Consider the following 206,344-nt stretch of genomic DNA (forward strand, 5'->3'; position numbering starts at 1 on the left):
CTGCTCCTAAGCAGCAAAGCTCTCATTTTGCCTCCTAAATTGGGCCAGCAAGCATGCACAGCTCTGGTTTGGTTTCCTCAGGCAGCTCTTGTTGAATTTCCATGTTGCTGCTGGCATGGCGTTTGCCTCAGCGCTGCGTTATCACACTGCAGTGAGCAGGTAAGCTATGAGGTTTGGGGAAGGAGCCCCGTGCCACTGCTGCGCTCGTCCTGGATGCAGGCAACCCCACCGCCTCCTGTTCTGTGCGGGGCTCCGTGCCTCAGGTCATCATGTGGACTCAGGGGCATTGCTCGAGGGTACAGGTCAGCTCAGCCCTGCCCAAACCAACCATGGAAGACTGCTGGGCCAGAACAGGGTAGTCCAAGGCAGAGAGAGAGTTTTGTTCCACAAGAAGCATAGAAGGCGTAAGAAATAAATTGCATTGGAGGGGAAAAGTGAGCCCATGGCATTAAGTGTGCTCAATTTTCCCTCCTGTCCCCCCTCTTCCCACCCACCCACCTCCCTCCATCAGGTCTCAGGCAGGCACAGAAACTGAGCTTGGCAGATTCTAGGTCTGAAACTCAAGAAAAAGTATTGTGCTCTCTACCTACAAGCTCACCACCGAGAGCACCTGCTTAGTTGTGCGGCCACAGCAGGTCATCTACAAAGCATGTCCAAGGCAGCATCTGAAGATTAAGCCCACCTACACCGACCCTGCCCACTATTCCTGCTTAAAGCCTGTATGAACACGGGAGTCAAGCTGCAGCTATTCCCAGCCTTTGGCCCAGAGCTACAAAGCAGGTTAGGAGAAACATCAAAGCCGCCTGCTCTGATCAGGCCTCCATCCTTACCTCATCTAGAAGGGTTTCCCCTACAAGTCTCAAATGAAAAGCTGCTTTGGAGCTTCAGAGATGTCCCAAGTTGACGTCAAAGACAGCAGCTGTGGTTTGCTCTTGCTCCCACCGGAGCTCACTGCCCGCTCTGCCATCGTCTCCAGTGGGGACAGGTCTGGACTAAGGGGAAGTCCTCAGCAGAGCAGGCTTCAGGTGTCTGCACAGCAGCCAGGCCAGAGTGCCCAGCAATGGTGCACGCCAGGGCTTTGAGAATCTGCCAACACTAGTGCGAGACATCCCAAAAGACCCTTCTTCAACCACGATGGAAATTTTTCTGTAGGTAGTTTGGCTCTGGCTATGGAAATGGACATCTGTAAATGCTCTGCAACACATCTACCAAGAAGGAGCCTCACGACTCTTCCAGGAATTGTGCAGGGAGAGGGAAGAGGAGATGCCAGGCTGAGCTGAAGCAGAAGCAGGTTTTTTTCCAGGCTCTGTTTTTCTTTGTTTTCAAGCAGAGCAGTAAACAGCTCTGCCTAGACCTGCACCGCCCTGTCTGCCCAAGTCTTCAGCTGAGACATAGCTCCTCCGGCTCCCAAGTGCCAGCACATCCTCAGGCCACCCCACACTGAGGCAATACAGGGATGCATGAAACCCTCCTCACCACACAAGGGAATCCCGTTTTTCAGGCTGCTCTGCTGTCAGATCAGGGATGTGGTTGGCTCAGGGCAGGTTTTAGAGCCTCATTAACACTCCGCAATGAGGCCTGGCAGCAGCTGATTTGATTTAAGGTTCATTTCCAGGCTGTGATTTAAGAGAAGATTTGCTTAATGTTCTCTAACAGACTCTTCTGACTGGGAGCTTGACTGCTGCCTAATGACAGCCTTATTTATTGTAGTATCTTTGCAGCGCAGAGTCTAGAGGAGCCGGGCAGGAGCACGGCAGCTGCCGGCAGGTGCTCAGACAGCCGGGGAAGCATCCCTCACTGCAGAGTGGGAACACTGGGGCACGCATTCCTTTATCCAGAACAGCCAGATGCTGCACCCCTTTTCTGCTTTGAGGTCAGCAAGACAGACCACCCTCTGCTTGCCTAAGATAGACAGTGCTGCATCTTGACATACCTTTTTAAGCGGGATAGGAGAAACGCTCCTCTTTCTCCCTACTGCAGTACTTGAATGATGGGAAACGCAGAAGTGCCTGCTCATCTCCAGACGGGTTAAAAGGCGATTTGCAGTCAATTTGCTCCTCCCTGTTGCCCAGTCTTGGGCTTCCAACTCAAAGGCTGAGCGTGCTTTCCTCCTGGGAAGGGAGTGGTCATCATCTGACATTAGTAAGCTACCTTGAGCTTCTGAGCTGGATGTACCTATCCCAAGACCGAACACAGAGACAACCATCACACAAATGAAGACAGTAGGTCAAGCAAGGGTTTGTCATATTTTAATGACATTGATCTTTGGTGTTTCCCTCGTTAGCACTCACGCTCTCCCGTCCTTCCTCCACAAGCCTGCTAGGGATGGAGAGTTACAAACGAAAAGGAAAATCACATTTGAGACTAAAAACAAAATATCGGAGCCTTGACTTCTTCACTAGAAACTACATGTACAAGGTCAAGATTTCACATGCAACACCTTACATCACAGACCCATACCTCACACCCTGGCCTGGAGCTGAAAGACATTTCCTGCCCCCTGCCAAGGAGGTGCAGCTCAGTCCTGGCACTGGGATGGCTCATTCATGTTAATATTGGCACAGCTTAGAACATCCTTGTGTGAACTGCATGCTGACTAGACAGCAGTAGCCCCTGTCCCTCTACCCATCTATACAGCAGCTCTGCTTAGGTTCCTGCCAAGTACTAAACTAACTCTCTAAAAAGGAAAGATTCCCCGCCTGTGAGCAGATCCTGAGCCATGCAGGTTTTGGCAAAGCCCAGTTCTTCCCAGAAAAGACCACAGCGCAGGCAGGACGGGTCTCAGAACACCACACTCTGAGGGGGGAGCAGTGCTGTGCCACGGAGCGGGACTCTGGCCTGGAAGACTCCTCCACTCCAGCAATCGAGCTGGAGCATCACGCCCAGGTTTGCCCACCAGGACTGCCTCTCTCCAGAAAGATGCTGCAGGCCCCCTTCCCTTTCTTCACTCTACTGATCAGCCCCTGGGCATAAAAGGGCAGGAAAGAGGAAAGGAAAGAAGCTTTACAAAGGATGACACTGACTGAATTGCAGGGTTAGGGCTGAGCTCAGGGGATCCCATGGGGCTTCAAAATCTGCATGATGGGCAGCCAGTATGGTTCATATTCCTGTTAACTCTTCAGCAGTGGGAATGTTGGAAGTTAAGCACGCTTTCTTCCCCATGGCTTCCCTTGCAGTCCTTATCCCTTCCCACTCACCCAGGACAGAGAAGCCCTCTGAACCACTAGCATCCTGTCAGAGCCACGTGTCCCTACTCTTCCAGCTCCCGGCCAACTGTGAGGTACAGGTCTCTGCTGAGCAGTACAAGGGTAGCACCAACACACGACTCAATCTCTACCTGTTCCGCGACTCCCCACTGGTGCTGTCATTACTATAGAAGTTGGTACTGTCAGGAAGATGGTTATTATTAGTTAGGTCACTGTATTCAATTGGTCCCTCAGTGTCCATGGAGGACTGGGCCTGCTCTGGCAGGTCCAGATCACCAGCGCTCTGTCCTTCACTCCCGCTAGAGGCTGTCCGCGGGCTCAGGCCATGCTCTGACAGCTGCATAGACTCTGAAAGGATCCGTCCCTCCAGCTCAGCTGCCAGCTGCTGTGAGGTGGACTGCTGTGCTGATGTGCCCTCAGCTCCAGTGGACTCTGCGCCAGTCTGAGAGCTGCGGTGGATCCGGTGGCTCACAATGATGTTGTTGCCAAAGCCGCCCATAGATGCCATGGTGGTGCTCTGCTCCCGCTGGACCACGGCAGTCATGCCACCTTCTGCCATCAGCCTTTGGATCCTGCTCAGGGCATCCTCCCCACTGGCCCCATATTCTGGACCTTCACCTGCAAGAGAAAGCAGAAGCAACTTCGGTGTGCAAGGCAAACTACAACACAGAGAGAAAGCATGCTGGGTAGATGCATCACGCAGTGCGCACATGCTGGGACAGAAGATGGGTTTTGCTCCAGACGGAGCCCAACATTTTATTTCCGTAACTTCCAGTAAAATGCCAAACAAAGGCACTGAACTCTGTCAAGAAAATCTTGGCCACTCCCACAGGCATCCCTCACAGACTTGCATGTCCCAGTCTTGGAGAAGCAGCTCTTATCTAGCCATACAGGTGGGGAAAAAAGAGGAGTCAAAGAGGCAGTGTGTTTTCTCACAGCTGCAGAGACAGTCCTGCCAGTCCCATCAGGGCGGGAAGAAAAAAAAAAAAGAAAAAACTCAGTTTGCACTGCAATAAACCAAACATTTCACCATAATGTTAAAGACACCTGTGGCCTTTCCTACTTCACCTGTTTGAGAACACCCCAGGCAGATGACATGATGGCAATCTCCTCAGTATCAGGGAGGACATAGGCAGCTGGCCAAGAGCAGACAGCAGCTATAGAACACAGTCTGTGCTTCCACATCACCTATTATCAAGGAAAGATCAAGTGTGTAGGCTCCTGCTCCCCTTGACCGGTATCTTTTGAGGAATGCAAAAACATTTCTTAAGATCTAGAGTCTTTGCCTACTCTATCTCCGAGTCAGGCTGTACTGAGCCCTGAGGGAACCATCGTCAGATGCCTCGGTTGCTGAAGATTACTTTTGAAGAACAAAATCTCACAAAAAAAATAGTCCACGTAGGAGATTAAATCCCCACGGCAGAAAGTCCAGCCCAGTTCTGTTTCCCAGCATCCTCCTTCTGCTACAAACCCTACCCAGACCGTTTGGGGAAAACCATCTGTAATCATAAACTGCTAGAATCATTCCACAGTGGGATCCAGACGATTCTTATTAAAGAGATAAATCTCACTCCCAGCTCCATGAGGCTATCACAGCGCTGATTAGAGGAGAGGAGAAAGCCATGAGCTCTCCTGGCACCAAGAAAATGAACACAAATGTCAACAAGGCTAGATGTAGGCAGGAGTTAAAACACAATAAAAACCAAAATGCCACACTGACTAGGAAGACAAAACCACTTGTGGCTGCGGGATGGAGATCATGTATCCAACATGAGAACTGGGGTATTCAGCACAGACTACCATCATGCCACTGTAGAGGTATTTTTTTTTAAAAAAGGCAAGATAGTTAAAGCTGTTAACGTGTTGTGCAGTTAGTCAGCAACAGCTTATTCCCTTTCCTCAGTGGTATTTGCACCAAACACCACCAGCTTCCTCCACCATAGGGTATGGCTAATTTCATCTTCAAGCAAGTCTGCTGACATACTGCCCTGCGGTAGAAATACTATGGACAAATTTATACTAAGAGCAAATTTAATTTTCACAAGTAGAATAAGTCCCTTTCTACTAGGAATATAGTAAGCCTGCTATATCCACTATACATACAGCAATTACACAGCTCCTTGGTTAGAGCATCAGTGAGACCACAGAGACACCAGTAACCACATAGGAATCTGGAGCAGAGCCTAGAGGAGTGGGCAAGAATACCCCCTGGGCAGAGCCTGACCCACAACGCGAGCAGAGAAATCCTGTTCAGGATGTGGCTGATGCGCGAACTAGGAACCTGGCTGACCAGCATGAAGACTGAGAACAGAGGCAGCTATTAGACTGGAAACTCTGGTGTGAAAAACACGTGTGCCAGGGGATATTGAAGCATTAATCATGAGCAGAAGTAAGTGGAAGGTTTCAGAAGCATGGTTCTGGATTCAGTCATTGCTTCCTTCTGAGGCCATAGTTGTAAGCACTTTATTACCAACCATCTGGCTGAGCCAGAGAGGAAGCTTGAGAAAGCCAAGATGTGCAACCTGGCTTAGAGACATGGCAGCCAGCCCTGTCTACGCAAGTCCTGAAACAGCAGGTACTGTGCTCTTGACAGATCACTTACTATAAAGTAGCCCAATACAGAAGCATTGGAACAGCGAACCAGCAAGGATTCCCAGCCAATGCTCCTCAGCACTTCAAACATGTGCTTCACCAGAGGAGCCCATGCAGGCAGGGTACGCCACAGCACCCCCTTGTCTTTCCTGCCCCTTAATTACCATGTGCCATGGCTGAATTTCCAGTTGAGGCAGCTGCTTGGTCAGAAAACAGGCAAGGGCTGATGCGACAGTAGAAATCAGCAAGTCATGAGCCTTCAGATTACAGGCACAGAGATACAGCAGTGTGGGAAATTCCAGAAAGACAGCCCATCAAGGGCCAGAAGTCAGCCTCACCATTCAAGCAGCCAACAAGCACCTCTGCTTTGGAGGCTGTCCTCCCTTTTCCCCCCTCAGGTTTCCACAATGACTTCGGCTGACTGGTTCAGAGCAAAGCTTCCTGCGCGATTTGCCTTGAGCTGAGCTGCTGCACAGCCCGTTTCTACTGCCTGGTGACTCCCACACACGTTCTTTTACCAGGCTGCCAATGCAGACTACATTAGTACTGAGCGAGTGAAACAAGCTAACTTCCATTTGGTGGAGGTTCAGAGTGCGCACGCAGGGACTTACCCAAAACAACAGCAATGCCGTAAACCCCACATCTCAGATTGCTAGAAGTTTCAACTCGCTGCAGTGGGCAAGCCCCATTCCCTGCACCACCAGCTGAACAAAACCAGGACAGAGACAAACCCCATACTCATGACACTTTTTTCAGACTCCAAAGGGTTTAGGCGTATCCAGAGGATGAACCTGAGCTTGTGCAGGAATAGACCCAGTGACAGCACATCTAATTCTCCATATGGAGAAGGCAATTCCTCTTCTCTCATTTTATGCTCAAAACTACATTCTGATCTCCCAGGGTCTGTAAAATCCTTTATGTTAAGCTCTCATTCTTCTAAGCCTACCTTCTAGGGTCAGAAAAATAGAAAAACCTCACAGAGCACTACAGACAAGATCTATAAAACTGAGCTAACCAGCTCCAGCTCCAGCGGGTGAAGTACCAGTGTAGGCATAACACCTGCCAATTCGTCCTCCACCTAGGCTGTCCCTGTATCAGAATCCATCACAGAGCAGGAAGCAATCTTGAGACGCAGCCTCCATCTTTTTCTGGACAGGGATACAAGTTCTGTGCCTGACAGGACAGAAAAGTATCACCCGTGGTTCCCTTCCGCAATACAAGTATTAGTGCTGTGTCCACAGTGCTGTATTCCTACAAACCTTTTCTACTCTAACCGAAGTGACCTTTCCAGAGGTCCAAAACCCCATATATCCCAAACACAGACATAAAACATTGCTCTTGAGTTATTATCCCGAAGACCAGGGGATTTCTGTCCATCTAGCTGACTGGCTTCAACATTTAACAAATACTCCCTAGCTAATGTATCTGTCTTTAGAAGTCCTCTGCCACACTACTCCAGCAATACAAGAGTTTGACACAGAAGACTACAAAGGCGAAACATCTGGCAAACTTTCAACAGAGCTGGGCATAAGGCAGGAGCATTTCCACTCTTAAATGAAGTGGTCTCTGAAGTACTTACAGAGTAAAACTTGTTTATCTCGGGCACGGACGGCACATACCTGGTAAAGAGCAAAGCCCACAGAAGCAAGGATGAAATCAGGCTCCTCTGTGGCTATGCGATATGCTGACACCGCTCTTGAATTTGTGCCTATTTTCAGCTTTCCGCTGTCTAAAACCAGCAGTAGTTAGTAGCCATGCTTGCAAACAAAGCTTCAAAATTAGAACTAAGAGTAAGCACTGCAGAGATATCTAAGTCTTCAGAGAACATGGAATAATAGCTGTGAGGTGTAAGCTGACCCACTAATTCAGATGCTCAAAGATAAAATTATCAGCATTTTTAAATGAATTCACTCCTTGCAGAAGAATAGGAAAGGGAGGGTCACAGCGCAGCATAACCAGCTATGAATAATCACATCTCCCTTAGTGCCAGAAGAAATACTACCAGTTACTTTTCTTCCCAAGCAAGCTCAAAAGCATGTTCACACTTCCTTTCTGAGGTAGCTAATCCAAACAACTCCACAGAACTCAGAAAAGACACAACTGCTTTGACTTGTAACAAATTTCTTAGCAATATCTCACCTTGGTGATTTGTATGCGTGAAACTTATTTTTGTAATGAGAGTTTAAAAGTAGCCCCCATAATTTAATCTCAAGAGAGCCAGGTACTTGGAGTAGCTCACACTGTAAAGGCTTGCGTAGTACATGCTTCTAGAACCTGATTCTATTTTTTAGGTACTGCTTTTCAGAGGGCTTTAAAGAGAAACCAAAATTTGCAGTTCTATAGGACATATGACGCACATTTTACAGATGGACGGGCAGATGAAAGGCTAAGGGATCTACCCACGTTTCTACTTGGAGAATGAGAGGCAGATCTGGAAGCTGATCCCTGGCGTCCTGGTTCCCATTTCCACACTAATCGCAAAAAAATCACATCGCATAGGACAACAGCATTGCAAGAATGTGTTCAGCTAACGTAAACCAACATGCTTCTTTTTAGCATTCGTGAGGCTCGGCTGGGGACAGGGTATTCCTGCCCATGCAGCCCCCCGACACACGTTCCTAATGTCTCAGATGAAATAAGTTACATGACATGCAGGCATGCTGATTCTGCTTATACATGCTCTTAGGCATCCTCAGGATGCTTTGCTTACACCAGGAAAGTTTCACTTGCATGTGCCGTCTTTTCACTACTAACAGTTTGAACAGACTGAATCCCACAAACCCAAGCCTTCATTTTACAACTCTTTTCCCTCTCAAAAGTATCTGCTGCAACCTCTGAAAGCAGTCGGACATGACGAAAATTTGGACTGGCTGGTGAGAAACACTTCAACCGAATAGGTTAAAAACTGTATATGCCATGACAGCAGTCGATATGTTGCTCCCCCAGAGACAGGCAAAGTAGCCGTCCGCTGACAGCAATTCTTCCGATGGCTACAATTTCAGCAGTTCACAACATGTGCCTACCTGCACAATGAGGACGGAGCTAGCTTTTGACTTTTAAGCCCCAAAGACAATGTAGATGATAGGAATTAAGATGACAATTGCTTTTCAGTTATTTCCGTCAAGTTTTTTTTTTTTTTGAGTGTGGGTTATTTTTTTCTTTTTAAACAACTGGATTACCTGAAAGATGTATTGATATACTGCCAATAGCCAGGGAACAGCACGGGCACACAATCAAACAAGCGTCCTGCAGCTCTGCAAAGGTCCCTTTCCCTCAACCTGCAGCACCTTTTGCACTGTCGCAGTCCCTGACAGTTACTGCCACAGTCCCTGACAGTTACTGCCACTTGCACCCTACTCCACAGATCCAGCAGCCTGAACAAGTGGCAGCCACAGCCTGACCCACTCTGGACTGGGAATTGCAATTTCTAAAGGTTAAAGCTTTGGGCCATTAAATCTCTTTAGGAATTTCTGTTGGTTTTTAAGTGAGATTTATTTGCCAGTTGAATACAGATCCATCCCCCATCATGCCTGTCCATTTGCAAGGGAAACCATAGTTAAACTCCCAACAGATTGTTTCTAATTAAGATTGCCTCAAAGTTACAACTCCATCACTATTTCCACTGTGTCTGTCAGCTTAAAAGAAAGTAGGAGACAGCTGAAATACTGTTTTAGGGATTTCTTGGTACCTCTACTAGTTTTCTCTCAACTCTAACTTCCTTTGGTTTATGTGTGGCTTGGGAGCAGAGTTCACACGGCAGCTATCAACTGCTGCACAACAAAAAGATACAGACATTAGAGGGATTTGCTTCTAATAAAGTCATCATATACTCATTCCTCCAAAGGAGGTAGAAAGATAATCAGAACAGCAAAGTCCCCGCAGAGCTTTGCATGAGAAAAGGAAACTATTTATACCCGCACGGAGCTTAATTAGATTTCTGATGCAATTCTGCATACTTTTTTTTTGTACAGTAAGCACATATCTGCAAGAAATGCCCTGAGCCAGAATTCCCCACAACAGCGGGGCTGACAGAACATAGGACAGAAACCCACTCTTGGAGGTAGCACTAGCCCTTCTTTTTCTTTCTTTTTTTCTTTTGAAACATTCAAGGGGGTTGTTTTGGTTTTTTCCCTCGTGATGAGGTGATAACTAAAACACTTTCCTTTACATTACTCAGAATCACATCTGATTTATCCATCCTGCTGCTGATAATACTGCTAAGCCTTTATATAGTGATTTACATCTTCAAAGCCCCATACAAAACACTAATTAATCTTCACAGCCCCTGGTGTACTGTACTATGGGAAGATTTATTCCCATTTGGTAGGTGATTAATAATTTGCCCTAGGTCACACACCAAGTTAGTGGTAGCACATTTTTTCCTTTGTGTCCCTGACATCTAGATCCCGCTATTAGGAAACACTGTTTCCCTTTCAACAGACAAAGAGTTATGGTAGATACAGTGGGCAAATTAACCATCAGAAAAGCAGCACAGCGTCTAATCTAGCCTGCCTGAACACACTGGATGAGCATCACAAGAGTTTATGATACTGGAGAAACAGTAACCTGAACGTCACAAGCAGAGCAAGGGGGCTCAAGTGTAATGTGAAGCACAAAGACTCTTGGATGAACCAGACCATTGATGCCACAAGTCCCCGGCTAATTGGTTGAGGTGTAGGTAACAGCAGCTGAAAATGTGTCTTTCTGCTTCATGATAGGTCCTTGTGCTATTCCTCTGTCATGGATTACAGTTGGGTTTTTGAATCCTACACACTCCTGATAGTCAACGTCTTGACAGTTCCCTGTTTTCAGCTGCTCTTGAGCCTTTGCACAGGAATTACCACTAAGGATGCAACTGGCATAAAAACCGATCAACTACCGGGTAAGACTGCCTGGCTCATCTCCAGCGCATGCATCCGTACTGGAATAACTCCTTTGCTCTAAAGATCCTTATATAGGAGGCAGGAGTGTGACAACCCATTTTGCAGGCGAGGCCACTTCCAAGGGGACATGTGATAAGTCAGCATCTGAGCCAGAAATCACACCAGATGTGGAAACTGCCAATCTTCTTCCAAGCAAGAAAGGGAGACAAAGAGAAGTCTCTGTCCTAGGCTTGTTACCTACACTCCTTTTCTTCCAAATGCTACGTTTGGTTCTTTGTAGAGATACCCTGCCCAAGGCACTGGTAAAGGACAACCCTTCCCCATCTCATTAATGGTCTAGTTAAAACCCATGATCTAGATCTGAAAATTGCAAGATTAATTAGAAAGAATGAGATAATGAAACCTTCAGACGATTGCAGAACAGCAACAGAGAGAAGCAGCACTGGAGAACTCCACTGGTTTAACAGAGCAGAGAAGACCCCCAAGCCTGCAGCATCAGCCATCATGGCCTTGATGCAAGAAGGTCCCCCACTGTACCCTGTTCTCAGTCTGCATACCACATTCAGTGGAAGAAACAGTTCCCACAAGTTCAGCATTTGTCCAGACATCCAACGTTCCAGCCTTATTCACACGCCCTCAACTGTACTAACCTTCCAGAGAGGTTAATCTCCGCTCCGCTGAGATAAGCGGATGGGAAACCCCACAGGTCAGGAATTTGCCACTTAACTTTGAACAGAAGAGCCGAGATCAGAGAAACACAAAGCCTTATCACACATGCTGGATGCTGCACAGCAGAAACTGTGGAAGAGTCACATGCCAAAAAGCATCTTTCAGAGTGACAGAGCACCAGCAAGCATACAGGCAGAAACAGGCATGTCATGGGCTGCTTCCCAAAGCCAAGCGGGTTCATAACGCACCAAGAACTTCAGAACTGTCTCCTTGATTTTCTGTGTCTTTCCTATGCACATACCGCCCAACTCCTTCCTAGCCAAGCCTTCAGAGTTGGATTCAAGCACAATGCTACAGTATAGAGACAAGAAGCCTAGAAAAAATCATCCCACTTTCAAAAGATCAGCGACTTCATCGTCACGTAGGAATCGCACATCAGCTGCTTCCAGCTCTTTACATGCTGGTAAGTTTTCTTGGACTGGAAAACACTAGAGACATTTTTGAATAGCTGAGGTGGACACTCATCACAGCCTTCATCGATCAGACTAAACAGGATACTCATACCTGCTTTGTGAGAAGAGATTTACAGTATTTTATTTTGTATCCAGATGCTGAGCTTGTGAAGCCTGCACAGGTTTTAGATGCAGAGGTTGAAGGACCAAGCTAAACTCTAACACAGAGACAGAAAGAATAATTCTTAATAGTTTGCAGCCTTACTGATTGTTAGAGTTCAGGAGATTTGTGAGGAGCGATGCCAGTACAGCTGATTCTACAGAGACACAATGATCTGGAGAAGAGTTCGTTTTGCCCTCTAAAAGCATGTGAAAAAGACAACTTCTCTATTCATATGGACAGAGATTCACTCTCCTGATCATCTTGACTTGGCTACAGGCAAATTAGGCTGGAGAAATCTTTGCTGAAGAGATAACAGGAGCGTCCAAACGCATTGATAGGATGTGGAACCTATGTGGAAACTCCTCATTCACCAGGTAAGCTCTGTCAGATAAATCATTGCTTGAGCTCCTACCTTCCCCAGTCCCTGCAGAGGCGGATTCCGGCTCCTGCACCTCCCTCTCTGTCTGAGTCTCGGCATTCTGCAGCTGAGGTGCCAAGGTCTGGGTACCCTGCGAAGTCACAGAGGTGGGGGGGTTTCGGGGTTGCAGGCCTATGGCATTCATCAGGCCCATGTCCCTGTCTGTCCTCCATGTGGCTCTGCTGGTTCTGAAAAGAGAGAAAAACAAATAAGACCAGGAGCATTGGAGGCAACACCCCCAGCAAGATTGAAGCATCCACCTGAGCCTCTTCTTGCCTCCACTCCCACCAGGCACCTGCTAGCAACTATGCAGATGGGGCTGGAGGGAATTGTGACCTATACGTATTTACACACACACACAGACACCCCCCTCCAGCCTCAGCTGGCTAGTCTCTTGAGTTTTAAGCCAAGAGAGTCTTACAGTCCACTCACCCTTCCACAGAAGCAGCGTGTCTCACAGGCATAGATAGATATCCCTGCAGCATCACTAAGCCTGCAGAACTCCTCTGTCTCAGGGTCACTGAATTGAGCAGGCAACACAACATACAGCGCAGGACCATAAACACACAGACACAACCTCCCTCTGCACGTCAGCAGGGCGGTTTTCACTCCCAAGGACGCAGCCTGTATCCCTTCCCTCCTCTGGACCTCCTAGTTTGTCAGCATCACACATGAATGCACTCCAGCAGGCATTTCTGCCCGTTCCAGTCGGACAAGAGAAACTCTCTGTTCTCAAAAGCAAACAACAGGAACCACCCCAAGGCTCATTAGCTTCTCAGAATTGAACAGTTGAAGTGTACAACTCTACAAGAGCTGAATCTTGACAATGCTTGGATGCTCCTTCCCTTCCAAAACTGACCTCTGGCTGTAAGTGCTGGGAACGGTAAAGAGATTCTAGGAAAGACTGCCTCATTCGCATTTTTTCATAAGGTTTTGAAACCTGCCGCACTTTTCTTGCTCTCTCTTTGAGCTAGTTCAGTCTTGAGCAGTATTTCTGCCTTCAAGCTGCTCCTAAGCCAATCACGCAAGACTGACATGTGCTGTCAAAAAATGTGAGTAGTGGCAATATCCACTCTCATGGCAGAGTAAAGAATCTCTCCACTGCTGATGTTTCACCCTCAGTCAGACCAAGGCTGTAGGACAGCACAGACATTGCCCCGTACAGCAGCTCATAACTTCCTTGGGATCCTGGAGCTCACAATTCAGAAACAAGACTGCCACCCTCTTGCTGAGAGCAGCTGGCTTACTGAGAAGTAAGGGGGCAAGAAGCAAGGGACTGCAGCATCACCCTCGTGTTTAGAATAACTAATGTGTGCATCGCCGGACAGACTGGATGAAGCAGCCAATAGGGCTGTCAAGGGATTCAGCTTTATTTTTAGAGTTTATTGCTGAGAAACAACTGTCCCAAGACCAGAAACTGAAAGGATGAAAACCAGTCACCAAGACTGCCCAATGGATTTGCACTCATCTCTGAAAACCCCGTTCTTCAGTTACCCTCCAAAGGCCGTTTACTTTGCATGTAGTTTTTGATGCATCAAGCCCCACATGTTCCTCCCGCAGCTTGCTCACGTATGTTACTGAGGCCACGGATGACAGATGTACTTCACTATCACGGGCAGCACTTTTGGGCACTGAATGTCACTTGCTGGAAGCAGGCCAGGAGACCCAGCTAGGCAGTGTCAAAGGGGGATAAAAAGTGCGTATTTAAAGTTGCCAGTGCTAAGGGAACAAAGAAGTGGTGCTGTCAGATGTAACAAAAACAGCAGAAAGGGTCAGGTCTCTCTAACCCACACCCAGGAGACTCACCCAGGCCGCTCAGTGCTCCTGCTGCTGGAATGCACAGCGAAGACGTTCTCATTCAGCTGGTCCCAGTGGTACTCAATTCCAGAGTTTAAGGCCCTTGAAACACCAAAGAAGGAAATAATATTAGCATGACAGGACACTATTGAAGCCAGCACACATTACGTCCCCACAATGCGAAGGACATGGTTGATTCCTGCCCTACAGAAGCTGCAGATTTAGGTCAGTTCACATTTTCGTTAAAAGCGCTCAGCACCATAAACAGCCTTGCAAACACGGAGCGCTGTATTATCCACATTGCTCTGGAATATTCCATTCATTTCAATTCAATATTAGCACTGAGGCACAGCAATAGGAGCAGAGAGATTTTCAGGAAATGAAGATGTACAACTGTGTGTATAAAATCAGGTTACCCTAACTCCAAGTGACTAAACAAAGAATTGGAATGGGAAGGCCAATTCTCTCTGTGGTGCCTGCCAGCATTTCCTGCACTAGGTAATGCTAAGTAAAACACTGCTCTTATTTGACATCTAGTTTCTTCACAAATGGTTCTCATTCTACCTAGAAATAAATCTCTATACAGCCCTCTCACTGACAGTCACTGTGGAGCAAGGGCAGATGTAAAGGATATTTTAATAAGTTTTCACAAAAGAGTTTGTACTGGATCAACTACATGTGCATCTGAAAAGTCCAAAACTTGAATTTTACAGCTAATGCTACTAAGTTTAACAGGACAGCCAATGCTCCAGCAACCTTTCACAGTGCATTTCCCAAAAAGATACGCGAAGCCAGGGCTGGCTAATGACTTCACAGGAACAGGCAAGGCTAACCATCACTTGTTGCTAAAGACTATGGGCAATCACAGAATCTAAACCACCGTAACCATAATGCTGTAAGTGCATCTCCCACTATTTCTAAGGCCCAACGGTTCTTAGACTGGAAAAGGGTAAGAGCAAATCCAACTTACTCTGTGCCATACAGAAATGTCAGAACAGGCACACACAGTGCAGTCCAAGGCACTATGGAGATCTCCCATCTACTGCTGTGTCCCACCTCCAGAAGCAGTATGGGATGCATTACCATGGAAGAGACTTTCTGTACAGTGTTTTGACATGCCATGCTGACACACCAGCTCCCTGTGAGCTGCTCTGGGGGTTTCAAATCCGTGCTATGTACCACCCCATGGCTACTGGACTGCAGACACCTGATGGTGCTAGGTGGAAAGTTAACAGTGCTGTGCAGAGGTCACCACAAGGCAAGCAACAAAAAACAAAGAAGGTCCTGTGCAGACAGAAGGGAACTGCGTCCGAAGAGTTGGACTTGCATCAGAGCGCAGGCAGTCTCAGAGCATGAACTAAGAGTAGTCCCATAATCCGAAGGAAGGATTCAGCGCAAGTAGTTGGTAGCTGGTTATGGCTCGGGCACAAACATGGTGTTTTACATACAAATAAAAGCTGTTGTCCCTGCAATGAGATGCCTCAGCGGAGCTGGCAGGAACCCCAGCTTAGAGGATGCTGCAGGTCAGACATGCTGCAATGGGAGAGCTGTGTGTGCTGGAGGCCTGGGGCTAGACTGCTGGGGCGACAGCACCCCAGGTCAGGACCAAGGGTGAACGCTGGAGAAAATTAGGTCAACAAAACCACACGTGGAGTCTACAGGAAGTAATCAGTCATCACTTTTTTTTTTTGTGCTGAGCTAGCCCTGCGCTGCATTATACCCCATGAAAGCAGCTGCCAGGGTGATGCTGATTTACAAAGGCTTCAGAGTTTATTGACAGATGGTAACCTGTCACTAAAACCGCGCCAGTCCCTCTGGCTGCTCCATCCCCTGCCTAATATACCGAGACTTAGCTGTCACACTTTTCTGTCTGCAAAGTAGCACACTCCTTCGGCAAGCGAGACTTTCTGACCTGGTAGTCAAAATTTCCATAAAAAGTCTAGTTGCTTGATATCTGCAGCTATTACACAACGGAGCTAAACTGACCCATGCTCTCCTCCCTCTCCTTCCACACTTCATGCCCTCTGAAGTACAAGCATGGTCCACACAGCCACCTACATGACTGGTATTCCTTGCTAAGATGCTGTGCTCCACTTGTCTTTGCCAGCTCCCAAGACAAGAAACCAAAAGACTGCAAAGCTTTGCCTAGGCCAAAATGTAACTTGGCAATACTGTGTTTCCTCTCTTCCCCCAAACACCGTGTTCCTGTATTACACAGAAAGCTCAGCTCCTGCACGCACACACACTTTGAGTCTGATTCATCTCACTTCTACAAAAGCATCACGGTACCAAGCTGACATGCACTACACCAAGTTAAAAACTCCTGTCCCTGCTCCTACATATTCCACAGAGGCTCACTACTGCACAGTCAGGTTGTTGGACAGGAAAGTCCATTCTAACTCCACGCTGTCAATTCACACCTTTCCCTGGACAGTGAAATCAATAGCCATTCCGTTTAATACGTGACTTTGCACATTGGTTTTAAACGCTGCCATTTATCAACTGAGTTTCACTGCCAGGGTCCTATTAGCTACTCATTTACTGCCAGAGAATCGAGGACTTTGCTTTCCTTTCCCAGAAAGAGGACCTGTAGCAACTGCTGCCACTGCTCCCATTGCTGACTCTGGGAACACTGACGAACAGGCTTAAGCCAAGGTCACTAGACTTGGCCACAATGGGAGTTCAACATCCTCAGCACCACTTTAACCTGGCTTTTTAGTCTGGACTGAGCGTGTCTCCCTGCAGGGCCAAAAAAAGTGGCTCAGAATAAACAGCTGGCACTCCCTACTGCAGCAGGGAGCATCCTCACTGCTGCCTCTCAGCAGACTCTTCCCTTGGCCAGCTAACCAACTTACCCTCTCCCAACTCCACCTCTTGCAAAAGACTTCAGGCGATAAAAGCCCTCAGCATGATCTTTGTTCTCTTTTGCATGCATCTGCATCTCTCTGACCTGGAACCCACATCGACCTCTCCACAGCCCTAAGACCAATACCCAGCTTGCTCCCCATTAGGTCTTCCAGCCTTTGGATGATTGATTGAGGCTACAGAAGAGATGTTTTAGACTGCATCAAGGTACAGCGAGGAAAGCAAATAGCTGAACTTAACAGAGGGAACTGGTTGGGCACTATCTTTTATATGAAGATCATCACTTCCCTTCTTAATAAGCAAAGATTTCATCAAAGAAATGCTGCTATTGTATGGGTTAAGTGCCAGTTTTAAGACCATGCCTGATCACATAATCGCACCTTAAACCAACTTAAGTACACAACAAGATGTGTGTGACAACCACAATTACCTTGGTTGAAATCAAATTTTCAATTAAGCTTAAAGATTTGCACTGGTTTAACCACACCTATTTAAAACAGTGCAATCTCCCTTTTTGGAAAGCCTAAAGGTTTTTTAGCTCCCATTGCAAAATATTGCATGAATTTTGTAAATTAGCAAGCCTTTCACAGTACGTTTCCCGGGAGATGTGCAAATCAAGGCCTGACTATTCCTTTCAGAGAAGCAGAGTTCGCACTGGAGAAATGAATATTTTTCAGGTAACGTAAGCATTTAACTTTTGCTCCATCAAACTCTAGACATGAAATGCTGGAAGCACTTTACATTTTCCAAGGCTTAAGGTAGAAGCTCTGTGTTGCATGGAGCATGTTGCCACTTGGATGTGGATGCAGGAAGGAGGACATTTGTTGCCCAGGGCTTCAGGGTGAAAAATTGCAATTCTCCACACTGCATCAGTCATGGACAGTGGAGTCCACTTAGTCAAGTTCTTATTTTCTTCCTTTTTATGGCTGTCACTAAGCTCTCTAAGTCCTCCCTGGAAATTTCCATTAGCTTTGTTAAATGCAGAGCTGCTCACAGCCTGGCTTTCCCAGCAGGGATCTGTTCCGAGATGGACTTTTCCTTCACGCCTGTGTCCAGTTCACATTATTAATGAGCTTGGAGAGGATCAAGGGCACAAACTTGCATGCTTTGCTGAAAGTCGAATAAAGATTGAGAGTGGAGCCTGTTAAGTACCAAGAACCGACAACTTAGGCAGCACAGCCTCTCCCTCTGCATGGAGGTATTACCTACACAGCTCAGGTACAGCCCCCTGAAGAAATGAGGACCAAGCTCTAGGAATTAGTGACAAAATTATTCATACATGACAACAAAGCTGAAATACGATTTACTACATTGGCTTAACCAGTATTTGAAAAGTAAATCGACAAAGCACAGGTCAACACAAACTGACTTAGACATCTGGGTAACCCCCCTCCCCTAGCTGGCATATCCAAAATTGGGATTTGAAGAGAAGGAGGGATTACAACAAAAGTTCCCCAATTCTACCATAACAATACAGCTCAGGAGCAAGATAGCAAGACAAAAAACCCCTAACTTTCAAGGAGGGTATGCATGCCCAGAAAGGTATAAATAGCACTTAATGTCTTTTCACTTAAACCATCCCCAATCCTGAAGAAGGTAGCAGCAATAGGCAAACGCACTGCTCTCTTTCTTCAAATCCTGCCATGTGGAAAGGCCCAACAGTAGCACTTGTCTGCTACAACACTGAATTAAATTTTCATTAAGACACTGCTGCCTGCAATCCCATCCGAAAACATCAGTACAACCCCATTACTAGAATGAAGACTGTGGCAAGCCCAACATGGAGAAGACTAGCTGCGAAGTGATGCCATGCAGCACGCAGCTAGGTGAATATCTGATTTTCATGCTGCCAAGGTTCGCGTTCTCCACAAAAGAAATTACTCTTTAAAGCTGATCTCTCAAATATATTGTCCATTCAAGATCACTAAGAGCAAGCATACAAAACCAGGCTAGTTTGCAAAGGATTTGAATTCTCCGAGATGTGCTTTCTTCCCTTTGTGTAGACTTGTCATTCTCAAACTATTCAAACTGTATCTAGGAAATACAGTGAGCTCTGGAGAGCAAGGTGACACTGTGCTAAGGAACAGGAATCCACTGTCCTGGTTTGGGAAGGAAAGAGCAGCACACGGTATCTCACACAACGCAACGCTCGGCCGGATTCCCAATGCATCCTTGTCAGCAGCTCATTATCTCTTTTGCCGGTGTGTGATGATCAGCACAGCAAGCCCATCCCTGGTTCCCATGATTAGCTAGGCAACGGTATTGTCAGTACAAGGCAAAGTTTGGCACTCCCAGCTGCTGCCTGGATAGGAAAACAATCATTTCTAACACCCTACTTCATAAATATTTAGCTTTCTGTGCGGGCGATGAACCATGTGCAGAGACAAATCCAAATGAAAATTTGCTGCAGTGCAAACTGTATGGAACCAGCAAACAGGATTCCTGGAGTAGCTCTGCTGGGCAGTAATTCCCTTTGACCAAGGAAGAGGTGGCAGCTTCACTGGCACCGGCCTATTTCAGAGTACACCCTCGGAGTACAGCCTGTGTCTGACCAGCCAGGGGAAGAGCATGAAACCAAGTATAGGAATTCCTAACAAGATAAGTCGTACAGAACCCAAGATCTGCAGTTTACAATTAACAACCACACAGACATTTAAGTGATGTATGAAATTATCCTATTCATTGCATTCAGAGGAAAAATGGAAAGATCACCCCTTCTCCACAACTAGCAGCAGGTGCATTTTTACTCCCTATATTGATACAGCCTGCTAGTTTTCTGGAATCCTGCAAGCTTCACCTGCCTGGAAACCAGCAACCATGCAGAAACACATCCTGACACCCGCTTGAATTGCCAAAGGTGCTGCAGAAGCAGGACAGCAAGCAGCCTGGTGCAGCTGGTAGCCATGTCCCTGCTTCAGGGAGGATGCCAACTCAACTCAGAACGCTACGCAAGACGATTGGCCCCATTTATTTAATGGTGCAGTCCTGACAGCTAGGTTAAATACTGGGATTTTTGAAGAGGCTCTGTTCAAATCCACACTGTTTAAATGAGGTCAGCCTTATAAATTTGGAGGCACCAGGAGCTAATAACACTCTTCTGTCTCAACAGCGTGAATATGCACGAGTTTGTTCTGCCCACTGCTGGGCAACTAAAGCTGGATACAATCCATGCTCTTGGGGCCAGCGGGTAAGATTTAGATAGAAGGCACACCTCTAACAGTCCTCTTCCCTGGGCAAAAATGGGGTATCTCAGCTGAGGAGGAGAGTCATCAGTCAGCTAAGCTGTTAGATACCTCAAAAAGAGAGAGAAAGAGGGAGAGAGAGAGAGAAGAGAGATGAACACTGCAGGAGGAACCCAAACAGAATGGTTTCTTCTGATCCAAAGGGTCACTACAGCTAAAACCCAAGTGACTTCCAGGAGTCGGCATTTGTAACCTACCTACAGTTTGCGTGTAGCACATGAGCAGATTCATAAAATGAGTTGAAATGGAGGACACACCAACAGAAAGCGTAAGAGGAATTTGTCTTACATTCCAAGGGAGAAAGTCTTAATTTAAGAATCAGTCTTCCAATGCATTCAACAGGAGTGATAGATGGAAATTAAGCACCAAGACAATGACAAAGCAGAAGGAGAGAGTTTTGTATGAAAGTCTGGATGTTCCATTATCTTGGGACCCAAATACAAATACTGAGGTTGAGAGCGCTGCCCTTAAGGGACGTGAAGCTACACAGCAAAACCTGCATGGAGAATAAGGGCAACAAAAGTCCCCCAGACAGCCTTCATGCCAATATCAATTCTCCTACCGAAATCCCACAACAGTTTTTTTTAAAGCAGCTTTTCCCAGAGCTTTTTTACACCACTCTCAGTGTGGAAGTTGTAACTTGCGCCTGAAAGAACAAGGGGAACCTTCTTAGTCCCGAACGCAACTCCTGCACTACTGATGTTACAACTAGACATCAGCTACTTTGACATTTAGAAGAGGTATATCTCAGTTTGGAGAGCGCATACTGAGACCATCGTTAAACGCATAATATTTGAATTAATGCACTACTGTAAGCAGATGGATAAAACACTCCTTCAATGAAGACCCAGAGTTAAGATTTGCTCCTACAACACTGGTAAGATTTCTGTGTATCATTCAGTGCACTACACAGTAGTTTTAGCACTATTAAAAAAAAAAAAAGCATATTTATGTGAATAAGAATATACCACCCAGACCGAATAGCCTGGAATAAACAAGGCAGAAATAGACCAAATAAGAATTTCCTGAATTTTCACTGATTTTCTTCTCATTCAAGATCTTGCCAGTATTCCATGGTATCCTTCACTTACCTCACTCCAAGCACACCAAGTAGCACGTAGGGATCCTCTGGAAGGTAAATAACAGATTCCAGAACACAGAGCTTTAAGTTCCTTAAATAAGAACAATTTAGCTTGGTATCACCTTAAACCAAGCTCTAAAGATGGATAACTTGCTTAAAGTCCTCTAAAAACCCAAAGGGTTGTTAATTGCTTAAAGTGATTACAGGCAGACTATACTCCAAATAAGCTTTGAACCCTCAGAATATCTTAAACTGTTTATGATCTATCAGCTCTTCCAGTGGCTTAGACAATTTAGGATGTTAGGAGTCTTTGGGGGAGTGCAAATTGCTTAAGCCTTCTAAGGCCTTAAACATCTTAAACTGCTACAAGTCTCAAGAGCCAAAGTCACTCTTTAGTTGACTTTGAACTTTCACTAGCATTTTAGCAGAAACTAACATTCACGTCGATTCAGAGGCGACTTCAAAGTAGGCTTGTTCTGTAGATCTTACGCCAACAAACTAAACCAGGAAAATGCATTTAGAATGGGAGGAATCAACTTCAGAATAAACGTTTAATAGCGAGCATAGCAAATGCTTATTTTTTTTTTTTTTTTCAATAGAACATTGAGATGTGCACACACAAAGCTGCCAAGCTCCAGAACCAAGATCTTGGCTTGGTCTAATCTCAATGAGATCCACAGGGCAAGCCAAGTTTTACATTTTTAATCTTCAGCAGCTTTGAAATCAGACAACTAAAAAGTGTTCTGTTTAGCACACAGGGGAAACCTGCTCCAAAAAAAAAAAAGACAAGGAAGAAAATCTACAAAACCACCAAATTCACAATTATTGCTCCAATTACTCACAGTTTGTAGACATTGAGTTGACACTATTTAGAGAACCATATAGCTTGAGGATTTAAAAAAGGGAAAGAAAATGAAGAAAAAAGTTGGCTGTTTTATTTGCTAGGTGGATTCACTGCAGTCCTGCTAGAAAACACAGGCATAAGGGACAACGAATAAACTCCACAAATAAACTGGATCGAAGACTGGAAAGTTAAAGATGATCTTATTGGAAAGCCAAGGGAGTAAACAACCAAACAAGGAAGGTGTAGTATAGACCTGAGGAGAAATCAGGATGGACTGGTGCTGCCAAAGAGGGAAAAGACATTCTAAAAATAAACATGAGGAAAATGGTACTAGAATGAAAAAAGGTCTATTCATCAGTGAGGCTAAGGACAAAAATCAATGATGACTCAAAGTGGACGAGATACTGAATTTTCTCTCTGAAGTCTCCACTTAAAAAACATCCAAAGGTACTTACGTAATTAGGGAGTAAGAAAAGAAGCCAGAGGTAGCAATCAGTTGCACTCATTAAGAAAATTTAAAAAGAAAAATAAAATGAAGAAGCTAACTTTTTTGAGCCATTCACACCTGATTTTTAATATGTTATGAAAAACTAAGAAAGTGACAAAAGGCCAAAAAAGCCAACTTAGCAGCATTCTTCAAAAAGAAAGCCATACTTAAATTGACAATTACTCTCTCCTAAGCGTAACTTTTATCCTTAAAGACAGTAATACAACAAAGAGAAAAGAAAAGATATATGAAAACAATGAAAGAATGAGCCACATGCAGTAGGCAGTAAGTCAAATAATTGCTTGCATGAAATTTAATTGCTTTTGTAGATAGAATTAGAAAAAAGTAAAGGAAGAAAAGGTGGCAGGTGTGATCTGAATAGATATAAGTGAAGCACTTGGTAAGTCTTCTTAGAGCACGTGGCCACACTCTTAGAAAGACTGCAACCCAATCTGAGAACCAGTAAGGACCTGCAGAAGCCCAGTGACATAGTACACAAACTGGTAAGTAGCCGTTTAAGTTTCTTTAACGCTGAGCTCTGTACCAAGTTCCCTTTCTCATGGTAGAAAGTCAGTGTCACTAACTAGTCAGTGCTTCAGCATATCTTGAAGAATTGGGTGAGGGAAATGAACTTGCTAATAACTGAAGACTTAAAGCAGCTCTCAAATTTTATGTCTAGGATTCATAGACATATTAAGTGGAATTTTATGAGGGCATCTTCCACCTAATGCCATCATTCATCCTGGATATCAAATTCACATACACAAACGGAAATAGAAATGGAATAAAAACCAATATCAGAATGGAGATACTGTTTCAATGCTCCATATTACCACTCTGCTTCTCTTGCATCTGCAATGACTGAGCCTCTTTGGCACTCAGGATACCTAGGCTTCCCTGCACAATTTGGAAAGAATTAATTTCATTTTTTTCTTAAATGTATGAATAACAAAATCCAAATGTAAGCTTTCAAGATGCATCTTTAGTGCAAAATTGGCCACCTCCCCCCCTTTTCAGTCCTTGTACCAATCAAAATCATCTTTTACCCTCATTTAGAAAATTCAATGTATCTTGTGGTTTTAACAGGCAGCAGAAGTCCAGGACGTGCATTTGCTTACTTGGCCATGGTCAAAGGCCACCGTGCAGATGCTGCCTTTCAAAAGGCCATTTGCAGGGCGGACTCAAACATAACCAGTATCTCTAGCCGCCCCAGTTAACAGTTGTGAAAAGGTTCCCTGTGCAGGGTTGCTACCATCCCTCCCTTACGCAGGAAGGAAGACAGCTCCTCCTTCTGCCTCTTTGTTTACTCTATCCTCCAGAAGCTATTCTTCAAAGGCAAACAATGCACCAGGGCTTATGCTGCTGGGGGGCATCACTGCTAGAGGCCGAAGAGCCTGGGGAATAGAGCCAGCCAGCAGAGAGCCATGACGCGCCAGGCAGCTGGATAGATTCCCATCTCTTTACCAGCGCTGATAACTAGCTGCAGACACATTGTCCCCACTACTAGATGAGAGGATACGCAATTCTCAGAGGGAAAAAAACCCTGGATTGGCATGGACAGACAATTACAATGATCCTCTGCAAAGCACAGTTTATCGTGAAGATAATTTTCCCACAATAGTTTCATGTTAGAGGCAGATCTCACCACAAAGAATTACAATATGCACACTGCATAGCACTGAATCAATTTGAGACTCTCCACACCTACTTCCCAACAAGAGAATTCCAAGGGATGCTGCCGCTGAACCAGATACATATTCAGGGGGTATTTCAATTCCATTACCAGAGGCTCTGTCTGCTGAAGAAATCCTTCCTCTCTTGTGGGTGCCTGCATTACATAGCTAGCCCTAGACAAGGTGCTTTGAGTGCTTGCTTTTGAAACAGTTTTCTCAGAACACTGAGGTTTTTGGATCAGTATTTTCAAAAGCACATGAGCACTGAGCCCTTCCAGAACCTGCTCCTGAGCATGGGGGGGGGGGGCACTCAAGATGAAACGAGGAAGAACTGATATTTGGATCCCCTGCCTTTCTTCCATGGCAGTCCTCCACAAGAGAAGCCAGCAAAGGGCAATGAGCAGCATGCAGTCTGCTCCTCCGCGCTTCGGGTCTCACCTGCCCGTGTTCTCCAAGCCAATCCATGTTTGAGAAGACCCACCAGGGGTGTTTCTGAATGGGAAAGCTCTTGTTAGGATATGACAGGATATGAAAGGTTATGAGCACTAAAAACCAATTCATTTTAAATTCAGTAGATGTGTTTCTACTGTACAAGACACCATGGATTTCATTCCATGCTGCAAAACACAAAGATTCAGGAACTGAATCAAACCTTGAACTACACAGAGCCAAGAAAGATGTACAAAACTTTAGTGAGCGTTAACACTGGTCACAGTTACAAAGGATGTCAAGGCAGCATGTGGTGGGGGAGAAGCAGCCTTGGGGAGCCTAAAAACCCAAAATCCCTAGCAGCCACACAGAAAAGTCAGTGTGCAGCAGGATAGCAGAGGGATGGGGGGAATTCACACCGCTCTGTTCCACCTCCTGCGACAGACTTCCAGGCCACAGTGAGCAGTACATGGTAGTTCACTTCATTTGCTAAGTGGAGTACACTACCTCAAGTGGTGTGCCTAAAGGTATTCCTGTTTTCATGTGGCACAGCTCTCCCCATGAACATTAGCATCATGAATTTAGTGTCTTGATTTAGCTGAGTGGTGCCCACCCTTTAAAATGTGGCAGCCTCAGAGCCTTTCAGTACCATGCTTCTGGACTGAACACAAACTCATCTTACATCCAAAAAGCACAGACTACCACGTGGTAATGTGAAGCCACGTGCAAGCAGATAGCAGACTTGTGATCTAATATGTATGCAAGTCTATCAGTTGGCAACCATCTATATATTGAACCACGACAAGAGTGAACTAAAGAACCCTCAAAAAAGGAACAGGCTGTCACAACCTCATACAGGCTGCAACCTGTTTTCAATCCACACCTGAGTGCCAAAGCTCTCTTATCAGCAGGACTCGCCTGTGAACCACAGACCTGAGTACCCTTGCTCCAGCCTACCACCACTGCAATTGGTTAAACAGCAACAAGACGAGCATGAAGTGTCCCCCGAAGACACTTACACTGCCTGTGATCTGCTCAATTCCATTCATTACTCTAAGAATCTTCAGGACTTGCAGATGCCTTTCTTCATATCAGGTTCCTGCGCTTTGTGCTCTGTCCCCAACGGTCACTTCCACAAACCTTCTCCCAGTGACTCCTTCTCTTAAATGGTGGCTGATGGTTCTTCCAAACAAAAATGAAAGATCAGACTCATGAAAAAGTAAATTGCTTGTCCTGTTGGTCACTTGCTGAGGAAGTTGTTTCCAAAAGCTGGGTTCTTTCACACAGATCATACCTCAAAAGGACAGTAATTCAGCAGGAAAAGCAGACAAAGTCTTAAACAGGTCAGAGATACCTGCTCTAAGATGGATAGTTTGTTGATTTGCAAGTGACCCCAGCAGCTAAACAAGCAACATAAAAGAACATATGAAGGACAAGCAAACACTGCTGAACAGCAGCTCCACCACCTTTGCTATTCATTATCCTTACTCGGAATAGTATTTATTCACTAACAATTGGGATCTCTGGGTTTTCAATACAAGTCTGTATCTAATACTGCATGTTCAAACTAACATATTAGTAAACAACGTAAGTTGGTCGGCCTTTGAGTGTTTGGGAAAGGACGAACTTTCCTGACATTACATTAAAAGCTTCTTTCAAATTTAATTACATAAAAAGCAGAGCAAACAAACTGATGCTTTTCAATAGCACAGTTTAGAGAGCTGGGTGTCACCCTGAAATCTAAGGAAGCAAGTACACCATGTACTTTCTTTCCTTTACTACCAGAATGCAACCCTGCTAGGGGTTATACCTTTGACTAATAAAAACATTTATTCTAGCTACTGTACTGGCTCATGAATTCCAGTCTCTTACAGGTTTCTTTCAGGCCCATTAGGTGCATTTCCAAGTGTGGATGAACACTGCTGTCACCACCTCACCTCCCTACAGCACATCAGCTCTCAGAGCCAACCTGTCAACACCTGTTTAGACAGGGACCTCAAAAAAGGTGCCTCACGGCGCAGCACTCCAGTCCCACCCCCAGTCACGGGTATTCAAGTCATACTCCCGTCTCTGCAAGCCAGCCACGCTGCATCTCCAAAGAGCTAAGCCTTTTGTATCCACCCAACCAACGTACAGGCTATTGCAGAAATCAGCTGGTTAGCCACCTTTCTCTAGTTCGCAGCCACAACCGAGTCATAGTCAATTTAGGCCTCTTTGTTCTCTAATTAAAAAAAAAAAAAAGTAGTTCTCCTTTCCTGGCGATTTATGGAAGGCTGTATAACCCCCTCCTTAACCCTCCTTTTTAGCCCTGCTGAAGACCCCAAGCTGCAGGTTTTCTTAGATAAAAATGCTCCAGTGACCTCACTAACAGCTCTTCTCAACTACTGTACCAGTTCAAAGGCAGTTCTGAATATGGATATGTGAATTTTAAATTGTTCCAGCTTACGTATTTAGTTTCTTCTACAGTGATAGTAACATTTTGCTATCTCTGCTGTTAAGCATCTTATGTCTTATCCTAGAACTAATTTTTTTGGGTTTACAGCTTCACGTATTGATGGCTCAGTCACCTACGATCAACTAAAATCTCAGGCCTTTCTCCTCCTTTGTCATTTTAGCTACTGAGCTCAGTGTTATTAGTCACTAAGTGCACTTTGTACTATTAAATTCTAACTCATTTCTATAGCTCCAGTCACTTTCAAGGCAATCCAGTTCTTGTGTAATACTCTGATCTTTCTCTGCAATGACAAGGCTAATGTCACATCCTCTGCAAATTTATTCAGCGCACCCTTGAAAGGCATTAGTGTAAATAATATTAATAACCAGCCCCAGAACAGGTTCTTAAAGAAGTCCATCAGTGACCTCTTTTCTAGCAGAGTCCCAGCTCTCAATCATGTTGTATTCTGTCCTTTAGCCAGGCCCTCACCTGCTGTTAACCAGATCTTGTTCTGATCCTAATTCTTTATAAGTTAACTAGATTTATTGTAGTTCCAACATGGGAACTGCCTTCCTAAAACGCAGAGATATTAAACCTGGAGCAAGTCCTTAGCTGACCCTTTAATTAAAAATAAATACATAAAATTCTCAAGGACAGGTATCCAACCTGCTATACTCCACCTTAGTCAAATCACAATGCATTCGATCCCGCTTTCCATGGCTTTAATTTTCCTTTCCTTCAAAACACACCCCATAAATCTGTGTACCGAATTCACATTATGAATTGCCAACATAACCTGACCTTCCCCATTTCCATTTGCAAGAAGAACTGCCATCAGTGCTACCTCAAATTAGCAATATAGCTCGAAACGTTTGATTTTAATTACCGTTTCTTTAGAACTCTGGAAGGACTACTTGCATAGCCTCTCATTATGATCCCATGGAGCTTCAAGTTATGCCTTTTTTTTTTTTGGTCAGCTTGTACTTCCAGTCTACTCATCTCGTTTTCCTTAAGCACATGCTTTTCAAATCCTGTATTTGAGGCACAGCTGCTATTCCAACCTGTTTATGTGATCCCTGTAGTACTTGGGTTTCAAAGGCCTCCATTGTACATGGGAATAAAGACCCAGGGAATTATAACCATCTCAGCTGTTTGCTACTGACCAGTTTTCTTTGCCAAATTAGAACAGTGGGGGTGTTTTCAGCAGTACAGTGTTTTCTTGATCCCTGCTGTTTGCTAGGCTATCCCCCATACAGTACTCTATCAATTGCCGAATCCTTTAATATTTCTCTTCCTCTGTATTACTGTGTATGGAAACTACACAAATATTTTTCAGCTTTCTCCCTCACTTCTCAAGTTAAAGTCAACAGATATGCCAAGCTCAAACCAAGTCTATTAAGCCAAGAACTACTGAGATGGCATCCACATGTCAGGATTTTTCCTTTCTCTGAGGATCTTCCAAGTAGATCTGAAGCAGACACCACAGTCGCAAGCCACTTCTGCTCTGGTAGAGCCCCACTCATTTGTGTGTTCTGATGTTAGAGCCTCAATGCAAATTATTCAGCTCGGTGAATAGCTGCATCTTCATGCAGAGGATTTTAAGTCACTCCAGCTGCTGTTGGTCTATACAATGGTGCAGTTGAGAACAGAACATATCAGGTGTCCTGCTCCAGAAAGAACCTACCAGTCCATGTGAGGTCTGCAACAATCACCAGAAGCATCAGTTGCTCCAATCCACCAGCAGGAAACCACCAATAAATCTCCCACCTCTACAGCCACCTTGTTTCATGTTCGGATACAAAAAAGTTTATTTTTGTTGGAATTGTACGTGATAGTTGCTGGGATAGAAGTAAGGAGACAGAAAAGTGCCCGAGCAACATGGTGAGCTAAGGAGGTTTCACAGAGATGCTGCAGAAAGACTGACAGTGCTTCCATAACATACCATGAAAGTGTTCCTGTTGTGTCTTTAATTAGTGAGGTGCCAAGAAGAGCCACGCCATTTAGCTTGGGGCTACTGAAAGCACCGGAATGCATACCTAATGTGGGGTGTGGCAAGCCAGGACAGCCAGACCAAGCTCAGCTCTGCAGCATTCAATCAAGGCATCCACCCTCAGGAAGACTTCATTTCCCCGGGTTCTCGTCCAAGTTCGTCTCATGAGCCATAATCAGTAGACTAGATCTTATCACTTCTCTATACTGAAAATAACTTAGACTAACTCTCTAGAGTTCGAGAAGAGAGCCATTATTCCTGAATAATAATTCTGCTTAGAAAGTACAGCAACTATTCTTGAAGAAAACCACTTATCCTGGAAGAGAGTTATTATAGCTTATTCCATAATAATATCTTGTAGAACTTCATGTATAAATAAGGCCTTGATGAAAGATTATGTTCAAGAGAACAAGAGGGCTGTCTGAAGAGCACTGGCATTCTGTACTACTGAAATTGGTCCAATCTGAATTCCAGCCACAGATTTCACCAGAAGGCTGTACTGAATTAGTCACTATTACAACTGTATACATTTATTCTGACTTAAGATAGTGGTTCTACATTGACCATATGACTCTCCTCAAGCACCACAAGCCTGATCTCATGCACAACAGATGGAGTCCACAAGCATGTGGTAAAATCACCAGCAGTGCTGCAAATTTCTAGCTGCCAGCTTTCAAGTTACAAGGAACTTCAACATGTGAAGCATAACCCAAAAGAATACCAAGGTAGTTTAGTACCAGCAAATAACTGAAGCAGAGAAATCCCTGAAGTGTTCCTGCAGCATAAAAGAAACACCCCTCCAAAAGATGCACTTGCACAACACAATGGAGCAAAGGGTCTCACAAAGCATGGTGCAGAGACTCCCCAAGAATGCTGAAAGCAATACATGTTTCACTGCTCAGACACTCACTCATCATCTGTGTCACACCACATCTAAATTAGCTTGTGTTTAACTGCAAGTTTACAAAGGGACAGTTACGCCCTCCATGGCACTGTATAAATAAAAGAGAGCTTAAGTCTACACGTCACATCACTGGGCTTTAATTGAGGACCAAAACAATTCACTGGCTTCTCCTAATCATGACAAAAATCTTGGCAGTCATAGAATCTCATGCCTGAATACTGTAACAAATATTTGCTAAGTCTAGGTCAGCAGCTTTCAACCTGGTTGGTGGACTCCAAGGGGTCCATGAAAGCTGAGGAAAACAAGCATATCACTAACAGCTCAAATTTGCTGTTCTCATTGGAAAGTTTCAGAAATCCATAAATCCAGAGAGATGGAAAGACACTGCAACAGACATACACGAAACAAAGGCTCCAGGAAGCCTAGAAAGACATGGGAAATAAAACGAGCTAATGAGATGCACTTCAAACAGCCTCAGAAGTTTATAATCAGCAAAACAAACATTGATTGTAAGAGACTTGAGTAAACACTGTGGCAGTCCAAAAGGAGTATTAGGAGTTGGGTTTTTTGGGTCCCTCAAGCCCAATGCCCCAGGCAGTGAAAAGTCATCTTATCCCCACTGCCCTAAGAACAGAATGGCCAAAGCAGTTAGAACTCCATGTAAAGCAATCACTTACTCTGGTCGGCAAATCACCAGGTCCCCTTTGTTGGTGCCATATGCCAATCCCAGGCCTGGCTCAGGCAGCCAGCGAGCAGAGTTTATGCTGACGTGTCTTCTCTGGTCAGCAGGCATCGGGTACAGAACGTTGAAAACTCTCTGAAACAATAACAGGAGGTTACTTGACAGCACAATACAAGGCAGGAGAGCCAAGGAGGCTCAAACAAATGTTCAATCTCCCTGCAGCAGCGCAGCTGGCCAAGGAGACATGTCACTTTACAGGATGTTGCAAGGAACCACTAATCCAGCAACAAGAGTAAGCAGCTGCTAGAAATGCACATACATGTGCCCCTAGGTGTTTAAGAGACTGACTGGCACACAGCTGTGAAGCAGAAGAAATTCTGACCCCAGGAGAATCTGCATGTCACTCAGTAGGCTGCACAATCCTTTTATTCAAACTAATTAAACAAAGTGATGGGGACAAGTGGTATAATCATTAGAAAGCAGGATAACTGGGACTCTTCTGGCCTTCACCTCTCATCTTAACTCACAAAGGTGGAAGAGGAAACTGGCAAGCACGTGGGCTTTCAGCATCGAAAGTTTATTGTTTCTATTAAGCAAACCAAACTTTATGCAAAAATAATATACAATTCTTTCCTTTTTTAAACATTTGGAACAGGCTGCCCAGGGAGGTGGTTGAGTCACCATCCCTGGAGGTATTTAAAAAGACATGTGGATGAGGTGCTTAGGGACATGGTTTAGTGGTGGACTTGGCAGTGTTAGGTTTATGGTTGGGCTTGATGATCTTAAGGGTCTTTTCCAACATAAACAATTCTATGATTCTACGATTTAAACAGCCTCCTGAAAATGTTTCCGAGTTTGACCCACCCCCACACCAAGAGTGCACAAATAAAAATCAAAATCCAGAGATTATGAGAATAACAGAAGTACGCCAGTAACAAATCCCTCAGTTCACGTCCCCTTCCAACACCATCCATTTTACCTGCAGTAAGATAAGAAGCTGAAGAGCTGCTAAGACGGCAGGTAGTTAGCACAGCTGCAGGCCAGTGCATCCCAAATGCTGCATTAATGCTGGTGAATGAAACCCCTGTGCACGCGAAGGACCAATAGCAAGCTCTGCTTTCTGGTCTGCACTAGCTTGATTTCTGCAGCTTATGAGCTTGAAAAGCAAGAACGATGAAGTGGAACAGATTATACCCACACAAATACTCTCCTTCTACTCCAAGAAACTAATGTCTGTTGTACAGCACAATGCTTTCTTGCACCCTGCCATCCAGCAACCAGAACTGCGTATCCTGACAACATTCCATTTAGTCAGAAAATATGACACATGTAGATCATAAAAACAAAGGCATGGGCAGTGGAAAGAGAGGTAATGAGCCACTTTGGCTACCAGGAATAGACAGGGACAAGCTGCTTCAGTGGGCCGGGCCATCAGAGCACATTCCATCACGACTTCAGAAGGGTAGGACTGAAGACTGCATTTACAAGTCCAAATCATTAACAGAATTTCTCCAGAAATTTACCCAGGATTTAAACCTGTAATCGCTGCAGGTAACACAGACTTCGAATCTAGATTTTCAATGGGATATGTCCCAGGTGAAAGATAGGGTTTCAGTATGTCCATCCATCCCAAAACCTTTCTTCCAGACTCCTCAGAAAAGGGCATGGTGCTGGACCAGGCAGCAGGGAAGGGAATGAGGATGTGCTGGAACAAGATAAAGGTAGATGGGAATGTAGATCAACTACTACTGCACTGCTGAGGTGGCGTCAAGTAATAATTACAATTCATCAGGGTGGAACTCATCAGCTTGTATAACAAACCGGGGCTCAGGACAACAGCTTACGTACCTGTTTTTCTCCGTAGCTCTACTGCCCACCCCACATCTTGTCTGGTTGACAATTTTAACTTGACAAGTCTGAGGCAGAGACCACTGAAGTGTACGGCCTCCAATAGCTAGTACCCAGAACCTTAATTTTGACCATCATAACGCAAACAAAGTAAGTCAGAGCAAAACAATATAGCTACATTATTTCCCGTCATCAGTAACACATTTAACCCCTGCTCCAAGGAAGCCACATTAGAAGAGAAAACATCCTTAAGGATTTCTCTGTATGACAGAAGCTGGTCACTCTTTGCCCTGGCTATCACTCAGCAGTTAGCGTATTCAGAGAAGCTTGGTGTTTGGATGGAAGGAACAGGCCCTTAGGGGTTTATCTAGCTCTTACCCATCTCCGTCATGTCTGCCCTGTTTCCTCCCTGCCTTGCTTGCTGGGAGGGGTGTGCACGGGAGGGCAGGGGGAGAAAAAAAAAAAACCCAGATGTACAATGGTAAGACATGCTACCATGGAGATTATGGTGCATTCTGAGATGGGGAGACTGCATTTTGAGGAGGAGGAGGGAGGGGAAAGGGAGGGGTCCGCCAGAGCTGGGAGCATAAATTCATAAAATAAGCATTCCAAATCTCTGAAGAACTGCAAGAGTTTTCCATCATATCCTTCTCTGGCAAGTCAGAAACAAACAGTTTCTCTTCTCTGGAGAATGGCTTTGCAAGGTATCACAGCTAGAGCAGCTGCCTTCCTGGGCTAGCCGCAAGCTCTCCTCCGCTGGCCAGTCACTTTGCCCAGCCATGGCCCACCTCCACAACCAGCCATGCCAAGGGGGTAGACTTGCTAGCTACAGCTCCGCATCCAGGTGCTCTGCAGTAAATAGCACCCCATGGAAAGTGTCGCCAAGGACATGGGTCTGGTTCTGACAACCTGCAAAAATGTTGGCTGAGGGCAGAATCTCAAAGACGAGATGGCTTAAAATTCTGCGTAAGAATAGTTGCTTCATCACTCCACTCCATTCACTTCTAAACAGCTTGTCACGCCGAAGAGCTCCCCTCCCCTGCTGCTTCCCACTCCCACGCTAATGGGACAACTCCATGCAGTGTTAAGGGTGATGACATCCGTGCGTGTGGTAATTAGTACATAAAAAGAGAAAGCAGCTGTACTGGCATAATCACCACTCACAGCAGTAACCAGAACCCTGCTAATCAATCTGATGCAGTCATACAGACGAGCTGTTGCAATTGCATCCATTAGCAAGACCCCCTACTCTACCCACAGAGTGGAAAAAAATTAAGGTCCTTCAATCGGCAGGTCCCTCTCTTCAAAGAAGGTCAGAAGCCTGCCAGAAAGCATTATTCTCCACAGATCACAGCTAATTTCTTTCAGTTTTTTTTTTTTTTTTTGTCTTTTTGTTTCTATTGCTAAATCTTATAAAAAGTTACTGAGATATTTCAACCAAAGTAGCCAGCCTGAAAACATACCACAGAGTGACCACACCTCTTTGCCAGTGGGATTCTCCATGCTTTGTAGTTCTGAACTTCTAGGAATAATATTCAAGTTATTACAGCAATCCTACACTAACACGATTCTCCAGCTTCTAGGTCAAGAGATTGCTGCCAACCCTCAAACACTCTTAAAACTACCGACACAAATGCATAAAGTTGATAATTCACCAGTTCCCTTTCATTACGGCTGGTCCATAGACTAGTTGCAGGCCATGTGTAACAGCCATGTTGATGGCTGTGGGTTCAGGAACCAGTTTAGAACCACTATTGTAAAAGTCCACTCATGTTTAAGGTCCCCACCACACTCTACCACAGCCTCCAGAGAGTTTATTTTTAATAGGGTGGCATTTTCATTTAGGACAAATATCATATTGCGTCACACTTTATCAGCCCATGACTGCCAGCAGTGACAGAGAGCTTCCAGGCTCTTCACCATAACCAATGCCAAATTTGCTCTTAGCATCACTACGCTACTAATTCAGTAATACATAGCCACACCATGAGATGTGGCGATTCAGTATTTTATGAAGTTGGCAGTTGCATTTGTTTTCAGATGCTGTTCAGAAACAGAGTTTTGAATGGTGTGTTTCTCTAACTATACACACTGTGAAGTCTGAGGAGTGGGAGCTTCAGAACATCCCTATGGAAGCTTAAGCCCAAACAGGCAACGTAAGTATAGCAAGCTGTTCTCTTCTTGGTAACAACATAAACATATAAATGTCATTTCAAGGCAAGAAAGGTCCTACCCCTTCCTTGTAGGGCCACACAACCCAGACTGGATTACACAGAACAGTTGCTTGACCTGTGCTTGTGTTTGTAGAAAACCCTGTCTCTGCTGATCTCCCCATACTTCACAGGAGATTCTAGAAGTATTCTGCATTTCAGGGACTCCATATCTCTCCCCTGAGTTCAGGGGATGTCGGCAAGATAAAAAGCCTTCCTCTAGAAATACCAAAACTGTCTAGGTAGCGAAGCTTCCACACAAAAGGCGACTCTCGTACAAAGGGAAAGCAATACTCACTGAAACAGCTGGTTGCTCCCATTCTACATCCCTATAACCATGAAGCGTGGGGCAAGATTTGGATGAGTGATTTATGTCTGCACTTCTCTATATTCAAAGACCGCACTAGAAGCAACTACTTATCTCTGGTGTGCCTCTTCCATCCTCCCTGAACAGGAGTGGGCACGTACATCATCTACTGAACTCCCTAAAGCTCATTTCATCACTTCACAGCCACTTCAACGCTGAATTCAGCAGGCGAGAAGATGGCTCAGAGAAAGCAGGGCTGTAAGGCATGAAGAAAAGAAAAAAAGAGGCCTGCAAAGCGTTCAGCAAACAAGCTGCATGTGGACTGCAAAGGCCACCTCAAGTCCAGTGCTGCTGCTCCCCCTCCAACTTGTCAGTGCTGGCACATCAGTACTGTAGCACTTGTCACAGCCACCGCTTAGGTATTAAACTACATATTTACTTATAGCAGAGAGCCAGGAGGAGAGGCTGCATGACAATCAACAGCCTCAAGGAATCTTTCCCGATGATCTCTTCCTCGCCTGTTCTCTTCCTCACCATCAAGCTCCTGTACTTACGAGGGAAGAAGGGGGCCCAGGGCACAACACAAGCACAGGGCTAGACAGTTAATTTGTATCTGCCCTGGAGGGGTAAGAAAAATTTTGCTAAAAGCCTCTGCTCTGCAAAGCCCTAGTTACTGACCTTAGTGTTTCCCTCTTCCCCTCCCGCTCTGTCCCTCGGAAGCTGCTGCTATTTAAGAACACTTTTCAAATTCCACCTTTCCCCTCCGTTTCTGGGGTGTACCACCATTAAAAAGCTGGACAGGGCAATCGCCAGGATCCTGTCAGTCAGAGTAGCAACAGGCTGCCCCACGCCTGTGGCACTGCTGCCAGTTGGCGACGGTGCCGCACCGCTCGCCTGGTCTGAGCAGCACCGTGCCCAGCCAAAGCGGAGGCACCATGTCATCTGCACAGCCGGATGGAACACACATGGAAGGCAGAGGAGTGCTGAACACTACTTGTTTGGCAGAGTAGGACCTTTCTTCTCCTCTCTGGCACTCAAGAAATTAAAAACACGTTTTGAAGCTGGAGGAGAAGAGAAAGTTGGCACAAGCGGGTAGGGAAACTCAGCAGGAACTCTTGCTTTTTATCTTTTCAAATTCAATAAAGACATTCCTGCTCTTGACTAGATGCATTGCCTTTCAGGATGCCAATAAATTTCAAGCCATTACCTTTGCTTAGCCCAAGCAGTAAACTGGGCTGTTAGATCAGCCTTGATAAAGACTGCGTGGGGAGGGGGTGCAGCTGTGCTCTTGTTTACATGGGGAAATCTTGTCATCCATGAAGCTCCATCCTGACAGGTAAAGGGACAGGAAAGGCTGAAGCAGACCAGGTGGGTTTATCAGGCACCAGCCTAAAATTAAATTATTTATTTTCAACTGCATCGATGCTGTCACCAGAGGCTGACTGTGAAAACACACAGGAAGAGAAACATCTAATGTGCTAAACCCAAGAGAAACATCTTACTGGGAGGACTGGTAAGATCCACAGCTTCATGACCACTCTGACCTGGGTTGCAGAGAAAAGTGCTTCAGAAAGGAGCGTTGATCTCTGCTGGATGGGTCTAGCTGTACTGGCAGCCAACATTTACATCTTGTGCCGGCACAGATCTAAAGTTTATGGTGGTAAACAAAATGCTCTTCATGTGGATACAGGTTATACCACCAAAGTAATTGTGGAGGCTGCACAGCTTTGCCAATGTATTTGCAGCTACACTAGAGCTTCTGGCCAGTGCAGGTACCTCATTTTGTAATACACTTTAACAAACTAAGCTCCAGGAACTATATAATACAGACGCAGCTTCAAAAGCACAGCCAATCCACAATATTAAGTTCACTGAAAGCACACCTCAAAGCAAAGCCTACGTACAGTATGAAACTACCCAAAAAGCACTCAGAAAATGCAGAAAACTACAAAGTGCACTTGTATTTGCAGAGCAGCAGATGAGGTGCAGCAACAGGATGAAAGCATATTAGAGCAAAACCAACAGCAGTCCAACTAGGGCTGCACACATTTTGCATTTCCCCATCTGCCGTTCATCTTCTGCTCCACAATCTGACCTCAAAGAAGAACTTGAAGTTTCACGTGATCTTTTTTGATTGCAAGCATGTTACTGAGACTGAACAGCCCCTAATGAAATAAATTCATTACCTCTTTTTTTTCCTAACTCATCCCAATAGAGTGTTGCCACTGAGACATCTCACCTTGTTTGTTTTGGGGTTTTTTATTAATGTCAATGTGTTAAAACTAGTTCACCTCTGACACCAGGATATCAGATAAGTTGCTATGAAGCATCTACCACTCTACTGAAAGCACTGTATGTCCTTTGTTTAGCTGCCAGGAAGCCACCTGCATCACTGACTTCTATAATGCTGCCAATTAGTTTAAACAAGTCTGTGGCTTTGTAAGGTCCGAAGCATAATAAGACATCCTAACCTGATCTCCTTAATAAATAACACTATCCCTTTTCTGTTTAGATTATGTTCTTTACTCTGCCTTCTATTAATGAATTTCACAAAAGCTGCTGAAATTCAGGCTTATGCCTTGTACTGCCACAAACCCCAGAACCCTCTGCAGCAGAATTCAAGCCTAGCTCGTCTAAAGCAGAGGACCTTGAATGCAAAACAAACCAAACACTGCTTGGGATAACTGACTGATGGCTCAATACATTTATTCATAAGACAATGCACATCAGTATTTTGAAACAAGGCAAGTCTCCCCTTTGTTTGGAAAGAGTCTTCTTTCTGTATCTATATGCAGATGCAAAGAAAAAGGCATGCATTTCCCATGATCAGACAGGGCAAAAAAAATTGCTTTTTTGCTCCCAGTCTCTTCTTATTAGGCAGGTTGTCTATGCTGCTCTCAACCCCTCCCCCACAGCAGATTCCTGCCAACAACATACACGTCTTTCCATTAGATCTTCTCTGTTAAAATGGAAGAAGCAAAAAAATAACGCACTTATCTTTTTGGATTTGTCAGTCTTATCCTCAAATGGATTTTATCATCTAATGCTCTGCACAAATAAAATTTCTTTCAACTCCATTTATCTTCCCCAGATGCAATAGGATCATACATGAAATTCTTCTTCAGTCTTTACCAATGCAACAAACCTCTTTCTGCCCACCTGTTGTCAGTGCAGAAAATCCTAGCTTAGCTTTCTGAGCCACAGTGAATTAAATGAGAACTAACCCTTAATTTTCAGCAACAACTGAAGCCTTAACTGAGAATACTTGATTTAATTCCTAAAACAGGCCAGCACCAGCAGTTTCTGTTGGAGAGACTGAGAAACCTTAAGCCAAGGGAAAACATTGTTGGTTCTTCCTGACAATACTTGATCACATAATTTATTGTTGATCTTTCAAATCAGGAGAAGTCTCATTACAGCACACCTAACCCTTTCTTTCTTTAGGCTAGCTCTCGCCATTATCAGCTAGCACTTCATCTCACAAGCCTGCCATGCAACTACTATATGAGAAAGAGCTTTAAAATAACTGATGGGAAACATCAAAACATTAACAAGAACTAGGTCTTAAGAAGAAATGGATCATCTCAGATAACAGAGCTCTTACTCAGGAAAACAACACACTTGCAGTGAAGTGGCTCATTAATTTACTGCCCATCTCCCAAAGGCTGCAAAACCAGGGTAATAGCTCCAAAAAGCCCTTTAGGGGACTGGTCCAAGCCCGGATCTGAAACCTAGGGCTGAGTAAGCAAGAAATTGCTGAACAAAACAATTGTCCTTTCAATTGTGTATGCGTGTGGTTGGAACAGATGAAAGGAGAGAAACAGGAACGCCGAAGGGGGTGTCAGCAGATACGTACATATTCAGTGCAGATACACAAGTGAACTCAACTGTGCAAACAGGACTGTGCCCCCAGCTATTGCTACCTCTTGCAAAAATCACCGACGGCTCTCAATGCTGGAACAATCTAATAAAAATATGGTCACTTCTATGGCAAAAGGAATGACAAGGTTCTTCACTTTTGCCCTTAACTCGGATTGCAAACCAAAAGCAGTACCTGTGAATTCCCCATTAAATGTCACGCTGAGACTGTAACAACAAAATCTACAATATGTTAAAGATCTAATGACAAGAGCAAAGGATTCGTGCACAGCTGCCATCCCACCCCGCTTCCGTCTGCTGAGCCTCAATAGAACGGCATACAAGATCAAGTGTCAACAATATGTTGATGAGAGCTGCATGCACCCTCATCTAGGTGAAAAGAGGCTGTCATCCAGCTGCCTACACGTCTGGAAGGAATAAATACTGGAGGAAAGAGTTGGCTTAAATTTAATTCAAGAAAGATGGTAGGAAGAAGTACTAAAAAAAAAATTCATGAAATTGCAAACCTCTTCTCAGCCCATGGCTAGTTCAGTGCAAATCTGGTAATAATTCACCTTGGCTCCCTTCACCCTAACTGACTTGGGCAAGATAACCGCACATAAATAATCTCAGACACGGAACCATCTTTGCCATGATTTTTTTTCTATCTAGTTAAAACTATGTACCTAACTGCACTGAAGCTAACAGTAGCTACTGTGGGGCAAATGGCCTTAAGGTCTTACGTGAACTGCAAGAGCTCAGCACTCCCAGTACTGGACCCCAAATTAAACTAAAGGTCTTGGCTCTCAGCTTCACATCCCATGTAGTAAAAACATCCCGAATAGATGTCATTCGCCTTTTCTTCACACCAGTTTGCTAAAAGTGACACTGCTCCCATGTTTAACCATCACATGAGATATTAACACAATATTTTATGAAGGGATCCTAAAGAGCTTTAAGTTTTTACAGTTTCTTGTAAATTCTGTCTCAGCAGCCTTCATGGAGACATGGGTGAATCAGTCAAGATAGCAATTTAACTAACTCTTACAACATACCATTCCTGCATCTATACTCAAATGTGCACATCTATGCAAATCTTCATGCCGTCTGCAACACCAAGGTGGCGTCGCATTTTCAAATGATGTTGAATACAGCTCTTTCTTACAGCACCCTACATAAGCTGTGTTCATTCTGGATCTCCACAGCCTGAATTTCCTTCCAGATTCAAAGCACAAAACAGTATTTGAGATGGAGCTTGGTTAAGTCACTTTATCCCCACAAATTGCATGTTTTGCTCTTTAACTTCATGTCAATCAAATTTTTCTACGACCTAACTCACTTTTTTGTATCCTAAGCTTAAAAGCCCCTTTCCAAGTTTTATTTTAATTTGGATTACAGTAATCATGTTTTCTGATATTTAGAGTTAGCTTTCTCTGCGTAAAATGAAAAACATTAAACATTGCAAGGGCATCAGAATTTGTGAATGACAGAAATAAAACTACCTTCTGGTCTTCTTTCTCACTAATATCCACTGCTAACAGACCCAGAGCAATATGATCCTTACTCTTCTACATTTCTAAGGAACTTCAGCTCCAATCAAATTTCTAATTTCATTTCTTCTAAGTTCTTTAACCTCCATATACTCTTGGAATCATTTGGAATTCAGAAATCACCCTAGACCCAAGCAGCTTGAAAACAGATCCTCTTTATTTGGAGACCAGCTCCACCTATGCTTTCAAAATAGGTTGCAAAACCTACTCTTACTCCATATTTGGAGTCCTTTCTCCAAACCTCCCATCTCTGAAACTCAAATATTTCCAGACAATTCCCAGTACCACTGCTACCTGTACCACTCCAAGCTAGAGATCTGCTAAAAGCAATTCCTTCCCTGTACTCTCCAGCTACAGATAAATTCCAGAGACGCGAGCTAGGTTTGCAAAAAAACCACATCATAAACACAAACAACAAAAAAATGAAGCTTATGCACACCAATCTTGTTGAAAGTCAACAATATTAGAGAGCTTTTTAAGTCTCAGTCTGAAAAACAAACTTGTTCTTTAGCAAAGGCAGGTTTCCATCTGAAATGCTAAGCAGATCAATCTTAAGGGAGTGAAGAGAAAGAGCATGAACTTCAAGCTCACGACTCTACCATAGTTGATGACAATTCATTATTTTTACTCCATTTCAGGGCACAATTCATAACTGTTCAATCACTTCAGCCCCGACCCGTAGAACTCTACCCAATCTCTCTGAAATATTAGGAGCAAGATGTATATAGACAACGCACACTTGTATAACCAAGATGCTCTTTAGTGCAATCCAAAAGTGCTGTAGTTCTCAGAGAGAATATTTCTCTCCAATTTTGAAAATTAGCCAGTGGATTTCTAGGTGCAATTAAATGTATTGGAGTTTCACACAAGAAAACTAATTAATTGCATCTTCAAAACCTCTATTTCAACAGTAAGATGGAGGAACCTCTCTGTGGAATAGAAACCTGCATTCCACTGTTAGTCGAGGATGTGGAGGAAGGGTCTTTCCATTTTAATTCGAAGCAGAAATAATCACTGCATTTCACCCCTCAGCAGGTTGCCATGCTTTTGCAGTGACATACAGGCCACATTGCCAAGCCCTACTCTCCTGGTTCATCGATTGCAAATGAAAGGCGTTGGGGAAGGAAGGAACAATCGTGAGACAACTTACAAGAATTTTCGCAGAATCTGATGTAGCATTTCTCTTGAATTTCTCTCTTGGGAGTTTTGCAAGTCATGTAAAATTAAAATATCCACAAAGCATTGCTTCAGAACGCGGCTATGACTTATTTTTAATTAAGAAGTTGAGTAACAATTGCTTTGTATTACAAGCTGTTGGCACAGAGGCAACAAGGATGCTTTCTGATTCTCTCTAATATGCACATTAGATTAAAGAATACAGTTTCACCAGGTTTCCTGAACCTTTTTCTACTGCATGCTGGCCAAGCTGCAAACAGGTTTTTACTCAACTGAATACGAAATACGAATACAGCAGCCACTGTAAAGACAGTGTGCCAGGAATATTACAAAGTTTCCTACTTAAAGCTCTATTTTTATTTTGCGTGTTCTGAAAAGTATTACAAACTTATGGAGCAGTCTTACTAAAAAATTCAAGACAGAAGAAATACCTGTAGTTGATCTACTAATTTTTACAACTAGATGAAAGAGTAACATTTACAAGATTAACAGTTTTATGTTTTCCAAGCTTGGTCCTACAGACTGCACAAAGATGACCAACACCACACCAGAACGTTGAATCAATACTCAACATTATCCCACAGGTCTTGAACCAAATTAATTCAAACTGGTCCAGTTGCGACCCTAGCACACAAGTAGAAAGCTGTAAGCCCAAAGCAGTCAGAAATGAGACATTTTTAACATCTTTAAACATGATGTGGGAAAGGGGAAAACAGCAAATTAGTTAGCGAATCCTGCTAGACTGTATAGGTTTGAAAACGTGGGGGAAAGGTTTTTGGAAGCTAAAAATACATGTGCAAGAAAGATGAAAAAAGCAACCTTTAGCATACATGCAATCCATCTGGAGAAAAATAATCCAGAACTACAGCAGATGAGAAAGACAGGAGTGCAGCGATGTGAAGCAAGTCTGAAAAGCAAGAGTGGGAAAAATTGTACCAAAATTCTCAATGCACCATAACAGCAAGAAAATAATCAACAGTTTTTGACTGCATAAGCAAAGTCCTGTAGTCCAAAAAAAGCAGAAAAAAATACCCTCTGTGGGCTTCTGGTAAGACTATGCTTATCACATTACGTACATTTAAACATAACCCAGAACGAGGGGGGGTGGTGGGGAAAGAAGGGTATTTTGGAGAGAATTCAGAAGAGAAAAAACCTGAAAGCTGGAAGATTGAATTACAAGAAAAGATTAAGGGAATACAAAGCATTACTTCACTAAATGGTGACTAAGAGCAATGGTACAAGCATTTGAAGAGTATAACACACCATAGGGAAAGAAGATATGTTTGAAATGGAGATGAAGAAATATAAATGGAAGATTTAGACAGAAGCTTACTGATTTAGCTGGCTACAAAAAAAGTCTCCAAAAGTAAGGGCTAGATAGAAGCCATAGCAACTGGAGTTTAGAGCAAATGTAAAAAATGGATGAGAGGAAAGAACCCTACCATAGCTCTTTATGGGAAGAGACATGATTTTAGCTAATAGGACTTCTCGATGTTAACTTATTATGATATGGTAAAAAGACTGTGGGAAGGGATACTCCCGTATCTGGCAGTAAAAGCTATGTATTTCAGTAGGATCTTAAAATAACTTGAAAAAAGAATGAGTACCGGGGCAAACTAGACTTTTAAAAGGATCTAATAGGATACTGAATCCATGTAATTAGTGATCTTATCATATCCACACAACTTTCACCAACCGTACCTGCTAAGCAAATTGTGCTTTTCTCATAAATACTTTTTAATTTCTGCCTCTCACCTTAAGAGGCTCATACCAGAATGGTAGCTCAGAACCAGGGCTGAAAAAGTGCCGACTGGTGCACCAATGAATACCCTCATCATTGATTTTCCCTTGCATTATAACATGGAGCAGATGATGATGATAAATAAGAGTTTTATATCAGCTGATAAAGCAGCTCATGTAATGACGCAGCTGAGATGACCCTCTCTGAATCATGAGCAGTCTGAAGAGCAACTATAGAGTCTGAAGGTGAATCAAGCAATTTCTCCCAGAAACAAGTCTGTCCCCAGTGCTGAGCCACTAGATGAATGGCTCAGTGCAACCCTTGCACACTGGGAAAGCTCTGCCAAAAGTAGTAATAATCAGAGGGGCCTTTTAAAAAAGAAATATTTTTAAAAATGGAGAAAAAGAGAGATATATAGACAGAGGAAAAAAAAAAAGCTCATCATGGAATAAATTCCACTGTGATCAAGTTATCCCCCAAAGTGAAAAGGTTTGAATAGCTATTTTTCCATCTCCTGCAACAAAAGTCACCTGAGCACATGGCCTAAAACTTGAATCCAGCCCACATTTCAGCTTTAGAAATTACCCAGTTCTGCCTCCTCAACTCTTTGTGCATTGTTAACCAGACACGGCTTTTTCCATCCCAAACTATCACTGAATAGCTGTTGTGCTCCGCTGATGAACAAAGCAAGACACACGTGTTCTCTTAACTCTGTTTGCCAGTCTGCAAAAAGATGAAGGTTTCTTCTCACATATTAAATGAGCCAGTGTGGGTCATAGCTCAGTTCTCCCACAAAGCAAAAGTACAGAAAGATGATTTCATTGCCAAAATAGGCCTACATATATCTGGAAAGCTCACTAATAAATAGCCAACAAAAGCCTGTTTGGCAAAAGTATGGTAAGCCTCACCTTCAGTCTGTGAGTACGATGTGAAGTTTGGCTCCTACCCTTCCTGAAAGCACTGGTGGCCACTCTCCTAGAGATTAGCCACTTGTAGGTACGTTAGGAAATGATCCTGAAAGCTCCGCTGAAAAACTCCCTCAGCAAAGCCAACTGTAGTACCACAAGCAATATGCATGTTACCCTAAGAAGTACAGATGACCTGCTAGGGACTGTAAGTGATATCTAGACTTAGGATAGCACACATGACATGGAATATATTTGTTTGTCATCGTATTTGAAACCAGAGTACAGTTTCACAATTGTTATACTTCTGTTCTCCTGCCATGTTTGCATACCTCTGTAATAAATTCCTTCACATGTTATTGAAGTAGGCCTGGAGCATGCTACCTCTTTGCTGTCATAATCCAGCAAGCACTACTATGCTAGAGCCAAAATGACACAAAATCACTGATGAAATCACACAGAAACAGAAGACACATACACTCACCCTCATAGAGGTTTCTCCACCGTGGGGCTGTTGCAGCCTGAAGACTTGAGCAACCATGTGTTCTGTGGAGGGGTGCAGCAGGATACGTCGGGAAGCCAGTCCCACCATTACGTACCTGCCCATTGGAGACAGGCTCACAGAAATGGCATTAGGGCCTATAAAGAGAAGAGGAGTTATTTCTCTCAAAGGTTGACATCCCTCCCCATGCCTCATCCTCACAGCTTCTTCATTCCCTTCCAGCATTCCCATCATGTAGGGCATACTAAACTCATCCTTAATAAAGGGTACAGAAGAATAAGGAGACCTGCACAAGAACAATTTTTTGTGAGATGTTTCCTTGCAGCAAGTGTCCTCCCACTAAGACAATTAAGTTCTTTAAGGAATAAATAACTATCCCTTAGCAGCTTCCCCATACCAGCACCTTACATGTCCAGACCATGCCACAAGCTTCTCCCCAGCAGTACTATATTGGTGGCTGGTTGGAAGATCAATAAAATATTTCCTGTTACTACAATCACCGATGCTCAGACTATTGCATTTCTCACTGAAGGCTGAGTTCTGAGGTAACTTCTCACACTCCCACCCACCCTGACTTCTTGCTGCATGCTTACCAAATCGCTTTGTGTAAAGCATCTCGCCCAAATTGTGGGGTGCCAGAGAATACACAGCCAGTATTCCCTCATCAGGGAAGCCTCTTTGACTGCTGGGAATGAAGGCTGCCAGCAGCTGCCCATCGGCAGAGATATCGCAGCTAGCATCATTGTAAATCTTGCAGTTTTGAACAAGCACGTTCACAGAGGCTGCAAAGAAGAAAGAAAAAGAACAGTGATTAAAGCACTCGGGAACAACAGAGAATAAAGCAAGATTTAAACCTCATGTTGGAGACCGGACAGTACATGCAAAAGACACAAGACATTTAGCTTCCTCCAGAAGTTTATGAAATGTTAATACCCTGATTAATGTAAAACTTGCTCCAAAACGGAGATAAGACACTGCAATAGGCCCAGGGAACGAAATCTACTCGCCTCCTGGAGCATTCAGCCAAGAAATAGTGGCAATTGCACTTTATCAAACCCCTCCTTCGTTGAGCACAACACCATCCTTTGTCCAGGACAGCACAGTTTAAACAAGTCCCAAATCATGACTCTGACAAACTCCAGCAGTGGTACCACTGGAAACAGTACACCTTAATTCATTTCCTCTTCTCTTGCGGAGCCCCTAGTTCCAGCTCCCCTTATCTCCAATAAACAGGAGATGAGAGAAGAATTCCTCCCTGCAGATATAGACATTCATTCCTGACAGCTGATTTTTACACCAGTCTTGGATAAAGCAAGTGAGAAAGGGCAGAGACTTCTTCAGCCAGTCCTCCATTTAATTATTCCCGTATTTGAGATGCTCATACAATCAGTGAAGTAACTGTTTAGCAGACAGGGTAGTGACCAGCAATTCAGAAAACATAAGTTTTACTTTAATCTCTGCTGGTCAATTGCTGGGTGACCTTGTAGAAATCTTTTCCCCACTGTGCCTTGCATACGCAGCCCATAAGCTCTTTGGGCCACTGAATCTTACTATGCACTTGTGCCATTCCTAGCACAATGAGGTTCCAAGGCCTTTTAGCATCGTCATCACCAACAGTTCAATGGTGGCTTGATAGGACAAGGCTGGAGTTGTGTTCGCTCCCTCAGCCTAGCCTAAATGTGCTCCAGCGTTTCACTAAAACTGCTGCAATTATTCCAGGTGGTTTAGAGCTGAAACCGCATACACTCTTTTGGGGATGGAGCAATTTCACATTCTAGTATTTTCAAACTCAAGGGGATAGAAATATAAAAAAATAAAAATAAAGCCCACATTTGCAATACAGAAGCTTTGCGTGCTAGAAGACGGAACACCCCATCTCACATGCTTGAAGCTATAGCACCATGTGGAGCACTACGTCAACTTCTGCAGTCCAGAAATTGTCTTCCAAACCTTCAGACCATGCCCAGCCTAGAAGTGGCTTTGAATTGTTCAGCTAAAATTGCAGATGAGTTTATGAAGGCACTTCTTGGGCTAGATTCCTTATTAGTTTAACAAAAGAATAGTGCCAAGAATGCTTTGTGCAAACTTCTGAAAGTCTGAACTTCCAAATCAAACTAAGGTTGTAAACTCAATGTTTTAACAAACTGGCACTGCTGCCAGAAGAAACAATCCCTGCCCTTTGTTTCCAACACTTCTGTGGAAAGTAAGTTACATCAGGGAACTGATATGGCTGAGAAATTACTGACTGTTGTCTAGGTCACTTTTTAGCCAGAACAGTTTCCCAACCTGGTACACTACATGGCTGCATAGACACTTGGAGCAGCAGAAGTCATCACAGGGAAGCAGACAGGACTGCTCCTTCTTCCAGCATTGCTGATTTAAAGCGCTTGCTGAACCTCATCTTCAGTTCTTCTGGTCTCAAAGACATTTTTCCTGGAACTGCTTTCCTACATGGTTAAGTATCAACTTCTACTGTTCCATTTAAGAAACTCCGATGAAAAAGAAAATGAGGATAAAAAGTGGACTATGCAATTACATTCTGTACCAAACCACCTACACCTGTACTCTAAATTTATTCAACTATTTTTTTCAGTCTCAAAGCTGCTAAAAACAGTAATTTTCAGCCTAGTATAAACAGAAAGGTACTGAACAGGAAAAAGGTAAATAATGGTAGTCACTGTCAGTGCTGTAATAACAGAATCTAAAACACACATGGCCCTTCAAAGAACAGACTGTCCAAAAGCCGACAAAATTCCCAAGTGCTTAGTCTGAAGCTAGTTGAACAGAAAGACAACAGAATAAAGATTAAAGATTATACTACCTAATTTAAAAAAAGGTAGAATTAAAGTTTGCCCTTTTTAAAAAATCTGGGCTTCACTCAAGTACTCATTATGGCATCACAAGAGAAGATGGACACTAACACAAGAACTGCAGTATACGCTGTGAACTAGCTAGAAGATACATGACAACAGGTTGCACCATTGTAATCCCCTCAAATTGGGAGGATTCCAGCAGAGTTCTTCAGTGACTCATTTCAAAACCAGTCATATTTATTAGCTTTATCAATGACTTAGGCAGACAGCAGGGCTGGTTGATGAATTCTGTTGATAAAGTTGGGTAATTTCATTAACAGAACATGATCAGACCACACAGTGAACTGAAGTACACAGCGACATAAGAGAAGTGAAATGAAAGCATTCTAGAGGGTGTTAACATTTATAAATTTCTGCTTTACTAGGAGCTTCTCAGTTGGAAACAAGAAAGAATCAACTTTGGTGATCATAGCAAAGACTGAGCCATCCACCTGGCGTAACAGTGAAAGAGATGGCAATCATAAACTGCACCAGGGAGCACACTTAAAATAGAAATATCAGTGCTAATACACAACCTTGTGCTGAGACCACATGCAAGATACTGGGCACAGTTTTGGTCAGCCATGTTCAAGAAAGATTAAACCCTAAATGGTAACAAGTCCAGCAAAGAGCTAGGAAGATGACTGGGGAAAATGAAACATGTATTTTATGGTTTTAAAAAAATAATAAAAATTGCAAGGAAACGGGATTGTATTTACAAAAAATACCAGAAAGTAAGTGCCAGAAAAACATTAATTCTCTTCACAAGTAATGTTGACAGGTGAGTTAAGCGGGTAAAAGCAGCCATTAAGTTTGGAAATTAGAAGATTTCTACCAGAATAGCAAGATTCTACAATAGTCTTTCAACAGAAGGGGCAAAGAATTTAACCAATTTCAAGACAGAATAAGAGGAACTATAGGATGTCCTTGCCTAAGACAGCAGGGAGCTAGACCTAGTGGCTAAGGGGGTCCTTTCTCACCAATTCCCTTGTAGTTGTAATCTAAACAGCAGTGATCTAAAAAATTGCATTAAAAAAAGGGGGGGGTAGGTGGGAACTTACTGTACAGGTCAATATTGGGACTCTCCCAGGCAAACCTGAGTAAATTATTTAAAAGAGAGCCAAGCAACAAAGCCAGCAACAGAGCAAAATTATACATTACACAGGGAGAGCATTTGCCAGAGGTACAACTGTAAAACAGCCCCCCCCCCCCCCAACCCCCCCTTTGATTATTAGAAGAGAAAATATAGTCCAGTCCCTTTCTTTGGGGTCTAAGAACTGTTCTGTCTCATTGCTATTCTGCTAGATATCTAAGCTTTTGTCCTGCATCTCTGGGCTCAGGAGCAGTTTCCATGAGGTAGCCACGGTTTCTCTACAATGTTAACTACCATCATTTGATGCTCAATACTGAAGTAGCGAGACTGCATACTTGCTTCATCAGAGCATAGGTATGGGTGTCATAAAGCCCAGGGACCCTTCTGTACTGATGAACTCCTGGTGCTTTTCAATGAGGTGCAAGAAGTTTTAGAGGGGACAGATAGTGATTTCTCTGGGCAAAGGCAATGTTTCTTCCTTGTTCCTATAACTATTGAAAATCATAGTCCATGGAATCCATGTCTCTTCTCCGCCTTTAAAGTTTGGAGGTTTTTTTAATCTAATGCAACCTTGGACATTCATAAGAAAAGAATCCCACACCTTTCTTTTTGTAAGGTAAGAAATGCTTGTATTTCTTCTGTACCATTTACAGATTCAGGGACATTGCTATGTCTTGTACGTATCCTCGCAGTTCCACGGCTATTTTTTTCCCTTTCCAGGTCTCTAATCCTCTTCCTCATCTAGCATTTACTATATGCGTTTTTAAAACAATATTGGGTTTGGATCACCAGTCACCAAGAGTCTATTTATCATATAGCACATGTTCACTCATTTTCTATCTACACATTTTTCCCTCCTTCAGCACAGCACAGAGGTTTTTGGTGAGCAGTCCACAATAACGGCCAACATGACTGCGTGTCGTGTTCTTTTTAAAGTTTGTTGCATACGGTGAATGCCTCTCAGCAAAACAGACTGTGAGCTCCCGTGCCAGCAGTGAACTATCTTTCCCCCTTGAAGCGTGCCCGGAACATAAAACACCACAGATGCAAGTTGCGCTGAACAAGAAAGGGCGCCCTTTCGTTCAGTCTTTCAAGATCCTATTCACGCTGGCATCATGGTTCTTTGCTCTTCCCTCATTTACAAAGGATGAGGGATTCAGGTAGCACTTACACCTGGAACCAAGGGATCCTACCGTGACAGCAGAAGATGTCTAAATGTGAGAGGCAGCGATCTCAGCAAGCTTTCATTTTAAGGAACAGCATCTAAGAGATTCCCAAGACACGGGGAGGATGAAGATACCCGTGCATTTGACAAAGCCACAGGCTATTTGATTTCTTTGAGCCTGAGGCCTGATCTATGAAAATGAAGCCAATACAGAAGATTTTAGGGGAAAAAATTGCTATTTTTGGAAAACCATTTACAACAAGGCTGCCCTTTCATCTCTTGTTTTCTTTTGTTGTTAATGCAGCCACCGAGCTGACAGAACAGATCAAAAGAAACATCAGAGAACAAATTAATCAAGCTGTTGTGCCAACTTGGAGTTCTTACACCTACAACATAATTACGCTTGAAGCTGGGGAAGGCCTGGAAGGCCAGCAGCAACAGCACTGTTTGCCAAAGGAAAATTGTGCCGGGTGCATCATCCGCTCCTAGCCACCCTTAAGAAAGTGTCATCCTTAACAGTTGCTCCTATTCATGCATTGTTTAGCCTGCCTTTTTTTTTTTTTCTTTCTCCTTTCCTTTTCTTCTTTTTAAGTTCTGCATCCCGCTGTGGATCAGTAAGTACAGATCAAATCCCCTTCCTCAAATCCTGGCCAGTGTTGGAACAGGACAAATTCCTGACATGTGACTAAATGTGGAAGAACTAGACCAGCTGAGCCACAACAGCTAGAAAATGAAATAATGAGCAGCGAGTAGCATGAGAGAAACTATATTCAACAGATATAAACAAGAGACAAAACCTTTAAATATTTAATCTGTGGAAAGGCTATATTCTACACTGTTCAGCAATCAATACTTACCCATTAGCTGCGGGAAACTTTAAGGATCTGCAACACGTACTAGAAGAATATTAAATAAATGCCAGATATAGCATTGTCTCTGCTGCCAAATACATTCCCCACCCCGAAGCTGATACGACTGACAACTGCAGTTTAAGACTGGTCATGTTCATTTCAGAGTTACTAAAAGCAAAGCTGGCAAAAGGAGAAAAGAAATCTGAAGCCATCTTTTTCCATTTTGCAATTATTAATATTAAAATTAATAGAGAAAGACAGGGCAGAGACTAAAATCCCACAAGTCCCTGCAAAGCCGTTTCCCCAAGACCATCGGAGTCCTCTTTCATGCGCTTGCTGGATTGAGCGTCAGCGAGGTGGCTGCTGCGGAGCTGAGTCCTGAGCCCAGGGCTCCGAAGGGTGCTGGGGCCCAGCCCCTGAGATCACAGGACTGCGCTAATCACGCTGCTGTCGCTTGCTCAGACGCATCCGCTTCAGTGGAAAACATCCTACTTCCAAACTATCTTTTCTTTGTTTAATGGTAACAGGAAGAAGAGCTGCTCGGAGATGGAGGTTGGCCACAGAGTCATTTCTTTGATGGAGAGGGGAGCTGGCAGGCAGTCCCAAACTTCAGCTGCATCATTTCATCTGCCTGAACTCCCAAACCACTTGTGGCTCAAGTCAGTCCCAGGAAATGCAATAGTCCCCTGCCTCTGAGTAAGCGGACTCTCACATGACCACCTCTGATTTATAGGAAACGATGGAGGAAAAAAAAAGGAGCTATTGAGGTCACATGCTTTACTGGGGAACTAGGCTATTTCGAAGATCATGAAGAGTCAGAAAAACCTCCTCCAACCCACCACTCCACTGTTACACATTTAGCTTCACAATCTCTCTACAAATTCGTGCACCTTGGCAAACTTGCCTTTGTTCTGTGCCTAGCCAAGCTTGGCAAATACCTGTTGTAGGATGAGCACAGCTGCTACATCTTCATACATCCCTACTAGACCTTGGCAGAGGGAGAGATGGTTAACAACCCAGAAATGTCAGAGTTAGGCTCAGCATGTAAGAAGGAAGAAGGGTAGTAAAACTGAACATTTCCAAATGGTAATAAAGAAAGATGGACAAGCCAGGTACCATGAAGCACAAAGTGGGGAGTCAGAAGGGCTGCGTATGGGCTGGTAGCAGGAACCCCGCCTGCAAGAAGGGCACAATGACAACAGAAACCACAGCCCAATTTCCAGCTAATTGGAAGCTATTTCAGAATGGCAGTGTCCTGGTCGGGGAGAGAGAGAAGATTGAAATATTGATGTCTTGAGGAGCAGATGGTTCTTATTTTCTATGGGATTCCATAATTATAAACAAACATCTTATGCTTTTTTAATTTTTTTTTTTTTTTCAAAATCAGCAGCCTTCTCCTCAGCAGCCAGATGAGGCCAAAAAAAAAAAAGCTATTAGCAGCTGTAGCACTCTTCAAATACTTTACAAGCTTGCAGAGAAGTCCCAAAGAATTTAAGTTAGCAGCAAGATGCTCTCCCCTCTGACTTCATCTTTATTCTGTTCCAGAGTCTGGTTGGACCATGGAAAGTATTGCCACCACGTGGCAAAACTTCGCCTTGAGCACTGATCCTCAGCTGACAACCTTACACTAGTACTACAAAGTTTGGCACTTAAAAAGACACGTCAAAGCACTGGTGCACGAGTTCAACACAGTATTCTACTTTCAAGATGACACTGCGTGCTCCTTCCCAAGAGACAGAATGGGTCTCAAAGACAAAATATAAAGCATCTTCCCCCTTTACAAAGTTGAGGGCTACTGTCTAGCAGCAGGGCTTTTACTTCCCACCAGGCTATAAACATCACACCACAATAGTCTATGCAGTGTGAAGGAAGGAGATGAGACAGAAACACCAGATACTATGTCGTTCCTAGAGATAAAGTAAGAAAGCTTTTTGTAATGGGATGGGTTACTGGTGGCTTTCCCCCAGCTCCTCCAATTTCCCAGGAACTGGGAGGTAAATGGCCCCATACAGTTGCCCAAGGAAGCTGTGGATGCCTCATCATTGGAAGTGTTCAAGGTCAGATTGGATGGAGCTTTGAGCAACCTGATCTACTGAAAGACGACCCTGCCCACGGCAGTGGGGTGGACTAGATGATCTTTAAAGGTCCCTTCTAACCCAAACCATCCTGTGATTCTATGATTTCCATTCCCGACCTCTCTGCTGCTATGGTGTCACTACATGTGCTCATTTTGTGTGTTCTTAAAGCAACAGGACAGTACCCCACAGAGACTTCTCTTGTCAGATATGTAATTTCTAGAATTGCAGAACAGACAGGACTGGGAGAAACTTTTTCTTAATTCATTTCAGTGGCTACCTGTGAAAGCAGAAGTCTTTCTGAAAACAGAATCCCTGTTCTCCCTAAAAAGAAGTCAGTCCCTTAAAGCAGAACCCAATCCAATTTTGCTGAGAAGTCAAGCAATGCATTTCACGTATGCACAGAGATGGACTAAGCTAAAAATCACTGTACAAAGAAACGTTCATGAATATTTACCTCCTATCTTCATCCCAGGCTGCCACAAATATTTCTGCAGCTGTACGGCAAGCTATATCAGGGTACCAATCTGGGTTAAAAATAGCCTTTCTAGGCAAGTTAGTTTTTGCCCCAAAAAAATCATTCCTTGATCAGCTGACCACAAGCATAAAATATTCTTGTGCCTGCATAAGGAAGTCTCTTCCAGTGCGAGATCTAACTTATGCCATAGAAGATATGTAAAACTATGATCTAATTTTCACAAAGGGGAAGGAGAGAATAAATAAATAAAAATCAGCAATATTGCTCGTATTCTTGACCCAGAAGCAGCTGTCACCTGAGATAGGGGATGAATCACTGCTTTTGCAAATGGCTAGAAGCTACACTTACTTCCCCTGGCTTGCAACACTGTGGTAAGCAACAGACCAGGGCCCCGATTCCCAAAATGTCTTGCAGCACTTTAACCCACACTGATGTCAGTAACTTGGAGAATTCAGACCCAATTTATTAGCAGGTTCTAATGTAAAGGTATAAAGACAATATCCCTTTAGAAACTTCTTGGTAAAAGAATGAAGAGATTGGATACAGAATTGTTCTAAGAGGACTGTATATCCCATGAGAATGCTCACAAAAAAGCCCCATTTATGCATGGATTTGCTGAGAGCAAGAATACACAAGCCAGGCGGAGCAGGAACAGCTCTGCATGCTTTTAGTCAACTTTCTCAAAAGGCTAAGCATTTTACAGTTCCCAACGCAACAAGACAACCAAGTAATCCAAGGCCTACAACATACAGCTACCTTTGGAAGATCCTACAGCTTATATCCTTTCCAGCTTACCATTGCTGATTTCAGGCAGATCGAATTTAGTGAAGTCCCACCACTGGAGGCGGTAGGTGGTGTTGGCAATGTTGCTGGCCACAGCTGACTGTCCATCCCCAATCACAGCACCTACAAAAAGGGGGAAATCATTAGCAATTCAACCACCAGAAGATTACCCAGAAAAGAGCTGGGGAGACAAAACCATAGAAATGCTTTCAAAATCCAATACACAAAACTCTAGATTCTTAAAGAAACCTTATTTACAGAAATGGCATCACCTCCTAAACAAGCCACAGAGCACAGGAAATTAATAGGAAAGACCTCCCTGCAACACATTTCTGAAAGAAAAGGAAGTTGATGAGTGATAAGACTTGACCAGACTCACAAGGCAGAAATCTTAATCAATTCATTTGGTGCAAATGCATTCTACTTATTGGTACTAGTGAAGCTGTATTTTCACAGACCCAAAATTTTCTAGTACAGCTATGAAGGCAGACCGGAATACATACTAAGGAAAAGTGTTGCCCTGGCAAATCACACACATTTGCGGACATAATCCCTGCTAGTACTGTAAACTCCATGCGGAAGATACAGGTTGCCTACAATATTTACCACACAGTAATGACTGTAACAAAATATTAGCAAGGAGGACCTACAAGCTGGCCCTTTGCTGCTCTGGGTGGCCCAACCTACAGCAGGCAGGGGCTGCCCTGACTCCAGGCAAACAACATGACCCTTGCTAACCACCAAAGGATTTGGGCAAGAGCCCAAAGCAGAAAGCTAAGCAGAATACTTCAGAAACTAGCACAAAGAACGTAATTTTCCAGGCAGAAAGAAACTGCCACTAGTAACACAAGTCAGCATGCATTTGAGAAGGCTCAGAGGCATTAAACATAATCCCTAGGGAGGCAAGTGGAGAGAAGAAACAGTTCTCCCATAATAGTACTAGAGTCAAAAATCTCGTGCTATTTGCAGTCTCTAAGGCCTTCATATACATGCAGCCCTTGTACTACACACACATGCTGGCACCCAGAGAAACTCAAGATAATAGAATTTGATAAGGGAGAGCAAAACAACATCATCCCCAAGCACAAACAAGGAAAAGCACAGCCTCCAGAGTCTTCGCACTGTCTCCAGTGGGAAGCACACAGAAAAGTCAGTGGCTTCACTCTCGCAGAAGGGCTGGCTCAGGACTCTGCTGCCACAGCAGCAAGAGTGGAAGAGACATCACTTGACAGCTCTGTATCCAGTACACAGCAGGCCAGCTACCTGTGCAGAGAGCTAAAAGCTTGCTAACTGATAGTAAATTGAAGTGGTGTGGAAGAAGATGAGGAGATTAGGGTGGCTGGATTTTTACTTTTCCTATCAAATCCCAGGAGAACACTCAGGCTTGTAAAAAAAAAAAAAAAAAGGCCTGAAAACACACACACACACACTCTAACAGAGTTTATGTTTTTTCTGCAAAGCAAAGAACAAGGGGTGGCAGGGCAAAGTAGGGAAGCAAATTCTACATCAGTGCTGATAAATAAAGAGAAAGACACCACGAAGGCTGCTGCTAGTCCTCTTCTGATTGATAAGCTGTCTTGAGTCCTGATTTTTGGTTCTGGAGAAAGCTCAGAAACAGGCCAAGAGCAAGACTTCTGAGCAGCCAGCTTTACCCTGCATACTCAGCTGTCCCAGGCCTCCAGCAATCCACAAACCTCCACCATGCATCTGCTCAGGCTCTGTATCTGCCTCTGTCAGACACGCACATAGCGCTTGGAGAGCAGAATTAAGAACATTTCCATTGCTCTTACATATGCCCAAGGCCTTGTTCTCCTTATCCCCCAAAACAAAGGGCTCCTCTGAACAAAAGACATGCACCGGAGAAAGCGGATTCAATGCATTAATGAAATTACATTTTTGCAACCAGAAGTGGAAGAAGGACAATTAAATTTTATGTTGCTTCACCTTTAAAAGTCTCCTCATCCCAAGCCCAGGTTTGGTACGCAAAGGCAGCTCCTCTGCTGTCTTTCCTCCAGCCACCAGGTAGGGAAGAGAAAACTAGTTTCTGTAGGAATTTCAAGCAGTGGGACTTGCCGCAGGGTAACGGTAACTAACAACACCAACTAGGTAGCGACTGCCTTACAGGACTAAGTCAGTCAAGGAAACACTGCAAAGACAGGCACCAGAAGGACTACTCAGGGCACATAATTCCAGAATATTGACCTTAAAACAGATGAACATCACAAAGTCATCCCCTGTTTTGCAATGAGAACAACCTTCCTAAGCATAACAAATAATATAAACTGGAGAATAACATACCCTAGGAGAGTAATCGTGCGTTCTCTCTGCATCACAGAAGCCTAGCAACGTCACTAACTGCTCCACAAACAGCAAGTTCAGCTGGCTCATACAACTGTTATGCTTACTGCTACAAGTACCATAAAAAAAGCTGTTGGCAAATGTTTTTGAATTTTTTTCTGTAAAGATTCTGGTCTTCTCATCACCTTCCCCAGAACCTGCAGGTTAGTTATGGTGTTCATTTAAACCTCACATCCCCTTCACCTCCAAAGGCAGTCACATCCTACACAGAAAAAGCTAACAACGGAAAAAAGCAGCACCTCCCCATCAACAGGACAGCCCTGCACAAATTTCAGAGCCAGCAAAAGCTATCGACTAACACTAGTGCTTCAGGTAACAGACACCTTTATCAAACAGATCAGGACCCAGGGAACAAGGTTCATAGAGCGAAAGGTGCATGTTCAGAAGGATCTGGTCCATTTCTCAAAGGCTCCAAACCAGTGTGCCTAACACTAATGGCAAATCCATGATCTACATGTTTTTATTAAGTAATTACCTCTACTTATACTAATTATGTAATTGAGAAGCGTAATTATTAAATTATATCTAGCTACATATAACAAAGTGGAATAACATTTGTATCACAAGTCCTACCAGAAGCCTCCCACGTGCACGCACGCACTGTCCTACAGTAAAGACGATTAAAAGCATGCGAACATTTCAGACATCCAATTTAGGGAGGAAAATACGCCCCCCCAGCACACAACTACGCTATCCTAACCTTTGTTGTTCGCTTTTTCCATTGGTTGATAGGGAAGATGTGAGACCATGGGTGGAAAACTTGTAGTTCAAATCCTCACTAGAGCTTTTGTTCACCCTGCAGCTTGAGAACTCATTCTCAGCTGGCTTTGCCCAGCCAGGGTTTCAGCCTGGGTGAGAGCAGCAGAAGGTGCTGTTGCCTCTTAAGTTCTAGTATAACCTGGAGGCAAACAACACACTTCAGCTTCTTAAATGTGGGCAGCAGCAGATCAGCTCTTACAAGCAGCAGTCCTCTCCAAGCACTTGACAGTCTGTCCTGATTCCTGGGTCTTCCACTATTTGATGGGATCACAAGTGACTGCAGTGGGTACCCGAGGGTCTCAGGCTTGTCATCCCCACGAACAGAACAACCTTTTACTGCAGAGATGATGCAGATTTAAAAATGCTGAAATCCAAAGCAAAGGCCAATTGAAATGCAGTGAACGTAGGTTTGATTGGCAACTTTCCTGCGTCTGTCTATCACTGCGTAATAAACACTGGGTGATGGCAGAAATGAAGATAAATGCTTTCAGCAGCCCCCCCTTTCTCCCCCCACCGCCCCGATCTCCATCCACCCCCACTCAGCACATGACAAGAGTGTTTAAAGAGTGGGGGGAAAAAGTCTTAACAAAGACTTAAAAAAAAATAATCCTCATATCTTTTCTTATAGGCCACCTACATGTGACAGATATTTATCCGTCAGTCTCAATCCCCTCAGAGGGTCCGACTCATCTTGGCATGTGGAGAAATGAACCTTTGCCAGTCAGCTATTGCTCATTTATGAATCAAGCCATGCAAGGCAATGTCTGCGTTTAGACTGAAAGGGAAAAAAGCAGTGCAAAACCACTTCCCATGGCACTCCAGCATTCCTTCAGTGAAGAGCAGGATAATTCCAGACTACTACTATCAGACTCTCAGAGGAAGAGCTAATACTCTAGAGCTACACAGGCTTTGAGGTACACGTTTCAAGAACATGGAACGTGTACATACTATGGGAATTCCTTTCCAATGTATTTAACAGAAAACAGAGCTCAATTTTTTTTTCTAGACTAGATCCTTTACACTTAAGTTTTTAGTGTCTGGCAGGTCCCCTTCACAGTAAAAGAAAAATTTATTAACATGCTTACAGATAAGCTTGAAGAAGCTGGAGAAGTCCCTGAGCTAATTTGTGACTCAATTTGAGACAGTGATTAGGCCCTGATATAAATTCCCCCTAGATTAGTACTTGCATCTTTAAGCATGAGTACCTTTGAGAAGTAATTACCTCTTTATGAGCTCGTTTGTAGCTATTGATACTGAGGTTATCCTACACTTGCAGAAAGGATCTATCGCAGCTGATGAGTTTTCCATTTACTAGTTCTAGATTTACTATAATCCGGGCTCCAGGAAGCCCAAAACACAGAACAAATCTATTTGACAAACCAAGTATAAAACTCTTTGTTGCAAGAATACACCAGATTCTCTCAACCAGTTCTGAAGCAATTTGAATTCAGCTGAAATGTGACTACTGATCTCTGAAGCCTAGTGGAGATGTAACAGGTTCTTGCACATCTCCAACCCTAAAGTATTTTGTGGGGCAGCCTGGTTTTGGGGACTACCTTTGCTCACAGTAAATACATTAAATCCTGAATATGAATTTGACAAGTCCCAGCAAATCTCTGTTCCAGGCTACCATGAAGACACTGCCTTTGAAGTGGTCGAGCTAACTATCTAAAATTGTATTAACGCTGTAGAAACAGTATGCATAGCAACCTGGTATTTTCAAGGATGCATTTTGCTTGTTTTTCAATGTACCAGCAAGCTGTAAATAGGAAGCGGGCAAAACAATTTTCATGAATGGATGCACAAAATGTTACTAAGGGTAGTTTGGCATATGCTAAGCACTGAAGGGATCTTAGATTCGATGTTAACTGAGAAAGCCCCAAAGAGGTCTATGCTCTCTGAAGGCTGAACCCTTCAAAAGGCTGTTATTTTTCCTTTACCCCAGATGTACAAAACAAGAAGAAATGCAATTTCCCATTCAGGCTGATTCCTATTGCAAAGTTTCCTTTTAAAAGGGGCAGTGCTTAGCATGCAGAGCTCCACAGTCCTATCAGCTATGGGAAGTTGAGCAGGCCTCAGCTGCAGGTAGCGAAGATGACTGTCCTAATAGGAGCTCAGTCAAGTGCCCCAGGGCTCCGCTCGCATTGTGAACAATGCAAGCACCACAGAGGAAAAGGAATTTTCCACCCACAAGTTTCAGACTTCAAAAGGAAAACAGTTTATTTGCAAGAAACACAAACAATAAACCAACAGATATCCTGCCCAAAGCCTCCATCCCCAGTACGGTCGTGCTGGCTCCTTGACATCTTACCTTCCTGACCTCAGAGATCCTCCTTCGTCTGATCATGTAACAATTAATACAGAAATGCATCTGGGAAGTGTTTGTCTTTGATGGTAGGGTCCAGTTTTCCCTCAGGGAAACCAGAAGCGGTTAAGGTCCTTTTCAAAAGCATTCCCCTCTTGTCTGAATTGTTTGCACTTCACCAAGCAAGCTGATAATTCTTCTCCTTAAGAAAGAGAATTCCCGCTTCTCTGCTGTTGTTCACCCCATAGAGATGCCCCTGCTCATGTCACCCTGCTACACATGGAAGTTGGAAAATCAGATGCAAAACAGCATGGTGAGTTTCCAGAACCAGCAAGAGTTGAGGCAGCAATATTCACATAGAACCTCTCAGACGAGGAAAACCCTGTACTCTCCTCAGTGACAAATACGGTATCTTATCACAGCCTTTGCATATACACATTGCAGCAAGCAAATGTCACTGTTTAGGAAGTCCTCATCCTACTCAGGGTGACCCATTAGGAAGAAGCAGTTTCATTTCCTTGCCGTAGCTACCTCAACCCTCCCAGCTACTGTTAGTGACAGATCATGGTCTACGCCTCCAATTTGCCAAGAGCTTTCTGCAGCCATCCAATATCAGATATGCACTGCTGAATAGAAAAAAACCCCAACCAAATAAATTGGAAGGAATTCCTTCTTTTCACCTCCTAAATCACCACCAGCCATCACCTCAAGTACAGCCTTGCCACAGTGAAAGTTTGACAGGATTTAAAACAATTTTTGCACACTATTTTTTATCTGTAAGATTCATAATCTCTCACGCCATCAAAAAAAAAAAAAACCCAGGTAAAGAGAAATACCATCTGAACCGTGGGCATGCCAGAGTGTCTTACTCACACCTCACCTTAGTGATGAGTGGAGAGCAACATACTGCTCAACAACTGCTGGAGAGGAGAAGGGATGAATGTGACAAGTGAGAGCCTGACTGTGGCAACTGAACACAAAGTAATAGCTGCATCTTGTTACTGATACATAATTATTTAGCTTACCCTTCAGAGGATACTCCATTTGCATAGTTTAAAAGTTTGTTCTTGCAGGGTAGTGAGTAAATTCACCCGAGATCCGAAGCCTCAAACCCTACTTGCAAAAGAAGCAGAGCTGCAAGTCTTAGTGGTGCTCTTACATTTGTACAACTCAAAAGAAGCCGGTAAGTGCGGTTTTCTTCTTTGCAAGAAAACTTTTACAAACGAGGACTGTTGAGGCTCAGCTGTTTGTTTTCTCACTTGTCATTTATGACACTTTTAGCTGCAGTGGATAGGAAGTTCTGTGGGAAGGCTCCACTGTATTGGTTGCTTTACACTACGTAACAGCACGCATGCATACACATTTTAAACAGCAAAACCCCAGTTGTTTAGGGACCACCATGAGACTCCTGGAATTCTGGTACTGGAATGGTATGTAAAGAGATGGAGGTGCTCCATGAAGCACACAGGTGGAAATAAATGTTATCAGGCTAGACAGTCAAGAGAAACCTTCCTGCAAATAGAGATGCTGCATCATCAAAAGAGCTTGACAGGAAAAGGTTATGGAAACAGAAAGAAACACCTATTACTGTTGGCTGAAAGAGCTCACAAGCTGTTTGAGAAGTGGGTGGGCAAACAAGCTTTCTCTTTTCTCATTTGGGCCCCTTGCTGGGAAGGGGAGTCAAGGCTGGAGTCTTCTAATCAGCTAACTGCTGAAGCTGCTAAAAGGAAGTTTCTGCAGACATTGTTGCTTGTTTTGAGACCATTTCTTTATTTCCATGCGACAGCAGCATGTGTTAAAAGCATGCCTCATGCTACCATATGATTCAAGCAGTAAAACACGTTTCCTACAGTATAGCCTTTTAGGGAAAATATTGAAGCACTAAAAATACATTCCAATCTGCATTTTATTTAACTAATGTTTTGTTTCGACCTTTTCTGGATGTTTTCAGCCTTTTAGATGATTTTGTCTGTATGCATAAAGAAGCCCTAACAAAAAACAATGAGTAAAGGGTTGGAGAAAGGGGTTTGTGCTTTCTTCCTAATTTCAGCTATTCCATACACCATAAAATCCTCTGATACTTACAGAATCAGCTACAAGAGCCATCAGCTACTACACCGGCATGGGAGTCAGAAACCTATTTATTGGAAAATACTGGGTAGATAAAGACAAATTTACCTTGTCAGTGTGAGGAGAAGCAATAACATAGGTTACAGTCATTTCTCCATCTGGAGGTCCGTATCAATCTACTAAAAAATCAGTATGATACTACATTTGAAATCAGCTCCCAAGCAACTGACACTGCAAGAGAAGAGTGGTTTTCAGAATTAAACGGAAGGGGGAAGCGAATGAGGCCAGAACACGCTGCTAGATGAAAAGGCAGAAGAGAGCTGAACTTTGCAGCCTCTAAAGAAACATGTATTCTCTTCCTTCCCCTCTGTCTGAACCCACACGCGAGGGCATGTTCACAGCCCTCCTCCGTTCTAAGCTTCCAGAAACAGTAGGTGACTCTCCAAATCAGAATGCCGCATCCCTCCTGTCCCTCCTGCCAGAGTTTAAGTCTCACAAAATCCCTGTGAAGGTGAACTAAGAAGGTCTCAATAGCTAATCTGTGCTGTGTGTCGCTCGGGCTCCTCCCTCTGCCAACTCTGCCCCTTGCAATGCCTCTGCTCTCTCCCGTCACTAAGTCCCTTGCATCATTTCCAAGCCTTGGAAGTCTGCTTTTTAACCTTCGCGTCTGTGTTTATTCTCTGCACAAAAACAGAGCGAAATCTGTGCCTGGCAGGCATTTCCTTTTGTAAAACTCCTTCTTCGTTCCCTTTCTGACTTTTCAGAGCATGAAATGTGCCTGCTAATCCTAATTGCCTCAGATGGAGAGTCTTGCAGAGACTAGACAAAGGGGGCAGCCTTCCACCAAGGAGCTGCGAGCAGGCACCAGACTCTAAGCTCTCCAGTCTCCAGAGCACCCATATCTCACTTTGCCGCATTTCTGACGAACACAAGGACAAGCTTCCCCAAGTAGCTATACCGAGAACAGGGACTTGCCTTTCCAAACTTCCCCTCTCCTGCTGAAATGGCCCTCCCAGCACAAGAGCCCATCTGAGCTCATTGTGCAACATGACTCAAGCTGGGCGGAGTCCTCAAATATTGCTGCTGCATGTCAAAGCAAAAAAGCTAAACATCTGACTTCTAAGGGTCATTTGCCTGTCTGCATCCCGGCGCCACCTCTCTTACCAAAGAAAAAGTTTGCAAGGTCCCACTGGCACGTCCGCAGCTGGTCTTTCCATTAGCAGTGCCTTGGCCAGTAACACAGGCACTGAGAAACTGAATCATTATGGTATTAAGACACTTTTGCCTCCAACAATCATTAAAGAAGTTAACTTTCTGGTCTACCAGAGTTTGTCTGGATTCAGAGGAATATTTCCACTGCAGCAACAAAAGACTCCTTCACAGGGTTGCTCTCGTTGCCTAACCAGAACATCCTTACCACCCAAGGCTAATGTTTGTGTCCTCCACAGTTGTAACACCACCCACGCTGTCTACTAGGTCTACTGCAGTTCACCCGTCTAACGTAGACACTAACGCAGTATCAGACTAATCCAGCCTTGCCAAAACTGCTGTATATAGTTTTAGATAATTCAGAGCCCCTGAAATTTCTTGAGATTTTCTCGTAAGGACTGTTTTCCAAGACACGTGCCAACTTCAGCCCGTATTCCACACAGGTTATACTTTATCATCAACTCCATAGCTCATAAATTAGTGTGGTCACAATTTCAGTTCACGCTGAATAATTCCTCTCCTGAGCAGTGGCTCAAATAGTGTTGTAACAGTACTCCCATCTAATCAATACAGCTGCACCAACAGATAGATGAAGAATAGGTGCAAAAATAACAAGTGAAACTGCTTTTACACAGAAGACCCTTTTTCATTGTGAGTGTGCATTTTGACTACATGAAATCCTATTAATCCAAACAAATCAGCAAGCCAAATGCCTGCTACTCCCTCTGAAGCTCCTACTGCAAGAATGTGTGCTTAGCACAACTTTAAATGTGCGTGTCTTAGGTGAAAACACTCATCTGCAGTGGAAAAAAACCTCAGCAGTGTCTTTGTAGAGCACATGCATGCCTTATCAACCACCACATTGCAATAATACAAACTTTTGCTAATCCAAGAAGCAGTATGTTCCCTAGAAGGGTCTGAATTCCTGATATTTAACCATGTACAACACCAAGCTTCCACACTGGAGCCACTTTTCATTGTGGAAATAGCAGTACACAGTATTAATAAAAGCTCCAAGCACAGAAACACATTCAAAGCCTTGTACTTGCCAGTGAATGGAAGACTTGCAAAAATTCTTACTATCCTTAAACACATTTCAGGGCTGCTATATTACAGCACAAGCCCTGTGCATCCAAACTTGCGATGAAAATGCTGCGTCAGCTTAGCGACACGGACTGAGCTACCAGGACAACACAGAGCACTAAGCTAAACACGCTCAATGGTTGATTATGTTTCACAGTCATAATATCCTGTGCGAGCAGGATAGGTCTGTTGAGGAAAAGCTTGTCTTTTCTACATCTGTACTCATCTAGGGAGGTTAAGATGAAGTCACATGCTCTCAGAGAAAAATGCACCTCCATTAATAAGAATGCAGGTTCTGACAACTTAAATAAACTCCATATAATAAACTAACAAAGTATCTTAGGGCAAATGAAGAGCTGACAGGTGGCATTTATGAAATGTATTTTAAGGGTGCACTGTATTCATTTCGAGCCTCTTCTCAGACAGGTGGGTCCTGCACAGTTGCTGTGTCTGCAAAGAAAACAGGCATTAACCTTGCATAGGGAATACAAAGCTGGAAAGACATCACTAAAGGGAACAATTTATGAGGTATCCTCAACATGATGAGCAAAAGAAGAGAAGGCAAGACAAGAACTGGGAAGTAAGCAGCCAGGCTTGCTGTTTTCTGGGTAAAGTGGTGAACAGGGAGACAACAACAACAAAAAAAAAAAAGGCAGAAAACGAGCAAGCTGGGAAAACACAAAATCTAACAACAGTTTAACTAATGGGAAGGCAGTTTAAATTTAAAGCGTGGTGAGATGGAAAGAAGGAAGCCCAGGCTAAAATGAGGAGACCACACTGTTCCAACTGGAAAAGAACAAAGTAACAGAAACCTACAGCAAATAAAGTACTTGGCTTTCCCAATGTTTTGAATACTTTCTGATAGAGGAAGTTTTGAGGGCAGTTTGGCATGATCGAGACAACAGCAATGGAAACAAGACTCATTCCTTATCGCTACTAGCTCTTATGCACAAAGCAGATTCCAGCACTTCAGCGAATCCACAAGGATATCTGCATAGAGCCAATGCAGAGATTCAGGCTCAAGAGCTGAACCAGATCCCAGAGAATGTGGAGCAGGACTGACGAAGCACGCTGGTCCACACCCTGATGGACCACTGTGTACCAACATGAAAAGTAATGGTGCGACATTCAGAACAGTGATGCAGTGTCAGAGCTCCCAGAGGGCAGCAGGACTCCACCAAGAAGTTCAGCCAAGCTCATAACCTTGCAGTGACTTCTGTAAATCAGTGCCACAGCTGAGTTCAACCCAGACAGGTCCAATCCACTGCAATTACAAAAACAACTACAAGATGAACAGAGACTAACACTTCATCCCATTATTTTAAGGAGTATTAAAAGACAAACTCAAAGCCACATGCAGAAAAAAACCACTAAGACCTGAGCTTAAGGCAGCAGAAGTACATCCTAGCTACTCAGTATGCAGGGCCTGCGCCGTACAACGGATGGATACTTCAGATGGGTTTTGTTTCTTTTTAGGGCAGACTTGACCTTAATCCAGCTTGAATTAGCTCATAATACTTCCAGAGGATACTAAGCAGACCTGTCCAAGAAGCTGCTATGCAATATAGCTATCACAGCTACTCCGCACAGCATTTATAAGCAAGAGTGAAGGGAAATTCAGACAATGAAAACAGGGCAATCACAATTTATGGGTTTGTGGTAAGATTTTAGATTATACACAATTGAGATTTGGAGCAGGCCATGCTTTACTGCAGGTAGAGGCCACAAACTAAAAAGAAATTGTGGTGAGAGACTCCAAGATCTCATCCTCGCAGCAGCAGAGCCAGAAGTCCAGCTCCTACCAGATCACAGAATCAGCAGTAGTACAGCCTAGAAGATGATGAGCACTCCAGGTCAGCCTCTCAGTCCTAGGACTCAGTGTAAAATTACAGTCCCAAAGGACAATTTTATTAGGCCTCACAAGTCAGAGGACAGCAGAAGTTAGGCAGTAGCTCACTAAAATCACCGCAGTGGGGAGACTGACACCCAGTTACAGCTAGTTTCTTTGCAGAGAAGTTATGACAGGGTTTTGCCTTCAGCTTTCACTGTTTCCTGTGTCAACAGACATGCACATACCTAGTGAACGAGGGGTCTTCTGTGGAACCTCAGCAGCCAAGCTGGGCCAGGAAAAGATAGAAACACACGCCCCTCGCTTCCCTTCCGTGCCTTCCACATAGAGAACCCAATCAAGTCCGTAGCGACACACTTTCTGACCTCACTTTTGCAAAATCTTTGCACATCTATTCATTCTATGTAGCCTATAAGCTCTTTCTCTAACCTTTCTGTTACTGACTCCCTCCCCACCACAACTTAAGGTCTTCCAGTGTTTACCATCAGATTTTCTCTCTCATTCCATCTTGCTATGATTTCCAGTCCATAAGCACTGTTAGTTATTTGTCTGCCCTCAGCCCTCTTTTTCACGTGTCTTCTTTCCCTTCCACTCTGTTAAAGTAGGTTCGGATTTCCTTCGTGCTTTTCAGTGTCCTCATAATGGGGGTATGGAGAGGTGTGTGGCTGTTGGGTGTTTGCCTCCCTCCCCCAGTCATACTCCCCACCAAATTCTGAGCCTGACCCACTCCTGATACCAGTTCCCATTCCACCATCTGTTGTGAGACAACTCTAATGAAAAGTGTCACCAGATCAATTCCCTCCACTCATAACTTTCCTCTTCTACTATGGCACCTGAGGGAAGACAAGAGAGATCTGACTGGGTTGGTCTGTCATGAACCAAAAGACAGATCCTCAAACAACTTGTGTGTGCAGCACAGCAGGAGACATCACATGGATGGGTGCATGCATGCCCACACCATGAATGCTAATATGAACAATTGTTTGAAAGAAGACAAAGTGTTTCTCCAGCTTAACTGAAGCCCACGCCTGCAATCCCAGCTGCCTCGTCACCACCTTTGACTCATTCCTCAAACCCTCCCCTCCTCCAGCCTCCATCTCTCTCTGTGCAGAATCTCAGTTGCTTACAAGAAAATTATAAAGTGACATTACTTCCTCCATCCTTTCAACCTTCCCTTCCCCTCCTGCAATTCCTCCCATCACATACAGAAGCATCTTCCCAACCCTTCTAAGCACTCCACCTGCCTCTATGATTTTATCCCTGTCTCCCTATTTCCTGCCAATTTCCAGCCCTTGCTATTTGACAGTACACATTTGTACGCTCTTCTCTTTCCTTTCACAATACAAAAATGGATTAACTTCTTGCATCTCTGAATTCCTCAGAGACTCTGGATCACAGTTTGGATGTCTAGGGTGAGAGGGGGAAATGCATTCACCCCCATGTTCTTCTCATCTCTAGCTCTCCAACTGCACCATGTGAACTCCCGGCAGTCACTTTTCTTTTTCTGACAAGTCCAGTTTGGATCCTCTCTAGCCTACCTTCCATCTCTCAGATACTACTAAAGCTGCTCTACTTCTAGTGACCCCCTTCCTGGTCAAAGCTCAGGACTAGTAACCATCATCGTTATCTCTTCCTTAGCAAAGGTGGTGACATTTTTGATTCTTGGATTACTCCTCCCTTGCCTTCTGTGAATGACTTCCACCACTACCACTCTCACCACCCCTAAAGATGCTGAAGGAGACAAATGAGCAATTATGAACATCACCACAACTTCTTCCACACTAATCTGCCAGCTCTGAAGTTATCTAATGGGTCACAAGCCACACCTACGTACTCCTTCCCACCCATTGCTGCAAAAACAGGTGGGTTGAAGCAGCTTGATACAGCTGAAATTGTGCATCGTTTCAGGCAGCGCTTGAAGCAAGGGAACAAGATGTGAACCTGGTTCCCAGATCAGCAAGAGCTGGACTTGGAAGCCAGGCTACCAGGGAACTCAGCAGGACTCGAGAGCCCAGAGCAATTACATTCGTAGAGGCCGACTCGCGGCTCCCGATGATTTTGAACTCTCAAATGTGGTAACTCCTGTGTGCCAGAGCTGCTAGATTACAGCTCACACCGAGCTCAGCAGGAGAGTGTGTCAACCTACTGCTCAAGAAAGCAAAATACAGCTTCCTTTAGTAGCACTGACTTGCAGCTCCTGCTTAGTTCAAAACCAACTCTCTGAGCTCCTGCAGACACTGGAGACCATTCTCTCTTCTGTGCCACTCCAGAGGCGGTGGTATGCTAATTTTAAAAAAACAGGGGATGGGGAGACATATATGAAGTATACCTCCACCCCCGGTTCCTGTTTATATTTGTTAGTGTACAAAGTCTCCTGCTGTCTGCATTTACTTTTGATTGAGTTCTGAGGCAACGAGTTAAAAAGCTGGTATGAGTTTATATAGTGCTCTCATCCTGACTAGGGCCTGTCTTTGCTATTGCACATACACTGTTTGGATCCTCTGCTTGGTTTTCTGTAAGAATTTCTCTGTCTCATGCAGAACACTTACCACCTTCCACATGTTTAACATCCCAAAAACACCGAAAAAATGCAGCTTTTATGTTTTGGGAAAAGCCCACAGCCTAAATTTATTCCCCTAGGCTCTGCCCTTGCCAAGGTCATGTTCTAAAACTCCTCCAGCCTCCACACAGAGAGTGCGATTTCTCAGTGTGGCTCACGTCAAGGTAAACCACACAGGTAAAGTAAACCCATCTGGGACGAACAAACCCACAAGTCAAAAGTAACTCCAAAGAGGCAGGCAAGTTGTGACTAACCTTACAATACTTTCCCATACATCTTCCCCCATAAACAAGGCAAGCCAGCAGGCCAGAAGCATAAAACCAACAGAGCAAGCTGAGGTAATGATACTATGTGGAGGGAAAACTATAATTGCAGAATCTAATAGCTAGGAACAAACTTCAATTTGTGTACACTAAGTGATAACAGATTGATACATTAATGCTTCATTATAAAAAAACCCTCCACGGTAGCAAGCAGAAGGATCCAACGGTACAACCCTATCTACCTTGGAATGGGAGCTGGAGAGCTGTACACAGCATCCTTATCAGATCCCTTATACAACATACAACTATGTTGCCATAGCAAGAGCTTCCTCCATCTTTATGCCAGCGTGGCTATAAAAATGCCTATGAAGATATTTTATACTGGGTGTAGCAAATCTGGCTCAGGGTTTGCTTGGGTTTTTTTCCCCCATGTAAAACGTGAGCAAAAATCATGACTATTCTCTTCAAAGATGACAGCCAAACCCAGCAGGCTACAGAGAATTCCTACCCCTCCGCATGGCAGATCGCGCGGGTCCCTGCCTCCCGTCTGTGCTCTGGAGTGTAGGTAAATTTTTTTATATTTTTTTTTCCCCTTTAAAAAGGAGGCAGCAAGCTGTGAGAAAATACTTTTATGGCTAAGTGAGCTTTACCACCCACAAAGAGACAGGTCCCCAAGGGGCCCTCACCGCCCACAAAAAGATGAGCACTTCTGCAAAGCCTTACCCCTCCTGATATAATGATATCTAGAAATTCATCGCTTTAACAATGTACACAAAAGGAATCAGCCTGCACTCTTCACTTTTAAGAACATCACCATCTCTCTCCAATGCCTTTCTGAATCTCAAAGCCAGCTTTAGCTTCCCAGCCACCAATACAAAGAAAGGCTTATTGGGACAGTCTGCATCAGCAAATAAAATACACAAGCTTTCTCAGATTCAGTGCTTGCTTCCATCATGCAGCACTGGAACAGACTACAGCTTGTGACATGATGCAGTTGGCTAGCGGGACCTCTCCTGCACTGGGACCACTGAAGACATCCCACCAAGACTCCTGTACATATACCAGGAACTGTGGGACCAGTACTATGCTCATAAAATTCCCCTTGAGCCCAGGCAACAATTTTGCTAGTTTAAACACCCCATGTACTGGAAAAACCCCACCTGTTTCAGCAATTAGCTACCATAAGTGGTGAACTTTCTGCAGCAGGACTTCAAGAAATAAAAAACCCCTGACAACAGCACTCAAACATCTGCCATTTATTTCCAGTCTAAATGGGTCTGACATCAGCTTCTGCATCTTTCTATGCCTTTTGTCTACCGAATTCAAGGGTACTCTATCAGAAATCTTTCCCCCATGTAGATATAACTAGACTAATCACGTAACAGCGACAACCTACTACTTCTCTGATTAGCCAAGTACATTAAGCTTATGTCATTCTATAGCTAAAGTTCTCCTCAGCTGATTCTTCCTTCAGCTACTTTGAGCCCTTCTGAAGTGCAGATACAAGAACTGCACAAGGATTTGCACACCATCTGGAATGGTGTTAATAAGGCCACATAAAAAGATAACAGCAGTTCCATACTCCCCGATATTGCCTGCCTATGTAAGGTCTTACAGCTATGTCATCATGACAGGAATTCACATTCCCTTGGTTCATGTGCAACTCCCCAAAGACATTTTCAGAGTCACTACTTTGCCCAAAACAAACTGCCAATGGGATACACTTGTCCTAAGGTGTCTAATCTCACTCTGGGCTGTAATAATATTCACTTACACATAACATACCATTGCTTGGATCATCACTGGGAATGAAGTGACTGCAGGAAAGATCTGTCCTCCAAATAAATGGATTGAGATTGCCACTGTCGCACTCCATATTCTACTATCTACAGACAGAAGTGGATTGACCCCAGACCCCAAACACCTGGATCTTTGAAAGGCCAACAGCAATAGACTGGTAACAGGGAACTCTAGGCTCTTAAGAGTGCTTAACAGCTGGCTTGTTTGAAATACATCTTGCCTCTGGCCAAGAGTCATTCCACAAAACTGCTTCCTGTAACTGTCCAAAATCTTCCCTACGGTTTCAGCCTAATTCAAGGCTTTGAGTACCACTCTGTTCCCATTGAACTACCTTCCACAAATGCTTACGAGAGCCTATGTGGTAACAATAACCCTGCAATTGCACCATCATCTCTTCTAGGAAACATCAAGGTAGAAGTGTAATTAGCACTTCAAGGCTCTGTATTTGGGATCTCTTAACCCTTTAACAGGATTTTCTCATGTGGAGGACAAAGTCATACACACTTCTCTAACAAACTTCTCTCATGGGGCAGCATAACCAAGGAACACATACCACAAACATCTCCACAACTCCCGAAATGCAGTCACAGTGTCTGGCACACTTGAGTAAATGCAGATCTTTCCAACTACTGCTAATCTCAGTGCAGGCACATTTCCAGATACTAGCCAAAAATCCCCTGACACCTCAGACCTCATCAAGCATATCCTGTAAAACAAAGTGATCTGCACTCTCTCTGACCAGAAAAGCTGCGCTCATTCTAATCTCACTTGCAAATAAAGTTGTAAATTATGCTTATAAGGTACAGCTGCTAATCCACACCAGCTCTTTCTATGGACATTTACGCTATGTGGACATTACGCTATGGACATTTACGCTATTTACGTACTTACAAGTGGGCGATTGAGGGGTTTTCAGCTTTCCATTCAGCTTACCAAAAGGAACTGAAAATGAGAGACTCTTGGCACAAAATAAGTATCCTCATAGAAAGCTAGTAACAAAGCATTCTGCAGTAACATCTGCTCTCTCAGACAAACCTTGAAAGAGCCAGAAGTCCTCTGCAGTAACAGCCATCACAAGGTTTTACAATAGGCTTAGCAGACAATGCCAATACATGCAACCAGAAGCAGCTGTACCTACTGCTGAAATACAGTGTTTAACACCGCTTCAGCTAAAACTAACTCCATTCTCACCTACACTGAACCCAAGCATCATGTCACTGCTCCTGTGCACTCCCATGATTCAGAGAATCAGTGAAGATCGAGGGCAGAAGGGACTTCTGGAGATGCTCTAGTCCACCCTCTTGCTCAGAGCAGGGTGAATTACAGCAGGCTATGGGGGACTATCTCCAGTCAAACTCGTATATCTCCAAAGCTGGAGACTCCACAACCTGCCTAGGCAACATGTTCCAGCATTTGACCACTCTCCCAATTAAAAAAAGTTTTCTTAAGTTCAAATGGAATTTCAATTTGTGTCTATTGCCTTTTGTCCTTTCACTGGGCACCACTGAGAAGAGCCTGGCTCTCTTGTCTTTATTCCCTTAGTTATTTATATACGTTGAAAAGATCCACCCCTGAGCCCTCTCTTCTCCAGGCTGAACAGTCCCAGCTCTCTCAGCCTCTCCCCTCAAGTCAGAGTGTCCAATCCCTTACTCATCTTTGTGGCCCTTTGCTGCACTCACTCCTGTATGTCCATGCCTTTCTTGCACTGGACTGGACCCAGCACTCCAAATATGGCCTTATCAGGGCTGAAGAGAAGGGTCACCTCCCTCAATCTGCTGGCAATGCTCTTCCTAATTCAACCTAGTATCATGTTGGCCTTCTTTTCTGCAAGGGCACATTTGCTAGCTCATGTTCAGTTTGTTGCCCACCAGGACCCCCAGGTCTTTTTCTGCGAAGTTGCTTTCCAGACAGTAGGTCCACAGCCTGTCCTGGCGTATGGGGTCATTCCTCCCCAGGACTTGCATTTCTCTTCACTGAACTTCATGAGATTTGTTGGCCCATTTCCCAGCCTGTGAAGGTCCCTCTGAATAGCAGCACAACTTTCTGGTTCATCACCTACTCCTCCAAGTTTTGCTGAGGGTGCACTCAAGGTGTGACCCATCATCCAGGTGACGAATGAAGACATTAAACAGTATGTATTGGCCCCAAGCAGATCCCTAAACAGGCCAAGGTCTTCTTTCCTGAAGAGCTTTTCCTACAATGCTGTCCTGTAGATACTTCCTTATTTATCTGCACATGCTCGAAGTGGGCCCCTTTTACCTGTTTTGAGGCATGAAACCAGAAGAGCAAGGCATGATGAAAGATCCAGAAAACATCGAGTTACAAGACATAAGGCTAATTCACTTACTAATAAAACTTGACGACAGCACTCGTGCATTCGCTTACCTAACATGTTAGTTTGTGAGGCACAAGAAACAGTATTTTAAATGCATCCAGCAACTGCAAAACAGTTGAAAAAGCTCTGCTGCACCAACAAAACTGCTGCATTATCTTCCTACATATAGGAAATCAAGATGTTAAGTTTTGTTTCTCGTAATACCAAAACCCTACCTGCTGAGTCCTGTAGCCATGTTTTGAGTATGAAACGTGGAAAAGACACAGCAGCAAGTAGCAACAAGGAGTGTACCTGCAATGAGTCCCTTTGTATCACATCTAGCACAGTTTCTGATCAAGTACCAGAGCTTCTTGACTACTCCGTTAAATACAGGTTGTTGACAGGTCTGCAGCCTGTCACATCAATGCATAACACACAGAAAGAAGGGACATGGAGTAAGAATGGGAAGAAATTAATTAACAGGTCACAGCACTGTGCTACATAGGAAGCATAAATGTTGAGGAACATAAGGTAGGAGGAAGTCACATGAGTTTTCATTGAGTATCTGAGACTGATGTGGTCTGAGAAAGGGCTCCTGCAGCAGGCACATTCATTCACACTGTAAAATGAGGTTCCATACTCCTGGCTAGCAGAATTAGGTTTGCAACAGTGCTGCACACCAAGTGACGGTGGCAGTACCAGCTTCAAATTGCCCTGGCAGAAAAAGGAAAAAAAAAAATCCCTATCACACAAGGCTCATTTTTCTTGAGCAGCGAGTTAAGCATGCATTGTCTGACTGGTCTCAAAATATCCATTAATACCTGCAGTCCAGAATAAGTTAAAAAAAAAAAAAAAAAACCCAAACAGAACAGAAAGCTACAGAAACACAGAAGGGGTAGAGACCCTCCTAAGAAAACTTGATTACCTGCTGCAGACAGTGGAAGGGTTTGTGCACTGGGAGGGGGGAGGTGGAGAGCAACTCCACCTTTTCAGTGGATAAATGCAGAAAATAAAGCAAGTAGGGGAGCAGCACTGATCAACAGTAAAGCTATATGCTACCTTGGCACTGCCACTCTGCCAAGCAGTATTTACTTCTGGAAGCAAAGCACACATGAAAGAACACCCTCCGTACAAACCAAACAGCTGTTGCTTTTCCTCTTCTCAGAGTTCCTGCTTTCTTAGTTTCTTATACCACCTTTGCCGCTTTCATTTCATCCCTTCTGCTCAGACTCCTTTTCTAGATATCATCCTTTCTGCACTCAGCCGTCAGGACAGGATGCAACCTGCCTGATTTTAGGTTGCATCATGCACAGCAGAAAGGTACTCTTCCAAAGCTCCCTATACAGTCACTGACAAATAGACTGGCAGCTCCAAAAAAGATTCAGAGCACCTAAGTTCAGCTCACTTCAGATGATGAATCAGAGCAGAAGCTTCTCTTTCTCTGCTAACTATACAGGAAGCTTAGCTCCCAAGTCAGATGCCCCCAAAATTACAGTGTAAATACACCCCATAGTGCACATAGCTGTGAATTCTTATTTTCAGTTGACTCGCATCCCTCTCAGTTAACATGTTCCCAGACTTAGCAGACTGAGAAGAACTATGGATTGAGCTGCAAAAGCATAAAGGAAAGACAAGAACAAAAAGGACTGAGCAAGAGCAGGCTTTAAAGTGCTAATAGCACTATTTTGATTCTTCAGTTCACCTTTATGATGCAATATTTAAGAGACTTTTGGACCATCTCTTGCTCTCAGGTGTGAAGAGCCAGCTCCTTCCATATGAAGACATTGATATACAAAATATTGTTACAAATTTATTTTAGGAATTAAACTGGTTTTGGAGTCCCTCAAGCCTTGAGAGTACCCTAGTCTCTGGAATCAAATCGGGGATAGCATCTTACAAGGGTTCTGATGAAAGTTCGTTCCCTCTGCCCTTCAATCTCTCATGCTTTGCACTCTTAACGTCCCAACCAAAGAATTCAAACTTGATCTGTTCACAGCTGACAACAGAGAAGTGTTTGCGCCCACAGAGTACCTTTGCTGCTAAATGGGAGCAGTAAGTGAACAGAGGCACAAAGAAAGCAGAGCACCATAAGCAGACAGCCAGATTAACATTCTTCCATTCCAACACACAAAGTACCCTGACACGTTCTAGCTGTCTATGCTTTCTGTGCACGACAGTGTACAGCAGGAGCAGACATCAAAACAAGGATGAGTAACCACACAGATTCTCACTGTAGAATTCGGTATTTTGGATGGGAGTGAAAGGCTAACTGGAAACAACACACACAACCTGTTCCACCACATAAATGCCTATGTTAATGGCTTGCTTTCAACACTACCTACCATCCACTTTCAGGAGACGTCTATCTAGACAGGAGAAGTAAACCCCCTTTAGTTCTGAGCAGCATCTATCTGCATCAAAACCAATGCCTCCAGCTCGGGAACTTTTGTTTGGTCTTTGCACAGGACTAGTATTTCAGAAGAGATGGCCAGTAGGTCATTTAAAAGCTAGTAACAACACCAACTACCTTTCAGCCTTCAGTGTGCCAAAGTACAATGCTATAGGATGACACAGATTACAGCAGGAGACAAGGGCTGCCAATTAAAGCACAGAGCTGGAAAAAACAAACTCACTGGTGTCTTGCAATACAATGAAAAATGACTGACTTACTATAAAGATGGACAGACCTGCTAGGGAGAATGTAGCATCTATAGATCAGCTATACAACCCTTGTGTAGCCACAAGAAGTTACGTATTACCAGTTGGTTTCTAGGCTTGGGTTTTCTTAAGCATTAACAAACTGATTTCTACCTTCTGGGAGAGCGATTTCATGTGAAGAATGTTTGTTCACCTTCTGACCACAGTCATGATGTGGTATAACTCTGTAGCCACGGCTATAGAATCTATGAAATCAACATTTATCTTATACTAAGATAAAGTTAACTCACAGTATATGACTTTATTCTGCCTTCATCCAATCCATCTATGACACCAAAATATCAGATTTTATTTGTGAGATACTCCACTATGATCAAACAGCAATGTTAAAAACTTTCATAGCTGAAAGCTGCTCTTGGAGAGCAGCAGCTGGAGAGAGACAAAGGCAGATGAGAGCTGAGCTCCAGCAGCTAAGCTTCATGAAAGCTCATCGGCTGCAACTGTGTTATTAGAACACATGAAGCAAGTTTATAAATGAACACTTAACTAAGAGGATGTCACACAAAGTCTGCTCCACACTTCCAAAATCCTACTGTCTTCAGAAGCTTAAGTACCACGCTGAGGAAATCAACAACTCCTAGGATACCTCTCACCAGTTCCATAAAGGTACACTTTCCCCTCCCTACTGTAATGAGTTCCTGCACTTGCAGTTCAGCACTACAGCCTCTTTTCTTCCTTACATTTCTGCATGAAAGGCTGCACTTTCACAGAAATTATAAACAGTTCTCAAGTTTGTGATGAAGGTGACAGATATCTATAGCTCTCCAGTCACAGAGGAACTTGAGGTATATTTTAAGCCTCTTATGTTGTTTAGTGTCCACTGAGGTATATCACAGAGAGACCACAGAGAATGAGGTTATTCAAAGGTTTACGTCTTTCCATATTAAGCACTACCCAGCAGACTTGTAACAGAAACACACTGTGTAGAAAGCCACACGGCTATGTTTATGGATTGTATTACGCTACAGATCTGCCTACTGTGAAAAAGAGGATTAGATGAGGACACTAATCCAAATTCATGTAGTTGTCTTACAGGAAAAGGCAGAAGCAAGCTAACAGCAAAAAAAGCCAATGACTGACAGCTGAAGGTATGGACTCAAAAAAACAGTCTCAGGCAACTACAGAGAAAGCCTTGCCAAAGGAAGCGAAGTACATACCTGCTAACAGTGGGAAAAACAAAGGTACATCAGAGACAACTGGGATGAGTTTTTCCATCAACTTTTGCTAGCCTTCTGGCGCTCTCAAGTCCTCTATCTCAGTCCTACCCTGTACAGTTGTGCATCACTGCAAGCACATTTGAAAGATGAGGGCATCTCGGAACAGAATTCACAGCTGACCGACACTGTACGTGACAGAACAGGATTAGGTCAAGGAGACTTGAGCCATGGGAGGCAATCACACCTGCGATGCCAGAGGAGTGGGAGAATCTGCTTGCAATATGGTTTCCAAGGCAACCAGAGCAGCCTCTTATCATGATCACTTTCATCATTAGAGCGGAAGTGAAAGGTTACTGGGCTAATTCTAGTTCCAGCAGCAACCAATACTTTCTCCAGCTGTCTGTATCACAGGCTCATCAACATCCACTTTAACTGGCCTTTGGTTAGAGCCATTCACTTGTATTTGAACATTAACACTTAACACATCTAGAGTGATCAACAGATCCGGAACATGCACAAGGAAGCACCTTAGCTAGCAGGTCTGGCGCGAAAATTTGACTAGTGAGAGGTCATCATCCTAGCTCTCATTAGGAAAACTATCATGTGCTCAAATAAATCTTCCTGTCACAGAGGAAAGACAACATTTATCCACCATCTTGATACCAAAGACTTAAACAAATTAGTTAGCAGACAAAAGCAGACCCCTTTGTGCAAACTTTGTACAGATGAGTTAAGACGATACTGCGTCACACAAACTGAAATATGCATTAGTTTTCCTGGAAACAGGCTGGCTGTGGCGATTAGCTCTATTGGGTTATGTTAATGTTGTCTACCTGGAGACAAAAGTATACTGAGATCTAGTACCTGATACAGCCTCTGGGTCTCCTGATAATGGCTGATATGCAAACTTGAGACTTGGCCAAACAGCAAAGTCAGTGAAATGCCCCAAATGGGCGCCCTAAGGCTGACCTACCTCATTATAATGCTAAAAACCACACCTCCTAGCTAGAAAAGCCCCCAACCCAAATAAGCCCCCTACTCTCTGGGCATGCGTAGTGAATTAAAAGAGAACTGTATCTTTAAGATGAAGTAAGAAAGATCCTAACCAATAGTTAGCTAAAGGGTGGGACCAGTAGGCATAACTAACTTCAACTGTTTAAATACCTGTCATGATTTCAACTGGGTGTGCATGCTAGGAGGAAAGATCCCCCATGCACCCAGCGCTGCAATAAACCAGTGTCGGCTTTCTAAACTATCATTTGGTTTGGAGAGTTTTCTTGGTTACGATTTTCGGTAACAATCTCAGCTAATTTTCATCCTGATGAAACTTCAAATGCTCTAACAATTGTGCGTTAGCAGTTTCTGGCTGATGTATAGAAATTCACTTGAAGACATGTGACCTAGAATTATCCCAGGGAGTCAAGCTTTGAAGAATAGGATAGCTTATGTGATTTTGGGAAAACAGCAGCTGAACGTTACCCTTTGAAATCCTAGACCCCAGTTAAAGGCAGGCTACTAACCGAGTCTTAGCTTCACCTACAGCCTCAGCCCTTCCCCAGTGTAACAAGGCCACAGACAGCTTTGTTTGGCAACTCCAGCAGAGATATCCAAAGCTGCACCATTATTACTCTTGTAGCAGGTCATACCCTGAATAGGCGTGGGCTATGGAAAAATCTGTAACGTCAAGCTCATTCTTCAAATACATCTAAGTGTTCAGTCTCTGGTTTGAATCTATTACCCTGAAACAGCAATGAAATCACTCAAAAACTGTAAATGTAGAGTGTTATATCACTCAGCCCTTAAGCCATGCTGAGTCTGGATCTCCCTGTGAGATGGAGAACTCAGAGCAACTGTGTTGGATTCCTTTTAAACAGATAAATTCTGGTGGCAAAGCCAGAACAGACAAACATGATCTGTGTTCATGCAATGAAAAATACTTTGTTTGTTGAGATGCACAGAACTGAACAGATACCTATTAAAACAAAGTGAGGTGAGACAGAAACATTTCACAAAGCTAGTTAACTCCATCACAAACCAGTAAACTTTCATCTGCAGGTCTCCTACTGAGTAACAGGAACATCAATAAACTGGCATCTGTGTCAATTTTTAAAGCCTCCTGCAAAGTACCTTGGCAAACACTGATTTTCTCCTTCCTCTGAGCTTCCACTGAACTGAAACTAAAGTCTTCTTTGTTCCACTATACCATTAGCATGTCTCTGTCCATCCCAAAGTAGTCAATTACTATAAAGCCTAAAGGAAAAGTTCACAGAGGCGAACAAGAGGTCACAAGCACTTCAGTGGCAATGAAGTGGATCTTTTTTTTAAATGTATTTACTGATTTTAAAAAAGATGTTAAAATGTACATCTGTCTACTACCAGATGCCAAAAAATATCAATGACTTGGCCCTCAAATTACTTAGCCGTGTCTTGCTCACAATGTGACTTAAAACAAAGAGAGATTTATAAAATAAATTAAAAAAACCAACAAAAAAACCCAAACCAAAACCAACTAACAAAACAAACAAAAAACCCCCAAACAAAACAGTGGGCACTGTTTAAAGAAAAACAAAAAAAAAGCAGTAGGAGGTGGTAAACACAATACTGAGCTATGTGTTCCTTGGATCTAGAGCCAGGCACGTTAACACCGCTGAACTTTGCAGCAGTACTAACTCCCATGACAAAAAGTGTAGCCTCATCCCACAGAACAGCTTTTTGGTATCTCCTGGTAAGCACAGAACAAAAACAACCACCACCACCCACCCAAAAAAAAACAAAAGAAAAAACCCCACTCTGTTGGCCTGCAAATGACAGAGAACCCAAGAGACTAGAAGACTGAAATGGCCCCAAGGTGCGGTATTCCACTTGTATTGCCACACGCAATCGGCCAGTCCTATTGAGTGAGAAGCCAAGATGTATTTACCGCTTTCATCATCACTTCAGCAAACAACCACTTCAACTAGCTTTCACCATATGGACAATGCTTCCTTTGAAACCGCAACCCCATCACTTACGGCAGTTCACAAAGGAGAGGAGAGTCCAGAGGGTAGCTTACAGCCCACACTACCAAGAGCCTTCAAAGAGCTGCCAAATGAATTCTCAGGTTTTTTGATGAGTCTTGAAATAAAAGGGGAATGAGGAAGACTGGAAAATATGCTAGTGTTATACCAGTATTTTAAAAGGTTGAAATAGGATGAGACATGTCAGTCTTGTCAGCCTGACATTGATTCCAGACAAAATAATGAAAAAGCTGATATAAGACTCAGTTAATAAAGGATTAAAGGAGGACAGTGTAATTACTGCCAATCAACACAGACTTTACAGGAAAATACAACTTGTCAAACTACCAACACTTTTTGGCGTGATTACAAGTTTGAACGCTAAAGGTAACAATGTTGATGTAATATATTTTCACATGGTGTTTTAGTGGTGCCAGAAAGCACAGTGATGCAGCGCATCGTATCAGCTGATAGATCTAAACTGCACCAGTACATAAGGTGTCATGCGCGGAAGGTGCTACTGGGACTCGTTGTTGTTCCAGTGCTATGTGCAAATTAGGCTGCTGGCATGGAGATAATCTCTGTCTGTCATGTCGACTAGTATCGCTAGTTCTCCCCCTGAACTCCCACCTACTCTACCCATCTGTTGCCACCTTTCCTATACTTCGCCTGGAAGCGCCTTGGTGCCAGGGATGGCCACCAGTCCCTGACTAGTACAAAGGACTCTCTAATCCTGACCTAAGCCCTGCCTGGCATGTCAGAGTCATCCTGCCGAACCCACTGTGTTGCTGTACTAGCCCGTCTGCTTAGATAACCTGTAATTTTTAGTGGTTCATTAAACCACACTGCTCTAAGAATTTATTCACAAGGCAGTCTTCCCTAGCATGGAGCTATTGTCTGTAACAGTTACACGACAACAATACTTAAACAATGGAAAGCTGTTCATATAAAGCAGACAGCTGAAAGTAAACATGGACAGAACCTGACAGCAAGAGCTTTGACATTAAGAAATTTGGTCAGCACACCAAAGTAATTCACACACCCATAAGATCTCTGTCTGCTGCTTTTATTTCCTCTCTGCATACAGCTCTAAGTGGGGCAGGGGACAGAAGCAGAAGCGTAATTGGGTGTATTTTCCCACCATACTTGACCACAGAAGTCTACTGTCAGTTTTCAGAAAGCTGTCAGGTTAGGAATACGGGGGTTTTTTTTTAATCTTTTCTCAAATGCTGTAGAGGTTACGTAAGAAACACATTTGGCATTTATGCATTTAAACGTAATTCAGAAATGACAGTCTGGATACATGGTAGGATGAAACAATTTAAGGCACTCAAGCTTAGATTAGCCTGCGTTAATAGGAAGATAGATAATTGATTTTTCCCTCAGCCAAGACTGGCAACCTCACCCATAACTACCAGGCCAGGGTTAAAGCACTTTTGAGCTTGAGTAGAGGTTTTTCACTACGATAGTGAAGAAAGAGTTACCACAAGCTTTGGCACAGGCTAACTAAAAAGGAAAGCAACACTTTCAGTACTGCAACTTCCAATGGCTCTGAAATATAATACTCAAAATGACAATGCTGCTCACCAACATAACAAACAAAAAATTCTCTGACTATTCCACAACTGCAACCTCATTTTCTAGTTCTCATCTTTCATGCCTCCACCTAGTATTTAAAACTTCAACTCTCCTGGTTTCTGCAACACATTAACATGTAAAAAACATTTTGAAAGCTGAAAGCGTAGGTACAGACTAAAATAAACAGAATATTAAAACAACTTATCAGAAGCAGCTGCTGTATTAGGAGAATTAATTTTATATTAAAGTCAATAAAAGCCTTTACTGTGGAGTCCCAGCCATTCCAGTGCAAGGTTCCACGACACTGTAGAAGCCCACAAACCTTAAGCAGGCTCACCACAGCGCCATACAGAAAAGATTGATCTTGTTTGTTGAAAGTCTCACCATTACAATTTCTGCCTTCTTTTGTTAATCTTGGCTTACACACAGCAAACAGCAAGCACGTGTATTTTGGGGCTCAAATTCCCCAAAACGTGCAAGGAGAAAAAAAGCCAGGCTGTTTCCCAGCCACGAAGGAACAGGCAAACTGCGAGGAGGGCTGAGGGAGAGTTGAAGGCAGGTGTCTCCAGCAAAGCGGGGCCACACAAGAGTTCTGCAGTGTTGCCTGGCAGCAAGTAATTATCTGCCAGCGTACTGTTTCCACGTGCCAACAGCCAAAGCCCACACAGGCAGCAAGCACGAGAAAGTACGCGCGTCAGCTAAAGGTACAGGCTAGCTCCACTCTTTTCTAAGGAAAAAAAAGCAGAGGTGCTTTGGAAGGTAGCCTTTGGCTGAGCTCTTACTATTACTGCAACAGCAAGGTCTATGAACCATGCACTCAACCCAAAATGTCCAGGGAGATGGAAGTCCGGGGGATGCCAGAAATCTGATATCAAATATAAGACCACTGCCATACTAAATCAGCCATGCAAAACCAACAACAGTTCCACCCCAGAATGGTTGGGAAACTCCAATGAAGACGCTTAAGAACAGGTTAGCTAAATCCTGTCCAAAATGGTTTAGGCATAGTTGATTGTGCCTTAGGACAAAGAAAAGGGTCACGCAGCCTCTTGAGAAACCTCTCAGCACTCCTTTCAGTGGTGGTCCTGTGATTACCTACAGGAAGGAAGAGAACCACATCCCAACCTACCTGTCCATACATCATCCCTCATTCTCCCCCAGGCTCCAGGATGACTCCCCTGCACTGGGGGTAATTACAGAGCAACTCACATCCAGCCAAAAAAGACCCACCCTCAAGACGTGTCATCTATAACCATCTCATTCATGAACTGCCAGAGTGTCATACTCCTCCTCTTCCCCCCACCTCCGCCTGCCCTTTAAGGCTCCCAAATGCCTGTGAGCTGTATGTGGTGGCAGCTGAGTTTTTTAATATGCACTTATTAAGATCCTAATTGAATCCCACATTGCCTTGTGTGCATCTTGCCAGCCGGAACACGAACAAGGCACCCTATAATTCAATTAGAAGGACCTGCAGCAAGCTGATCATTAGCCTGTCAGGTTGTTAAGAAAAAGACATCTAGGAATAGGGGAGGAAGTTAAACAAAGGGAGAATTGTTAACAGCACCCCTCCCCAATTCATGCAGAGACTCCCATACACATATTTGAAGTGTGGAATCTGTACTGCCCAAGCACTTGAATGACAGCTCACCACATCACTCCAACAGTCCTTTCTCTTGTTACAGGCAACTTAAATAGAACCTCAAAAGTTGGAATTAGACCTTTCCTCATCAATTCTCCTCTGCTCAGATTCACAAGAAAACTATCACTAATACATATGACTACCACAAACAAGGAAACCTCATTACCTGCCAAAACCCTGTTGACAGAGGAATGGGTGGCCAAGCCAGGCTGTCCTCGTTCATGGAAAATCCCAGCGTAAGGCAAGTATTCTGGCAGCAAGAAGCGTCTGCAAAACAAAGAGAGTAAGTTTATATAGAGAAAGACATCCCAGCATACTACAGCCCTGGGCAGCAACTGCAATTACTTTGAGGAAACATAACTATATTCCAACAGACTATAGTAGAGAGAAGGCTGGACTCCTCTGCTTAGCCAACCACTTCACTGCTTCAAACAAAAAGGCAAGTTACAGAGTAGATCCCCCTCTGATTAATGTGGCTGAGAATATCAGCATTAAGCAAATCTTTTACCTCCCACAATAGCTTCCTAATCTCAAACGAGCAAACAAGCACGTTGTGCTGAGAACCTCTGATCAGATTCTCTTCTCCTCCTATTGTGCCTTCACACTGTAGCCCCAACCTGCAGGTAAGAAGCACTAAGACCATGCTGTCCTTCAAATGTCACAGGATGAGCTGATCATACCAACATGCCGTCTCAGGGGTCCCAGAAACTGCAAACCAAGAATACAGCAGCCCTGTGCAAGAAAAGGAATCCATCTGAAAGCAACAGAGAGCTGCACTGCAAGTGGTACCTCCAGGATTTCTACACCCATTTACTCTGACATGTAACAAGCCTTACCTCGGGACAAAGCGACCCAGCGATGGTGCAGACATGCGGGCATTCCGGGGAGCTCGGTGCCTGGATCGGTCTCCATTGTCCCTTCAGCAAAAGAAAAAAAATAATTGTACATTAAAATTATTATGTAATAAAGTATTCTCCAAGAAAAGACAAACTCAACAATGTCACCTAGTCATCCTGAGTACGCCACTGAGATTTAATGGTTCTCTTCCATAAGTCACATGCTTCTAACATTCCAAATTCATACAACTTACTGTACCAAAGACTCCTGACAGTTTTACGTATGGGTAGCCTAATGTCCACTTTCTTAATTGTTTGACAATGTCTAAAAAGTATCAATGAAACCATAGAGAGTCAATGAATCAATGTCAGCACCTGAGCAAATGAACAAGAAACTTTAGAATTTGGACTGGGAGAGCAAAAGCAAGCACACCACAGTCTTGAGAACTTTCCGTCAGTCAAAGAGATCTGTTAAGTTTCACTTTTTCATCCCCAGAAGTGCAGGCAAAAGAGCAGAATCTGCAGACTGTTCTTTTGAGCTCTTTCCCTCAAGGTCCAGTTTAAGTGCTATCGCAGCTTAAGACAATCTCACCTTTCACAACCTTTTCCAGTGAAGTCAGAAATGTTAGGTGGTATCAGACAAAACTGTACCTCCTTAAAAACCTCTGCTTCTGTTTCACAATCAATGTCTGGGCCTTGGGGAATGAGGGGAAAGGGTCTAGCATCTGTTGTCCTACAGCAGACACAGGAAAGTCTTCTTCCCCAGGAGGGCAGTGCAACACTGAACAGGTTACCGAGAGAGGCTGCAGAGCTGCCAACCTTGGAAGTCTCAAGACAGGAGCTAGACAAAGCCATGGCTGACCCAGTCTGATTTTGGCAATAACAACCCTACAACAAGCAAAAGGCCAAACTGGAGGATCTCCGGAGTCCCCAGCAAACAAAACTCCTGATATTGCATTCACAGGTCACAAGAGGACCTGTAATTGTACAGCACTAAAACCGCAAGGAAAATAATGAGACTCCATCAGTGACTCTGGAGTTCTGAAACAGACCTCCGCAGTGCTTTATTCTCCCTTCAGAAATTTACTCTCTGCATGACCTTGCACAAGTAACAAGTCTGTTCTCCCTGGATTCCAGATCCCCCATCTGTAATTGCAGCCCTACTTGTCTCCTTCCCAGGCAGTTGTGGGGAGAATATTACTTGCAGAGCCTTGGAATCACTAGGAAACTAAATATTCCTTAAGCAACACACTAGCAGCACATTCTGAACCCACTCCAGCAAGCTGTGCATTTTATAATTTTTTTTGTTTTGCTTTTTTAAAGTCAGTGAGCAAGAAACGTGGGCTGAGAAGAAAGTCCATTACGTGGCTGTTTCCCACACACTTGAGGAACCAGGAACACAAGAGCAGAGGTTGTTCTGCAAAGCTCGTTAGCATTTCGAGCTATTTCACCAAAACCAAATCTAAATCCAAGCTCAAAACTTCCATTTCTCCTCCCACTGCAGATGCAGCATTTGCAGTTCACAGCCAAAGCCACCCTGAGGTTTCTGTGTAACAGCAGGGTTCCTGAAATCAGCAACCTAAAAGCTGCTGCTGTTCTTTTATCAGAGGCCTCCAGCCTATTAAGACGTGGATCAATAACAGAAGGAATCCTGCAAACTCAAGTGCTGACATATCAACTTCTCCTGCTGAAGAGAAAAGGCCAAAGGGAAAAAGAAGCGTCACATTCTAAATCTTGCCACACACAGTAAAAGCTAGTGAAAGTCAGACAAGAAATACACTTTTAAAAAGTCTGTGTAGCAGTTTTTGAAACGACGCTGATACGCAGCCCTAGGAGAAAAGCAGCAAAATGGTTTTCAGGGCTTGCATTTGCTTTGGACGTTTACTGGAATTAGAAGATGCTTTTGAAAGGGACAAATATCAGCAAGAGGAACAGCAGGACTACACGCTGCAGAACTCTCCAGTTGAAGAGAATCTCTGCAGGAGGTTTCAAAAGGAATGAGGAATTAGCTCCAGCAAACAAAAGAAAACAAAGGTGCAAAGACTCCTACAGTCCAAATCAAGAGACCTAAAGCAAGTAATTGTTCAAGTTTTTTGCAATACCACTAGCCAATGCTCTTAGCATCCACAAAAACATTTTAGGACACAAATTTTCTAATCAACGAGACTTTCTGATGCGAGAACTCCATCCTGTACTGTCCCATTCACTGTGCGTGCAACCCTCCCGGCTACAAAAAGCCTAAAAGGGAAAAAATACAGACTAGACTTTTCTTCAGTTTTCACCATGACAGACACAGCCTCTACTGATTCAAGAGACAGCAATCTATTTTTAACATCCCCTTAAAAAAAAAATAATTAAAAAACCCCACACCCCAACTGCCACTGCCCATTACTCAAACAGCAGAATTGGGAATGAGAAACAGTGACTATCCTTTGAGAATGCTAGAATTCCTATTTACTGTAATGGAAGTGTAAGATACACTCCCCTGCGCTGAAGAGGAGTATTACTAAACATTACTCTGAATCACTAATTTACAGAGTCATTTATATCTAAACTCCCATGCTCAACTCCATGCAAGAGTGTTTTTAAGCATCTAGTGCTGAAAAGCTAGAACAGCCGATATTACCCTGGTGCCAGCTGAAGATTATTTCTGCACCTTCTAAAAAGGAAAATAAAAAAAACCCTACAGATCAGTGAAGATGGGTGGCACTTTGTGTTATTTCTGTACCACATACAGCCTGCTGACAGAGGGAGGAGAGCAGATGTTAGCACGACTGCAGTGCCAGCATGAAGCACTCCGGCAAGAAATGAAAAGTTTCCAAAGTTCTCTGAAGTACTGGCGAAGATCTAATGCTCTACTTTCTATTTAGCGTCAACTTCCTATAGACTCATTAGCTAGTGATTTGCAGTGGATAGCTGAATTAACATAACCTGCAAAAGTGATCCCTCAGAGCGTGCGTGTCTACATAAAAAAGCCTCTTCTGTAAAGCAACTCAATAACCTTGCAAAAGTAAATGAAACAAAAGTGTGCCACAGCAAGTGCTGTAACAGGGCTAAAAGGTGTCCTGCGACGCCCTTTGTTTTCAGTGCACCAGCAAATATGAACAGCACAGAGAAACTTCTGCAGTGAAAAAATAATAATGAAGGAACTAAGCAATCCATTGAGCAAGATGCAGGGGAAGACTCAGAAGTAATCAGCACGTAAGGTGACAAGGGAGACTTAATACTGTAATTATTAACAGACTAATTTGTCTCAGGAGGAAAACTGCAAGAACCAACAAATGGTCAAAACAACTTTAAGGGTCTGACTCAAAATTCAGGTTATTCATAATTTGTTCAGATACCAGCGTGGGACAAATCAAAACAGCGATATGGAGAATAAGAGTTGGTAGGGGAAAAATGGCATTAACACAGAATGGAGCAGGAAAAGAAAGCAATTCCCGAACATTCAGGAGATTTATGAACCTTTAACAGGGCATAAGAAGGATGAAAGTTTATCCTAAACTGGATAAGACAGTCAAAGCTCCTCAGATTTTTCTGCTATTGTTTTGTTTGCTGGTCAAGAGAAAAGTTGACCAATGTAAATATAATGGATAAGCAACACCAGCTCTGAAAACAGAGATGGAGACACAAAACTTTGCATCCTAAAGTTTAGAGAAAAAGGCATTCTTTTTCATCTGGTAACTTGGCTACCGCATTAATAACTGAGTGGATACAGAACATAGCTTTTTTTTCCTTTTCTGACAGTCTTGACTATGTTCTGCTTTTCTATCTTGGCAAGAATTCTCTTTAATATTTAGAGATTGTTGTATCAGGAAGTGAAATTAAACACACAGCATGGGATTTCTAACGCAATCTGTTCGTCTAACTGTTCCCATTGTAGTCAATATTAAAACTCCCACTGACTACACTGCCAACAGAATTAGGTCAACAGTGACCATTTTGAAAAGCCATTTAATTATCAGAGCCAGCATCAGTAAGCCATGCAAGTTCATAAGAATCAAATTATATGAGATGAAGCCAATTGTTCCATATATTCAGCATTTTATCGTGTTTCATGCGATCCAATTCAAAATGCTAAATCAATTTCTATTGCAGAGGTTAGGCACTTAGATACAAGAGAAACGCTAAATAATTGGTTAAGTGGCATCTACTAATATCCATAAAGGTTGGCACTGGATTCAGTCGCACCATCTTGATGTAACAGGAAAAAAAACAGTAACATTTTTCTCAGTACTTCAAACATTAAGTATCTCCACTTACTTGCTATCAATCTTTTAAGACTGTAGGAGGTTACTTCAGAGGAGATAGTACAGAGGGCAGGAGTAGCACAAAGATCACATCAGGACCTCAGAGGAGGTTACCAGAAAATGAAAACTTATTTGGCTTTAGAGGTTGGTCAAGTCTGCCTCTAAAGAGGGCACCTGGAGGATGTCACATTAAACTGGCCATACTAAAGAAGAAACAGATCCTGGAATCTTGCAATTCACTTCACAGGACTCACTGCTGATTTAGATGGAAACAGATGACATATACCCTGGGAAGGGCGTACTCACAAGAGCTGCATAGGACTACAACATAAAGTGCGTACTATGTTTCACAAAGGTTACAGAAGTAGGAAAAAAGGTGATGAGGGGAACATTACGTTTGCTGGTGATTCTAAGAACTTCCAATCACTTTCCAGCACCATCCTGACGGGTAAGGAACGTACGGTGTTGGGAACACTGTGATAGAAAGTTAACTACTAGCTTTACAACTGAGAGGAGCAGCAAATAGCAGAAGATGTTAAAACTTTAGTTTTCCCTCTGTCTGATCCTCCAAGATCCTGAGCATCTCCTACAAATGAAGTTAGGGAAAACTGGGAGCACTTCAAGGAAATAAGCCTCTCGAAATAGAGAGGTAAACACTAAATAAATAAAACCTTGACATTGTGAATATTTCAGTGAGATACAGGTATCCTAGAAGATAAAAGGAAAAGCCACACTGCAAGTTGGTTGTAGCTCTGCAGAGAGACATAGTAGCTGGAATAACATCTCCTGGATCAGCAGGACTACTCTTTTAATCAAAAAATACAGATTCCATCCAGTATATGCTACTTTACTCCCAGTCCTTAAGTCTTGGAGAAGTTGTAAACTCAACCCAGGAAAAGGGGATCACCCTACTTATGGCACTGAGGACAAGGGTATCTCACCTAAAAACAGGATTATGTTTAAGAGAAAAGATTCAAGACAACTGACTTAGAGCAGAGCAGAGACTGTTTTCCACAAGTAGAAACAAATAAGCAAGTCAGGAGCACTGCTCCTATCAAAAAGGGCACAAGTATTGACAACCACAGACATTAAAGTGACAAAAACACTGATTTAAAAGAATATACATAATCTAGTAGAAATGAAAGGTATAAATTTATCCACCCATCTTTGAAGGATATGACCATTACTGAAGGAGAAGTACTTCAGGCAGAACAGAAGGAGACAACAAGAAACAAGAAAATTTAAGCAAAAATAAGCATCTGCTACACGAAAAGCCTTTCCTGGAACTAAATATATTAGGACCAAGGAGCAAGCTCCCAAGTATAACACTGGAAGCCAAACAAAATTGAAGAATAAAAATACTAGAGAAACTGCAAAGCGCAATGCTGCCCAGCTGGAGAGACAGGAACTAAAAGAATAGATTTTTAATATAGCTACTTAATACGGCAATTGATAAAGAAGTTAGGTAAATCACCCAAGGCATGGTGCCTTTCCATCTTCCTATGTTCACTTGAAGGCTAAAATGCCAGTCTTTCACTAGCAGCTTCTTCAAGGGAACACCAGGGAAAACTTAGACCTATTTATCAGCTAAAAATTCCTATAAAACAGCAGACTGCTGAGTTACTAATGGCTCTCCTGACCAGAAGAATACAAACCCCCCAGCCTTGATTACCTCTCAGAGGGCTGTTCAGGGGAAAATGTATTTACAACATTAAAAATGGCACTTCAGAAGATCAGGCGTTTCAGAGAAGCATCACATAAGAGAGGATTTATTACCTGGTCAAGAGAAACAGCAGCACTTGCCTGTTAAATGCCAAGGATTAATTGTTTCAGAGAAAGACCGATTTCGAACCAGAATGAAGCACTCACTGTTATCTAGGCACAGTATCCAGTTGTCTCTATTTTAATCACCTGTGTGGTGGGCTCACAAACTGATGATACCTTTTAGTATAAGATTGATACACTCCATAGCTACAGTGAGTCATCAGAAAACAGAAACATCAGAGGCCAGATGAAGGTAGAGAATCCCTACTCCCCAGCCTAGACTTGGTACATGAGTATTAATGAAACTTAATTTTGAAACTTAATTATTAAGTGTATTCAGTGTTTTATAAAAAAACAGGGCAGCCAGCACTACAACCAACCTTCCTCTCGAGACCCCTTAATTAGCCATTTTCAAACAATCATCCAAACATGCACATGACTAGGAAAAACATCACTATGGCTAATTCTAATCACTTGGAAACTTCACAACTGGTGCTCACTGAACACAGTTTGTAGCACAAACATACAAACGGCTGCCCCCGCAGGCTTCAATACTGGAATGAAGTGTCAAAAGTAAGCACCAACTTTTTCTTTCTTCTTTCTTCTTCTTTTTTTTTTTTTTTTTAACATATTGCTCTATTATGCTACGGCTCTTCCAAGGGAAACGGAAATGAAAACATAACTGCACAAATAACCCTGATCTGTTAAGACCTACAGGCTTGAAGAATTCTAACCACTGCCTCTTCTGCGTGGCCAGCAACAAACTAATAACAGCTTGCTTCCTAATCACTCTCATTAACACCAGACATCACCTACTAGGTGACCTAGTTTGACTTAAGAGTTTCACAGACACAAAATAAAAGCAAAAGGAAAACAGCTCATAAGTAGCAGAAAAACTCAGATGGATGAGGGGTACCATCTTGACATCAAAACTGTTTCTACAAGCCCAGGCAACCAAGAGTATGGAATATGATGTGAGCTTTTCTGGCAACTGTCATCTTTCAAAAGGCACTCATTCTTTCACCGCCCTGCTATGAAGACACTTGCCTTGCTGGAATGTGACTTAATGGTAAAACAACATTATGCTGGAGAGGTTAGCAATATCCTGCAGTACTGCTGCTAGGAAATAGTCATTGCCTGTCACTGCATCCAGGCAGTATTATTAGACATTAAGACCAAGATAAGGGAAATATAAAAGACTGTCACAAAAGATAAAGATAAAAAGAATAGGGAAAATGAAGCTGCAGGCTACTATGAGTAGATCACAAGCCAAGCTAAGACTCTCACTAATCCTTGAAAAATGAAGTTCAAAGAGTAGATTCAATATCATTTCCATTCATCCAGGACTTGTTAGCATTCTTAGCCTGCAACTGTGTTTAAGATGATGAATATAATTAACATAAATTTCTATGTATCTGGAAGCAACATCCCACTGCTAACTGCGCTAGAAACCTGTAACAGAGAGGAAAAAAGCACCACAGAAAGTGACCACCAAGTTCCACAAAATTCAGGTCTGCCTTGAAAGCCAGTTTTGAGAAGGTCCATCTTCATCAAAAACAATGGGGCAGAGCCATATGAGCCAAGAAATAGAGGCAGAGAAAACAGCATTAAAGCCACAGATAAAAGGGCTCTGGGAAGAAAGCAAAGGCAGGTATGTACAACAAATAGCATTCCTGATTTTAGTATCTTTATCTGAACTCAAATAACAAATTACTAACAAGAATATTATTTGTAGCTGCTCAAGTAAGAAGGACAGATAACAAACTGTCCCATCTAAGATTTCCACAAAGAAATCACTGCTTTTTCTGCAGCATACTGGTGTCGTGGATCCTAAAAATCCATTTCCATCGACATTTAAGTGGCATGAAGAGCCCATATAGATTCTCACATCTCCCACCATGTCTTTTGTTAACCTCAAATGTAAACATCAGGATGATGAGGAGAAAAATGAAAAGAAAAAAAAAGCAGCCTAATTGCTTTTAGAAACCTTGCGGTTCAGATACGCTACCCTTCTTCCACTACACCAAAAGGCTACCATTGAACCAGTCATCTCTTTTACCCACCTTCACTATGCCCTAGCAGAACTTGGCATCCCATCCATCCTGAGGTGTCAGCTTAATCTACAGTCACCCCACAGAGCAAACCTCTTTCCTTACCTCTGGGATGCCCTACGCTTCTCTCTCCACAATGATAGAACTTGTCTTGCTTTCTGGAGCTGTAGATCAAAAGCTCCATACTTCTTTCAAGTCTCACAAAAAACTTTAGCCATTCCAACCTCTCCTTTCTCCTGCTAAGAAAACCTGGCTCCTATTTGAAGGAGGTTTTTTTGCAGAAGTTGAAGGTTGTCACAGGAAGGAAAAACCACTCTGAAATACATGAATGCACAGCGAACAGCTGGGAAGGAGAGCAGTAAAGATCAAGACTGGCTGTACAAAGAGTCCGAGTTCTACCCATGTGCTCTTAGTAGTTGGTGTGCTAAGGGAAAACAGGAGTGAGGCTTACAGCTTTAATGCAGTTTGCAATCTTAGAACCTTTTAAGGCAAGAGGCTATTGGAGGAACTTAGATTTGACAGTTCTTGCCATGACAGTGTCAATAAAGCAACCAAAAATGGCATAAGACAGGCATGGCGGATACTCATGTATCTTATGCACTTACGAAGAGACCCCCCTGCAAGATGCCCATCCGAGAAACCACAAGTCTTGGTCCAAAACATGCCTTAAACAAAAGGATTTTAAGTTGACAAATAAAGCCAAATAATGTCACCCTGAATCTTGTAAGCTTTCCATAAGTGATTCATGATCTCTGCAAAGCAACAGGCTGCTTTCACAAAATCAGAATGCCCATTACGGTCTCAGTAAAACAGTGCCTACAGTGTTCATATTCTCTGTCTGAGTGCTCAGTGGTGTCTCAAAAGAAATTAAAAAGATAAAACACCAAAACCAGATTTCAGGTCTGTGAGGTAAAATGCCCTTCCTGTTGCAGAGACACATTAAAGACCTTCCTAGTCGGTGACAATGGCACAACTGAATGGATCCACCCCAGCACAGATCCTCCTGGGAGGAAGGAAAAAGGAGAGGATAGAAAGGGGAAAAGCTGCAGACATTTGAAGAGTGTAATCTCCAAGTTCCTTCATATCTATATTCTACCAGGCAGCCCACTCTCAAAAGCAGACAGAGGAGTCAGCCACAGTCACACCTTTAGCCTTGGCTTGAAAGCCTTTACAGAACTGTAGTGAAGGATTTCAGCAAGGCTTTCAGACAGCGAGGTGGTGCACTGTCCTATATGTCTGCTTTTCAGTCTGACAGCTAAAACGAACCTGTATCTGTATGTGTGTTAACACGCTTACTGCAGACAAAAAGGGACAGAGATGGCCAGAATTCATCCGCCGAAACACCTTCACATTCTGATTATGGTGACAGAATTAGTATTACACATTAAAAAAATTAGCTTATGCTATCTGAGGAGTCCTAGAAGCATCACCCACAGTCTCCAGCATCAGAGCTGTTGTAGACTAAAGGAAGTCTCTAGAAGAGACTCAGTCAAACTTGTTGAAGAAGTCAAAAGAAAAGAAAGTTTAACTCTAAAAATCTAAAATTTACTACGTGATGCAAACATAAGACACTCAAAAAGACCTTGAAATTAGAAAGTTCAACATCTATGACTTGTCTATAAAGAATCTATTTTTACCAGTTATGCTGGAAGACTAAAGTGACGTCATTCTCCATTCAGAGATTCTTATCCCAGAATACAAGAAGCCTTTTCATTTTATCTGAGGATTCTGCTAAAGCTAATCTTAAAACCCACTCATATCAATTTATCTGTTAATAACCTAATATTACAATCTGTATATATATTACAAACTGTATTAAATGCTTTCATGCAGACATGACTAAGTTTACAGTTGTCAGTTGTATTCAATAAGCAGTAAGATGACAACAGTGACAGGTTAAACACAGGCAGCGCACATAGAGAGATAACATCTTATTAGACCAAATAACACAGTTATAGCTTGTGCCTCCCTCCTCCTCCCCTGTCCATAAAAGCTGGTGTAATAGAAGGATATTACTAATACCTATAAGAAACACTAATTCTCATTCTTAGACCAACACTACTGCTATTGCTATCACAAACTAAATGTATTTATGAATGAATTCAAATGAGATTCTGGAGAAACTGCATGGAGAAAATGACACCATTAGACTGAGACACAGGAGGAGAGGCTTTAGCTTAAATTTAGAGGCCATATGCACACAAACAGTGCAGAGGCCAAGTTTTTCATGCCCCTTACTAGCTCATTAGGTAAGCAAAGCTGGAAAAGTACAATAATGAATCTTAAAGGAGAAAAAAAACCTCAGAACTTCACAGAAGGTGAGAGCTGAGAAAGGCTTGTCTCCCACGCACCCTGCACAAGCCCAGGGCTCACTCCTTACCCAGAGCTCTATGTATAGTAAAATCAACGGTGTTTAATGCCCCTTACACCTTTCTCCTGATCTCTAGGAAAATGAAAGAAGAGAGAATATTTACCATTGACATTAACCAGTTTAGAAAGATAAAGCATCAAGGCAATTTGCTACGGCTTTTACATTAAAAAACATTCACTGGATTCCAGAAGAAAAGCATGAGCTGCAGACAGCTAGACACATTAGCCACTCCCTGTCCAACATCAGATCTGGAGAAGCAGGGAAGCCAGAGCATGTGGATCAGGGCAAGAAAGAAAGAAATACATTACTCTGCTCAGGTGAGCAAGCAACGGAGCCAAAAAGAGAAGCAAGAACTCTGTGTAAGAGATTGCATTGTGAAGTGTCAGCAGAAGAAATCAAATGAGTCACGAGACAAGTTCCAGCTCTAAGGACCCCTGCACAGCGATTCCCTCTAATCAGCCAGGAGAAATAATGAAGCAGAGAAGGAAAAAGACAGCATGCCTTGAATGCACAGACCAGAATTCAATATGAAATATTCAACCAACAAATTCAGGCACTGCACAGTAAGGAATAAACACTTCTTTTTGCTCAGTATGAAATGAAAGACAACCTTAACATGGCTGATTGAACTGCTTCCCTGACTGGGTGCTCTTACTGTGTGAATATTATCTGTAAGGGAACACACCTCTCTGTAGGCATTTGCCTGGCTCTGTGAGCGAAGAACTTACCACCTTTCCTTTTCCCAGCAGAACAAGCCGCCCCAGACAAATGAAACAGAATAATGGAAGTATTAAGGTCTATGCTTGCGATGCACCGCACAAAATGGGCCCAGCAGCCACCATATTTCTGCTCTTCCAGACCATGAAGATGCTTGGGAAAAGCTGCTAGGCAGTGACTCTTCTGCATTATCTCCCCTCATTTACATCTTACACAAACAAGGCCACAATGACAGGGGAAGACATTCACTCACCCTGTACCTCTGAATATTTAATTGCTTCAGCATGAAATGACAGCTTCACAGAACAACATTCTAAGGAAAAAAAGTCTACCACCACTTAAAAAGTCAGAAAGGGATTAATATCTTGCTTTTCTGGGAATAGCTAGTGTTACCAGTGTCCTTCATAGACTTCACCCTGACACAAAGGACACGGAGCTTTAACAACATGCCATCTCAAGTCTGTACGACTGCAGCACGTGAACATGAAAGTTATGATAGCAGCAAAGTTGACAGCATTCTGGCAGCAGCAACATAAAAGCCCAGATTTTTGAGGAGTTCACAGCTCCCATCAAACACACCTCCCTACTACATTACCACTGTAGACTACTTTTATGACCGTGCTCAGAATCATCCTATGTTTTAATCACAATATACAAAAAGCGGGAAAAAATTCAGTGAAATACTTGAAGTACTCAGGGAAAATCCCATAGTTAAAAGGAAATGATTGAAAACAGACTAGAAAGGTCATAGTCTCTTTTCTACTAAAATGGATTTTCATCTAAATTCCTGAGCTTTTGGTCTCCATAGCATCTAAACAATCTGTTACTATACTTCCATTTATTGGAAAGGCTTTGCAATAAATTTGTCTGTTGGGATTACACTGGGTATCACTAGAAGTCCTAAAGCAGATGCTGGAGAGCAGACTTTAAAAGTTTGTCAGAAGAACCACTCAGAAGGAAAGATAGGAGTGTTCTTACAAGGTTTGGATGCAGAGTCATTCCTCACTTCTAAACAAGAGGCCATTTGCTCTCCCTACAGGAAACTAAGCCTTAACTTAACACAGATTCCCAATCACCAAGTCTTCCAAAAAACCAGTCCCAGGAACTTCAGCTAATTTGACAAAGTTGTACAGATAGAGCAAGTAAAAGTCACAGGGCATGTCTGGCTGTCTCCTACAGCCTTAGACCAAAGAACTAAGTCCTGCAAAACCTCTTAGTAGTTCTTCCTCTGCCTCAAGATTTGAAGGCTCTAATAAACTCTTGGCTCCCCATCTGTTCCATGGGAGAAAAAGATTCTCCTTTTCTTTATTTAACTAATCTTTTAAATCTGATTGAGATAGCCTGATGTGTTGAGGGTAGCCTAAAGCATCCTTAATTTTCATAACAGAAACAACAAGACCCATTTGTAGCAATTACTGCTCTAATTATTGATTGAATGACTTAACCTGTTCCTACATGAAGCCTGAGGTGTCTTTGATTGGTAAACAGTAGGAAGCCACAAAGAAGGTTTGTGCTGACAACAGGCTCAAGCAAGAGGACAAGGCAGCATGCGCACTTACTCAAAATCTTCAAATTCCAGATCGTTTCCCTCTACAGATTGGCTTGAGTTATCTGCAGTGGAAGAAGAGGAGGAGGAAGAGCGGAGACGGTTTTGTTGGTATCGCATAGAGCGTTGTCGAATACTGTCCCTCCGGGAAAGATACTGGATCATCCTCTGAGCATAATATGCAGCAGGAGACAACCTGAGCAAGGGAGAGATATACAGACGCTCGTTACACAGGTATAGAATGACAGCCAGTCCTATTTTCCCTTCTGAGCTCCAAGTGCCGGGACAGTAACAGCATATCACAAAATCGTCTGTTTGCATTTTATCTGTGAGTAAGACAGAGTAAATAAAGAAAGCAAGTAGAAGTAATTTTCCCTTTATACGCTACACTCCCACGTGATTCCCCCGTGCGAACAGAAGCACTACACAGTACCTATAGACAAAAAGCTCATCCACAGCACAGAGAAGTTTGCTTCCCAGGACTCTTTGGAGCCCACTGTCTCATGTATTACCAGGTCACACACCTAACCCCAGCAGGCATCCCTGATAAGAACCAAGCCCACTCCCAATGTGAACTCTGCTTGCAATGCCAAACAGCAGCAGCGTTCAAATAAACATTGAAGTAAGGTGCTATTGTTTTGAGGGTACTTAGCTGGAGCACGATAAAGTATCAAGCAGGAGAAACAAAGGTTTAACAGCTTAGCTAAACTACTTTGTAATCCAAACAGTAGGGATTTCATATAGTGGCAACTTCATTAGATCCACTAGATGTAAGTTAAGAGGAGCGTTAAAAGCCTTGCATGCCACCTGAAAGGAAAACCTTCCTCTGCAATTAACTCTTAATTCTCTCTCATGCATAACTTGGCCTTTGTTTGCATCAGCTATCACGCTCACACGCCAGTAGTCCTCCCTTCCTTGACGCCAGGTAGGTAAAAACACACTCTCTTTTCCTACCCTGCATATATCCATAGCTCCTAGCACATGCTTTCTGTGACATAGTTACTCAGTATTAAAGTCCAGACACCTCAGGTGCCTGAATTTATTTAGCCTTATTTGGATTAGACTTGAACTCTAATTTGGGGGGAGGAGGGGAGATAACAATCCCTCCCAAAGTAATTAGACATTAAGATGTCTATTCCTTTAACTTCTAGCTCCCTCCCCACCCCCCTCCATACATATGTTTGATTTTGTTCTTTTTTATTCAATTGAAGTTACCAGACTGGTACTTCCCAGGGTCATGAAAATACAATCTCATTTCCTGCAAAGGCACCACAGGCAAGAGGCTGATAATGGAGAGAACAGCCCTAATTTTTAATCTACAAATGAAAGTGTGAACAGCTTTAAACAAAGAAAAATAAAACAAAAAACCTCAAATGATCAGTGAATTCCAGGGGACAGTCTAGACATGAAAATGTACTCATTTGCAATCACAAAGAGAGGTGGCCTGTCTGCCTTATAGGAATGCTACCTATCTTCAGAACAGAGTTTCAAGTTAAATTCATTTTATAGCAGACTGCACCATCAGCCATGAAGACGCTTAAGAATACATTTAACTTTATAGTGACCAATACCACACAGTTGCACTGTGATACACTACAACCAGCAACAAAAATGCAACTACATAATCATCTCATATAACTGTTAGAAGACGACTTATTTTTTTTCCCCTTCCAGAGCTGTGCTGATTCTATGGGAATGTACTGGGAATAAGATTTTGCTTATATACGGATAAGTTTGACATCCACAACAGCATGAGCAGTAAACAATCAGACCAGGTCTGATAGAGTGCTCTGCTACTGTCCCTAAAGTCATATTTCAATGGAAAACTACATTTAATGGTATTTCTAGAGACTGCTCCCTGGAGCAGCGTGAAAGAAATGTACTAATTCTTCAAGGGATAGATGGTATTAATGTTGTTTTGGCTGCAGACGCCCACCAAGGACATTCAATCTCCCATTCCGCCATACATTCAGGGCATATAAGCAAAAGAGAAGGCAAGAAAAAAGGAATTAGATGTCACGTAGACACAAAGAGAGAGCGTCTTCCCCAAGGTAAGCTCCCTGTACCCTACTAGGCTGCCATCTTGTTAAAGAGGCAAATTTAGCAGGCAGACTACAGGCTCAGGGGTCTAAAAACTCAGTCAATAAGCAGCAAAAGGGTAAGGGGAACCACCCACTCTGTTTCGGATTCCTCCTGGATCTTTTATGCACTGTTTGATGAGTTAAAGCTGTTCATGCTTATGTAACGTAGAAGGCTTTGCTGTACAAACACAGCACTTCTCTCTACTCCCCTGAAGACTTAATAGGCCAAGTATAAAAAAGCAAAGCATTACAGCAGTGCACTCATGAATGAGGAGCTGTTCTCTTCCTTGGCCTTTTCCATAAGCCAAAGCCTCTGTGCATGCCTAAAAATAAGTCTACAGCGTAATACGTGCACATAGAGAAAGAAAGGAACATGGAAACAAGGCAACACTGGAAAACATGAACAGTGGTCTCGGCAGTCCAGCAGTGTAATCACTGAAACTTTTTTCTTTGCTAATATAACACCAAGGGAGAGTTTTACAGAAGCATATGAAGAATGGGTTTTGCAGACACTTAGTCTTTAAATTATGCAGCACATCACAAGAAAAAAACCCAACAATGATGCTTGTTAGAAGAACAAGAGTAGGCAATAAAGACTGGCCATAATGGATGACAAGATGCCAGATTCAGCTTCCTGACAGTACATGGTATGTAGACTGGATACACTGTGAAAAAGTTTTCCAAGGAGAAAACAAGAAACTTATGCCTGATACACAGAAAGAAAGCTGCAAGGGATAAAATACAAAAGGGCAGGGGAGAAGCATATTCAAAGCAATGGGCTAAAGAATTAATCTTTGCAGATGAGTGCATGCAGGGCAAAAAAAAAAAATTGTATTTATCAGGCTGTATCTGGTTTTGGAATACAGTTATGACACAAATCAGAACCAGAGCTGAGAGCCAGCATAAGAGATTTAGCTGTCCTGGAGGGAGGAGAAGGCTGCAAAGCAGCATAAGAAACACCAGTTGACATTAAACATAACTCTTCAGTTCATTCAGCTGTTGAACACAACTGTAGATCAGCCCCTGACCCAAGTTAGTCTACCAGCCAGCTAAACACATGCCAGTCACAGCAGGCTGCCTAGTCCATTTATTTCTCACTTGTGCTTCTAACAACGCAGTGGCAAAACACAGATAGAGGTTATCCAGTAATTTTTAAACCAAGTTTGCATCCACAGGACAGTAGGCTGTATTTGACAACACCACAGGAGCTAAATTAACCTAGTCTCCGAGGCGACTGGACCCCAGTTACCGGAGCAGATGGTTCAGAGGAGGAGAGGCTATGCTGCCACACATGACCACCACAGAACAAGGCACTGAGTGGGAGAAATGCTGCAGTGCAAAAGCCAGAACCGAGCAGCTTCTGTCTCATCCAACAATCATGTCATCAAGAGGCAGCGCATTCTCCCGGCACCCAGTGCTGCTGGTTGGCCAGTGAGAAGTCGAACTGAGGGAAGGAAATGTTTTGCTAGTATTAGTAAAGCTCAAGTATCTTGCTCTAAATGGCATCATGAGTACTAAAGAGCTATATAGCACAGTGTGCTTAGCTACAGCCAGATATCCAATCCAGCTGGCCATATTTACAGACAACATGAAAAATTTTTACACTAAGGCTGCTTTTCTTCACTGTTCCCCATTTTAGTATCTTCTAAGGAAGTAAATTTTAAAAACAAAAAATCACAAGAACATCAACTGGAGAATGTCTAGACCCAGTTCCCCGAAACAACCACAAGAATTGGTGTATCTACATGCAAGAGCACCATACCGCTGTGCAGACCCCCAAGCTTCCTAATGTTTCAGAAGTACTGACACCACTAATCAACCCTGCCTTGATGCTGATGGCCAGGATGTTCACTGACATTATTACAGCTCACACCTCTAAATGTCTCTCAGACAGCAGACATGTTTTAAAAGAGGTTACCTGGCTGGTGTCATTAATTTCCTTGGTGGTATCTATGGTGGCATACATACCACCAATCCTTGAGCTGAAGGCAATGCTGGTAGCGGACACCAACTTTTGGTTGCTTCCATTCCACTTAAGCCTTCAACTCACAGGCAACATTCAGCCTGAGGGTCTCTTTCCCGCTAACTTTCTAGCAGCCTAGATTTTTTTGTAGAGATGTATCTACCAAACACTCTTGTGATGCTTTATATATGCAGTCTGAGAGCATCTTTTTGAGTATTTCTACTTTTTTTTTAAAAAAAAAAAAAGGTGTTCTTTGACGACAGCTTTGTCTGATTCCTCTACAGATTGTTTTCTGAGCTCAGTACATATGGAAACTGTAGAGAACGACAGAACAGCCAAGCTGACCTTAGAGAAGTTCAGCAAGGCCACTGAGAAAGACTGCTCCAGCCTACATCAGAATATTCATTCTAAGTCTGAGGGAACTTCAAAAAATGTTCTCCCTGCCTCACTCCTGACCTAGGTTATTCAAATATAGCACCATTACAGACAGTAGATGCAGAAACAAAATTAACACACACACATGCTCTTAAAAATAAATTCTTCACATCATGGAGTGAAAATATTCCATTAGAGACAGCTTGGTCTTAAGGAGGTATATCTATTTTTAATATATGTTTAAACAAACATAGACACACAGACATATATAGATGTATGTTTATTTCACCTTTGTTTCACTTTTCCACTTGTTATTTAAGAACATCTGAAAATCATAAAACTTTCCATTACAAACTTATGATGCTACAAAAAACCTCAAAATGCAGTAACAGTCCTTTTAATCACATCCCCCATTTCTAACAAGTTAAAGGGACAGTTACAAAGATCCTTCTAGCCTAGCACACCAGTAAGGTTTATGGAGGAAGACTCTGATCTTACCCTACTCAAACTTCCAGCTCGTGCTGATTATGCATCTATGAATCTCATCCTCTGAAAAGGCCAGTGACACTTACTGGAACAAATTAACCCTCTTGGAAGAAGTTTCAACATTGGAATTTTCTTTCAAAGCTCCTTATAAGCTCAAGCTACTATAGCTTCTACCACAACCTAAACCCACTTGAACTGTCACATGAAGAGCATCATATCAGCTCAAAAATGGCTTCAAGTAGAAAAATATTTTTGACAATGCTCCTTATGCTAGGAAATGTCTCAGGCAGCGATCCCTTTCCATACATTTTATTGAGATTCATCATAGCAGAGATCTGACAGAAGGAAAAAAAAAAGAACTCAGTAACCTAGGCAGGCCCTCCTTTTCTTTTTCAAAAGGCAGCTCCCAGAGAGCCAGAATCAGTTTTTACCATCTCTGCTCAATAAATCTGCCTGCTTTGGATTATGCATTCCAGATATAAGGAATGGTGCACTTCCAGCCATTTAGCAGCTCTTGGCATTCATAAATTCACTTGAATGTAGTAATACCTTTTAATTAACATTTGTAAAATATCATTTTCATCTTTCCAGGTAAATCAATCCCTTTACCTGTCATTTAATCAATTGCCATTTAGAAAGCTTTTACATTTATCAGCATCGTTCTGACACGCTGTTGCCAAGACCTTCTGCAGTTACCTAGGTTGGTTTCCCAATGACCTTACATATAGGTATCACACTCCGCCTTACTTCCACCTCACTACAAACAGTTTTATTTACATCATTCCTGAGCCTTTGAATTATCTTTACAAAGCAACTTTCTTCGCAATAAATGGAAAAAAAGCCTAGTGTAAGATTTCACCTCTACAAGGCTTTATCTACAGAGATAGTTAGCAAGGAGCTATTCACCAGTGTAATTATACCATGTGGCCAGTTCGCAACATAGCCTTTTATTTCAGAACTTGTACTTAGAGCCTCATCTGTACAAAAACGCAGATTTTGTTGTTTATGATGTAAAAAAGAATGTGATTTAAAAAAAAAAAACAAAAACAAAACACCCCAAACCTCCTTCAGCAACTTGGATATTTAATTTTCATACACTGGTATTTCTGTACTCTCCTTTGTGATAAATTCTAGTAGCCTTCAGTTCATGCAGCTATGCCAGAGGCTCCCTAAGAGGCTAAATCAGATATATTTTACACTTGCTGAATTTTTCTCATTCATAGCTTTGTTAAACCCACCTAAAGAAAGCTTATTTGTCACGGTTTATTCTTTGAAAGCTTCCGAAGCTACTTGCTGTTCACGATTCTATCATTTCTTCTGTCACAGTCTGTGGGTCACATTGTCCCATCTGTTGCTTTCTTAATACACTAAGTAGAAACTGCAAAGATCACTCCTTTCCATTTTTGATAACTCTGCTATGTTTGCTTTTTCTAGTCCCCTGAAACACTCCCACCTCTTCAGGAGATTAAGCAGCACTACAGGTGTTTCTATGTCTAATGTCAATGATTCATGACTCTTCAGAAATAATTGTCAGTATTTTGTTCTTAGTTAAGTATACATAACATCCTGGTTATGCTCTCTCATACGGATACATTTGTGGAGACATTCCATTCTTCCAAACACGTTGTCTGCTCACACCAGCTCCTAACTGCCTTGACTGCATTCTCCCTTACTCCTGAATAGACTATTTGTTTTTTCTTCATTTTTCTTCAAAAGAGATTTCAAATTTATTGATATTATCTCATTTACTGTTGGACCTGCTTGCCACTTAGTGTTCTCCATCCCAAATAATTTCAGGAATCCTTATATGTTTACTTCAACAGCAACTTCTTCCTCTTTTCCTCATTTTCTCCCAGACTTAACAGCATCTTCTCATTTGGTTTGCACCCTGCCCCCATGGCAAGTCATTGAGGAGGAGATGGGCCCAATATTAGAACCATTCCCAAAGGATTCAGTGAGTTATACCAAAGTTATGCTTTTGTCTATGAAACTTAAATGCTTTTAGATTCCATTTAGCTCTTACCTGGCTGGATCTGGGTAGATCGGATGTTCCCGGGACCCTGCTCCATCGTAGCGAGATAATGAAATGAGGGAAGACTCCAGCAACCTCCTAGAAAGGAAAAGCAAAAACAAATATGAAGTCAAAGACCATTCAGGAACATCCTCCCTATTTATGCCCTACTTTCTGAAACCTCTTAAGGTTTCTATCATCAGTGTAGAGAATTCTGCAACATAATGAACCGCTCACTGATAGCATAAGTGTTTTCACCACATAGCTATCCAAAGTGTAATATTCTCACTCCACAGGAGAAAGAACACCTCAAGTAAGAAAGAAGAGTGGTCCCAAACCCACTTCCAAGTTTCAAGAGAAAGATGCGGGTGCTACTTCTCCTTTGGAGACAAGCCATCCCAATTTGTCAGGTCCATAAACACTAACGCTGCGTTGGCCATCTGTCAAATTCTTACCTACTCAAAGGTGGCTACACAGTGAACGGGCCAAGAAGCATGGGACAAAGAACACAGCTTGGCACGTGAACTCTAAGGGCACCACTGGTGTTTATTCATAGTAAGATATTCAATCTTAGTCTCAAGACTCAGAGAGAGAGATTTTCAGCTACAAAAAACCTGTTCATTTCCTCTGTATCTTAATCAGCCACAGGGAGAGATACCAAATATTCACTCGAGAAGTAAATGTATGCAAATGCAGCCAGACAGCTTGAATATGCGAGAAGTGAGTCTGAGTCACGAAGGGAGCAGAATCAAAAGTATATAGCAGGAACATGTCCTCCACCCTGGCTTCTCCATGTACCTCTATCTAGCTTCTTATAAAGCAGAGAATGGCATTGTTTCAAGACTGACTCATTCAAGCCTGCTGCAGCCATTGGATTAACAAGAGAGATGATTTGGGGTGGGTGTGGAGAGTGGAAAAATCAACTGCAAAAGTTTATAAGGCTGCTGAGTTCCCTTTCAAGTCTTTTTGCCTCAGAACTCCTGCTAAATTTTGTCCTCCGTCTTTGTAACTGAAATAAAAACTATTGTGGTTTGAAAGTCAAAGAGGTCCAACACCACATCTGTTCTATTTGCACACGCACACACAACTGGCGAGAAAGATTTCAACCTATCAGTCTTAGCCCCACACTCCTAATTCGCAGTTAGCATCTGCAAGCGTCAACACAGGAAAAAGGACCAGATATAATCCACTCCCAACTTCCCATTTCAAGGCAGATAAAGACAGTAGAAATGCAAATGAGACATGATTTTTCCAGCAGTAGCCCCCCATCAGGATCTCAAGACAACTTTTCACTGCCTTCCAGCAATTAAAAAAAAAAAAGTTACTGCAATTTTACATTATAAACCTAGAATACAAAAACCAGCAAGAGATTGCTCCAGTTACTTGAAAAGGCATGTGTCAGCTCAAGGGACTCAGTACTTGCTGCAAGCACTGGGACTCTAAAGAAGGCAAGAAATCCTGTCCTCTCTGGCACCAAGTTGCTTGGCAACCATTTGTCTTATTCAAGAACAGTTATTAAATCTCAACTTTGAGATGAATTAATTCCCCAGGTTATTGAGTCAAAAGCTCTAACCTTGAACACCGCTAGATATTAGTAATCCCTTGGCTCCCCGGAAAGTTATCGTACTTCAATCCTGCCTTACTTTGGTAAGTAAGATTGAAGAGAGGTAGGTCCCTCTCTCCTGCTCCAAATATACAAGTCAATATATGCAAAAGCAGTTAATCTAGAACAAACGGTGCAACAGCTTTATGAGGTATACATGAAGTCCTATACCTATGAGGTATACCTATGACCTGCATCACATATAAACTGCTTTTAGTCCTTCTGGGGGGAAACAAACACGCTTTTTAGAAGTCTGCTCTTCAGAGCTGCTTATGCAGAGCACTCCAAAACCAGCAGTCTGCAAGCAGCCTGGATGTGCCGAGGCTGCCACCCTACTGAACCAACCTGCCTCATCGCTGGACTTAATTGGGGAGAAAGAGCTCCCGCGGCATGCGGAGCCTGGCAGGGCCACATCCCTACGAACAGCAGCTGCCTCCTTACAGGTGTGAGCAACCTACACACAAGGCAAGTGGCTTGTTTGATGCCATTTCCCTGCAACACCTCCGGTGTCCTGATAACGTGCGCACACAAATAGTCAAACTCATCGCCCCTGTCAAAAGCCTTGGCGCCTATACACTACATGTGCCACCCTCTTTCCCAACCTTTCAGGGTCTATCCACTAAATGACGCGGCAAAATCAGAGCCACGAGGGAAGATGACCAGTACGTGCCGCATGGCCCAGCAGGCTCTGTTAGAAAGGTGCCTCCAGGTATTCTCCAGCCATATTTCTCTTCTTTCCTTTGGAAAGGCTGGTAATCGCCTGAGAAGACCATCAACTTAGAGGGATCACCTCCGGAAAGCAGTCAGCAGAAAGCGAGCAGCTGCGCTGAAGGAAATGAAAACATATACCAACCGGAGGGCACCAGAAGGGTGTGGAAGCTGGAGCAGGGCACACATTGTAGTAACTCGGCATAGGTCTGCCAGGAGTCCCTCGGCTTGGCCTGGGAACAGCACTTCGGGGAACCTACAGTTCTCACCTCTACACCCCATCTGATCCTTGCAGTAAATACTTGAAGAGCCTTGCTCTACCTGGCGCCTCAGATGAGAACTGGTATGCGTCACTTCAGTAAAACACAAACCAACAGTTGCCCGAGCCACAGGACGGCCGTGTATCCCGGTAAACAGACCTCCTATAGACCTCACGGCCCTGTGATTTTACCTGAACAGCCCACAACTCCACCCAATGAAGGAACAGGAGCTGCTGCTGCTTTAGGAGCACCTCCTTCACCAGAAGGGCTCCCCAGGAAGACCAGCAGTTATGGGGTTGTGGGGAGGAGGATGACAAACGCGCTCCCTTAAACGCACTCACCAGGACCCTCTCTGAGGCTGCGCTGAGTTGAAGGGTCTCAGCTAAGACGGCCTTTCCAGCAGAGCCTTCCAAGCCTGCCAAGACCAAACTCAGCTCCTGCACTGTCTCACACTGAGGCACACAAGCTACATACTAGGGCCACATTCAGATCAGGTGGACAAAGGTAATTCAGTTAACAGTAACTGCTAAAAGCTATAGCTGATTTTAAGCCTGATTGGTAGCTCTTAATTGTCCCACAACTGTGCCCTCTCAGGTGACAGAGCAATGAAGAGGTGGGTATAAATACATACAGCAGGCAAAAAACCCAAACAAGATAACATGCAATCTCATGAGATCCAGAGGGACCATCTCTGTGCTTAATGCTCCAGAGAATAACAATATCTGTACTGAAACCAGAGTACTAACCACAAATAAAATCTATTATTTACCTAACTCATTCTAGACTGAGCCCTTGAGGCCCAAGTTACAGATCCGAATGCATCTGGTACTGACAAATGGGTTCAATAATAGATACGCTGCTATAATTATCAATAAAGCATCCTATCTGTGACACTGGTAGTGTAACCTACTGTCCCCCAGGAAGGCGCAGATAAATGTTTTAGAGTAAGTCATGCTGCACTCTATCAAGTCTTAGGTGCCACACTCATAGCTTTTGCCACCCAAAGTCCCAGAAGAGACACAGACTATTTGTTTTCAGTAAGCCCAAAGTGTAAGGTAGCCCAATATCCTACCACGGTAAATGCTAAGGTTGGGAGCGATTCTATTAAGGAGGATAAACTTTCATAGATGAATAGAAGCAGCTCTGTTCCAGGGAACTGCTAGTCACTAAACATCTAAGTTTCCAACAGAGAAGCATGTAACAAGAGAACAGAAACACATATTGCTTGCATCTCCTTTTGAACATTTCAGTATATTATGCTTGACTCCTGAATCCTTTCTGGAGCTTACAGCACCCTCTTCCTCTCCCACACCCCCCATTTTTGCTACCCAGATATGTAACAGGCTAACACCAGGCTCTGTGGAAGCAATTGCTCCACTATCTCTGTCTAGACAATATGAAATTGTCACAAATGACATCTAAAGTACAATTAGCAGAGAAACCGCAATTTCCACTCTCCTCCCCCGCTCACCAGGAAAAAAAAATAAAAAAAAAAATCACACATTATCATCCTCCAGGTTGTCAGTCAATGCCACAATGAAGAAGATTAACTCTGCTCACCCTGAGAGATGCTTCTGGCCCAGCTTGCTAAAATAGGAGGAAGGGGATTGTAGTTTTTTGTTGGTTTATTTTTTTTTTTTATCGAAACTACTACAAGAAGATATAAATTGCCTCTGTTCAGCAGCACTGAGATCTCAGCAGACTCCTTTTCTGTCAGACATCAGCAGCTATGGAACCGCCACCCTACACTCGCTCTGTTACCTCGGGTCTGCAAACAGCAGCAATGGCGAGCAAGGGGGGACAGAAGCAAGGTCCAAGTTACAGGATACCTTTAGACAAGGGAGAGAGAAAGAGAGTGCATGCACACAAGACACCACAAGCAGAAAAGAGAAATTTCTCAGGAATGAAGCAGCTGAATGCCCAAAGCTGCAGCTTGAGGGGAAAAAAAAGTCATGAAGCAACCTCCTTACAGCGCATCAGCCATTGGACTATACGCACACTCTCCCCACGGGGGCGAGGATCACCACCAAGAGCCTCTTGGGACAGTGATTCATCTCAGCAGGCTTTGAGAAGATGCTTAAATGCAGCAAATTTAACTTCTCTGTAACAGTTTCTAAGAATATGCAATTCCTACACCACATCTTAGATTTGCTGTCACAGCACGCGCATTACTGGGTAGCGCTATTCCACACGACACGGAGGGAAGGGCTTTCCTCCCCATCCGAAAGGGAGGCAATAACTAACAGCACTGAGGCTTAGTTTCCTTAAAATCAAAAGGGTGTTCAGTCAGCTGCCGTCCTCCTAAGCTGCTGCACACCGACAACCAGAGCAAACCAGTAAAATTTCATTTTCACTCCTGCTCTCCCACAGTCCCAGCCTTCAGCTATGAAGAGGGCCTAAGCCAGAGCAATTCATTGTTATCCTTCGAAGCAGAAGTACATTGACAACTGTGGCAGCTTCTGTGAGTTTCCTCCTCCGGTTTTATATCTTCGCTGGAAAGGCTTTTATATCCCCTACTGCCCATTTGGAGGTGAAATTACTGCACTACTTCATATTACATCCCTTTTTCAGCCCTCCAAATTACAGCCAGCAGTCACTTCTCCTGAGCGCTCGTTCCTAGGGATGTGCTCCTGTGGTTCCTCATAGGAACGTAAAGAATAGCAGCAGTTTAAAACTAGATTCCCTTCAGTCATCTTCCTCTTACGGCAGGGCAACGTTTAACCTAAAGATAACAAGAAAGCTGAAGCATGAAGTCAGCTGAATGTTCTCCAGCTGCCCAATAGCACTGCTACCCTCCCTCAAATCCTAAGCTCAATTATTAACTGTTAACAAGCCTAATTAATTCTTGGGAGATCAATTATAGCCTCAATAGAACACTAGAAAACTATTCTAAACAAAAATCTCAACCAACCCAATCCACTAGCTTGGGTTTTTTTTCCCTTCCCCTTTCTCAGAAGAATAGGGAAAAATTATCTCAGACATCTCTGTATTGTGTTGCCTACTTTCAAAGAGCAAACTGAAATCACGTAGGGAGAAACCATCAAGCATTTTGTTCCATAGCTTCATTTTCCATAAAAGTTTTGTAGTTCTTGTCAAACAGAAAAACACTATTGCTATCACCAGTTTCATATTCAAGCTTAAAATAAAAAAGCAATCAGTATGCAGTTCTAAAGATTGCCTGAAAAGATGATTTCTAAAATTAAGTCCTTAACATAATCTACTCTGATACCTCTAAGCTAACATTTCTAGAGTGTTTCAGCTTTCACGTGGTTATGGTTAGACATACTTAGCCTGGCATCAAGATTTGAATTAAGACAGGTCAGAAGCAGATGATTAAGAAGAGAAGGAACAGTCAAACAAAACAAACTTTTCTTAAGACAGTTATAACCATCTACAAGAGATAAATACCCTGAGAATTCCACTACCGATGAAAACCTCAACACTCACTTTTGCAGTTCTCCGAGTTAGCTCCTCCCTCCCCTTGTTCACATTCTTGCCATACAACTCATCCTCAGTGAGGAACGGGAGTTAGTGGCTGCCTTTCTTATGAGTATCCAAGCCCTATTAGGCATTCTTTTCATCACCTTTTCTTTTTTCTTTAAGTTATTCCAGGTAATGAACGTCCTTTGCAAGAAAATTTCCTTTCTTGAGAGAAAGCAGTGACAGCAAAGATGCAATACGCGATCACAGATACATTCTAAACATGGCCTTTGTAGAACACTTTGGCCTGTTTGAGAAAGAACTTGTGCTAACTCTGAAGGGCAACCAGGGACAGAGAAGACATCCTTCCCAGCTGGAGGTATGGAGTTGTCAGAGAAGCAGGTTTGATGTAGGATAGAAGTTATCACAAAAAATATTTTTCCCCCTTCACTGATTCTGGGCAAGAATCCTGTAGAAAACAAGCTGTAAGGATTTCTCCGTCAGAAAACAAACAGCACGTCAGGTCTTCAGCCAGGGTGGGAAGGAGTACATTTGGGAAGAAGCACAGTTACACGAAACAAAGAACTGTAGGTAAGAGTTTGAACAGCAGAAACAAGTGTTGGGATTTGAGTTCTCCTAATCACAAGGCAGGGAGCAGAGTTTCAAGAACACAGTTAACCCTTTAAAGTTTATCTGCTTCAGTTTAACTAGGAAGTAATACCACATGATGAATTTCGCTATTACTGCACCTCTGCTCTTGGACTACAAACTTCAACTTCCGTTTACTACTTGATGCCAGAGAAGCTACACAGCACCTTTGGACCTCATCATAAGGGAAGTCAGTGGCTCTGAGGAAGATGACAGATTTTTTAAGTGCACCCAAGGTCGCACTGTTAATCTATTACTTCACCTGCTGACAAAGGCCATGCATCAGAACAAAAGATGAGGGAGCATTACGCAGAGGTCCTCATCATACAGCGCCCAGGGAATGATTAATGCGTTATTTCAACAGGCAAGAGGAAGCGCACATCCATGATAGATATTAAAAGGGTCAAGAGCAGCTATGGCAGCATTGATTAGTTTGGTAATAACTCTAACATGGAAAGAACAATGAAAGATCTTGCACTTCCATTTTGCAGGGGCAAAACTTGAGGGGCAGGGAGGGGAGAAGAAATTTAAATCAGCTCAAGCTACTGCATGTGCTATTTCACTCTACAGTGGCAGTTTTATACCAGTGCTCAGAATGGGGCAGGCACCTCAGCGAAGCTGAAGACAGACATCGCATTCCTCCACCTAGACCCTTAACAACATGCGATTATATCAGAAATTCAGCTAGAGGGAATCCTAGTCATCATGGTTATGATAACAGGCTTGAAAGCATGGCCAGAACATAGCCAAGACAGTGAACTCCCTCAGCCTGCAGACAGCTTTACTCTTCTGCGGGCTCTTCTACCTACCTTCGTATGTATAATGTCTGCTTCAAATTCTCCTTGTTCTGGGAGTTCCCAACACCACAGATTGTGTGGACAGCAGAAATCTCTGCTTACCCACGCACGCAGATCTGCGTCAGCTTCTGGGATAATTACATAGGGCTCCTGCTTCTCCATAGGGAATTGAAGAGGAGGTGTCTTTCCTGAGGGGGCAGAAGCCGTACCGTTATCTCCATAGGCTTTCTAAGGCTATGAAAACAGAAGTCCCACCACACAGCAATCACTTCCTTTAAAATGCTCTTGTTCAGGCTGGAATAATGAAGAGAGTCAGATGACCAGCACGGCAGTTCAGCCACTTACCCCAGCCCTCCCACTTCATGAAGACAGGGGAAGGATTTGAAACTAATGTATTTCAAGCAGAAAAATTACTCAGTTTCCTGGCAGATAAGTAACGCTGTTTATTCACAGCCTTCAGTTCCAGCAGGTGCTTTCTCAAGAAAAGCAAGGGAGGGGGTCAGTTACATCATCACACAAGCAGCCATTTGGTACAATCAGTTAAATATGTATGTAGAAAATGTTTAAAATGCATGCTAGCTATTCAACAGATCAGAACAGCTCAACTGATCACAGGTCCCTCTCTCTCCTCTTGCTCCAGGCCCAAAGAGTAGATGCATGGTGCTCTGCTGCAAGTTCTCCAGCCCAGACTGTGTAATAAGGAGCAAATAATTGGATGAGGGCACTTTGTCCCCAGGCACACCGTGCTGTGTGCATTTATAAAGAGCGTAAAGAATGAGTGCTCGAATGCAATATATGTAAGTGACTGCACATCTAATGATTAAGGGCTTGTGTTAGCATAAAAAAGAGGCACGCTATACTGCCAACATCTCCAGCTCCTCCCCACACTCAAGAAAGCTACACAGAGCTTTCAGTTGAGCAAACAGGCCTGAAACAGAAGGTCTGAGGGCCCGCCCATAACTTGTTTCTTGGCAAAAGGAAAACAAAACCAAAATAAAACTTAGAGATTGTTTTAACATCACTTATCTGAAGCCAAACAACAAGCTCTAGGAATCTAGCTAGACAGTTTAAGCATGTCAAAGACCACCGTTAATCCTAAGTTGAGCATCATCCCCTAGACAGAATACTACAAGTACATGAACTCAATGCACTTAAGTAAAAAATGGGAACAGGAGCATCTGTTCCAGGTCAAGCGAGCTTGTCTGGACATGCTGCCCACCCTGCAGCAGTTGGATCAGGAGCCCACAGGGAAGCCATGTGCAGGCAGCACAGGATACAGACAACCTAACAAAGGATGGCTTTCAAGAGAGGGAAGCTATTCACACTTCTTCCCTTTCTGTAGGAAAGCTGAGAACGGATATGTCTTATGGCAGCCTCAAATAGCTATCTGTTTGAAGTCAGCTGTCTTTCAACTTCTAAGCAATCTGTCATTATCCAAAATCTTTGTTGTATGGTCATCTCATACAGGCCTTCCTCAAAATAAAAAAAACCCACCCCAAAACAACACACCCAACTCTAGATCTCATTACTCCTCTGTAGAAGCAAAAAAGTAAGCCAGTTTGGAAGTACGTACCTCTTCCATCCTCATTAAGAAACATCACTGGAATCCAGTTTCAGCAAGTTCCCTTGCTGCCATGCTGGATCAGGCAAACACAAAGCAAAGTCCCAGAACAATGCCATAGACAAATACCTGTAGGGAAACAGGTCTCCGTTTCCTGGGGACTGCAGAGAAACAAAGTTTACCTATTTCTTTTACAGGTGAACTCCTCATTGCTAGGCCTGGACCACCAAAAACAGAGGTGAGAGAAGGGGAGCGGTTTGACTGGAGAAACACCATGAAGGTCTTTGAGAAAGCAGAGTTATTTCTATACCTGCTTAATTTGCAAGCCAAGCTGCTGCAAGAGTAACATGGGGAAAACAATCTCTTTTTGTATGCTACAGTCATTGCTATACATTCAAATTCAGGCCAAGAAAAAGAAAAGAAGGCTTAAGCCTTTCTGCAAGTTTGGTGAAGACTGCACATGCTCAGCTTTCTGAAGTACTCAGGGAAGCTCAGCAGAAGGGAGTGACCTCTATTAGTCACTGCAAGAGCAAAAGGACAAGGCATCATTTTTTCCCCCACCAACTCTCAGTAAGGAAATAAGAGGGCTCTAGCAACCTTACATTATTCTTAAATCATGAAACCAGCAAAGGCATGGGGAGGAACGTTTATGCAAGAAAACAGACACCTCTTTCATTTGCTCTTCTACATAGCAACTACCAGCGCTTTCAAGAGCTCAAACTTCTACCACTGTCAGTAAAACGAAGTCTTTCCTGCCCACACAAAGACAGCAGGCTCGGTCTGGGAAAAGCCACAAAGCTGGAAAGGTGGCAGCAATAACCTCAGAGCCCACGTAGACATCAACTTGGACATTTAGATATCATGGCAGCCTCTCCTACAGTTCAGGCTGTGGTTACATTCTCATGATAAAACTGATTTGTATTTTCCATTTTTAGAAAAGGCCAAGCAAACAATACTTGCCAAGTTTGTCTACAACCTGCACATCTCACCCATCACCCACGGCTAATTATCATGTCTAAATGTTCATGTCACCTTCAGATTATCACTTCACTTTATGTTTGGCACGAAGAAACTAGGTCTTCATTCATTCCTGTGTCTCCGGGCGAGCATTTCCAGAAATCATTCCCCAGCCCCACAGTTTTGACCTTCTCCCCCCAAGCCCCTCTCTCCAACCACAAACCTGAACCTCTGCTTGCAAACCCCTTCATAATGTCTATTTACCCCACTGTTCCTCGCTAACTTCTGAGACATTACTTATCTCTATCACCATCATTTTCAAGAATCGTAACAAGCATCTTTGGAATTATTTCCTACCAAGCCTGAAAACACCACAGCATAAACTTTTCCAAAACTATCACATTACATGTGGAGGCTACAAGGTTGCCAGAAAACCCTTCTTTCCGCAGCACAGGTAAGGTCTACACACCGTAAGTTTAAACAAAATGCTGAGCTCAAACTACAAACGCCAGGACACCAGGCTAGCAAGGTTTCCACAAGTAATGGGCCAGAACGTAAGGGGTGGGTCCATTTAGATGTGGCACAGGCCACATTCCCACTGATGTGCAGCCTGAGCAGCCAGCACCATACTGCTGCCTCTCTTCTCCACAGCTCAGACGTGTGCCCTCCTCCTGCTCAAGTCCCCCTTTTTCAGTGAACTCAACACATCACTGCTGCAACAAATATGACATACTTGAATAAGCAAGCCACAACTGCTGTAAGCAATTAGGAAACAAATAGTAACAACATGAGTTCGGTGAAATAAGGAACAAAACAAGACAGAATACACCAGGGTATGTGTTCTGGCTCCAGCACGAGACACATTTTGTAGCTTCAGGTAAGGCAATTCCCTCCTGCTTTAATTCCCTCCCCTGAAAAAAGTTAAGGGAGTAGCACTACCCTCTTATTTTGAGGGTAAATTTCAGCCACAGAACTGTCTCCTAGTAGACAGCTCTGTTGTACCCACAGCAGAGAGCAAGGAAATGTTCTGGTTGTTTTGTTTTTAAAGCTAGGATATGAGCGAGACACACCTATTCATTCAGTGCTTTACACAGTGAGAAACCTATCAGAAGCCAATATATGCAGAGATCTGGTCATTTAAATCAAAAAACCAGAGCGGCACATCAGAAGCTCTGGCTCCAGCAGACACTCAAGAACAAGCTGTAAAAGTGAGTATCCTCTTTTCCATTTCACATACAGCACTCACCGTGGCTGGGCAGGAATGGGAGTGCTCCTACCCTGTCAATCTACTTTAACCACTGACTGGTTTCAGCTTGACCACAAGCCAACACCACATCTACAATTTAGAACCAGAAGAGGCATCCCCTCATGGCCATGAGTAAGCCATACCTATTTGCATCAGAAAAAAACCCAAACCATATTCATGACCTTCTTATGGAAAAGCCCAAAAATTTAGGTAATAGCTTACAGCATACTTGAACAAGAAAATAAACACAGCCCCGTGGAAAAGGTGACCGCCCAGACGCCAATCAACATCTGCCAAGCATTCCTCCAGAAAATAAACCCTGTATTATGGAAGTCTTCTGAGGATGGACAAGCAACCATTTAAATGCAAACAAAACCTTTGACAAGGAAGACTGCAAAGAAAGGTCTGCTCCAGGCTTGGTAGGCAATGAGCAAGTCGTTGAGACTTCTGCAAAGTTGGTCTTTTACAGCTCTAACTCATCGGCATTTGCATGTCAGAAAGACAAAATACCTGCTTCATCTCGAGATCCACATCTGTCCCATTCAAACCCTTTCAAGAAGCAAGAGGATAAGCTGCTCCCTCCGGATCCCCATTCATGCCTTTCCCCAAACATTGAAGAACTTGCAAATGTATGGTAACTAAGGAGATAAGCTGCAATTTAGGACTATGGGGGTCCTCAACCTACCTTGTTTTCTTTATACAAGAACTCAGAAACTTTCCGGTTCCGCAAGGAGATGGGGAAAGCAAGGAGCAGAAGCAACACTACCCCCTTGTGGCAGCAAAGCAATGTGGAAATGAAATAAATTCTCAAAAATTCAAAAGGGAACAGACTAGGCGTTTCTTTTCATACCTGTTTTATGTATAGAGAGCTACGTGCCGCCAGAAAGGCCATCAAGACTGAATAAAGACGTGATATGAGCTGGAGTCACTGTACCGCCCAGGCAGGTGAGAACGGTACCGCTGTGTCCACCCTGCTGCACCCGCTGTTACTTCGGGCCTTCACACGGCTGACAACAGCAGGGCACACAGGCATTTGCCTAACAGGTGAAACCACAAGCAGAGCATTTATACCTTTTCTAAGGGGAAGGGAACACAGCCAAACTCATTCGCAATGTACGGCACCGATGACTGGATCATATTCGTAATCCTATAGCTTTCTCATCTCACCTAGATAGAAATCCTAGATTGCTAAGTACCATGCAATCTTAGCTCGGGAAAGAAGACTGAGTTCACACTGTGTAGTAAGAATGCAGGTAGGACGGACCTCAACCCTCAGATAAGAGCTGGCAAAATAAAAGACAGACATTTCACCCTGGACCCTGTTACATGGTTCCAGGGAAGCTAGTCTGCACATGTCACTTGTGCACACTGCATCCAACGGACTAAAACGCATCAAAAAGCAATGCTGTGCAACTTCAGCCGGTCAATTATTTGCACAGCACTGTGGACTCTGCACTTTTATACACTCAAAAAGAAAATAAAGGAGTTTATACAAGCGTCCCCAGAGAATACAAACTCCCCCACCTCACATACACTCCTTCCTACCTGTGCGCATGGCAAAACCATCACCCAGGGCAGTTCAAAAGACTTCTCAGATTTTCACATAACTTCAATAGTCTATCTTGTCTGCCAAACTAAATAGGTGAAGCAAGGCAAAAACATTATGCATTCATAAGATACAGGCACAGAAGTTACTCATACTACAGCCTACAGAATTTGACCTCTGGAATGAGTGCAATGGAGTAGTTAGAGAAGTTTAACATAATTGCCAGACAAAGCTTCTTAATGGAAGAATAAGGATAGCAAGCATTTCTTCATGAAACACAGGATTCATGCAAACCTGCCTGGCAATAGGACAGGGCTCATCTTTCATTTGCAGTAATTCATTCAAATCTCTAGTCAACATAGACAGGCAAACAACATCAGAATTGCCCCTTTAGTATATTACAAGCAGCTAAATCTTGAATGCATAGAGGACAAGTTTCCCTTTATGTATTTCTTTTCCCCCTTTCTAGGGATTGTTTCACAAAATAAGGTTTGAAATATGTCAACAGGGACACACATGGCAGTACTTGCTCCTTGCATCCATTCTAGAAAGACTGTGGCCTGGGGTGCCGTGCCAGAACCAAGAAACACCACTAGATTTAAGACCAGAGGATTTTCTTTTTTGTGAAATAACACATTAGCTCTGTAGATATCACTTGTGTCATATTAAAATAGCCAAAGAGGTGGCATTTGAAGATCTGGATCAGTTTTATTAGACAGCATTGCGCTGTACCTGTCATTAACTGATGAGCTGAAATATATTTCCGTGGAGACCACTGCTAGGATTTTATACATCATTTTCTTAAGAAGGTGGCACTAGCTCCTCTCAAACAAGCAGCTAACTAGAAGAATCCTCTTTCATTCCCTGTTCAACTTTTCCATTATAACCTGAATTGGCCCACACAGCAACAATGGCTTAAAGTACTTACAGGATCTTTTCCCTCACTAAGATTACAGTATTAACACAATGCTTCCTCAACTCATTTTTTAATTAATATGAAGTTAAGAAAAATTAAACCAGCTATCATCAGTTGCTCAATTATCTTTCCTTCATCCAGATCTTACCAATAGTTTCTATCACCAATTTTATGCAACACATTTCACGTGACAACTTCAGGCATTTCTGAGGCTCTTTCCACTTTGATGTTAGAAGTGAGGCAAAGATAGATCCACAGGGGGAAAAAAACTACATTTGAATTAATGTCATCAGCCTGGAGAACCTCAGAAAAGCCGAAGCTCAGTCTCACCAACTTTTCTACCTCACTGACACAGCTTCAAGAAACACACAGCTCAGTGCCCGTGCTGCTTTCAGGCCAAGCCGAATGTGACAGTACTGCTGTACTGCTGAGGTTCTAAGTGACATGCTCCTCCTAATAGAGGTGCCAAAGCTGTTAGTCAGAAATAGGTTCATTACATGCTTATTAATCCCTTCATGATTAGCCCAAGATAATTAGCCCAGCACCATCAGAAAGAGCAGAATTCTCTCCCTGCCCAGCTAGCATAGCTGCATCAAGAGAATTCAAAGAGGAACAGCCTTCATTACACCACCTATTAACTTAATTGACCCTCTACGGCAGTACCTTCCCAGCAAGCTATTTCTCAGCCAGGCAAGCCAGGTAAAGGAATGGGTCCTGCCCATGGAATGGGAATGAGAACATACACACACAGTTTCTAGATGCAATTTTTATCTTAAGTTTTTCAAATGTCCTTTAAATACAGAGTTCAATTGCCCAATGAGGACATCTAATGGAGAAACAGAGAAGAACAGAACATAAAACAGGTTACAAGCAAATAGATGCATGTCCCCCAACGCTAACAACTGTCCTGAGGTCCACAGGCACAAAGTTACATTGATTGAAAGTGTGTATGCAGTTACCACTTGCACCCTCAGGCTTGAAGGCTTACCTTCCCTCCTCTATTTCTTTCCCCAGCACTTTCAGCATTACACAGCTTAAATCTCATGAACCTTAGTCACCATCTTTGCATGAACCTTAGTCACCATCTTTGCATGCTTCTGTGGCTGCAAAGGTTAACAGACATTTTGGACTCTGCTGTGCAGGACTGGTTCCAGCACTTCCAGTTGTAGGAGCATACCCTAGGTCTGGGAGACAAGAAGGCTGGACCTGAGGATGTTCATTCTACGCAGAAATCATGTAAGTGGGTGCTTGCTGTCTTGTTATTGCTCTATAAGGAAAAATACAACAGCTAGTTTTGAGAAGGGAAAAAAAATTACACATGCAGGATACAGCTATCCCACATGCAGGGTTCCTTTTAAGGGGAAAGATTTCATAAAGCTCCCCACAAGTCCACCCAATGTGTTTAACAGGAAAGGAAATGAAGTTTTACTTCAAGGAAATTGCCATGAGCATTTAATACCAGACTGCTCACTGCTCTCAGCTTCCTTACCTCACTACTCTACAGTTACCTTCACTTCAGTTAAAGGGAAGCAGAAGCCCCTGCGATGCCTCCTCTTGAGAAAGGCCTGATAACAGAAGGAGGAGACTGGGAAAACAAGAGTCCCTGTGAGCTTCTCAACAACCTCTGCCAAAAGGGTTTCACTAAAGGTTTCATCTTATAGGAATTCCTTGAGCTCACACATTGAACTACACACTGCAAATTAACGTCTGCGCAAAAAGCACCTGTTTGCACAGGCGACCAGGGAGGCAACTAACCCTGCACAAATGCTACACAGATGCCTGCAGCAGCAACCACCATGGGCGACAGGCCAAGCAACCCAGAGATTTAGTCACAGGACTCCAGCTCTTAGGCAGCAACAGGAGCCATCCAGCTCCTGCACGCTGGGGTGGACTGAGTTCACAGAATCACTATGGTTGGAAAAGACCTGTAAGATCATTAAGTCCAACCATCAACCAACACCACCATGCCCATTAAACCATGTCCCACAATGCCACGTCCACACGTTCCTTGAACACCTCCAGCGATGGTGACTCCACCACCTCCCTGGGCAGCCTCTTCCAGTGCTTCACCACTCTCTCAGGAAAGAAATTTTTCCTAATATCCAGCCTGAACCTCCCCTGGCGCAACCTGAGGCCATTTCCTCTTGTCCTGTCGCTAGTCACTTGGGAGAAGAGACCAACACCCACCTCTCTGCAACCCCCTTTCAGGTAACTGTAGAGAGCGATGAGGTCTCCCCTCAGCCTCCTCTTCTCCAGACTGAACAACCCCAGCTCCCTCAGCCGCTCCTCATCAGACTTGTGCTCCAGACCCCTCACCAGCTTCATCGCCCTTCTCTGGACACGCTCCAGCACCTCAATGTCCTTCTTGTAGTGAGGGGCCCAAACCTGAACACAGCATTTGAGGTGCGGCCTCACCAGCGCCGAGTACAGGGGCACGATCACCTCCCTACTCCTGCTGGCCACACCATTTCTGATCCAGGCCAGGATGGCGTTGGCCTTCTTGGCCACCTGGGCACACTGCTGGCTCATATTCAGCCGGCTGTCAATCAACACCCCCAGGTCCTTTTCTACCAGGCAGGTTTCCAGCCGCTCGTCCCCAAGCCTGTAGCGTTGCCTCGGGTTGTTGTGGCCAAAGTGCAGGACCCGGCACTTGGCCTTGTTGAACCTCATACAATTGGCCTTGGCCCATGGATCCAGCCTGTCCAGATCCCTCTGCAGAGCCTTCCGACCCTCCAGCAGATCAACACTCCCACCCAACTTGGTGTTGTCTGCAAACTTAATGAGGGAGCACTCGATCCCCTCATCCAGATCATCGATCAATATATTAAACAAGACCGGCCCCGAAACTGAGCCCTGGGGGACTCTGCTTGTGACCGGCCACCAACTGGATTTCACTCGATTCACCACGACTCTCTGGGCTCGGCCGTCCAGCCAGTTTTTTACCCAGCAAAGAGTGCACCTGTCTAAGCTTTGCCAGCTTCTCCAGGAGAATGCTGTGGGAGACAGTGTCGAAGGCTTTACTAAAGTCCAGGTAGACAACGTCGACAGCCTTTCCCTCATCCTCTAGGCGGGTCACCTGGGCATAGAAGGAGATCAGGCTGATTAAGCAGGACCTGCCTTTTCATGAACCCGTGCTGGCTGGGCCTGATCCCTTGGTTGTACTGCACGTGCCCTGTGAGCGCCCTCAAGATGAACCTTTCCATAATCTTCCCCGGCACTGAGGTCAGGCCTGTAGTTCCCTGGATCATCCTTCCAGCCCTTCTTGTAGATGGGCGTCACGCTGGCAAGCCTCCAGTCGTCTGGGACCTTCCCTGTTAACCAGGACTGTTGATAAATGATGGAGAGTGGCTTGGCAAGCTCCTCCGCCATGTGGAGTTATATGCCTCAGGGCATTTTTAAATTACACAACTCCCACAGAAAAGATCACGTCTACAGATCCCACCCCGCCTTGTTGTCCAAATATGTGCCAGCCGCCTGATCAATAAAAAGGTTATTTGCCCCCGTTATTTCTGACACTACAGTGACTTGGCCCAGGGAAAAAGCAACACAGTGGAGACACTATGAGCATGTACAGCTATTTCAAAAGATAGATAATGCAAGACTTACTCAAGTGCCATTTTAAAGCTAAATTTCTCAGCTCCTTCTCACCCCTCTGCCCTTTAATAGGGAACTAGAGGATATCTGATTTACATTAACAGCAGGTAAGTCCAGGCCCAAGAAAGAAGTAGTTACCATGTAATCAGCTTGAGACTTCCATTATGGCAGGCTATAAAAAAAAAAAACTGGGGCAAGGATTTAGAAGCAGATGAATAATTTCATGACCACCACCACTTATTTGCTATGCAACTACAGCAACAAGAAAGGCAGCCACTGTTCCCGCCTGACTATAATCAGCTTATCTGCAGGAAGAAGGAAAGAATTCCCTTTCCTCAGGCACTCCCGTGTACAAAGCCTCCTCAGTCAGTTACATTTGCATCCAACCTGGAAACTTTGCTTTCCTACAGCACAAAGCATCCATTTCTGAGAAACAGCAGGACCGGACCTTTCCTCTGGCAAGCACACAAACCACTTGACAGAGAGGATGTCAAACTGGAACCCAGTAGGGAAACCCTATCCAAAGTACCAACGTAGCTGAATCGTCCATACAAGCCAGTGGAGACACTTTCACACAAAGCACAGGTCCTTCTCCTGGTGCAAGTTTGATTTGGCTCATTCTGTTTCCTGTAACACATCTGAAGTATATAAAAAAAAACCCTCCAAAGAATAATCACCTTCTTAAAAAAGCACAGTGATCAGCATGCCCCCAAGCAGCTCACCCTGGATTTGGGTCAACGGGAGCCACTTTCAAAACTTACCTCTTTATCAAAGGCAAGCAAACTGCATGGGTTTGCTTTGACTTTTTTTGCCCTATATGGCAACATCAAGGAAATGACTGTTAACCCTTCCAACTTAACAACTACAACCTCAACAAGACAAAGCACTCAAGAAAGCAATTCTCACTACTTGTGCCCAATTTTCCATGCCTACCCTGGGCAGATTCTCCATGTGCAGCACGTGTGTGGTATGGGGCATAAAGGACAGCATAGCACATCCTGGGTTCCCACCCTTCCGCAGTGTCTGGGAAACACCAGGAGCACAGTTCATCCCAGAGAACTGCTGAACTGCTGCCAGAGCCCATACTTTTGCCTGTCTGTACTACCATTCTCCTTTCCCATCGAGAGGTCTGGTGTTTGTCCTTACAGACACCCTCAGAACCTATCTGCAGCATGACAATGGCAGCTATAAAAGACATCGGTGCAACATCTATATTTTCATCTGCATAAATAGCACATGACCGCATGAGAAAAAGTATTTAACTCCGAAAATACTGAACAAATCAGACTAGATGGGAAAGGTTTAAGAAGAAGTAGAGGAGGAAGGCCAAGCATATATCTTACCTCCTGAGTGAATCCTCCTCTGAGCTTTCCTCAGGCATTTCCTGGTTTAAGGCCTCCTGTGATACATTCCCAGGTCTGCTTGAAGCCGACTGGCTGTAAACTCTTTCCCAGTGCCCCGTCTCCTGGTTAAAGACCACTCCCACGGTCCTCTCCTCCTGCGGGGTGGAAGAGCTGCCCAGCTGCAGCCTGCTAGAGGCAGGAGCTCTGCCCTCGGTTCTCTCTGCAGGCTGCACCTGGCTGGTATTTGGAGGCACACCCTCAAACGTGCTTTGGACCTGCCCTGGTGTGTAGCTAGGCGTGCTTCTTTCCCAGCGCAGCGTGTCATTGTTAAAGGTCAGCAGGTTATGACAAGCGCGACAGCGGTTCAGGTGACCCCGGGACAAATTGGAAATGTTTTCACTGCTGTGTGGAGTCTGCTGATGGGAGGGACCCGGCCGATCAGGCTCAATGTTGTTGTTGAGCATTTCTTGAGCCTGTTGCGACTGGCTGGGCTCCCCACCAATCCCCTGATCTAACTCCTGAAGCCGGTCATATTCCAGGAAGAATCGCCTCAAATCACACTGGAGCTCATTACGGATGCTGGCCGGATTGCTCGGGCCAGCGCTACTACCACTGTCCGCCTCAGCCCCCGGGGCCAGAAAGCCCCTCCCTTCTGTTGCAGAGGTATAGACCGATGCCTGGGAACCTCCCTCCTGCTGTCTCAGCACCGACAGCAAGCTCACGGAGGAGGCACTGGTCCTAGGGGGAGGCATGGCTTCCAGCTCGGACCGAGAGCTCATGTTCAGCACTGTCCTGGACCAGTCAGACCCGCCTAAGCCCGAAGCCATCTCTCTCGCAGACTGTTGGTACCGGGACTGGTGGCCTGCCAAGGGCCCGCTGAGGGACCGCCGCGTGGGGCCCAGGCTAAGGTTGCGCAGGGTGTTGCCAGCAGTGCTGCTCTGAACTGTGCTGAAAGCAGAGGGCCTGTTAAGTATCCCCTGCTCCTCCTGCGCTACGGATGCCTGCTCTGGGGGTTGGTAAGGCTCTGTCTGCACAGAGGAGAAGGAAGTGCCAGTGGCCCCAGAAGACGTGGAGGGTGCGTTTTCCTGGTGTGGGAAGAGAGAAGAAGGAAGTCTTGCACTAGAGCATCGGCTGCAAAGGCACAACATCCCCAGGTGCTGGCAGCACTCTGCTGTGGGATAGCTGACACGCTCCCGGAGCCTGTTATAGACAGATGCCCTTGTGTTCTCACTGGCTGGAGGCGGAGGTGGTGGTGGTGGAGGCGGTGGAGGGGATGGGGTAGCAGAGTCTTGAACACTGTTTTGCTCTCCCACCTGTATGCCAGAGGAGCGGGAGGACAACATATGCAGGAAGTTGTGGAGGAGGGGTGTGCGCCTCACAGGCTGAGACGGAAGGATAGCGCGCTGGCGATAATGCGGCATCTCTGTGCTGTCCACGGAGATTTCCACTTCCTCATCGCTCTGCAGAAGGAAGCGATCAAAGTTCAGTCACCTCACAGCAAAATCCTATACCCCCAAACAAACAGCAGAAAGCCAGCTACCATCCCAGACAGATGAAAGGATGAAATAAGTCCCTTCCTAGAGGCCTTGACTTGCAGGAAACCAGCTGACTCTTTATTTCAAAGTTCATTTTATGGATCCAGACAACCTCTTCCTACAGCCCAGTGAGCTTTGACAATACACTGTTCATACGAACAGAAGCATCAGCACCTGAGGGTCAGCAGCTGTGGGGAGCATTGTTAATACCTCGCGTAGCTTCAAATCCAGCAGAATGTCACAACAGAACTGAAAGAGCAGGACCATTGGGACATCTCTCCCACCGCTAATGAGACAGTGAGGGCAAAACAGAGTTTGGAGAGCTCTTTAATAGCCCTGCACGTAACACAAGAACATTCATGTGACCAATTAAGGCGAGACAGAACTCGGCTTAGAAGGACTTCGGGTTTTCAGAAAAGCACAAGGCTGCTTAGGAACAGACTAGGATTAATGTACGTAGAGCACCTTGTAATTAGTCAGTCAATACAGGTACTGATATTCCCCTTACCTGCTGGTTAGAAGGGTTAACAATTGCTGTGAGCAAGTAATGTCCCAAGGGATCAAACCGTACCAGCCTAAAACAAAAGTAGAGCCAGAGTATCAATCATCAGTTCACATTCCACATTGACACAGGACACTGGACACAGTAGGGAAGAAAACCCCACGTGAAACATTTGCAATGAGAACATTACTACGTTACCATCATCATCTTCTGAAGGATGTCCAAAAGTTTATGCATTAAGAAGAAGAAAACATACTTATCTAGCTGAAGACTGCAGCTATTTTATAGTCCACAGCAACACTATATAGAAGTTAAAAGCTGGAAGCAAGTCCTGCTGTTATCAATTAAGGTAGCCAGGAAATTTTAAGGAATATGTACATATATATTACAAATTGGAATTTGGTACAAAGGGAGAGATTAACTTCCCTTGAATATTACATCACTGTCTTATTTTGAATTGCTCAAAAGAAAGCATCAAGCTTCCAGCAACGCAGTTTCCTCTATAACTGCACGAAAGTAATAGCTCAGCATTCTCTTCCAGCAGCTTCTGGGTTCTCTCATCCTTACGGCTGACAAGTTTAATCACTAAGCTTAAAAATGAACATGAAGTAGATCCTGGGCATTTACTGCGCACACGTCGGATTACAAATATGAATAACCAAGCTGATCTATGATCTCCAATTGCTTTTTTTTCCTGTGCACAGAACTGTTTTTCTACCTGCTGGGTCAAGGACCTGCAAACAACACTTCTCTCCGCTGCCTCAGTGCAGAGGGTGCAGCATCCCAGAGGAATCCCCCACATTCCCCAAATCTGACCATTTTTCACATACAAGTGCGCTCTTCCCCTGGAAGCAAGAACTCACCTGACCCGCTCCATTTCACTAGCCGTTTTCACCACTGCAAAAGGCTCCCGACGACTCCAGTCCCAGAAATGTATCTCATTGGCAGTTGCAATCAGCAAGAGCTGAGCCGTAGGATGAAAAGCAAGCGACGCAATGGCATTGTTGCTATCTGTGAACCAGCTCTCACTTCCACCCTGAGTGAGGAGTCAAGAATCACAAGCAGTTTATCACAACATTTGAGATAATTAGGTTTCCACATACATGCCACCTCTCCAAGACTCTGCCTAGAGCATGGAAGTGACATACTTTCTTGGCAACAACAACAGACGCTCTCATATGAGGTCATGTGTCATGTCTAGAACATCACGCTACTTGCAGTAATGACCACAGATGTATTTTTTGTAGGTAAATGTGTCTCAAGCAGCCTGTCAAAATGCTGCATTTCAAAGTGACCAGGTAAGTGGTTTTGTCTCTGTGCTAATCACCAGACTAGGTAGAACTTGCAGAGCAGCAGCTTCCTAATGAAGAGTTCAGATATGCTCAGTGGAATGAAAAATGGCACGTCTTTCCCACAAGCTAAACAGGCATCTTGCACAAAGCTCTCCAGCATTATCTGTACCACTTTAATCAAATAAACAGGCATGGCTAAGGAGCATGACCTACCTGGCAGAATTGAATGAAGAATCTGTCACCTCCTCTCTAGACAGAAGAGGATGGCTATGATCTGTTCTACGCTTTTAAAGACAGGTCCCAGCAAAGCTTCCAAACAGATCTCTTACCAGGCAATATTTGGGAAACAGACAGAAAAAGCCACCACCCACCAAAAACCAAAAGGCACATATGTTTCAGGAAAGACTTACATGTAAATCCCAAATTCTAACCTCCCCATCTAGGCATCCTGAAGCAATGAGGCCCGGGATGGTGGGATGGAAGGTGACACACCAGGGAGTGCGGCGATGGCCAACCAAGGAATGAACACACTTGCCCGTTTTCACCTCTGTGATGTAGATGTTGTGGTTCACATGTGTGGAAGCCATTAGGGTCCTGGGAACGCAGAAGGTAGGACAAACATTAGCATGGGAAGAGTACAGCAAAACCAGACCATGGTTAGCTTCATCTCAACAGGGTCTGTTCACACCTAACCCAGCAGCTCTCCCACACAGAGCTCAAAGGATAAGAGGCTACTGTTTCACCGATGGCCACAAAGCTTCCTGTAGCCACATTTCAGGGTCCATGCAAACATGAGCTCATCCGATCTGCAAGCACAAACTTGACCTTGAAAGTCAGAGTGAACATGCAGCTCAGAAGGAACTCCTGAGTGACAGTTTGGGGCAAATAAATAGTCCCAATTCTCCACACCATATCTACCACTGTCAAGTCAAGTGACACTAAGAGAGATCCCACCTCTATTTCTGCTTCCAATACACGCATCATTCTGTTCTGTTCTTTAGTCCTAGATATCCCAGCGGGTGTGCCACATGTTGTGCTGTAACACCCTTTACTCCCTCAAGTTTCTTATGAAATCCCACGGTGGCCGCACAGATCCTTTTTCCTTAGAACTATGCATTGCTTGGGTACCTCAGAAATTAAACACCAACTATGCTCGAAGCTGTGAGATTAGGAAGGTGCGCACGTTCCATCCATGCATGTCAGGAACCAGAAGTTTCACTCGGCTATTCAGGACTGGACAACTCAATGGGCACAAGCCTCCATCACTTTTGGAAGTGTAAGGAGACTGCTGAAACAGGGAACGAACTAGGAGTTAATTACCTGTCTGGACTAAACGCCAGCAAGAAGGTGGAGCGTGGACTGTCTGGTAACTCAACTTTCTGAAAAAGCCAACAAAGCAGGAAGTGTTGCAAGTGTCATATGATCATACTTTAACTGTAAGCCACACAGACAACAAGGGGAACCCGCTGCAGGAACATATCTAGTATCACATCACTGCAGGAACTGAACAGAGCCAGAGAGCATATCAAGTGTAACACATCAAATGTACAATCATGAGACAATTTATTTCAAACCCCTGCCTCCCTTCCCCGACTCCAAGATCAAGTTATGCACCTCTACCCCACAACCTTACCTTGCCCTCCCATTTCATCCATCGAGTTTTATCCTCCACCAACTCCTGCAGGAGCCGCTGAGCACCCAAGGCTTGGGTACCCCGTTCCCTACCCCACAGGATGCGGACCGCATTCTTCTCCGGTACAACCTTCATAGCTCTCAGCAGCCAACGTTACACCAACTACTGGGAGGAGACACCAGCAGGTTCCAGACGACAACCACCACCAAGCTACAAATAGGCTATCCACATTTCAATTGTTTATCTTCATAGAAACCTAGAAAGAGAGGAGAATGATAAGGAAGGCAGCTTTTACCTTGATCACCTAGATGAAGAGCTTTAAATCCCAAAAGACTAGATTTAAGAGAAAAATCTATTCTCTCCCACAGCCTTTGCTACCTTCTTCTATTACTGAGGTCCAACTTTGACATTTCTGCAGCCAAAGATTACTTTGAAAGGTTTTTGAAAGCATCCAGCCCTTTCCTTGCACACATGCCCTAGGCATACCACACCTAAAAAGAATAAAAAATTGGCCTTGAACATCTTTCCTTTCCCTCTGTCTCTTGCTGTATATAATAAAGAAAAAAAGATCTATGAAGAGACAGTCTTTACACCTTGAAGATTTAGGTCCTGTCTGGGAAGGGTGACTGATAGTTAGAGGAATAGCATTCAAAAATTGACAATGTGACAGAGAAGTCTCCAGGGAATTATTTAAATTTCAGCAATAGTAATTATTCTCACTGCAAAGGTCAGACAATTGATAGACCTCAAGTCCAAATTACTTCCAGCTCCATCACAATAGCTTGCAATGTATGAAAACAACCATGTATTGGACCAAAACCTTACACTGTAGTGGCATCTGGGCCAACTCCATCAAGATGCTTCATTTCGCCTGTCTGAACATCACCTTTCCATCTACATTGCTCTTAGAACAACAGTTCACCCAAGTAATGCACAATGGCAAAGATTAATGCTTTTAGTACACTTTGAGCTGCTAAGGAAAGCACTAATACCCATTTTCTAGAAAAGAAAGTTAATTCCTTGAAAGAACTAAATATAGCAACCCTAATAGCAATGAAGTTAAAAAGTTTTTGAACGGTCTCATATGTTGGAGTTTGCCACCAAAAGCTCTCCAGACACAAGAAGTTTCTTAAAATACGTAAACCAAGAAATGCTGCTGCAATGCTATTATCTTTTGATCCCAGCAGAGCACACATACTACTCTGACATCTCTTTAGAACGTAAAGATCTAAAGATAAATCCTTCTCAGCTCCTGTTACACTGAACAAAACCATCAATATTCAACAGAGAAGGAAGTGGCAACTTAAAAAAGCAAAAAACACACATACAGGGGAAAAAAGGTTCATGTACACAAGAAGAGATGAATTGTTAGATGACAGAACTCAGAACCATCATTAGCAAACCTTTCTTTCCTCCCACTCTCCCTAAAAAAACCTCCGGAGCTGATGATTTAAGACAGCTGCTGCTTACAGGGAGGAGCTGTCTGAAGAGATAAGCCAGGAAAACGAGTTCTAATAAAGCAGACCAGTTTTCATTTGTAAAAGTACAATAAAGGGTACTGAAGTGATGAACAAGTAAAGGCATCCATCTTCCTAGAAAAGAAATTCACCACAAAGAAATTCAAGCTAGCTGGAAATTCCCTGATGTTTAATGTGAACAGCATGGGGATCATCTATTTTAGAGAAACCGAACTCCACAGTGTAAAATAAGCCTTCTTTCGAGAATCTGTGAAAGTCAGCCAAACATTAGGTAGGAATTATTCCACAAAATAAAAGCCTTACTGGAAAGCAACACAAAAACTAAAGATGCCATGCTGCAAGCGGATTCTTGAAAGCAACTGTACAGATTCAACAAGCCCAGACCCAAAAAAGCTAGAGCAAGGATAACTGGAGCAGATACAGCCAAAAGCACAGTATAATACAGGAATCACTAAACCAAAAAATATTTTTTCACTAAATGCTAATAAATCCTCACCTGGATTCTGCAAACAGCACCAGTCACCCAAGTTCAGAAACGACTGGATTCCAATGGTAAGCAGTGTGAAGGACAGCTCAGAACAATACAGGCAATAAAAAGTCTATTTTACAGGAGGAAACTGTAAGTCTAGTTTTGTCTAGTAAAATTACGAAAACACTAGCTGAATATTCTATATGGGTGCATTCAAGGAATAAGGACTACAAGAACCTAAGTATAAACATATAAACCACACACAAATGGAAGACCAGACCTGCAGCTGGAATAAGCTGCAAGTTTGAAGAAATCTCAAACATTAAGCTTTGGAATAGCCTTTCAATAGCTGTAAAGGACAAACAACCTAAATAACTTAAGAGATCCTGATAATTTACAAGCAGGATAACCCAATTACTCATGAGAAAGAACAATCTCTGACAACTTGGGAACATTTCAGTCCTATCAGAAGGACTAATGTTCCCTGAAGTACAATAGCAACAAGGAAATCAAGAGGTTTAACAAACATTTTTATGTTTATTTATGCCACAGGCAAGTATACATATTGTAAAATAAACAGCTAACACCTACAGCTGCAGTTAGTGAACCTCTTGCATTCACCTTATTGAAAGACCAAGTCATCTTCAGTATACAAAATCAAGTACCTACTTTAAGACGGCTTATCTAAATCTTCGCAGATGTGTACTAATTTCTTGAACTAGTTTGGCTATAACAAACACTTCATATGTGAGCATCCGGAGTGCATTTGAACTTGATGTTTTACCCTTGATGTCCCTCGTTTTTTTCAGCTTCTTCTGACTCACCTCTTTATCCCATTTGAAAAGAAAACAGAAACTCAGGGCTTTCAGGGCTTGAATGCCTACGCAGTACCCTGCTAACCTGCTCAACACTTTTAAAAGCTGGGATCTCTTCAGAAAAACTGAATGCATCCTTCTTGAGCGCGGCTGACACTCCAGTGTTACCCTGAATCCCTTTGGGGGCCAAGCTTTATCCATGCCTCATAAGGGGAAAGTTTACTCCTTTATCCGAATTAGCCTGAACACAGTAACTGCTCTCCACGAGCTGGTGACACATTCAGCAATACTTCAGACTGGCAAAGAAAATTAGAGCCTTCAAATGGAGAAATAGATGCAGTGTAGACATGGGCATTACCTTCGCTCACTTCAGTAGGAAGCCTTTAACCTTATCATGGGATGACATGTTCAGTTTTGGGTTGTCGGGGGGGTTTTTTTGTTGGGTTTTTTTTGTTGTTGTTGTTGGATTTGCTTTTTTTAAAGGAGCCAGTTCCTTCTCTAATCTAGTAAAGATACCCACCAACTCCAAACATTTTGCTCAAATATAAGAAGCCAAATAACGACAGCATGTTATTAAATACCATTAGCAGACAAACCATGGAAGTACCAACCACATTTATAGCTACTCAGCAGCCATCTGACTAACAAAGTTTAAATGAAATGCAGTGGGTTTGAAAATACTTCTCAGGCCTCAGCATAAAGAAAACTTGCAGCTCACTGGCTCAAACCTGTCCAGGCAAGTGGTGGACTGATTCAGTAACAACTTCTATTACAAACACCCATGCTATCACAGCTGATAAACAGCTGACCACCAAACAAGGAACTGCTCAGGGATTGGTATTTTTCCATTTTCTTCTTCTTGTTGGGTGGGTTTTTTTGGTTTTTTTTAATCAGGATGACCAAAAGTGGAGTCCAACGACTGGAAGATTAGCTGATGCCCTGGATGTGGTCCAGGGCACCGCAGAAATTCTGAAAGTGGAGAGTCAGAAATTTTTCTATAATTGGCAGCTTTGTTTTCTTAACAGTTTTCTCCCTTCAGGGCATTTCAGGACAGCATGTTGGGCTGTTTACAGTTTTGGAAAGAGCATTACACAGCCCAAGCCCAAGCCTTTTACTTGCTCTGTGCCAGCTGTCCTTGAAGAAGTCTTAAGAATTCCCAGCCTCAGAGCAATATAAGCTCACTTGTAATTGTCACTTTTACAGATGCTGAACCTCTAGAAAACCAAAGTGGAGCAGCAAATTGGTAATACTTCATAGTGGTACAGGACCCCATGAAAACACAGACAAAAATGCAGGGAGAGAAGAAGAATAAAAAGAAGCACATTCAAATCGCCATATAGAAAGGATGTCAAGATATTTTATGCATTATGCAGGGGTTTACCATTCCAATTAGAAACTTCAGCACTTTACAGAGATGATGGTCCCATCTCTTAACATGCATCGCCCCCCCAACATCTTTGGTGCTACTAATTTTGTGGAGATTCCAGTACCACTGTTCCGGGAGCACAGCTGGCTTTGATACAAAGAAGAGTATCGGAGTACCACCTCATGTTATTCAATTCTCCATTGGGGAAAAAGTTATTTCACATTGCCTTCAGCACTCAGACTACAAATCTATTACCACTCCAAAGGACTTCTTGCTTGTGCGCTGAGCCCAACACTAAAAGCCTTTCCTGATGTGTGCATACAGAAACAGTGTAAACAGCTCTACCAGTGTTTAAAAAGAAAAAAAAAGCTGCAACCAGTAAATGCTATTTATAATGGGAAGTTCTATCCAAAAGATACAAACGTCCAAATAATTTCAGACAATTTTGCTGCCCAAAGAGGTTTCACGCGATTGATGAAGGAAGAGGCAACATTAAGTGAAATATAAAAGATGTCTCCGGCTTTGCAATCTGGGATCCACAGAGCGAATGCATGTATAAGCTTCCCTAAAAAAAGACCAGCGAGGAGAAAAGCATGAGCTGGTAGTTTCTGTCTCAAAGTCCCTTTGTCAAGTTTTAAGACTTCCAGAATGCACTGACTGTAAAATGGATATGATCCACATAGGTTATAGGCCAGTGCAAGCTGCATACTTTGTATTAAAAGAACACAGATGGGAAAAAAAAAAACCAACAAAACAAAAGCAAAACCATTGTGAACAATCAGGCATGTCACTGACCTGCAAAAACACAAGCAAGCTTGTCTCTAGAAAAGAAGAGAAACAGATTATTAGTACTCTGAACTGTCCCAGCTCTGACCATGGGCCTACCTATCTTGTAAGTCAGTAGCTTCTGTTTTCAAAATGTCTGTTCTTAAGTGAAGTGTCCAGCACTAACAATAAAGCATGCCAATTCATTTATTCCAAATTAAAATGCAGCATCTCAGGCTTTGAATACCAGCAAGATATTAGACAGTTCAAGAGTATTTAATAAATTTTAGTAATTTAATAAATAGTAGTAATAATTTAGCATTCCTACTGTTGTATATGTGGGTGGGTTCTCCAGAATCATCAGGAGATCATCAGACAGGTGTGAAAACAGCGTATGCAGCAGTACAGCCCAAATGCTTTATCTTCACTGCCAGTGATCCTCACACTGGCTGTAGTCACACAACATGCTACTTCCTCGAAGTATTTTCTACAACAAATCAGTTTCCCTTGTATTTTACACAGTTTAATTTTGCGGCAAATTGCTTTATCAAGACCCCTATGTCTTTCAGAAGCTCAAAAGAGCAAAGAAAAAAAACACTGTGCGTAGTGAAGACAGTCAGAGATCATCTTGCCAATGACCACAGACTACACAGCCCCTCCTCCTCTTACAGGAGCTTCATCGGTAAAGCAACAAAACCTGGTTCTGAGACCCACAGACAGATCTCCGAGAACGAACCAGATGCCTAAAACATCATTTGGAATTTATGTAAGCAATTACACAGCTCCAGAGACTTTCTAGTTCCCCTCCTTGTTTACACTCCAAGTTTTCCCCCACCTCTGCAATACGGAGATTATGATGCCAACATCTTCCTAAATTGCACGAAACAATACCATGGAAGAAGCCCCAGAAATGCTATCCCAGGTAGAACACCTGAATTCTACTAGCAGTTTTATTAAAAGTATTGATTTAATTCATACCAAGCGTCCTGCCATTCCCACTAACCCTCTTCATGTCGCCACTTGAAAGACTGAACAAAATAAAAAAAAGTTTACGACAAAACAAAACAAAAAAGCTGATTTACCCTCTTTGCACTGCACCAACTCAGCTAAACAAACAAGACAACTCGAAGAGTCCTAATTTGGTAAGTAATCGAACTACGTAGCACTGGAATTTGAACAATGCTATAACAACAACAAAATCAGTAAAAAAGGGTGACATGACTCATACCCAGAATAGTTCCATGGATCAAAACTTAAGACAAGTGTCAGAGGAACGGGACTATGCTCAGTATTAAGTGACACGGCCACATGAATTTCTGACAATGTACTTGATAGGCTACATATTTAAATTTTCCTCAAACAACATCATTTCTCTTTCCTTAACTCCATTTGTGGTACTTCTATATGAGCTTTATGAGTGTCCTCAGAGGTTCTAGCTCTTCTTGGGTTAAAAACAAGAAAACCCCCCACAAAACGTTTTGTGTAGAGACAACTTCAAGTTATCTTGCAGCAATATCTAAACAAACAGAAAATTGGAAACAGAGTTAAATTGGAAATAAAGTTACATTGCACTGGAATCTTTAAACAAGGCTAACCCACAAACAAAAAAGGTCCACAGAGGTATAACAAACAATTAACTTAAGCATGATTAATAAGAAAAAAAAAAACCACCAAAACTAGAATCCATTCTTTCACTCTGTTTCTACTTCTCTGTCCTTGATTATGCGTTTATAAAAAACGAAGGCAGCTTAATTTAAGACACCAGAATCATGTAGATTCCTGACATTAGAGCACAGAGCCAGCCTTCAACTAAGTGCCCATAAATATGAAAAAAAAAAACACTAAACCACTAAAAAAAAGCTTTAGGAGAAGAGAAAGTAAGTTTATGATGCAACTATGCAACAGAGTCCAAAACTAATACCATGAAGGCACTTTCATTATATGGCCTTGGTTTTGGTCTTCAAAGTTTTTAAGATATTCCCCAAAGTATTATTCAGTAAGCTGAAGTTTTCCCTTGATTAAGGCCAGAGAGATTTGGAAAGTAATTCCAAAGCACATCTTCTGCAGATGCGCTAGATATACTGCTCTGAGTTGTATCCACAGCTCTAAGTGCTTCCACATAAATCAGAACAGGATTCCTAAAGAAAAATAACTCGTATTAGTGCTTCATTATTAAAAAATTCAATCCCATGTTTTAAATTGAAACTACAAACAGCCCAGGAAATTCAATTACATTACAAAGATATCAATAGTTGCCATTTCAGGATCCTATATGGAGCTGATTGCTATTAGAATCTTAATTTGTCTTCCTGGTCTGGATTAAATGAGCTATAATACCCCTAAGAGAACTACCCAGTCAAAAGAAGTACATTAAATTGCTAGTTATTTACAGGAAAATGAGGAGGAAGTGGAAGAGAAACTTGCAGATATCAACTTCTAAAGGTCAGAAAATGAATGGTGAATATAAGAAGGGAAGTAATAAAAACAAAAGTGATCAGCTGTGTCTGGAGCCTGACAGTTTCATTTAGCAATGAGAATATGGAGCACTTTCATGACTATTATTACCATTTCCACATAAACTTAATGAATTCTTGAGAAGAGAGATATTAGTTCCAATCCCGAAGACAGGAAGAGAATAAATATAATTTCACAAAGCTGTAAGATAAGTCAAACAGCAGAACTGCGACCCAGAAGATTAAGAGTTGGTTTCCCCAATTCCATATTCAGACCATGGCATCCTTTTGCAGCAGGAAATGAGGGACAGAGAGAAAAGAGAGAACTAGAGCAATATGGAGAGAGACAAAGAGAGCAATATAGAATTCGGATTAAACCCTTAAGAGAATTCTCATTTAGATAGGAAAGTAAAGGCATTTTCAATGCAAAATCCCAGTATTTACATTAAAAGTCACATCAAGGCTCCTCAAGCTCAAGAGCCACAGCCAAGTGCCCCCTAGTGACATCATACACGCAAGAGAAATTTGGGAACACCAACATTACGGAGTAGCAGAAGCAGCATCGGATATCCACAAGATGAAGACAAAGTATTTTATGCATTCAAGGCTGCACTTAAGGCATGTGCACCTTATCCAAGTAATAAAGAAAAAGCAACTGGAAGCGAGAACATATTTTAAAAAACGCAGTTCATATAATTTCCTGCTCACATGGAAATAATCAAATACGGCAACAAGCCAAAAAGCAAAAACTATCTACACAGAAGCTGACGTCTTCACGCACAGATGTATCAGAACTAAAGAAGAGGTGGAAGACAAAGAAGATTTAGACTCTGAACAAAGAAACACAGCCAATTCTTGACACCCTTTCCCTTCTTGGCCTTGGACTGAGACTGTGGGAGAAATATAAAGGGAGGTGGGGAAAGTGTCCAAAACACGGGTCAGAGACTCCTCTCAGCAGTTCTACGCTGCTCGAGGTGGAGAATTAGTGCTACATACCAGGAAGAGGGCTGCAGGAATCGCTCTGCCGGGACAGCCCAAAAGACCTCACTGAGAACATTCGAAGCGGAGCTGTACGAGCACACAGATTAAGATGACTCTCTCCACGCTCAGGCCTGGCACCTCATCATCCTGCGCGCCTTCAACAAACAGTTTACAAAAACTGGACACAACAAACAGTTACTAGACAGCAATCCCAGTCAGAGTTCTTAACAACCACCGTTAAATCCTGAGAGGCAGACAAGTAGGTCTCCCCTTGTTTTAAGCAAGCAAATCGATGCATCTTTCATTAAGCAACTACTATCTCATTTAACAACTTCCCATTAAAATATTTCTAATATTAATCCTCTTCCACTGCACATCACCTCGTTACTCGCTTTTGAAAACCACAATTCTTTTGCCCTCACCTCATTAATAGTTTGTTTCTATCACTCTCCTTGCTAGGTTAGTGCAGGGCTACTAATACAAAACACACGAGGTAACTACTAACATGCACTATGCCCTTTAACAGCTCTCTAGTATTACTAACTCAATGGGGAAAAAAAAAGTACCCTAATGCTATTTGTATTAATAGTACTAATAAGTATTAACATCAACAATAACTTTGTAAGAGCCTTGAATTCATCTCGCTTGCTAACCACAGCATAAAAGATGCTAAAGTTACTTTCCAGAAGTTTCATTAAAAATTATGACACAAAAGAAGGAGTAGGTATTCAAATCCCTAACTTACAGCAAAGGGACACCGGCAGACAGTATCGTTGCTTGACTTCTTTATAACCAGTTGTTACAGCTGCATAAAAGTTGGAAGTGCTGCACAGAAAATGGAAAAGTAGGAAACAACCAAACAAGAATCCAGAGGGTCAGTTATGACTCAGAAAAGGGCAAAAGAAAGAAAACCAAGAAGAAGCTGTCAGCAAAGTAAACATTCTGCGTAAACTCCCCAGCAACTGAATCTGAAAAGGCAAGTCCAGATATTTGGATCCAAATATACTCTTCATTCCAAGTATTAAAAAAAATATAAATGCTAATGGACTGCCGTACTCATCAACATCGACGCCGCCACAAATCAACAGATGAGTACGTGATATTTAATTTGTTACCTTCAAAAGACAAATGGACCAATTTTTAAAAAATATATATATCTACAGCAACACCGATTGTGGACTACAGAACTAGTAAGCAAGCTGTACTGAAGAGTTATGAATGTTAGAAATTGCATTACAGCAGCCTTTCAGAACACAAACAAGGATTTTAAATTTAGCGGAGAATTTCAGGTACTGTTGCCTACGTCACCCATAAGGCACTCAAATCTGCCTGGATTTAACCCCATACCGCATTCTGAAAACTGACCCAACAACAAAATTAAACAGTCGGGTAATGGATTGGCAGTAAGCGTACATTACCAGCAGGTCATTCTTAGGTCCCATTTTAACATTCCCATTAGCAATTTGAAGGAGGATGGGAGTGGCAAAGGCAAAGAAGCCAGATGACATTTGCAGAGGACACCAAACTGGGTGGAGCAGTAAACAAGGACAAATATCGAAACACATTGGGTTCTTATATGAAGATGTAAGAACATTTCACACGGAAGAGAAAACAGAGCAGCACCAAGCACTCTTCCTGAACATATTTATACCGACTACATTCACACAGCTGATCAGCCTGAGGACTAGCTTGCACCTAGATAACAACTATTCTTGAATCGGTCTCTTCCAACAGAACAATACTGTAAAAGTGTGTCTTGGGAAAAATTATGCGTAACCCTCGAAAACATCTCTTGAAGTTGAAATGCTGTTTTACTGCAGGAATTGCGTTGCAAAAACTGTTTTCCACAGACAGTGGAAAGCACAGCACTGATGTGATTCAGAAATAATCTCAAAAAACTCAGTGAACACTAAAGAAACTTATGTGTTGTCTGGAGGAATATTGTAGGTGAAAACCAAACCGTTCCTATAGCTAGTGAATTAACCGGGTATGCTCCCTCATAAGAAAAGAGGTAATCGAGTGTCACCGTGCTAGAGGCACACATGAATGCATTTTATGCAAAATACTACTTACACAAGCCAGTGTTCTGCAACACACGGTGGAAAACAGAAGGAGGGATAGAGAAGACGGCACTGACTTCACGTTTTATTTGGCTAAGGCCGGAAAACAACAACAACATTTATTATCTCAAAACAGCAGCCCCAAAACGCAGCCTGACCCTACCCAGGCCGCCGGTGCGTGGAAGCCCCGGCCGGTTCTGCGGGAGCAGCGGGAGGGAAGGGGGCGATGGAGCGGGAAGCTGGAGGCACCCGACCCCGACTTAAAAATCCGGTTCCCGGGAGCGCTCAGGCGGGCCCCGGCACCCGGGAGCCGCTCTCCTCGGAGGCCTCCCCTCCCTCCCAGCCCCGACCCCGCCGGCCGGCCAGCGGGAGGCAAGCGCCGCGGGTTTCGCCCTCACCGGCCGCGGCCGGCCCGGGGCAGCGCGGCCCGCGGGGAACGGGGCCCGCCGTCGCCGCGGCAGCCTTCCCCCGCTCCCCCCGCCGCAGGCCGCGGTCCCGGAGCGCCCGAACAAAGGGCCCGGCAGCGAGCCCCGGCCCCCTACCCGTCCCCGCTCCGCCCGCCGCGGCCCGGCGGCCCCGCGCAGGCAGGTGCCCGCCACCTTCCGGGGCGCCGCCGCGGGGACGGCCGCGCCCGCCCGCCCGGGGAGCGGCGGCGCGGCCCTGGCCTGGAGCCGGGCCGAGCGCCTAGGCCCGGAGCCTACCTGGTGCGGAAGGGCCGGGGCCGGGCGGGCGGAGCGGTGCCGGGGCCAGGGCCGGGCCCGGAAGGAGCGGCCCCCAGTGCTCGGTCGTCGCCGCCGCCGCCGCTCCGAGCTCCAGCCAGGCGAGCCAGCCGAGCGCCGAGACGGACCCCAAGAGCGGCGCCGAGAGCGGTACCAAGGCCCGAGCAGCCGAAGCTAGAACGCCGCCAGGCCGAGCCAGCCGAGCGAAGAGCTCTTCCACCGCGGCACGGTGCGGCGCTGCGCGCGGCCGCCCGGGGGCGACGGAGGGCAGGCGAGACGAGTCGAGCCCGGAGGGCGGCCGGGGCGGATGCGGATGGCGCTGCCGGCCTGGCCTGGCCCGGCCCGCTCCCCGCGCCGGCGGGTGCCCGGGGCTCCCCGCCGGGCAGGACGGCTGCGGGTGGAGGCCGGGGCGGGCGGCCAGCGGGGCCGGGAGCCGCGCTGTGCCAGACAGCCGGTCAAGGACGGTGTGCCGAGCGGGCCCCGGCCTGCCGCCGCGAAAGGCCTTCGGGGCTGTGCCGGGCCTCGCACCGCGGGTGTTCGCCGTTACCCCGGGATGGGGAGGCCTCTCGGGCAGGCAGCGCCCTGCTCCCTCTTCCGTGTAGGCTATTTTTGCTAAATCTCACCCTGCAGCACGTTCTCCACCTCCCGTCTATCTTTTTTTCTTTTTTTTTTTGCCCCTCAAGACTGATACAGAGTGGAAAAAAGGTAATTAAGAACAGGCAAGACAAGATAGACAGTATCAGAGTGAAACACATTTAGAGAAAGATAAGGTTATCAGATGACACGTAACTGAAAAATTTCTGAAATAGCAGAGTATTAATATTTATTGTCACATTATTAATCTCCAACACCATGGATGGCGAAGACACAAAACGTGTGCGTGGCCCCCGCGGAAGAGGGGCACCCTGCAACGAGAAGCCCTAGGGAGGCAATAGCACAAGTTGCTGTATCCTCCCGCCTCATCTGCATTGGAGAAGTGAGAGCCTCAAGAGGGACTCGGTTGTTGGAAGGAAAACCCAAGCAAGACAGGGCACTTTGCACCAGTAAGTCAGCAAGGGGAAAAAAAAGAGTCAAAAGGCCCGGACAGGTGAAGTTTAGGGCTTGAGGTTTGCCGTAATACACAGGATTGGAGGGAGGAAAGGCAGCCTGCAGCATAGCTAGTCTTCGAGGAGGTATTTTAAAGGAAAGCTGAAAAGGGCTTGTGATGGGACTTTACGAGGAATTTAGTCAAGTAATGAAAACTGCAATACCTTGGACAGTCGGTCACTGTCATGCTCCAACACATGACTGAGACTTATCAAACATTCGATGGTCAGGGTAGACTTCACCTTTCAAAGCTGTGACAACGCACAAATTTGCAAGTACTCCAGAATGCAGCTGGCAAGATGAGGTGCAAGTACAGAGGAGCAGAAAAGCAAAAATGAAATGTGAATTTCAAGCTGTCAAATTTAAATATTGTCTAAACCCGAGGGAAAAGAGAAAAGTCTAAATGAATCTGTTTGAAAGAAGTTGCTTTGGAGTACACAGGGCAAACTTATCTCTAGATGAGGAAGTTCCATTTCCCAAGTGAACTGAAGGATACCGACATCTGACTCAAGGAAGAACAGCAGTTTTGTTGTCTGGATCGGTCTTATCTGGTGCAGCCTGATGCAGGTTTTGCCCAAAGTGATAAACAGTGAGATCAGTTTTGAAATTAAACTCTACCAAAGGTGAGAGTGGCTGAAGGAAGACAAAACCCAGCAACAAATGTGTTCCGGGAAAAGCCTCCGCTTTGAGTTCACTCTGGTCTCAACACATGCTGAGAAGAGCTATTCATAGCATAAGTTGAGAAACTCCAGCTCGTTATTACGTGACAGCGTTTGTACCTACACGTGTCCAAGTCTCACTTGACCTTGGCATCACCCACGCAGCTCATTCACTGTCTTGCTGGTGTTTAGGTCTAAAGATCGGTATGTTTAGCATAGTCCGTCAGATATGATTATGAGCCATCAGGCACCATATACAGCCACAACTCCTACCTTAAAAATGCCTTTTTTTTTTTTTTTTTTTTAAAGAAAACAATGCTTGTCTGCTTCTTCCTAAGTAAAAGGAGTAGGGTTTTTGCCACAGTGAGCAATAGTAGTTCTTACATGATACTTCATGGGAAGATGTGTAAAGAAAATAAAATTACATCTCAGGTTGTTGTCCCTATTAGGTTACAGTTCTCACCAAGGCTTATGAAAACATGCTGCTTATAGATCATAAAGCATGCTTGGTTTTCTACAAGATAGTAAATGCTTACTGCCATTGCAAACCTGCCAGAACTATACCTAATCCTGCATCTCCATCCTACACTTAAGAAGGTGTCCCATACTTTCTTATTCTTCAAACATGGGGCGTGATCCAGGCTCATTTCCTCTAAAAGAACAGACAGGCCTGGCATGGCAGATGGTTGCACTGCTACTTTAAGCAACTACATTTTTGCAGCATTCTGCATTGCCTACCACTTTTGTTTCCTTTACCACCCAGTAAACAATATAATCTAAGAAACAAAATTTTCTCAGACTGGTGCCAAGAGATCCTTGGAAACACTTGCATCTCTTGGAACGATAACATTGCCAGGAAACTTTCCCGTCCTGCGCCAGCAACAACTGTGCGCATTAGTTATCTTTTTCCACTGAATAGGTAGATTGCCAGCAGTGGCAGAGCAGCCTTTCTGTACCTCAGGTCTGATCTAAACGGAGAACTTTTGCAATCAGTTCCATTTTCGTGACCCAGACAGTCCTTGGCATTTCTTTTACAGCAGCCAACAAGATGAGTAGTTACTGACAATTTCTGTTGTAGCAGACATACTAGTGAGAACTAGACTTACTTTCACCAGCCCATTTCCTAATATCTGTTAAGTAATTGACAGAGTCAACCATAGCTTAACATCTTCTCCAGTCTGTTTGAGAAAGAAGAAACCTTCAACCCTTCTAGGTAGGTGCAAGCACTAGAGTGTGCCCAGCAAAAAGCCAGACTCCTCCCAGAACACAGATGTTGGCTTTCAGAAGAATCGCTGGGTTTTGCGAGATGTGCAAAATGGTATTTAACAAGAATTTATATCTGCAAACGAAAAGATAAATGTTTGCTTTGCTACTCATGAATTCAGGGTAGACATGAGTCCACATGGAATTTTAATTTATGTGAAATACTGTTTAAAAATCAATCATAAATGTTTTGGGTTACAAAGTGGCATAGAATTGTTGCTTTGTAAAACTGTGCGAGGCTTACAGATTTTCCATAATCATCAATGACAACTTCCCAAGTTTCTCCACCTCTCACATTAATCATTTTTCTCTAAATCAGATGAAAGGGGAGTCTATAACCATCACAACAGTAAAAATTTAGCAATTAAATTGCATCTCTGGAGAGATCGAGAGATGTTCAGAATACTGCCCGAAATGAAAAGAATAGAATTTCTCCTCGCCTCACATCTTAGTCCTTACAAACTCAAGAGGAAGGGGCATATTTCCTCCATGTATCTTCCCAGATGAACCATTAGAAGCCTTCCCTCTGTCACAACATTAGCTAAAATGAGTAAGTAAAAGCTCCTGACGAATACGACAGGCTTCCGAGTCCATTGATTCCATTTGCTCATACTCTTCTTCCGGTTGTTCCATGTGTCCTGTGGCCGGGGAAGACCACACATCCAGCCCGTGTTCCAGGGAGATGTTATGAAGCACACAGCAGGCCAGAATGATGTGGCTGGATTTCTCTGGAGAATACTGCAGGGTGCCTTTGGACCCATCCAGGCAGCGGAAACGCGACCGAATGGTTCTGAACGTCCGTTCGATGACATTGTGAGTGGCAGAGTGCGCCATGTTGTAACGATATTCTGCGGGTGTCTCAGGGATATGCAGAGGGGTCATCAGCCACGTTCGGAGAAAGAAGGAGCTGTCACCTGTTAGCAGTGAAAAGGAGGACAGGTTACATACCTACAGTTAATCACAGCTTGCAGCTCTTCACCCTCGCTTTTCTGGTATTGCAGATACAGAATAACTTATTTCTGTGGCTAAAACAGAAGGCATGAGAAAACACATAATTCAGGTTTACAAGTGTGACAAACAACAAAACAAAGACATTCTGTTTTACACAGGGAAAGAAGTTCCTGGAAGAACACGGAAGAGTTTTAAGACAATTAATTTACTACATAATACAGTGAAAGACATCTGGACTAGGACCCTACATCACAGAATTAAAAATTGCATAATTCAGCTTAGAAAGGTGTAGGATACTGAAAACAAGGTCTTAACAGAATGAATGTAAACTCATACATACAACAATCAGACTGTATAAAACACAGATTGGAAGTTACCGTTCTAGACTTCTAAGAGAAGGATCATCCAAACTGAATTGCAAATCTCAAGGGATTTGCAGGAAAGCAATCAGCAGTAAATGTGCCCAGAGGCTCTAGACTCAAAGAGAAGCCAACGTATAATAGACTTTCCACAGAACACAACGATGAAAAATTGACTTACCGAGCAGCCAGCCATCTTTATGTAGCTCAGTTTCAAAATGGCTTCTAAGGGCTGCCTGCTGTAACACCATGTAGTCGGGCAGGCTGCCTGGCCAGTGCGTTTCTGCACTCAGGAGGACTCCTCTGGCATCGCACACCATCAGGCAGTTCAGAGAATGGAGACCCTTTCGGTTCACATAGGACAGGTCCTCAGCATTTGGCGCTTTGATTGCCACGTGGGTGCAGTCAACCACCCCCAGCACTCCCGGCATGCCTGCCAGCCCATAAAAGTCATCCTTCAGGCTCTGAACGGTAGCTTCATCCTCAGGAAAGTGAATAAACTGTGAGGCTCTTTCCACCAATGCCTCGGTTACATTGGCAACGCAGCGGCTCATGGAGGCTTGACTAATGCCAATAGCATCCCCCATGCGAGTCTGGAAGGAGCCCGAGGTATAGAAACCCAGTGCAGCAAGTATCTGCGTCTCCGGACTGATGGCCCTGGACCGCTGCGTAGGGCGAGAGAGACTGGCTCCCAGGAGATCCACCAGGTAGTAAATGAACTGTCGGGGAAAGCCGTACGTGGATACTAGATACTCATCCGTGACATCCTCCAGCTTGAAGCGATCCAAAGTCCTGTGTCCGCGGCCATAGAGCAAGAGGTCGCAGTCAAGAACCGCAATAGGTACGGCCATGGCTAACGGCCAGGGGGGTCCTCTGGGGCTCCTCCGTTACCGAGCTTTCCCCGGAGCCTTCACCTGCAAAAACCAAACGGAAAGGAGACTCAGGATGGTTTTTACTGGTCAGCCTTTCAGGCTCCGTTACCGTTCAGGTTATGCAACAAATCCTTTTGCTTCCTTGTACCTGCTTTTAAAAGCACGGGGGGCGAAGCAGGGGGGCTCACTGCGGAGCTGACAACCCCCCAGCCCTGCCCGGCTGGGGAGGGCCTGGCACTGACAGGAATTTCCTCCCCCTGACGGGGAGGCGGCTGGTGCACCACAGCAGCCCGCTTCGCGGGCCTGGGAACCGTCCCCAGTCTCCGCCGACCCGGCCACGTTCACCCCCGGTAACGCAGAGACACGAACCGCCGGTAGCCGTGTGTGCCCCCCCCCACCGCTGCCGCCGGGCGGGTGAAACAGGCCCGGCCGGGCCCTGCCCTTGCCGGGCGCCCCTGAGCACTGAGGGGCAGCGGAGCGACCCTGCCGGCAGCGCCCGGCCCCGCCGGGAGCCGACCCGGCCCTTACCGGCCTGCGGCCGCTTCCAGGCGGTCCCCCGCCGCCGAGGAGGAGCCCGCGGCCGCCGCCGCGCTGCCCACCGGCCCGGCCCCCGCGCCGTTACCGCCGCCCCACACGCGCCGCGGCAGATTCGCCACAGCAAGGGGCTGCCGGCGCAAGCAGCGGCGGGCGCTGCCCCTCTTTCTCTCGGCCCCGGCTCCCTCCACGGCCGGCCCGGGGCGGTGCGGGTGGGCGGGGAGCGGCGGCGGCTCCGTCTCCGTGTGGAAAGTGCCGCCGCGGACACCCAGGCACCTCCCTCCCTCCCTCCGCCCGCCCGCAGCGGATGAAAACAAACAGCGGCGGTGGCGATGGCGGCGGCGCGGCGCAGGCCGCGGCTCTGAGGGCAGCGGCAGACCGATCCCCGCCGCCGGCCCCGCACCCGCACCCTCACAGGCGCTGACACCCGCGGCGAGCCCGCAGCGGAGCCGGCCGGCTGCGGGACCCCCGCCGGCCCGGGCGCCGGGGCCCGGGACCGAGGAGGAGGCGGAGGAGGGGCGCTGGCCGGAGCCCCAGGGCGGCCGCGGGGCCCCTGGGGCTTGGAGGCGCCGGGAGCGCGCCCGGGGCCGCGGGGACCCACCCCGTGCCCGGGCGGGGCGCTGAGGAGACGCCGGGGCACGGCGGGGGAGCGGGGCGGCGGGCCCCCCTCGGGCAGCCGGGCCTCCGCGCGGGATGAGCCGCCGCGCCGCCAGCACTGCCGCCCCCGTGCAGGTACCGGGGCCGGGCCGGGGGGTCCCGGGGCCGGGGAGGGCCGCGCAGAGGGGGCGGGAGCTCCGGGAGCCCGCGGGCGGCTCTTGGAGGATCGGGATCGGGACGTGGGGCTTAAGCCTTTGGCTGCGGCTTCGCGTCTCCCTTTTAGTTGCGCTTCGCTGCTCGCTGAAGTCAGTCAGGGTTTGCCGCAGCCGCGCCGGTGCCCCACAGCCGCGCGTGGGGCGGCTGGGCTTCCTTTTCCTAACGGCTGGTGACTGGCCGTGGGGATTGGGAAGGCTGCGACCCGCTGAAACCTCTCCAAGTGGTCTCTTTTGAAATCAAAATGCTCCAGTGCCTGTTAGAAATATGTAGAACTTCAGACCCCACGGTTCGTTGTATAGTTTTCCTGTAACATGCGAGTTTGCTGTCTGTTACGAAAGATCAGGGGTTTACAGATCATCGCATCTTTCTTTCCTGCTAGAGCTGTGGCTCTTAAGGCCCTGCCAGAGTCATTCCCGTCAATTCGGTGGGAGCAGAGACTCCTTCCCCGTCAGTGAACAGGTAGCAAAGGGACACTTTGGACTAAGCCTACAAACTGCCTAACAAAGCGCAAAAGCGTCGTGACTAGGCACATCGTAAGGGGGAAAAACACGGTAAATTACTGCCTTAGCTGAAAATTAGTTGGCTATGCAAATGGAGTCTAGAGCATCTCCAAATTATTGCAGGAGTGGCCTGACCTGGTGGAACCCTCCTTCTTGTGGCAAGAAATAAGTCATTCAGATGAGCCAGGCTGTATTTAAATGTCCAGAAGGATCATACAGGATCACCTTATTTTGTTTAAATGGTATTGTATAATCTCAACTTTTTTGAACATGTATTCATGCAGAAGTTGAGACCTGGTGATTATATCGGTGGTTGTAGTACAGAGTACGCAGAAGCAGATTCTGGTTTAGTCTGTATACTTTGGCCTGACAAACAAAACGAGAGGATGGACCTTTGAAGTGACACCATTTTCAGACCTTAGGGAAGTACAGAATGTAACTGCCGGTCAACAGGAATTGCTTAATTTTGGTTTTAAGCCAGGGGAGCTGGCAGTGCTGGCTTTAGGAAGATATTTCCTAAGCTGGGAAGTCATTTATCAGTTACATAGTAAATGTATTTCCTGACCAGCAGGAAAAATTGCCTCTTTATCAGTCAAAACTTAACCACAGAGCCTTTGATTTCATCAGAATATTTATATAATGTGAAACAGCTTTTCTGCTAGAATCCACTCTAGTCTTTTCTTTAAAAAATCCATAAACTTTAAAGAACGAGAGTGGCACACCTTAAAATTTAGAACTGTTCCCTCCCTCTCCCCAGATTTCTGACTAACCTACTAAGAAGGCAAAATGGAAATTAATTGTAAGTCATTGCAGGATACTGGAGTTTGACTTGTAGGCCCAGCCTTGAAACAGAGCTCTGTCTTTATGGGGATCTTTTTATAGTTGCTTATTAATGTGCTCAAAATACCTGCTTGCAGTGAAGCTTCTTGGTCATTGAAGGGGATGTTCTAGGAAAGCTTTCTTGGCAGTCAAGCCTATTTATCAAAGGCACTCTATTAAAAGCTTCAAAAACTTCAATGTGCTTCTTGTCCACCTGCATGATTCAACAAGGCTTTTCTGGAGCTTCACATAGGACATCCTCAGAGATTGGATTTGGCTCCTATATTAACAAAGAAGTTCTGAAAGAGTGGCAGGGACAAGGAGCCCCGTCTGGGGGGCACAGTCAGGTAGCCAGGAACGTACCGCTGGGATGAGAGCTGTGCACAGCCCTCTTCTTACAGCGACAGCCCTTCTTGTTTCTTTCCTCTGGTCTTTTTAATTTCACTCTGGAATAGGAACCATAAGTAATTATTTTGCATTGGTAAATATCTGTTTGAAAGGAAAGCATGATGACTTTAAGTTGTAGCAGCCGTGGCTCTGAGTGAAATCTCAGAGGAGGGAGGTGATGGAAGCAGCCTGTATATACTTTCCCCAGCAGCAATAATAATGCCTGGTATGCGCCAGGTGCTTCTGCTCCTTTCCCGTTTATGTACGCGAGCGTCAGACAGACATGCACACTAAATTCCCACGTATGAAACACATACTGTAATGCAAGAATTCACTGGTGTTACTGGGCTCCTGTCACGTGCCCGGGTTGCCGGTAGCTGCAGGCAGCAGGGCTGCTGCTGTCGGACTGGAGCATGGCCTGCCGGTGGCTGTAGTTTCTCTGGGCTCTACCAAGGCATGAAGGGGAGGGCTGTTGCAGTTTGTTGCATCATGGCATGAGCTTACACTGATGTGGCCTTCTTGGAGAAGGAGAGTATAAATAGTGTGTGTAAGGCACAATCCTTAGATGTTAAACTGTTGGAGAAGCCTAGTGTTCCTCTCTGCCTCATAACCTTGTGAGAAAGAATAAGGCTTTAGTCTAAAGAGCCACATGTGACAGTTCTCCTTTGAACATCTGTCTCTGAAGTTTCTGCTTAGAGGAAAGTGGAGACAAACGCAAATAAATAAAGGCGATAGGATGAAAATGGATGTTGCAGGAAGAGGGAGGCAAAGCAAAAAGCCGTGTGGCCAAGGTGCTTGTTTTTACCTGTGAACAGCCTATGTGTAAGGCTAAAGCAGTGAGGTATCAGTTTACTTAAGGGATTACTAGGTTGAGGGGGAATCAGTGATCTGTGGGTTTCTAACCTAGATCAAAGGTTATTTCCTTCTAGTTGTTATTCAGTGTAAAATTAGACAACATCTTCCTTGAGCTAAGCATATGCCCGGATACTGGCACTTAACAAGGAGCCGTGCTGGCATTGCAACCTACGGGACCTGAGAAGTTGAATGAGTTTGGTGGAACTAAAGTTTAAAGAACATTATTCCTGTTCAGGTCAGCTGGCGGCAGCTAACCTGAGTGTACTGAGGCATTTTTGTAAACAAAATGTTTGCTGTAATTCTAGGCCTGTCTTGACTCTTACCAAGAATGATTCTAAAGGTGAACACTGTCCTAAGCCTTAGCAGATCTCAGATAATCACCAGAGGCCCTCCTGCCAAAATGGAGAGATGGTGGTCATCAGATGACAGCCCTTAGACATGTCAGGAGCTGAGTTCCAAGGTCCCAGTTTCTCCCTGAAATTGCAGGCTCCTGACAGGAAACCTTGCCTGATACTTTCTGCTCTACTTTAGGCTCTGGTGAGTCAACTGTTGCTGGCATTTGGAGCTTGAGAGGTAAGAGTATGGATCTCCAAATGTTTCATGAATGTTACAGATAGTTTGAGATCTTGCAGGAAGAATCCCAGTTCTGCTGCAGCAGGGCAGACTATGAAGCTCTTGTTCTTTGAACCCTGAATCTAAGGTGGCTCTGGTGGCTGTTTCTCTCCTCTAGAGATATTTGGGTATATAGTCATTAGAACTAATTCCTATACTGCACAGAGAACCATGCTGATGATCTGCTTTGTTTCCTTTCCTAACAGACCAGTGCGCCTAACACCTTCCATTAGTTCCTGAATGTCTTGCAATAGTCGACACCAGAATTCTTTTCCAGCCCCATAAAGCAAATGTAGGTGCTTTATTTGGCAGCTCTCCTACAACATCAGGATATAAACTTCCTTTCACCTTTCTCCAGGGCTCGCGGAGAAATGCCCTCTCACTTCTTTTCACATTAAAAGCTAATTTGATTTCTCTTGGTATTTAAATGTCAGCATTCTCTTTGCTGAAAAAAAGATGTATTTTTTTAATGCAGTATTTTATTGCCCATAGCAGCCAGGTTTTGTTGTAGATCTCGGGTCCCCTCAACCCTTACAGTGCTTTACTTAAGTCAAAAGAATAGTAACAGGTCATTCTCACCTATTTTTTTTTGTAGTGGGAAGTGTCTATACTAAAAGCTTATTTTTTTTCAAGTTAGAGTGCTGCATCGATTAAACATCTAGCACTTTAAGTGCTGACTTCCTTTTGCATCCCTGCCCGCCCAGTAGAAAAGATCTGTAATCTCTGTCTAGTGGAGGTAAAGGCAGGGAAAGAAAGTACAATACTTTTGATGAGGAGGTTAAAATATCCAAAGGATAATTTGATAACGCATCTAATGTTGAATTGCTTGTGTTGTTAGTTCTCAAATTAAATTATAATTTGTAATGAGAACAGTACAGCGCTGGGAGATGCATTGTGAATGTAGCCTAGGAACTTTCAACTATGTTAGATGTCCAGCTTTCTTTTTATCGAGTCATTCAGAAAGCAGCACTTTTCTCTATAAAATGGTCTATAAATTGCAGTACTCTTATCTAGCAGCCCTTCTTGGATGATGCTCCTAAAACATTACTTAAAATAGGCATTTACTGCTATTAAGTGAGATATTTTAAATAGAAGTTCTGGATGTGCATAGTTATTAAAGATTGCATGATATTTTCTGTGTGAACAGGTCTATTAGCCCCTTTGTCCTGCTAAGCTTTAATTTGTATAGTGTACCTTGCTGCAAGTTCAGACTTTGCTTAAAGATTGAACACTGAGTAGAGTAACCTTGTGCACGGCAGCTGCTCGTGCTCACTGACCTTAGACCGCCAACGTTTCTGTGATGAGCTGCACGTTCCGTAAATACGTGATGTTTGACAAGCTGCTTCAGGCCAATTAGATGTCTCAAAACAAAAACAGCAACAGGAATTAAGAGTGAATTAATACTTTGAAGGCTTATGAACAAAAAGTACAATTAATGCTGCTAATTAAGGCATTCCTCCCCATGGTCTCTATACAATTATTCACTTACACGTGAAGAAACCGAGAGACAGAAGAATTGTGATTTATCCCAGGCCATGTGACATGATGGTGGCAGAAATCTGATCAGTGCCTTGGCCTGCCTCGCTTCAGGCGCTGTGCAGGTTCATTGTACTGCTAGGAACAATCGTATTTTGAAAAACAAGGCAGTGTGAATGTGGGAGCTAAGTATTTGTTGTCAGAGCTTTCAAGAGAAGTGAACAGAGAATTTTGTCTCTCCCTTGGCAAAAACGTATCTTTTCAGTTGGTTGTAGGTAAATTTGTGGCTGTACAGGATTACTGCAAGTACTATTTGTTGGAAGTAAAGAAGCAGTGTAGCCCGTTCCAGCAATGGTTTATTATATAGATTTCAAGATCTGCTGAAATACCACTGGAATATTGTTTTTAGAATTTCAGACTCAGGAAAACAATTTGGCTTGGTTTTGACCAGTGCCGATAACTGAAGATACATTATTTCTGAAGCAGAGACTGCTATGTCTGATGGGTAGCTTGGTATAGAATCCAGTCAGTGTGGTGTTGGGGTGTTTGGGGTTTTTTGTTTTTGCTTGTTTGGTTTTTTTTAATTAAGCTAGCAAAGTTGGAGGCCTTGTACCCAGTTTTACTTGTGAGCCCCTTTTGTTGTTTCTTTTCTAGTATCTTTTGCACTGACCAGATAAACTATTCACATGCATTTATACCTCACACCCACCCCCCTAAGTTCTGACCATGTTAGGGTTTTGACAAGCAGAGGCCTTTGGTGCTTATAATTTCTTTTGAGGTAACCTCTAATGGCAAAATATTTTGAAATCTTGAAATCCAAACAGAAAGCTGAAGGAAGACTTCATTCCCATGCCTGTGCTATATTTCAGATTGCCATATGCAATGGACACTGATCTCAGTTCCCAGGACAGGAAGGACCTGGACAAGTTCATCAAATTTTTTGCTTTAAAGGTAACGTTTTCTTCTGCGGGCAAATGCCTCTTCGTTCGTGTTTAAGAAAAGCCATACTTGCTGCAGCTAGAGTAACAAGGTTGGGGTTTGGGATATTTTGTTTTTGCTAAAGACCAAAGCAAGAAAAGCTGATGTCAAATTTAGGAGATTCCTGAGAATAACTAGAAAAACATCTTTTCCCCTTTTTCCTGCCTTCAAATTTATAACATAGTCTTTGTCAGAGTATCTACTTGCACCTATGTACCAAGTGAGTCCAGCTGTTAGGTAGTATCTTCTGTTGGACTCCACTCTTTAGCCTATCTAAATTTTTATATGGCATCCAAAAGCAGTAATACCAGAATGTTCTTTTGAATTACGTTGATAGGTAATTGTAATATTTGGCCTCACTTGGTATATAGGTGCAAGTAGATAACTCTGACAATGGCTATGCTATAAATGTACAGATTCACTTGACTTTTGTTTATGTGTCCAGGTTCAGGATATAGTTGTAAATTTTGTTTCAGTATGACCGAAAACTCTGCAACTCCTGATGGCAAAATTGACTTAGTTACTTCATGTTATTACAGAGAAAGGTCAGCTTAAAATTATTTTCTGTCTGAAATACATTTACCTGTTATATTATTAGACCTGAAGATTAGCATAGCAAACTCTACTTCTCTACACCCTGGTCAGCCCTTTCATTTTTTTTTTTACTTGGACTTTGTCTAGCTCAGGTTCTTAACTGAGGGCTCTGCGGAGCTCAAAATGTATGTACTGTTTCCTTTCTATTCCAGACGGTACAAGTAATTGTCCAGGCCCGACTTGGAGAGAAAATCTGTACCCGATCATCATCCTCCCCAACAGGCTCTGACTGGGTAAAGTAATGCTTTTTTAAAGCAACGCCATAACAGTTGGGGGTTTGTGTGTGTGTGCGTGCATGCACGCGCGTGTGTGCGTTGAGAACACAATGTAGTTGTTACAGTCTTATGCAGACTATAATAACTATTCATAGAATAACTATGTTCATTGGTGGTGTGGTGGTTTTTTTGTTGTTGTTGTTCACATGCAACATGTCACTCTGGGCTCTTAAGGGCTGATTAGAGGAGAGATAAGTGATACCTCTCAGCAGCTCCTGCTGGCTAAGGCGCATTTCCAAGATCTGCTGAGGGTGGGGTGATGAGTTCTTTTCTGTCAGAAGTTTGCAACTCTGCAATTCAGGACTTTATAGTAATGGGCTTTATTAAAATTGAAGAGACTCAAGACACTCTGTGGAGCAAGATAGGATTCAAATGAGAGAAGAACAACATGGTTTTTATGGCAGGATCAAGAAAAACATTTAAATTAGCAGCCAAGGAAATGTTTGCAAGTATGAAAAGCCCAAGCCCATCTGGGAATTTTCTGTTTCATAAATATTTCGGCGGATGCTGACCTAGTATGTTATATATGGGTTTGAGTCCATCTGCAGTGTACCATTAGGCAGTTTTTCAAAGAAATAAAAAACATTGAATCATCTCTTTCATTCTGCAGTTCAATTTGGCAATCAAAGATATACCAGAGGTTACTCATGAAGCAAAGAAAGCCCTGGCAGGACAACTACCTGCTGTTGGACGGTCTATGTGCGTGGAGATTTCTCTTAAAACCTCAGAGGTGAGAATTGAGTCAAAACAGATGCCATTTTTTTTACTTGAATCTTAAGTCACCTACCAGAGCTCCTGCCCTTTAGTTCAAGACAATGTGAAAATATCTTAATTTATGAAGTTAGGTAGTGTGCTAATGAAAATAAATGTATTGTTTAACAGAAGCAATTCACTGCAAATATCTGAGGCCAAACACACAAATGATAGAGCAGCAAAATTTAGTTTCTTAGACCATGAAGAGCTTAGCCATTCTGAGGAAGGTATTCCCTCAGGTGATCTAACTGTGCAGTGAGACTTCCAATGTACCTTCTTCTATTGTTGCATTACAAGAAGGTGGGAACCAGGAGAAACGTCTTCATTGAGAGGTGTGGCTGTTGCTGATCATTAATGAGATGTGAAAAGGTTGTGTTCTGAAATGAGCCTTTGCTTGCTATCCTTTGTCTGATCCAGGGGGACTCCATGGAGCTGGAAATTTGGTGTCTAGAAATGAATGAAAAGTAAGTGCATTCTTCACACTTTCTTTGTGTGTGTGTGTTTTAGCTGATGAAATGGGGAAGAGTGCTCAATCCATAGTGATGAATGAGTACATACTGGCTGTGTGGCCTGGGACACTTCAGAGAGAAGTCCCCTCTTTGTCTAGTGCAGCAGTCAAACTTTAATACTGGTGTCAAGAACATAAACTAGTAATTTTATTCCTTCTTTCTTCTTCCATTACAACTAGTAGTTTGATTTTTAAAAAATTAAAAAACCCAACCAAACAACTTAGCTGGGAACAAAAGACTAATTTTTTCTTTTGTGTTCTATAGGTGTGACAAAGAAATCAAAGTTTCATACACCGTATACAACAGGCTGTCTCTACTGCTAAAGTCTTTGCTTGCTATAACCAGGGTAACTCCAGCCTACAGACTCTCAAGGAAACAAGGCCATGAATATGTAATATTGTACAGGTAAAGCAGAATATGAAATTCCACATTTGAAATGCAAACAGCAGAGACTCTAAGCTTGCACAGTGCAGCTGCAAATGTGGTAAAAAGGGATGAGTGATAATAAATTCAAATTCTTTGGATTTAACTACTACTGATAGGTGGCAGAAGAGAACTTTGGGCTATATATCACCTTATAGCCTCCACCTGAGCCATTGAAAGAAAAACTAAGCACAGGCTGTGAAGTATTGTTGTTTGCTTACCATGTTGAGAAGAGTACAAAAATTCTACATGCACGCACTGGTTAAATTGCCTATTAGCATCCAGGTATTCAGTGCCTGGCCTGTATTTCATAAATGCCTGTCCACATTGCACATAACTGCAAAGCATACTTTTGCAGTATAGAGTCATACTCTCTCCTGCTATTCCATTTTAAAGATGCATTCTCAGCTCCACTTCCTGTAGTTCTTGCAGTTTACTCATCCGAATACCGAGTTCAACTCTGTTTAGCCTGTAAGATCTGACTAGCTCGTGGTTCACGGTTATCACCTTCCAGTCTTTGTTTTTGGCTTTGAGAAAAAGTCTTTCACATGTTTCTATAGCTAATTTAGATGATTCTAAATCATTTGCGCAGCTGAGAACTTAAAAAGAAATCACAGCCCCATTTCTTCATTTTTGCCTCCATTGGTGGTTTGGCATATACTTAAGAGCAGGTCTCTACAGCACAGTGAATCTTTCGTGTTGTGTGATAAATATCAGCTTTTAGACTCAGACCTGTCCGTGACGTTTATATCACTTCACATTTTTGCTCTGAACTGTAGACTTGCCACAGAGGCTTAAAATCTTAGAGAAATTTCTGATCAGACTACCGTTTTATCTTCCTTTTTATGTAACATGTCTTCCTCTGAAGTAGCTGGAAGGTTTTTTGAGATGGGCATTCTAGCCACTTCTTTTGTTTTTTTTTTTTTCTAAAGAGGAAAAGTAGTTCTAGCCTTTCAACTCATAAAATTAAATAAGGAATAAGGATATGTATAGCATTATGTCCCCAGTGGACCTAATACCTGTTCTTTTTCCTTTTCCTGCAGGATATATTTTGGTGAAGTGCAACTGAGTGGCTTGGGAGAAGGTATGATTAGGCAACACATGCAAACTAGAGCAGAACTGTTTTCCATACTGACTAGCCATTTATTACTATTCCTAAGTGCCATAAGGAAAACTAAGTCTGAGGTTTACATATGCTTTTTATCTGGATCTGCCAGTGAAGGGTTGTGTCATAAGGTGACACGTATAATGGTGGTACTTTGACAAAATCTAGGGTGATTGCCATTTTGACTCTAGTGATCTGGAACTGAAATAAGAATATGGAAATATGTTGAAAAGGGGCAGGACTGGTAAAGGAGATCATGATCTACTCAGGAACAAGAAGCACTTCAGAGCAGTATTTTAGACCAAGATAGGAAGCAACATCAGAAGTCTTGTAGATGAAGCCTACCAGCAAGGCAACCTAGTGCTGCTCTTTTATTATGGGTTCTATATGTATCTTTGGAGTTCAGATTGCAAGGGATAACGGAAACACTATAGAAATAAGATAATGTAACCTCAGAATAGAAAAGTATTGAACATAAATAATCAGTGAAACTGATAATCATTCCTTAACCTTATAGGTTTCCAGACAGTCCGTGTTGGGACAGTGGGTACCCCAGTGGGCACCATCACTTTGTCTTGTGCCTACAGAATCAACCTGGCTTTCATGTCAACCAGGTGAGAAAATGTGGTCATGCCAGAAACTGTTTTACAATAACGTACTATTAAACCCCTCATATTACGAGCCCCTAAATCTTTCCCTTCTGCTTATCCTTTCCTGCTGAGATCGTCCTTCACGGAGAATACTCTCTCTCATGCTTAAGTCTTGCAGCAAGGGGAGTATTTGGGTAGCCCTGAGCCAGACTCTAGAACTCCAAATTATAGATGCATGCTTGGAGTTGCAGGGCTGAATTGTAAAGATGTTCCAGTCCTATTAACAGACACAAGGGTTTTCTGTGAGGGCACCATGAATTGGGATGAGAGTAGAGAGAAAAAGCCAGTAACACCATTGCTTGTTGCCTTGCAGGCAGTTTGAGAGGACCCCTCCTATCATGGGGATTATCATTGATCACTTTGTGGACCGTCCCTATCCCAGCTCTTCACCCATGCATCCCTGCAATTACAGGTGAGGAAATACTGAGTTGAAGTCACGGGCCATGGTGAAGGCATCAATTATGCCCAAATACAGAGCCTTTTCCACTATTGCTGACTGCATGGGAAGGGAGACTGGAAGATTAGTGTCAATCTTACTGACATGGTTGAGCACATGAGGAAGAGTGACGTTTTTCTTCTCACATGTAGAAGGCCGAGTGCAGCAAGCCCTAGTATTTTCCCAAATTCCTTACAGAAGCACTGGGACACAAAGGATGTTTAACCTTGGCTGCCTTTGGGAATTTGAAAGTGTAACAGTTAATCCTGCTGTAGAACTACATGTCCAGAGGCACGCATCTCCAGATATTTCCATTGAGGAAAGGTCAGAGTTCAATTTCTCTTTGTAGATGAGAGGTTTGTCTTCTTTAAAATGCATGTGAGGGCACTCAGATTGTGACCAGTGGTATTGTTTGACAACAGCTCTGTAAACACCAAAGCCAGTAGCATTAGCTGGTATAACAAAACCTTTAGTTAAAAAAACCAGAGGGAAGTGTTTCTACTTGGGCGTAGAAGAGGAGCTCCTGGGGAAAATTAAAGTTTTCATACCTTGTTTTCCTCAGTTCTGCCAAGTAGATGAGAGCCCTTCATAATTCTCCTTTCAACTCCACCCAAATACTCTCAACCTCCCTGCAGCGTTTGTCCCAGTGTGTTTTACTATTTGTTTGTTTTAAGGAATATTTCCAGTTAGAAAGCTTTTCTTTTCTTGCTGCTTTAGAGCTGGTGAGGACAATGGTGCAGTATACCCCTCAGTAGAAGATTCCCAAGAAGTGTGTACCACATCTTTTTCCACCTCTCCTCCATCTCAGGTAAGAGAAGCCAGGCTCTTTTTACTCCTAGATAGAATCACTGTTAGGGTAGTGTGCATACTCCTACATCAACTACCGTGTAAACAGGCAGCCTCCTGCTGCTAATTAAAATTTAATGTGTGGGTTATATTATCATTACACTCTGAGTAAAACCTAGTTAGATACTAATTTCAACAAAATACCAGGGGACTAGAAAGACTGAATTACTGAGAAAGATTAGAAGAATCTACTCCTGTAGCTGGGCTGAGATGTGCTTGAAGAGGATAGCAGTGCACTTATACATTCACATACCGATACTGCAAGAAGAGGAATTCAAAAGATTGATGCCAGGCAGCGTAAGTAGAGGTAACAGACTGACATTGAGAAAGAAACACTGAAATACCAGGGAACTTCTTATAGCACAGTCATATTTTCTGCATTGCAGAATGGAAAAGCAGGGAAAAGACAAAAGCCATATTTGATGGACCATCTAAAACTAGTTGGGGCAGCATGAATAAGTATCAGCAAACAAATTGGGTCATAGTATTGAATGAGGGACTTAATACTCTGTACTTCCACCTACCCATGCAAATGTCATTTAAGTTTCAATTTTAAAATAAATAGATAATGGTTTCCTTCTGAATATCAAAACCCAGAAACTCCAATTCTTCCTTCTTTTACTGTCCTTATATGTCTGACTCCACATTTCTGTATTTTGAAGACTTGGCCAGATTTGCAGTTGTCCCTTAGCTTTAAGCATTCAGGAATGTCCTGCCTTGTCCAGCCAAGCAGATGGCTCTACTGATCTTTAAAGACAATCTAAAGACTCTAACTCTCATTTGCTGTCTATGTGAAACATAAAATGAAGTAAAATTGGAATGCTGTTCCAAACAGAAAGAATTTGCTATGGGTCTTTCCACTGCTTCAGAGGAATTAGTATGACTGGTTTAGCAGAACGTATTCTACTGTGTGAATGAGCTAGAAATGAGCTTTTCTTAGGAAGCATTTTCATGCCAAGTGGATTTTGAGTGACAGGGCATCAGGCAATGTTGAACTCATCAGCCAGCACTCATGGTAAGTCTGAGGAATAAAGCTTTTCTTATTCTGTGATACGCAGCTCAGGAGATAAGTTTGTGGCCGAGTTGTGTCCTGCCTTTTCACAAAATGGGTTAAATGCCAAAGGTTTCATACAGAAACTTCCACTGGCTTGCTTGTGCCAGTGTTACTTAACAGTAATGGTGTATGTAAATACATTGAAGTTGACATTTCCCCAGGGGACATGAAGCTTTGCTGTCACTGAGGGGAAAAGCTTTATGAAACCAGATGAACCTTGAGGATTCATATTAAGTATGAGCCTACATTCTTGCTTTTCCTATGGCTCATACTTGCCATATGCTGTGTGCTTATTTATAAAGCAACTGCCAGTCTTTGTTACCACAGAATTGTAAGGCTGTCTTGGCAGAGTGGTCTCTAAAGTAAATTAGAGGGCGAAAAAAAAAAAAGTTAAATTTTTTTCTCCGGCTTTCTATATACAACTTAATGTGTAGGAAAATAGTGGGAACAGTGTAGTTCTGGAGGCAAATTGTCCAAATCTCCACCTGCCTTCCCAGTAGAACTGAGGCCCAACTTGCATGATACAAGGGAATAGGTGTTACTTTCTCCCTGTGAGCTTGCATAGCATGTCTGTGTGTGTTATGGAGTAGCCCAAAATTCACGAGGTCTGGCCATGGGTAATACCCAGAAAAAAAGCTTTCCTAAAACTGAAGACTGTTGGTAGGAAAATGACTGGGAGAAGGTATGGACTGCATCAGGTTTGCATTGCCCTTTTTGCATTAGTACTCTCTGTGAGACAGCATTTACTTCTAGAGCATCACTCCTGTTGACAGAGTTCTCTCTTCACATCAGCGTATTTGAATTGCATCTTAGTCTGGCTCCCCTTTATTCTAAGGGTGCGGCACAGACCTGCCAAGTTACGATCCATCAGAATGCTGGAAGATTAGGAGCGTGGATGAATGGAGAGTACTGAAAGACATGTAACTTGTACATTCTGAAAAAAAATTACTCTTGGCTTTTTCTGGCATCTGCTCAGCTTTACCCTTGCTAACTGACTGGTACCAATTCTAATTAGCTGTGGAACAGAGTCTCTGGCAGTTGCTTTCTGTCAGTGTTCACTAGAGTCTAAAATATTATCTGTGTTGGGTGGTTCACTGAGATTGGAAAACAGTCAATTCTTTACAAAATGAATGTGCTTCTGGCAAATTGAGACTTCTGCTCTATGTGTAGGTGTGGCTGCTGCAGCCAAAACCTCTTCACTAGCATTCAGTTCATCCAACTCTTTACAGTTCTTCTCTGAAGTCCTTCTCTCTCTCTTTCTCTCTCCCCCTCTCTCACTCTCTCTTTTCCTTGTTTCCTCTGTGTGTCTGTATCTGTGCACAGTGTGTTTTTACTGTCACAAAGGCACATTTTCAGACCTCTCCTCCTGTGGTGACGGACACCTTGAAGGTCCCAGTGATGGGACTGGCCTTTTCACATCAAGTGAGTTGTCAATAGAATATGCTATACACGACCAGATATAGTTCTGGCATGACAGAACAAATACAGGGAAGTACAAATTTGACAATATGGAACGTTTGTTGCGCATGGGAAAGGCTGCTGAACCCAAAATGGGTCAGGCACATTACTGAGACTGACTGCTTAAATGCCCTTGCAGATGGAGGTCTCCCAAAGACAGGACAAGCACCCCTAAATAAACAACAGCTGTTGCAAGGATTGCTAGTGAAAGACACAAGTAGTAGGGCACAGTGCTGAGTGTTTTCTTGTAACGGCCGGTATCCCTAGAACCTGCACAATCATGAGTGCTCCATTCAGCATAACTAGCTTCATGTGAATAAAAGTGCTGTTCATCATTCAGACCCCTGTAAGTGATGTCAGCATTGGCGTTGCTGGAGTATCACACACAGAGCTCTGAAAAAAAGTGTTCCTTTTGAGGTCAAGCAAGCTAAACCAGGAAAGCTTTATTTAATCCACCCAGCTAGATTTCTACCTGGGGTGTGTAAGGAACTTCTCCTGGGTTTCACTGCTTCTAGCACTTCATTCCTAAAGCAATCTCAGAAGGGTTAGCTTCCCAGTTGTCTTTACCTAGCACATTTATGGGACTCTATTCTTGGGCTGAAGCTATTTGAACAGGCCTTGAAGAACAGCTATTTTAATGTGCAATGGGAATGGGTTCAAACAGTTGATAATGCAGTTGCTTTGGGGGAAAAAAAAATGCTAAGTACTAGCTCTTTAGTAAGCTGATGATGTCATTCATGCTTTTTCCAGTATGCACAACAGGACTGTAGAGCAGAGTTTCCCTGTGGCTGGATGTCAGTCATACCTTGCACAGCCTCCTCATATGTGTGTGGGAAACCAGTCTGGTTTTCTTGTCAAGGTCCAGACTTAGTCCCTGCAATAAGAACTTTTTAAGAGTAGTAACCTTCATTATTGTTTCCAATGAAAATGTAGCATCCTTCTGCCAGCCTGAAGTGCTGTGCCTCTGGCTTTCCTGTTCCTTATCCAGCGACTGATGATTATTCAGACTGTGGGGCATTCCCCTTCCCCTTCCTCTCTCCTCTCCCTTTGCCCTCCTTGTTTTTTCTCTTCTTTCTTAGCTTTCCAGCTCTCGTCTTTCCTATCAGCCTGCTGCCCTGGGAGTTGGATCAGCTGACATGGGGTATCCTGTACTCTTTGCTGGTGGCTTGAATGCTGCACACCCTCACCAGGTACTTGTAGAGGGTAGAACAAGCGTGGCTGATATTGCAACCATTTGTGTCACTTGTACATCTGAGAGAGGCCTTGAAGCTAGTGCATGCATTGGTATCCTGTCTGTCGGGAATGTAAAGAATGTACAGTAAATATAGAGAAAGCACAACTTGCACAGGAGCTGGCAATTGGCTCCTCAGCATCCCTGACTTCACTGGGATAGGGGTCATGTGGAAAAACTACACCAAGAGAGCAGGCACCAGACCTGTTTGCTTGCACCAGCATATCACCGATTCCAAACTTTGGCTCTCTTACAGAGCTGCTGCCCCCATAGCTGTCCAAGCACAGCACTGTAGCCTAGACACAGGATACACTGACAGTCCGTATTGGCGTATTTGCATCCATTCATCAGACAAATAAGCAAAGCTGACAGAAGTCTTTTTCTGCCTGTGATGTTGCTGCTACACCAGAGTTTTGCTCACACAGTGATGGTAGAATAGACTGTTTCAGTTGGAAGGGATCTACAACAATCATCTGGTCCAACTGCCTGACCAGTTCAGGGCATTCAAGTTAAAGCATGTTATTAAGGGCATTGTCCAAATGCCTCTTAAACACTGACAGGCTTGGGGCATCAACCATCTCTCCAGGAAGCCTGTTCCAGTGTTTGACCACCCTCTCGGTAAAGCAATGATTCCTAATGTCCAGTCTAAACCTCCCCTGGCACAGCTTTGAGCCATTCCCATGCATCCTGTCACTGGATCCCAGGGAGAAGAGCTCAGCACCTCCCTCTCCACTTCCCCTCCTCAGGAAGCTGTAGGGAGCAATGAGGTTGTAGCAAGAGGATACAATTCCCCCCCCCCGCCCCTTCTTAAAGCAGAGGACCTAGGCCAGAGAGCTCTGCAGTGTAAAACAGGCCTGAAGTGGAGAGGAGTGGAGTAGGAAGGAAATAAAGAGTTTGTATTGTGGTCATCACCTTCTACTTGACACCTCTCTCAGCCTCATGGGGGCTAGAGCCTGGTCATATGCCAAAACCCCCACAACGTAGTCCCAGTACAATGGAATCTGCTCTGTATTGCACCGTGGTGTTGACCTGATTTTGAGATCTCTAACTTGACCATTCCTCTCCATCTCAGTTGATCGGTCCAGGCAAAGAGGGGGGAGTTCCCCCGATTCCTAGCCAGCCAGCACATGGCACTCAAGCTGACCAAGAGAGGATGTGCACCCCACTGGATGGAGTCCACTACTCAGCAGCTACTCCTTCTAGTAGGTAGGTTGGTTTTAGATGATCGACCACTTGTGCTAGGCCCATTTATAATCCTGTTAAGATAAAACTTTTGTTTTCCCCTTTTTATCTATTGTTTGTAGCATAACTGGCTTTCCATCCCCAGAAACAACTAGCAGCTTTCTCTGATTGGGGATTTTTCAGCCTTTCTCCAAAGATCTTGCCCACCTACTTACACTTGCTAGTCATTGTAACATCCTTGCAACTTCCGTTATGTCAACTTTATTATCAATTTTATCTTTTTTTGATCTGTCTACTGTTTTTGCTGATTGTAAATCAGCAAGATGAAGTAAGTTCACAAGCGAGTCGTAAATTCTCCAGAGACTTAATGTGAATTGTTACCAAAACCAGTTGTAGTTATTGCAAATCTGTTCACTATTTTATTAAGAAACATTAGGCACAAAGTTACTTAAAAGGAAACAGTGCAACCTCAAACTGTCCTAAATCACCTCTCTCTCAGCTAATTAAATCCTTTTTTTTGGTCACCATATTTATTTCTTGCAAAGTCTCTCTTGGGGTCACATAGTTCTGAGTCAGCTATCTTAAGCAGAGATACTGCTATGAGGAAACCAAAAATCATAGTTGCACTAGCACTTTCCTGGGTATGCTGTCTAAGTAGTCCTCTTGCCAGAAGACTCAACTATTTTTTTTGTTTGTTTTACATTTCTAAATACCTGTGGTAGGAAAAAAAACAGGTCATAGAAATAACTAATAGCCACACAGTGAATTAATCATACTGGCAGTGGCTGTTTTGATGTATTAAGACTGCTGCCTTTGTAACCTGAGTGACAGATACACTTCTGGTTCTTGCCCTCACCTCCTGACAGATCTGTGACTACTATAGTACTGAAAAAATAATAATGATGAACAGGAATTGCTGTGAACGTGCACATTCTGAAGTTAAAAGTCCATCTCCAAAAAGAAAAGCTTATTTCAGTTGGCAGCAACCTTTCATTCAACTAAATATTTTTCATCCAGCTTTAAACAAAAATCCGATTCCACAAGCATCCCACTCCCCTTTTGTGCTCACAACTGAGGAGGAAGGTGTGGTACAAGGACAGAGATTTCTGTTGCTCTTCCTCCAATACTAGGAGTAAACCCAGAAAAATGAAGGAGCCTTGTAAAGTATGTGATTTGTCTATACTGTTTGTGCCATGAGTCACTAATTAGTCTATTTTCCTCCCCCAGTGAGGACACAGAAACAGTGTCAAACAGCAGCGAAGGGAAGTGTGGCTCCCCACATGACCTTCTGGAGACCATCTTTATCCGGAAGGTGGGAGCTTTTGTCAACAAACCCATTAATCAGGTAACTAGCAGTAGATCTTCTCAGAGGGACCATAATACCTTGCTTCTCCCATCTGCTCCTACACAGAAGAGCAAAAAGCACCCCAATGCCAGGGCAACCCAGGAGACTGAGAGTGCATATTCCCGCCCACTGCATTTTCCTACAAGGTCTTGTCATAGGCTTGTTTTTCATAAAATCCTTTTGGGATGTGACAGCCATTGCATTTTCCCCACTTTGCCAACACCCTATTTGGGTATGGAAGAGTTGATACTCCACCTGGGTCTCACAATGATTTGCTGCTGCTACAGGTTCATAAAATAGGGAAGCTGGTAGAAAGCCTCCCTTCCTTGAAGGGACATGCAGTAGACCAGTTCATCACTAGTAAGCAAGCTTTTAAGTTCAGCTAGGGCAGCTTAGAGATCTGCCCAGTTCCTAGGGCTGCTCTTCTAGGCCTTTTGGATGGATGAAGGAGAGTTGTTGGAATTTGTAGCAGTTCATTAATCCTTACTTATATTATACAAGACATATATAAGCAATCCCACCTCAGGGTATGTATCTGCATTAGGTCAGCTGAGTACAATCTCTCTATTTTTTGCCTTTTAAATGAGGTTGTCAGCCTCCTGCCTAACTGCTGACATGATCTTGGACAATTTTTAGCAGGCCTGACAAAGACTTTTGATATCCTTTTCTGTGCTGGGAAAGCAGAGCATCTCAGTGAATCTGAGATGAACGCTGAATCTCCACAGGTGACCATGGCCAACTTAGACATTCCTTTTGCCATGTTTGCTCCCAAGAATGTTGAGCCAGAAGACAACGACCCCATGGTAAGCCTCTTCTAGAGGTATAATGTATGCCTTCTCAGCATCCCTTATGCAACATCCATGCTATTCCCTACCTTGAATACGCTTTGTTTTTTGAGCAATGAACTAGTTACTCAGATTTGTTTGGTTTCAAGAAGTCTCCCTTGTTGAGTCTTGGGCTCTCTAGACATGCAAATAACAGTATGTGTTTGCTGCCCCTGCATGTGTTTATTGTCCAACCTCCTAACTACCCCCACACTGTCAAAAATACACAGACAGACGCGATCGTAAGATCAGTACTCACCGTCTTTGATTTCTTGGGCAGGTCAATCCTCCTGACTCCCCAGAAACTGAATCTCCTCTACAAGGCAGCTTACACTCACAGGGCTCTAGTGGCAGCAGCACAGGGAACACCCATGATGACTTCGTTATGATTGACTTTGTAAGTGCCCTCATCAGTGCTATCACATAACACCTGCATCTTAGGTGGGCTTCAGGTGCTGGTACAATGGCAAATGATGTAAGAGTAGTTTTCAGTGGGGGTGGAAAAGACCCATGATTCACAGTTGCAAACTAGAGCCTGATGGTCCCCAAACTGCAAAGACACTGATACTTGGAACCAACAGCTACAAATTAAACACTCTTTCAGTTCCCTACCAACACCTGGGCTTGGTATCCTCTCTCTAATGCCTAAAGGAGCCAGATTCTAAGGAACTGCTCTCTTCCAAGTGCTCAGGCAACCACAGATCTTGGCTGTTCTTCAGTTATTTAATCTGCATTATTGCAGCAACAGTTGTAATGCCAAGATGTTTACTGATAGCAGGTAATGATTTTACCTGAGATTATGGCAAAAGGGAAGCCAGTGTTTCTGAATGGGAATTAACAGCAGTATCTTTGATTCTAGAAACCAGCATTTTCAAAAGACGACATTCTTCCAATGGACCTGGGGACGTTTTACCGTGAGTTTCAGAACCCCCCTCAACTCAGCAGCCTCTCCATTGACATTGGAGCGCAGTCTATGGCAGAGGATTTGGTATGGAACCCTAAAATTTCTGTTTGTGGGAATCATACGTACTTTATAATGCTCTCTCTGTTCCTGGTTTGAAAAAAGTCGTATCTTCATAGAATCATAGAACAGTTTGGGTTGGAAGGGACCTGTAAAGGTCATCTCGTCCATCCCCCCTGCAATGAGTGGGGACATCTTCAACTAGATCAGGTTGCTCAGAGCCCCGTCCAACCTGGCCTTGAATGTTTCCAGGGATGGGGCATCTACCACCTCTCCGGGCAACCTGTTCCAGTGTTTCACCACCCTCATGTAAAAAATGTCTTCCTTACATCTAGTCTAAATCTGCCCTCTTTTAGTTTAAAACTATTGCCCCTTGTCCTATCACAACAGACCCTACTAAAAAGTCTGTCCCCATCTTTCTTATGAGCCCCCTTTAAGTACTGAAAGGCTGCAATAAGGTCTCCCTGGAGCCTTCTCTTCTCCAGGCTGAACAACCCCCAACTCAGGCAGAGAGCCTGTCCTCATAGGAGACGTGTTCCATCCCTCTCATCATTTTTGTGGCCTCCTCTGGACCTGCTCCAGCACGTCCATGTCTTCCCTGTACTTCTCAGAAGAGAGACCCTGCCCAAAGGGGGTCCCTCACTAATATGTTCCAGACAAATGTAAATTTGTTTGTGGCACACCTGAGCCTCTGAAACTAGTGTGTTTATCTTCAAGCTGAAAGCTGCTGCCACATGCTTGCTGTGGCTGTCATTGAAACCCCCAAAGCTAATCCTATCTCTGGCATGTCAAACTTAGTGGCAAACTAGGCCTGATCTTGCAGCCTGCGCAGAGGTAAAATCCTGGTGTGGCTGCTTAAAGTCATGTTCAGGTGAGTGCTGTATTGGGCTGGCAGGCGTTGTAACGTACTGTGGGGAAAAATGAATACCAAAGGCTAAGAGCTGCAAGTAGCTTGATGAAGGCAGTGCTACGAGCAGGTTATTGTGCTGCAGCTGGTGGTGGGAATTGCACACGGCGTGCATGGGAAGTGCACCTACTGCTCCTGCAGAACAAACACGCTCTGGGCAGAGTGCCCTTCTCAGGGTCACTTGCTGGATGCTGCCAAAGGACTCCTGGTTTTGTGCACGTAGGAAGGGGAGCCCAGAGCAGTGGAGAGAGGTTGCATGACTCAGAAACAGAATTTTTACCTTAGAGTGTGTGTTTAAAGCTTCCTTTTATCTGCTGTGAATGAGCCCTGATCTGCACTCTTCTTTACCCTTCCAGGACTCGTTACCAGAGAAGCTGGCAGTACACGAGAAAAATGTCAAAGAGTTTGATGCCTTTGTAGAAACCTTGCAGTGAAGCTGTTTTCCAGTTTTGCTGCAGCAGTTCTTCCTCCTCAAGGCATCCTGGAGAATGACGTCAACAAATATCTCTATTGCCCCTGCTCTGCCTTTTGTCTCACTTTGACTAGTTCCTTCCATCAAGTGAACTTTCTTTGATTGCTCTCTTCAACAGCAGATACAGCTCATCTGCTGATTTTCCTCAACTACACCACCACATAGTTCTGGACCGCTTTTCCTGTTCACGGTCAGTTTTGAATTTAAGACTTCATTAGGGACACAGGAAGTCAAACTCCAATGTATGAAACTTACTTTCTCTTCGGTCTTTGTTCTGTGTGGAGGGGCTCTGTGAAAAGTTGCCATATGCTTCCTCCAGAGGTCCTATGGTGTAAGTTCCCTAGGTGTAGCTTCTTGCTAACAGACTTTTTCCTACAGTCTCCGATCCTGTTAGAGCATAGAAAGCTTTGGCTCATTTCCAGGGTCTGTGAGTTCAGCAGATTCAACAGTTTTAAGTCCAGGACATCCATTCCGCGGAACGGGGCATTTCATCCCAACTTCGGTGTGCGTGCCTGGAGCCCAGGGAGAAACGTCAGCTTTGGGACCTGTGTAACACCAGTTACCTTTGTTTTCCTGCTCCTAAGGAACTGGGTCTCTACGCAGTCGTTTTGTATCAGGCCTTCTGTTGCGCAGGCTGATAAGCAGGAATGAAACTACAGAAGCGCTTTCCACATTTCCTTCCTGAGTGTACTGACGCTCAGCCATGCTGAGGTTACCAGTGTTGACTGTTGGCAAGCCTGCACGCAGCAGCTGTGGTGATGCTGAATTCATAGTCTCTGCTTCTGAAATGTAACTGTAAATACTAGGAATCCTATTTCTTTAGGGTTATGTAACTAGGAGTCTTAGTCCAAGATTCTTTCCTCTAACCCTTGCAAACCTTCCTGCTTTATGGTTAATAGATGATCTTAAGAATCAAGAAATATTTATTGCTTTTAAAGAAACCTATATTTAAAAGATGTTCTGTTTTCATGTAGTAGTGCGGGAAATTCTGCCCTGGATCACTGTAGACAGCAAGTGTGCCATTGAACCCTGGCCAGTGAGACTGGTCTCTCTTTGCAGGAAAATATCTAAGATATTTATTTTCTAAGACAGACTTGATTATTCTAATATAATACTCTGTTTTGGGGACTGTGTGTCCATTACATCCAGTCAGGGCCCACTGATAGAATGAAACGCGCACATCAGTGTAGTGGAGTGGCAGGGACTTCGTAAAAAGCTGTATTCTGATGGCATGGATGAATTTGCAGTGTTCTTCAGCCATTCAGAAGGCAGCTTCTTTAAAGAAGCACATTTTTGGGGAGCTTATGGTACTTTTTAATCAGCTGGCTTTTGATTAGCTGAAATTTTATTTTTGTAATGATCTGGCTATGAACAGTGTGACTGGCTGGCAGTGCTCTACGGTTGATTTAGCTGTTGCTTGTCTTTTGCCTGATGTAAGGACGGGAGGAGGAAACAGCAACACTAAACAGAAACTTAGATAAGGTAGGTCTTCTTGTGGTTCTCTCTCCTCCTCCCTTGTGTAACCGGACTGAGCAACTGCAAGACCCCTTACTGTCCTAAAACACTTTTTTTCTTTCTTTCTCCAGAAGTGGGGTTGTGTTGCCTCAGTACTGAGGAACCATCTTAATTTCCTTAGAATGGCTGAGTAACCAGCCTTCTAGTTAGTGCAATGTGACAGCTTCTTCAACTTAGCTTCAGTCCTAATCGAAAGAGATTGCTAGCAGCTGACGGGGGAACCCCACCTCCTCTCTAGAACACTATTTCTGTGCCCCTGCTAGAGCAAGGAACCAAGGTCAGAATAGAGCTTATTGTAAGGTCAGAGCAACGCAATGCTTCGAACTTTACCAGCTGTTTTGTTGAGTGATGTGTTCGGTGGGAGGCCATGTGAGCTCTAAAACTCTAGGTTAGAGCTTTATTGAAGGAAAGCTACCCACCAGAACCTTTTTAGTTTACTCAACCAATTCAACGTTTCAGCAGCCTCACACAGAAATTGCTTAGTCCTTGCAAAATAAGATGCACCAACATTTAAGAAAGCTTCCAAGATAAACAGCTCACAAGAGGGCTTAAGTTACACGGGCTTTAACAAATACTTGATCCCCACAGCCAGAGCCACCTTGTTTTACAGGTGGAAAGGGTCACAGAAGGGTGCAGGAACACAAGGAAGTAACAGATCAGCCGGCTCTCACCTCTGCTCAGGCAGTTGGTCTCTGCTACCTTGTAGGAAGTAGCTCACAGGTGGTCGCCATCACCTTTCTCTTAACATACAGGCTGTGCTTGGGAGAGTGATACAATCCGGGCTGCAAAGCAGCAAAGATGGGCTAAAGTGTTGTTTCACACTGTATTCATGGAGGAGAATAGACTAGGTTGAACTTCATCTCGCCAGTGCTACTGCTGTCCTCTTCTCACCCTGGCAAGCTGTGGAGTTGGCAGAAAGCAGGCCATTCTTGCGAATCCTGTCCAGAAGGTCCCCTGAGCCAAATGCTTGTCCTCATTTGTTGGTGCAGTTCCTAACATGGCTACAGCTCCCCCCATCTTGTAGGGCAGAACGTCAGTGTGGCACACTTTTTTCTACTTCAAAAGGCTGGAAATTTGCCTATATAAGCTGCTAGTGTTGAGCTGGATGGCCATAGCAATAAAGACATTCTCTAGGGCTGAGTTATGTGCCTCTTTTCTGGACATTCCTCAGTTTCAACACATAGTTGCTGCATCTAGGCTCTGAGTTCTCTGACCACTGCAGAGATGCTCTGCTTCAGGAAAGACCTAGCTGCTGCTGTGGCCTGCCACAGATTGTGTTATGAAGGCTGTTTATTTTAGCAGCTGTCTGCTCGATTCTATATTAAGGACAGTATGTATGTAGCTGCTGATTTAGAGATACTTTGGGTGAAGGGGAAGGCTCCTAAATTGTATTGTTTTGGAAATAGTCTCCCATGTACTTCAAGTATTCAAAGAATTTCCAATAAAACTTTTACGTAAGCAACACTCTGTGCTTTTCTCCATGTGTACTAAGAGGTCTGGGATGGTCCCAACCTCTCGCTCTTTCTCCTCCAGGAAACGGGATGGTTGGAGAGCTGCCTGTCAGTGAGTGCAGGATGGAGCAGATTGCTGCCTCCAACGGAGAGGGTAAAATGCACTGCTGTGTTACAGCTGGAGTTAGTCAGCAGGATCCTGGTGAGACCACCTTACTGGAAGGAGAGCAAGGAAGAGACAGAACAGGGGCCTGGCTGGTCCCAAACGCAGGCACAGGGAACAGTCAAACAGTGTTTGGCCCTGGTGACCTCCCCACTGAGTTGGGAAACCGAATTATCTGGATGTCCCACCCCAGCTGAAATACTAACTTGAAAGGGGTGGGGAAAGGGAAAAAAACCACCCCACCAGCAGAATTTGCATTATACTTGGTTGCTACTATGGGCTTAAATGGAGCGTGGGAATGTTTTGATCTGATAGGAGAGTCTGAAGAGAGTAGTAAGATGTGGAAAGAACTAGTGTGGGTATCCCAGCAGCAAGAAATGCTGGGGAAAGAGCAGACTGCTTGCAACAGGTAGTTCATGCCTGTCTGATAACCAAACTTAACAGCTGTATTCTAGTATTGCTTAAAGTTAACCCTATGTAACACGCGATGCCATATACAGTGCTAACACCTTCCCTTTGAAGGAAAGACAAGATGGTAAAAATCTATGTGTAAATGTAACAACTGCTGATTTAAGTTGCAGGGTAAAGGGTGTCTGGTTATTATAAAGAGACAGTGGATGAAGTGGCGGGAATGGGTGGAAAAATAAAGGAGAAAAATGACTGTGTATAGTGGAAGCTTCTACAAAGAAAAACATTCCAGCTTGGGGAACAAGGATAACTATTAAAAGCAATCTTTTCTTAATCTTATCTTCAGGAGGCAACACAGTAAACCGAGTATCCCATTGCAACCATATAGATACTGACCTATCTACACCACGTGCACGTAGATGTGTGCGTATTTATGAGTATCGTTTCACGTGCTTACAAAAGACACTGCACAATGTGGGGGAAGATGAATTGCTGGCAAACTCACATAAACCATCCTGTGAGATCTGGGCCTTACTGCAGGGCCTTCAGCATCTACCCTCTTCACCATGTCACTGGTAAGACAAAGGATTGGAAAAACCATCAGCAAATAAGTGAAAAAGTAAATTTGTCATAGAAGGATGATTAATCACCAAGGTCATGAACAATCAAATACCGTCCAATTGTGAGCCTGTTGTATGTATTTACAAAAAGAAAAATGTTCTCAGAAAAATGCCCTTAAGGCCACAGGGCAGCTACGCCTGAAAACACAGCCAGCTGTGATGGTGTTTATGGTGCGTTAAGTACTGACTGGTTGCACATAGCGTACGTCCTGCCAACTACAGCACCCTGCCAGGGACAGACCCACCTGCTTCCCAGCTCCTCTGAGGCCCCAGGCTCGGCCACGGCAGGTCACTGTCACCAAGCCCAGAGATGGGACCAACTGCTGCACTCGCAGGAGGTTTGAGATGTTGCTGTACAGTCAGCGTATTAACCACACTGGCCCCGTCATAGCGGGCCAACACACTCCAAGGGGTGGAAGAATCGTAAGACTATAGCCAAAAGCACCATCCACGTGAAAAAGCCCAAGAGAAAGTGTAGTAAACCCCTCAACTCTAGAACTGAAGTACTGTCCAGGAACTTACAGCAGGTAAATAAATTAATAAATCAGAATACAAGAACCATATGCAAAGTATTACCTGTGAACAGCTGCCAAAAATAACCTCTGCCTTCTGGTATATGGCTGACAGCTTGTCACGAGTCACGCTGAATAACGCCAACATGCAGAAGGAGAATTGGCAACACTGGGAAGAAGCCCTTAATTGGACGGCTTATCAGGCAGTTTCATAAATGCAAGTGTTAACATCAGCATTAACACATCATCCAGACAACAAGGCCAGTAGCCAGCGCTCTGGCTCCTGCCCGATGGTGATGCTTTTAGCTCCAGTGCTCTCCGTTCTACTCTATTCTCACACCCGCTTGTTGCTACACTTGTATTATTAGTTGTAGTAATCACTTTGCATAGAAAAGCCTTTCTACTAGCCAAAAAGCTTACTGATGTAACCAGCAAATTACACTGTCTTTAGGAAAAGGTAGTTAACTGTATGTGGATCAAGGGGTGGAGATCCCTAACCAGAAGACTATTGTACATCGAGAAGTTAGTGATCCACGTAAGTTGAGATGAGAAGGTGCAGGCCTCTGCTGCACATACCACCTGGCTGCACGATAAAACTTAGCCGGCTAATCCTAATTGGGGAGCCCGCAGATGGCTCCCGCTTGGCACCTGGTGATACCACAACCTGTGCAGCTGCCTTCCTCTGCCTCTGGGAAAGGGCAACCCTAGGCAGATCGCGCATCATGACAGGGAGACGGTAACATGGAAGCCCAACCCTGTTCAGTAAAAAGCCAAACACGCAATACTTAATTTTTGTTTGAATTCCGTTTCCAGCCTGAGGCTCCTGCAAACTAGTATTTCTTCCCAGAGTTACTCACACAGGAGGCATTTCATATTCACTTTCCTCCCTCTCTGCACGGTTGTGGTCGGCAGCGTAGCCAGCCCTACTTCTTTCTGTTTCTTGTAGATGTGCCACAGTTGCTGCCACTTGACAGACACACCTGGATCTGGGATTACATTTTGATTTTTATTGAAATACAAAAAGTGCAAACTGTGAAATACAAGATTGGTGCAGATTAGAAGGAAATAAACAACGTGAACCGTGAAAACCCCAGGCCTGAGCCTGATGAACATCAACAGAAAAGAAGGCAGGGAACACCAGCAACAAAAGCAAAGCCAAAAATTTTGCACAGGAGCCCCCGTGCACAAAAAAGGAAACCAGGACCAAACCTGCCCTCAGCTCTCTCTCAAATTAGTGAACTTTGCCACAAGGCATCCAGATGGCCCCAGCCCCCCTGCACCGCCCAAAAGCTCTGGTGTCAGTACATGGCTTGGGCCGGGGAGCAGGGCACGATCAGAGGCCATTAAGACAGCAGGAGGCTTAGCAGAGGGGAACGGTCTAGGCGGTAAAAAGCAGAGGGTTGAAGTGGAACAAGTACCCCCAACAGGGAGAAATGGCTAATAGCTAACCTGAAAGACGAGCCAGGGAAGAGACCCTTGGGCAGCTCTACAGCAAGGAGAAAACCACAAAGGGCAGTGTCCCCATCAGATAGAGCCCCCCCCATGGCAGAGAAAGCCAGCCCGGCCAGTGCCCTGCCCATGTGCGGAGGCTGACCAGGTGAGGAGGGAATTTAACCCTCTGGGCTTGGCAGATGCAGGCTCTGGTGGCCACCCGCCCAGCGCAGGCTGCAGGCAGGCCCAGGCCAGCGCCTTCCTCAAGTCACAGGAGGGATATTTCAATACAAGGCATTCAGGAGAGCAGACTGCAGAAGCAAAAGCAACCCTGGTTACTGTGCCTGCTCCAGGGCCTCCGGCAGCTCCAGCATGAGGAGCAGCAGAGGAAAGGGGATATTTACACTGGGTCCCTTCCAGGATTTGCAAGCGCTTTCCCACCATGAGCAGTAGCAGCCTTCTGAACACCCTCCAAATCTGCTCCCTGCAGGCACTGAACTGGAGCAGGCTTTTATCCCTGCCTGCAGGGGATGCACCAGTCTCCATTTTGCTAAAAAAGGAAACATTATTTCAAGAATTCACTAAAAAAAAAAAAAAAAAAAAAGAAAAAAAAGAAAAAAAGCACCCACAAAACAAACCCCAGCCAGAACACAGAAACTCGCAGCAATCCCGCCTCTGCCCCTGGAGAGGAGCTAAGTTACCCCAGCACTGCTCCTCTCGCTACTGGACAGGGAACGGTCCTCGCTGCTCTGCAGGGCTGGAACGTGCCACCCTCCCCAGGGAGCCGGGGCTGCGCACAGGGCCGAGGTCTTGTGCCCCGGCACACAGGCACTTCCCCTTCCAAGCTGCTGACCTTGGGCTTGTTTGTCCCAGGAGAAGTTAGCTGGGTTTGCCTTTCCTCTAGCACGATAGAAGCAAGGCCAGTGTCAGCTGCAGAGGCAGTCAGAGCACCAAGGCTCCCCCCATCACAGACCGGGGTTGCCTGCCGGGAAAGAGGGGCTGCACTGGGCTCCCCCAGCCTCCACGCTCCTCCCAGGCTGTCCAGAAAGCCTTACGTCTTAAAACAAACTCTGGGGCAAATACACCTCTCTCCACACTGTCCATCCCAGGAGATTACTCATCACATCAGCTCTGCCAACTTACTCTGGCAGAGATCACAGGTGAATTAGGAGCTGAGTATCTCTACCTCCAAAACATTTATTTGTTTTACTGCTGTGAACTGTTCAGGCTGAAACAATTCATATCCTGGCCAAACAGGGAAGACTCCTACTCTTGGAAGAAGGAGACTAAGCAGCCTTGTAGCCTCCGTAGGGCAAAGTCCCCCAGTATCTAGAAGGGATCAGACCCAGCCCTCTCCTAGAACATCTCTCACTCCAGCCTTAGCAATGCTGTTTCTTACTCGCTGTTCCCACCCACGTGTTGGTGCGCCTCCTCCGAGCCAGTGGGCTGGACCTGCGCTGCCCCACAGAGCTGCCCATGTTCGCACCCATCCCCATTCCAGAGCTTAGCAAAAAGAGCAATTTCCGTAATTCCTGCAGCAGATGTCACTTATTTTGATCACAACTGGGGCACCGACCTTTGGTCAATGTTTAAAGGCAGGCTAAAAGATTATGAAAAAGCGAATTCTATTTAGCATCCAGTAGCTTTTTAAAAATTAGTTCTGCTTGGTCCAAAAGATTTGTCCCTGTGACCAGATGCAGCAGGGAGGACCGGCCCAGGCATGCGGGGCAGAAGGTATAAAGATACAACACACCAGTGAAGTAAGGCTAGAAGCTCCCTATGAACACCCTGCCGGGCCCAGGCTAAGGAGAGGGATCTCTTTTAGCTCAGGTAATGGGAATGCTGCAACCCAAAACCAACAGTGATGCTCCAACAGTACTGCAGCCGCTCTGGGGAGGTGCCAGCCCCCCCCCCGCTCTGAGCCTGCTTTGCGGACAACCCGATCTCTCCAGCCGTGCCCAGGGCACACGGGATGCATCTGACCAGGCTCCCTTGGTAGGATGGAAGGAAGGTATGAACCGAGGAGGAGACAGGGCAAAGGCCCTTGGCATGGAATAGCTGTTCCCTCACAGCTTTGGCACATGAGTGCTCAGTACCTGGGCAGAAATTCGCAATCCAGGCCTGCTGCACCCCAGGGGGAGGGTTAGCCCCAGTCCCTAGACCTTCCCTCAAGGCCATGTTCTCTGTCACGCTGTGCTGGGGAAAGTTCTGCTCAAAAAGAGAACTAGCCAAGGCGGTCTGTGCCAGTCAGCACAGATACATGTGCCTGACGGAGGAGAAGAGGCAGTGATCCTCACAGCGTTCAGCAGTTCAGTTGCCACCAGGGCACTTGCTGCCCGGCATTCACCCCATACCGCAGAGCCGGGTCTGGGGTGAACCTCCCCAGCCGGGCTGGCAAGGCTGCGGGAGGGACAAACACGCCTGAGCTGGGTGACTATGGGAGGCCCCTCACACCCACTACACCCCAGCAAACACTGAATAGTATCTGGAGTGGGTGACCCCAGAGGGGTTTGGGCTTAATTCAGCTTCCTTGTATTGGAGTCTGACCGGTGATACAGCCCACGTGCCGTGAGCTTGTCCTGCACTTGCCTGCCAAAAGCATGGGGTCTAGAGTGGTGTTTGCAAGTGCAGGACATGCTGCTACCTGAAGCACAAGGGCTGCCTGGCTCCATTCCCTGCTTTTGGTGCTTCTGGGGAAAAGCAGGATGCACGTTCAGCGCTGAGAGATGGCACTCGCAGCAAGAACATCTCTGCCACAAAACCCAGCAAGCATGCCCTAGCCCAGACAGCCCAGCCGAGGCAAGGGGGGTGAGCTGGGGCTATTGGGAGCTTAAACAAAAAAAGATCTTTGCTAAGGAAGGGACCAGGAGGGCAGAAAAACTGCATGTGAGGGAAGGAGGAAAGGAAGGCAGGTCATCTGACAGGGCAGCAGAGTGGTGATGAACCCTGGAAGAGCTGCACAGACTGGCAGGTGGGTTAGGACTCCACTCGCAGCAGCTGGGAGACCAGCTCCCCTCCCCATCTGGAGCAGCAGGTCTCCTGCTCGCTTACTTACACACTTTCTCCACCATCTCCACAGCCCTCGCTCTGCTCATCACCCAGAGGATCAATGGTCCCTTTGCACTGGAGCCAGCTTGGTCACAGCTCCAAGACAAGGTGGGAAAGAAGGTGGGCACAGTGTGCTGGTGTGGACTGGCCTGGATTCAGGCCTCCACATCCTCAAAGAGCTCCTTCTGGTGGTCCAGCAGGAACTTGGTAAAGGTATTGATGGGGTTGATGGCTTTTAGGGTGATGGCTACATCTTTGGCCCACAGCAGATTTGGGCCAAACACAACTGCCAGGTTGGTGTTTGTCATCTTGTTTCTGTCACTGTGAGCAGAGACCTGTGTGGGAAGAAAAGAGACCATTGTGAATCGTACAGAACAACACAGCAGCTGCCCTCTACCCTCCCCAAAGACAGAGCTGACAGACTCCCAAGGGCAAATGGGAGGAGAGAAGCTGAAGGCCCAATGCCAGAAGGCGGCTGGGGGAAACACACATGACATCCAGCATTCAGGAGGTGAGGAGCAGTATCTTGCCGTCTGCCACTATGGCTTAACCACCAGGCCATATCATAACAATAGGACCAAGAGCACTGTCAGCCAATATCTCTACAGTCCAGATCACCACTCACAACAAAATGATCTTCCCTCTTGCTAGAATAGCCTTGCAGCAACTTCCAAGGCAGCAGAAAGTTCTGCAGGGCGGATGTGAGGCCCCTCTTCTAGTTTAATATTCTACTCAGGTATTTTGCAGTTGTGCCTCCACCCTGGGGAGTTTTCAGCCTCCCTGGTACAGACCACACGGGCTTAATGCCCACCCGCACCTCTCAGTGTTATGAGAAACAACTGCTTAGGCTAGTTCATCATGATCATCCTTGATCTCTGTATAACAAGAACATAAGGTAAAGAAAGGTAATTTCCTAGCTTGAGACTCACTTCCTCTCAAAGGAAAAGAGGGAGCAGGCAGTCAAAAAGCTGATGCAAGGCACTGGCAACTGAACTAGAACACGGCTGCGCACCTTTGGAGCAGCTCACCTGCACCAGAAAGGCTGTCAGTAAACGGAGCACTTGGTAGTTTTCTTCTGGCAGAGTCTGGAGTGTTTTGCGAACAACGTCCACACGATTCACCTCCTCCACACCTAAAAATCAAGACAGACAGAACAAGGAGGTCCAGGAGGAATCCTCAGCACCCACCCTGATGAAAGCCCTGTTTGCAGTCACAGGGTATCCCACGCAGGACTGCCCTCCCTCCCCGGCCCCCCAAAGGTATCTTTGCCCTCGGCCAGTGCAACATTCGAGGAGTAGCACACACTTGCTACAACTCACTCTGGAAGCTGACAACATGGCTGTAGAGGCCAAACGTGAGGAGGGGCTCAGGTAGCTCCCTCAAGAAGGTCTTGAGAATCACAGCAGGGAGGTGGACATCTTCATACTGCTGGAAATCTACAGGTACACCTGAGAAAGTAGAGCAGAGAGTCAGTGCTTGCTGGCCAAAGCAGGACCTCCTCCAGACAAAGAATGGGACATGGTGGTCAGAGCCCAGAATTAGGGAAGCAGTATTTTAAAGAAGAACATGGAGAGGGTACTGAAGCACCACATCTTCTAGCAGAGTGGAAAAATGGCTCCTAAAAGCATATGCAAAGCATTGCTGAATCCAGCACTACGTCTTTAGAAGTCATCAAATGAAACCGATAACCAAGTTTCTTCCTGGTCATCTTCAGTCCCTCCAGTATAACCAGACTAAGATGGTATATCCCACCCCGAGAAACAGGGAAATTTTCAGGAAGGAAAAGGGCAGCAAGGGGAACGTGAGTGCAAAGGAATATGCTTTCCACACAGCAGAAGTGTCAGAAGTTTCTCCCTTGCAACTCAGGTCATACCCTAATGGGGCCTCACCTAGAGGCCTGTCAGAGAAGGAGAGGAGCCATGATGGACTAGTTCCAACACAGTTCCAGTTGGACAGTAGTAATTAGGGAACGAGAGGGGCTCTGTTGAGTTTGGGCACTTACCCATGTTGTATTTTTGCTGGACCTCCCTGACAACCTGTGTATTTGCTGATCTCCGGAAAATCCCCTCTGTAGCAAGAGCTGTGAAGTTAGACCAGACGGAGAAGAAGGATCAGCCATATGAGAGCCTCTAAAAATGCTGGTCTTAACAATCATAAATCCACGCTGTGGGGCATTCAGACAGATATAAACAAGTCCCTTTTTTAGAGTACGGCAATTCTTTTTGCTTCCACTACCAGGCAAAGGATTGTCACAAGGAGCATTTTGCTATTCTGTGGAGTATGGACAACTGGAAGAAAGAAGTCTCCTAAGCCCTGCACAATCTCTTTTGAAGGCTAACTCACCTAGTTCAGGCCTTTCCACCTTATTCTAGACTGCTGTTGCTCTTTATCTCACCACACTCTAGATAGGAACTTGAATGGAAGGGAGGCCACTGGCACGGAATTGAGAGGGGCTGCAGCTTCCCCTAAACACTTACCATGCTCCTGCAAATGAGCAATGGTGTCTCTGACCACCAGTGGAACAGCAGACTGATCAGGGCTCTTCTCCCTGAGACTGCGGGAAGAGACAAAAGGTTACAAATGACGGGTCAGCCCTGCCCTGCATGCAGCCCCTGAGTCTTGAAGTTGCCCACACAAGCTCTACCACATAGGATCTTGCTGTCCCAGTCCCTGGTTCAGCCAGTATTCCAGCCGCCTCTCCCCTTCACCCATCGTGCTACATCATTCACTGCAGCAAGTATGAGCTCGTTACTACACAACAGGAATATTTCTCTATCTTCTGTAAAAATCATAGCCTGTAGATGCCAGGGCAAAGGGATTCCCAGAAGGCAAGGCTGCTAGTTATGAATCTGGTGAAAAGCGTTAAGCTTCCTTTTTCCTTCCCCACAGGAGCAAGGGCAGAAAGAAGCTGACACATGACAGAAATATATATGGGATAATTTTACCCACCCCACTCCTGTAATGGAAGATATATCAACCAGTGGCTGTCAGGGAAGACCTAGTGATGCCAAGGTGTTCACTGCCACCCTCACATTCGATTGCCTATACCACTTGATAGCATGGAGCTGTTCACCCCCCTCAGGCTACTAACAAACTCAGGCACCCAGCACCATGGGGGTTACATCTGGAAATGTGTTGTAGCTGGGGAATGTGTTCCCAGATTGCTTCAGAGGATCTGTCTGGCCACACACTGGCTCCTCCTCATTCCCCTGGGAGGCAAAAATCACACTCAACGTTAAAAATACCTTCAACACTTAGCCAGTATCACTAGCCCTTGCCAGTGTCTGTGTTTGCCTGTGTCACCGTGCAGGAATGAGGGGTGGGAATCAGTACAAGGGTGAATAGAAGTGCTTTTAAAATAGAATTTACGGTATGGAAAAAAACTAAGGAACAGATCTGCAGCACTGCTCATTCAAAATAGCACAGCCCTAAAGACACCTTTCCATCAGCCTCCTACAGACTTCCTTTGCTTAAAGGAAGTTTCTAGCGGCATAAAGGCATCCCCACGGCCCTTATTTTGCTCCTCCCTTAGTTACCCTTAGCTGCAGAAACAAGCTCATCCTAATTTAGATACAATCTAGCTGGGGAGTCAAGAGGGTGGAACTGAACTGAGGCAGCCAGGATCTGGCTGAGTTCCTCAGAAGAATGATTAAAGCTTTGTGGGAAGTCTGAACTGCAAGAAGCTCTACAGCCGCTTTTGCTGCTGTTCAGTTATAAATACAGTGACCTTATATCAAGCAAGTCAGGGCAAAAGCAACACAATCCAGATACTCACTGCTGGAGCGAGACTCCAAACTGCTGGTTTGGCAGCGGTGGGCGCGGGGGTGTTGGCTTCTGGGGCACTTGTGAAGGTTTCTGCAGGGATCTCAGATATTCATCGTATCTGTGGCAAAACACAGACTAGTAAAAAGCCACTCCACCCCCCAGAAAGAGCATCAACCCAGCACTGCATGTGACCCACCGCACACCCACTGGTAACAGCTCCAGCCTAGCACGGTTGATTCCACCTATGCAAAGACAGGACAGGCAGCTCTGGAGCACAGGGGCAACAAGAACAAACATCTGGTTGCCAGAAAAAAGCAGGGAGAAAGGAGTATCTCTCTGGAATCAGGAGCTGGAGTAGCTGAGGATGACAGACAGCGTGGGCAGGAGGCCAGGACAGCACTGCTTGTGATGAGACAGTTGCATGTGTGCGTGAGGGACAGGGAATCAATCTGGTAGGACCAAGATTGTGGCAATTTTTGGGAAGCCCCAAAGACAAGCTGAACTGTGCAGAGTGAGCAAAGCAGGTGCCCAGATGCAGCAGATGCGCACCACGAGCTCCAGGTCAGTGTTAAGGTCAGCAGCTTGCAGAAAGCCCCTGAGGGGTGAGTGGGAGAGGCAGGATTGGTGCTCCACTGGAGGAGGATTTTTAACTCAAGGACAGAACTGGGCACTGGGACCAAGGACACATAGGAAGGAGCATGGAGAGAAACAATAGGCTTTAAGGCAATTTGTCACCGCTCCCTCCAAAACCACTGCCTGAGTGGAACAATCTCTTCTTCCCCTTGCCATTCCTCTAGAAAAGTCCCCTCTCACAGAGCCCTAAGCAAATGGGAGACAGGCAGTGTTCTCACTTCAGCACTTGGCTTGGGATCCCCAACTGTTCCAGCTTCACATACTCCTCCAGCTCACTAAGGAAGTTCACATAAAAAATCTTTCGTCCAAACTTAAAGCTGAAAAACAGGAGAAAAGTAGGTATGTGAGGAATCAGGAAATCCAGTATCAGAACGGACTTCTTGCAGGTAAGGAGAGCAGAGGTCTGCAAGAGACATCAATGGGGCAAAGGGGCAGGTACGGCTGAGCAGCAGAGATGTCGCCCACATAGCTCTCCAACTCCATATATTTTACCAGGAGATGCCAAGACTTCCCAAGTCACGTTCGAAGCCCTAGCAGCAGCAGGCTCCCTAAAACACTGGATTTTTCCTTCCTAAGTTCAGCAGTAGGCTGGAGAAAGTTTTGTTTTCTTTTATTTCAGAGTTAGGATTCCAGCATCAACACAATGAACTAAATATAATTTGGACTGATGCTCTCACTTCCTTTTTCGCTATTAGTGGAGACTGCAACACTTCTGCTTGGCTGGATAGAAAGGGAGCAGCACAGAGCTGCAAACTCTGTAGGTTCCCAAAGCAGTACTTCCTGAGTTCAGAAATATGCAGACACAAGAAGAGGGGGAGATAGCATAGGGTGAGAGACTCCAGGGTAGGCTTAGCAGCCTGGGCTCATCTTGTGCCCCACTGAGAACGCCCCATTATTCCCCTGCAGTGTGAGGATGCGGGTGAGCCTCCTATAGTGCTTCCTACCTGATCAGAGGCTTGAAGAGAATCAGCAGGGTCTTGATGAACATGGTTGGGTGCACAATATACAAGGCTTTGATGTTCTTCTTGTACCTGCCGAGAGAAGCTAAGTAAGGACGAGCTGCACTTTAAGAAGAGGAACCAACCCTTCCACAAGATTAAGGCATCCTGAGTGCTCCATTCCTTTTCGACTGAGCTTCACCACTCCCCAGCACCCACAGCCTCTGCTCTCCCATGTTTTCTAGCTGTGTCAGGCCACTCAGCAGCCTAAGGGCATGCTCTACTGTATTCCAGGATTCACCGAGAAGCAGCGAGCAGCCTCACCAGGAAGCAACAACTATACCATGGGGCTGACACACTTGCACTGGGTCCTGGTTTTGCTGCTTGCCTGTTGGCCTAAAGGATGTAGCTACAAAAGGAGCTGTTTATCCCATGATTCAGCCTGCATTAAACAACAACCCACCTCCATAAGCAGCAGAAATAAGTGATAGTAAATTATGATCACCAAGCTACATGAGGGGCCTGGGTAAGATCTTTTATGTTAGGCTAAGGAACAGCATGTTATATCCTTTCTTGCTGCAGCCTTACTCACTTGCGATCAAATTCCCTGTAGGCATCCCGCAGCCAGCTCAGGGATGGCTTGTTCTCACTGGTCAGGCCATGGTGCAGGTACACCAGTGTGTAATCACTCTCCACATACTGGTCCAGTGTGAATTTCAGGTACCTGAGAAGAGACAGCTGCTGAACTCACTTCATGCTCTGCCACAGAGAGGCTCTTCCTCCCTTTGGAACTCACTTTTGTGTGCTATAGCAGAGGATTTGCATCCCCAGCAACGGAGGTAATCACTTTAGGAGGACATGTCCAACGAAAGAAGCTACTGCAGACAGATCTGGCCTGAGGAATCCAGCACCTGGGAATCATGTCAGGCTTAAGAAGTTAACAGCAGCCTCCTAAGACACTACTCACCCCAGCAGTTTCACGTGATCAAGTTGATGACTTGGGGGCATCCGGCAGGCACTGAACAAAATTACTTTCCTTCCATATTTGTCATCACCTGTAGATGAAATGCCAGAGATTACAGGGAGTTTAAGGACTACATTGTGGTCCTGGCAGCAAGGGGTAAACAGAGAATGGGAAACCGCCATAACAAGGCAAAAATCTGGATTGCTGCAGCTGCCAGCAAAGCTAAACCTGAATTTCAGCAGAGTTACCATGGGCCTAGTACGGAAGCAGAAACCTGAACACCAAGCGCCTGGCAAGTCAACGATGCGAATGGAGAACAGAGTCCATGCTCCAACCCTGAAAGAAGAGGAAGGACTGGAAGCCAGGATGCCTCGGGGCACGTAGGGATGGAGGCAGAGTGCTCAGAGCATTAATCCTGCAACGCTGCCCCGGGCACTGCTCCTGATGCACGTGTGCCCAGGGAGACACAGGGAGAACTGCCCCTCATAGGCACAATAACCACTCCTTCTGTCTTGCACGCAGTCCCAGACTAACTGCTTGTGGTCTGGTGCATTTGTTTCTTTCTTCATCTGAAGCTTAGTCCTGCACACAGAACAAAGCCATTTCATACCCTGGAAACCAAGAAATTCCTAGAAACAGGGCAGTCCCAGCCACATCCCAGAGATGAGAAGCAAGCATCGTCATAAGCCTCTTCTACAGATGGATCAAGTGGGGCTGCTGGATTCTCCAGGGGGATTGCAGAACAAGCTGTTCACCGCTTCCTAGATTTCCCGTCCATAAAGATATTTTTCCAACCTGAGCTGGAAGGAGCTGCAAAGTGCAGCACAACAAAGCATTCTGTGTAAAAACCCAGCAGAAAACAGTCCCCATCACACTGGAGCCAAATAACCAATAAAGCACCCTCATCTTGGGGAGAACACTCCCAGTCACCACTTGAGGCTTCAGAGACAACAAGCCAAGTTCTCCCCAAAGCAAGTCTTCATACATAGGTGGACTTCTGCCAGCAGAGACCTCAGCCCCACAAACAAAACCCGAGCAGATGGGCATGGACAAGCTTAGCAGGCAGGCTAGGGGAATTGAGAGTTTTAGATAAGTAAGAACCAGGTCACAAATCTTTTGGATATAAGGAGTTTGAGGGAAAGTCTGGTTCTCCCCCAGACAGAACACCCAATCCATTTCCATAAGGATGACTTGCTTTTTAGCACCGGTGGAGATGAAACAGTTCCTTTGCTGTGAAGGGTTAAAGTCTTCCCATCTTTCTTGCTGGTCACCCTGCTCCAAGAGCTATGTTTTCTTGTCAAGAAGGAACATGGAGCAGTGGAAGGGGCTACTGAGGTTATACTCAACAACACCCTCCTTCTTCCCCAATGGCACAACCATCTCGTACAGGCCACAGCACAGAAGAGCACCAAGGATCGCTACTTACGCGGGATAGCCCTGTGGTACATCATTCCTCTTGCAATATATCCTTTTCCCCACACTGATTTACAATACTGAGAACATGCAGCCATTTTCTCACCTTTGCATGGGCTCTGGCCCTCAACTACCGCTTGGTTACACTTGCCATGCAGCAACTGAGATCTCAAACTGAACCCTGGAACAGCAAACGTGAAGTTTCTGGGAACGCTGCCTGTTAGTAACAGATGACCACTTGGTGCTGCAAATGGCAGCCAGAGAACTCACATACACCAGCCATGACATTAAGATGCCACTAACCCTCTTTTACCCCCATCCTGGCCGGAAGAACAGATTCTCTTGCTACTTGTTCATTTGTATTTTTCCCTCCCAAGTCCCATTATCAGGTCACTCACCAGACAACACAAGAGACAGAATTCACTGATGCACACAAGCCAGAACCTCTACAAAAGCTAGGGACACTGAGGCAGCACTAGGTACAGACCAGGAAAAGGGTGGCATATGCCATCACATTGACATACACATGCGGAGGTAAGGGGCAATTAGGGAGGATGCATGACCCAGAATGCAGGACTAGGAGAGAGTGATGCAAGGCTTATCTGGAACAACCAGATACAGTCACAGCCAGGCCACAAGACCAACATCACATTGCATATCCCACGGTAGCCCACTCTCTGCCTAGGCCAGAGTTTCTTGGTAGCTTGCTGTGAGCTTTAGGGCTGGGTCTAATGCACATAAGCTGTCTATAAAACAAAGATGCAGGTTACAACATCCTGGGCAGGGAATATGGTATATTGTGATTCTTCCCAGTGGTCTTGAGCCACTCGCATGTCTCCGTCTGGAAGACAAAGGGTCCTGCCTGCACAGAGCAGCAAGAAGACGGTAGCATCTGAGAATCCGATGAGTTTTGTAGTGATGAAAGAGAATGGTCAGAAAGACTACGGATCTTTGCAGATCATAGCTCTGTGCTAAAGTCAGAATAGGTGCTATCTTCAGTTAACTGAGAGGCTGCATTTCACACCAGAGTGGATGGTCTGAGGGCCAGAAGCAGACTGGAAGCTTGATCAAGGCAGGCCTTGGTTGTGAAGAACTGCAGTACAGCATCATGTTCATGCGATGTTGTGGGTGGCCACACATGCAGCTCAAGCTCCTGGGCGCTGATTTCCAGACCTGACAAGCCACAACTCAGGAACCACATAGCTTAAACACCTTCCTCTGGAAGGACATGAAATCCTATGGCAGGGCCTATGCAAAGTCTAGAATCTTGTTCCTTATATAGCCTTGGTGAAAAGGTCTGGGATCGCCGGTAAAAAAAAAAAAACAAACAGGTGATCCATGACTCTGCCAAAGGGGAGATGGCGTGTTTCCCCTTGATAATTTCCAGGGCCAAGTACACCAAAAGACAATCTATAGTCCCCTGGATAACTGAAAAAGGAGTGGCCCGTTTTGCCTTCCAAATCAGAATGGATTTATGCATGAGACCTACACAGGAACCAGCATGCCCATTACTGAGTTCTGGGTTTCACTCCAGTTTCATCACACTGAGCTCAGCCTGTCAACACAGACACTGAAAACAACCAACTGCCAATCTTGTTTCCGCCTGACATATATGAGATCAGTCTGGTTCCTCCAGACATGACAGAATTCAAAATTCAGCATCAAAGCTGAACAATCAGTTGTTCCAACTTATAAACAAGAACCTAAAGCCCATTCCATGCGTTCTTGGCTGTTGGAGGGAACTGCTTGCAGGTGGCCTCTCTGCCTCCAACCGAACAGATTCTTACCGCGTTTGAGCTTTCCCAGATGCTCCATCCCTTACACTGTTTGCTTTCCTGTTTGCAATATTAATCGTACGTATCTAGGTTTTCACCCCTTGTTTGCAATTGCAAATGGCTAAAGTTTCCACTGAACACAACTATAGACCATGAAGTAATCACTCAGTTTCTCAGGCTGTCTCCTACCTCTCCCAGATGAGGAATGCTCAATAGTTCACAACAAATCAACAAAGAAGCAATTATATATCATCAGTACTCACAGAGCACCCCAACAATGTGCATACCTTTGTGAGTAAGTTCATACATAAAAAATATTTTCATTCTACACTGGAATTAAACTACCTCCCTATAGGATGTAATTCAGATATATATATATTTTTTAACAACAAAGAGCAAGACAGTAGCCAATGGGCAAAGCCTCTCCAGTCAAGACAGCTGCTCATCTAAAGAGGTATTAACTTGTAGCACTGATGGACATGCTAATTCTCCTGAACATTGTTACGGTGCTTTTAAGGCCCAAACCCAGTTTTTCCTCTCACCCGAAGAGCAGCGTTTCCAGTGCACTTCTGAGACAAGGGGCAAGGAACACCATTGCTGTGGTTCCAAGCCATCGGTGCAGGACCATACTTCTAAAAGGGCTGAAGCTTAAATACTGAAGCTAATGTTTCAGACTGAAACCTGCAGCAGTACAAACGTATCAGAGCAGAAATTCATATCAAGGTAGCAGTACTGTCCTGAGACAGGACTCTCACTTAAATAAGTCTGTACAGCCAACACGGGAAATACATGCTTGACTTGCAAATCCTGCTCTGTATTTCTAGGTATTTCTCCTGAAATATATCCATTTCACTTTATGCCATGATTGGAGGCTGACATACTACTCACTGGCAGCATAACTGCAGTCCAGGGACCCTGCTCATTCCTACCTTCATCAGGTACCCTTGGCTGAGGACCCACCTCGATGAAAGATTCAAATGGGAATATCCTGGTACTTTGATATAGAGAGAATACAGACGGATAAAACTTGCCACCAAAAGCTAGTGTTATTGGTAAAACAGCAAAGTTAACAGAGTTCAGGGTCAAGGAGAGGACACCACTACATAATTCTGGGACGTTACTACCCAAGTTTCACAAAGCTTAGGATGTTTATCAGAGCCACTGTCAGTAAAACACTTCTCTAAGGTAATTTCAGGTTTCTGCTAAGCTTATGACAGAGCTGGGCAGTGTTTAAGTACACTAGATATTAGTTGCCTGTTGAATTCCAAAGTGGATTTAGACCCTCAGGGAAAGAAGGTAAGCTCACACAAGTAGTATTTTAATACATGACATCTTCCACCTAGATACTCCCAATAGCCAAACACTGCCAGAATCATAAAGCCTTACTAAGTGACTACAGCTCTAACTGATACAAAATATACTAGAGGGTCAGATTAAAGAATGCAAAATGGGAGGATGCCTGAGAGCAGGGGAAATGGGGGAGAAGAGCCCATGTAATGAGGCAGCGAGGATCAGCATTTCCACGGACCGTGCGAAGGTCTTGGCCTGCTGTTCAGAAACAGCAGAAAGAATTTCACATCAAAAGAAGTTTTCATCTGCACCGAGAAGTGTGAAAGCACTGGCAGCCAAACTCTTAAGGCTTGGGACTGAAGTCCAGAGAGTATTAACAAATGCTCAGCAAGCACAGAGCAGTCTAGTACAGCTTCAGGCTATAATGAGCAACAAGTTACCAAAACACAACATCTCTGCAGCCAAATGGAGAAGAAATACGTAACAGTTGCTTTCAGCTGGAGAATCCAGTTTAAGCGCCAGCTGCTTAGCATGTGAGTGCAGCAGCAGATCATATGAAGGAAAAGGAAGCAATCCTAGGATGAACTTCCAAAGCACACATGATAACGAGGTAAATCTGAGTTCAAACTGAACTGGTCCAAGCAAGCCACCACCATGACAGAAGAGGAACAGGATTTACACTGAGACCCAAGAGCCCCGAAGTGCCCAAAGTAAAGCCCAAACGCCAAATTTGGCTCAGATGATTCTGCTGTGCCCGAGGCAGAGGTGCAGCCCTCAGACGACAATTTTGTGCAGCCTTTGGATTCCTGAAAAGTTGTCAGTGCAGCCTAAGGCTGAGCAAAGTTTGGGCTCCCCTGAGACAGTCCAGCTACAGGCCACGGTCATGCTAAAGAAATGCCATGATCTACAGTACCAAATGTTAGTGCCACAAAAAATCTACCTACCTGGTTGGGCCCCATCAAGTGCACCCTGGTCTGGAGGAACAGAAACAAAGTTATAGCAAGCCAAGCTTCGCACCCTTTCCCAGAAAGTAGTAATCTTGAGCATAAAGTCTCCAAGTCTAGCCAGACTGCCGCTGGGATGCATTTATCTGCTGTCTTGCAGCAGTCAAGCTCCTTCTAGTCCATCTTTCCCCCATGCTCCTCTCCAAAGCAACCTTATCTAACAATTAGAGGCGGTAACAGCAACCCATGATTCCTGAATCTCTTTCTTGAATTTGCAACTAATTCTGTATAATCATAGTCAAATTTCCGGCCCTTACTGTTACGCTTCCCCTACCACCAAAATGGCAACTGCCATACTGCCACTTTTAAAAGGGTTAAATGCAGCTAATTCTGAATGTCAAGGTCCTTTGAACAACTTCAGAAGTGTATAGAGAATGGCATCATACTGTATGAATAACACATCCAACAGACTGTTTTGCAAGAAGCTAAAGTTCACTAATAAGCTGAACGTGGGGACAATTTAGATCTTCAACACACCCATAGCTTTAAAAAAAAAAATTAGTAGATTCTGAATATTAAAAGAAAAAAACCCAAACTGCCAATTATAAAAAAAAAAAAGAAAAAGTAGGTTTCTCTGGACAGGGAGGGGTCTATGAAGGCATTTATGGCCATGCCTGGCCCCTTTCCATCACTCCCACACCTATATACTCAACAGACCCGCATGGGCCTATCAAGACAGGAGCCTGAGCAGAGCAGGGCTCTAGAAAGAAACTCTCCATTCCTTTGGTCTCCCTTAGAAACTTAGAATCCCTTAGAAACTCTCCATTCCCTTGATCTCATATGCCAAAACATGGTGCACAAGCTGGGCTTGCTCTGGATGGGCCCAATTCTACAGAAGCAGCTCATCATTCCATACTATACAAATACTCTTTTTTAAAAAACAAAAAAAAGGAAAAAGGTCAAAGCCAGAAACTACATCCAAAAGCAGCTGAAATGCAGACACCCTGTATTAGTGGAGCCAATAATAACGTACCATACTAGAAGGGAAAAGGACCCTTGTTATCAGAGGCCTTTGCTGAGCCCATTAGCCACCAAAAACACACTACAACATACTTTCAACACAAGTTTTGGCTGCAACTTCTACCCTTGCCTGCTTAGTGAAACAACAGCTGCTGGTGCTCCAAGACTGATTTTACCTCCCCATGTCAATCACCCACAGCAGCAGCAAGTCATCAGCACCGGTTACAACTTTGGCACCTGCAGCCAACAGCCAGCCACTATGCTTTCCAGGTAAGTTTGGTGCCAGATTCATCACTGAGAAAAGATTCACTGTTGAAACTGCAGTTTCAATCTAGTAACGCACAAGAAGGTACACCCACAGCTCTCCACCTTGCTCTTCCACTTCAATCGCAGGTCTTACGCACGCTAGCATCACACCTTCTCTGCAAGGGCAGTCCTGCAGACTGCCAATTAATAGTGTGAGGCAGCAGATTTCCCACAAAAACTAGCAGAAACACGCTCTGAGCTTCAGCAAAGGTATGAAGTCACTGGGCAGCTGAAGTAAATAGTGATGGCCAGCCTCCTGACAACTCCCACGCCAACTTCTACGCCAACTTCTAGCCTCCACAGCAACGGAAAATTCACATGCCAATCTTATGTGAAGCCCCAGTTTTCTTATCCCAAAAGGAAGAAAGCCAATTATTGTGTAAAATGGGAATGCTGATGCACATCATAGCTATAGGTTTGCATATTGACCACAAAGGCAAGACCAGTATTTGGGACTGGGCAGAAGAACGAGGGAGGAACACCTTGCCAGAGAGCTGTCAGGAGCCCTGCTCTTCCCGCACAGCCCCAGGTTTCCAGTAGGCACTGCCATCTCCAGAGACCTCCTTCAGACTTTATTAACTATCTGCCATATTCTTGCAATTCAGCCTCTGCTGAAGTTCAGGGCCAAGATTATGTCACCCTAGCCTGCCTCAACCCCCAGGGAGATGGAAGCAGCACCTTTACCATGTAAGAATTAGCAGGAGGATACAGAAACTCTTAAATGTAACAGAAATTTGGGAGAGTTCCTCAACAGCCTTCAACCAGAAGCCTGCGTTTCCTCCGAACGCTACATGATGTGAGCAAGGAAAAAACCCACACTTTGCAGAAGTTGTTTGCGCAGTGAAATCGAGCTGCCACTGCTCCAACTTCTAGCCACACGTAAAGATGAATTTCTCTGCTATAACGCTCACAAAAAGAGGACCTCAGAGTCAAGAAGAGCACAACCACGCAGAGACCTCTGCAGAGCCCGCGTAAAACGCTCCAGAAACACACACCTTAAGGCAGGTCTGAAAGGATAGGCAGAGTATCCTCTCTTTCCTTCAGAAAAGCATTGAATCCCAGAACCAAAAGAAGGTTTCCCAAAACTAGAATATTCTGATTCATAACAATGCCACGGTACTCCCTCGGAACTGTGGCCTGGATGCCTTTTGCTGCCTTCTCCCTGTGATGCACCACCGCACGGGACAGCAATGACATGCCTGCTCCTTCCCCACGGACAGCCTCTTCCACGAAGATCCCAGTCCCCAGAAGAGACAGGAGCGTAGGGCACAAAGGAGAGTCTCCACGAAACTGCTGCGCTATTTTTAAGTGAAAACCAAAACCCTTATTTTTCTAGCAAATTCTGCAAAATGTTTTTCAGTATTATTTTCCCTCGAGGCCAGATAGCCAGGACATTCAAATGCAGTGTGCCTTGAACTGAATCAGAAATTAAGGTCAGCTAGAAAACGACTGCCCTAACTTTTTGTCATCAAAGCTGGGCTTTTAATAAGTTATTAACACCATGCACCCATCCCGCAAGAAGCAATTACTTTTCTGACCACGCAGGATAACCCTGGGATCATGGAGTTCAGCCCGAGGATGGGAACCAGCCTTCTGCTTTTGTCTCAAAATAGCATCATCATCCCAGAATATATTTCAGGGAAGGCAGGAACAGAGTTAGCCATATGCTTTCTACTCTGAAGTGAGTGCAGAACAGGGAAGGACATGCAAGAGAAAGCTCATAAATCAGCAGAATGGATAAAACTACCCTTGATCTGCTGCCATTTGCTAATATTTACAAGAGAACCGGGGTGGAGCTATTTTGTTTCAGGCTCAGCGTGGCGAGCGCTCATTGCACCTGAAGGTGCTGACAAGCACAACTTGTCAGCAGAGCCAGATCCAAACAGTTTCATATTAACCCTCCAGCGAGATTTTGATTCTCCAGGCTACTTCTAATAGGATTTTTCCGAATTTTCCCAGATTGTTTGCCTCCAACAGCAGCCCGGAGAGCATTATCCTGTCTGATTCTCTGGACAGTTAACATCGTTCAGTTTTCTTGGTCAATAATTAATAAACAGCTTCACCCCAACGCCCCGATTACAACTCGGGCCCCTTTGATCAACTTCATAAATCCTGCTTCCAGGAGATGAGACACCAGTGAGTCTCAAAACTATGGGGCAGCAAATCCACTATCTGGAGCTGTGCTACTAGCTCTTCCGATGCCAAGAAAGGCATTGTACCACGTTCTGTGTGTGGGACCGCCACAGGCTTTCAGATAAACCAGCGACTGGTGAAAAATGGCCAGGGGCAGCCAACAACAGAAGCTTCTCTGAGCTGCTTCTGCACTATACAGAAACACAACAGGGACAGAGAGCTCACTAGAAACACAAATTTAATGCACAACGGGGAAGAGATCTCTTTCAGAATGCAGGCACACCCCCCAGTCAGCCATCATACCAGCCAGAAATCCTTTCAGGAGGTTAGATAATTCTTTATTTGCTATCCTAGACAACGTGTCAAATGGCTGCATTCCAACAGCCACTGAGACACACCTCCACTGGAGTGATACTCCATTCAGAGAGCTTGGGAAAAAAAATATCATGTTACCTCGGAACAGAAATCCCACAGAAGAGTGGTGCTTACGTCAGGAGGCAGCACACAAAGTATATCCTTGGTTTGGGCTGACATTCCAGTCTTATCAATGTCTCTGATCTAAACTCTCTGCTAAGCACTTTGTCTGAAGCCTTGTCTGAAGTGAACAACAGTATCATTTAACTCACCAGCTCCCAGAGTCCAGAAACACCAGTTACCTCTGCCATTCGCATTCCAAAGATTCTAGCTATTATCACTGAAATGGTGGAGTCCACACATCTGTCCCTTCCCAGTTTCAGCAGTAGGGAGACCAGGGTGCAGACCTCTATAAACCCCAGTCCTGAAACTCCAGCCCCATGGAAAAGAAGGTTAGTAACACATTTGCAAATGGAAGCATTTGTGGCAAATCTACAAGACGTAATGGCCCAAATGCTGAACACCTGGCCTGTCAACCTGAGCAGCCAGAGGCACACAGAATACAAAGAACAACAAAGTTTTGAGTTTGCCATTATCGCTTTGCTCCCCAAAAGATGTAACATGAGAGTTAGGAGAAAGAAAGCTCGTTCTAGAAGACAGCCCAGAAAAGAATGATGTCAGGACAACTCTTACCAAGGTAAGTGCCTGAGAATCTTCCCTCTGTGGTCAGACCCTGTTGCAGAACAACGCCAAATGAGGACTCCAGCTTGTGCCTCTGCTTCGCTGCAAATTCATACATGGGGCAGGGACCAAGGCACAGAGAAATGGCAATAGGAGGGGTAGGAGGTGGCTACAGATAATCAAGGAGGAAGTGTGAATCAAGTCACAACAGGTTGAAGGGGCGCCTTTTTTTTTTGTAAACAAGGAACACAAGACAAACTGGAATTACCCTTCCCTCAGACTTACCACAGCAACCTAAAAACTACCCCCAAAACTCTTCCTTAGGGAGGTCCCATCAGTAAATTGCGGAGGGTTAGTGTAATTAAAATAATATGGATAGGACAACCACACAGAAAAAATCCGAATGCTTGTGACCCGGAATGATCAGGTCTTTCCTTGCAGCAGGCCATGGGCCTATTTCCCCTATTTCAGATTTCTGTAAATGCTGTTTCTGGACAGGATGGCAAGCTCTGGCCATTCAGATATAAGAAAGCAGCCAGACCTACTGTGGATTACTCAGTCAGCTGAGGACCTTCCAGCTGTACTGCATAACTACGTAATTTCTGTGGCATTATCATGCAAAACCCAAATCTTGTGCTCAGGATATAGTCAAGGGCCACATCTAAAACAATTCAGCAAAAGCCACCAAGTCCTGCTAATAATATAATCAAGACAGTAAGAGCCGAGAAGGAATGCAAGTTTAACCGAGGACAACGGAAAACTACACATATTGCAAACATTCATGAAGTTTGGTGCTCCTTCTCTTTACGATGCCAGCTGTCATTGCCACTTGGGCCTGGCATACAGCAGATGCCCCCACAATCCCACTAGAAAGACCCTTCCTCAGCCTAGCTGCAAGGACATCAAAGGAGAAAACAGAAAGACCACTACCTGCTACTTCCACAATGTGGTGCCTGGCGATATCATAGTACGGATCATCCCACTGCAGGTGAGTGACGGGCTCAGGGGAGCCTTTGGAGTCCTCTGCACAAAACACAAGGAACAAGCAATTAGAAGACGGGATCTGGAGCACCTTGGGGAGGGGTACAATAGCGATAGAAGGATGAGAGAAAAAAATGGCTCTTCAATGCACCTGTCCACCTCGGAAACCCACCTCTGAAATTCTGAGTGGGCAAGAGCAGCAATGACTTCAGAAGAGACCTGTCAATCCTATGAGGTCCATACGTGTCTCTCAGACTGTACACCCTCTCAAAAACGACTGTTCAGATGTGTCACAAACATTCACAAAGACCAAAACCCAAGTGCCAAGGGCACCATCATGGCTTTTTAGAGCAGGAGTATGTTAACATTGTCCCTTGATGGATGGCTGTCCTATATTCCCTTGAGCTAATTTCCCTGACCTCTTTGGGCAGCAGTCCATAGCACGGGATTTCAGAGCAACAACTCAGATCCCCAGCCCCACTCTCCCACATGGCAGTTCAAGACCTTTCCACTCAGGAAGGCCAAACTATCCTGCAACAGACCATAACAGAGGACGCTTAAGGACTTACAGCATGTCTGTACCGTCAGCACCAAAGTGCAGCCAGCCACAGGACTGAGAAGAGTACATTTACATCAGCTGGCTCTGAGCTTTTTAGTGCTGTTCAATGGCAGGGCTAATTCACTTGGGTGTGGTGCAGAATTAATGTGTCTATAAAGCTTTCAGATGGAGCTGGGGCTCTCTGTATACATAGATATGACCACAATGCTGCAGGACAAACAATTCCTTTTTGGTCAAAACCCAGATCCCAAACAAGCAGGATACTTACCTGATTTGGGAAAAGCAGGGGCTTCATCTGCCGGCCAGCTCTTATCATCTATGGAGGCCAGTTTGAGCTGGCTGAGGGACTGGTTGGCATCATCCAAGTTCAGGTCATCCTGAAGCTCCGAGAGTGGGTCTGTAGCCATGGTCCCCAAATACTGCAGTTTATTTCGCAGCGTCTGGAACGAGGACTGCAGAGATTGCTAGGTGAGACACAGAGATCACAAGTTTACCTCCCCAAAGAGGCTCTTCCTCTTCTCACTGATTTTCCCCAAACCCTCCCTTATCTTTACTTATCCAGAGATCGTACTTCCCCTCCCCCTTAACACAGGCAGGAACTCCTCCTCCTCCAAGCCAGCAGCACGGACATATGTCAGACATATGTCAGATTCTGCTATCAAAAGGCCATCAGGAGCCTGTACCAACCCTCTCAGCGAGCCTCTGCTTGACCACAGCTCTGTCCAGAGCAGTTTCTCTCCTGAAACAGGAGCAGCAGCAAGACGCTGAGGAAGGCGACAGGCTACACCAGCCCCTGCCTGATACACTCCCTGCGCCAGCTCTGAGCTCCCCCTCCCTCCGAAGGGCTGGCACAAAGCCCAGCTGTTTCCACAGTTGGCCCAGTGCTGGAAGCTTTCCCAGGAATCACCCCCCTTCTCCCCATAAGGGAGGGCCAGAGCTCTCAACAGCACTGAAGTGGGTGCTTCAGTGTGCTGGGATCTGAAGACAGAAGCAAACAGCTTCTTAAAACGGGATTTTGTAGGCTGAGCTAGTAAGACAGGGAGAACAATACACATAAAAACTACATCTCCTTTCAGTATCACCCAGCAAATCCTTTCTCCTACATGACAGCAAGCAGCAAGGAATTACCTCTTTAACTTAAAGCCACATTGCTAGAATGAGTATTTTTCACCAAGCGTGCCATAATACTCAGGAGACCAAGGAATTAAGAGGGTCCAAGAAAAAGACAGCTTAGTGTGTTTGCTGTTGCTTGCAAATACTTCTTACTCTCGCCTGGAGCAGAAGGTACGTCAAATCCAGGACTGAGCTAACACAGCATATAGCATCTCCTAAGGGTGCCAGTTCTTAGGGATGACCCCTAGAAAACAGCTGTTACTCTCTAATGCCAATGTCCTGGAAATAAGCAAGGAAACACCAAAAAGAACAAGTATGTAGATCTGGATTGCTCACACAGTCCACATGGACAACAGGCAGCAAGCCAAGAGGAACTGCAGCAAAACAAAATGACACCTTGCATGAGCAAGACTCTGTAACGCTGTTTCTCAGACAGGCTTGTGCTTGTTTTGCGTTACGAGGAGAGAAAAGGGTTGAAAGATGATCTGAGGAGGCACAACGCCTTTGTGTGGAAAGATTATATTCACAGTAAAGTTATTTCCTTTAGCAGAATGAAGGGGGACAACGATGTCTTGCATCTTCCGTCCCGCGAGCTTGAATGCGTCTATTTATTCAGAGAAGATGACGAAACAGCACAGAGCGTACAGAGCACAGAGATACAGAAACCGTGAGAGACTGAGCACTGGAAAGGCATCACATCCATGCTCAGGGCAACACTCGTGACCACGCTTGGGAACGCGTTTTGAGAGTACATGAAATGGGATATTCAGCGTTCGTCCCCTCCCTCTGGATCACTCCACACTTATTACTTCCTGTCCTCCCTCATCTGCTCCTCACCAGTTTACAAACAGTTTTCACCTCTCTGGGGCTCCCAAAGGGCTGGGAGCTATTTCTAAGCTAAATGAAATAAGTTTCCTGAAATTTGAAAGAGCAAGACATATACGGGCAGCGAATTACCAAGACAGCACAGCAAATGGACAGGGTCTGACCACTGCGGCCAAGCAGAGACCCAAGCAAAATTATTCCCTGCCCTCCGGTGAGGGCCGCGAGAGCTGTCTGACCTCCTCTGATCTCGAAGAAATCAGGTTCCCTTGCACCCTGAGCTCATGCTGGAACCACGCAGCAGCGGAGCCAAGGGACAAGGACTCCCCACCCCGAGCAGATTCGATTTCTATGGTAACGCCCGGCACCAACTCCTATGAGTCAGTGTGCTTAAAGCATCCCCCACTGCAGCTCAGCAGCCCCACAACCCAGCACCTCACGCTGAGGAAGGATCCACAGCTCCCCAGGGCAGCCCCTCAGCATTCCCAGCTCCCAGGGACTTTCCGGCCCCAGTGGGCACTGAGGAAGGATGTTCAACTGCTGCCATCGTTCAACTGCTGCCATCTGCTGAGATGCCTTTCATGGGAGATTCTTGGGGATGCCCAGTAGCAACAGTTTCCCCAAAGTGAGGTCCTGAAGCACTTAGGGACCAAATCCAAATCCTCCCACAGAGCAGTGGTGGTGCTACCATAGGGTCAGCATCCAAGCATCCCCACTTGTCCCGACACAGATCACGACTTGGCTTCACAGTCAAGGTGCAGCGCTTGATCAGAGGCAGAAGAGTTGGTTACTAGACAGCACAGGGGATTTCCCCTTAGGCATAAAATTAATCCTAGGGTGGCACCGTGTGGAAGAAGGAAGTCGTTAGTAGGATCCTTACAGTTCCACACTGGAAAAAGAGCCCAGTGGGTAGTGCTCTTGCCAAAACCTTCCTTACCCCTTGGAATGGCAGACCAGACTCCCCAGCTGCCTCCACATGCTTTTCACAGCCAGGCAGCTCCATTCCTTGGCTCTAGCTTAGTGCTCCATGGCAGAAATGTTAATGGAGGGAGGATCCAGAGCAGAAGACCTCTTAGATTTCAGGTCCTTCTTGTGACCCAGACTGCAGCTCCCACAGAGCTCTTGAAGGCTTTTGCAGAATTTTCCCCAGCCCCTTCCCAACAGTGCAAAAGACAAAAGCACAGGATTTCACACCAGGTAACCCTAGAACAGTTTAGAGGAATATAATCCTCTAAATGCCTGGGAACTAGCAGGCGCTGAGAAGGAGAGACCTGGCGTTAGGATGTAAGAAATTGCTTGGGGATCTTAGCATAAGGGTTTATACATTTTACTTCCTGACAGTGCAGCTGTGTACGGCATGAGATTTTGCCCTGTGTACTCAAAAATGACCCATCAGCAGGACCTGTCATCAAACAGAAAGTCCATCCGGTATCAGCATAGGGGTGAAACGGTTGTCAAAAAACAGCATTTCACCAGACATAACACAATTTAAGAGCCCCGCTTGTTTTAGATAGATGTCATGACAAGGCGCAAGTGATACACCCTGTACAGCCAATCGAAAGGTAAGAAAAAAGGCGTAACTAGATTTAAAAAGTAAAAAGCCTAGTCAGACATTTAAAAACTAAAGAATCCCACTTGACATCAGAAGCATTTACTTACTGCCAGGCTCTAAAGAGCCAACTGTTTCCACTTTTCCAAGCATTTAAGTATGTTTTCTGCACCTCCACTGGTTGACCTGAACACCTGCTGTCTAATAAAAATCTGCTTTCTTGGTAATAGAGATATGTGCTGTAGAACAGCACGTTCTGTTGAAGGAGAGAAACCTCAGCCCTTTAAAACACAATTTTCACACCAGTTCTGAGATCACAGAATCACTAAGGTTGGAAAAGGCCTGTAAGATCATCAAATGCAACCATCAACCAACCCCACCATGCCCATTAAACCATGTCCCACAATGCCACGTCCACACATTCCTTGAACACCTCCAGTGATGGTGACTCTACCACTTCCCTGGGCAGTTTATTCCAGTGTCTTACCTCTCAGTAAAGAAATTTTTCCTAATACCCAGCCTGAACCTCCCCTGGCACAACTTGAGGCCATTCCCTCTTGTCCTGTCACTCGTCACTTGGGAGAAGAGACCAACACCCACCTCACCGCAACCCCCTTTCAGGTAATTGTAGAGATGAAGACTCTTTATACAAGATCCCACCAGAATCTACCCAAGGAAGACAGTTCACTTTTATCTATGAGGTCTTGGTAGCTGCTGTTCACACAGACTATTTTTTTCTGCAATTCCAGTTTCACTACTTTTCCATCATTTATTTCTAAGCTGCACCTACTCGGCAGTTTCCTTTTCCTGTTTTTCTTCCAGATGTACTATTAATTCAGAAGTGAATCTACACATCAAAATATGTCCATGCATGTATTACCACGCCCTGGACCTGTACTTACACACAATAAAGAATTACAAAAGCCAAGTGGCCTCTTCTTCCCTGCCCGATTAACAAGCAATGCTCAGACCCAAAGGAATCCCAATTCCGGGGTGACTGTTTTATTTTCCTGATTCTGCTGCCATATGCACCTCCTCCAAGTTTCGTTTCACTTGCACAAGTGTCTGTTTTTCTGTACACATCAACCATGTCCCTGCATTTTGCTATGGTCTTAATGTCAAGCATGTTGCAAAAAAAGGAAGCAGCTACTCAGCAGCGGACCTTCAAAGTCCTCACTCGCGTGAATGAGCCCCAGGACTGAGACTCGCTGAGAAAGCCCAGCCCAAGCCTTTCCTCACATCAAGACCGATGATGCCACCGAGAGCATCACTACCCCAGTACGGGTAGGGTAGTGATGGGTCGTGAGCCAAACCGAAGGGTCGTGAGCCAGACCGGCTTTGTCTGGCACACCATGACCAACTAACTCAGGACAGACACGCTATTGCTTGGGGAAGCTCTTTGGCCCGTCATTATTGTCACTGCTTTTTAAATGAGCGGTTTTCGTTCCCCAGTCATCTCAAACCCTCTGCTGAAGGCCACCTCCATGCCCGCTGGAAATCCATCCCAGCTAGCAATCGCCCTTCTCTTAGTGGTTCTCTGCAGGGTCTGAGAGCAAAAGCGCGGGGCTCAGCTTCCTCTCTGGGAGCTCTGGCACAAAGTACAGAGGCTGCTATCAGTGCCGCGCAGGATCCACCCATGGCACGGGGAGCGTCTGAGGAAACGGGGGCACGCGCAGCCCCCTCCTCCTCCTCCCCACCATACGTCTGGTTCTCTCCCATTCCCTTTAGACCGAGCTCCCGCGACAACCCAGAGCCAACTCCAAGATTCGAGTAAGAGACTCAAAGATTTGCTATTTACACTGTTAAAAGAAAACCCCGAGTTCCCGCACTACGTGCCAACTGCGTAACGGAGGCACATTTAGCAGCCTTTGCTGTTAGGCACCAGGAGGGAGGGCAAGTCACCCCCACCCCACCGCAGCACCCCACACCGCCTTCCGCAGCCGCCGGCCAGCGCCCGCCGCTGGGGACGGGCCAGGCCCGAGGCGGGGGCTAGGGCCCGATCCGGCCCGGCCCCGGCCCCGGCTACACCGCCAGCACCAAAGAAGCGACTCAGACCCCGCGGCCCCCGTTCTCCCCGCCCAGGTGCCGGGACCGCAATGCCCGCCGGTGCCCGCGGCGCTTTACCGGACGGGCTCTTCCCGCCGCGCCCCGCGCAGCCTCCCGCGGGGCGGCAGGGAGGAGCCGGCCTCGGCGCTGCCCGCAGAAACAGCCGCCTCCTCGCACCGGGCGAGCGCGGCGCCCCCCGGGCTCGGCAGCACCCGGGCAGCGGGATCGGGGCTCTGGGCCCAGCCCCGGCCCGCCCGCTCCGCCTCAGCCCCGCCGCCGGGCCCCTTCCCCGCCCCGCCCCGGCAGCGCCGGGACAGGCCGCCGTGCACCCCGCGGCCCGCCCCGGGCCCCGCTGCCGCACGAAGCGCCCGGCTGCGCCCCCCCGGGCACCGCGCCCCGCCCGCCGCCGGTACCTGCCGCCGCCGCCCGGCCCGCCCGCCCGCAACCCCCCGCCGGCATCCGCCGCCCGCCGGAAGCGCGGCCCGTCGCCAGGGGAACGCCGCCCCGCCCCGCCCCGCCGCCGGACGCCGTCCGGGCGCGCCCGCCGCCGCCTCGCAGCGTTCCGCCGCCATGGAGCGCCCCGGCCCGGCCCCGGCCCGCGGCCTCGGGCCGGGTCCCGCGGAGCCGCCCGGCGCCGCCTGCCCGGCGCTGCGGAGCCTGCCGCCCGGGCTGGCGCTGGGGCCGTCGCTGTCCCGGGCGCGGGGCACGGGCGTGTGGTGCGTGGGTCGGGCCCTGCCGGCCGGGGCGCTCCTGGGGCCGCCCGGCGGGGCCCGGGGGGAGGCGGCGGCGGCGGCGGGGCCGGGCTGGAGGAGGTGAGTACCGGGGGGGCGGGGGGGCGGCGGGGCGGGCGGCCGTGCCCGCGGCCGACGCTGTGGCCGTGCCTTGCAGCCTGGTGCAGCGGAGCCCGAAGGAGGCGGAGGCCAACGTGGCGCTGGGCTGGGCGGGCGGCCGGCTGCAGCTGCGGGCGCGGCGGCCCATCGCGGCGGGCGCGGAGCTGCTCTACTGGCCCGAGGAGGCCCGCGGGGCCGCGGCGGAGGAGCGGCGGCCGGACGGAGGCGAGGGGATAGCGGCGCCGCGGGAGGCCGGGCCGAGGGGGCGGCCGGCGGGCGCCGCGGAGGCGGAGGCGGCGGTGCAGGGGGACGGGGCCTCTCCCGGCGGGACGGCGGCGGAGCCCCTGGCAGGTAGGTGCCGCGCCGGGGACGCGCGTCCCAGCCCGGGTGACATGAGCGGCCGGGCCTGCCCGGGCCTGGGGTGCTGGTGACCCGGGGCCTTCGGCTGCGCCCGGCGCCCCTGCGCTGGCCTGTTCGCCCCGCAGCCCCTCCAGAGTGCCGTCCTGACCTTGCATCGCTTGTAAGAGCTACCAGGCGAGAAGGGAGCATGCCGCCCTGTTTTACGCCGGTGGCGATGATACCTCCTGGAAATACCGCCTGTGAAATACTAGAAATGCGGCATGGGTACTGTCTGCGGTGGGAGAACTGAGATTCCCCCCATCTTCCCCAGTTCAAAAGAAAAAAAGGTCATAAAAGTAACGGTTTTCATGCCGGAGCCCCAGGATTACTGGATAGCAGAGCACCTGTCTCCGAGGTTCACGTTTCTCTGATCCAGCGGCAATCGTGTCATATAACAACAGCCAGCATTAATTCACCCGCCACGCTTTTGTGTTTGTGCAGGGGATCCCGATGTCTCGAAGGTAGCAGCTGATGAAACCACAGTCCTTGACGTCCCTGCTGAGGTTACCAGACTGGCCACCAAACATTTCCACAGGCTGCAAGAACAAGAGAGCACACCTTCCAACCATGAGCCATGGCAAGCCAAGGTGCTGAGGACTGAGAATCAGCACCTCGAGACCATCTCAACCATTAAGGCCAATGGCAGGTGCAAGGAAGAATTGGATGAGGGTGTGGATCCCGGATCTGCAGCAGAAAAAGTGGAGATGGGGCATAAAGAGGCATGGCCAGGAGACCTGGATCTGTTGTCACCCACAAGCAGGGTTCGACTCAGTGCTCGCTTGGTTGGCAAGCCATCCAAGGTGCATGCTCTGGCCAGCCAGCTCCAGAAGTGCCTGCAGGACTGCGGTGGCAGGACAGCTGGGCTGGAATCCCAGCAGCCCAGTCCTTCTGAAGGAGAGAGTGTAGAGACTTGCGAGAAAGAGAGCAAAGCTTCCAAAGACTCCAAGCTGGCACCCCCAGAGCATGGGGGAAAGGGCCCACTGGAGGGGCCTGAGGGGCAGGAGGAGTATATGGAGCTGGTGGAGGGTCGTTCTGGCAGCCCAGGCCCCCCACCAAAAGCTCTGTCCCAAAAGGAGATGGTCAAGCGCAGGTACCGCTGCGGGGAGTGTGGCAAAGCCTTCCTGCAGCTCTGCCACCTCAAGAAGCACCGCTTTGTCCATGCTGGCCACAAGCCCTTCCTGTGCACAGAGTGTGGGAAGAGCTATAGTTCGGAGGAGAGCTTCAAGGCCCACGTGTTGGCCCACCGGGGTGTGCGGCCTTTCCAGTGCCCCCAGTGCGACAAGGCTTACCGCACCAAGCGAGACTTGCAGGAGCACCGGGTCCTGCACACTGGCCAGCGCCCCTTCTCCTGCGAGCAGTGTGGCAAGGCCTTTGCACGCCGGCCCTCTCTCCGCATTCACAGGAAGATCCACCTGGCCACTGGGACTGGCCCAGCTGGTCCCAAGGGATGCCAGTGTGCCATATGTGGACGTCACCTGGCCAACCCCGGCTCCTTGCGCAACCACATGCGCCTGCACACGGGAGAGCGCCCTTACGCCTGTCCCCACTGCGGCAAGGACTTCCGACAGCAGAGCAACCTGCGTGAGCACCTCCGGCTGCACACGGGCGAGAAGCCCTACAAGTGCCGCTTCTGCGGCGACGCCTTCCCCAAGCTGCCAGAGCTGCGGCGCCATCTCATCTCCCACACGGGTGAGGCCCACCTGTGCACCGTCTGCGGCAAGGCACTGCGGGATCCCCACACGCTGCGTGCCCACGAGCGCTTGCACACAGGCGAGCGCCCTTTCCGCTGCGAGCAGTGCGGCAAGTCCTATACCCTGGCCACAAAGCTGCGGCGCCACCAAAAATCCCACCTAGCTGACAAGCCCTACAAATGCGAGCTCTGTGGCATGGGCTACAGCCTTCCCCAGAGCCTCGCGCGCCACGTGCTCACCCACAAGGTGGGAAAGGACCCTGAGGAACTCGCCGCTGGAGTGGCCTCGCTTGCTGTGGACCTACCCCAGGTAGCAAGGAAAAGGACTCAGAGGAAGGGCCACCAGGAGGAGGTTGCGGCAGAACCCACCTTGCTCATGGTGGAGGTGCCAGGGCCAGCAAACGAGGCTGAGCTGCTGATCGCAGCCAGTGGTCACTGCATTGCTACTTACCAGTCTCAAGGGAGCCCCCCAGATCCTCAGGCACACGGGAGGCACGCTGGGCATTTGCCATCACCAAAGGACGTCATTGAAATCACCATCTCCGAGCATGAGGACAAATGCATTATAGTCCAGGACGAGGGCTCACCAAGTGATGTGGTCATCATCCAGGAGGGGGTGGGCTTCGGAGCAGTGGCAGAAGTGGTGGAAGTCGAGACTGGGACCTGACTATCCCAGCCTGCCCTGGCTGATCTTCTGTACTTATTAAAATGGGGTAAAAAAAAAAAAAAAATCAAAAAACCTAGCGCTCTTGTCTCTCTGTGGCAACAAGACCCTGTGGCTCAGCCCCCGGCAGAATTAGCGGTCGTGGAGGTTACTGCCTGCGTAGACCTGGGTCTTTTTGGTGGCTGCCCCTTGGAGCTGTGAGCCTACTCGTGCCACATGCTGGGCCTGGTGCAGGGGAGGCATTGGCTGTTGATGGGAATAACTTCTTAGAGAAGACACCCACAGCGTTAATCAGCAGTGCTTCTGCTCTGCCTCTGTTACGCTGTCAGTGGGTGAGTGCGCCAGGGGAAGGCAGGAAAAGTCTCAAAGCAGTGGCTTTGAACAACGCCTTCCTTTCAAGCTTTTCTTTCTCTAATTGTTGCTATTCAAGCATTTTCTTGGGCTTTTACTCTTGGAGCTGAGCAGCACTTCTGATCATTTGAAGGTGATGCTGATGCCAGACATTGCTGGGAAGCAGCTTCCCAAGTGTTTACAAGGTGTCTTTGTTGTGGGTTTTTTGAAGAGCATTTTTCACAATTAGCAGAAGCAAAGGCCTGCCCTGGAGCTAGGGCTGAGTGTTCCTTTTCCACTGTCACCTGTTCTGCTTGCTGTTGGCTTCCTGGCCTTACGGTGACTGGATGGTCTGTCTGAGGACATGAAAAGATAGTTTCGTGTCTCTCTGTGCGAATAGCACTGTGCAATTTCACTGTTCCCAGCTGCGAGGCTCTTCACCTCTCCAGGTAAGGCTCCAAGAGTTCATCTCAGTATGCTCAGAAGATTTTTACCTTTCCCCTCCACGTTCAAGTTGGGTTCATTCATCTGTTTCCCTTCTTCTTTTTCTCACATTCTTGCATCCTCTCTTACACTTTTTGCCAGCTTCTGCAGCAAAAAGCTAAAAGACAGCACCACCACAGCTACACCCCAATATTCCCACTGCTCCATCTTTAGTGCTCATTTGCCAACTGAGGCACGCTGAAGGAGATCGGTCCCATTTCGGGAAGGAAGTGCACAGTTCCCAATGCCTTATAGGGAGAGACCAACAATACCAGCCCTAACAGAGGTTTTTCAGGCTTGCCCACCCTGCACTCCCTTTTCGCGTGTTATGCAAACACTGCTTTCATTTGCTGCATCCTCAGTTTTAGCTCTTCTTGGTCTCCATCTTGCCCCTCTCTAACACCTGCATTTCCCAAAAAGTTTTGTTTAGGGGCCTAACTTCTCTGGGCTTCTTATGCCCACTGCACAAGAGGTGGGTATAGTGTCCCCAGGGAATCATCAGTAGCACAGTTCCTTTTGGGGAGCTGTGAATGCAGTAATGTGACAATCCGAAAAGCTGTTCTTTGTAGTTTTCTCCGTCCAACTTTTTCCGTAAACTTTTACGACCAGTTTGTAGACAAGGTGCTAGAGTCAGATCCACAACACTTTGATGTGAAGTGAGGATGGAGGGTGAATTCAGCTAATAAACCTTTCTGTGTCCTTATTTTTAGCTATTTTCTTTAAAGTCAGGGGGTAGATGAGCTCAGTCCTTGCCCTGAGTGCCTGGAGGGGGACCAGTGGGAGCACAGGCGTATGAGGGGGGCTTGTGTTTGAAGCCGTAGCACTTCCTACTGCTCTCCCTTTGGTGCCTATCCTAACTCTCGCGGTTTGCAAATATTGACACAGCTGCAAAGTGTTGTCGCTGGAGCTGGGCTCGTGCACCGTGTTTGAAGTATGTGCCCTCTGTCACAGCACAACTGGGAGAGAAGGGGGAGGAAAGGGGAGAATCCAGGCCCCTATTGCTTAATCTGCTGACCTGTAACTACTTTCTTTATTCTGAGATAATAGGAGAGAAAAAGTAGGAGCAATTATGAATTAGGAGGTCCTCACAGAAACATTATTCACCTAACAGTTGATCTGAGTAGGTAGGGGCAGGTCTGGGCAGCGCTGCACGTATCACTTGGCTGCAGGATAAGCTCAGCCAGCTAATCCTGACTCGGGAGCCCAGAGGGGGCTCCCACCGGGCACCTGGTGAGGATGCCACCACCGTGTCTTTGTCTATCTTAGAAGCAGCATATTCTTACATGAACAACCTCTTACTTGACAGCAAAACGATGAATAAAGTTGTTTGCTCCTAAGAAAATCCTATAAAAGCCCTGAAGACCACAACACTGGTGAACCTCAACGTGGATGGGATCTGTGCAGCGTGCCATAGCCTGACTGTCGGATGCTGTACAACCTGGTGTTCACAGCATTTGAAGGGGTGTAGGATTATCTAATGCTGTGCCCTTTCTTGTGTTATGTCCAATAAACGGTATTTTAATTAATACATTATCGGCTCTGAGCGCCTTTCTTACTGGGATCCATAACAAACGTTTGCACCAGTGCATTACATTTGGTGTAGTTGGGAGGATCCTGGTGAGAAACGCCTTACGGGAAGAAGGATAGTGCAGAAAAGGATGTGTGCCTGCCTGGTCCCATATGTTGGCATGGGGAACAGTCACACAGTATGCTGCATTATAATGCCGATAATCATTATGCTTCCGGGCAGCAGACAGGTGGATCAGCTGGCTGGCTGGAGATCTTGTGCACCTCTGACCTTACGCCTTCAGACAGCAAGCATGGGGGGCTCCAGGCTGGTGGGGCTCCACCATGCTGGCAGGGCTTCACCAGGGCTTCGGGGTGCTGCTGCAACGCCCCGGGGTGACAAGGGCACAGGTCTGGCAGATGGTTGGGGTCCTGCATGCTGGCAGAGCCTCACCAGGTATCAGGCATGCACATAAACTTAAGTGTAACACTTAAACCTCACACCACGGCCAGGGTTCAACCCTCAGCCAGCTTGTAAACTGCATTAAACCTGACCAAGGTGTTAGAATGAAAAGGCGGCAGCAGGCTGTGAGGGAAGGGGACGATTCTCCGCATCCTGAAGTCCTTCCCGCTCAGCGGCTCCCCTGTCCTCAGGGACAGGGAAACCCCTGTGTGAGGGGATGGGGGATTCGTCCTTTGTGCTTGTACCCAAAGTGTTAGAATTGGTGATCAAACTGTATCATTCACTTCAGGAACATATTAAGAAATACTCCAACTGTTGAACTAGCAAACTGTATCCGTCATAGAGCAGATGAAGGCCCAAGAAAATAGGCCAAGGCCAAATCCTCTATACTCTGTTCCCTGGAAGCTGGAAAAATAGATATATAGGAAATAATAAACAATTGCCAAAGGCTTCCTTCACTTAAAAAGAAGAGTCAACTCATAGAGGGGAAAGAGATCAAAACTCCCAGCTGTGTTGAAAGCCGTATCTCCGGGTGGGTAAAGGTACGAATCTTAACTCTCTTACCCTAAGAAAGAAAATAGCATCCATCGCTCATGGGTGCGTGAAGGCAGAAAGAAAACGAAATTATAAAAAGTTCCTTACAGGAACGGTGAACAGGTGGAAGAGTTAAATGTTCACGGGGTGGAAGTCAAAGTCCCTGGAGAGGTGATAGCTGATGCACGCTGTCCTGCTGCAAAGGCTAACCACAAGAATGGGAGAAGCAGAGCGGAGCCCTACAAGCACATTACAGAACAAGAAAAGGCTATAATGTGAAGAGCCAGCATCTTTAATTACTAATGTTGTTGTAAGAGACCAGAAAGGGCTGGAAAATGTCCCAGGATGTAGTGAAAAATCTCCAATTATAAAGCAAAACAAATGTAAAGAAATAGTTGGAACTTAAGTGATGGATATAACCTTGAGTAATCTTAAGATAAAAAGTTTCAGCTGTTACAGTTAACAACCTAATAGCCCTGGTAGGTGGGTTTGTCCTGTTTCCCAGAGAGAAAGGAGAGTGACAACTGGAAAAGCAGCCACCAGACAGATGGCATAGGTAAGTATTAGAGGATATTCATACCTGTCTGATAACCAAGCTTAACTGCTCTATTCCAGTGTTACTTAAAGTTAACCCTATATAATGCGTGCTACCATGGAAGGTGCTAACACCTTTCCTTTAAAGGAAAAACAAGAAGATGGTAAAAAAATCTATGCATAAATATAACAATGTTGACTTAAGCCATAGTATATAAAGACTGCCTGGTTATTACAAAGAAGAGACAGAGAGAGAGGAATGAATAAAAAAAGTGACTGCGAATATCGGAAGCTCTTACGAAGGGAAATACTCTGGTGATCCACATAACAAGTCGACACGAGAAGGTGCAGGCCAGTGCTGCACATCCCACTTGGCCGCAGGATAAACGTAGCCGGCTAAACCTAATTGGGGAGCCTGCAGGTTGCTTCCACTGGGCCCCTGGTGATGGTGCCACCACCGTGTCCTTGTCTTTATCTTAGAGTGAAGCAGCACATTCTTATGTGAACATCCTTTTGATGGACAGCAGAAATGACAGAGTTGTTTACTTCCAAGAAAATCCTAGAAAAACCCTAAACACCATGACCATGACACTGGTGAACTTCAGCACAGACGCCATCTGTGCAGCGTGGCATGTGCTGATGCTTGGTGTTCCCAGCATCTGAAGGGCTGTAAGATTATCTAACACTATCCCATTTTGCCTCCTAACGTTATCCCCAACAAATGGTATTTTAATCAATACTTTACAGAGTCTGGGTACCTTTCTTATCGGGATCCATACTGAACACTTGCATAGGAGCCTTACACCTCCATAAAACACAGCAGCATCTGCCTCTCTCATCACTACAACTGGGGGCCGGCGGCAGTCTTCCTGCGGTGGTATTTCTTCCCTGCATTCACATCTCTATGGGCTTCCTCAGTTGTGCCTGGTGAAAGCAGCCCTGAGGTCACTTGTCCCACCCGCAACATGAGACCAAAACCAAATTATCATATAGAGAGTAAAGAAACTGTCCTTGCTGCTATCTTCTCCTCCTTGTCATCTGAGCAAGGCTCTCTGCTTGCCAGCTGGGCTTACACAAACGTGGGGCTGTTTCCGCCTCCTCCCACGGTGAGGAGCGGTGGTGGGACAGCAGCAGCTCTCATTTCACCACCCTTCCAAAACTGTTTGTGCCCTGATGCCTCCTTCCTGCCCCTGCCTGCACGCTCCTCCTAAAACGCTCCTTCCCCCTCCTAAGTAACACGGGGTGTTTCTAGGGTTGTGCCTAATCCTGCGCACACACACTCCTCCACCCAGCTCATCGCTACCCGG

The 206,344-nt window shown here is 45.0% G+C and overlaps 5 protein-coding genes across 13 annotated transcripts; 2 read left to right on the top strand and 3 right to left on the bottom strand.

The window, feature by feature from the left end:
- Nucleotides 1-2,233: 2,233 nt before the first annotated feature.
- Nucleotides 2,234-127,053, bottom strand: AMBRA1 (autophagy and beclin 1 regulator 1). Of its 5 annotated transcripts, XM_059819259.1 has the most exons (18): nt 126,876-127,053; nt 126,563-126,621; nt 125,653-125,836; nt 124,814-124,986; nt 123,957-124,023; nt 123,227-123,373; nt 121,914-122,941; nt 103,327-103,413; nt 96,412-96,594; nt 83,700-83,780; nt 83,030-83,130; nt 54,218-54,328; nt 45,502-45,690; nt 44,891-45,045; nt 30,807-30,946; nt 14,190-14,282; nt 12,378-12,571; nt 2,234-3,824 (listed from the first exon to the last, which is right to left on the bottom strand). In XM_059819259.1, the coding sequence occupies exons 1-18, from the start codon at nt 127,008-127,010 to the stop codon at nt 3,334-3,336; spliced, it is 3,618 nt and encodes a 1,205-aa protein (XP_059675242.1). In that variant the 5' UTR covers nt 127,011-127,053; the 3' UTR covers nt 2,234-3,333. The 5 variants fall into 5 exon arrangements, with proteins under 5 accessions (XP_059675242.1, XP_059675243.1, XP_059675240.1 ...); XM_059819260.1 differs by lacking the exon at nt 103,327-103,413; XM_059819257.1 differs by having other exon boundaries at nt 121,914-123,373.
- Nucleotides 127,054-141,186: 14,133 nt separating this feature from the next.
- Nucleotides 141,187-143,190, bottom strand: HARBI1 (harbinger transposase derived 1). Its single transcript, XM_009816662.2, has 2 exons — nt 142,481-143,190; nt 141,187-141,903 (listed from the first exon to the last, which is right to left on the bottom strand). The coding sequence occupies exons 1-2, from the start codon at nt 143,148-143,150 to the stop codon at nt 141,527-141,529; spliced, it is 1,047 nt and encodes a 348-aa protein (XP_009814964.2). The 5' UTR covers nt 143,151-143,190; the 3' UTR covers nt 141,187-141,526.
- A 1,225-nt stretch (nt 143,191-144,415) lies between these two features.
- On the top strand, nt 144,416-168,139 carry ATG13 (autophagy related 13). 4 transcript variants are annotated; one of them, XM_059819382.1, is made up of 18 exons: nt 144,416-144,437; nt 150,037-150,118; nt 150,892-150,972; nt 151,625-151,744; nt 152,185-152,231; nt 152,541-152,681; nt 153,743-153,783; nt 154,322-154,418; nt 154,768-154,866; nt 155,608-155,698; nt 158,114-158,212; nt 159,328-159,438; nt 160,552-160,685; nt 161,889-162,006; nt 162,732-162,809; nt 163,111-163,227; nt 163,690-163,818; nt 165,055-168,139. In XM_059819382.1, the coding sequence occupies exons 2-18, from the start codon at nt 150,050-150,052 to the stop codon at nt 165,130-165,132; spliced, it is 1,650 nt and encodes a 549-aa protein (XP_059675365.1). In that variant the 5' UTR covers nt 144,416-144,437; nt 150,037-150,049; the 3' UTR covers nt 165,133-168,139. The 4 variants fall into 4 exon arrangements, with proteins under 4 accessions (XP_059675365.1, XP_059675366.1, XP_059675367.1 ...); XM_059819383.1 differs by lacking the exon at nt 158,114-158,212; XM_059819384.1 differs by lacking the exon at nt 154,768-154,866.
- A 3,725-nt stretch (nt 168,140-171,864) lies between these two features.
- Nucleotides 171,865-192,779, bottom strand: ARHGAP1 (Rho GTPase activating protein 1). Of its 2 annotated transcripts, XM_059819242.1 has the most exons (14): nt 192,762-192,779; nt 192,343-192,538; nt 191,465-191,557; nt 186,041-186,070; nt 180,622-180,709; nt 180,247-180,378; nt 179,661-179,747; nt 178,935-179,033; nt 178,094-178,201; nt 176,796-176,872; nt 176,321-176,398; nt 175,638-175,766; nt 175,347-175,450; nt 171,865-174,653 (listed from the first exon to the last, which is right to left on the bottom strand). In XM_059819242.1, exons 2-14 carry the CDS (start codon nt 192,479-192,481, stop codon nt 174,474-174,476), a joined length of 1,344 nt encoding a protein of 447 aa, XP_059675225.1. In that variant the 5' UTR covers nt 192,482-192,538; nt 192,762-192,779; the 3' UTR covers nt 171,865-174,473. The 2 variants fall into 2 exon arrangements, with proteins under 2 accessions (XP_059675225.1, XP_059675224.1); XM_059819241.1 differs by lacking the exon at nt 186,041-186,070.
- Nucleotides 192,780-198,174: 5,395 nt separating this feature from the next.
- Nucleotides 198,175-201,205, top strand: ZNF408 (zinc finger protein 408). Its single transcript, XM_059819925.1, has 4 exons — nt 198,175-198,320; nt 198,493-198,685; nt 198,740-198,785; nt 199,275-201,205. Exons 1-4 carry the CDS (start codon nt 198,175-198,177, stop codon nt 201,188-201,190), a joined length of 2,301 nt encoding a protein of 766 aa, XP_059675908.1. The 3' UTR covers nt 201,191-201,205.
- The last annotated feature ends 5,139 nt before the right edge of the window (nt 201,206-206,344 follow it).

This window comes from Gavia stellata, chromosome 7 (assembly GCF_030936135.1).
Source record: "Gavia stellata isolate bGavSte3 chromosome 7, bGavSte3.hap2, whole genome shotgun sequence".
In the NCBI taxonomy this organism is placed as follows: Eukaryota; Metazoa; Chordata; class Aves; order Gaviiformes; family Gaviidae; genus Gavia; species Gavia stellata.

Excerpts from the sequence above, each read along its gene's own strand:
- AMBRA1 (XM_059819257.1), bottom strand. The coding sequence starts at position 127,010 with ATGAAGGTTGTACCGGAGAAGAATGCGGTCCGCATCCTGTGGGGTAGG. Across the intron at positions 124,987-125,652 it reads TTAGAATTTGGGATTTACAT|GGTGGAAGTGAGAGCTGGTT; the intron begins GTAAGTCTTTCC and ends CTCCTCACTCAG. Across the intron at positions 3,825-12,377 it reads CTCTGCAGGGACTGGGGAAG|GTGAAGGTCCAGAATATGGG; the intron begins GTAGGAGCTCAA and ends TTTCTCTTGCAG.
- HARBI1 (XM_009816662.2), bottom strand. The coding sequence starts at position 143,150 with ATGGCCGTACCTATTGCGGTTCTTGACTGCGACCTCTTGCTCTATGGC. Across the intron at positions 141,904-142,480 it reads TAAAGATGGCTGGCTGCTCG|GTGACAGCTCCTTCTTTCTC; the intron begins GTAAGTCAATTT and ends CACTGCTAACAG.
- ATG13 (XM_059819382.1), top strand. The coding sequence starts at position 150,050 with ATGGACACTGATCTCAGTTCCCAGGACAGGAAGGACCTGGACAAGTTC. Across the intron at positions 152,682-153,742 it reads GAATATGTAATATTGTACAG|GATATATTTTGGTGAAGTGC; the intron begins GTAAAGCAGAAT and ends CTTTTCCTGCAG. Across the intron at positions 154,867-155,607 it reads ATGCATCCCTGCAATTACAG|AGCTGGTGAGGACAATGGTG; the intron begins GTGAGGAAATAC and ends TTGCTGCTTTAG.
- ARHGAP1 (XM_059819242.1), bottom strand. The coding sequence starts at position 192,481 with ATGGCTACAGACCCACTCTCGGAGCTTCAGGATGACCTGAACTTGGAT. Across the intron at positions 176,399-176,795 it reads TGCTCATTTGCAGGAGCATG|CTCTTGCTACAGAGGGGATT; the intron begins GTAAGTGTTTAG and ends CTAACTTCACAG. Across the intron at positions 174,654-175,346 it reads TGACAGCCTTTCTGGTGCAG|GTCTCTGCTCACAGTGACAG; the intron begins GTGAGCTGCTCC and ends CTTCCCACACAG.
- ZNF408 (XM_059819925.1), top strand. The coding sequence starts at position 198,175 with ATGGAGCGCCCCGGCCCGGCCCCGGCCCGCGGCCTCGGGCCGGGTCCC. Across the intron at positions 198,686-198,739 it reads GGATAGCGGCGCCGCGGGAG|GGGGACGGGGCCTCTCCCGG; the intron begins GCCGGGCCGAGG and ends GCGGCGGTGCAG. Across the intron at positions 198,786-199,274 it reads GGCGGCGGAGCCCCTGGCAG|GGGATCCCGATGTCTCGAAG; the intron begins GTAGGTGCCGCG and ends GTGTTTGTGCAG.